Source organism: Erpetoichthys calabaricus, chromosome 15 (assembly GCF_900747795.2).
Source record: "Erpetoichthys calabaricus chromosome 15, fErpCal1.3, whole genome shotgun sequence".
Lineage (NCBI taxonomy): Eukaryota > Metazoa > Chordata > Cladistia > Polypteriformes > Polypteridae > Erpetoichthys > Erpetoichthys calabaricus.
The window spans coordinates 101247680-101536037 of record NC_041408.2 but is presented as its reverse complement, the minus strand read 5'-3'; the positions used below and the strand labels follow the sequence as shown (position 1 = coordinate 101536037).

General features: G+C 38.9%; 1 protein-coding gene across 2 annotated transcripts; it reads right to left on the bottom strand.

Moving 5' to 3' along the window:
• Positions 1-46928: 46928 nt before the first annotated feature.
• fshr (follicle stimulating hormone receptor) lies at positions 46929-206766 on the bottom strand. 2 transcript variants are annotated; one of them, XM_028820409.2, is made up of 11 exons: positions 206537-206766; positions 205825-206103; positions 127922-127993; positions 104766-104840; positions 96271-96345; positions 86397-86471; positions 85162-85242; positions 83147-83215; positions 71557-71631; positions 50732-50917; positions 46929-49014 (listed from the first exon to the last, which is right to left on the bottom strand). In XM_028820409.2, exons 2-11 carry the CDS (start codon positions 206037-206039, stop codon positions 47877-47879), a joined length of 2061 nt encoding a protein of 686 aa, XP_028676242.1. In that variant the 5' UTR covers positions 206040-206103; positions 206537-206766; the 3' UTR covers positions 46929-47876. The 2 variants fall into 2 exon arrangements, with proteins under 2 accessions (XP_028676242.1, XP_028676241.1); XM_028820408.2 differs by lacking the exon at positions 206537-206766 and having other exon boundaries at positions 205825-206273.
• Between the last annotated feature and the right edge of the window lie 81592 nt (positions 206767-288358).

Here is a 288358-nt window from a genome sequence, read left to right as displayed (position 1 = left end):
TTTGTATGTGCATTACAGACATTTTAAGAGTTAATCTGTGAATCTGAAAGTCATTAATGGTTTTGATATCTAAAATATGTCATAACTGCTTAATTGTTTCCAAAAAAAGAAAAAAAAATACTATGCGATTTTATTTTTTGTGAGACTAGAAAAAAATGTTTTTAAAATGTAAACATTAGTCAGAGGGAGCACTCGTCAGCTCTCGATACAAGCGTTTTTGCTGAAATGAAGAATTCAAAGCTTTTGGTCAGTAAAGTGGACAGACCTTTAAGACATGAAATTTTACTTAAATATAAGAGTAAAGAATTTTTTTTTATTTTGAATAAAGATAAGACAGGCTATTAATATGGGATTGTCTCTTACATAATGACAAATGCTGAACTTATGTAGCTTTATAGTTATAAAACTACTAATGGGACCTTTACAGATATGGAGGCAAAAGAAACTCCAAGTAACTAACTCAGAACTTTGTTTTTTTAAGAAAGGACGATGGGCAATACTGTTTCCTATCTCATACAATAACCTACAACTCAACATCAGTAAGAGAAAGGAGCAGGTGGTGGACTTCCGACATGGCAAGGAGCCTCTGAGGCCAGTCACCATTCAGGAGGAGGACGTGGAAGTGTTGCAAAGCTACAAATACCTGGGGGTTCACATAAACAGCAAACTGGACTGGTCCGACAACACAGTGGTGCAGTACAAGAAGGGCCAGAGCAGACTGCACTTCCTAACGAGACTCAGGTCTTTTGATGTGTGCAGCAAACTGCTGGAAATGTTCTACCAGTTCATAGTAGCCTCTGTGATACTGTGGTCTCTTGGGGAAGCAACTTGTGTTCATAATAAGCACAATGCCTGAACAAACTCATCAGAAAAACCTGTTCCATTGCAGGCTGAACTCTGGACACACTGGAGGCTGTTGTGGAAAAGAGGATGATGGCAATCCCCCATCCCACCAGGAGGTGATATCTTGGCCACAGGCTCATTCAACCATGGTGTTCTAAGAAGCACCTCTGAGGGTCTATTCTCCCAACTGCTATCAGGCAATTCGATTCTTCCTCCTGATGTACTCACTAAGTTCATTTTGAAATATTTGCACAATATACATTATTATTTATTTCCTTATTAATTGGCTGTATTATTTATCCTGTGAGTCCATATCCTTGTTTGTAACATTTCTGCTGCCATACGTATCTGAATTTTTCCATGGGATTAATAAAGTTTATCTAATCTATCTAATTTAATCTAATACGCAGGACAATGCTGTTTCCTATATCATACAACATGAAGTGGATACATTTAGTCATTGTCAGGCTTTGACTAGAAGACAGAATCAAATTTTATCAATTCCAAATCGAAGAATTACATGATTTGTTTTTATTTTTGATATTCTTGAAACAAAAGCCCCTGACTTTCAAGTCCTTCTCTATTTTTTAATGCTTCCAGAAAAAAAGCAGTCTTTGAAAAATGCTCTTTTGCTTTTCTTTGTGAGAAAGTGGGTCTTCAGGGATTTGTACAAGGTAGCTCACTGCCATCCTTATAAATAAGATGATATTTTTTATGAAGGGTCAGTTAAAGGCAATGGAATATTGAAAGAATCTCTGACACAATTCTCCTTTAGCTAAGCTCTCCTTCTCAGGGGTGGGGTTTGATTTGTCTTTAATTTGTTTGGTTATAAATTGATCTATTTGTATGGAATGATTACAATAAAATTAATAAAATATATAAAAAAAAAAAAGATAGAATCTCTGACAGATTTTTCTTAATGAAAGAATATGAGGGAAGGTTCTCTCGGGTTACTCCAATACAGTTGTTGAAAGCACAACTCTGAATGGTGCTATTGTATTTACCACTGCCTCCATGATGATAGCTCTTTCAACAAAAATGGCTCTATAACTTCTGAAACATGACCATTGCCTTGTTGATTTGTTCCACCACCAGTTTTAAGCATACTAGTTGTTGCTGAGTCTCCATGTTTCACACCTGCTGTATCTGCAGTGCCCTTGTAAATAAGCATGGACTTATTGTTTTTATTTTATTTAAAAGCACTAGATAAAAAGATGTTTTCAATTATAACATCAACTGACTTTTTATTACTTTTTGACATTGCATTGTACAGTTCTCTTTTATTAAGCATAATCTGTGAAGAATTACTGAGAATAAAAATGAACCTTCACATGACAAGGCAATTTTAGCCTTTTCGGTTTGTTAGCCACAATGCATTATTAATGCTTCGATTATGACTGAGTCAAAGAGTGAAGAGACAGTGAAAAACTTCAAAGGTTAAAAGGCAGTGTCGTTGAACCAGACTGTTATTGCCATCTGAGTTTTGTTAACCCTATTACAGTGTGATTTAAGAAAGATACTAAAGCTAAATGAGATCTGGATGGAAGCAGTAAAAACAGAGATTGCTTAACACTAACACAAATGCTGTTGATAGAAACATTAAACTTATGATTTTGTGAAATAAAATTTTTTTCTATGGTTGGTATAAACCCAAAGAAGGTGGCACTGCTAAGCACTGTAATAGCAGTATGCTCTGGGTAACTTTGAATGAATGACACTCTCTGATGAGCAGCATTAGTTTCTTTAGCCTGTTATGTTTACCCCCAGAAAAATCATGGAATTTTTTTTAACTGAAACATGTGAATATTAAAATGTTAACTTATATACAGAAGAAAAGGTATGTTTAGTGCACATTTAGTACATATCCTTTGTGTGATATTTTTTGAAACAGTTGCCAATGAACAATCCAATGTTGCACCCAGGACAGAAGCGTGTTTATTTGAACATTTGTCTTATAATATTTTTTCTTTTGCCTGCTCATGAGAGGGTAGAATGTCAGTAACTGATCCACATGACCAAGGCGACCTTTGTGTTATTGATGACTAACACCGTGCAAGACTAAGTGATTTCCACATTTCCACTGACACAAACATTGACAGTTGCCACAGTGATCAGTGCTTAGGAGGCTAACATGTTTCTTGTCTTTCTATGTGGTTGCAGTCATTTTGGTTTTTTTTTTGCCACACACCTATTTGCACCATGCTGAACCTTCAGTCAACTGAATTCACCAGGCATATCACATCTATTCAGTTGTACACTGCCGTATGCATCAGTTTCACTATCCATGTCAGCATCTGATGACCAATTCACGATGTCATCACTATCACTTGAATAAACTAATTGTTCAGTTTCAGTTTGTTCTAAACTGGCTTTACAACTCACTAACACTCCATTGTGCTTTGTTTGAAGGCTTCACTCCACACTTGAATACTGATGACTTACCTTAGGGTGGTAAAACACATTTTTTTGCAGCACAATGTTATTTTATCCACTAGATGGCAGCAAAATACGGTCCTGGAAGTTATTTGGGCTTAACACTGTAAAGCGGCTCATTACATATCAGCAAGAGACTGATTCGGGTTTAACTGAAATTACATAGAATTCCAAGCCAAAGTGATTGTCTTGGTTAACATCAAGGAGGTTAATGACTGTTACAAAAATCAGAATCATAACAGCCAAAACAATTCAGAAATATGCACTGTTCAACCTTCATAGTATGCAAACAATAAGCTAAGCAGAATGATCATTAAGATGTTACTGTAGGAAATGATATAATTCAAAGACTCGGATGATAAACTCAAAAAAGGCAAGGTGATTTTACGTTTCAATGTGTATGGAATCAAGAGTCAAAATTATAAAAGAAAATGTATTGAAAACTATGTGAAAAAACCTGCAGGCTTAACAGATCATATTATAACATTCTCGTATATACACGTAATCCAACTGTGGGTAATGGAGACCTAAGCATATTTTGCCACCATCAGATTTAAGGCACAACCCTGGGGCGTTTACCAGTCCATCCCAGTCCTGCTAATGCACACACATCTCCAATTCACCAAACATGCATGTCCTTAGGCTGCAAAGGGAAAACCAAAGTACCCAGAGAAAAACCTGCTGTGACATGTGGAAAATGCACAGACTTCACTTAAAGGATTAGAAACTAAGACACTGGAGCCATAAATAAAAATCACTAACCACTGCGTCATCACGCTTTCTACTATCAGAATCATTCCAGAGCCATCAGCCCTTTATTGTGGTTACTCTGGTAGTATGTACTGCAGTGCCCACTTAGCCAATAATGGTGATAGTCTTGCCGATCACAATCCTAAAGAGGCATCAGAAACAGAAAAGATACTCTGAGCTCCGTTGTGCATGAAGTGTGCGTATCCTCGGCCTCACCTGTGTGAATAAAAAAACAGGAAAAGGCTGTTGCTAGGTAACAGCGGGGTTGGGGAGGAATGAGGCGACTTTTCTGTGTAGTGAGTAATTAAACCTAGCAACGTGCACAATGGTGCATTCTAGTGTGCTTTTGTATGTCACTGTAACAGAGGAGCTATATAGGCACCTGACCTTCCTCAGCAGACAACTGACGCGTGCCCTTCCCACTATTACCTGCTTCAGGGAGCTGCTCCCGCTCCTCCTGCGGGAACACCGCGCTGGAAAGCTCGTCCAGGCTCTCCTCCCCCCGCCGATGGATCAGGCCGAAGGGAAAGCACAGCTCCTCCTCACTCTCTCCCGAGCTTGCTCCTCCGTCCCGCCACGGACACACGTCCTCCAGCCACCACCGGGTGCTTCGCCCCTCGTAATCTAGGAGGTAGGCTGACGCGAATGCGGAAAACCCTGTCCGCAGTCCGTCACCTACCTCCGGCTGCAACCCATGGTGCTGATTGGCGTGGTGGCATCTGGCGGCTTTCTTCTTCCCCATTTACCGCGGTGTCTTGCGGCTCCTGCCGCGGGTGCGCTCTTCAGCGCGCTGTGCTGAGCAGGCATGTTTGCAGCTGCGAGTGCTCTCCCAGCGCTGTGCTGCACGTGCTGTTCCTGCAGGCGCGTACCTCGCACTGCGGCCTCGGTGGTGCGCACCCATCGGGAGTGTGCTCCGCACTGTAGTCCAAAGGGCGCTTTCAGCGCTGTAGTCTGATGGAGCACACTCTCTGCCTCGGGAGCGCGCTCTGCGCCGTAGTGCTGGGTGTGCTCTCCACACTGTTTTCCACGTGCTCTCTGGATGCTGTGCCGGGCCATTACACGAATTTTGTACAGGTTCCGGCCCAAATGGACAGACCAGAATCCTGCCGATTACGCCAGTGTAACAGAAGTGCTATATAGGCACCTGACCCGACCCAGATGGACACAGAGGCACGTACAAAATCACAAAGACTTTATTTTTCTTCACCGTGACCCACAGGCAATACACAGTCCCAAAGCACAATTCCAACACAGCAACAATCCTTTCTCCTCTACCACCACTCCTCCTGAAGCTTAGTCCTCCTCCTCCCGACTCTCGCCCCTGAGTGATGGTGGCTGGCCCTTTTATAGCCCACCCGGAAGCGTTCCAGGTGCTTGACCACCTGGACCTAATTGCACTTCCGGGTGGGGCTGAAGATTCATCCAGCCGGGCTGCTGACTCCATGCAGCTCCCCCTAGCGGCCATCCGAGCCCCCAAACAGGCTGTGGAGGACTCCATCTCCCACGGAGCCATTCGACAGGTTTGGGGATCACCGTCCGCCAGGGAGGCTGTCACCAAGCGTCCCAGGGGAGGTATTGAGCTGCCCATAGTTGCTCCCCCGGAACAGATGTAGCAGGGGCGTCCCTGCCAGGCATGGGACCCGGCTGTCCGCCACACACATTATTAGAAAAACTCACAGTTGCTCCTTGAACTGATGTGAATGGGAGGCATAGAATAGATTGATTTTACTGGTGTGCAATGGATTATATATGTCATGGAAACATAGAAGTGTGAATGAGGCTTTAGGATGCAACATTCCTTTGTTTTTCACTCCCCAAAAACTTTAAAACTTAAAGAAGCAAGTTTTACATTTCACAATTGCGAAATTGCCTACAAGCCAAATTTTAGTGTCAACCGCAAAAAAACAGTATAGAACTCAAAACTGTGCTGTTTTGTTCATTACCTAGGAAGTTACCTACCTTTCTAGGAAGTTAAAGTGTTTGGTGAAAATAAGGAAGCCAGAAGGAGAGAGACTAAAAGAATATTTTAAATTGTAATGAATATGAAAGGACTCAACTACAGACATCTAGTGAAGCATTAAGGATAGAGAGATTTGGGGAAATTGGACAGCATTAACCCTCTTTTGAGCAGAACTCAACTGCATGAACAAATCCTTGTTTTTCACCTTTTTCAACTTCTCGTCAGCTCGTTTCAATTTGTATTTTGTCCCTAAATCTGTAATTTAGGGGACAAAGCTGAACAGGTAGAGACTCAAAGGCACAAAGCACTTAGCTCATTTCATGTACCCCACTCTGTATAGACTGGCGAATATAAGTACAAAAAATAAGACAACTATTGCAAGTAATGATGCATTTTAGGTCCCTCTGTACTAATAGCCACTACTCTTTCTTTTAACTTTACTGATTTAAACATTTAATTGCACAAAAAAAAAGATTAAATCAGCAGAGCCCACATACGCGTACACGTTTCACTCTCAGAGTGCTGATTTCATCCTTACTATGCCAATCTGTAATGACTCATAAGTTTTTGCAGGATACGTTTGGCAGTGGTTTGGTAAGTTGTACTTTGGTTGGCTTAAGACTGACAATCTAGGATTCTGGAGTTCATTCAGCACTTCCATCAGTGGCAAATTTGAGGATCTAGAGGAATCTTAAAGGCTTTGTGTGCTTTGAAATTTGCTTAAAGTGCTATAGCAGCTGCCAGTTTTCTACAGTGTGAAAATGCCAAGTACTTAAAGCATAGTAGTACTATAGAACAGAAAATAATTTGATGGTCTAAGTATTAAATCCCAAGTTTGATTATACATTTAAATGAGTTTACTGGGACTGAACTCAAAATTGGTATTAAAACATTTATGGAGAAAATGGAGGTACAGGGCAGTGTGTTGCAGCCGGCTAAACAAAGACAATGAGGTGATAAACAAGTGTGAGAGCTCCAAACCTGCTAAAGATTGACACTTCCTGTCAGCTTCCATATATCAAGGCTATGTAAACTTTAGTTACTGTATATATTTTTAAACATCTCATTTCAGTGACCTATAATGTGCCTATACTAGTCATTAAAACATGTAGCCTAAATTAATTGAAAAGGATTCCAGTTAAGCTGAGACACTGAAGTATTCCACAGCATGCTTTGCATTCTTTTGGGCAGAAAGGGTGTAAAATTTTAGCCTCCATTGGAAATGTGCAGTAGCAACAACACCGTTCATATCTGTAGCCCATTTTCATAACAAGAATGTAGCTCAAAATGCTTTACAAGATATCAAAGAAAGACGTTTCAAGAAAAGACCATTTAAAAATAGATTTGAACAGAAATGAATAAATGGTGTACCAACAATAGTTAAGAATAAATCACTTGTATAAGTCATCGATAAAGTTGAGTCCTTATATACAGTAAAGCTTCATTTTCAAGTCTCTAATGATAAGTCTAATGATGTGGTCAGATGGTCGGGGAGGACAGAAAAAAAGAAAAATTAAACTCCAGGGGTGAAATGATGTAGAAAAACAAACAAAATCTGGAGGGATTCCAAGGCCAAACGACCTCCCTCCTGAAATGGGCAGTCTTCCACACATAAATGTCCTTAACTAGTTCCAATTATTTTTTAAGCTTCATCCTAGAAGACTTAATGCAGTGGGTCTGCTTTCATTCAAACAGCACAGGTAGCTGCTCAGTAATTTTATTAGGTGGTGGTGGAGCAAAATCCCATCATGAAAAACTGGAAAGAAACAGAGGAAACAGAAGGGATTAATAATGATTGCAAAATAATGAAAAAATATATTTATATGCAAATATAATCTATTAGAAGTTGAATTAGCATGCTACTATGAAGAAGACAAATTGAAAAACTAGGTTTTTATTTTTTTTTAAATGATCTACAGTATTATACTGGCACATCGCTATCAGTAAAGTATTCCAGATTTTTGGAAGATAATAGCAAAAACCCACCCCAGCACTTATTTTATACTTAGCTCTTGGAATAATAGGTAGGCCACTATTTGAAGATCTAAGGTGTAGCGGGTGGCTGGGGGCAGTACCCAGCCAGGACGCCTGGAAGGACCAGGAGAGAGACTACACCTCCTCCGGACCATGAGAGGGCAGCCTCCCTGGTTTGTATGGGGGCCACGGGAACAGAGCATGGAAGCTCAACCCTATAGGGGCCTGTGGTCACCGCCAGGGGGCACCCAGACGCCTGAGAAGCCCTGGACGTCAGCACGTCCACCACACCCGAAGGTGCTGGAGAAAGGAAAACCAGGGACACCCGGAGTGCTTCGTCAGGAGGCACCTGGTGCACGTCCGGGTGGACTTAAAAGGGGCCACCTCCCTCCATTCGTCAGCTGGAGTCGGGTGGAAGAGGACGAAGCTCGGAGGAGAGGCGTGGAGGCGGTAAAGGAAGACTGGACAGTAAAGAGGCCCGGACTGAGGGTGTATGGTGCAGGGGCACCAGGTTGTGTGCAGTATTGTAAATAGTTGTAAATATGAATAAACACGTTGTGGTGATTAAACCATCGGTGTCTGACTGTCTGTGTCGAGGCTGGTCTCCACAAAGGTTACAATGTGAAATGCAAAAAGTCAGAAACTCCAAAATGTAGGAATGAGTGAGATTATGCAAAGCTTTATATACCATCAATAGTATCTTAAAATCAGTTCTAAAGGACACAGGTAACCAGTGTAATGACGCTAAAACTGGTGAGATGTGCTCAAATATACTTTTTCTGGATAAGTTTCTTGCTGCTGCACTCTGAACTGCAACCGACTGATGTCTTTGTTAGGTAGTCTGGTTAGGAGTGCATTACAGTAATCTGATCAACTAAATACAAAAGCATGAATTAATTTCTCAGCATCTTGCAATATTATAAGAGGTCTAAATTTTGTTGTGTTCCTTAAATAAAAAAATGCAGCCCTAGTAATACGGTTAATATGCAATTAAAAATTTAGGCCAGAGTCTATGATTACTACTAAATTCTGCTTTGACTTTTAATGCTAAGGAATCGAGTTTATTTCTAAGACCCTCACTACTTCCATTTTTGACAGCAAGTAAGATTTCTGCTTTTTCTTTTTTAAGCTTGAGGAAATTACTACTCATCCATTCAGAAATACAAGACAGTCTTTGGATTAGAGGACTTAAAACTTTAAGGTCCTCAGTTGCTATAGATAAGTAAAGCTGCATGTCATCTGCATAACTTAGAGATATCTCTCCTAAGGGGGTCATGTAGATGAAAAAATAACAGCTCCTAGATCCTTGTGGTACCCCATATACTATATCATGGACCCTCAGAATATTAACCTTTTACCTTTTCTGAAACCAATTTAAGACACTAACAGAAAGACCCTCTGATTATCTAAGACGATTTATGAGAATACTGTGGTTTATGATGTGAAATGCCCAGTTCAGGTCTAAGAGAACAAGAACTGATACAGTATGTTGTTTGTATCAACTCATGTACTACTTTAACCAGTGCACTTTCTGTATTTCAAAGAATAAGACCTAAAACTGATGAGAACTGATTGACCTGACAAAGACCCAACTTGTATAGCAGGCCCAGATTATTACTATAATCCTATTCTATTCTATTAGGGGTGGTGCAGTCTTTACACTGCTGCCTTGCAGTAACAAAACCAGGGTTCACATCCTAGGTCCTCTCTGTATGGAGTGTGCATGTTCTCCCCATGTCTGCATGGGTTTCCCCCGGGTTCTTCAGTTTCTCCCACAGTCCAAAGACATGCAAGTTAGGTGGATTGGTGATGCTAAGTTGCCATGGTGTGTCTGTGTGTCTGTGTGTGATCACCCTATGATACACAGGCGTCCTCTCCAGGGGTTGTTCCTGTCTTGTGTTCTGTGCTTGCTGGGACTGGCTCTAGCCCCCCAAAACCCTGCACAGGTTTAAGTGGGCTTAGAAAATGGTATGATCTCACATTATCCAACTTTAGAGACTATCTAGTCAATCACAGGGCGTGCCCTTACACACAAACACGCTTACTCAGACGTGGCTGATTTAGAGTCACCACTGTGCTGCTGTATGTCTTTATTGCTCTGGATTACATTACTTTTACTTCAAGCCTGGCATATCAATTTGGAATTCATTTGTCAGTGAAATCTTAAACAAAGCCAGCCCTAGCCAAAGTGATTAATGAGGAAACCAAGGGCAATAAACATTTATTGAGTAATATATTATATACCATATATTAGGGAATATCATTAAAACTCAAAAAAAAACATTTTCTCTAAAAATGAGAAATTGTTAAAGCTGCATTCTTCTTAATTATGCTAAACTGTTATGAGGCAATTTACACATTACAGTACATGTGTCCTGTCTACATGAGTTTGGGATATATAGGCTTTACTAAAAACTCTAATGAGATTTAAGTATGGAATGCTGTGACTAAAACAACCAGAAACATCTTTTAAAATCAAACCAATTTGTCATAATAGGCACAGTTTCCCACTTTAACTTGCAGATACTTAGCCATTTATACATTTGAATTGTATTTTAATGACCACCACTTTGCCTTTTTTAATATTATGTCTTAATACAGTCTCCTAAGAGACTAGAATTAGCCCAAATTATAATTTCATTTTAGCAATACACTAATGGCAGACGATGCTTTCACACATGAGGAAATCAGTTCCTTCTGCAATGGGAAATGGCATGCACACCTAAGCCACAAGAACAGGGATCACATTCTTAAGTTTTCCTTGTTTCTAATGTATTCGCCCTTTTAAGCGAGCACGTTAGTCATACAGTGATGGCCAGAATTAGCAGAGAGTAGCTGTATACAGTACCTAAAGATTCTTATGGTCACCCTTGGACTAATTTCACACGAAGAACTTACCATAGCCTCTGATACAAGGAGATGTTTGAAAGAAGCCTCATGATAGTATGATAAAAATGATAAAAATGTAAACTTATACGTGTCTCCTATCCCTTAACCACAATTCTGAGGTCCAAAAACCTCTGTGTTAGTATTCATATAAACTCCTACTGTATTTCCATTCTATGTGTTAATATGTCTGCGGTGGGCTGGCACCCTTCCCTGGGTTTGTTTCCTGCCTTGTGGCCTGTGTTGGCTGGGATTGGCTCCAGCAGACCCCCATGACCCTGTAGTTAGGATATAGCGGGCTGGATAATGGATGGATGGATGGATGGATGGATGTGTTAATACTGTATATCACACTTAAAAAGCCAGAAAGTAATTACTCAGATTTCTGAGCCTTTTGCTGTAGGGAACAACACTCAATTAGTGCAACTCACTTTTCATATAATGCGTTGTGAAATTCTTCATGAGGTTCTCTTTTAAATTTAACAACACAGCCTCATGATATCAGAAATACTCTAAGACAAAAGGAATATCATTACATCAGTTTGATTGTCCACTATCTTAAATGTCCTTCTTCATTGTCAATTTATTTCTGACTTAGAAAAGAGGAACAGAAAATGAGAAGGAAAGCCGTCCTAGCTTGCCTGTTTTGTTCCCATTTCTTTACATACAATTTATTTCCCTCCATTAATAAGCTGAATTATCTGCTGTCAAAAACAGTTATCCAGTTCTAAATCCAAAGTTTGAACCAAACAACTTAATATTTTCCCACGGGATTTCTTCTTTCTGGCTTTGATTAAGATGCTCCCTAATGTCCAATAAAATATTTTTAGATGCATTTTTTAGGTTGTAAAATAAAAAGCACCAGATCGCAGTGGTTCCTACATTTAACTGTGTACACTTCAGTGGAAATAAGTACCATGTGTTGTACTTTCGATTATCAGACAGCATAACTTTTTGATAAAGTTTAATGCTCTACAAAGTTCCCTCCTCAAACATGGAGCTCAAAAACAAGCTACAGCAGCCGCGTATGCATGCACAAGGATACTGACATACACTTCAGCTTCACCAGTACTCCTCAGAGGAAACATGGTGGGAAGAGAGAGTGTGAAACACTCATTAATTTGTTTTTTTTGTTTTCTCTAGAGTGTAGGAAAAGCCGCTGGAAGAAAACAATGTCGGCATTAACACTGCAAGCTCCAATTCTTCCAGTCACCATGATATACTGTATAAACCTCCACCCACATGGAAGTCACGGTTCAGTCATGGACCTACTTATGAAGGGGACAGAGCTCCATCACAAAAGTATCCTATTCATGGACAATCAGATCAGAGGAAAAATCGATGCCTGGCATCAGTTATTTCATCTTTTCTTTATTTGTCCAATAGGATATTGATCAGGGTGTCCAATTGGAGCCCCAATCCTTTTCCTTTGTTCTTTATCATTTTTACAATATGCATATTCTGTATTACAGTACTTATTCATCTTTTAATGTCAAATTGGATCTGCTTGACTGTTCTTGGTGAAGGGAATTGTGTACTTAAAATTCAGTAGCAATAGCAGTCCTCAAACACGTAGGGCAATATCTGAAGGGTTAGCATGTTCAACTTCTTGGCCTGTGTAAGTTTTCTCCTGCAGTCTAAAGACCACTAGTTTGATTTACAACTCTAAACTGGCCCAGTGTGTAGGTAACAAGGCTCTTAGCTTTTATAACTTACCAGTAATGGCGCATTGCACAATATCGTGCAGTGAAGACATTTGACTTGATCATTCATACTTTTCATAATCTTTCCCTGTACGTTTATCATTCGTTTGCTCAGAGGTTAAAGGGCTTGCTGCTTCCTGAGCAGCTCTTCTTTTCTCCACCCTAGCGGCCTGCATCTTCTCTTTCGTTGGCATCTTTTCTTGTTAAAACTGATTAAGTCAGTGTTTGTGTTGCAATTACTTAGTATGTTTTCCTTAATTTTTTACTTAAGCTGGAACTTAAGTCTTCAATCTGCCTCAAGAATGATTTAAGATATGAAGAGGTAGGGGAAGTGACGGTGAAGGTGGTAGGGATGAGAACAGTGCCCATATGCATGGGCCGCACAGCTGCCCTGCTGGCCGCTGCCGAGAGTTGATTCTGCAATAAAATAAAATAAAAATAAAAAGAGGAATAACCTTGGAGGTCAATCATCACCCCGAAAGTGGACAGTAGAGGTCACGTAGTATATGTGTACCAAATTTCAGGTCAATAGTTCAAACGGTTTGTGAGCAAAAGGTGATTTAAAATCCTGGACAGACAAATGGACAGCCACGGTAGCGTATTATATAAGAAGATCATGCAGTGATGTTAAAAAGTAAACACTCCCTCTTTTTATGCTTTCATTTTACATATCACGTGTTACACATTTGCACCTTGGGGGGAACTTAACAGCCCTGGTGGTAGTAATTCCTTGCCAATCCACAGGGTGGTGCTGTATACTGTCAGGCTAGGGTCGTAGAGTTGCACAGGAGACACGAAGATGAGACCAGGTTTTAAGGAAGATTAACTTTATTGCTGAACAGACAGAAGAGTTTAGTCAATAAGAGTTTATCCTCGGCACACAAGCGCACACATAGCAACAGGCAAATGTCCCACTCTTCAGCTTAAAAGAACACAAAGTCTATTTTGTTGAGCAGGTTCACTGGCTCAGAAGCAGTGGCTGGGACAGATGTGGTCTGTGGGAAAGAGAACAGAGGAGTGAGCATTTAGGCTGGTCAAGGTTTGGTCTTTTAAATGTTCTAAGCAACATGCAAGAAGCATGTAACACGATAAGAGAGCAAAGCTGCAGCTGATTCCACGAAAGGCAGATTATGAGTGTGTTTGTTTCCCTTTGAAATGTTGTTTAGGAGGAGGTTTTCAAAGTGTTTCTTTGCATTCGTTTTACTGTTTAACATAGAGTCAGCTTGCAGCTGGCGTTACATAGTAAGAACACAGAGCAAAGGAGTCATCAAGCAATCTTTGAGTGATCGCCACTGCTGTCAAGGACTGTGAATAGACTGGGACACGGGTCACAATACCAACGCCTCTCCTCTTCATCGCTCTACAGACCGGACTGTTGATTACTTTACTGACTCTGACGCCACTTCCGGTGTCCCTCCAAGTAGACCACCTAGTCTCTAATTGCCTGGCCTGTATTTAGTGTCATCGTCTTGGATAGTCTAATTTCAGCCTTGCTTCTTGAGAAATATTAATTTTGCTGAAAAGAAGTTACACTGTATTTTTTCATTTACCATATGCAGGGTTGCAGAGTTACCCCAAACCTTTACCTACCTTTGTCCTCTTTTACACACGACATAACTAATAATCATCTAGTCTTCACCATATCCTAAATTTAAGTAAATGGTGACAAACAACACATAGCAGGTATTAATCTGTCATTTTTATTCAACAGAAAATATTCCAAGCCAAGCCATTAAGCACCTCCTTTCTGCATTCATATCAGTCAAGAAGATGATTTGAGCCAGAAACTGCTAATGAAATACACCTGCTCATTAAAAATTCATGACATAAAAGCAGAGTCATTGGCAGTTTGGTCTGGAACTGTACATCAGTGTACACTGGTTAGATTTATGTAGGTGATTAAATATCTTTCTAACGCTTATTATTTAGAGTGCCTTAGCAGATGTTAAAATTTTCCATTTTCCATTTGCAAAAAGTATATTGAAATGCTTATTGCTCTATCATTAGCAAATATGGCACAATTAAATATTATGTCAATATGACAGTACAATGTTATATACTGTGCATATTGTGTATGAAAAAGTTTTTACAATTACCATCTCTTGCCCCCACACTTACTATCTTGTGTGCACACTGATCTTTTGTCTATGATAAGTCCTTGTATTCCTATGGATTACAGGCTTTTCTTCATGGATTCATATTTGTTTTACTCTTATAGCTTCCTTGTGGAAATCATTATATATATAAAAGCCAAATACCACTGACTCACTCATCATGAAATCTCCCGAACCAAGAGGACTTGGGACTCGAAATTAGTATTGTAGGTGCTCACTAAGAAATGGTTTTAAAAATTTTGTGGCCCAAGCGCAAAATTTCGTATAGTTTTTTAGATTCGTTTGTATGTCTGTCCGCTTTTCACGAGAGAGCTACTTAACGGATTTAGACCGGAGTTTTTCTATAATTTGCTTGAACATTCCGTTGATTTTGCGACTTTCTCATCATGCTAAGTATCATAGTTCACTTCTACCGATTTATTAGCAGGAATCTGAGAGAGACTCATCAGGTTTCGGGGAGGGGGATGGGGCCCTCCTCACTCACGTGCCTGCCTCGGGGCGTAACCTTATCTCCGCTTAGTTAGCGAACGAGAGAACTACTTAACGGATTTAGATCTTTTTTTTCTATAATTTGCTTGAACATTTCGGTTGACTTTGTGACTTCTCTCATTCGCTTACAGACGTGATATAGTCTCACTAATCCGAGACAGAGGCTGTTGGCCGAGGGGAGGAGGAAGAGTGACATCAGAAGTAGAGAGCTGGGCAGGGTCCTCCTCAATGTCCTGTTTCACTAATACGTGGGTGAAGCCGCAGGGGATGGCTAATGTGGTGGACGGCCGGGGTCCGTGCCCGGCCGAGACGCCCCTTCACTATATGTTCAGGGGAAGCAGCCATGGACTGTGCAATACCTGCCCCTTGCCTCTAGATGGCCGGACCCCTGGATTGGAGCGGTGCCTCGGTTTCCCGTAGGGCTCCATGGGAATTGGAGTTGGGTGCAGCCCTGTTGGGTCCCGCAGGCACTGCCAGGGGGTGCTGCAGCTGGGACTCCTGAGCCTGGGTGTGGCGAATATACAGTTCATACGGAAGTGCAGCCGGAACTCGGCAGTCAACCACCTGGAGCACTTCCTTGTGGACTATAAAAGGGGCCAGCAGCCAGCACTCAATGGCCAGAGTCGGGAGGAGGAGGTCGAAGCTTGATAGAGGAGTGGTGGTGAAAAATAAGAGTGAGTTGTGTTGGTGCTTTATTGGTCTGTTTTGGGACTGTGCTGTGGCTGGGGGACACAGGGAAGACATGCCCTCCATTTGAAGAAAAATAAAAGTTTCCTTGTTTTATACGTGCCTCCGGTGTGAGTTTGTGTCAGGTCAGGCGCGGATATAGCACCTTTTTACACTAGTTTGATAATAATTTGTAAAATCTGGGAATTAATATAAGCCAAGGAGGCAATAGCAACAAGATACTTCATAACGTATGCGCAGTTGTACTTGTACTTCTTTAGAGGTTAAGTCATCCATCCTATTAGCCATCACCTTAAACTGGTAAGCTCATGCTCATTTTGTTTGCATGTTCTAGCAATAACCAGGGCAGTGGTTCCCAAGCTTTTCAACACCCTGCACCCCTAGGAAAACATTTGATTTATGTTTGCACCCCCTACAAAAGTAATATCACATTGGAAGTCAAATTTCTAATTTTTGAACCACAAATGTAACACATACAGCACTACGGGTGAACAAATTGAACTAAAAAAATAAACTCAGTGCATAAATTTTAATTATAAATTGAGCAATTTACTTTTATAAATCTCAATAATCTTGTAAATATTTCCCCCGTGAAGCTTAGACGCTTGATTGATGATCAGGGGGTTGGGGTAACCCGTGAAGCATCAAGCGACATGAGGAATTGAAACAAACAATGATCAAGTGGTTTGGGGGATTAGAAAACCCCGTAAAGTAATGGGTACCTGTGCAGTGCTAAGCAATGAAACACAGTCGATGACACCTGCACTGCAGTTCAAAGACAGATGTGCCACACAGTTAAAATTGCTGGGCTACTGCTAGGACCACTGGTCAGAGAGATGCGATGAGTCTAAATAGCAGGTGTTCCATCCAATTCAGTCCCCCTTGTCCCCGACTCTGGCAAAAATGTCAGTCAAACCTTGAAATCAGCAATGTTTCACAGTCAGGGCGTGCACAGAAATCAATACTAGACCTCACCCTTTTTCAAATCATTGCAAATTCCATTTTTTTAGAAAACGTTATTTGCCTTTACGAATGCTCTATTGCAGCAGGAAACCCACGAGAACTCACATTTCTGCAGCTCCTTCACAGGTGACAATTGCACATGCAATGTTTGAATCTTTTTATATCAAAGAACAGGAGCCCTAACTAATACATGACCTATAAATGAAAGCACACTGCAAGACACTGACTGCACAATGATAAAGTCGAACAACAAACCTCACTCAGTTGTGGCATATCATGACACAGCCTTCCTCTTTGTTGCGCCCCCTCAAATGCCATCTTGCCCACAACCTTGGAGGTGAGGGTACCCCAGGTTTGTAAATTCGGAAAAGCCTTCCTCACTTCAGCCCAAAGCATAACTATCTATGTCTCTTTGATTGTACAGTCTACCGCCATGTTTGGCCTATCTACAGCAGTTCTGCTCTAAGATGACAGACTCATAGTGCTAAGCCAGATTTACAAATATAATGCAGTCACAGAAAAATACATAACTATGCAATACTTAAATACATCTAAACTTCTCATAAAGTAAAATACTAATACATTTAAAACACTAAATCTTTTTTTTTTAATTATGTTCAAAGGTCGGCGGCACGGTGGCGCAGTAGGTAGTGCTGCTGCCTCGCAGTTGGGAGACCTGGGGACCTGGGTTTGCTTCCCGGGTCTTCCCTGCGTGGAGTTTGCATGTTCTCCCTGTGTCTGCGTGGGTTTCCTCCCACAGTCCAAAGGCATGCAGGTTAGGTGCATTGGCGATTCTAAATTGTCCCTGGTGTGTGCCCTGTGGTGGGCTGGTACCCTGCCTGGGGATTGTCTTCTGTCTTGCGCCCTGTGTTGGCTGGGATTGGCTCCAGCAGACCCCTGTGACCCTGTAGTTAGGATATAACGGGTTGGATAATGGATGGATGGATGGATGGATAATGGATAGATGTTCAAAAGTGGATATTAAGTTCCACAGCTTTCAAGATTTTGCATTAGGTCAGCATTTCCCAACTTTTGGGCCATGGCAGTTATGCAGGTGGGCCTCAGCCGACCCCAGACGAAACCCCATCCACCGGTCCAATGATCATGCTCCATTCACAGCGGCAACATCGCAGGTGGAAAGCAACCAATCCTGGACAGTCTCCTCAACCCCTGCTCTGATGATCATGCTTAATTCACCGAGAAGGAAAAGCATTGTTGATCGCACTTGATTCATCTAACACTCTGAGGCAATGGTAGTCATGCAGAACAACCACAACCCTACTTTAATGATCATGTTTAATTGACTGAGGGGGGACCACCCCACTGTGAACTCAGACTATTGCGATAAATTCATGGAGGAGGAGCCATCCTGGTGGGTCGCAAACACATTGGTGCGAGTATGTCTGTGTATATGAGTAGGCCCTGTGATGGACTGGCTTCCTGTCCAGAGATGTCCCCTGCCTTGTGTCCATGAATCTCCAAACTCCCCGATAATTCTAAACTGGATTAAGCAGGTTTGATAATGTTATCTTATCCAAGTAAATTAGGCTAAAGGCTGTTACTATAATATGACCAGTAAGCAACAGAGCAGAAGAAAATAAAAAATAAATAACTTTAAAGAGAGATGTTAGAATCTAGTTGCCTATAAGCTGTCCATCCACCTTACTGGCAATGAGTTATTGTATGGGATAAAATGACATAATGTTCTGACAGTGTCATCAGTGATGCATTTGTTTTACGCTGCTCTGTTCTGTTCTATTGACAAGGATGTTGACACACTGTCAAAGTTGTCAATATTTAATGTTTAACAATTCATTTATAGAAACAAGCAGCCAGCATTAATGGGTTAATGAGAAGCTTCTTAAAAATACGAGTTTTTTTAATCTTTTCATAATCGCTGCAAAATTCACAGTAAAGCTAATCCAGTTGTGAAATAATTTCAAATATAATTGGAATGTATGATTACTTTTCTTTTCAGTAACATTCACTGAAGACCGGCTTGAAGCACTTAATAACTACAAAACAGTAATAGAAACATAAATAACCATGCAATATCACCAGACATAAACAACTTACAAGATCTGTTTAAAGGTTTAGTAATATAAGAATCCATACAGTTGGGCTAAAATATGCGAGAAATCATATTAGCACAAGATAAAGCGGACACAGAAGTGGAAAAATAAAAATGCCATTTAATTGTGGCCCAGGGAAAATAAACCACAGGGGGTCCACAATCCATTACTTCCTAAATATTACCCAAGGTTACTCAAAGAACATTCAAAATAGTATATAAAGAATATGAAGTAGGAACACATTATAAATAATGTAAATGACAAAATCTGAAAAATGCTGAATCAAAATCTGAATTTTAATTTACATTGCAGAAAGAAAAAGTATAAAAAGATATGTCTGAAAGTAATTTATTTCATCATTTTTAATGGCACTAGTTGATGGCACAGTGGTTAACACAGTGGTCTTTCTATAGGGAATTTGTGCATTCTTCCCATGTCTGTGTGGAGCTGCCTTCAAGATCTGTGTTTGATGTCATGTCATGTCATTTTCTAACTCGCTTAATCCAGACCACATGAGGGGACGCAAGGCAAGAACAAACCTTACAGAGTATGACAGTCCATTGCAGGGTGAACAAACATGCACACACACATGTGCACACACACACTCACACGGGCCAATTTAGTGTTGCCAGTTCACCTAACCTGCTTGTCTTTGGAAGGTGGGAGGAAACCAGAGCAGGTGGAGGAAACCCGCACAGACACAAACTCCATACAATGAGGACCCAGAATGTGAACACTGGAGCCCAGGCACAGAATAAAGACTGCACCGCCCCTAACAGAATCAGTGACGTGCATTGAGGGTCATGGCTGGTAAGGCACGGACTCCTTCAGAGTCAGAGTTACAAATATATGAACCCAAAAGAGTAGCTTATTCACTATTCAATTGGCAGCATGCACTTTGACTACTGGTTATGTTTCATATCTCATCAGCATTCTTTACACACAGATAGGTAAGGTACATATTTGGCTAGGAAAGAACACTACATTTATAGCGTCGAGAGAGAGTGCTCTGCACCCTCCACGTGTTCTAAATTTGCCGTTGCAATTCCACAATCCACACTCATTCAATTCAAATGAAAGCATGAAGTAGTGTACCAAAAACAGATTTCAATTTTGATCTTAATTGAAATATTTAGTTGTTTTTAAAAGCTTTTAATTCTGATGCTTTAATCAATTTTAATACAGGCTATTCAACAAAAGGATAACAAGATAAACAAAAGAATATTTTATTTAAGGTCAAAATGTACTTTTTAAATATTGGATTGTTTTTTCCTTAGTCTGATCCCATTTTTTATAAAATTGAAAACCGTTTATGGTCTTACCTTTATTTGTAACGGATGTCCATGCGCCTATCCTTCTCCATGAAAATCTCCGTCAATTTCTAGTGAAAGTCCTCCTTATTTTCCTTTAGTTTTAAAAATCTTAATCTTCCATTTTGGCAATCAGTTAGAACAAAAAAATAAAAATAAACGGACTGCTGCAGTGCACTTGGCTTTCTGAACTTATTGGCGCCTCTGCACAGAAGAACAGCAGCAACGAGCACCTGTTGGGCTCACATACACCCCCTTCAGTGCCGCACGGTACTGTCTGCCTTACCCTGTGCCTTTTCACTGCAGTTTTATGTCCGATCAGCAAGGCTAAATATGTCACACACATTCATTAAAGATATTAGCCAGACTGTGGAAAGTCAGGGTGTATAATAAACGTGTCTGCACACATTATATTGGTGACATACAGAGAGACAGCAACAGGCACGCGCCAACTGCATGCATCAACCCAGTGTGTGAGGGAGAGCGCAGTCTGAGGTGAGGCTCGGCTTGTCGCTACCGCACATTGTGTTTTCCTCCTGTATTTGAAATGTGCCAGTTCAGCAATTTTGACTATAAAAATGATCAAAGTTACTGGACTCATGCAGAAAACAAACTTACAGCACAGACCAGTGGACACATTTATTTTATCATTATTAGTTTTTTTACTTTTTATGATGACAGGTGAGGCTCTGCACGTCCCTGAACAGAATAGAATAAAATAGAATAGCGGTAACATCTGAACCTGCTGTACAAACTGGTCTTTGTAAGATAAGTGAGGTCAGTTCTCACCAGCTTCAGCTCTTATTCTTTTTAGTACAGAAACTGCATTGGCTAAAGTAGTAAATGACCTGTGGGTTAATGCTGATGCAGACAACATATCTGTTCTTGTTCTCTTAGATGTGAACACAGCATTTCAAACCACAGACCACAATATTCTCATAAATCACGCAGGGAGGACCTGGGATGCAAACCCTGGTCTCCTTACTTGCAGTACCACTGTGCCACCATGCCATTCTCTATTTGTGCTAATTAGGGATGCACCGATACCACTTTTTTGGAAAACGAGTACGAGTACGAGTACTTGCATTTCAGTACTTGCCGATACCGAGTACTTGCCGATAATGAGCACTTAATAAAAACATGATTTAAATTTACAGGTAACAGCTTTAGTCATATAATTTAACAAAAAAAAACAAGAAACTCTCGTCTATCCACTGGGAGGTTAGGCTAATTAGCGACACGGGGCTAACACTGCTTGTCTAAACACAGAGGAGGCTTGCAGTAGGCTGTGGGTATGTTTTTTCACGGAGTCGTGTAGTTTAGGCAGCTCCGTGTCAGTCATGTAGCGGCGGCTTGGGACATCATATCTGGGCTCCAGAAAATGGAGGAGACGCAGGAATCCCACATTTTCTACCTCCGAGAGTGGCTGGTCACTCAATGCAATGTACTCGATAATTGCCTGTGTTATTTTCACAGCACGTGGATTGTCTCTGGACATTTTCTCTCGTCTTGCAAGAGTTTGCTGCAGCGTGGGTTGTGTTGGTTTAGAAGCGTGGGTAAACTCTTTGTACTCGTTGTCGTGTTGGGATTTTAGATGCTTGATTAAATTACTTGTGTTAAACGTGCTACCTTTTGAGCCTCCTCTGGACAATTTCGCAGAGCACAATTTGCAGTCCGCCTTTGTTTTGTCATCTTCATTCACTTTGAAATAGTTCCACACGGCTGACATGTCTCGCCTCGCCTTCTCCCCGCTCTGAGCTGCAGCCGGGGCCTGGGGGCGGGCACTCGGTGCCTGTGATTAACCCCTTACACACCGCTCAAACATAGACATTTCTCAGACCGTGGTATCGGTCCCCGGTATCGGGGGACTTTTAACGAGTACGAGTACTTTAGAAAATGTGGTATCGAGGCCGATACCAGATACCCGTTTCGGTATCGGTGCATCCCTAGTGCTAATACTTAATTTCCAACAACAAGAACAAGTGAAGAAGTGTCGGGGTGTGCATGACTTTACCTTCTACAAGAAAACACTGAAAAGGTTTTATAGATGTACAGTGTCACAGCATACTTATACTCCAGGCAGTGTGTAGAAGCAATTAAAGGGCAAATTAAACACTGAAGAGCAATTGCACTCTGACAGGCTAAGAAAACCCAATGAAAGGTTTCAGAATTCTCAAAAGCACAGAGTTCGTCCATTTAAGCAGTCATTCATGTACCCTGGACACCATTCTGTGTTAAAGGGAAGTGTACTCATGACAGAATCTGGCACATCCTCACACAAAAGATTGAGGAAATCTGAAACTAACAAGCCGTATAGCTGAAATTTTAAAATTAAAAATGTTTGGATGAGATACTGAAACAAGTAATTAGAGATCATCTTAAAATGAATTTCAGCTCACCTTTTCAAATATCTGAAACTTGCTTTAAGCTATTTGAAAATAAATGCTATCCATTTTGAGATATCTCAAGTGCATTTCAGGACATCTCAAATACGTGTTCAGATGTCTTAAAATAACTTTCTGTGCATTTCAAAATATTTCATTAGAGATATGTCAAATCGACCTTACATTCATTTTAAGATACCTTGAAATGTGTTTGTGATATTTTGAAATGCACGGGAAGTTATTTTGAGAGATCTTGAAATGTACTTCATGTATCTGAATATAAGCAGGAAGTTATTTTGAAATATATGAAAATACAGTACATTTGAGATATCTTGAATTGTAGAAATCTGAAAATGTATTCAGATATCTTTAAATCAGGTTGTGTTTTTAAAGATATCTTATGAAGCATTTGAGATATTTTTATTTATAATTCTATGTATCTTGAAATAGATTTTAAGATATTCTGAAATTTAGCAGAAACAGTGGCCACCAGGGGGCAGACCAGCTCCCCAAACCCAAGACAGACAGGCACCAGGCACAAATCCAGCAACACACACGTTTTATTTTTCCGCTGAGGGAAACCCTTTCCTTCGTTCCCCAGATGCACAGCACAGTACACAAGCACAAAGCACAGTGAAGCACAACAATGGCACTTTCTTTTTTTATTCTTCTCTGTCTTTGTCTTTGTCGCTCCTCCTCCAGTAAGCTTTGTCCTCTTTCTCCAGTCTTTGGCTCCTGAAGCAGTGGCAACGGGCTCCTTTTATACCTCACCCAGGTGCACTTCCAGTGGACTTTTAGCATGTCACCCCCTGGTGGCAACCACGGAACCCAACAGAGCAGTGCTGAACTCCAACTCCCATGGAGCCCTGTGGGAATCTTAGGCATCATTGAAGCTCAGGGAGGCTGCCATCTAGGGAGATAATGCTCAGTGCATGTTTTCTCCCCCGGTTCTTCCAATCTGAAGGCATCCCAGCCAGGCAAGGGTACCAGGTGTCTGCCTCAACACATATTTAAAGATACAAGGGGCGTTCAATAATTTATCTACCTCAGTAGGAAAGAAGAGTTTTCAAAAAAAATTTTGTTTTATTTTTCAATAGAGTCCCCTGATAGCTCCATACACTTCATCCACTTTTCCTGAATTGACTTTAACCCTTTTGAAAAAAAATCTCCTGTTTGACCTCCAAACCAGGACATCACAGCCGCCTTGATGACTTCATCACTTGAAAACCACTGTCCACTGAGAGATTCCTTCAGGAAATAATCGGATGGAGCCAGATCAGGACTGGAGGGTAGATGGTTCAGCTGCTGGAACCCACATTTTCGGATAGCAGCCTGTAACTGATGTGACATGTGAACTGGCGCCTTGTCGTGAAGAAGCAGCACACCTGCTGCGAGTTTTCCTCATCTGTTCTCTTTGATTTACTCCCGCAAAGCGATCATTGTGTTGGCATAACTCCCCCCCGGTTATGGTTGTCTTGTGTGGCATGAATTCCAATGCAAAAGTCCTTCAATATCCCAGAACACCGTTGCCATGCAGAGTTTTCTGTCTTGATCTTTTTTGGGGTGAAGGATGACTTGTGCTTGCACTGCATTAACTCCATTTTGGATTCAGGATCTCTGTGATGGACCCAAGTCTCATCTCCAGTCACCAAACTATGAAATAAATTCACTTGGTCTTCACGGAGCATCTCCATGTTCTCCTGCCAGCACTGGAGCCATGTGGCCTTCTGATGTGGTGTCAGCATTCTTGGAACCCATCTTGAACTGACCTTTGACATGCCCAACTTTTCATGAATTATTTTCCAAACTATCTCTGCTGAAATGCCCATTTCATTTGCAGGAAACCTTTATTCATCTGTCTGATAAATTAAATCCTTGACTTTCTTGCACATTTCTATGGAAGTTGCTTTCACAGGCAGTCCAGTGTGAGGGTCACCTTCAATGGACTCTCTACCCAAAATGTTACTTTGTAGGATGATGGGGCAGACCCACCATAAAATGCAGTCATGGATTCATGGATCTCCTTTGACTTTTTCCTTTCTTTTGTGAGAAATCTTATCACTGGACTTTACTCCAAATCTAGCATTTTCTTACTTGAGGACTCTCCTGACATCCTGTCTCTTGGAATAGGTTAGGGTTAGGGTTAGGGTTAGATCATAATCCATAACTGTGCCTGAGTAACCTTGAGACATGTCACAAAATGCCCAGACTTGCTTCAACATGCTTACTACTTTCATTCACACTCAGGCAGATAAATTATTGAACACTCCTTGTATCATGAAATTAATTTGAAATATCTAAAAATGTATTTCCCAATGTTTTTCAAATATCTTAAGTACATTTTCAGATATGTTAAAATAGCATCCTGAATATGCATCTCTCTGAAATTCAAATTACTTCATACATTCTCAAATATCTAATATTGTTTTTTGTGCATTTTTTAAATATCTCAAATGCATTTCAACTTATCTTAAAATAACTTCGTATACAATTCAACATATCTCAAATTAATTTCAAGATACCCTAATATGACAGGCTTGATGTTAAGTTACTTTAGTTTAGGTTAGGCAGACTTTATTATCCTAGAAATACTAGGTTGTTGTACTGCACTAGCCATTAGGAAAGAAATTTGCTTAAAGGCTATGCAGAACTCAGGAGTGCTTGGACACAAGTGGTAGGGCTTGACTAGAAGTGAACCATTGAAGGAGCCAGAACTTGCATTTGCAGCTAGGAGGAGAGCTGCACCAAAGACTTATGGGGGTGAGGCGAGGCCAGTATCAATAAGGCAGGAGATGATGAGAAAAAGAGATTTTTTTTTGAGAGAGCAGCAAACAGCATAGCTGTTATGATCTGATCTCTTTTTGATTTCTTTTTGAGCATCTTTTGCATTTTGCAGAGACTGTGCGGCTGTAATTTGTTGTTTTTAACTATGTAGAAAACAATGGAGACATTCATTTTCACTTTTTAAGCCTACCTAATAACGTAGGAAGTCATTCCTGTCTTTTGGCAATGCCGGTATCATTTACTATTGGTGCCACTACTTTATGTTCACATTTCTTTAGTAAATCTACCCAGAGGTGACTGAGAGTGCGTAATGCGTGCCCATGCTGATTATCCGAGATTGTGGATTGGACCTTAAAACTTTAGCATGTGTTTTTATTTCCTTCAAGTCTTGATTTATGTCTTTGGGTTTGACAACAGATCAGTGTCACTTTTTGGTTTTTGAACTTGGTTAGGTATTTTGGTTCACACCTTATCTTCTGGTTTCATATTCTTTACAATCTTCTACTTTCTATCATTGTAGAAAAACAGCCACCCACCAGGCACACATAAACATAAGCCCGTTTAATAAGACCCAGAGGGGCAGCAGATTTGGTTGTTTTGCTTTTTGTTTTGTATTTTGCACCAAACACTTTGGTGTTTTATTTTTATTTGTGTCACTTCTTTGCCACCTTTCAGGTGTGAAAGTCACCATGTTCTGCCCAAGTCTGCTGACTGGAGCTATGAATTAATTACTATATAATTGATATATAATGTTAAATACTTTGTGAATTTAAGTGAGATTACATATTTAAAATGCAGCACAGTTTACTAATGTAGTCCGCAACAAATATATAAGCATGATTAATCTACAAGTTAAAAAAAACATTCTCCAGAGCAGCTTTGCTCAATGTTCCACTGTAACAAACAAGACTGATTTACAGGATGCTAAATTTTTCAGTTGCTTGGCTCCCTGAAGCCTTCTAATTTAATTTCATTTTTCCCTTGAAAAGATACTTATGAATAAAACTCCCAGGTCACTGTGACCTACCACACACTGGATATACTGAGCAGAAGGAGTCACAGATAAGAAGAACATTATGAAATACACATTTTTATATGGCAGAGGGCGGCAGAATTATTTATGTAAATGTTTTCTTGAAGGAAATGACAAGCCTTTCTTTATAATTACATGAAAATGTTTGTTGATTACACATGTTGCAGTTTTACAAACCGCAATTACAGCTTGCTGGAGGCAAGTGAAATATCAACTTTAAAAATCAGACACCATGAAAGTCTCTTTGTCAAAGACAAAACAATAGTTCAAAAAGGGATATGAATAAAGGAAATGATAGAGATAGGACTGGCAAAGATCCAGCAGTCAAAACACTTTTGCATTTTATTCTTGAATGCAAGGCTGCCTTTACTGGGTAGCAATTGATGTCACTAAGAAAATGAAATAAAACATTTCTTACATAAACCTTGAAAGGCTGAAACACTAACCTGCACAGTTGTAAACAGCACAAAATAAATATACATCATTTAAAACAAATTATAATTTGCTTCCTGCGAGCCACCCATTTTCAATAATTTTTATATTCCCTCTGTAGGTAGCCATTTTTATAATCAGGGACTAGGCTCTGGATGGATGCCAGTCCATTACAGATCAGATGCATTTATTCTGGGGCAGTTGTCCTGATAGCCTGTCTTTGCAGTATGGAAGGGGGGGGGGGGGGGGGTGTTATAACAGCAAAGTGATGTACGTTTACTGTAGGTGGGTCTGTTAGAAACAGACACACTTGTGGAATTTTCAAAAGCACAAGTTCCTCATTTACTGACTTCATTGGCAAATTGTCATTTCATAAAGAAAAGCTCTTTCAGACTCTCTCTTTGAACAAAATATTTTAAAAGCTACACTGTATGCAACAATATTTATTCTGGCCCATTTCCTCTAGTTTTTCACTTTAATAGTATGAAAGTGATGTCCTCTGTGCCTTACAAGGCTGGGCTCTGGTATGGTGTTCTGCTGCAGTGTCCGTGATCCTTGCGCATGCATTTTCACAAAGCTTTCCTTAAGTTTCCTTCCTATCATGATGCTGTTATAGAATTAGATTTTATAGTATCAGATACAATCATGGGGCCTCATGTATAAAATGTACTTATCCTTGGAAATGTACATATTCATAGGAATGAAAAATCAAACAAAGATATCTCCTTAATATCTTTTTAGTTCCTCCTAGACAACAATGAAATCAGACTGAAATTAAAAGGAGACATTTTCATTTGTCTCATACTTCTCAGATTTTTCTCTTGAGAAATGATGCTCTGGTATTCTCAAAAGTGTCTCCTCTTGTGTTTCAGCAGAGATCTCAGCAATGGCATACAGTGGACTCAGATTTTCCAAGTACTGTCAATTGACATTTTTCCTTGCAATATGAAAGTATTTGCATTGTCTACTCAGTAATATATGACTGACAGTTATTATAGACAGTTGTTTTTGATAATAAAACCCTTTACTATGATTACAAAATCGTAGTCCTTGGTTCTGAATAATATTATTAGTTGCTCTAACGTATATTGCTGTGCTCCAATTAGATCATACTCCTTCTAGAAGAAAAGTCAGACAGTTTAGCATAGTGATTAATGTTTTGGACTTCAAACCCAGAGGTTTTGGGTTCAAATCCCACTGCTGACACCAGTGTGACCACAAGAACGTCACTTCAGCTGGAAAAACAAAAGTAATTTAACCAATTGTAGCTCAAATGTTAGAAGTCACCTTAGATAAAACATCAATCTAATAATAAAGAAAAATATGAAGTCTGGAAAGAGATGAAAAGAGACCTCAAAAAACCTAACATGCTTTTCAAACCAAATTATATCTCGTGTTTCCTTTTTTGTCTGAAGCTATTTCTCCTAAGAAATTTTAGGAGAAACATCTGTGACGAAGTTGATTCTAAAATGAAATATAAATTTAAATCTCTTTTAAGTCTCATGAGCCATCAAAGATCAACCATTGAACAGTAGAATTTTCATATGAGTAAGCCATTTCCAAAAGCTGGATGCCATAATTGACTTAATGTTACAGCAACTTTTGTCCATGCATAAATCCTAAACACACTTTTTGGGTGTTGGCATTTCAGCGAGTTTAGGATAATAAAGTGAACAGAAAATGTCATTTCAGTGCACATTTCATTGACACATTAGTCAAATTCCAATGTCAGTCAGTCAGTCATCGTCCAACCCGCTATATCCTAACTACAGGGTCACAGGGGTCTGCTGGAGCCAATCCCAGCCAGCACAGGGCAAAAGGCAGGAACACATCCCAGGCAGGGCGCCAGCCCACTGCTGGGCACACACACACTAAGGACAATTTAGGATCGCCAATGCACCTAACCTGCATTTCTTTGGACTGTGGGAGGAAACCCACGCAGACACAGGGAGAACATGCAAACTCCATGCAGGGAGGACCCGGGAAGTGAACCCAGGTCTCCTTATTGCGAGGCAGCAGCACTACCACTGCACCAACGTGCCTCCCAAATTCTAATGTTCTTGAACTAATTATTTCATAGTTAATTGACATGTTCTTTCAACACAACTGTCTTCAGTTTTGATACTAATGCTTAAAGCATGAGCCTAAAGTTAATTCCCTTTATGTGTAGCCTACCTATTTTGTCTATAAAAATGTGTGCTGTATGTTGAATGACATAATAATAATAATAATAATAATAATAATAATAATAATAATAATAAAATGCATTTTATTTATAGGGCACTTTACATTTGTAGTAAATTTCAAAGTGCTACATAAAAAGTTTAAACAAAGGCAAAACAAGATAAAAACAGAGATAAAACAGCAATAATTATAGCATTCTTGTTAATAAGCTTTCCTAACTAGAAAAGTCTTTAGCTGTTTTATAAAACAGCCCACAATCTGCTGTGTTCTTAGGCTCTCTGGTAGGGCATTCCAGAGCCATGGAGCAGCGGCTGCAAAGGCTCGGTCACCCATTGTACGAAGTTTGGTCATAGGGGGGCAAAGGCGGTAGGTATCTGCAAAACGGAGGTTTCTTGTAGTGGATTGTACTATAAGGAGTTCCTTAAGATATTGTGGAGCATTTCCATGGATACACTGGTGAGTAAGCAGACAAAGTTTGTATTCAATACGGAGGTGAATAGGGAGCCAATGAAGAGACCGAAGGATTGGTGAAATGGTTTATATTTACGCACCCTTATCAGGATCCTTGCAGCACTATTTTGAATTTGTTGTAGCTTTTGAAGACTCTTGCTGGGGATCCCGATGAGGAGTGCATTACAACAGTCCAGCCTGGAGGAGACAAAGGAATGAACCAGCTTTTCGGCATCACAGAGGGTGAGGCAGGGACGGAGTTTGGCTATATTTCGGAGATGAAGGAATGCAATTTTACAAAGGTGAATGCCATGTGTATCAAATGACAGATGGGAGTCTAACTTGACACCCAAATTTGTAGCTGAAGGGGAGAGGGCAATAGTACGGTCACAAAAGGAAATACATTTTACGGAGGAACGAAGTTGACGGGGGCTGCCAATTAAAAGAGCTTCAGTTTTGGTGCTCTTCAGCTTAAGGAAGTTCTTGGACATCCAAGCCTCAATCTCATCCAAGCAAGAGGAAAGAGTTAATGGAGGTGTAAGGGAGGTCGAATCCAGTCTCACATAGAGCTGTGTATCTGAATGAAATCCCATGCCTACCGATGATGTGACCCAGAGGTAGCATATAGATGTTGAAAACTGATCCTTGTGGGACCCCACAGGTGACAGTATGGGTACAAGATTTAGCGTCCCCCAGGGCCACATACTCAGCCCTATCTGTGAGATAGGACTTGAACCACTCTAAAGCAATGCCAGAAAGTCCAGTTACATAGTGGAAATGATGGAGGAGAAAATTATGATCTACTGTATCAAATGCAGCTGTGAGATCCAGAAGGATCAGGAGTGATGGAGAGCCCTGGTCAGAGGCCATCAGGAGGTCATTGGTGACTCTGACCAGGGCTGTCTCTGTACTGTGAGAAGATCGGAAACCAGATTGAAATTTTTCAAACAGATTGAATTTTTTGAGGTGATCCTGAAGCTGGACCAAAACAACCTCTTCCAAAACCTTAGACAAAAATGGAAGTTTGGAAATCGGACGATAGTTTGCTATCACTTCAGGATCCAAAGAGGATTTTTTTTAAATGAGGTCTAATTTTTGTGATTTTCAAGGCCAATGGGACAAAGCCGCTCTGGAGAGAGTGATTAATGATATCAGTAATAAGAGGGCTTATATGTGATACATTAGCTTTTACCAGAGGAGTAGGAAAAGGGTCCATTGAAGACGTTGAAGGCCTCATCCTCTGGATGATGCCCTCAACTTCTTTAACTGTGGTACAGAGGAACTGGGAAAGGCAGCCCATTGGCTTTGATATGGAAACATCCAGTGATGGAGGGCTGGAAACAGACAATGAGGAGCGGATGGTGTCTACCTTAGAGGTGAAATATTCAATAAAATTATTATACTGCTCCTCTGTGAAATTATTACAGGCGTGGGTATGAGGACTGAGTAAATGATTTATCACGGAAAAAGTTGTTTGGAGTTTCCAGGACTGTTATTAATTAAATTTGAATAGTATTGAGATCTGGCAGTGGACAGTGGTCTAGAGTAGTTTATTTGGTGTTCTCAATAGGCTAATTTGTGGACCGTTAAACTGGTTGCAACAAAACACCATGCGAGGGCTCACCCAGCTGCTTTCATCTGTCGAAGCTCACTTGTAAACCACAGGGCAGATTTTACAAAAGAGACCACTCGTGATTTAACTGGGGCATGGGTCTCAAGGATGTTCTGGATCCCATTGTTGTAATAATCGACTAATTCACTGACAGAAGAAAGGTGGGGAGCAATGGAGAAGTTCTTAATGTCAGCATTTAAATTGGTCGAATTTATTATGGCAATGGCCATCTTAGCTCTTCTGCTCCCTTCCAAGGTTTGTAATAAAGACGTCACTTGGGAACATGGAAGTATTTATATGGTAAATAGATCATGAATATTCAAATTAGGATAGACATGGTTACTGGCAGGTGGTGACATGGAGTAAGCTAAAAGCTTATGCATGCATGCATAGTTTTAAATTGATTTGAGGACTATAAAGGAACTTGGCTTAGAATGTGGCATAAATTCGGTTTTATATATCCAGTTTTATATGTGTGTATGCTGTTTTTGTTTGTAGAGTATAAACATGAGGCTCTAGAGCAGGGGTCCTCAATCATGGTCCTGGAGGGCCGCAGTGACTGCAGGTTTTTGCTCCAATCCAGTTGCTTAACAAGAAGCACTTATTGCTCAAGTAACACTTCTGCTTCACTTTAGTGGTCTCATTCATTAAGATTTTGAACCCTTATCGCTTATTTTATTCTTAAACAGCTGTATTCTTGGTGTTTAATTGCTCCTAATTAGCAATAACATGCAAATGACAAAAGAGACCAGCAGTTCTCCATTTAGCTTGTTACCATTTATGCCTGTGTGTATTTATCATGCACTATTGGGTTTAATTAGATACTTGGAAGGAAAGTAAAGAGAAAAAAGTGAAAGACTGAGAATTACTCTTCCATTTTAGCCTTCAAATCATTTGGATGATATCCTTAGAAAGGGGAAGAATATCTAGGATATGAGAATGACCTGACATAGCAGAGTTAAAGCACCAACAAGCCATGAAATTAAATTAATAGAAAGAATTGTTTTCTAATTAAGCAACCGTGTTAGAACAAAAACCTGCAGCCACTGTGGCCCTCCAGGACTGTGATTGAGGACCCCTGCTCTTTGGCCTTACGCTTAAAAATCTTTGTGAATTTGCTCAATGGTAATTTAGTTTACCATTATGTGTGCAAAACTAAAAGCATGCTTTCTTTTATGACAAGAGGGGCAAGATGACTTTATCCGATATGATATTGACACTTAGTGGTTACCTTCATTTCCACAAGTCTACTTAATAATGTTAGAAGTTATTCCCAGTCTGGGGACATTCACAATATCATGGATGACATGATGAAATTAGTATACTATGTTACATGTATGGGCATGGTGGCACAATAATTGTAAAGCTGTATCATGTATCCAGACTCCTGGCTTATTGTCCTATGGCTGCATTTCGCTTTCAGTGAAATACTTGTTATTGACACAAGAAGAAAAATGCATAGTCCTGGCTGCCTATCATTTGGTATTTAAAAAGGGTCTGTAATGAAAATAAAATCACCAAATTCATTTCCTGTTATTTGCAGACATTTTTTTGAGCCAGCAGTCGGGTTCTGGTACTACAGTACTATCCTCTCTTGGGCAATTACGAGGACAATCCTGGTGGTTGCAAACCCTAAGGATGTATAAGAGACAGAAACAACAGTTGGAACTCTAAGGGGCTTGGAATGTGCGCACCTCAACCTCTTCTGCAGCTGTAACCTACATCTCAGGTTGCCCTCTGCATTATGGTTTATGTGCAGACAGAGGCCACAAAAAGGGGGTCGTCCAACATGTCTGCAATTGTTTATTTTGCTGTAATACAAAATATGTACAGGGTCTCATCACCTGCATGCCCTGTAATGAAAAATATATTTAAATTTAAATATTAAAACAATAATTATTATTAACAAATGAATCCCTATAAGAGATCAAAATAAGAACTCTGATGTCACAGCAGTCCTTACAGAACTGGGAGCATGGGCAGATACATATGCCCCATTTCCCTTTCGGGGTATACCATTTACAAGACAGGGATGTGATTACATACTTCAAAAGAGGCCATATGGAGATCCTCCAATGCGCAAGTGTGACTATATACAGGTGGAATCCCATTGTAGCGAAACACATATTTTGGAAATTTGTTGTAAAGTATATGGGGAAAATCAGTATACTATTATGACTGGGGTCGTCTGTGATTTGTCATCTTTAATGGCAGTGGCACAAGGACAGCTCCATAGCTGCTCTATTGCATCTGGTAAACAGTAAACCAAGGGGAACCCAATTGGTTGTCCTCTGCAGGATCAAGATTACAGTGTAATTTGCTTGTCGCACTATGTTTAGAACATTTAACACTGGGATTTGGCTTGCTCTTCCTCGCATCTCCTTGTCTGCCAAAGCTGTGATTCCGAGCCATTGGTGTTTTTCTAATCTGAAGATGGGAACTAAAGCAGGATGATTGGCCCTGTGTCGTAGCTCCTATCTTATGTGCTTGAGGACTGAAGTAACAGTTCTTTCAATGAATGAAGTCTTGAGGCTGTACCTGCCTTCTCTATACAGTAATAAAGTACCTGTACCTGACATCTCTACATTTCAATTTTTTTCTGATGATTTTAATAGTTTCTAGGACCCTGGGCTTTTTACAGCACAGGCTTACACAGCTAGTGTTGTAATAAATACACACATAACTTCAAAGTTGCATAATAAAACTAACCACATAATGTTGTGATGGCTAAGTATAGATAAAGAATTATGCTATTTCTTTTAAAGTTCATAAATTTAGGGGCAACATAAAGAATAGCTGGTCACATCAATATTACCAGTCACTTAAATTTCCTTAGCCTGAGGCTCATAGTAGTTTTAAGTATAATTAAAGTCTGTTTGGAAAAAGCTTGTGCCTTTCAAATGAACACTGAAATTGTCAAGACTTCAAGGCTGGAGTTACAATAGTAATTACATTATCTATCCACTGATGATGATAGCAATATTGCAAAAATGTCAAAATGTGAAATTTGATCATTTATCTTGTAAGTAGTAAAGAAATGACTTCTACTACTACTGGTGGGATTATATTGCTCTCCTGGTCTGGGAGCATCTGGGAAGAACTTGGAAAATGTTGCTTGTGACAGGACGGCCTGCTGTGTCCATCTTGAATCTACTACCCTCATGACTTTCATCAAGAAATGCTGACCAAAAATGAAGTGAATTTTCATGGGCTTCCATCCATCTACTGTTTTTAAAGGTGAATCCAGTCCGCTTGCAGGAGACCATTGTATGCAGTTTAAGTTACAGTGACACCTTTTTGATTTCACTCATATTATGGGCAAGGATTTTGTGAGTACAAAAATCAAAGAAGCAGCATGTTTCAGACAAGTATTGGACAATCAGATTTTTTTCAGAAGGACTAGATAATCATTCTTTTGCAGAACAGATGTTGTGCTATATATTATTAAAGTAAGCAGTAAAATAATCCAAAATAACAAAGCTTTTTTTTTTTTTTTTTTAAAAAAAAGGGTTATTTAGACATTTTACAATGATGTGTCATAGTAAGCAGATTTTAGCTTCAGGCAGTTTCTTCTAGTTCTAAAGAGATACTTTAATTTTAGAGGCTTATAGTGCAGGCTCACTGCAATAATCTATTTTGACAAACTTCAATCATGAAGTCAGTAAATATTTGTACATTTACAGTTATATTAGTATACGTAATTAAATGGCTGGGTCATTGTCTGGAGTTTGAATGCTCTCTTGGTGTACTCCAGTTTCCTCAAACATCCCAAATGTGCAAATTCAGGATTGACAGTAGCTGTAAATTGGCCCAGTATGTATGAATGTGGCTGGTGGCTTTTGTGTGCCCAGTGCTGGTGAAACAGACTGGTCCTGTATGACCCTGTACTGAAGTAACCAGGCTTGAAAAATGAACATACTATATCAAATATCACCATCGCATGAGGAGTAAGTAACACAATGACACAGTGTTAGTGCCACTACCTCATCGATCCAACATCAAGAATTGGAATCCTTCACCTGCTCACTGTCCTGCTGAAGTCAGAAAGCAAAATATATGGCTTTTCTTTCATAGTTCCTCTGTGTTCTGAGACCTACAGAGAGTCCATTATCCAGGACACCATAGGCTCATCCACCTGCATACCACTGAGTTTACCCTGTAAAAGAGATGACTGGATGGTATTGAAGGCACTGGGGAAATCAAAAAACATAATCCGTACCATGGTACCAGCTTTGTCCAGGTGAAAATAAGCCTTGTGGAGCAGACAGAGAGTTGTGTCCTTGACTCCAATCTTTGTCCAATAGGCAAACTGCAGTGGGTTCAGATGTTCTACCACAAGAAGAGTCGTATGAATCGTTCCTCATTGAACTAGAGGAATGTTACTAAACTATATGGTATTTCCTTTTGAACTATGAAAACATTGTCATGTTGTGAACAAATCATAACGAAGACAAATCAGGCTATTGATATACAGTAAAACATTAGTAAAATGAAACCAGTGATGTAAGGCAGTGCAGATATGGTCACCATGAACTCCTTATGACAGTGTGGGTAATCAATGAAAGTCTACTGTGTTCTAATTGTATAGCAGTAGCGATCTCCCTTATGCCTTTGGTAGGAAGAGGAGGTTGGCGTCTTCAAGTCCACCCATCTAGTTGTTAATATCCTTCAACAACCCCACATGTTTATGACTCTATTAACAGGTTTCATTTCTGTTCCTCTGTTCATGCCATTATTTGGCTTATCTGACTGTGATCATCACCTGATAATAACTTCATTCCTCAAGTCACCCTTCATAGGATAAAAGGTGATTTACCTTCATTAGCATTCTTGATGTTTGAGTCATTTTACGTTTTATATGACTCATTTATTTTCTTTCAACAATGACTTGCAACATGTAGTGTGGAGAGGCCCTGTACTTAAGCAGTTCTGAAATAACACCATTGATTAAAAGGTCTAAGAAGTTCAACTCAGTGTAGTGTGCATGACTTATCAAAAACAATGTGGAGACAGTAAAAATGAAATCATCTAAAATTAAATTTAAAGGGTACATTTTGTACATGAACAGACTTGTTGAACAAAATATATATGCATATATTCCAAACAAAGCATCAGTACCTATACTTCCTCAGTTTCACATTACCTCCAGATGTCACAGCCAGTAATGAATTTCTTTGCATGAAAATGTCATAAATTCAAAATTCTGATGTTGGCTTTCTTCAGAATCATTCAAAACTTATAACCTTTGAATTGCTGTCCTGGGAATGACTGCTTACACATGTCTGAAGTCAGCGACGTGCACTGGTGGAGAATATTTAAAGAGGCTTGCAGCTTACTGCACCAATGTCTTTTTAGAATGATGAAGTCAAAAATCTGCTTTTCTTGGCAAAATATGTACTGTACAAAACTGGAATGATGGGCTCAATTTAAACTCATTATCTCGATACAATATTAGCCAAATGCTTACATTCTTTAGGACAGCGTGGTGGTGCTGCTGCCTCACAGTAAGGAGACCAGGGTTCATGTCCTGAGTCCTCCTTTTATGGAGTTTGCATGTTCTCTCTTTGTCTGCATGAATTTCCTTCCACAGTCCAATGACATGCAGGTTAGGTGAATTGGTGATCTTAAACTGGCCCATGTGTGTGGGTGTGGGTGTGTGTGTTTGCCCTGTGATGGACTGGCACCCGGTCCAGGGTCTATTCCTGCCTTGTGCCCTATGCTAGCTGGGGTAAGCTCCAGAAGACCCCCACAACCCTGTTCAGGACTTAAGAGGGTAAAAAATGGCTGACTTGGATTCTTTATGTTTGTTCCAAATAAAATATGCAACTGGCACAATGTACAGTATATCAAAATCACTAGCATGCTTGCATTACATAATCATTTTAATAGGATTGTTAAAATCTTTTAGGCAGCAATTAGAATAGCAAACTAAGGGATTGATTGTAAGATTGTTATTTTCGAATATATCACCCACTTCTAATCAAAGCTAAACAAAAGAAAAGGAAAGTGAGAAACTTGTGTATGCAAAACAAATAATGAAGAAAAATAGTATAACATCCGAAATACTTTTGAGCAGCAATGTAAACAGGGAACAGCTATAATAATGAAAAAAAGTAACCAAACAAGGAACAATAAAAAGAAAAGAGACTTACAATTTTAAATAGAAAAAACAGATGTTAAACTCAAAATTTATTATCTAAAACAAATTCAACATGATATATTTAAGTTGGCCATATGCTTACAAAAATAAATAATCCAATTCAAACAATAGCACATTGGGGGTTTATGAAGGGGTGTAAAGGCTACATACACATGTATAAAGCATGTAAAAAACTACATACATACATACTGTATATACAGGCATAAGAAAAAATTTGGGAACCCCTCTCAGCCTGCATAATAATTCACTCTACTTTCAACAAAAAAGATAACAGTGGTATGTCTTTCATTTCCTAGGAACATCTGAGTACTGGGGTGTTTTCCAAACAAAGATTTTTAGTGAAGCAGTATTTAGTTGTATGAAATTAAATCAAATGTGAAAAACTGGCTGTGCAAAAATGTGGGTCCCCTTGTAATTTTGCAGATTTGAATGCCTGTCGCTGCTCAATGCTGATTATTTGCAACACCAAATTGGTTGGATTAACTCCTTAAGCCTTGAACTTCATAGACAGGTGTGTCCAATCATGAGAAAAGGTATTTAAGGTGGTCAATTGCAAGTTGTGCTTCCCTTTGACTCTCCTCTGAAGAGTGACAGCATGGGATCCTCAAAGCAACTCTCAAAAGACCTGAAAACAAAGATTGTTCAGTCTCATGGTTTAGGGGAAGGCTACAAAAAGCTATTTGAGGTTTAAACGGTCAGTTACAACTGTAAGGAATGGAATCAGGAAGGAAGACCACAGGCACAGTTGCTGTTAAACCCAGCAGGTCTGGCAGGACAAGAAAAATACAGGAGCAGCATATGCACAGAATTGTGAGAATGGTTACAGACAACCCACAGATCACCTCCAAAGACCTCCAAGAACATCTTGCTGCAGATGGTGTATCTGTACATCGTTCTACAATTCAGCTCAATTTGCACGAAGAACATCTGTATGGCAGGGTGATGAGAAAGAAGCCCTTTCTGCACTCACGCCACAAACAGAGTCACTTGTTGTATGCAAATACTCATTTAGACAAGCCAAATTCATTTTGGAACAAAGTGCTTTGGACTGATGAGACAAAAATTGAGTTATTTGGTCATAACAAAAAGCGCTTTGCATGGCGGAAGAAGAACACCGCATTCCAAGAAAAACACCTGCTACCTACTGTCAAATTTGGTGGAGGGGCTGTGTGGCTAGTTAAAGTCGAGGGTCAGATGAATTCAACCCAATATCAACAAATTCTTCAGGATAATGTTCAAGCACCAGTCACAAAGTTAAAGTTACGCAGCGGTTGGATATTCCAACAAAACAATAACCCAAAACACAATTCAAAATCTGCAAAGGCATTTATGCAGAGGGAGAAGTTCAATGTTCTGGAATGGCCATCACAGTCTCCTGACTTGAATTTCATCGAAAATCTATGGGATGATTCGAAGCAGGCTGTCCATGCTCGGCAGCCATCAAATTTAACTGAACTGGAGAGATTTTGTATGGAAAAATGGTCAAAAATACCTCCATCCAGAATCCAGACACTCATCAAAGGCTATAGGAGGCATCTAGAGGCTGTTATATTAGCAAAAGGAGGCTCAACTAAGTATTGATGTAATATCTCTGTTGGGGTGCCCAAATCTATGCACCTGTCTAATTTTGTTATGATGCATATTGCATATTTTCTGTTAATCCAATAAACTTAATGTCACTGTTGAAATACTACTGTTTCCATAAGGCATGTCATAAATTAAAAGGAAGTTGCTACTTTGGATTTCTGTTTATCATTGGCTGAGCTTTCAAAGAATTAAGAAGAGTTCCCAAACTTTTTCATATGACTGTACTGTACAGTGCTTAGAAAAGTATTCACCTTCCTTAGGAGTTTTCGCATTTAATTGTTGTACAACATTGAACCACAGGGAGCTTCATTTGGCTTTGTTAACACTGAGAACAGATCTCTGCAAAGTGGTCTGTAATAATTACAAGTATAAAACACAAAATAATTCATCAGTAATTATTCATCTCTTTTAGTGTAACACACTCAAATCATCACTGGTGCAGCCAAATGATTTTAGAAGTCCCAGAATTACTTCAATGAGGACCACCAGTTTTAATTGATTGTGGTATAAATGCACCTTACCTGGAAGGTCCAGCTTGTGCCGAGTCAACATTGTGCCTGAACCAAAACAAACAAGACACAAGAACACTTCAAGGAACTCCATGAAAGGTGATGGATAAGGACAAGTGAGGGGACAAGAAACAAGAAAATATCCAAGTCATTGAATATCCCTGGCAAGTCCAATTAAATTAGCCATGAAGAAATGGAAGGCGTGTGGCACAGCTGTAAATCTCCTAGAGCAGGCTGCCAACAAAAGAGAGAGAGGCTGCAAAAAGACCTAGGCAAACTCTGAAGGAGTCACAAGCTACAGCTGCCAAGACTTTAGAGTCTGTGAAAACAACAGCTCTTGATGGGGCACTGCACTAGTCGCAGCTTTATGGAAGAGTGACGAGGAGGAAGCAACTGTTAAGAAAACACACACTTGAAATCTCAGCTAGGGTTTGGCAGAAAACACATGGAAGACTCTGAAGTCAGCTGGAAGAAGGTTCAATGGTATGATGAGACTAAAATTGTGACATTTTGGTCATCATTCTAAATGCCATGTTTGGTGTAAGCCAAACAATGCACAGTACAGTAAACTTTGATTGTCTGTCACTTGATTAACCTCCATTAACCATTAGGACCAACACAAAAAAAATAAATAAATAAAATAAACCATTGCGCACACCAGCTCCTACCTACTACTGTACTACTACTGCTGTACAATACACTGTGAGCTTTACACATTGGAATAACTCTCCCTTGTGCTACCACATAGTGTTTATCCCCAGCACCACAGTGTCAGTTACATACCTTCACCTTTAATAGTGTTTCATAACTTTTCTCTTTTGTTATAATTAGTCTACAATACATTGTTATGGCCAATAAACATATATGTGTGGTGTTGGAATTGTCACAGAATCAGAAATTATTAAACATTTACCAAATGACGAAAGTGTTTCGAGTATTGCTTTAATTGATTGAGCAGGAAGAACAGTGAATGATATAAAGCGTGATGCCAATAAAATTGAAAAATGTTTCAAAAATGGAAACCATTGGCGGTAATGTTATTTTGTTTTAATGTTAATGTTCTTCTGTATTGTTATTTTGTTTTTAAAGTCTGTTACATTATGTTTTGTTAATATATTGTGACGTGCAGGCAGCTTGTGATGTACTGTTGGGGAGCAGAAAGGGTGGAATGAATGCTGTAAGTGATGGGAGTGGGTGAAGGGCTTCTGTTCTGTTAGGGGCAGACACGTCTGTTAGGAGATGAGTGGCAGGAGAAGTGAGGAGGAAAAGGAAGGTGCGGCGGAGGGAAGTTTTGAGTAGAGAGTCAGGGGGCAATGAGTAGGAGTGTTTGTGGTATAGAGAAAAAAAGGAACGTGAGTGGCCAGGAGATAAACTGATTGGTAGAGAAAGCTTTCTTTTATTATTTTAGAGGTGTACTCCATAACTCAAATAATGGAGTGTAAGACAGGGCACCATTTGTTATGGAACAAAGACTCCAAGTAAAATGTAGAAAATTCCAGTATCTCTGAGTTGTATTTGCTTATTATGCTGGTTGTTACAATATTATATGAATTAATTCATTTTGTTAAAACTATATTTTGTTAATATAGTTTTGTTTTGTAAGTAAATACGACTATTCGCTAAACTTAGCTACTGTATATAATTTTTAAAGTAGCTGTTCTGTTATCCGTCTTTTCTCTTATCCGTCATGGCCTCTGTCCCGACCCCAGATGGATAATCAAGGTTTTACTGTATTAAAAACACGTCATCCCCACCGTGAAGCATGGTGTTAGCAGCATCATTTGTGTAGGGATGTTTTTCTACAGCAGGCCCAGGAAGGCTTATGAGGGTAGAGGGTTCAAAGAATCCAGCAAACTAAAGAGAAATCCTAGAGGAAGGCCTGATACACTCTGTGAGAAACCTGCACCTTCGGAGAAGGTTTGCTTTCCAGCAAGACAATAACCTCAAGCATAAAGCTACAGCTAGACAGGAATGTCTTTTAAACAGCAATGTTAATGTCCTGAAGGAAGAGTCCAGTCAGATAGATAGATAGATAGATAGATAGATAGATAGATAGATAGATAGATAGATAGATAGATAGATAGATAGATAGATAGATAGATAGATAGATAGATAGATAGATAGATAGATAGATAGATAGATAGAACTGTAAGGCACTATATGATAGATAGATAGATAGATAGATAGATAGATAGATAGATAGATAGATAGATAGATAGATAGATAGATAGATAGATAGATAGAACTGTAAGGCACTATATGATAGATAGATAGATAGATAGATAGATAGATAGATAGATAGATAGATAGATAGATAGATAGATAGATAGATAGATAGATAGAACTGTAAGGCACTATATGATAGATAGATAGATAGATAGATAGATAGATAGATAGATAGATAGATAGATAGATAGATAGATAGATAGATAGATAGATAGATAGATAGAACTGTAATGAACTGTATATGATAGATAGATAGATAGATAGATAGATAGATAGATAGATAGATAGATAGATAGATAGATAGATAGATAGATAGATAGATAGATAGATAGATAGAACTGTAATGAACTGTATATGATAGATAGATAGATAGATAGATAGATAGATAGATAGATAGATAGATAGATAGATAGATAGATAGATAGATAGATAGATAGATAGATAGATAGATAATTACTTTTTTCCAAGGGGGAAATTTACCTTTTTGCAGAAGTTTAATAAATAAATACATACATACAAATGATACCAAACAATTTCACACCTGAATTAATAAAAGGAAAGGAAGAAAATTAAACTTGACTTGGGTAAAGATAAAACAAGCAGTCCAAGTCACAGTGAGGGATCACGCAGATGTATGCCTGTTTGTATAAAGGAGCCCCTGTCGCGTTTCCTGACACACTTCTGCTGAATGATTCATTGGCTTAAAGTCCTCAGTGTTAGTGTGTCAGGGATAGGATGTGCAGCAGCATTGTTCATAATGGCACTCAGTTTGTTTTCAATCTTTCCTTCACTCTGACCTCCAGGGCAACCAGAGTGTGTCCCATAACTGAGCTTGCCCTTTTAATTAGCTTGTTGATTTGGTGGGCATCTTTTGAAGTGATGTAACAAGCCCACCACAACACAGCATAGAATATCTTACTTGCCATCAAGCAGCAAAGTTCTCCCCATGACTCCTCTCCTCTGTCTCACTCCCCTTATCAATACATCTCATAAGTGCAGAATCATCTGAGAATGTCTGCATGTGACATGACCTGCTGTTATATTTTATAGTCAGAGGTGTACAGAATAAAATTTAAATGAGACGGGCCTGTTCCTTGTGGTGCTCCAGTTTTGCTCACATTCATATCAGAGACACAGTCCTTGAGTCTCACAAATTGTGGTCTGACCTACAGAGAGTCCATTATCCAGGACACCATGGGCTCATCCACCTGCATATCTCTGAGTTTACCCCTTAACAGGGATGGCTGGATGGTATTGATGGCAGTGAAGAAATCAAAAAGCATAATCCTCACAGTGCTGCCAGCTTTGTCCAGGTGAGAGAAAGCCTAGTGGAGCAGGTAATTACATATTCTACTGCAATCTTTGAAAATTTATGTCTGGTCTTGAAAAAGGCTATTAACACACAATCAACATGCAACTTGACATCTCTCAAGCAGTTTCACAAAGACGAATGGAGGAGAACTGCAATGTCCAGATGTGCAAAGCTGATAGAGAACTGCACACACAGACTCAAGGCTGTCATGGCTGCCAAATGCACACAAGTCCATCACAGGGCCCACTACTGTATACACCTACACTTACACAGAGCAAAGTTTCAATTACCTCTTAAACTGAAACACATATTTTTAGATGTTGGACCACATTAACCAAATTTTTAATCTAAATATTGACTTGAAAGGGGGTGAAAACTTATGATAATGATTATTTTATGTTTTTTTATATTTAATTATTTACATTGCTTTACATTACTTTGCAGAGATCTGTTTTCACATCTTTTTCTGTTCATCAGTGACAAAAAAGGCAAATTAAATCCATTGTGATTCAATGTTGCATAACAACAAAAGGTGAAAACTTACCAAGAGGTGAATGCTTTTTCTAGGCCCCATATTGAAATGAAGAAACACATAGATAATTATATCTCAAGGACAATGTTCAATAACATCTGTATTTCTATTTATTTTTATAAACCCCTGTCATTTTATTGTTCATTATTTGTGTTTTTTATTTTTCAGTGTTAGAGTTGTTCAAAATTACATTGCAGTTCAAGATGGTTACTTTTATTGAAAGATATAGGCTATTTTTAATGTTACTTTAATTTCTTTTTATCTGATAACAATTGAGGTGGCACTGCCTCACAGTAAGGAGACCTGGGTTCACTTCCCGGGTCCTCCTTGTGTGGAGTTTGCATGTTCTCCCCGTGTCTGTGTGGGTTTCCACTGGGTGCTCCGGTTTCCTCCCACAGTCCAAAGACATGTAGGTTAGGTGCATTGGTGATTCTAAATTGACCCTAGTGCGTGCTTGGGTGTGTGTGTGTGTGTGTGTGTGCGTGCCCTGTGGTGGACTGGCGCCCTGCCTGGGGTTTGTTTCCTGCTTTGCGCCCTGTGTTGGCTGGGATTGGCTCCAGCAGACCCCCGTGACCCTGTAGTTAGGATATACAGTAGCAGGTTGGATAATGGATGGATGGATGATAACAATTGTCACATTACAATAATATAAAATAAAAATTTCCTCAAAAACAAATAATAGCAAATTAAAATCAATAAAATTGCAAAGGTCCTTATTCTATGTAATGTTAAAAGAATACAGCTAGCTGTGTCACTCCTTAAAGCAGCTTTTAATCAACGTAGAGTGATGCATGTCTTCATCTTTAAGCCTTTAATGTTTTGTGTTCTTCTTACTCTAAGTTGTAGTGTGTGACACTCCAGGGTTGCTACCAGTTTTTGGGATTTTCCTTTTACTTCAAAGGTAATCTATTGAAGTATAGTATGCACCTGCTTTTTACTTCTAAAATCTGGATTCTTGTTTATTCAATAATTTAAAAAAAGTTTTTCATTTTCATGTAATCCTTTGGGGAAATGTGCAAAAACACACCATACAATGCATTGCTAAGTGCAGCACAGAACATGAAACCTGTGGTGTTTGTGTCAGCAGGGAATGAAACCTTTAAATCAAAGCTTTCTGCTGATAGTTTCTTAAAATACTTTTGCCTGGTTTTGTATTAATAACTTACTAAAGAAAAAAAATGCTGGGACCTTTGAAATAAAGTAACATAATAAGTGCATGATATAGACATATAACAAAATAAGAGTTTATTGTAGTTTATATGATAATTTTATTGGACATTTGACAGAGTAATACAATTTAAGATATTTACAGAGTAAACAAAATAAAAAGCAAGCAAAGAAAAAAGGTCAACAATTTGCTCCTTTCAAGAGCGGCACCTTCAAAGTGGGTACTGAACAGCTTTACACTGTCTTACGAAACAAAGGAAATGCTTATGGTTAGTTTGCCTAATTTTATGAATCTTGAGCTTAGTCTGATTTGTGTTTTAATTCTTAACATAAAGAATTATAGTTAAAATAGTAATTAATATTGATCTAAAGCTTGGCTACTTGACTTATCCCTTGGAAGGCTGCAAGACGCTCAGGTTTTCATTGCAATGTAACATTCATAAAACAATTATAACCCAACTGTGGATCATGGAAGGCTGGCTCCTGCTCTAACAACACTGGGTGCAAGGTGTAAACAACCATCACAGGGTTCAATCACGTACACATCCACACTCACACTGATTTGCTTGACCTAACACACACACACACACACCATACATCCATGCAAATGTGCCAACCCTGCATAGATGATGACCACTTTGCCAGGCAGGTTTTCATTGTAGCCAGGCTGCATTATCAAACACATCCTGGTTTTGCTAAAACTTTTAAGGTAAAACTTTAGTTTAGGAACTGCAAGAATGCATCTCTTACTCATTCACTCTTATATAACTTAACTGAGGTTTTTTCTGGTCTTTGTTACTTTTATAAGACATCAGTAGATGGGGTATTCATCTCTGCGCAGTGTGGCCTAATAAGACCCTGTGTAAAATTACTTGATAATATAAAGTACTTGCAGGTTTTATAATTAAGCGTGTAACATGCGTCCCACTTAAGGCACCTCTGATCACTCCAAAGTGAAGTTATTTTAGCAGATCCCATTGCACAGATGAATGAACACTTTACGGATGCTTTGTAAGTGTTTTTAACACCAGAAGAAGCCTTAGTTAAGGTCTTGTTCCTTAAGAGTAAATGATTAGTTGATGTATTTTTGCAGTATCCAAACTAAAGTGTCACTGTTTTTAGTTTTAAAGAATTATGGTCAGCAGAACCGCAATCTGCTTATCTAGGATACTTGCCAGGCACTCTTTAGCCAAATATTTTTAATTTAATGAAACTGTTACATTTAACTGATAATGCAGCATGTAAGAAACCCTACACAGTTGATCATTCACCGCTGTTAGCACCCAAGCCTGATAGATCAAACTGTTAAGAAAAAAAAAAAAGTTACATGCAAAAAGTAATAACTAATACACTTGAAATGAAAAGGACCTGTTTGAGCTTTCTGACTACATCATATAGTATAGCTTTGTATACATTCTATATTTATTAAAAAACAACAAACTAAGCATTTTAAATAAAGGCAAGAATTACAATGAAAACCAACAGCCTTTGTAACCTTCCATGGGCTGAGCACCCAAGCTCTGATGTACAGTATATGAATTTTGTGGGTAGGAGCTGCCAAACACATTGTTCACAAAGGCATGTTTGAAAATCCTTCTGTACATCTATATATTCTATATATATATATATATATATATATATATATATATATATATATATAAATATATATTGTCACAGGTGGCTGGGTGCGGCCCGCAATCAGCTGCCTATTTAAGGAGTTGCCGCCCGGCAATCAAGGCTGGAGTCAGGTAGGAGGTTGATGAAGCTGGTGCAGAGGAGGCGGCAAGGAGATGCCCTGAGTGTTGTGTGAAGAAGAAGAGGAGGCTTAAGGAAGAATCCGGGCTTGTGAGAGACTGTGGGGGTTTGGTGAGGTGCACTAGTGACTTTGTATATAGTGTGACTTGTGTAAATAAACGTGTGGTGATGGACTAGAACGTGTCTGCCTGTCTGTGTCCGGGACACACCCTTTCACATATATATATATATAAAATCTAACATCTGTCAGTCTGACTGTATGTCTGCCTGCTTTTCACAAGAGAACTACTTAACAGATTTAGATTGGGTTTTTTTCTATAATTTGCTTGAACATTCTGGTTGATTTTGCGACTTCTCTCATCACACTAAGCATCACAGTTTGGTTGCGTCACCAATTTATTTGCATGAATCCGAGAGAGACGCTGAAGGCCGAGGGGATGGGGGTGAGTCCCTCCTCATTCACATGCCAGCCTCTGTTCGAGTTTCTCTACCTCTCGCCAGATGTTGGAGTGTACCTTTCCTCCACTTAGTGAGCAATACCAGTTTGTTAAACAGCCATTATCATCTGCAGATTGTTAAGGAGTAACGTTTGACGTTTTTGAGAGAGAGATCAGAGCTACGTGTGTTTTAGAGGGTAGCTGCTGATTGCCAGAGTTATCACGACCACGTGCTTACCTCACCACGCGAAGGATGCTCCCCATCAGAACTGAACACGATCAGATACAGTGCCAACGTTTGACCAGAATTACATTTTTAAAATTTTTTTATTGATTTTTAAAGTTTGTCCTGTTTCACTACTATGTGGGTGGAGCCATGGGAGAAAGCTAGTAGATCATATTTTTAAAATCAGTGCAAAAAACAAAAGTTTGATTTTTTTATTTAAATAGATTTTGTATGTAAAAAAAAATCTCTTTTTTTAGCTACGGAGAGCAACTAATGCAAAAAAATACTTTACAGTAAAATCAAAAATATGCAAAAATCTTAACATTGACATTTCAGTGTAAAATAAATGGTATACAGTATCACATGGGTAATCTGTTGACCATCAATTTCTGATGTGGTGTCTTGCATACCAGTGCTGTTTATGGCTTTCATCTGTGCTGGTGGAGTCTCCAGCTACTTGGCAACAGACGTGTCCTGTGCCCGAGACTGAGAACTGATTTGGAAATGGATAAATGGATGGTGCTACACTGTGCACAATGCAGTGTCATTTGACAAATATCGCTGGCCTTGAAGAACAGGCTCAAGAAAGAGGCCACTTTAGACCTCTGACTACCTAAATTTTTTCTTCTCCTTTCGACCTTACTGTTACTGGTTTATTGACAGCACTCTATAATGGCAAAACAGTTATTATTTTATGATTTTATTCCTTATATGGATTTATTACTTACATGACCAATTACCTTGCATTTTCAGAACTCCCAGAAAAATGTTCTACCTTACTTTATTAGGCTTCAGTGCAGTCACTGCTATTTACTACTCAGTTAGCTGGGAACAATATTAACTTGTTTAGGAGACAAATACCCAATGATGTCCCTGGGGTAGAGGCAGTCAGTGGTTGGCTGTCAGTGTGGCGGAGTAAGAGAAACTAATGAATATAAAGTGATATCACTTGTATTGGGAGATGAGGCACAGACTCCATTTCTGGTATTGGAGTTATAAACTGAAGATGTTTCAGTTCGATATATCTGTGCTTGCATTTTACAACACCCAAATCTGCTCATTAAAATAAAAAAATCTCTCTTAAAAGTCTTGGTAAAGATGGCATAAAAGAATGGATTGGCACAAGAGTTGATGGGATAAAATAGGACTAGCAGCACTTTGGAATGAGTGACTGTGATCAGTGGTACCTTGAAGGAGGCAGAGATAGCAAAAAAGGAGATCGGAGACATGCAAAGAAAATCTGTGAAGATCAAGATGGCCATACGTTTGGCAATTCTCATATCACTGTTTGAAGAGTTGAAATTTGGATTTCGGACAGTAAAGTAGATTTTTAAGTAGCAAATGCAAATGGTGATAAATGCAATGACATTGAGCAAAAGTATAAACACAACGTATGCTTGAGAGTGAAAGGACTCTATGTCCATTGGCAAACAGATGCTGACTTTCATGTAACTGCTGACACCATTGAGTGGGAGCAAGGCTATGATGACAGCAAAAATCCAGCCACCAATCATGATGGCCAAGGCGTGACGAAGACGGACCTTTCTCTCAAGCTGCATTGCATAGGTGATGGTATGCCATCTTTCTAATGTGATAACAGTCAAGGTGAAAACTGAGAATTCGCTGGCAAAGACTGTGAGAAACCCTGCTGTACTACACCCAGCACCAGTCTGCCAGTCTATTCCATAGTTGTAGTACTGAGATTTGGTATGGATATCCACAGATGCAATCAGTAGCAGGTAGATTCCCATGATCAGGTCTGCAAAAGCCAAATTACACATCAGGAAACGGGGCACGGTGAGCTTGTATCGGCTTGTTAGCAGCACAATTAATACAGCAAAGTTTCCCAAGATGGCAAGAATGCTGATTATCCAAATGAGAATCCGTAGAAAAATATTTCCCATAATATCTTCACATGGATTAAAGGCATCTGGTTCTGGAGAACAAATGACTTTAGTCTTTTCTCTGCAGAACTCATTATACCAGTGAGGTTCTCCTTCGCTGATGTTACTGATGCTGCAGAAGGAATGTCTGGTTGATCTAAATAAAGTAAATCAATCAATCAATCAATCAATAAAGACATAAATATCTTCTTCTAGTATGAGTCAGAGATGAGTTGTGAGTTCAATGTTTTCATTTTAACTACAGTATAGTTTTCAAATATTCATCATTTGCCTGGGAATACAGCCATACATCCATCCATCCATTTTCCAACCCGCTGAATCCGAACACAGGGTCACAGGGGTCTGCTGGAGCCAATCCCAGCCAACACAGGGCACAAGGCAGGAACCAATCCCGGGCAGGGTGCCAACCCACCGCAGGACACACACAAACACACCCACACACCAAGCACACACTAGGGCCAATTTAGAATCGCCAATCCACCTAACCTGCATGTCTTTGGATTGTGGGAGGAAACCGGAGCACCCGGAGGAAACCCACGCAGACACGGGGAGAACATGCAAACTCCACGCAGGGAGGACCCGGGAAGTGAACCCAGGTCCCCAGGTCTCCCAACTGCGAGGCAGCAGCGCTACAGCCATGTACTATTTCAGTCATTTGTAGACTGCACTGACTCATTAGAGGCACACTCAGTTTCCCAAAATCAACTTTAAAACTGCTTTTTTTAATTTTAGAAATACAATATTTGACCTTGAGACATCATGTTTTTTTAATAGGTTCTACAAAAACATTAACTATCAAGTTGATGCTTCTCATTAATCAATAAGTGGAGCTGAGTCCGAGTTGTTCACTTTACTTTATTGGCGTAACAACATCGGCTACAAGAAATGTGATTTGGTGAAGCTCATGCAAACAATCCATCAGCACAAACATGAAACATAAGCTCCCAAACAATGAATTTAGCATAAGCACACTTAGGTATAGTCATCAAATTGCATATCGTATATCTCACATTTGCTGATCTAATACATCTTAACCTTAACAAAAGAAAAATGTGGTTTAAAATATCCATTTGTTTATTTAACTGTCTTTAAACCTTCCTAAATCACAAGAATATGAAGTTGTTTAATGATTGTGATTGCTAATGACCTGTCAAATGTTTGTACCTGCTTTGCACTTAATACTGGAATACATGGAATATACAATGGCTCCCTACATCCCTGTCTGAAATAAGGGTGTGGAAAATAAATGAATGAACAACGGATGGACCTTTTCTGACTTATGAAAGTAGTCATTCCTCCTTTTCACTTCTTGTGATCACAGGCACACACATTAGAACACAAGAATATTAGAATTACAGCAACAACAGGCCATTCGTCACAACAAAGCTTGGCGACCCTATTTACCCAACTCTTGCAAAACAATATCATCTGACAGAATGATTAAACGAAACAAAAAGGTAACTTTAATAAAATTAAATTGGGCTCCCACATTCTGTCATCACTTAAAAACTGACTAACCTTGTAATTGCATCTTTTATCTTCTCTAATGGCTTCTTTTAGAAGCCATTCTGACCTTCCACACTTTCCATGAACTATAACTTTGTTTTCTTTCCTCCCTTCTCTCACTTATACATTTTACCTAATGAAGGCTAAACAGTGTGCACATTGTTTCTACAATTTTATTTTTTTTTAGTTTCAAGTTAGCTTTCACTATTTTTATCCCAAGAGATATCTTTGATGCAACAGCTTATTTATGTGGCAGCCATTTCATTAGAACTTCAATGTATATTTAACCCTAGTGATGTCTGAATTAACCAAGCAAAATCAAAGTCAGATGAAGTATTACTACTCACTGGTTTTTCTTACTGCTTGCAAAGGCACAACAGTGACTGGGGTACGTCAGGTTAGCTTCAGTCAAACTGGAAAAAATGTCCATATTTGGCAACTTCTTAAGATTATAAGCTGAGGTGGCGCTAAGTCTTCTAATCTTCGTCAACATGCTAGTTGGTAGAACGCTAATGCTTGTCTTGGAAATATCCCTGCCAGAAATAATAAAAAAAAAAGATTCATTGAAATAACCACAACAAAAGGAAATTATATTTAAATAAAAATGGAATTTTTAACATGATAGTTGATGGACAACCACATTAAATGGCGGTAAGTACCTTAAAAATTGGGACACTAACATATTATGGTCACACTGGTGCTACTGTTCTTTACATCACTGCTACACATTATCTTAACCCAGTGATCACACCAGAACTTCAAAAGGTTTCCAAGGGGGTCATTCTTTTAAGATCTCGTAAGATGCCAGAGGTCAGGCAGCTATTAAATATAATTATATTTTGATGATGCAAACACCTGTGCTACCCTTAAAATGCTTGATTTTCCCCTGGGGATGGATAAAGTTCTATCTATCATGGCAAGCGGCTGGGGGTGATACCCAGCCGGGACACCCAGGAGGACTGGACCTCCTCCAGACCATGAGGGGGCGACCGCCCTGGCGGCTTTGGGGACCACGGGAACAGAGCTTAGAAGCTCAATCCTATAGGGGCCTGTGCTCACCGCCAGGGGTGCCCCAATGCCTGTGGAGCCTTGGCCCTCAGCACTTCTGCCACACCTGGAAGTGCTGGGGGGAAGAAGACCAGGGACACTTCCGGGTGCGCAGCCGGTACTTCCGCCACACCAGGAAGGGCCGGTGGAAGCTAATCGGGAGGCACCTGGAGCATTTCCAGGTGAGCTTAAAATGGGACGCCTCCCTCCATTCGATGGCTGGAGTCGGGAGCAGGAGAAGGACAGAGCTTGGAGGAGAGGAGTGGAGGCGGACCTGAGGAAAAGGCATTGTGAAAGAAGGCCTGGACTTTGGGGTGAACTGGGTTGTGTGTGTCATCTTTGTATATAGTCGTTGTAAATAAAGGTGTTGTGGTGCTTGAAACGATGTCTGCCTGTCTGTGTCCAGGCTGTTCCCCACACTATCTATCTATAATAATACACTACATTTACAGTATATAGTGCTTTTCTCAGTACTCAAAGCACTATCCACACAGGGAGGACCCAGGAAGTGAACCCACAATCTTCCACAGTCTCCTTACTGCAAAGCAGCAGCACTACCACTGTGCCATCTATCTATCTATCTAAAATACAAGCTAATCAAATTAAAACAATGTAGAAACTACAACAGTATGTTTCGATGACACTACTTCATAAAACGTGGCACTCCACCACCACCTGACTGAAAAATCTATACAACTAAGAAGCACTGTCTAAAACTGGTCTTTATATAAGATACAAGACCAACTAAAATAGAATGGTTCAGCAAAGGCTATTTGTGCTTACTTTACAATTATATTAATGAGTTCTTGCAGAGTTCTTGAAAAATTCTGAATGGATTCTTATAAAGTTAATCTGTTTTTTTCTCATTTGACATAATAAACATAATTTTCCAATTAAGGTTAAGGAAGACTGTAGATTTGGATTCCTCCTTTTGAGTGAAATAAGTCTTTAGTAGTGTGGTATAGAGAAAAGCCAAGCAAAATGACACCTTTTATTGGCTAACTAGAAAGATTACAATATGCAAGCTTTCGAGGCAACTCAGGCCCCTTCTTCAGGCAAGATGTAATCAAGATGTAGTGTGGTATACAATGTTACGACCAGTTTGTCATGGTACACTTTTACCCTTTCTGGTTTTGCTCCAAGCATTACTCTTAAGATGTTAGGATTGATTTTTAATCCATGGCCATTTGAGAGATGTGTAAATGTTTCACTTGGTTAGCCATGCCGAGGAAATCTTGTTCTAAATTTTCTTTGTATGCTTTGCTTTGTGCTCCAGTTAAAGTAATCCTCAATTTCAAGAAATCCAGTGGTTCACCTTTTATTAAACATGTGGAATGCTATCTTAGGGCATATTCTATGGCACAGAGGCTTATATCTGTTGTCCAATACACATTCATCAACTATTGTAGCAATCTTTAAGCAAGTGCTTCCCAAACTCAGTCCTGGGGACCCACTGTGGCTGCAGGTTTTTGTTCCAACCATCTTCTGTTTTTAATTGGACTCCTAGCCCAATTAAGTAAGCTGTTATTTCCCAGCTTCTGTGTTTTAGAGTCAATGGAGAATTAACAAAACCAAGTTTGGTAAATTTTTATTAAAGTGTACTAAGCACTTATGAGGGGATATATACATATAAGGATGGATGGATATATATATATATATATATATATATATATATATATATATATATATATATATATATATATATACCCTGTATATATATATATATATATCCCCTTATAAATATGTATATAAATATATTTAACATTTTAACAATTTTCGGCCTGATTTTCATTCTACTTTTTCAGGTGTTCTGATTGTTTAATTTATTATCTACTAATTAGCGGGTCTGACGCTAAAGCTATTGCAGCTTTTCATCATTCAGGGTTGTTTACCTGGCTGTCAGTTCTCTTTATTTTAATTGTCATTATTTGGATACAATGAATGGTGCAAACTGCACAGAACAATAACAAAACAATAGGACAACAACAAAAGAAAGGTACTGTAAGCGTTTAAAGCAAAAGTAGAAATATTTCTAAATATCTTATAAATGTAAAAATCATACTGCTGTGCTTTTCTAAAGGCAGAATAAGAGAAGGGAAAAAAGACCATCTAAATAAATACGATGAATTATTATCACTAATTGCGAATTTGGCTGGAATAAAAACCTGCAGCCACAGTGGGTCTTCAGGACCAAGTTTAGGAACCACTGCTTTAAACTATGCCATAAAAGCTTGGGATTATGATATTTAGACATCTCAATATTAATAATGAATTCACATATTTTGAACAATTGTGCTCCAAATGTAATATTTTAATGACACACTGTTTCTTTTACATACAAATCAAAAACTTCATTAAAAACACCATATCCAAATTCTCTCTTCTTTCACCTGTATCTGTTCCTGAGTTGACTCTGGCTTGTTTGGACAAAGACAACATCTCCAGAATATTAAAATTAAGGAACCTGATGATCTTAGGGAATCATGAGAAAGGGGTCTCTTAATTAAAATTTCAGAAAAGGAATGGAATTCAGCCATTGATAAATACATTTAGTTTAATATGACCCAAGCATACCATAATTCAAATAAAAATGATTAATCATTGATATATATCTAATTGAAAATTATTTTAAAAGTATCCTGGGCATGATGTCAGCAAGCGCCTGCATTGCTAGGTCATATGTTTTGGGAATATTTTCACATAAACCATTTTTTGGTCAGACAAACAATAAAAAACATGTCTTCCTGCAAGACATTTTGATGGTTGGAATTAGTCTGTACAATCAGATCAGAATGTATCTGACAGAAAATGCTGCTAACTCTCAGTCCAGGCTTTGGTCTTGTCATTTCTGGACTTCTGCAACTCTCAGCTGGCAGGAGAACTGCCATGGTTCATCAAATTTCTACAGATTATTAAAAAAAGCAGTGGCATATCTGGTGTTCAACCAGCCAAGGTGAGCACATGTCACTCCTCTTTTCAGATCACTACACTGACTCCCTGTAGTCGTGTCTATTAAATTCAAATCCTTGATGCTTGCCTACAGAGTAGCCAGTGGGTAAGCTCCTCTACTCTCTATCCTCTTTAATAAAATCCCTGTGTGCGTCCAGGTGTCCATGTGTGTGTGTCTTCTGGTGAAGTGCGCATGCGCGGGGCACGGTGCGATGCACGATATTACTGTCAGAGAAAGTTACAGCCGTTTTACGGAAATACAAACCAGTATTACTGCGGGAGGAAATTAAAGGTACACAATACAGTGATGCATATCACAGCCACATACAAGCCAGTATTACTGTCAGAGGAGATTAAAGGCATATTACTGACGCACACGCCTGTATTACCACCAGAAAAAATTAAAGGTATATTACGGACGTACAAGCCAGCGGATGTACAAGACAGTATTACTGTCTCAGAAAATTAAAGACACACAATACACGGCGGCAGCCCACGAAGAACGGTCAGCTCAGCAAGTAAACTTAAACAAAAGAAAGGCTGAAAGACAAAGAAAAATACGACCAACAAAAAGAATGAGGTCAAAGTCCCTTGCCATTTAATATGAACTGTGCCTACTAATGTTTATGCACTTCTGTTCTAGCGCCCGTTATTGAAACGGGCTTAATGACTAGTACAGCATATAAAATCCAAAGCCTAAAAGTGCAATGGTGAAGTTTTTATGTCACGTTTTTTGTCACACATTAAATCGGGCTTATTATAAAACCTATATATATATATATATATATATATATATATATATATATGTTTGGTATCATTGTTTTCAGAATTTATCGATCTTTAATATGATGTTGTTAGATTTTCAGATTCTTATTCCATTTTTAAATTATAAACTTTGTGGCACGTGGCTGGGGGTGGTACCCAGCCGGGATGCCCAGGAGGACAGGAGGAGGGGTCATGCCTCCTCCGGACCACAAGGGGGCGACCGCCCTGGTTATATTGGGGGCCACGGGCATAGGGCTTGGAAGCTCAACCCTGTAGGGGCCCGTGGTCACCGCCAGGGGGCGTCCCCAAGCCTGGAGGACTTGGGACCCCAGCACTTCCGCCACACCAGGAAGTGCTGAGGGGAAGAAGAAAAGAGACACCCAGAGTGCTTCCGGAGAGACAGCCGGCACTTCAGTCACACAGGGGCGTGTCAGCGGAAGATTGCCGGGAACTACCTGGAGCACATCCGGGTAACTATAAAAGGGGCCGCCTCCCTTCAATCAAGGCTGGAGTCGGGTGGAAGAGGACGAGGTCTGAGAGTTGGAGAGATAGAGGAGAGAAGGAGGCGGCCTGAAGGCATATTGTGGACAGAGGCCTGGACTGTTGGGGTGATTGGTGCTGCAGCACTGGGTTGTGCATTTAATGGACCTTATATATAGTGTAAATAAATGTGTGGTGGACTTTAACATGGTGTCTGTCTGTCTGTGTCCGGGCTATTTCCCACAACTTAAAAATACCAAGAACTCACCTCCCGTGAGACGAGACTTTGTGCCAAAAGATTTAACCACGACCTGGTCCAGAAATAAAAGACAAAGTGTAGGACAACTGCTGTACAGGCTTTTAAATGTTCGAAGTGCCATGCGAGATGCAGCTCACGTGGCACGGCAACAGCAAGCCAGCAGCTGATTGAGCAAAAAGGAAGTAAAAAAAACTGTATTTGTTTCCCATTGTATCACCGTTTAAGAGGGGGTTTTGGAAGAGCGACTGCGTCTCCTTGGGGTGCATTTAGCCTCCCTCTTCACAACACAAGCAGCAGAGACGCGAAGTGGCTGGCGAGCGAAGCAACCATGTGGTAACCCCCTTGTACATATATATATATATATATATATATTGTGACGGCCGGCCAGGATGCCCCTTTGACTCTAGATCCGGGGGAGCAGCCATGGGATTCACACTACGTCCCCTGGAACCACTTGGTGGCAGCCCCCCTGGGTTGCATCGGGGCCACAATTTTGGAACACCACAGCTCATTCCTGTTGGGCTCCATGGCCACCGCCAGGGGGAGCTGCACGGCTTAACAAGCCCATCTGGGCGGGAGCACAGCCACACCCGGAAGTGCAGCCGAATGGTAAGTCAATGAGCACCTGCAGTACTTCCGGGTGGGCTATCAAAGGAGCCGACAGTTACCACTCCGGGCGCCAGAGTCAGGAGGAGGACGACAAAGCTGCCTAGGAGGAGTGGAGGATAAGAAGAGTGTATTGGGGTGCTTTGTTTTGTTTTGTGTGTTTTTGGGGACTGTGTTAGTGCTGGGGGACACGGGGAAGATGTGGTCGGAGCCAACAGAGTGCTAATTCCACAATATCTAGACACTTCTGAGGTTCTTTGCTCCTTCTTGACCACTGAGATCTGCTGGTGAATGTCATCTGATGATGCCACCTCTGTGTGGTATAAAATCTCACTCCAGATTCTTTTTATGTGACGCTCCTGGCTGGTGGAACATGCTGCCCGCCTTCATTTGAAACTCTGGCTCCCTGAAGCGTGTGAAGACCCTTTTGTTTGGTGAATTTCTGTCTTAGTGATAGATGTTAGATTTTGTAAACCTGGGAATTCTAATTGTTTGGACTGGTGAGCGTTTTAGTCTGGTGAGCTTTGTTGGGCTGAACAATCTGTTCTCATCTAAATCCTTCTAATGTTTTAATGTTCTATCTATGGAAGTCAGTTTTGTACTATTGTCCTGTAACACTTTTTCCCAAACAGCCATCAGAATGAATGGTACTTGATTATATTAACCTCTTTTGTCAGTCACTTTGGACAAAAAGCATTCACTAAGCAAGTAAATATAAATGTAAGTATTAGTGACGAGTGGAAAATGGTTTCATTTTTTAAAAATTATTAATCCAATACATATACTGGTGTGGCTCTTTTTTAAGCAAAACCTGAATTTTTATTTTAATGGAAATGTTTTGTTGGACATTTAAATGCTGCTTATTGAGTATGGCAGTAAATCTGGATATAAAATGTTTAAATTTTATGGATAATGGCAGTCTAGCTGAATGTACAGTCTTGTGAAAACATTTTTTCTTTTGTAAAATATGTGGACATGTCAAGATTTGATCTTCATTTAAACAGTATCTATAGATAAAAGTGATATAACAAACATCATACCACATTCGTGTTCCAATTGTTTAATTTAATAATAATTTTAATAAATACAAATGCAAATTTCACATATGGAAAAAATATAGTCCACCCTTACATTTATCATTTCCTAAAATACTAAAAAGTAGAATTCAGTGCATCAGATCAGGTGCAAATGTTTAAAACATCATTAGAGATGATCCTGTCTTATTTAAACCTGAGACATTTAGTTGTTGAAGTGTGTGTTATCGCCATGGCTAGATCAAATTACTCAGTGAAAACTTCAGAAAGAAGGTTAATGATGCTTATAAGTCTGGGAAGAGATCTAAAAAGATCTTCAAACTGTTTGAAATCAGCCATTCCACTGTCTGGAATATCATATGCAAGTGGAGAAGATTTCAAACAACTGCAAACTTGACCTACCAGGCCAAACAAGCAAGTTCAGCTCAAAAGCAAAGCAGAAAGATGCTGAAAGTAGTCTTTAAGGAACCCAAAATTTCATCATTCAACCTACAGGTAGCTCTTGTCATTACTAATAGCACAAGTGCACGAGTCTACCATTAGAAATGACAGAAATGGAGGTTATGGAATGGCCAAGTCAAGATGTTGGGAGTTTGAAATAAGCTGTTCATGTAAATATCACACAGATGAAAGAATTCTGTATGGAGGAGTGACAAAAACTGTCAGAGGCTGAAATCAGATGATAAGAAATGCCTACTTAAGGTTGTTTTGGCCAAAGGGTGCAATGCCAGCCTACTTTTTCCACAAGAAGAAATGGTACGTTGTTAATTTTTCATTGAAAAATATTGCAAAGTCAATTTTTCATTGTTTTTTTTCAATAAAATCACCCTTATATACGCTACTGTTTAAATGTAGATCAGATTTTAATATGTCTACATATGTTCAAAATGAGAAAACATTTCACGTGGTGTACTTACTTTTTCACATGCCTGTAGCTGAAAATAATTTTACATGCAGTGAATATGCTTTACTAGATAGAAATGACCATTTGGGCTGTGTGGAACATCTGGATTTGCTGAAGGGGTTAGTGTGAAGCTGACATGTAAAAGAAACAGTGAGTGTACAGTACGCTCTTCCCGAGCAGATTCTACACAATTCCTCTTTGCCCTTGAAAAGTATCTGTTACTACCCCTTCTGCCCTGTCTGTCTGTCTGAAAATGAAGTGTAATGATAGATGAGGGTTCAATGAATGCAGCAAACTAAGGGAAAATCCTGGAGGAAGGCCTGCACCTTGGGAGAAGGTTTGCTTTCCAGTAAGGCAACAACCTCAAGCATAAAGCCACAGCTAAACAGGAATGTCTTTTAAACAGCAATGTTAATGTCCTGAAGGCAGAGTCCAACTAGATAGATAGATAGATAGATAGATAGATAGATAGATAGATAGATAGATAGATAGATAGATAGATAGATAGATAGATAGATAGATAGATAGATAGATAGATAGATAGATAGATAGATAGATAGATAGAATCTACAGTAAAACACGTTTTTCCCAAACTCCTCTACATAAAGACAAAACTGCAGCAGTAAAGTATTAAAATTTATAGATAATGTGCACTATTTGTAGAAGGAATATACAAACAGCATTTCTGGCTGCAGATTGCTTGGCCTGATATATGTGTGCTGGATTACACATTTAATTTTCTCTGCAGAAATAAAGGTGGATTTATTAGGTTCCTAAAAGATACATCGCTGCTGTTTTATCTTCCTATAAAACTGACTCAATAGATAATTGACTTTGTGATTACCTCCATCCTATTTCAAAAGCGTGGGATCCTATAATAAAATCTATAGTTTTTAAAAGGCTCAGCAAATATAATAAAAGGACAGAAGGACATTGCTTTTAACTGCAAGTCAACTATCAATTTTTTGTAACAAATATCTCGTCTTGATTCACAATGATGTCTTGTAATCAAATAATGACAATGCAGTAACGAATAATTGTACAGTATATTATTTTTCTATTAAAATAAAAATGCTTGAGGCGTTTAATTTTTTTTTTCGCTATATAGTGAAAACTTTAACCATTATGCACTGGTTTTTGGCATTATTGCACCTAAATGACATACATAAAAAATAAATGACTATTCCTGCTTATTATAATAAAGGAGCTGCAAATGGCTGAAAAGTAGCGAGTACAACACTACACATTTTTAAAAGAAAGAATTTATATTATTAAAAACCTTTATTTATACTAATATCAACTAAATAAAATACAAAAAATGATGCTTTAGGGATTTCTCCCCAAAAAATGCATAACCAAGTTATTTTATGATGCACAACCCTGGAATCAAGTTTCTTTGGTTGCCCAATCATATACCACGTTTAGTTGTCATCTTCCATATTATTGCAAAGTTATACTGTTTGGCATAAGGTGTCCCCCTGTTTGGAAACATTTAGTTTCTTGCACCTAAACAATCTCTCAAAACAAGTACTGCAGTTGAAGTTATATATATTGTTTGAAAAAATATATACATACTATATACACACAAACACTTTATATCACTCTGAAGCAGCATGCAAACAATTTGTAACTGTATATGTATAATTAAGTACTCATGCAAACATTTACTTTCAAAATTATTTTTCATGTCAGTCCTTAAAACAATTTCACCTACCACTCGACACAGAGGAAACTGATAAGTTGTACAGTAGTTTGGGGTTTTTGTGCTGCAATTTACCCATCATCTCCTGCCTTCTGCTGCAGTTGCCCTACACAAGTTCAGTCTGTTACTGATTTATTTTTCTTGTTGTTCCTTTTTTCTTGCATTTCATGTCTGAAATAAACTAAGTACATACATACATTTCCATACCGGCTTCTTCCTGTGCTGAGTTATGAGGGTGAAGACAATGCCTTCACTGGTAGTCCAGGCATCCCTGAGCACAGAGCTAGTCATACAAACACACACATCCTAAACCAGTGTTTCTTATCCACTTTTGAGTCGCTAGAGGCCATCGCCAGCTCGTGAGCATATGAGACTTGTTAATGGTATAATCCACCCTACACTTTTCCCCACAACACCATCAAAAGGATTGACACTATCTTGCAAGACTTTTATCCTGTTTCTAATCATGCTTCCTTCAACCTCTCTGACCCCAGGGTCACTTTTTAGATTTTATCTCCCTTTTCTAATCACACTCGTTTCTCCCTTCCCAAGATTGTGGCCTTGGTGGGGGAGCCAGGGGTGAAGCAAACATGATTAGAAATGGGATAAAAAAATACTGCACAATCCTGTCTATCCCTTCGGTGAAGAGAGTGGATGGGGGACATCATAATATGCCATGAGCAAGTAACTGTTTTTTTTCTTCTTTCTTTTGTTCTCATATGCTGACGACGTAGCCAATGCGAGCACCGTGATACAGTGGCACTTGACCAGGCGGGGGAGTGAAAGGAGAGTTTCTTGCATGAAAGTTCAAGAGGCACAAGTACAGCATAACCATTACTCACACTAAGAAACATGGCCTATGGTCTAAGTTGAAATTGAAAGAGTACTGCTCAGAAAAGTAACTTAAGGAGAACAGGCAGCAGGAAGCCTCAGGGTATGGTACTGGAAACCATGATACTTGAACTGTAAAACTGCACAGTGCGACACTTCAAAGTGATGCTAAGCTAGTACTTACAAATCACGAGTAGCCTTGAGTCCTTCATTAAACATAAGCCAAAACTTTGCTCTGAATCTAACTCATATTTTGTGCATAATGATTCATAACAATGCAGAAAGGTGATTTGTGACATATTCATTATATTTGTTGCCGTTTGCACACATTTGTGACATGTAGTACAAATGACCAATCATAGACAACTATACATCATTAAAATGCTCTGAACCCCAGTTATCCAATTGTAATGATCCCTTAAATGTGTGCAGCTTGACGTAGGTGGAATATTTGATAAAAGCAGACTAACTCAGCTGTAAGACGTTGCTCGCCTTGGGGTGCACATGTGCAAATCGCATATTTCAATAATGAAAATAGACCCCTTTAGGTATGTAAAAATACAATTATGGATTTATTTGACTTGTGGGTTTATTACATCATTCACAAATAACTTTGAAATATGGTGGTCATGCATAAGTGGTTAATGATGCTTAAAATATGTCAGGTCCCTCAAGAACTGTTCTACCTACCCTGATTGCATTTCCAACTAAAATTACGCACACATATTACTGTGCACTGATTTCCTCTCCTAGTGAGAATAATAGTAGCAAAAAGATGTGTGGACCTCTTTATACCTAGAAAGAATTTGTAGCGCCTCCTGGAAAATACCAAGTGAGTTCCTTTTCATTAGAAAAAAATATAAACCATCTGTCATGTGCTGGGTTTCCACTCAGTTGGCATCCTCCCTAAACTGCTTCAACTGGTTCCTATTAATCCAGAGGTATGGCAATTTTACGCCATGGATATTCATGGATTGCTAAAATTCTCACCTAGACATGTAATAAGCCTAGCAATTCTTCACAGAAATCATGGTTTGGCTGTATCTAACCATGGTTTCATTATTTTGGTCTCTACCCTAAGCTTGTGGCCATAAGTTAGGCATTTGATATGGATTGACTTAGCTCTCTCTTTATGAGCACTGTCAGGCCCAATGTCCACAATTCTGCAACCATCCATATTTGCGACAATATTCATAAAACAAGCCACAAAGCATTTAAATCTACAGCACCACCAACTGGTGCAGCTGCCCTGCCTCACCTGAAAAGAGCAAATCACTCTTTTCCAGAAGATTACCGTGTTGTTAGACATGTAGGTGCTCTCACTCCAGCCTTATTACAACTAGCCATAAACCTTGACAGTGCATCCCAGGCATCAGAATCCAAAGAAGGCCAAAACAAATCATACTGTATATAGACGGTACAGATTCGACTCACATTACTCACAGTCATTTTAATAGGATTAAATGTAGCTCCAACATGTGGACATAAGTCTTCTTTCCTCAAATATCTGCAATCTGCCCTTGGAGAAACAGTTTTTCCACTGTTTGATAGACCATGTCCTGTACATCCTGGAAGTGAGGCTCGCCTACAGCAGTTGTGTCCATTTTAGCACCTTGATATACTGTTTACAGATAAGTGTGAAATACACTCTGTTATATCTAAATAGTGAGGCAACTACCTCAATGTCAGAATCTTCTGGTATTTTCTACATTATCAAATTTTAAAGACACACATTAACCAAGATTACCCTACCAGGGCTTCAGTTTTTCTACTCAAATCTCAAATATCCCTGCTGCCGTCTCACTTGGAACCTCTCAACCAGTACACAAAAGGAGTCCTTCCTCTAAGATGCTTCATGAGGTTGAGGGTGAGTTGACTTACTTCAAGAATTCCTGAAACTGCTTCTTCCAAACCTCAACGATATTCTCCATTATAATTTTTATTTCATAAACTTTGCTAAGAACAACCAGGGCAGTGCATCACCTGTCCTACACGTTCTGATTTGTAGAATGGTTTGCCATTGCTTCTTTCAGATTGCACAAATAGTCCGTTTCTGTGGCCTCTCCTAGTTCTTTTCAAACCAAACCAGTGGCCTTGGTCTGCTGCTACTGCTCAATCAACTAGAAATAGTCTCCTACTAACACTGAAAAGAAAGTTGTTTCTTTAACTTTATGGCTTACTTCACTGTGGGTATCCAATAATGAGCACCAGGGCTACTGCTATGAAATATGCCAAGCACCTTTCAGCCTCATTTGCCTTCATTTGGCAGAACTACTGAGATTATAGAGTAAGAGTTTTGTGATTTTTTCCAGAAGTCAGATCTGAAGTTAGCCTGAGAAGAGGTGTCTGCAAGGTATTTCACTTTCACTACCCACTGGAAAATCTGAGATCTCTCCATTCCACCAAGCCTCGATTACCACCAATAGTAAATCTCTTTGTCAAGAGTTTACAGCCTTGGCTTAGATGAGGCATAACTACAAAGTTAATTATTGATTTTTTCCCTTCAGGGTCTGTGGTGAGCAACCAAACATTTTATCAACATTTAATTACTAGCAGAAAATACCAATAATGATTCACCAAATAAGAAGACTGTCCCCTACAATTACATCTCTCATCAGGTATCTCTGCCATGCCTCATGTGAGTACTCATTTTACAGTTTATTGGTGAAAGCTTTTTCAGCATTCCATCACTGTGTCCAAGAAGGCTGAACACTGTACATCATGGGTGTCAAACTCAGATGCTGGTGGGTCACAGTGGTTGCATGTTTTCTTTAAAACAATCTTCTTAATTACTAGGCTATATCAAAAAGTAAAGGTAATTTGCAATGGATAGAAGCTGACCCAATAAAACACCTTTGCAATCAATGGCATATGGGTAGTCCAAACAAGCATAGCGCAGTACTCTGCTGCTAGTCTAGTTAAAGTCAAGGTCAAATGAACATGGATGCTTGGCTGTGGGATTGCACCATTGTTAAACAATGCATAGTAGTGAGATTTCTTTGGGCAGATGAAGTGAAACTTGCTGAAATTTAACAATGGTGCAATCCTGCAGTACGTGTTCATTTGACCTTGGCTTCAACTAGACCAGGGTTCTCAAACTCAGATCTGGGGACCCACTGTGGCTGCAGGTTTTTGTTCCAACAAGATTCATAATCAATGACATTTCATTTAATTAGACTTAATTAATTAATTTTTCTTATTCTATATTCAGAAAAGCACAGCAGCATGATTTTTACATTGATAAGACATTTAGAAATATTTTCTGCTTTTGCTATAAATTTAAATGCTTAACTCTCTTTTGTTGATTTCATTATGTTTTGCCCTCTTTCTGTGCAGTTTTCCCCCTTTGTTGTGTCTTATTAATGACCATTAAAAACGAGCAGAGCAGACACCCAGACAAATAACGCTGAATAATCAAAGGCTACAACTACTTTAGTGTCAGACCCACTAATTAGCCACTAGTAATGGCTCTATTCTGCCACACTAGACATGCTGAATTAAACATTTAGAACACCTGGAAAAGTAGAATAAAAATCAAGATGAAAATATAGTTAAAAAAATAAATTCTTCCCATATAACTGCTTGGTACATTTTAATATTGTGACAGGTAGAGGGCGCTATCGCTCCCTTGAACCCTTTTTCAAGACGCCAGACACCTGATCAAAGTCCAATATGACTTTATTTTATAATAATAATGTGCACAAATGCACCCTTCACTCCACAATACTCATAAATCCAATAATCAATAAACAATAATCACAATCCTCCACTCCCAGACGCGTTGCCACCCTTCCACCCATCTCAGCTCGACGTCTGGGATTTCCCATAGTCCTTTTATAGTCCTTGACCCGGAAGTGTTTCGCCCTCTCTGTCCATGTGACTAGGAACACTCCTGGGTCAGAAAAAAATCCTTTTCTTCACCCCGGAAGTACGTCATTCCTCTTGTTCATGTGACTTTGACATACTTCCGGGGTGTAGGGAAAATAATTACTGCTCCTCCCTGCAGCGCCTTCTAGCAGTCCCCGTGGTATCCAGCAGGGTTGTAAAGGAAAACTCCAATGTCCATAATTCCCTGCTGGCATTCGGGGTACCTCCATACTGCAAGGAGAGCTCCACCTGGCGGCCTGGGGGTATTGGCCGGGATAAATGGCCGGCCACCTATCACAATATATATATATTTTTTTTTTCTTTTACCAAACTTAGTTTTCTGATTTCTATATTGTTCCAAAAACACAGAACTCGGCAAATAACAGTTCACTTAATTAGCCCAGGGGTCCAATTAAAAACAGAAGCTGCTTGGAACAAAAACCTGCAGCCACAGTGGGCCCACAGGACTGAGTTTGGGAAGCACTGAACCAGACTAATGGCAGATTGCTGTGCTGAGTGTATTCAAACTACCCACAAACCATTGTGAACATGTATTGGTGTTAGGGGTAGGCATTAGGGTTAGACTTAGGGTCAGCTTCTATCTATTGTGGTTACCATGTAATTTTCAAATTACCTTTATATTTTGATTTATCCTTGTATTATGGTTGCTAATTGAACAGACTTCTTTTTATTTAATTTTAAATGACTTGCTTTTTAAGGCTGACACTTCTTGTTTCTTTTTTCATTCCTAGGCAGCCAAACCAAAAATGACATGCAAAATAAACCAACAGATGATTTGTTAAGTTGGGGGGGCAATAATTCCAATCAATTTAGCTTAAATCTGTTTCTTAACAAGAAACCAATTCTTGTTGTTGATGAAACATATTATTTAATTCCAAGGCTTGTTGGTGCTCTGTTCTGCCACACTAGACATGCTGATTTTGTTTTTTCTGAGTGCATCATCGAAATGTTTTGTGGAGCAGAGCAGATTAATATTTCTCAGATCTTCACCTTTTTTCTTTTCTGATATTTTGTTGGTTCAGACGTTGTATTCTGCAAGTGCAAATCAGATCAGGTTGTCATGTGTTGACTTGCTCTGCATTGCATTGTTTGACTGGTAATTAAAGAAAAAGAAACAATTAAGCCTTAAAAGCAAATTATTTAAAATTAAGGCAAAGAAGTCTATTTCATTAACAGTAGTAATTAGGTACTAATGAAGAAAGACTGGAATGATAACGTGCAGTCACTGTGACCCTCCAAAATCTGTGTTTGTCACCATTACTCTAAATACTTCATAGGAGCTTAAGTACAAACAGACTCCTTTCTCTGTTGCTCAAAGTCATCTTCAAATAATGTCCTTGTCAACCTGTACAAACTCCAGGCTTTTGGCGTCCAACTGTAGACTTGTGTATACAGTATACCCAAACTTGTTCACCACTTCTTCTTTCATACAGAAAGAGGAGCAGGAGAAGAAGAGAGCTAATACCCTACATCAAGAAATGTGTTGCTACAGTCAGCTGCATGAATTCTTCCAACTGTCTCCTAGTTAGCAAAATAAAATGAAGAATCCAAGAGCCAGCTTTCATCATTAGCTTCTTCAGAAAGTGTCCAAATAGGCTATGTGTGTCACCAGAGAAGATACACTCCTACAGTAGAGTCGCGCCTGAGGGCTTTGAGCAAATGCCACCCACAGGTGTCCCAGGTCTGGTTAGGGTTCTTTTTGGTCTCAATTGTGCCATTGGTGTAAACTATTCTTGGTTTGCTCGTTGTCTGGTTAACCTTACTAGTAGCACTAGGAATCCAACAAAACAGCTTTAAGAATCATTAGGTCATGCAAGCCCCTCACCTCCATATCAAGGTCACAGTCCTAGAATGATTTAATTATTAAAAATCCTTACATCTTCAAGGATGAAGGAAGTTTGGTATTTTTAAGATGAAATTACTTCTTCACAATCATTAATTTGCCACTTGAAATTATGTTTTAAAGTGAAATTTACTTCATAAATTAAAAAAAAAACAAAATAATAACTAGCCTACTTTTGAATTTTATAATGAAACTTATGGGTATTGGGATGCATTATTTAAAAAATCCTTAAATACATCCACTTTTCAAGCCAAAAATTTTAATTGAGTATTTGTCCACACCTTGACATTACAAGCATCTTGCAAAATATCATATCAATGTAATTTTAAACCTAAAAAGAGTGAAACACAAACCATTGTGGATTGATTGAGCCATTTTAAAAGGACACTAACTTGGGAGCTTCACTTCTCTGCTCATCTTTGCCTATGGCACACTTCGGGGCCAGGGAGGTTTATTCACTTCAGAAGGTCAGCACCATGTGCTGTAACCGACATTATTGAATGCTGATACCCAGAACTTCTGTATCTGTTCTGTAGATAACTACACAATAATGAATTAAAAAATATCAGTTACATTCTTTTTACTATATGGAGGCTTATTTCTTTATTTCACAAAGATACTGCCTGCTGTCACTGGATTGATAGTGCACCTGTGCTTCGGTGAGAGAGAATATTGAGCATGCACATAGTAGCAATCAAGTGACAAGAACTGAACTGATATTCCATCCATCCATCCATCCATCCATCCATCCATCCATCCATCCATCCATCCATCTGTTCATCTATCTTCATAGCCTGCTTATCCAGTACAGGGTTGTGGAGCACCAGAAGCCTATCCCAGCAAACACTGGTTGCAAGGCAGGAACAATTCCTGGACAGGTTGCCAGTCAATTACAGGGTGAACACACACACATACACTAAGGACAATTTAGGAACACCAAATCACCTATGTTTAATCAGTTTAAGGTTTAATAAGTTTAGTACAGATTTTTTAACATTGGCAAATGGTAGCACAGAACTGTCATTTCTGACTTACAGTGCCAGGGTCTACACAGTATTTGCGTGTTCTCCCAGTGTATTTATGGATTCATTGGTGTCAGTGAGTATCAATAAGATTACTCACTCAAAAATGTTATCCTCAATTTTTTTTATAACCATATCCTCAGAAAGTGCATTAAATAATTGTATCATTGCTTTGTAGAGCTTCAATCTGAATTATCACACAATGTGTCTTTTTCATTTTGAGCAATTTTTCTGTTCTGTGTTAACATAACACACCATAGAAAGTGCAACGGGCAGGAGGCTTCTTGACTCTTTAAAAAAATTAAGGTATTTATTACAAGTACAATAGAGTGTAATCAGTACAGTTGTGATCGATTGTTATATGTACAAAGTACAATGAAACTCATGTGCTTTTTCACTGCGCTGCCACTCAGTGTGCATCCTATACAGCAACACAAAACTCTACCCATGATGGAAGCTGCAAGCAGACCAAGAATCAAGACATATTTCCAGTAAGTACTGTTGTGGAAAAAACTTTCCTGTATATTCAAATAAATCATTCTTGGAGGCCAGATGAAAATGCAGAATGATTCTTTATTTGCACATAGATATGCACAAATGTCTCAGTACATGGACAGAGCTATCAATAAAACAATTCATTCCCTTTAATACTTTCCTATTACCTTTACCTTATCTAATACATCACGTCATCTGACTCTTAATATGAAGAATTCTGTCAACCAACCAACTTCAGCGATCAGTAATTTTGTATACATGTTGATTCTTCCATATATTCTAAACATTGCTTCATTAATAGGGGTGTCCTATGGGTTTTCTCAATGATCTTATCACCACTTCACAATAGAGGAGTTTGGGCTTTCTCACTAGTTTGTCCTCAGTTTTTAAGGAGATGTTCATTAAACATCTACTTCATTTTAACCTTAGCAACTATCTTGGTGGCTCCTCTTGATGAGGCAAAAGTCTCACATGTCCAAGCTTTAGGCTACGTTTAGTTAACCCTTTAGTTACCTTCAGTCCTTTTCCTTATGCTTTTAATAATCCATTGTTACAACTTCATTTAAGTACATGCTTGTATTAAATTGTAAAAATGGTCATTTATTCATTAAAAATCTTCTTCTTCTTTCGGCTGTTCCTGTTTGGTTTTGCCACAACAGATCATGTTTTTTCATATCTTCCTGTCTTCTGCATTTTTTTCTGTTATACCCATTACCTGCATGTCCTCTCTCACCACATCCATAAACCTTCTCTTAGGCCTTCCTCTTTTCCTCTTCCCTGGCAGCTCTACCCTTAGCACCCTTCTCCCAATATACTTAGCATCTCTCCTCTGTCCAAACCAACACAATCTCGCCTGTCTGGCTTTGTCTCCCAACCGTCCAACTTGAGCTAACCCTCTAATGTTCTCAGTTCCTAATCCTGTCCATCCTCGTCACACCCAGTGCAAATCTTAGCATCTTTAACTCTGCCACCTCCAGCTCTGTCTCCTGCTTTCTGGTCAGTGCCACCGTCTCCAGCCCATATAACATAGCTGGTCTCACTACCATCCTGTAGACCTTCCCTTTCATCTTGCTGATACCTGTCTTTATTCATTAAAATATTTTATTTAAATTCTATAGTAACAAGAATCTCTGATAAAATCATTAGTTCTAGTTTCTTTTCATTATCATAAGGATTACTCATAAACACGGGTGGCATATTTTCAGAAATCAAATCAGCATGAATTTCACTGTGTTGGCCATTTAAAATAACAACACAGAATGTAAAAGATGAAAAGTAGACATTGTTTAGGAAAAAATAATCATGTGATTTGAGTGCACATCAGTCTGTTATTACAAGTTGTTGTGATGTGAGATTTTACATATAACTTGATAAACGTTTTGTATGTCTTTTATTTCTAATTTGGGCAAAGCAATGTAATTTAGTGTTTACCCCCACCCCCCTTAGGAATGGGTCTGTTTGAATTTTACGACAGGATTTGGGGGATGTGTGTTTTAAACCAGTTTGCCGAGTGTTTCTTTGCTAAAGTCATTTCTACCCCCACAAATAGGCTAAGGTGTACTTTAACATATGGTTTGGGGGCAGGTGTTAAGATGTTCTATTTCCCCCATTGGTCTGAGGTATGACTGTTTGGAATTGGCTTGTCTCAGAGGCCTTTAAGTACCATGATGTCCTATTGGCTCTAGGGGTTGGACAGAACATCTATAAGTGTATGTGTTTAACCTCACAATCTCTCTCTTACCAACCAACATATAATGAAGAAGCATCTCTCTTGCTAACCTGTGATGATGAAGACAACACAATGAACAGCACAGCTCAGCAGCCATTTTGAACAGACATGTGGCTGAAAGCTGAGCACCAATGATGCCTTAACCAGAGACATTTTAAGTAACTACAAGACTGTGTGCCGCCTGAACTACATATCACCATTTAATCAGGTTGTATGGTTGCCAATATTCAAATGTACTTTGCATTTTGTTATTATTTATGAATATTATCAATAATACTAATACATTGTTTAAACTGTAACTTAACTTCTGCTTGTCTTTTTACTAGATCTAATTGCCTGAGGTTATAGATATAGAAGGGAAGGTGGGGATAAGTTACAGTATATACAATAATACCTTATAAACAGTGGTAAGTCTGTGAGATTAGGCATTCTAAGGCTACATAGTAATAATACAATAGGGGAAAGTAGAGCAATATATATATTACTCTACCAAGACAAAACACAAGTCATGGCAGGACATAACCACTAAGGAAACCAAATCACAGAAAGAAAAGGATAATAAGCAGAATATAGTTAGACAGAGGGTTTATCATAACTGCACTAACCCTAACCTACGACGGCCTTGAGAAAATAGTACAAAGAATCTGTGGAAAAAATTATTATTTCCTGTGTACTTTTGTTGTCAAATGCAAATTTCAGAAAGGTGGATGGCACATTTTCTTAAATTACAACCTTTGTTACTTCAAATTGGACACAGTTGATGAGTTTTAGGGCTGTTTTTCAAAATTAGACCTAGTTACCCATTAGCTTCATTATAAAACTCAAGGCCAGGCTAGTTATTTTAAAAAAGTATAAAATTTACTTTCTATTTAGAATGCGATTTCATGTGGCAAATTAAAATATCTTGGACAATCAAATGTATGACATGGGATATTATTGTTATTTGTAACAACCCTGATTTACGTTTTAGGTATTGTAATTATTGCATTGGGTAGATCTTTGTCACTAGTGTTATTTAATTGTGCACTGGGATTGGTACTATAATGAATCCTGCAGCCGTTGGTTTATATGAATGCGAGTACTAGATGGGTGGTGCCATTCTGATTCCTATTATCCCATATTTATCACTTATTTATTATTAATAATAATTCTTTACATTTATATAGCGCTTTTCTCACTACTCAAAGTGCTCTCCACACAGGGAGGACCCAGGAAGAGAACCCACAATCTCCTTACAGCAAAGCAGCAGCACTATCACTGTGCCACCTGTGAATTTTGTTATTAATTTTATGCTATTTTATTATTTTTGATTGGTGGTGACTGCATAGTCTGACATTTCTGGTAACTTAAACCAACAGGTATTAATTGTATTGTGACATGGGGTACTATATAGAGTACAACTGGTTATATTTATATAGAGGTTGGTTTATCAGTTTTTGTGGCAAATTAATATATACCATTATTGTGAAGAAATAACTTCAACCTGAAAAACTCCAAACTTATCCTTTCAGGTATAACATAGACATTATTTTGTACAGTTTATAAACATCATCCCTCTGGTATTACACTAATACAGTAGGATTTTTAAAATTACTGTATGTAAAAAAAATTTACGCACAGAACAAGAGGACCATCTGCTCCAAGAAAAGCGTCTTTGTGAATTTTCGTGAGATGTTGATTTCCCATAAGAACTCTGCCAAACAAAAAGAAAAAATATATAAAATATTTTGTGTATCAATACCATTAACATCAAAGGTCAGAAAAGAGGGAACTAAATAACATATATTTCTAAACATGATCAAATTACTGCCATAAGAGGCACCTATTTTATTCTAATTTTTCACTATTTATAGTTGTTAACCAGTCATTATCCCTGCCTCTCAGTTACATGGATACACGTTGAATTTACACCCACTGCCTGCATGGAAATTGTAGGTTCACTTGCAGGAGTTTTTTTTTCTTTTTATACTGGTGTCATCCACATATCAACAACTTAGAAGTTACATTACTCTCTATTGGCCCAGTGTGGACGAGTGCAGGTCTATGCTTGAATGTGCCCTGCCATAGGCCAACATCATATCTGATATGGTTTGGGTCTCCAACACTTCAGCTGGGGTTGGATGCTGGGAGAGCTCCTAGTTCAGACAAAGCAAGGAGGATGCGAGGAGTCATGTTTTGTAGTCATCTTCTGTTTAAAGTCATTTTGTCCCTGGATTTCCTATTGGTTCTTTGTTTTCTCTGTGAACATCAGGATCTACAGAACTGTTCCTAAAGATGTTCTTCAGGACAATAAAGTAGAAATGTCTTAGTCATTGTTCTTTATCTTCCTCCAAAATACAATGCATCCTTCTTATCTGATCTGACTGAACTATTAACCCACTTAAGTTCCTTTTCCCAGAGAGTCATTCTTCTTGGTGATTTCAACATCCATATTGACATCCCCACATCTAAACTGAGAAATGAATTCCTATCCTTACTGGACTGTTTTGACTTGACACAACATGTTGATTTTCCCACCCTCTCTGGTGGTCATATATTGGACCTGATCTGTACTTCCGGACTATCTGTTGCTTACACTTACAGCACTGATTTGGGTCTGTCTGACCATAAAGCTGTACTTTTCACTGTCTCATTACCTCTCCCTCCTCTTACCTGTAAACAACAAATTTCTTACAGAAACCTTAAAAATATCTGTCCCTCTATTCTTTCTGGATCAATTTCTGATCTTTTACTGTCTTCACTTATTCCATCAACACTAGATAGTCTTGTTGACCACTATAACTCAGCCCTTCATTCAGCATTAGATAAACAGCTCCTTTAAAACATAAGGAGGTTTCCTTTAAGCGTTCAGCTCCTTGGTACAATTCAGAATTGCGATCTATGAAAGAAGCTGGCCGACGCCTTGAGAGAATGTCACATAAGACTGGCCTCACCATGCACATCCAGGCTTTCTCTGACCACCAAAGAGCTTACAGAGAAGCACTAACTGCTGCCAAGAACACCCATCATGGCAGAATAGTAGAAAGTGGCCATGATAACCAAAGTGTTTTGTTCTCAGTAGTTAATAAACTACTCCAACTCACACCTGGCCCAACTGCCTCTTCTGCTGAAGTCTGTGAGAAATTCCTGCACTTTTTCCATAACAAAATTAAAGATCTAAATAATTCAACTAACATAAATACATCATCTGCTTATATCTCTCCCTGTTTTCCCACTCCATCCAGCTCCTTCTCTAAGTTCTCACCAGTCACATCTGCTTTTGTTAATGGCCTGCTTTGTAAGATGAGGCCGACTACTTGTGTACTGGACCCCATCCCCAGCACACCACTTAAATCCTGCCTTCATGCCATAATCCTGACTGTTACAAAAATAATAAACTCATCCCTTGACACTGGCTCTGTACCGCTCACTTTTAAAATTGCTTCTGTAACCACAATGTTAAAAAACATCTGGGGCCTCATGTATAACGCCTTGCGTAGAACTCACACTATAACATGCCGTAAACACAAAAGCAAGAATGTGCGTACGCACAGAACAATCCAGATGCAGGAATCTGTGCGTATGCAAACTTTCATGTTCTTCCACTACATAAATCCCGATCAGCGTGAAAAGTAACGCACGTGCACGCGCCTTCTGTCCCGCCCCAACTCCTCCCAGAATTATGCCTCTTTGAATATGCAAATCGATAAAAATAGCCTTCTGTGAAAAGACAATGGGAAAAGCACGGGGGAAAATATAAGAATTTCAGCGAATACCAAGTGGAGGCAAAGGAAAAACGTACTATTTGTTGGTTTAAACAGTGGTATAATCAACAAAAGAAAGTTGATCGAGTGACATAGTGTCAGAGAAACTCGAAAGCTCAAGTTCTCAAAGTCGCACAGTGCCGGAAATAAAAAAGAAGTTGTCACATATCAAAGTCGGCGTGAAAAGGCAACTAGTAGCGGACCGTCTGAGTGTCATATGAAAGCTTATTAGGGTACAGAGAAAAAAAATAGGCGCACAGTGGGAAAAAAGCACGAAATGTCAACTTTAATCTCAAAATTTCCACTTTAATCACGTAGTTTATTTTGTCATTAAAGTAGAACATCATAAACTTCATCTTAAAATTGTTTATTTTACTAGTTTCTCATGTAGCACATTAAATGCTTTGTTCTGTATTTGATCTTCTATGTGCTGTATGTGTGTGAATCACTACGTGCTTCCGTTCTTTCTCTTTCTTCGACAGGACACAGAATCTATTGCATTCGTGATAATACAGCTCTCTGAATAATTAAAATACTGAGATGTATACGTGATACCTTTTTCATGATGATAGGAATGAAAACATGTTATTAAACATGGGAACACGGTGGCGCAGTGATTGTTCATATCTCACGCAAGAGGCTTGCTGCGCCATGTGCGACCTTCGATGAAATGCTTTATTACAGAAGTACTGTCTCTTTCAAACGTACTAACCTCCAGTTCCTGTCCTTACTTTTCTTTCTCCAAATACCCAAGCGCCACAGAATCAGCTCTGTAATAGACGTTAAGCCATCTGTAAGCTTAGAACGCCGATTCTTCAAAACTTTTAAGGAACATTGAAATATCTTCGTAGTACATGTTTAATTATTCTATCCGTCTATCCTTCCAGTGTCGCGTCGGCACCAGCAATAATACAGCGCAAGGCAGGAGCTATCCGTGAACTAGCTAGCGCTGCGGCACTGTGTCCTCACATGTTTAATTATTAACAATGCGGATTATTTAAATGAAGTTAAAGTTTTATCTGTATACTATAAGCAACATATTTTGCTGCATTTCATCTTAAAAATGATATCGTCATCATACGCGCTTTATGAAGTGGCGCAGGTTGTGCAATATTATAATTGTAGTGCAAGTTTACAGTGAGGTGATTGTACAAACAGTTCTACAAGGAGCACTTGATGGACTGATTGAGTGCGTTTATAGTTCTTGGGATGAAACTGTTTCTGAAACGCGAGGTCCGTACAGGAAAGGATTTGACGCGTTTTGCCGTGGCTGAGGTAGTGTGTGCTTGAAACTGTATACCGATAATTCTCTTTCCGATCATCTGCTGCTGTGATTCCCCACTCAGATACAGTGATATAAATACTCCGAGTGGTGCAGTGAGAATAATATGGAAAAAGATGATCTGCTGTGGCAACCCTTAACGGGAGCAGATGAAAGAAGAAGAAGATGCAGTAAGCGTAACAACGCTAAAGCAGTTATGGTATTTGGAATACTATGGCTATTCCCTGGACCATTATATTGCTACAAGTTAATTACAATCAGATGCATTACACTAATAAACAATATGCATTAATTTCAGTGTATTTATAAAGCCGCGTCAGGAATGTGGGTCTAAGAAAGAAAGGGTGACCAAACAGGAACAGTAGCACTGCTTTGCCGCTGGGTGCCGCCAGTCTGCAAAACCGAGGGGAGAAATTGTGTACGCCAGGGTATGAGGTACCGTGGAAATGTGCGTGGCTTTACACCAAGTTTAGGTTTTATACATCGCGATTTGAGCGTGGAAACGTTCGTACGCAACATTTCTGTGCATACGCACCGTTTATACGAGGCCCCTGGTCTTGATGCTGACAATCTTAACAATTTCCGGCCTATTTCCCACTTACCTTTTCTGTCAAAAGTTCTTGAGCGTGTTGTAGCCTCCCAGCTCACCAATTACTTAACCTCTAATAATTTGATGGAACCCTTTCAGTCTGGTTTCAGGGCGCAGCACAGCTGTGAAACTGCTCTGCTACGGGTAACCAATGATTTACTTATCTGGACAAACCAGCATATTAATTCTGTTAGACTTCAGTGCAGCATTTTACACTGTCAGACATGACATTCTACTGTCCAGAATGGAAAACATGCTGGATATCTCTGGCACTGCCCTCCAGTGATTCAAGTCCTATCTGACTGATAGGCAAGAGTTTGTTAGTCTTGACAACAGCAGATCCAGCACAGTGCCAGTCATACAAGGAGTTCCTCAGGGCTCTGTCCTCGGTCCTCTGCTTTTCTGTATTTATATGCTTCCCCTTAGTCATATTATTTGTAGCTATGGACGGGGTTATCATTTTTATGCATATGATACTCAACTCTATTTCAATGTTAAAAGTGGAACTTCATCAGCACTTTCTCAGTTCACAACTTGCCTCAGTGAAATTAAAACCTGGATGGAGCAGAACTCTTTAAAATTAAATTGCAACAAAACTGAACTCCTGCAATTTGGGACTAAAGTGCAACTTAATAAAATGAGCTCCTTCCTAGTCAATTTTGGTGGTGATCTCATCAGTCCTGCCTCTACAGCAAAGAATCTTGGTGTCATTTTTGATTCCTCCCTTTCTTATTCCGCCCACATAAATCACATTAAGAAACATTCTTACTTTCACCTCCATAACATATCCCGTGTTCGCTCCTTCCTCTCCTTCTCTAACGCTGAGACTCTTGTCCATGTTTTTATCACATCCCGCATCAATTATTGTAATTCCCTACTGGCAGGTGCCCCTTCTAATTTTATATCACAGCTTCATCTTATTCAGAACTCGGCTGCAAGAGTCCTTACTCAAACTAGCAGCAGCAAGCACATCACACCCAACCTGCTCTGTCTTCACTGGCTCCCTGTGTCCTACAGAATTGAATATAAAATCTACTAATAACCTAAAAAGCGTTAAACAACCTTGCACCAAACTACATCAGTGATCTTCTCCATCACTCTGTGCCTGTCCGCCCACTAAGGTCCTCTGATTCTGGCAACCTTGTTGTGCCCCACATTAATCTATACTCCATGGGTGACAGGGCCTTCAGCTGTATAGCGCCCAGACTCTGGAATGACCTACCAAAATTAATCAAACCCATGTGTTCAGAAAGGCTTTTACAGTAGTTCTACCTGACTTTATTACCCTTCTTTCAGTTTACTTCTCTGTCAAGATGCTCATTTAACCTGTATGTGTGTGTGCTAGACCATCAATTATGTTGTCTGTTAGGCTTTTCTCTGAATTTACTGTCTTACTCTTCTTTATTTATTTATCTGATTTAGTACAATGCTATGTACTGTATACCCCGCTGTTCTTTCTTAAACTCTGTAAAGTGCCTTGAGCATGGGAAAGGCGCTATATAAATAAAATGTATTATTATTATTATTATTATTAAATAATCTTTTCCCATATTTATCAAGCATCTCAGAATTACTCCTATGAATTTCAGTAAAAGTCTAACTGGATAAGAATTTGGCCTAACCCTAAATAGGACATGAGAAGCAGTTATGAAGTCCTACACCCACTCCCAGCGAGGAGTAGGAGTTTTACATTTGAGAATGAATGCTGTCATGACTTGAACCACAAAATGGCATTTATGAAGGTGTTTTGTAGTTTCCTTGGCAATCACAATGACATTTTTTGATTTTCCAATACTAGTACTTAAGGCTTCATAACAAAAATAACAATAATAATAATGATAAAAATAATAATATTCAAAGTTGTCAAAGAAGAAGTAGAAGAAGACGCAAAACATAAAGTAGGATATTACTCCAAGCGGTACATAATTGTCGCCACTTCGCAACAACATCAAAAATAATACTGGAGTAGTCAGCATATTACCCCAAAGATACAGTCATGGCCGAAATTATCGCCACCCCTGGAATTTTCCTTGAAAATGCAGCATTTCTCCCAGAAAATTGTTGCAATTACAAATGTTTTGGTATACTGTACACATGTTTATTTCCTTTATGTGCATTGGAACAATACAAAAAAAACAGAGAAAAAAAGCCAAACCTGACATCATTTCACACAAAACTCAAAAACCGGGCTGGACAAAATTATTGGCACCCTCTACTTAATATTTGGTTGCATGCCCTTTGGAAAAAATAACTGAAATCAAGCGCTTCCTATAACCATCAACAAGCTTGTTACACCTCTCAACTGGAATTTCCGACCACTCTTCTTTTGCAAACTGCTCAAGGTTTCTCAGATTTGAAGGGTGCCTTCTCCCAACAGCAATTCTGAGATCTCTCCATAAGTGTTCAATCGGATTTAGATCCGGACTCATTGCTGGCCACTTCAGAACTCTCCAGTGCTTTGTCTTCAACCATTTCTGGGTGCTTTTAGAGGTATGTTTGGGGTCATTGTCCTGCTGGAACACCCATGACCTCTGACGCAGACCCAGCTTTCTGACACTGGGCCCTACATTGCGCCCCAATATCTTTTGACAGTCTTCAGATTTCATGATGCCTTGCACACAGTCAAGGCATCCAGTGCCAGAGGCAGCAAAACATCTCCAAAACATCTTAGAACCTCCACCATGTTTGACTGTAGGTACTGTGTTCTTTTCTTCGTAGGCTTCATTCTGTTTTCTGTAAACAGTAGAATGATGAGCTTTACCAAAAAGCTCTACCTTGGTCTCATCTGTCCACAAGACGTTCACCCAGAAGGATTTTGGCTTCCTCAAGTACATTTTGGCAAACTCCAGTCTGGCTTTTTTATGTTTCTGTGTCAGCAGTGGGGTCCTCCTGGCTCTTGTGCCATAGCGTTTCATTTCATTCAGATGTCGACGGATAGTTCGAGCTGACACTGTTGCACCCTGAGTCTGCAGAACAGCTTGAATATGTTTTGAAGTTGATTGGGGTTGTTTATCCACCATTCGGACTATCCTTCGTTGCAGTCTTTTATCAATTTTTCTCTTCTGTCCACATCCAGAGAGATTAGCTACAGTGCCATGTGTTGTGAACTTCTTGATTATGTTACGCACAGTGGACAAAGGAACATGAAGATCTCTGGAGATGGACTTGTAGCCTTGAGATTGTTGATATTTTTCCACAATTTTTGTTCTCAAGTCCTCAGCCTATTCTCTGCACTTCTTTCTGTTCTCCATGCTTAGTGTGGCACACTCAGACACACAACAGAAAGGTCGAGTCAACTTTTCTCCATTTTAACTGGCTTCAGGTGTGATTGCTACTGTATATTGCCAGCACCTGTTTCTTGCCACAGGTGAGTTCAAACGAGCATCATATTCTTGAAATAAAACGATTTACCCACAATTTTGAAAGGGTGACAATAATTTTGTCCGGCCCATTTTTGGAGTTCTGTGTGACATGATGTAAGATTTGGCTTTTTTTCTCTGTTTTTTGTGTTGTTCCAATGCACATAAAGGAAATAAACATGTGTATACCAAAACATTTGTAATTGCAACAATTTTATGGGAGAAACGGTGCATTTTCTGGGAAAATTCCAGGGGTGCTGATAATTTCGGCCATGACTGTAGGCCTGGTCTGGATGGATGATTGACAACAAAATGTCACACAGGTAGGCTGAGCTTTGCATTTTCAGTAACCCCTAAAACATTTGTTTTACACTTTACAAGCCCAGGAAGGTTCGAGAAGGCTGGTGGAGACTCCTGGGGCACTGAATAAACAGAGCCTCGCAGAAGATAAGGGGAGATTATGATGAGACTCTGGAAGATGATCAACAATACGGGAACAGTGAATACAACTTCACAACAGCAGCAGAATAGCTGAGGCTAGTTTCAGTAACTTTTACTTTACAAGGCATTTTCTGTGGCCGTATCAGTACAGCTATGGATCAGTCATTGTTAAATACTGTAAATGCTAATGTTATCAGGCTTAACTGTTGTTAAGTGTGTTCTCCAGTCTTTCCATCTTGGCGGTCATTACAATACAGTTGGCCTCCATGACCACCAAGGTGTTGACACTGCGATATCATTTGCAAATTACACATGGTTGCTCATTCACACTAATCTTTATGTGCGTGTTGTTAATCACACCAGCGTCTCCAAGAAAACAACCAATTTGCATGAATGCAGCTTGCTTTATCATTACCTCATATGAAATAGTGGGAAATTGTATAAATATGTATATTACCTCACACAGATTATAGGAGTTAGGACAGCTCACAAGCTCTCCTAAATCCTGGTGAAGTTAGGTGTAGTTTCCTAAATTAGGAAAATTGATAAAATGCTATTACTCACACCCCTAAGAGTAGGACTACATTTTCGGCACTCTAAGATTTTTGAGCCAATTGGGCTGTTTTCCTACTCATGAGATGCTTGATAATTATGGGCACTGATCTGTTTTGGGATTTATCAAACACGTTCACAATTACCGTGAGAGTGCTGCACTATCATCACCATATTCACAAGGCTTATTCATTGATCCATTTGTTTTTTAATTGTGAGTCATGTGGGTTTGTCTTTAAAATTACTTCATCTGTTCTCACTCATTCCTGTTTATTATTTCATTACATTTTTGTCTTCTTGTGACCAGCATTTATTTCGACCTCTGTGGGAGGTTTGTGTGCTCCAGACCAAGCTGGAGGTGTTCCCCTTCTTTCTATCATGAAATAAATGTATTACAGCATGTCGCTGTGTGAATCAGTGGTTGGCAGACAAGATTTTGGTGTAGCTACAACTGTAAATTTCTAAACCCTGGAGGAAGTGACAGGCTGTTTGCAGGCTCACACAGGCATACACCTACACTTACTCACACTTGGGCCAGTTTATGCCTAAACCAAAATTTTACACTTGAAATTATTCTACTGAGATTCATAGCTGCACAAGCTCCAATGTATATACTTACAGTAATACAAGTAGCTTTTTAAATGATTATACTGGACAAAGATTTTGCTTCCTGAACACTTTTGGGTATATCTCATGGATTTTGGCCTGCTTTTCAGAATTATTTTCCAGTGATGTAGCAATTTATTGCAATTGCATATTTTTTCTGATTTCCTCTCATGTTATAAGTTGTAGATGCCACATGGGCTGGACGGGCATCCCAGACAGAAGAGGGGATGGTTCCTTACCCAGATGGAGGCTTGTATCAGGCAAATAGGCATCCCGGCCAGAGAGGAGAATTGGATCACACATTGGAAGGAAAGACCAGAAGGGATGGATGACAGACCATTAGAAAGGGAAGATGTCGCTGGGGGCTTTTTACTCCCTCAGCACTCTAGGTGGTAGTGGCCCCAGATATTGGTGCCCAGTAGGAAGCCAGTAGATGTAGTCTGTCAGAGCAGCCCTGCTGGGGTCACTGGGCACCACAAGAGGGAGCTGCAGGGAGACAAGCTCCCTGCTATAATGTACTTTCATATGACCCAGAAGTATTTCCATCGGGCAGTGGTCCTTGCACCGGAAGTACTCCCGGGTCTTTAATAAAAGTGGCTGCACTCCCTTACCCAGGCGAGTCGGAGCTGGGAGGAAGGAAGGCCACACTCAACTGGAGGAGGGCGGTTTAGTGGTGAGAGGAGAGGGATTGTGGAACAAAGAGAAACTGTGAATCTGTTTTGTGTTTTTGCAAAAATGTGGAGGTATTTGGATGAATAAACCATCCGTTATTTGAACCCGAGACTGTGTTTGTGTGTTTGTGTTGGGGTTTGGGACTGGCTGATGCCCAGGGGTTCATCAAAAAGTATACATATACAGTACAACATCTAGAGCTGGGACATCTGTGGTGATATAAAAGTAGTGGAACTGCTCCTAAGAATGTGGAATATACAGAGTCCTATTGTTTTATTTATGAATGGGACAGCCATGCTAAAGAGTCTCATTACATTAAAAAGAACTGGCTGTTCCATAAGAATTTGGCTCCAGTTTAGAAAAGTGTAGACCATAAACCACTTGTTGACCCAACTAAGATGTTTTTCCTCCTCTTCATATAAAACTTGAACTGATAAAAAAATCTGTGAAAGTGGTGAACAAGACAGGTGAAGGATTTTAATGTTTGAGACCAATGTTTCTTTGAATAACTGATGCTAAGATTAAGGAAGGTATTTGTGTCTGTCCACAAATGAGACATGTAATCTATGACAATTACTTCAAACATCTGCTAGTGGGGCTGGAGGATATCACATGTTATATGTTATATATATAGGAATGTTGCTGAGAGTTTTCTTGGCTGCAACCGAGCACCAAAGAACCTCCAGCTGATTAACAACATGCTTCAAGCAAGTAAAGACTCGATGAGCATCATGTTGGTAACACTTTATTTTCTGAACCCACACTTGGAATTTCTTTTCTGCTAATATTGATGCAGGCAGTGATGATCACAGTGAAAGGTTTCACCTGGACATTGCAATGATGAAAAACTGAGATCAGGGCTATTGGAATCCATCAATGCTGGCTGACTATTATTGGTAAACACTAAAACGAGAAGTATTAGATGCCAATTACAAACGACAATCAGCAGCAAAGCATTTTTTGTCTTATAGAAGAATATTACAGACAAAATTAAATAAATAAATTAAATAAGTAAGAAAAAACAAATTCCATGACATATTTACTTATTTAATGCTTACATCTTATATCATTTTGACCATACTTCTATTTATCTGTGCTTTTATTTTTTATTTGTTTAATTATGTCAAGCATGAAATACAGCTTGAATTTAAAACTGCTATGTTCACTCATCAAAGCTGAGAGGGCGGGCACTAGCGAGTGCTGTTTTATTATTGGTGAATCATCCGCAAAGTAGATGAATGTGCTTTGCTTGACTTGGGAATCCTGTGGTATGGTCAGAGTTTTGACTGTGCATGTCAGCTACCAGTGCAAGAAAAAGTTGCCAGAAATTCCTGTGCAAAGCAGTGACTCTAATTCTATAAACTCCAAATTCATCAATAGGAGCCTGCATCTGAAGTATCTGCTGTAAAAGTAGCACTTGATGGCTGAAGGTTTAAGTCTGGTGCTCCGACGATTCACCAATTAAAACAAAGTACTTGCTAGAGCCCGCCCTCTCTGCTTTGACGCGTGAAAATGACAGTTTAAAATGCAAGCTGTATTTCATATTGCGAGAGGTGTTATTAGCATAAAAAAAGAAAAAATTAAATAAATACAGTACATAAGCTACAAAAAATATATTTTGACCTACAAAAATATAATTTGAGACATATTTAATTATTTATACTGACATTTCTTGTTTTTAATATTTTTTATTATCACATTTCACAGTACTTTTATTTATCTATTTATTTATTTATTTATTTTGTCTGAAATATTTCTCCATAATGTCTCAGCATCATTAAGAGATTAAAAATGCTGAACTCAATAAAAATGAATTGCATATTTCTCCAAATTCCTGCATGATACACTCAATATGTAATTATATCTGTGTTAATCTTGAAGTTCTCATATTCACAAAAAAACTGTGACTTAATCCTGCATCATTTAGCATCAGGGTAACTGTCTTGATATTTAAAGTAACTTACAGTTTTTCCACTTCAGTGCCATTAAATGCGTATCTTTCTATTTCTCTTATCCCATTCTTTGGCAGTCTTCTGTAGTTAAACACAAAACAAAACAGGTCATAATTAAAATCATATCAAAAAGTAATCCCAAACTTTTAAATTTGTCCAACAACGTTCCATCTCATTGGGGCTCTATGTTGCATTAAGTAGTTTGAAGGTAGATTAATGGATGGATGGGTTTTATTGACCTTTTCATTTATTAAACTGGGTATCCACTTCTCTGAAGCAACTGATTAACAACATTGGATCACACACACTACAGTATAAATAAATATATAAATTCAAAAGAAGTTAATTAGAAGCAAAAACAGGTCACTAATTAAGAAAAGGGTTAGAATGAAAACCAGCAGCCAGGACTGGAGTTTGAGACCACTGGTTTAACTGATATTAGCTGTTAGGATTTGTGACTGGCTTGCATGTTGCTCTAAACTTTTCAATTTTGGTTATCAATTTTGTCCCCTTTTTCCTGTAACATAAGATCCCAAACAGCCCCCACAATGATGTTTACTCATTTATGTTGACATCTTTTGTAAGCCAGTTTGGACAAAAGCATCTGCTAATCAAATAAATGTAAATATAAATAAATGTAAATGTCAATTGTCTGTCAAAAAGCCTGTGATACTTTGGAACATTCAAACTGCATTTTGTAATATGTCATCTCCAGCCTAAAGCATTGAGCACTTTTACATTGTCATCTCATTTTTGTATTTGCCTAAAATCTTGACTGATTTTTAATAAAGACTGGCAAGAAAAAAGTAATGGGAATAATTAGAGCAATAATTAAAATCAAGAGTCAGGAAACCAAAAGAATCCATCAAAACTGATCATCAAAGCCAATATGCTAAACCAAAAATATGTATTCAAAAAACATTACAAAAAGCATCCAACACTAACTTTATTTCCCCCCCAGCAACACTAAATTACATGACTTGTTTTGAAAAGAACCCAGTGCCCAAAACACAAAATGTTGCACACCATCATCTTAAATAAGAGTTGACATGATGACGTCATGTGCTGCAATACTTTCTCATAACATGGTTAGCAAAGGATGTCATTGTCATTATAAAACATGGCTGTAGCCTTCACAAAATGCCACAGAATAGCACTGTCTGCAATGAAAAGCTATCCAAAAAATACCAAAATAAAATGGACAGCTTCCCAGTGTGTCAAATGAGGATTCATCAGACATGATGGAAATAGTGAAGCAAAGGAGATTATTCCGTGGCCTAATAAATAACTGAGCATTCTGACTTTAGCACTGAGTGCAGTGCTGGGCTGAAGCACTTCATCCTGGGAGCATTTTCTCTACTATGAACTACAATCACTTGCAGCAAACAAAATCACTTTTCTAAAATGGTCCAGTCTAAGCCTGGATCTAAGTTTCTCAATTATAAAAGTTCACAAATAAATATTTTAGTATTCCATACTGTAATTCAATAATATATGAAAAATACAGAGGGAGTCAACATTGACTAAAGCAGCATTTCCCAACCTGAGGGTCTCCAGTGGGCCGCAGCACCATTGTAGGTGGGCCACAGCTGAGACTGGACAAACATCACAGGTGGATCACGACCAACCCCAGATAAAACTCCATTCGCCGGTCCAATGATTATACTTGATTCACAGCAGTAAGCATCACAAGAGGAATCATGGCCGACCCTGAACTTAACCCCATCCACTGTTCCGATGATCACACTTGATTCACAGCAGCAGAATCACAGGTGGATCGCGACCAGTCCTGCACCAACTACCCGAAACCCATACTCAAGGAAAAGCTTTGACGATTTTCCTTCATTCATATAAAGTTCTGACGCTCTGATGATTGCATGGGACCCCAACATCCACCTAGTTGGTCACAAACACACTGGCATGTGAAAAAATGGGTTATGACACTGCAGAGGTTGAGAAACACTGGTATATACCATGTGACTGCATCAGTTAAATCAGTTTTCGGTAATTAAGTGACTTATACTTACAGTTCTCTAATGTTGCTTTTGCTGAGTCCGAGGAAAGCATTTGTTGAAATAACTCTAATATTTATGTTATCTTCAAGATCGCTGAAAATAAAACATTGATTAGAATATTTTTCCTACTATGTTTCTACCTTATTATTTTACATTGCTTTGTATTGCACTTGTGTTTTGCTTTGTAAAGTGTCATGTCAATGTCTCCACTATGAGTTGTACTGTATAAAAAATTTAGCTGATCTTTTTATTGGTTAGTACTTTCACCAACATTGTAAAATTACAAATCCTACTGTTAATTATGCTGCAAAAAGTATATATTCAGAGGTGGGTTTTTTATTTGTCTTTTTCTTCTTCTTCTTCTTCTTATTGTTATTAGCAAGTAGAATAGAAGAATGTCTAAATAATGAAGTCCAGCAATTTGAGCACTGATGTATATAAATGTACTGTGCCATTGTGACATTATTTTGAGTTAAAGAAGTTAATAAAGCTATTGAGTTAATAAAGTTACTGTAATAATAATGACCTGCATGTATTTTTCAATGTAAAAGTAAGATTTAAGGCCAGTACCAAAAGTGCCAGAGAGCTGGCCGAACCTTAGCTATCAAATAAGAACGCCATCAACAGACATTTGGACATAAACCCAGCATATGCAAACTTAAGAAGAATATATTCATACTAAATAAAATCTTTACAACCAATAACCCCCCCCCCCCCCCCCCGATCACACTGACTTAGCCCCCCCCCCCCCTCCACTATGTAATTTTTTGCTATATATTGCCTTTGATTCTTTTAAGTCTAAGCATTATCCTCTGATGAAGGTCCCTGGTAGGGGCTGAAAGCTCAGGAATAAAAACTACTTTATGATACGTGATTCATTTTCTCCCTTTGTGGATCTCCAGCTGCAAATATGCAAACCGTATCACAGACCTTCTCTTCCATATATATATATGTATGTGTGTGCATGTGCATGTGCGTGAGCGTGTGTGTGTAGTAGCAGGAAAACAATCAAGAAAAGAAGTCACACAACGCTAACACTTGTTATAATTTGACATTGACAAACTGAACAACAGATTTTTATTATGTGCGAATTCAACAGCACAGCTTTCTAAAATTCTAATTTACCATTGCTGTACATCTTAATACTAATACTTTTCCCATCTAACTAAGTCTCTTAAAAAATAAGAGGGTATGCTTAAATCATGTCATACTGTATGTTATTTTGATGACGTTAATTAAAAACTTACAATAAAAAATCATGCTGTCTGGAGTTAATCTTCGACAAATTTGGTAAAATTTTCAAACCAGTATTGGATATAGTTCTGAAACAAGAAAAGAAAGGAGTAAAATGAAGTAACTAGGAGACCGCATGCAGAAGCCATTTCTCATTAATATCTGTGAATAATGCGTTACCAGTATACTGCACCCAGAACATCATACGGGAGGCTATAAATGAATAAAAATGTGACCTTCATTAATAAAGACAATTTAAAAGAATGGCAGAAAATCATTAACAGAATACAATGTACAAATGAACAGAATTGAAAACCAAAATACAAAAAGGTGCTGCTGTTCTCCCTAACTGGATAGAATTTCTGTCTTTTTCTTTCTGATAGGCTGCCACACCAACGTACCCACCTCACTACCACACCAAAGCTCTCCAGTTCTCACCTCCAATGCTTCTCCGTTCAGACCCTGGTCTCCTTTGTCCCACTCTCCACCTCATGTCTTCACTTGATAGGCCTCTGACTATGAAGTGGCTCTAAACCTGATGGCTGACAAGCCCTGAGGTAATTTTCAGCTTCACCTTCCACTAGCTCTAAGGTTGGCAGTCTCTAGTGGTTCCTGTTATCCCTGCACCACACAATGGTTGCCAGCTCTATTAAAAAGACAGCAAGGTCCAAAACATTCATATGTGTCCTCTAGCAGGCAGGGGTATTGATACCATTGGCATGTCTTCCTGGCACAATTCTTTTTTTTTTAATCAGAGAGCCAAGCATCCCTGCCCACTGCTGCCTCACCTACACTCTGCACAGATCACTTCTGTCTCAGTGCCATAATGGTCCCAATAGTTAACGCTCTTCAGAATAACACTGCAGCTGTATATGCCATTTTATCTCCTTACTGGTATGTGGAGGCCACCCCATAATAGACATTTACAGGCGCATAAGGCATAGAATTAAAACTTAATAAGAAATAAAAATGTGTTTTTAATAAGGTATTTTGAAATCTTCCACAGTTCGTTGAAACTTTGATTTGCCTAACTTTTTAGAATGGATTCTCCTTTTTTTTCTAAATGCATAACTACATTAATTAGGAAGTGATAAAAATACAGTGTGAAAAATGATGATTTTAAAATTTAAATGCATCATTTGAAAGGGCAATCACATATCCAAATCATATTATGTAATATCATGTACTGTTAAATTCTGCTCCATACTTGCAAACTTTTTATTTTTATACTGTATTGAGGATTTGTTCTGTTCTGTGTATTGTATTGTATTGACCCCCTTCTTTTGACACCCACTGCACACCCATCCTACCTGGAAAGGGGTCTCTTTTTGAACTGCCTTTCCTAACGTTTCTTCCATTTTTTCTCTACTAGGGTTTTTTTGGGAGTTTTCCTTGTCTTCTTAGAGAGTCAAGGCTGGGGGGCTGTCAAGAAGCAGGGCTAGGGCACTTCTTGTGTGATTTTGGGCTATACAAAAATAACTTGTATTGTATTGTATTGTATATCCACCACGGACACAAATGTGAGAAAACGAGTGCCATTATATTTCAACATATTTACATATTATATCTGTGGAGGTTAAATGAAGAAATCACGTGTGAGTAAACAAACATTCTAGAGTAGTGTTCCGTTAACTGTGGTGGGTTGCAACCCAAACTGAGTAATAGACATATTTATGATATGCCACGTCATGAATGTGTAGTAAAATTTGTGAAATTTGTCCAAATGCAAATTCTGCAGTAAGTGATATACCTCCCTCTATTTAGTGTACGTGTTATTGCAGTAGCATGCAATCTGAGACGTAGCCTATAACCAACATTGTTGACACATCACAGAGTGCTTTGGTTTTTACGGTATTTACATATTAATATTCCCCATGACATTAATCAGTGAAACAGTCTAACTGAGATGACTAGTAAGCAAAGACACATAAGAAAACAGGAGAGGGGAGGAAATAACAGAAAAGTATGGGAGGTGCTAGTTTAGAATGTCAAAACGAAACAAGCTGGGGACGAACGAGAGTGTTGTGGTGGGTGAATCAGTGATGTATCAATGTTTTATGCTAAAAGCAGTTTCAGTGGTCACGTACAACTTCTCATCACGTGTTTGCTGTTATAGCATACATTAAGTGCAAATCTGCAAGAAACTAGGGTTAGTCAGAGGAATGTGTCAAATTGTTTCTCGCAGTGGAATTGCTGAGTTTGCAGGAGACCCTTTTTGCTAAAGTATTTCCTTAAAATCTTATTTGGTCGGCTTAGAGAATTTTTTTTTCCAGTGCCCCATGATGCTTTTTAAGGCTAGTGTGATGGGCATGTCACTACACAATCATGCATGTACAGAACTTTCACACATGCATACTGTAAGCATACTCCACCTCACATTTTACGGCACTGCTAGATCTGCTTTGCTCATGCTTGAATAAATTATGCCGTAGACACACATGCCACTGCCTGATTGGTATGCTAGCTGGATTTGCACCACACGTGCTTAAAAAAGACAAAAAAAAAATGTACTTGTAGTATCTTTATTTGAGAGGCACATTAGCTGACCTTAATGGGAATATCATGAAAATACTTAATTGTTCTGCATAGATTCATTGTATGTTGTGTCCTCACTACAGGATTCAGCATTTTATGCTCCTCACTATGTAGTGCAAATTCGATAGTGACAGCCACTGTATGGCACAGCCAATCAGGGCCAAGAATGGAACGCTGGTAGGGCAGCCACCATGCCATACAGCTAACTGTTCATGCATTCAGTGGGCATAAAAAATTAGCCATGCGGTGCAGCAGTGAGTGAAAACAAACCTTAAAGGATTCCCCACACTCCCAGATTAATAAAATACATGAAACCTTGTGAAATAATAATAATAATAATAACAACAACAACAAAAGATTTATTACTATTTACAAGCTGCATGGAGCCATGACTTCAAAAAAATGGCACAGGCAATTAGTTCCCTGAAGACAGGAACAATGAGAGCACAATATATATTTTTGTACTTTTTGCTATTTTGGGGCCATTTGTTGTATTTTGTTTGTAGTTATTGTTCCGTCTTTGCCTTTTTTGGTTAAGGTATGGTGGTGTAGTGGTTAGCACTGCTGCCTCACAGCTCAGGTGAGATTTTTGTGGCACAATAATTGGTCCAGCATAGGTGGCAGATGTACTTACCTAGCCCTCAGTGACATTTACAGTATAAGACCATTGCATCATTATAGTCCATTCAAAATTATGTACGTTCTCCCTTCCCCATTGACTTCAATGCATTTCACAAACATTTTTGCAAACTCACAGTGAAGCAAACTCTGTTCAGTAAATTTAATTCTACTGATAGTGTGAAGGATGTGTTTGTTGCTCCATTGCAAGCCATAAGAACGTCCAAATATATCAAAAGAGTAAGACAGTCTCCAGAGCAGACTTCAGCACTCAGTACTGTGTCAGGGGGTACCATTAAACACTTCACATTGGTCTGTTCATCGAATTCTTCATCCAGATTTACCCTATCGCCTGTATAAAATACAAATTGTGCATACATTTTTATGAAAAATTTACCTACGTGACTGAAACTTTTTTACAGGGTTTATTAAATGAAAACCAGGATATGCTGAAAATGTTCAAACTCATTCAGAGCAATTTGTTTTTAATGGTGGGGCTCACATAAAAAAGATTATTTTAAAAAATTGATATTTAAGACAATTTCAATAAACAAAATTGATTAAGCAATTATTCTTTTAATACTTTATTACTTATCTTGCACCAGAGCCAGTCAATCCATTAGGCAACATATGTGGCCACCTAGGGTGCCATCATCTGAGTGGCGCCATTTATGAAAGTTAAGGGGCATGCACTCTGAACACCCTGGGGTCAGGTCATTGAACTCTGATAATACTGAGTGGTCACCGTTTATGAAAGTAAAAGTGTGCATGCTTCATACACCACGGGGTGCGTGCTTCATAAATTCCATGGAATATACACAAATGGGTGCTATTTCTGCTACTGAAGGGGCGCATGCTCTGGACACTGAGGGGGTTAACACAGGTCCTTGAAGTCTAATCATATCAACTTCCTGCAATGGACAATGAGGATCATCATGCTTCAGCACCTGCTAGGGCACCAAATGGGCTACGACTAGCACTTTTTGGCACCATGAGTCAAATGACAAAGTGAAATGATCATTCATACAGTCTTTTCAAAAATCATCACATCTTCGCAACACACTAATATAACAAAGAATTTATTTCTGTCAGCTTTACTAAATCTTACACTAAGCATTGACACACTTGTAGTGATATATTTCGGGTATCTATCACCTATTTTGAATTATGTTTATTCGATATTTTTAATTTCCTCTTTCCTCTTTTAGTAATATTTATATGAGAAATACGCTTGAATGGAAACAAAAACAGTTACTCTCTCAATTATATGGCCATTGTTATTTGTCTGTGTCTGGCTCTGCTCTCTTTATGATAATAATCCTCTTCTGGGGTCCCACAGTATGATATTGATTGTCTTATTTGGGTCTTCTGAATACAAATGTTCAAAAGCCTTAAAGTACAATTTCGGTATGGGCTATAGTGGTGCAATACACTGCATTAGACATTACACAGCTATAACTGATGGCCTATAATTTCAAAATGCAGTGCCCACTGAAGGAAATGCAATTCACTGACCAACATACTTTAAATAAATTAAGAGGGTACACAAGGCACAATATGACTGATGAGTTTAAAATGCACAGCTCAAAAAGCATGAAGGTAGCTAATGTAGAGAAGCGTTAAAGGAAAAAGATGAGGAATAAATAAAACAAAATTATACAATACCGAAAAAAAAGCCATACTGTATGTATGGTATGACCTCCTAATTACAATCACATGCCTGCAAAGTATCCAACCAACCAGCTTCTGAAAGCTAACATCAAGAATTGTGTTTTCACTTTTTATTTTCTGTGGAACAGCTGTTCCTGTTTGTATCTTTTCTAGGTTTTTAAAAATTTCCCATCTCCTGCGAGAAAAGAATAAATGAGACAACAAGGGACTAAAACTGTACTCATTCTGATTGCCTTCTTTTTCACAGACTTGAACTGAGCGGCTTAAATAAGTCATTCTTGACGTGGGCTCAAGTGGGATTAGCTGTTATGTACTATAATTACTCCCATTCCAGAAAGTCACAGGAGCAATCTCCTTTGTAGTCAATAATTTGGATAGAGGAAAACATAAAGTGCAGGAATCAAGCTGTTTGCTCTGTGTGTTTTCACAGAGAGTTTAATAAATGACACAAATGAAGTACAGCACAGGAAATGTGTAATTTTAAAGCATCTTATATATACATTTACTGGGGGCAGAACGTGCATGTAAAACTATTGTAAAACAGACTATATTTTTGCTTTCAGAGTGTTCAAGAGCTACAGTATTTGAGCTGCATTGTGCCACGGGGAGTCTCAACAGCAGTGGGCTTATAGGAGACATTGCACTGTTTTAATGAGTTGAGACTGCATCCTGAAGAAAGGATTGAGACACTGAGAAGCTGAAGCTGGTGCCACTCTTTGTGATTTTCTTGGAGGATTAGTGTGTGTCTAGCTAGGACTAAACTGTACACTCTCGCCAGCATTTGTGAGTTCTACTACTAAGTGAACTGATTGATAATTTATTTCATTGTAAAATACAACATGTTTTTAAACCCACATAATTCAGATCAGGGTAGCAAGTGGACCGTGTTCAATAATCCTGTCAACATTTAGTGCAAGGTAGAAATCTAAAATGAATGGATTAGCAGTCACACATACACACCCACAGGGCCAGTTTAGAATCACAGATTAAATTAACACACATACCTGAAAAAAAGGCAGAGTGATAATGTAAGCTCCTCAAAGACCATAACTAGATACAAGGTTTGAACACAGGATGCAGGGTCTGTGAGGCAGCAGTGCCACCCCTATACAATTTTAACTTTTTTTTTTAATTTGATTTTTTACACTCTGAAACATCTTTATCTGCTTTCACAGTTATTTTTCTTTATATCACAGAACTGTATCATCTTTAGTGGACTATAATATAATATAATATAATATAATATAATATAATATAATATAATATAATATAATATAATGGCGCAGTGGGTAGTGCTGCTGCCTAGCTGTAAGGAGACCTGGGTTCACTTCCTGGGTCCTCCCTGCGTGGAGTTTGCATGTTCTCCCCGTGTCTGCATGGGTTTCCTCCGGGCGCTCCGGTTTCCTCCCACAGTCCAAAGACATGCAGGTTAGGTGTATTGGCGATCTTAAATTGTCATTTGTGTGTGTGTGTGCGCCCTGTGGTAGGCTGGCACCCTGCCTGGGGTTTGTTTCATGCCTTGCGCCCTGTGCTGCCTGGGATTGGCTCCAGCAGACCCCCGTGACCCTGTGTTAGGTTATAGCGGGATGGATGGATAGTCTTTGTATGTTGACTCAGGAGGGTCCCCTGATGCTGTAGCTATGGCTGCAGTTGGCCTACTTAAAGGTCAAAAATCCCTGAAGCCTTTGCTGAGGGCATTAGCTCCTGCTTATGTTGTAAACATTTGTCAGTATGCATTTTTTATTGTTTTGGGTCTTGGATATTTGCACTTGCCTTTAGATATCTATTTCTCGATGTTCTTCACTTTAGCATTGCCTCCTTGAAGCAACACTTTTCAAACTCTTTGAACATTTTTTAAATCACTTCTTGTTTTGGTGTTAAATGCCTTTCTAGAGTAAACATTATTATTATTACAAAAACTTTTGTTTTGTTCTTTGTACCAGTAGTTTATACAGTTCCCCTCTTCCCTTTTGGGGATTTATAAATCTGAATCTATAAATGTATGCAGGCCACAGGCCTGATTTTTGAGATCCAGAGTCAGGCCTAATTTGAGTTTTCTGGCCCATTTTGGAGACTGGAATTCACTAATCTCATTTTCCCAAAGACATACACTAAGGCGCTGGAATTCTCACCTTCTGTCTCTCTCCTGCTCTCCTTCTTTTGACTTCTGCTTTTTCTTCTTGCCATTTAATTCTTCACCCCAACCCTTCTATTAACTGTTGTTTCAAAGTTCTCTCTTTCGTAAGAATAAATAAAAAGATTTGCTGATGTCACTTCCAGTAAAGTCTTAAAACACTACTTTTGCTATAGGGCCACTACATCGTTGTTTTATGCTTCAGCAAGGGTTCTTCCCTGGGTGGTGTTCACATTCCTTATGTATGTGTTTTTGTTCATGTTTGATTCTTTAGTTTATGTTAATATTGTTATTGATGCTAATTATTTGTATTATTCTGTGTGGCCATTCTTCTACCATGTCCCTTGTATTTTGTGGACGGTTCCCACCTGCCCATCTCCATTGAGGCACCGCCCTCAACCCTATAAAGGCAGGGGAAACACACACTTCCTTGCAGTACATTGTATGTGCTGGGTGTTGGTGAGTTCTCTGTGATTATTGCTGTATATATGTTATATATTTTTATATCTTTACACAGTTTTTGACTTTTCTCTATGGATTGGTATTTTTGGGACCTGTTTGCCTCTGAAGGCAACTCATTCTGTGAGTCTTGTGCTCCTTGGACTTTCTTGTGCTACAGAGCATTTTTATGAAATAAATATTATATTTTATAAATATTCTTTGTTTACCATTTTTGTTATACAAGCAGACTGTGGCCTTTCCTCTAGTGGGGCTTTTTGAAACAGTTTTTGGGACTTTAACATACTGTATATTGGCCAGTTACCCATTTTGAGGGTCTGCTCCCCAGCTACTTTGGAGGCCTCATTTTGAGATTTTGCTTGGAGGAACTCCCCAGGTCATGACAACTACACCCATCAGGTGCCCTCACCAGGCCCGTTGTCTAGGTTAGCCTGTCTGCTGTTCAAAACATACCTCCTGTTCTAAGGCGTCCTGGTGGTCTCCTTGTCCCTGGTAAATTCTTGCTAGTCAGACTTTCCATCCCAAAATATAATACTTCATATGCAGAAATAATATTTATGAAAACAAACAACAGACACAAATAAAACCTGTCATTTTTTTTAAGTTTACACAAATATGTGAAATGGCACTTCAAATAACTGAAAATGTTCAACATTTCCTAATGACCTGTAATAGATTAATGACTTCAATTTGTTTTACTGTCTTTCATATTATTTAATCCAATAATACTGTAACATTTTTAAAATGTAAGCATTTCATAAACCTTAAAATACATTTTGTGGAAGCATGGTGAACAAATTCCTATATCATATCTGGATTTGTTCAGATCAAATTGTAAATTTTACAGCTTATCTATCTGCCAAATGAGGAAGTGGCATCTCATTAAAGGAGTACAACACATCCCTAAAATGAAGGGGTTGGTAGGTGGGCTGCAAACCCCGATCTGCATCTCTTGATTGAGTGGCAAGACCTGTGTCTCATAGTAATGCAAGTGAGTCTGCATTTTAAGACCGTAGCTTTACCCATCAAGAAGGATTTAGATTTGAGCATTTACATGTCTGTTAGTCACCATATTCAACAAGTTAAATGTGTTACACCATTTCTTTCATTCTAGTTCAAATTTAATTTGAATAGGCTCAATCTAAATATGATATGTGAAAGTGGTTTATTGTGAATGAGCCTTTTGGCTAATTATTACAAGAATATAAGGCTGTCATGTAAACAGAATAGAGGAAAAACTGTATGGGGGGGGGGGGGGGGGGGGGCAGAAAATAAGATAAAACTAAAATGGGGCAAATTGGTGTAGAAAGTAAGGGAACATATGGGGTAATGCATCTGTGAGTTAAATATTGGGCATATTAGCGAAAAAGGTGTTATACTGGAAATCTTTGAGAAAGTCATAACATGATGAATGCAAATATCAAGAAGACACAATAGAAAATAGCAGATTAGTAAAGCATGCCAAAGAAAGGAAAAAAACTACAAGAATTAGTACAAATATTAGAAGAAATAGGCAAGTTAGAAGATGGCTGCTTAAGAGAATAAAAAAGAATTGAATGACTAAGGTAGCGCTATCTCTAGAAATAGAAGAAACTATTCCCAAAGAAGAGTTAAATACTGTAAAATGTAAAACAGAAAAATGATGATTATGATATATGAATTAAAGATGTAGTCAATTAAGACAAATTATACAATATGTTTATTGTGAACAAGCAAAGAATGGTGATTCAGATTAATTTCAAGTTTCTCAGAAAGAAGGTACTTTTGAAAAGAATAAAATAAGTAAGTACATGGATTTTTTGTTTAACTTTAGAAAATTAGGTGTTTAAGATGGGAAAAATGGGAAGAAAACAATTTCCCTTTAACTATTTTTAAAGAAAGATGTGTCATAGTAAAAAGTAAATGCATGATCTCTGAAAGCATGCAGTTGTCACTAGAAATGGTGATGACTATCAGAACAGCAACGTCAGAAAAATGTTTCAGTCCCATGCAACACTGACTGCAAGAACAGAAAAGAACGGTCCAGAGACAGACAGGGATACTGGTTGGCACATACAGTGGTCATGGGTTTACTGTTTTGACAAAAAGGGAAAGTGCAATTGGCAATTATGGTCAAGCGTATTTGTACAAGGGTGGGTTTATAATGTTTAAAGTGTCTTCACAGCCAGACCCACTACAGCAGGAGAAATGCAGACCAAACAGCATCACTGTGTAAATTTATGTTGATTTTGTGCCTCAGCATGAAATGGAAACTGCAAATATGACGGTAGAAAGGCACCAAGCATAAAACCGGGTAACTCTGAGTATGATCGCTGCAGTGCCTAACTTTCATTATATCAGAGTGCTGCATCAAATGAATCAACCTCATGAAAATTCACCTCACAATCACAAAGTACACATTTATAATCACCTCATATGGTACAGAGTTGTAAAACATTTGGGTAGATTCTTGAGAATAGCCATTTACTTACAGATACTTTAAATAGGGCAGATTCTTAAAAGCATCCTCGTTAATGAAGACAAGATTTCTTGATTTGGCAATAGTTCTGTTAAAAAAAAAATCATAATAATGTTTATCTGCAACTTTAAATCAAACAGTTTTTGAAACCTCCTGCCTGGTAAGTTTGGAATGTACTGTTTAGAGTAAAGTATGGACCAAATGCTATTGAAATGCTACCTGGATTAAAAATTTAACAGATGTTAGTCTGGGGTGTATGACAAGCCAAACTGTCATTTACAGATACCACAAAATACAATACATTCTGGTTCTTTTTCAAATCCCCAAGAAACCAAAGATATTCAAAAATGAACAGGAAGTAATTAGAATCTAGAAACTGTAAAAACTTGAAAACATTTAATTTCACAGATTAATGCCTTTTCCTTACCTATTTTATTCTATCAGTGGGTCAAGTAGAGTCAGAACTAAATAATAATAATAATTCTTTGCATTTATATTACACTTTTCTCACTACTCAAAAACGCTTAGCAGTTGCAGGTTAAGGGTCTTGCTCAAGGGCTCAACAGAGCAGAATCCCTTTTTGGCATTTTTACGGGATTCGAACCGGCAACCTTCCGATTGCCAGTGCAGATCCCTAGCCTCAGAGCCACCACTATAGAACTATTCCAGAGCATGTCAGGCTCACATTACAAATCAGTCTTGAATGAGATGCCAGTACATCACAGGGCACACACACACACAAACACACGCGCACACACACACACACACACACACTCGTTTATTAACTGGGGCTCCATTTACTATGAACATGGGGAGAAAACACAAGTGGAACCCACGTCCCTGGAACTCTAAGGCCACACTGATAACTATTGTGTGACTGTGTCACATTGACATTTATTTTAGAAAACTCAAAATGTTAACTGCATATTAAAATCTTTCTATAGCATCCTGGGATATTTCCAAGTATTTGTTTGGCTTGCCATACATTATATGTAAATTCCTGTCAGAGACTTAGAGAAAAACATACCTGTTTTTGCAAAATCTTCTAATTCTAATTTATGCATCCGGCGCCGCCGTGAGTGGCAGCCTTTTCAGCAGCTCTGTGTATGACTGTATATGTATGTGTACTTTTCTACTTTTATTTTTCTATTTTTATTTATTGATCACTCCTACCACTTTATTTTATGTGGATTCCTTCCCTGGACACACTTACTTTTACAACGTGGGCATGGATTTTAACACGCCGAGACTCACCTATTCAAGTACTCAACTTCGGGCGCTGAGAACAAATGCCAGTGCCGGTGTGGTTCCATATTTACCCGACGAGGTAAGAAGGCGGTATCGTGGCAGCAGAGCCGGCACTAAGCTAAAAAAGAAGCGGCTTGCGAGAAAGTGGCGTTTCAAGCCTTCGGTGCCTTCTGTGATTCTGGGGAATGTAAACTCAATCTCAAATAAGATCGACGAACTGGCTGCGCTGGTGAAAAATGTAAGGACCTACAGAGAATGCAGTTTGTTGTGTTTCTGCGAAACGTGGCTAAATAACACCATCCCAGATGCCAACGTGGAGCTACCCGGGTTTAGCACAGTTAGAGCGGACAGAGATGCAAGTACCTGTGGTAAGCACAAAGGAGGAGGACTCGCTCTCTATATTAATACACGGTGGTGTCACTCTGGACATGTTAACGTCAAAATCTCCACTTGCTGCAGGGATATCGAACTGTTGGCCGTAAGTTTACGTCCCTACTATTTGCCCAGAGAGTTTGGACATGTCATTGTTGTTATTGTATACATTCCTCCTCGGGCAGACGTGGAGTCAGCGAGTGACATCATCCATTCCGCTGTTGCTAAGTTACAAACGCAGCACCCTGAGGCGCTTGTGCTAATCGCTGGAGACTTTAACCATGTGACGCTGGACAAAACATTGCCTGCATTCTCCCAGTATGTGGACTGTAACACCCGGGGAAATAAGACTATTGATTTACTGTATGCAAACGTTAAAGACGCATACAGTGCCACCCCGCTGCCTGCGCTTGGGAAAGCAGATCATAACCTGGTTCAGCTTGAGCCTCACTATAAACCAAAAGTTAGAGTCCTACCTGTAACCACACGATCATTCAGGAAGTGGACCCCGGAGGCTGAGAATACTCTGAGAGAACTTTTTGGAACTACAGACTGGGATATCCTGCAGGGATCTCATAATGAGAACATTGAGGAAGTTGTTGACTGCACTACTGACTACATCAACTTCTGTATGGACATTGTAGTTCCAGTAAGAACAGTACGCTGCTATGCTAACAACAAGCCATGGATTACAAGTGACATCAAGGGCCTTTTGAATCAGAAGAAAAGGGCTTTTAAAGACGGTGATCAGCATGAGCTCAAGCGCGTGCAGAAGGAACTCCGAGTCCAACTCAGGGCGGCGAAGGAGCAGTACAGGAGAAAGCTGGAGCAGAAGTTGCAGAATAACAGCATGAAGGAAGTGTGGGATGGGATGAAGATCATCACTGGCTGCAGCTCGAAGCGGGGTACCACCATTGAGAGAGACGTGAAGAGAGCAAACCAAATGAACAACTTTTTTAACAGGTTTGACCACCCTAACCCACTCTCACTCTCACCTCGGAGTACTGCACCCTCCACACATCCTTCTGCTGATACCAGCATAGGAAAAAACATCCCCACCCATAATAACAACAGCGCAAGTGAGCAGAGAGCTGAGGAGACTTCGTGCCAGCAAAGCAGCGGGTCCAGATGGAGTATCGCCACGACTGCTGAAGGTCTGTGCATCGGAGCTGGGGGGTCCTCTACAGCGCATCTTCAACCTGAGCCTGGAACAGGGGAGAGTCCCGAGGCTTTGGAAAACATCTTGTATCACCCCAGTCCCAAAGGTATCACGTCCTAGTGAGCTGAATGACTTTCGGCCTGTTGCTCTGACATCACATGTGATGAAGACCATGGAGAGGCTGCTGCTTCACCACCTTAGGCCACAGGTTCAACACGCCCTTGACCCTCTGCAGTTTGCATATCAGGAGAAGGTGGGAGCGGAAGATGCCATCATCTATATGCTACACCGATCCCTCTCTCACTTGGACAGAGGCAGTGGTGCTGTAAGAATTATGTTTCTAGACTTCTCTAGCGCCTTCAACACAATCCAACCTCTGCTCCTTAGGGACAAGCTGACAGAGATGGGATTAGATTCATACCTAGTGGCATGGATCGTGGACTATCTTAAAGACAGACCTCAGTATGTGCGTCTTGGGAACTGCACGTCTGACATTGTGGTCAGCAACAAAGGAGCGCCACAGAGGACTGTACTTTCTCCGGTCCTGTTCAGCCTATATACATCGGACTTCCAATACAACTCGGAGTCCTGCCATGTGCAAAAGTTCGCTGATGACACTGCTATCGTGGGCTGTATCAGGAATGGGCTGGAGGAGGAGTATAGGGACCTAATCAATGACTTTGTTAAATGGTCCGACTCAAACCACCTACACCTGAACACCAGCAAAACCAAGGAGCTGGTGGTGGATTTTAGGAGGCCCAGACCCCTCATAGACCCAGTGATCATCAAAGGTGACTGTGTGCAGATGGTGCAGACCTATAAATATCTGGGAGTGCAGCTGGATGATAAAATTAGACTGGACTGCCAATACTGATGCGCTGTGCAAGAAAGGACAAAGCCGGTTATACTTCCTTAGAAGGCTGGCTTCCTTCAACATCTGCAATAAGATGCTGCAGATGTTCTATCAAACAGTTGTGGCGAGCGTCCTCTTCTACGCAGTGGTGTGCTGGGGAGGCAGCATTAAGAGGAAAGACGCCTCACGCCTGGACAAACTGGTGAGGAAGGCAGGCTCTATTGTTGGCATGGAGCTGGACAGTTTAACATCTGTGGGAGAGCGAAGGGCGCTCAGCAGGCTCCTATCAATTATGGAGAATCCACTGCATCCACTAAATAATGTCATCTCTAGACAGAAGAGCAGCTTCAGCGACAGACTGCTGTCACTGTCCTGCTCCACAGACAGATTGAGGAGATCGTTCCTCCCCCAAACTATGCGACTCTTTAATTCCACCAGGGGGGGTAAACGTTAATATTTAACATTATACATAGTTATTGTCTGTTTTTTTCACCTGTATTATTATCATTCTTTAATATTATTTATTGTATCAGTATGCTGCTGCTGAAGAATGTGAATTTCCCATTGGGATTAATAAAGTATCTATCTATCTATCTATCTATCTATCTATCTATCTATCTATCTATCTATCTATCTATCTATCTATCTATCTATCTATCTATCTAATGTTGTTGACATATTTTCTATAGATTTCACCTCAGTATTTCAATTAAGGACAGTATGACTAAAACATTTCCAAAATACTTAACATAAAACAATTTCTAAACCTGAATCTTTCAGGTATAATTATTGAATATGCAGTTCCAATGAACTTGTTTTAAATAAATTTAAATAATGTAAAAAATTGTGTATCTTTTAAATAATATATGTTTAATTGTAAGTCAAGAAAATGTAGCTTTTTTAATTTGAAAGTATATTAAAATATGTCAGCCTACAGTATGCTATCCACAATTATAAAGTAGATTTAAGGAAGAGCATTAGATTGTTGCATAAGATGTACTGATTTTATATATATAGTCATTTAATTAAGCAAACTCAGTATTTGAAAGAAACATTTCTAGCTGTAAAAATAAGCACCAAGAAAGGTGATATTCAACCCAGGACAATGCAGTTAAAAGTATAAATTAATTATTTTGGATTTATTATCAGAAATAATTAATGTCAGAAATTGAAGGGACTGGACATTTGTTTTCCATTGTAAAATATTAATTTAAGATTTATTACAATAAATATTTCTTTTAGTAAAACAGAAATTTAGCATTTGCAAAAACAATATTATATAGTTTATTTGTAAAAAGTCCATGTTTTGCTTTCAAGAGAAATACCAGTATACAGTACTGTACACTAAAACCAGTATATTTGTTTTACAAAATTAATCAAGAAGTGCAAAAAAATGAAAGTTCAATGCAGTAGTTTAAATAAAAAATAAACAAAAATAATCAAACAAGATAAAGTAGCAAATTTCGGTTGGTGTTGGTCTGAAAAGAGAAATCTGTTCTTAGAAGTCTCAAGCTGGACCAAGGAAATTCCTCACATTTAAGGAGCGTTTGCACTTTTTTGCTTTTTAAAATGATTGTCTATGCTGTTTATGATGTGGAACATGATACAGTATAAGCTAAAATGTAAAAGCCAGATTTGAGTCAGCAATTACATTTTCTCAGGTGACACAACCTGAGACAATATTGCCCAATTACATGCAGTATTACGAAAAGATTTAAACAAACTTCTTAGTGCAACTTTAAAATTGTTGGGCCTTAAATCATGGCTTTTGAAAGTCACTCTTGCAACATAATATTTATAGTTACATTGATTTACTATTTAAGATATATATTTTTTTATACTGTAGCTACAAATGAATAAATACCTGACCCTTCAGAGCCACAAACTGGATTAAGTAGGTTTAAAAATGAAGGTGGCATGGAGACAAAGTGCTTCTTTCTGCTCCCTTACAGACCCAGCATCCTGGTGGTTGTCCATGTGCAAACACTAGGTTGGCCTCATTGGTGTGTGCATAACCTTGCAATGGACTGGCACCCTATACAGGACTGGTTTCCAGCTTTTTCCAAATTCTGTTAGAAAAGGCACTGGCCTCATGTGCCTGATGTTAAGAGTGGTGTTTCAAAGGGGTCAGTGCTAGGACACCTGCTGTATTTAATATGTATAAATGATTTGGAAAGGAATATAAATAGCAGGCTGGTTAAGTTTGCAGATGATACCAAGCCAGTAAGATTTTCAGATAATCTCAAATCCGCTGAATGATTACGGAGGGACGTGGATAGGAGTTGCAGTGGACTCAACACTATCAACTGCCAGACAGTGTTCAGAAGCCATTAAGAAGGCTAACAGATTGTCAGGTTATATAGTACCCTGATGTGTAGAATACAAATCTGAGGAGGTTAGACTGAAGCTTTGTAACACACTGGTTAGACCTCACCTGGAGTGCTGTGTGTAGTTTTGGTCACCAAAGAGTTTAAAATTAAGAAGGGGATTAGTCACATGGATCAAGACTGCTGCTTTAAATTGAGTTCCTCAAGAACACGGGGACACAGTTGGAAACTTGTTAAGGGTAAATTTTGCACAAACATTAGAAAGTTTTTCTTCACACAGAGAACCACCAACACATGGAGTAAGCTACCAAGTAGTGTGGTAGACAGTAAGACTTTAGGGACTTTCAAAACTTGACTTGATGTTTTTTTGGAAGAATTCAATGGATAGGACTGGTGAGCCTTGTTCCCATCTAGATTGTTCTACTGTTCTAATAAAAATGTATTGACAGATGTACTTTTTGTAAGGGGCATATATGTCATGAAACTTTCGTGAAATTCAGAAAACTATTAGAATTTTAATTAAATACGCATGGATGGCTCATTGGCAAATGCGTTTGCCCGAACTCGGTTTCAGTCCCAATCCAAACAATGTACTTTGTGGAGATAGTAATTTCTTCCTGTGTTGATGAGGTTTTATCACCAGATATTCAAGTTTTCATACCCTATTTAAAAATCTAAAAACTACTTTGATTTTCTGCTTTAAATTGTTCCTGAAATGGATTGCCTTGGTTTTATCATGTCCTTGGGGCAGGATCTGGCTCATGGAGCCTAACATTGGAATAAAGCAGTTCAGAAATTGCAACAATTGACAAAACATGTAAAACATGAAGAAAAATTCACTTTTTATAAAATACTAATAACATCTACATTGCAGAACCCACAACCCAACCTTGGATTGGATTACTAATTGAATTATTTTATCTCTGTTTTGGTTTTTAAATTAGACAAATTAATCCATCCATTTTCCAACCCGCTGAATCCGAACACAGGGTCACGGGGGTCTGCTGGAGCCAATCCCAGCCAACACAGGGCACAAGGCAGGAACCAATCAGCAGGGTGCCAACCCACCGCAGGACACACACAAACACACCCACACACCAAGCACACACTAGGGCCAATTTAGAATCGCCAATCCACCTAACCTGCATGTCTTTGGACTGTGGGAGGAAACCGGAGCGCCCGGAGGAAACCCACGCAGACACGGGGAGAACATGCAAACTCCACGCAGGGAGGACCTGGGAAGTGAACCCAGGTCCCCAGGTCTCCCAACTGCGAGGCAGCAGTGCTACCACTGCGCCACCTAGACAAATTAATGAATACTGAAATACAACATACTCTAGATCAGACTCGGATTCTAATGGCTCGAAGCCAGTTTGGTTGTAAAAAGCTTCAGATGTTTGAGGCAAATGAGCTCAGTTTTCTTATTCATGTCATGAAAAACTTGTGAGGTTTCCACTTTTAAAAACATCCGATAGGATGTTTAGAGAAAGAAAAGATCCACTTATACAACTTCATGTGCTTTTTTAAACTGTATCTTAAGCATATGGGGCTTAATAGAATGTAATGGTCATTTGTGGAAATGAATGAACAACCAATAGCCAGGATGGATGAAATGTACCAATTGGCAAATAAAACGATAACAGTCTTAGAGGTACATTTCTTTACATGTAGCTTATTATAACATTTTTGTCACTTACTGTACCAACCATAAAACCAACATAACATTCTCAAACCTTTATGACGGACAGCCGGCAGCTCAACCTGGCCAGGACACCCAAAAGATGGAAGGATGGGGGAAGGCAGCTTTTCCAGGACACTGCCTCTCCTAAAACGCTAGATGGCAGCTTCCTTGGATTGTAGCAGGGCCCTGGATTCCCGCTGAGCATCCTGGGACTTAGAGTCCAATTTCTCAGCCCTTTTGGGTGGTGCCAGGGTGAGCTGTGAAAGGACATGGGGAGTCATGCTTCACTTGCAGCCCAGAAGTACTAGGAAGTCATGATGACTGAAGCCCCAAAGTACTTCCGGGCTGATTAAAGAACTGGAATTCTCCGTCTGACCCGGAGGTGCTGGCAAGTCACATGGACAGAAGACTAGAAGCACTTCTGGGTCAAGGACAATTTAAAGAACTGTTGGATACCCAGCAAGTGAGTGATTTTTACCCTGTGTCCTGTCTGTCTGTTGGGTTTAAGGGGCAACAGTGACCCCCAGCGTCAACTCATTTTCACCCTCTTAATTTAATTAAGGGCTCGTTTGGAGCAAAAGGAATGAACTAAGATTGGGATGGGGTGCCAGTCCTTTGCATGCCCTCGCACTAACATGGGCCCAGATTAGAAGTGCCAGATATCCTAACACACTCATGTGGGAGGCAAACTGGATTACAGAGAGAAAAATCTACACAGTCATGGGAAAATATGCAGACTCCATACAAACAACAGCAGACAGTAAGATTTTAATCCAGAAAACTGGATTTGTAACCCACTGCCAATTTTAACCTCAAATAATTATGGAAAGATATAGTATAACGTAAAAAAAAATTAAACTGCACTTACATTTCAAAGAGGTTTAAATGATTTGCAAAAACATTAGGTCCAATCTCTTCCAATAACTCATTTTCAGAAATCATGCTGTTGGGAGAGCATAAACATATACATTAAATCAGCAGATGGAAAAGAACACCTTGATTGCCAAAGGAACAGTTCTAGGTATGGGTTTCATATTAAAACTGTTTCAAAGGAGCAGAAAACATTCAATGAAGGAATTTTTAGCAGTGCAAACACTTTTGGTAATGTAAAGCCCACTGCATGTCGGTTCAAATCTTCATGAAGTTCCTTCCATAAAGCATACAGCGTATAATTTTGCATACCATACCTGCTGCCAGTATTACCAGTTTCAATTGAAAAGTCAGAAGTGCATTACTGAGATTTCACATAAAAGCCCACACCAATCACCAAATTCCAAGCATACAGTACTCAGATCGGCTTTACAGACTGTGTGGGAAGCCTAATGTCCTCCAGCAGTAGCTTTCCCTGGCTTCACCACTTCTTCTCTATCACGATCTTGTACAGTTTACATATCCAATTTTTCCCACCATTTTCACTACTTAGATACACCTAACTGGCCAAACCTTCCATATCATATCGTCAGCCACCCACTCAATCTGTGGTTGCTACTTAAGGATTTAAAACACCTTCTCCTAAAGACCAGACTGTGTTCATGTTCAATCCAGCATGCCATAGGAACAGGAGCAGGAAATACCACAATCCATAGCTGTATACATTTATATTGGAATGTTGTGAATATTTTTTCTCCTTATTGTTCTTTGAAATTAATTTTTATTTATTTTCAAGTTCATTATTTTGAGTCCTTGATTTTGTCATTTAATGCTAATGTTGTGCTGACTTCTAAGGACACTTTCTTGTTGCAAGGCCACCAATGCGTGAGTCAATTTGTAACACAGCAGATGGCAAATTATTTAAGGACAAAGGTTGCTATGGCCCTCATTTAAACTTTTACAACCAATAAAGGAATATTGAAAATAACAATTTCAGGTTACCTGCTTTATTCTTTCCCTAGCTTTGATTGTAAGCATGTCTTGCTTACGATAGCTCATTCAGTTGTTTTGATCCCTACCTGTTTACCATTTCTGACTTCTGGTTAGTGATTCATCCATCCATCCATTTTCCAACCCACTGAATCCGAACACAGGGTTATGGGGGGCCTGCTGGAGCCAATCCCAGCCAACACAGGGCACAAGGCAGGAACCAATCCCGGGCAGGGTGCCAACGGTTAGTGATTCCAGGACTGAAAATATTTGTTATGGAGGAGTATAGAGAGAGCTTGGCTACAATTCAAAAACTCGCTCAAAATGGATTTTTATCAAATTTTTGAGTGAATTCTGCACTATTCAGACACAACCTCTGGATTAATACTACAAAACGTTTTCTGTAGTTGGACTATCTTCCTATAAAGATTTAAACAGAGTGTCATCCTAAATGATATTAATACTGGAGCTGTGCAATGCTGTGCTATCTTCCCAGTCATGGACATTTTATATACAGATGAGTGTTGAGCTTTGTCCCGAACTCCTACATATCCTGGTGATGCTGCTCTGGCAAGGTTTTTCAAGATGAAGTTATTTCTTCACAATCATGGTATATATTACTTTGCCCCTTGAAATTGTGCTCCAACATTAAAATGTTCTGTTATAAATGTAAAAAAGGAACCTTGTTGGGTCTTGCAAGGTTACAATTATGTTGTAGGGTACCAGGGTCCAAAGGATAAAAAAAAAGCTTTAAAGCTTACCAAATACATCCACTTTGAAAAAAAAAAGTTTTAATTTCAGAAAACGTGCCATCCGAGTTTATGAGTCACCCTTACAATAATGATAGGAAACTAGAACTAATTATTTTCTCACAGACTCTTGGTACTTACTGAAAATGTTTCTTGCCCCTTTGTCTGCTTACAGCGGCCATTGTGGATGGAGATTTGTGTTGCTATTTTAGATACACACTGAGTGGCAGCATAGTGGAAAGAGCACAGGTTTCACTGTAGTTTATACACATAATAATAAAGCTGAACTGAACTCTATTACACTGCATTGTATTTTTAATTAAAGCCTTAGATTTTTGAAAGACAGACAGTTCTCATGTTCTGTGGCATGTCTTTTGCACGATCGAAAAAAATAAAAAAAGGGACAGAGTGTGCAATAGAGCAGATTGAAGGTCCACAAACCTATCAGTTTTTTTTAATGCATGATTATTCACTCTTACTGATGGTATCATAATAAAATGAACTGAGTGTAATGTTTCTGAGTGAGTAAATTTGCTGATAGTGATAATAAACAATCCATAAATACACAGGGAGAACATGCAGACTCCATGTAGAACTGTGTGGCTGGAATGACAGCCCACTTCAACCTGATTAAACCTATGAGAATTGGCATTGCTAAATTGACCCTAGAGTGTGTGTGTGTGTGTGTGTGTGTGTGTGTGTGTGTGTGTGTGTTCACCCTGCAATGGACTAGCTCCCTGTTCAGGTGTTTTTAATGACTTGTGTCCAATGCTTACTGAGATAGGTTCTTCCTAACCTGTGACCCTGTCCTGGATAAGCAGGTTAGAAAGATGAATGGATTATTATTATTATTATTATTATTATTGCACTAAGAGAAAAAAAAATATATAGTTAGATTAATGAATATAACATATTGAGGACAACAATTACGATGATGATGTCGCTATTATTATTATTAAAACACTAGCCAACCCGCAGCGTAGCATACGCCGCATAATCACACTGCTTTTTTAATGATTTTTAAGCACAGAGAAAAAAATGAACATTTGAAAAATCCGTAATTTAATAAACCACCAAGAAATGTAACATTGCAACAATGCACGCTACGAACCAACATACAATCATCGTTCTGTACGCACTGCCTGCTCATGTGCCCGCCCCCAACTTCTCACCTGAGTTGCTTTTGTCTCTGTTACAGTCCACATGCACCTCTGAGCCACGTTGTCTTTTCATTGTTCTTTGCGGTTCCGGCTGCTTTTCTATATATAATCCACCAAGTCACCCGACCATGGTAGTAGTGGGGGGGTATGTACAAAGGGCAGGGACGTAATCAGTGCGAGCGTATGACCCGCACTTACTGGGAATTCCTCGTTCGTGGGGAACAATTGCAAGCCCCGGTCTCCATCATGAATGGGGTTCAACAGCTTACCCACGCCTGTCGGTGCCGGGTAGACACACGTTGATCCATTCAGTGTAGCGCGCGTGCAGTACCGGACATCCAAGGGCATCACAGACCTGTTAATGCTCAATCTCATGTGGCTGAAAGCCACCTCTCCCTCTAAGAAGTTGGATGCCGACCAGTTGGTGATCGCGTAACTATTTAGCAGTAGGGAGTCTCATTCGTTTTCGGAATTAACCAGACAAATCGCTCCACCAACTAAGAACGGCCATGCAACATCACCCACAGAATCGAGAAAGAGCTATCAATCTGTCAATCCTCTCCATGTCCGGGCCGGGTGAGGTTTCCCGTGTTGAGGCAAATTAAGCAAAATTTGTGTGTGGTGAGTTGTTGCGTCCGGGCACATGAGCAGGCACTCTGAATGCCTTGAGAGCATGGGTGGACGTGTGCCGGGGAATAATGAGTATCTATATATCTTCTTAGATATAGAAAGCATCTGATGTGGTGTTTGGTGAATTGTTGCAGTTTGTGAGTTAGCAGTTGTGATGGTTTTACACTCCAGTACATTGCGGTGAACGCTGGTAACAGCCAGGCGGGCGGGCGGGCAGGCGTTCTCGTCCCATGCTCTTAGAGTTGGTAGGCGTGTCTCTGTATTGGTTCCAGTTGTTGGGCGGTGCTCTGTCGTTTGTACCCCATGCTCAGACGACTTGGTGGATTATATATAGAAATGCAGCCGAAACCGAAAAGAATAATGAAAAGTCAACGTGGATCAGTGGTGCATGTGTACTGTAGCAGAGACGAAAGCGAGTTGGTGAGTTGTTGCATCTGGGCACATGAGCAGGCACTGTGAATGCCTCGAGAGCATGGGTGGATGCGTACTTGAGTTGGTGGGTGTGAGTTGGTGGGCTGGGCTTTGTGAGTTGACTGACATGGCTATTTTTTGCGTATCCCATGGTTGTCTTCCGGCAGTGTGAATGCCTCGAGAGACAGGGTGGATGTGTACTTGAGTTGGTGGGTGTGAGTTGGTGGGCTGGGCTTTGTGAGTTGACTGACATGGCTATTTTTTGCGTATCCCATGGTTGTCTTCCGGCAGTGTGAATGCCTCGAGAGACAGGGTGTCCTTGTTTGGTGAGTTGTTGCAGTTTGTGAGTTAAAAGCTGCGATGGTTTTACATGCTGGTAACAGTCAGGCGGGCGGGTGGGCATTCTCGTCCTATGGTCTTAGAGTTGGTGGGCGTGGCTCTGTATTGTCGGCGGGCGTGGCTCTGTGAGTTGTCCCATCATCTTAGCGTTGGTGGATGGGTCTCTGTGAGTTGGCGAGCGTGGCTATATCATACGTATCCCATGTCACAATTGTCCGTGACTGAAAGCGGGATCATCTGTGACGATGGAGGCCACGCTGGTGAAAGTTACTTCATCGGCAGGGATAAGTGTCAGTACTTGTTCATTAAGGTGTAGCGAGTCTTCGTTGTTGACGCTTAATATAGCTTGCATACTGAGTTGTTCCAGAGTCACAGTTGAGAAACACTTTTTTAATGTCTTTTAAGCACAGGGAAAAAATGAACATGTGAAACATCCGTAATGTAATAAGCCATCAAGAAAAGTAACATTGCAACAATGCACGCTACGACCCGATCGCTGTAAACAGAAGTGAAAACAAAATCAAGCCCAGTGCATTCTTTAACTGCCTTGTGGCACTGTAGTAGTGCTGCTGCTTTGCAGTAAGGAGACTGTGGAAGATTGTGGGTTTGCTTCCCGGTTACTCCCTGTGTGGATAGCACTTTGAATACTGAGAACACCGCTATATCAATTTAATGAAGTATTATTATTATTATTCTTAATGCGTCCAGCCCCCTCTCTCTCGTGCGCCTGTATGTGTGTGTGTCGCTCTCTCTCTCTCTCTCTGGCTCGCTCGCTGCACGTGTTCCTGCAGGCATACGCCGCATAATTATTTATTGATGACTGAACACTTCTGGAAAGACACAGTTGTCTAAAAGTGGTGGGTTTGAGGATACGACTGTGAGTGAATGAAAAGATGGAACTCTGGAGAGAGCAACACACAATTGTCCGTGACTGAAAACTGGTTTTGGCAGATACATGCATATCGTTTTGAAAGTTTGGCCCTGTGCTTTATTAATTGTCATTGCAAAGGCCAATCTAACAGGAAATTGTCTTTGTGTAAAAGTAAAAGGCAAATTATCCGCGACTAACAAACTGTTTTACACGCTGCATACAGCGATTCACATCTGCGACAAACATGCCTCTTTTTAGATGGTCCTGCCGCGTTCACCCTTGTTCTCAAAGCATACACACCGCCTGGTCATGTGCCCGCTCGCAACAGCAACTCACAGAGACCCGCCCACCAACTCTAAGACCACGACGTGTAAAACAGGTTGCGATGGTGGATGCAGTCGTGTGTCGTAACCAAAAAGAATAATGAAAAGTCAACGTGGCTCAGAGGTGCATGTGGACTGTAGCAGAGACAAACGCAAATGACGCCGTGTTTTGTGAGTCGCTGCGTCCAAGTTGGTGGGCGTGGCTCTGCGAGTTGTCGTCGTATCCAATGGTCTTAGAGTTGGTAGGCTTGGCTCCGTCCTGCGTGCTCCATGAGTGTCTTGCTTGCTGGTGGCTTAGTGAATTATATATATAGATTAGAATATTATTATTACACAATATGCTTTCTGAGATAGGCTCCAGCTGCCCCACAACTCTTTCCAGTATAAGCAAATTAGGAAGATGGATAGATTATTTTTATTATTATTATTGTGCTTATAGTGAAAACATATATAAATAGATTAATGGATGAAAGATATTTACTTGATATGTTGTGTATTTATACTGTCACACTTGTGCACCTTGGGGACATCTTAAAGGCTCTGGTGGTAACTCCTCATTGATCCACAAGGTGGAGCTAAATACTAACACCTCTTCTCTTCCTCCCATTAGAGACAGCCTTACCACCTCTGATGTCATTTCTGGTGTCAGACCACCTGGACCCTCCTGTTCCTACCTCGCCTGTACTTAACCAGAAGTGTCGTCATCGTTGGAGCAGTCACTCTTGAGACTTGCGTTTGTGAAAATGTTTTTTTTTCTTCTTAACATGTTTATACTTGCGTTTTGTTTTCAGTTATACGGGGTTTGCCTGCAGGTGCACCAACTCTTTATGATGGTTTGTGATTTTCGTAAAGTACATATTAATATATCGCAACTTTCACATGATTACCAGAATAGGCATTGGCTCATCAGAACTGTGAATTAAAATAAGAGGGTTCAGAAATGGAGAGATGAATATTTACTGGATTTATATTTTTTGCAGATGTGAGTCTTGAAAAGCCGTCATAATAAAAAATTGTTCGTACATATAAATTGTTCATACATATAAATACTTCTTATTTCACTGTTGCATTTTTGTCCACATCAGGCCTTTGTGTCTTTTACTACTTTGAACAAATTTTCACCTTAAAGTAACGTTTTTTCCAGTTGTGCCTTCATTACACCAGTGTGAATGTCTCACATAGCCAGGGGTCTTCTCACAAGGAATCAGTAAAGAAGCAAAAAAAAAAAAAAAAAAACAGTGAGAAGTAAACTAGTGAGAAGAACGTGTGCATCTTACACTTTGTTGTTGATGGAAGCTCAGCCTTTGAAAACTTGGGTCAATTCCTGCGTGATCCTGTTTATCTTTTTTGAATTCAGTTTTGATAGTTTGACAAATGATAGAATCCTTAAAGGCTACAAAAGCTCAATATAGTGCCATCAATGATGACATTGTTAAAAGAGGAAAAAGTGACTTAAATAACACCTATAATGGATTAGCTAGATTAAAATAAATGAACAGCATTTCTGTGAATGTTGTTCATAAATGAGATTAGTGAATGATGAAATATAATATGTTTTCTTTTCTCTTATTAACTATTCTTTTATTTTATTTTGCTGCACCCACCACATGACAAGCCAACTCAGGATCTCAGATTAAGACCCGAGTGCAGCCTTGCAATGGGTGACACCTCAGCACCACACCAGTTCAGATGGAGTGGAATAGTGTGAGGTTTTTTATGGTGGCTGGAGTGCCAATTCTGCCACCAAACCCCAGGTTTTTCCCTGCAGGTTGGAGGGCTTATATGCAGGGCTGGATGTAGATTAACGTCATACCCAGGACGGAGCAATTGCAGGTTAAGGGCCTTGCTGAAGGGCCCAACAAAGTAGAGTTACTTTTGGGTGATAGATAGATAGATAGATAGATAGATAGATAGATAGATAGATAGATAGATAGACAGACAGACAGACAGACAGACAGACAGACAGACAGACAGACAGACAGACAGACAGACAGACAGACAGACAGACAGACAGATAGATAGATAGATAGATAGATAGATAGATAGATAGATAGATAGATAGATAGATAGATAGATAGATAGATAGATAGATAGGACTGGAGAAAGTACAGTCCCCTGTGGCACTCCTGTGTTGCTGACCACAATGTCAGACATGCAGTTCCCGAGACACACATAATTATATTTTAATTGGTTGTTGATGTAGTAGTCGGTGGCACTACTTTCATCCACTTCTACATTTACTTTGCCATTTCATTCAGCTACAGCATATGGTCATTCCAGAAGAAAATTAGACAACAAGAAGCTTATCAGACTAATTGCCACACTGGCTCCATGACTAGTATGGCTTACTCTGGCTAGACTTGTTGGCTAGTAGTACATGATACAATATTGTTGTTTGTATTTTCTCCATAACTAATGTATTGTTAACTGTAGATCAGTTCTAAGGTTTGTTATTTTCTTGCTTACCTCGGACCCACTTTAACTGTAATTCAAGAATCTTATCTGAACAGTGGGGCATTGATGTACCAGAGGTGGGTGAAACAGCATCACTACAGTGTAATCGCTCTTGCATTGGATTATATTGTACCAATACAGTTTTGTCTTTTATTGCAATATCCAAGAAAAGCCAGATAGCCACTTGTTTAGAGGTCTCTTGGACATTTAAAAGTTGCATACAGAAGACTGTTTTTTCCAAATTTTTTTTGAATGTGTTGTTGCATACCAATTAATGGTTGTGTGATTGGTGAGTGTGTCCTGTGATGGGCCAGTGCTATGCCCAGAGTTGTTTCCCATCTTGTGCCTATTGCTGCTGGGATAGGTTATGCTCCCCCTCACTCTAAATTGGATTAAGAGGATTTATGAATGTATGAATGGTACACATGTTACAGTATGGTTACCATACTGGGCATGTGGGATGTGTACAGCGAGCCTTCAGACCTGAGCCCCAACATACAGTAAATGCATCGCACACAGCCATTGCTTTCCAGTAATGAGGAAAAAGTGAATATTTTCTAAGTGCATAATTCAGAAATGGGAAACATTTGGAATAAACCTAAAAAAAATAACACATGAATTCTTAGGGGGGGCTCCATCCAATAAATTTAAAACTCGCAGCCTATTAGGCATTTATTACCAAACATTAAACATGATTTCTATTTGTAAAACGAGTTCTTAACTAACATCATTATGTTAAGCAAAATAAAATGGGGTCTACATTTTTATGGAGTGTTAAAGACAAAGGGACCTGAGGCCTAGAGAAACTTTAATGAACATTTCCTTGTTTACATTTTTATATTTTTATTTATTTATTTTATTTTATATATATATATTTTTTAAATTGCTTTTCTTTTACATTTTATACTCTTGCATTCATATAATCCAAATTAAAGTACTGGGGGTGCGAGGCCTTTTCCACAAGGCAAGGACCAACCCTGGAAGGAAACCAGAACATCCAGAGAGAACCCATGCAGACCCTGGGAGAAAAAGCAAACTTGATGCAGGGAGACCCTGGGACATGATCCCTGGTGTCCTTACTGTGAGGCAGTAGTGCCAACACTGCGCCACCATGCTGTCCTAGATTTAAAACCTAACATGAAACACAAGTGTTAGAATGTTGTATTTATTTTATATTTGAATGAATTAGGCCTCTTACAATGTAATAAGATAAAAATGGCAATGAAACATCAGCAACATGCACAATATCTGTGCAACCACCACCTGAACAAAATACTGTGCAGCCGCTTGTGATGCTGGAACATAACCAGATACTCCAACTGCCAATGAGGCCCACTGCATTAAATTTCGCTTGATGAAACTTAAAAAACAATAAGGAAATACTTATGTACATTTATGTGAGGTAGAATCGCCAGTGATCCTTTGGCCTTGGAACCCCTGCAGATTTTGCTTTTTTCTCCAGCATCTCAGCATTTTCTGTCCTCCCTGGCCCTTTGACCTTAGCATCGGACTTACACGTAGAGACTTCGATATATAAGGTCTCTACTTTTTCTATTACTATCATATTTGTGTTATGTAAGTTTGTACTGATTTATGTATTATTTATTTTTTGTTATTTATTCATTCTTGATTTTATCCATTTCTAATTTGTTTTTATTTCTCTTGTAACGTTTTCTTTGACATGTTTCAAGCACTTTGAGCTACATCCTATATAGGAAAATATGCTACAGAAAAAATGTTGTCTGTGTAGGAATATTTCAGACAAAATATAATAAAACAAATGAGTAAGCAAATTAGTAAAAGAACTGTGAAATGTGACAATAAAAAAGAAAAAGATCATGAAATGTGAACGTAAATAAATAAATGTGTCACAGAATATGTTTTTGTTGCTTATTAATTTTGTAGGTAGTATTCCCGCAAATGCAACATGAAATGCAACTTGAATTTAAAACTGTCACTTTAATTCATCAAAGCTGAGAGGGCGGGCTCTAGCAGGTGCTGTGTTTTCATTGGTGAATCGTCCGCAGAGTGGCTGGATGTGCTTTGCTTAACTTGGGAATCCTGTGGCTCATGCACATGCTCAGATTTGTGACTATGCACATTACCCAGAAGTCTTGTGCAAAGCTGCTGCTTTAAGTCTATAAACTCCAGATTCATTATTTGGAGTTTGCATTTGAAGTGTCTGCTGTAAATGTGGCACCAGACAGTGGAAGGTTTAAGGCCAGTGCACTGACGACTCACCAATGAAAACACAACACTTGCTAGAGTCCACCCTCTCAGCTTTGACGAGTGTAAGTGACAGTTTAAAATGCAAGCTGTAATTTCATGTTGCATTTGGAGGAATATTACAGTCAAAATTAAATACGTAAGCAACAAAAAAAAAAAACATATTCTGTGGCACATTTATTTAATGTTAACATTTCATGCTTTTTTTCTTCTTTTTTATTGTCACATTTTTCATTACTTTTTATTTATGTGCATATTTATATATTATTTTATTTATTTGATTTTGTCTGAGATATTCCTTCATAATAGATATTGTCACAAAAAAAAGAAACAAGTATTTGAGAATTTTGGCATTGTCATGTCAGATAAAGAACTGATGCAGTGGCTTAGCAAAAGAGCCCAATATCTCTTTCAATGTAATTTTTAAAATATTAAGTCTCAAATAATGACATGATAGAAAAGGTATTGTGTTCAGCACAGATTGTAATTTTTGTCATGAATCCTTGGTGCCGCAGCAACTCAAGGGGGGCTGACACCTAGCGATCCAGGAGAGATAATGCCCTGTGCACACTCTTTCCCCCAGTCCTTCCTTCACAAACACGTCCCGGCCAGGTAGGGGCCCCAGTTGTCTGTTACGCAATGTTTGTATGATCTACTTTATTTTGATTAAAAAAAATGTACAAAATGAACATACAATTGAATCGCTTCCACATTTCTGCATGCAACTGCATTGTACTTTAGAATGTATAAATTCAAACATAATGGTTTGAAGACTGTTGTGCAGACAAACATTCTCTTGATACTAAAGCGATGTGACTATTGACCTGACTGATCCAGGCTTGTATTCTTGGAATATAAAGCAAAAACAATGCCAGGTGTTTGGCTACACTTGAAAACATCTAAAGTATTTGTCATTGTCTTTCAGATTCTAGAAGGCTGCTTACCTAGTGTCATTAATGTTTAGTCTATTTCTTAACAATTTACCTGAAAATCAAGACAATACTGTATCTTCAAACCCAGTAGTAAAGAGAAGACCCTGTATATCTTACAGCAGTTGTTATGAGAGGACTAGCATTATTACATACAAAGACACAGTCCAAAACAAAAGAAAGGAGTAGTAAAGATATGCGAAAACACAATTAAAATGTCAAGCACTGCCTGGCAATCTGATAACATTACTAATAAAACGAAAGAAAACAAACACGTAATAATGAATCCTTTGCTTTCATCTTTCCAGCTGCCTGAAAAAAGGTTCCAAAAAAATGAGGCTAAACCTAAAAGATCTTTACTGCCACACGGGTTTATTTGGCTAAGTAAAGTATACATCTCATTTGAGGACTCTGTTGTGAAATGGAGTGGGAGTCAGTGCAGTAAACTGAGCTTAGTGGCTATGTGTTTGTCAGGTGTCCAACATCTTGAGAGAAAGAAATTTACTCTAATACAACAGTGAGGTTATGAAGACCTGGCAAAGAGTTTCTGTACATGGGGAGATAAAGATGGAAAAGGCAGTAGGTTATAGATTTAGAAGGTTTTTAGCAGCTGACAGATGCAATATAGATTACAAGGTTGGACAGATGTAAGAATTTGGCAGATCCCAGGTTCAAGGATGAAGATTTGTTTGCTGGGGACCCCACAAGAAGTTGTTTGGTTTTAGTACTGCAGTACTCAGCTGTAGGGTGTTATTTTGACATTCGTTCACTGATGTCATTGATGTAGGCAGGAAGCTCCTCCATGGTTGAGGGGTCTCTAGTAATGATCTTTGGGTAGAATTGTAATATGTGGCTGTGTCAGCTCTGTAGACAGAGAATGTAGATTTTCAGCCTTGATGGACACTAAGTGACAGTTTAAAGAATACTTCATTTGCTTCCAGAAAACACACACACCACAGAAACACATCATATAAAGTAGACTGAACCATGGATACACATGCCAAAACGGCCTCCCTAGACAAATGACTTTGGAGGAGTGAGGTGGAGGGATAAGAGTAGCAGTTTCAATTTAGTTTCCTTCAGAAGTTTAGGAGTGTTATGCATGTATGACTGCGGATCATCTACAGTACCTGGCTTAACTGAGGTAAACAATACCACTCTGTGACAAGAGGGGGCGCTGTCACTAACGGCATCTTCTCTTTCACCCAGAGCAATGAGAAGATGCCCAGTGAGGCCATATGGTATAGCGGGTCCACAGCTCATGTCAAAAGGGCCAGTTTTAAATTAATTTTCGACGCACTTTGGCTTAGTGAGGGGTGTGGTAAGTGTGGCGGATTGGTTCCCCAGGTGATTCGTTGATGCGGGCAATTCTCACTTAAGTGCACGGGTGAGGAGTCGTCCACATCCGTAATTGTTCCCGGGAGCTGTTGATTGCCACAGCTGATCCACATCCCCGTAATATATAGAAGTGTGAGGTGGCTATTAGGGAAGAAAAATCAAAGAAAAGAAAGACGGAGGTTGCAGAGGCAGAAAGCAGGAATCAGTGTGGAGAAAGCCGGTGTCTGAGTGAGAGGGAGAGAGAGCGAGCGAATGAGCGCTCGCAGGCAGCTGGACAGAGAGCCCTAGCTGGGTGTTTGGCCGACACCGAGGGCAGTTGGTAGTGATCGCTCCCGCTGAGCATTGCGAGGAGCGGGAGTGACCAGCAGAAGGATGACTCACCGCGGAAGACAGCAGAAGTTGAGAGGCTTGGGTGATGGATTCCCCAATGTGAGCATCCTGGCCAAGTCTCGGTCTGAAGGAAGCACAACTGAAGCCAGGGATCGGGAAGCCTCCAGATCAGGAATGGAAAGAAGGTCAGCTGCAGGAAGGGCGACTCCCCTGTTGAGAAGCCTGATGGGAGAAGTAGGGGAGCCACCAGGTAAAAAGAAGGCACCGTGCGTTGGATTAATAAGAGACTGCTTCCAGCCGTTGTTTTAACCTCGTTTTAAAGGATTTATTTATTTTTTTAACCTCCATGTTACAATTTTAATGGATTATTTATTTATGAGAAATTGATGCACTGCACTTTATTTATTTGAACACTTTGTTTTTGTTGTTGTTTTTAATAAAAGCACTTGGCACTTTTTTACACCATTCCCTTGCTCCATTTGTTGTACCACACTGCCGAGCTCATCGGTGATATTACCGATGGTGTCGGGTTTAAGAGCTTCCTGAAGCTGCATGGGAACCTGGAGCAAACCCGCATCATCACAGGGCACCCAACCCAGGCCATGAGACCCAGGGCTGGTCCCGTCCCTTTCAGTTGGGACACGATAAAAGCAGACAGCTCTGTAAGGTGACATCTCATTCACAACCAGGAGTCAAGACCGAACAACCTGCCGTGCGAGATCCAAAAATGCAGAAGAGAAGAGAGCAGGCTGATGATTTTTCTTTTACAAAGCATACAAGTAGACTGTGGCGCACAAGAAAGTAAACCCACACATGGTAAGTAAGCCCATCCATATTTTCACACTGGCAGACATGCTACAGTATCTGTGTGTCAGAGAGAAGACACACCATACTCATTGGAAAAGCACACTTCGAATGCGGAGCTGTATGTTAGTATAGGCTCCTTCAAGCTGACATGACAGTTTCACGTAACAAGATCCCATTGTCAGAGCAACTTTGAAACACAGAATTCAGCAACTGGTGAAAAAAGTTACATACTATACTACTAGTTATGTGAGCAACGCACCAAAACCAAGAAACGGTTCCATCCGTAGATCAGAGGTTGTCACCAACATTGCGAATTTTATGTAAAGAAGTCCTCATAAGTGGATCTGGTGATGATGTCTGATTTCAAGACCATGTGTGATACAGTGGGTCTATGACATGTGCATTTTGAATGAATAAATCACGTTTTAGGGTAGGGTGTAGGCACCGTGGTGGAGCGGCTTCAGAGGCCGATTTGGGAATGGGCATTTACATGTGCACTTGCACGATTGAACTTTTCCCTCATTAGCGCTGGAGTCTTGATTTCCGCCCCTGCGTCCCACATGGCTTTATAAGGAAGCAGAAGTGCTGGGTTAAGAAGGGGGGGCAAGAACGTTGAAAAAGAAAAAGTGAAAGAAGGAACAAGAGACAGAGATAGACAGAAGTTAAAGAATGGAAAGAAAGATAATGGAGATGGCAGGGAGGGAGACACCAGGATGCGGTAGAGAGGAGGCAGGCAGCCGGGTAGAGAGTCCTGAGGAAGAGCATATGGCCAATACTCAACGGGGCTGAGAGGGCAGCAGGGGGCCAAACCCAGTTAAAGGACTGGCTGGGCCTGCCAGTCGCTTTTAAGAAAGCTGCACTCAGGCTTTGTGTTTGTTTAAAATAAATGGACAGATTCCTGCCATCATTTTTTAACCTAGTTTCATTGGATTTGTTTGTTTGACATTTTAACCCCCACTTTGCATATCATTTTCATGGATTATGTATTTATTTATTGAGTGGATTGCACCGCACTTTTGAGCAATGTTTTAAATAAAAGCACTGTAACATTTTGCACCACATCTTGGTGACTGCATGTTCTCATTTGTATGGCTCATCCTTGGGTGTGTTATCAGCAGTTCTGGGTTCAGGCTGCCAGGGACAGTGAAGAGTCTATCTATGGAACTTGGCATCGCTGCAGGTGCAGAATGTTTTCAGCACAGCCTTTAAATGGATTAGTAACATTCTGTTGAGATTTTTCAATTTTCCTGACTTCTATTATTTTGTTCCTCATAGAATTCTTTGCCTATTTTATGTATGATGGGCTTTTAATACTCCTTGTGCTACATGATCTGAGTGCTGCCTTTGATATTGTTTCACATACTATTTTGTTGAATTGGTTAGCCGCCATTGTTGTTAACAATACTCCTTTAATATGGTTTACTTCATACCTGTCTAATCGTACTCAGTTTGTTTATCTAAAAAACTCTCAATCACGATCCCTCCCAGTCACTAGTGGTGTTCCCTAGTGATCAGTGCTTGGCCCCTTACTGTTTTTAATATATCTACTCCCTTTAGGTGGCATTTTTCAGAAATTTCGAATTGATTTTCATTGTTATGCTGATGATACTCAGCTCTATATATCTACAAAGCCCAACTCTGTCCTTTCTCCTTTTTGTCTCAATGACTGTCTATTTGAGGTAAAATCTTCTAATTTCCTCCAACTCAATAGCCATATGACAGAGGTTCTTCTCATTGGCTCCAAGTCTGCTTTATCAAAATCTAATAATTTTTCGCTTAATATTGATGGTACATCAGTCTATCCCTCCCCTCAGGTTAAGAGTTTGGGGGTTATCTTTGATAGTACACTGTCCTTTGAATCCCATATCAATAATGTTACACAGTCTTCTTTTTTTCATCTCCGTTGCACTGCACTTTTGTGACTCTCCCTCACACTAAATAGCACCACCATCCTTACTCATGCATTGGTCACCTCCTGCATTGATTATTGTAATTCTGTTCTCTTTGGTCTCCCACTTAAGCTTCTCTATAAACTCCAGCTTGTTTAGAATTCAGCTGTCCGTATTATAACTCAGACCTCTTCCATACAGCACATTACCTCATCTCTTAAACAGCTTCATTGGCTTCCTGTAATGTTTCTTATTGATTTTAAAATTCTTCTACTTACCTTCAAAGCACTTTATAAATTTGCTCCATTATACCTCTCTGACCTCATACATGTTTATACACCTAACCTCACTCTTAGGTCCTCTACTTCTGGTCTTCTCATCACTCCCCCTGCACACCTGATCACCATGGGCTCCAGGGCATTTAGTGCTTCTCGTCTCTGGAACTCACTACCACAAAACATTTGGGACACAGATTCCTTACCTATTTTCAAATCTCGTCTTAAGACTTATCTGTTTAGCTTAGCTTACATAACATGAGCTTAGGCTGTATTCTTATTGCTGTATTTTCAATTCCATAGATAAAGATATACTGTACGTATATGTGTATGTGTACATGCATGTTTTTGTTGGTTTTATGATTTTATTATCTGTACAGTGTCCTTTATAAAGGTGCCTTGAAATAAAATGCATTATTATTATTATTATTATTATTATTATTATTATTATTATTATTATTATTATTATTATATACTTAAATATGAAGATTTCAAATATTCAGTTATTTTTTTTTATGAATTAGTATTATAGCACAATTCAAATTATTATTTATTTTTATTTTAACACAATGCCACTTTCATGCATGGGTTTCTAACTAATGGAACTTTGAAGTTACATCAAGTGATGTTACTGGAGTGATGATACTTAAGCTGGCAGTGCAGTACATTCACTGTCCTAGTTTGATTACTTCAAGTGCTGTCAACATTTGAAAGAGTTTTTGGAAAAAAACAGCCATCATGTTCTCCGGAACAAAGACAAAAAGGGTCATTCAAGCTGTTATCAGCATCAGGTCCAAACGCCAGCATCAGTCATGGCAATGGGGTGTGCCAGTGCACTGCATAATAGGTCATCCACCTGAAGCTAAGAATGTTTGGACCCGGCCAGTACTTGGATGGTAGACTGTCCAGAAAAAGCTGGAAGAGGTGTTGGTGAGGCCAGCAGGGGGTACTTACCCTGTGGTCTGAATGAATATCTAAATGCCCCAGTACAGTGAAGGGGACAATATGCTGTAAAAATTGTGCCTTCCTTCAGATGAGACAGAAAACCGAGGTTCTGGCTCTTTGTGGTCACAAAAGATCCCTGGGCATTCTTTGTAAAGAGGAGGGTGAATCTTGATGTCCTGGCTAAATTGCCCACCATGGCCTCATCATTCTGGCCCCTAATCATCCCCTGTGTCTGACTGGCTATCTCTCCCACCATTTCACCACCTAACAGCTAATCTGTAGTGAGTGTACTGGGGCAAAAATGGCTGCTGTCGTATCATTCAGGTGGATGCAACACATTGGTGGTGGCTAAAGTGGCTTGACGTTCACTGGTGTAATGAAAAAGTGAGAAAAGTGCTAAATAAATAAATAAGTATTATTATTATTAGTAGTAGTAGTAATAGTAATAGTAGTCAGCGCATCACTAATGCAATGGATAGGTACAAGTTTTGGAGCAACATATTTTGCCACCCAGATGCCTTTGTTTCCACTGACGTCTCTAAATTTTCCAGTGGGACAACGCCAAACCACATTCTGCATGGATTACAGCTCCATGGCTGTGTAAGCAGAGAGTGCAGGTACAAGACTGGCTTGCCTGCAGTTGTGAGCAGTCTCTGACTGAGAATGTGTGGCACAGTATGAAGCATAATATACAGCAACAAAGGCCCTGTACAACTGCACAGCTGAAGACCAGCACAATGGATGAATGGAGGGAAATTCCTACTTGCTAAATTTAACAACTTGTGTCTTCAGTGCCAAGATGCTTAATAGGTTTTATTGAAACAAATGGCAATGGTACACAGTGATAAACTTATCTGGAGTGTATTGAAATCATCAGATTTGACATGAGCATTGTCACACACATGTGTTTAGGTGGAAGCTGAATGGACCAAGTGAAGGTAATTCCACGCCTGGTTAGGGGGTGGCAGGGTGCACTAAACCTTTCTCTGTTGTCTCTGCAGAACAAATATGGGAAATTCTGCCTGATTCAACCTCGAAGACACTACTTCCGGTTCCGGCCCCCAGACTGACATCACTTCCGGTTCCCGGCCCTTAATGACGTCACTTCCAGTTCCTTGCCTTAAATAAAAGACCAGTTCCTTCTCTGCTCAGTTCAGTCTTGAACTCTGTTCTATGCACATCAGTGCAATTATTTATATCCTTTTGCAGCCAGGGACAATATATGGGTGGCTTCCCCAAACCTTTTTTGTGTGTGTTGAGGCTGGTTATTTCAGCCTTCATTTTTTAAAAATTAATCTGACACAGTAAAATATCAAATAATGTGATTTTGATATTGTTTTAATATAGTGCTAGTTGAAAAGAATTTAGAAATTTCTTATTGTTGTTTTTATTAGCATTTTCCATACTGTCTTAACTTTTTTTGGAATTGGGATTGTATGTTATTTAAAGCTTTGGTTATAAAATGAGTACAGTGTGCCTTTTAACCTAAAGCCAGTAGGCCTTTTCAGTGGAATTAGCACTGCCCCAGCTCCAGGAGCCTAGGTCAAGTCTCAGTGCAGTCAGTCTGTTAAGATGGCATGCACTTCTTCTGTCCATGTGAGTGTTTCCCAGAGTACCACAGTTTCTCTCATTGTACAGGAATCTTGTGAAGGACTTTATCTTATGGTGCAGGGAGAACCACCTGCAACTCAACATCAGTAGGACAAAAGATCTGGTGGTGAACTTCCAGCATGCCAAAGAGATGCTGATAGCAGCCACCATCCAGAGGGAAGATGAGGAAATGGTGCAGAGCTTCAAGTACCTGGAGGTTCACATAAACAAAAACAGGTCTAGTCTGACATCACAGAGATGCTGTACAAGAAGGGCCAGAGCAGATGGTATATCCTAAGGAGACTTGGGTATTTTGATGTGTGCAGCAAGTTTCTGGAAATATTCTATCAGTCCATAGTAGTTAGTGTGGTGTTCAACACTGTGATCTCCTGGGGAAGCAACTTGAGCTCAAAAGAAGCACAATACCTGAACAAACTTATCAAGAAATCCTGTTCCATCACAGGGCAAGCCCTGGACACACTGGAAGCTGTTGTAGAAAAGAGGATTGTGGCATAACTGGATGCCATCATGAAAAATCCCCTCCATCTCCTCCAGGAGGCACTATATTGGAGCACTTTTAGCCACAGACTCACTCCACCTGGTATGCTAAGAAGTGCCTCTGGGTGTCGTTTCCCTCCACTGCTATCAGGCAATTCAATGCTTCCTCCTGATCCCCCGAAACTAAATGCTAATACCCTTTACATCCATCCATCCATTTTCCAACCCGCTGAATCCGAACACAGGGTCACGGGGGTCTGCTGGAACCAATCCCAGCCAACACAGGGCACAAGGCAGGAACCAATCTTGGGCAAGGTGCCAACCCACCACAGGACACACACAAACACACCCACACACCAAGCACACACTAGGGCCAATTTAGATTCATTTTGCAATTTTTACACAATTTACATTATTTATTTATTGATTGATTGATTGATTTGCTGATTGATTGAGTGATTGATTGCATTTTATGACATATGAATCTTTATTTTTTGCTTTTTCTGTTTCTCTTGCTTTATGCGTCTAAATTTCCCCTTGTGATTACCAAAGTTTATCTAATCTAATCTGATTCTGAATGTGTGTATTAGATTAATGGAGTATTATAAATTGGCAAGTCTGTAATAGAATGGCTGCCCATTTAGGGCTGATACCTGCCAATGACCAGTGCTGCCAGGATTGCACTGTAGCTGTGAAATTGTCTTGGATGGATCTTTACACATGGTGTTCTACAATGTACATGCAATGTATTATTTCATCTTGCACTGATAATAATAGTTCACTAAAAACACTTTAGGATAATAGTGTTTGTCTCATAAAATGAAAATCAGTTACAAACAGTAATGAAGAAAAACAGCACAATGAAAATCACCATTGCATCTATCCTACAGAACGATAAGTTAGAAAACACCAGTTACAGATCCATTAGAACTTCTCATGATCATTCTTTGAAAAAGATGAAAAGAAATGTCCCTGTCATTTACATTTGGTTCTCCATTTTTGAGCCCTCCAGTCAATTAGCCCCAACTTTAGTTAGTCGTTTCCGTCTCTGAACAGGATGCACCTGTACGTTACGTATCAGATTTATCTTTGCTTGCACTTGTCAATATTCTTCCAGTTTCTGTCACATTCTAGCCTTCTCAAGACTGGTTTACATCTGCTAAAGTTAGTTTTTATATTTCTTAAAATTTAAAGATGCTTTCATTATACAGTGGAAAAAATAGTTTAGGGTCATAATTTAATTATCTACATCCAGCAAAATGTCCTTCTGTCTCACTTCTAGTGACGAGTGAATCGTTTGCACAGCCATGAGTTTGGCGAAAATCATGAAAATATTCAGGAAATTCACAAAATATTGTGATTTGCATTGAAGCCGATGGGAAAGGAGGAACCAGAATAGTCTTTAGTGGATTATAATGGTGCACTGGATTTTTAATTGCCCCTGAGGACAAAGGAAGCATCTGCCAACTATGCTGGACTGAATATTTTGTCCAAAAATGTGATCTGAGCTGTGAGGCAGCAGTGCTAACCACTGCACTACCATACCTCAAACAACAAATGGCATGAATGTTTCAATAACCACAAATAAAATAGAACAATTGGCCACAAACTAGAAATAAGTGAAAAAAAACATATCATTGCTCTCACAGAGTTCCAGCCTTTGGGGTTTGAAGTTCCACTTTGACTGGCATGCATCCAATGCAAAGAGACGTCCACGAAGCTGGCACCTCTTTTTTGTTTCCAATCTATCTGTGTAGATGCTTCGCTGTTTTTTCTTCCATCAAGAAGATAGAAACGCCATGTAAGTAGCAATATATCTTTAAGTATTATTATTATTTCACAGGGTGTCATGTGCTTTCAGACTCGGGGTGTGGGATGGGGAGGGCACGTTTTTGACTCATCGCTGGTTGAGTGGCTAATTGCATATGAATTCAGTCAACATACAAAATTAGCTATGTGGAGCAGCAGGATCAGTATTATATATATGTGGCAGTACTTATACTATTCTCATTATGGTCAACTAATGTACCCTTCAAATGAAAATACTTTGATTTTTTTTAACACCTGTGCGGTGCAAATTCATGTGTAGCACATGAATACTGACATCATGTATGCATGAACATTCTGCGAATGGTTGTTACAGCTCTGTGATGTCACACTGGCCTCACAAATGCTTCATGGGGCTTGGGGAAAAAATGTTAGTCTAAGTTGACCACATTGCGAATTTCCAGGAAAATATTCGGCGAACAAGGTGACTGGCAAACGCTGCATAGCTGCTGCAAAAAACACTTTGGCAAATTTCACTGATCAACACTAGTTATTAATAATGTACAATAATAATTTAGACTTGCAGATTTGGCCACCAAAACTACAGAGAACCTTTGAATCTACTTTGTATGAAAGGCTGTTCCAGTTGAGTCTTAATGATAATGTGGCAATGTGACTTTATATTTGACTTCTTATGATACAGGAAAACAAAATACAGTAAAAAACAGACAAATAGCCAATTCTATTAGTATCATATTATATTTACATTACTTAGTGTAGAAAGTCCCTCAAAGAGACAAATTCCATCTCTATAGTACATGTACATACATACTAAAATACATTCTCAAACTTATATGATCAAGTTCAGGGCTGCACTCGGTCACACTGGGCACAAGCTGCCAAGCACCCTGGCCAGGACATGACTCCATTGCAGGGCACACAGGCGCACACCTACATTCACTCACACACTGCAGGTAATAGAGTCACTAATTCACCTACCTGCAGGTACTACCGGAGTACCTGGACACACTCTCAGACACAGGAGAGACTAAACAAACTCCACATAGATGACAGCTGGGAATACACTCTTAGAAATAAAAGTGCCAGAGTGGTACTTCAGAACGATACCATAGGGGAACCATTTTTGCTTACCAAGACCCATCCACATGGAGGTTCCAGAAAGAACTTTAATTTATTTAGATCTGTAACTGGCGCCATATTGTAAATAACAATAAATAGATGGTAACAAATTTGTGAAACACCAACAAGTCATTATTTTAAAGAACTGTTGCTGCATACATACAGTTACACAGGCTAGGTTCAGGTTTTCTTAATCTGTTATGTCCTGCTAAGTAGCTTACTACATTAAAGATTATATAATTTTTCAACATATTAGGAAGTATTTCAAAGCACAAAGAACCAACTTCATATGCAATAATTCTACAAGGAGCAATACAACCCAGTAAAGAAGATGATAGTGTCATTAAAGAACCAGTGCTTTTACGAATGTAGAATTTAAACCCAAGGTGCTGGATTCATAAGGTAGCAGTGCAGATCAATGCACCACTCATGGTATTTGTAGTTTCTAAAATAACTACACAGTTATGATTCCTTCTAACTTTGTCAATTTATAATACGTGATATGTAGTTTTCATGCCTTTGGTACTTTTCTATTTTTTTTTTTTCTCATGACATACCAAATTTATGTGAAGATAAGGAATAAGTTCCTTGTATGGTAACCTTACATCTTTCTTTCAACACTGGTGATTTTCTTATATACTGTAAATGGAAATGTGGCACAGTGGCGCAGTGGGTAGCACTGCTGCCTCGCAGTTGGGAGACCTGGGGACCTGGGTTCGCTTCCCGGGTCCTCCCTGCGTGAAGTTTGCATGTTCTCCCCGTGTCTGCGTGAGTTTCCTCCAGGTACTCCGGTTTCCTCCCACAGTCCAAAGACATGCAGGTTAGGTGGATTGGCGATTCTAAATTGGCCCTAGTGTGTGTTTGGTGTGTGGGTGTGTTTGTGTGTGTCCTGCGGTGGGTTGGCACCCTGCCCAGGATTGGTTCCTGCCTTGTTGGCTGGGATTGGCTCCAGCAGACCCCCTTGTCCCTGTGTTCGGATTCAGCGGGTTGGAAAATGGATGGATGTAAATGGAAATTGATTTATACATCTTACAATTACTAGTGCCTATTGAAGCAAACAATAATTTTCTGTGAAAATGATGCATGTTTGCATATTTGACCAACTTCCTGAATATTTTACAACAACAACACTTATTTCTATTGCGCATTTTCATCCAAAAGATGTAGCTGCAAAATACAATACAAGATGGCAAAGAAATAGTTACAAGAAAAGCAAAATCAAATTAAAATTAGATATGAAAAATAATGAAAAAATAGTATACAACAAATAAATAATTCACAGTTACAATAGATACATATATAATTAAGAGAATTATAGTCCTTAAATATAGAATTGTTTTTTAATTCTCAAAATGTGAGTCCGATGGTAAGGTCAGGAGGCCAGGGTGAACAATAATGTTCCAATATCCATACACATTAGAGAAACATTAAATATATATATATATATATATATATATAAAGCATCATCAAACAAATACCAATGAGGTACATACATGCTCTGGAGATCGTAGAGTCCAGAAAAGGCATCTTCTGGTAATCTCCTCAACATTGTCAGCTTAAACTCTCTACAGAGGAAAAAAGAAATGGAGAAAACTGTGGTAACTCTGTTCTGCATTATTTTTTTCCAAATTTCATCAGTCTTATTAGGGTGGGTGTATCTCTAAGTTACTATATGCAATTTTAATTAATGCTTATGTATATTACCTAATTTATTCAAATACTCTAAGACTAATGTTTATATTTAAAAACACAGCAAAGTTGACATTTGTTGTGGTGTGCAAAATCGGCAAATTTATGTCTGTATTTTCATTATATTTTGCTCAAGACAAAACAAGATGAACTTAAATACAGGACACTTGCATGGGCAGTTTAACATCAAAGCATTCTGTTTACGTGAATTGTACCAGTGTCAATCATAGTAACATCTGTTTGAACTGACCAGCAATTCAGGAGATGCACCAAGCTGTACTGACGATTTTATTACTTGTAAAGAGCTGGGTACCAGGACTAAATTGGTTTAGAGTTTGGGAAAGGAAGACATGCCAAGGCTTCAAGTTGTACTCAATTACTTTACAACCTATGAACAGAAGGAGATGCCGTGGGACTAGAAATGACCAAACCATTTTACAGCTTGAAACAGGAGATTCTTAAAACATCACAAATTTTATTGTTTGGGAAAATGGACGTACTCAAAAAGAGCAATATCAAAAGAAGAGAAAACAGTGACGAGAGAAGAGTGACATCAGAACAGGATGCCAGCAATGCATGGCCATTTTCATGTGATCGTCAGCAAAGCATCTCATGAACAACTTTGAGTGCTAGATCACAAGCCACCTGGGACATTCATCTTTGACATCTTTACTTTTTCGTAAGCTTTTCCTAATGACTATATCCAGACTTTACTATCAATCTTATTTTCTATTATCCCTTGTTCTATTTGGAATGATTATTCATGTAATAAATACATTGCTGCTTTTAACTTTATATACTTTGTCTTCATGTTTAGAGTGATTGAGGTAATCAGGTAATTTTTATTAACAGCACCTGGAGCAGTCGAAAGTTTGCCATACGCTCTGATCTGAAAGGTTTATTAAGGCTGAGGGTGTGAGCTCCATCCAGTAGTAGGGAACAGTACGTAAAGTAAGGCATTCTTGGTTGATAAATGGCCTATTACCAAGGATGTTGAACCTTTGTATGTTTGAATATATTCCTAGAGACCAAAGTAATATTTAAGTCTCAGATATATTTAAAACATCATCTGTTGTTTTGTGCCAATAATAAGTAAGTCTCTTGAACTGCTAAGAAAGTGACAAGTTGTGTATGTGTTAGTCATAAGGCACTTGTGTGGCTTGAAGTGAGGAATAACTGAAGTGAAAACCACTGTGACGGACAGCCAGGGCCCCTTTCCTGGCTGGGAGGCCGTTGTAAAAGAGGGACTGGGTTAGCAGATGTGCACAAGGCACTGCCTCACCCAAAGTGCTAGGTGGCAGCCCCCCTGGGTGGCAGCAGCACCTTGAATTCCCACAATGCTCCATGGGAGCTGGAGTTTGGGACAGTCCTGTTGGTTTCTGTGTTGGCCACCAGGGGGAGCTGCATAACCCTGACACTCCTGGGAATACTTCCAGATAATGCTGATGGGCCACCTGAAGTGCTCCCAGGTGCAGCATAAAAGGAACCACCTCACTTCAGTCGAGGAGCCTGAGTCGCTAGGAAGAGGAGGAGGAAACTCTTTGGAGGAGGAGTCAAAACAGAAGGAGAGAAAGAAAGACAAGAAGAATAAAAAGGCTTGTTTTATTGTGCTTGTGTACTTTGTTTGCTGAGCAGCTGGGAATGAAGTAAAGAGTTTCCCAAAGTACAATAACAAACTTGTGTGTTGCTGGAATTGTGCCTGGTGTCTGCCTGTGTTGGGTTTGGGGAGCTGGTACACCCTCTGGTGACCACAAGTGGTGTAGCCAGCAGGATTCCTGGCAGTCTGCAAGGCAGGGACCTGTTTAAAAATTTTCTTGTGCCAATCCAACACAGCAGCGAGACCATATGCACACAGTAGCACAGCAGTACGTGCACATCGCTCCAGTCCACAATGGGAAGGAAAGGGAAGAGTCAGTTCAGGAAGACAGGGAAGAGCAGGACGTAAACCGCCGTCATTGTCAAGGGAGTTGTCATGGGGCGTGACATGGCCACCCTGAAGTAGAGAAGAGGGCAGCGCCCATACAGATGTATGTGCTAGACTCGCAGACAAGGTATCCCATGAGTGGTTTTCTTGTTACCTCTCAGATGGGGTATGCCCAAACATCCCTGCCTGGCCAATATGTCCCTGAGAGTAATGACGATGGTGTGGACACAGACCAGTTGAGCAACGAGGACCTCGTCTGGGCTTAGAGGAGTATGGGAAGACTAATGTAAAAGGAGGCCCTCATACTGCCTGCAACCCAGGAGGTATTGTGGGGAATGGTTAAGCCACACTCCCCGAAGCAGGTAAGGGGTTGGATGGCATGTTTTGGGATCCCACCATTAAATGGGAGGAGGCAGAATCAATGAACAACCACCCTGTGCCCATAGGTCACCCGACTGAGCCTGCACAGAAAACACACAGGCATAATGGCTCACAGTTGGCGGGCATGTACGAGTGAAGCCTGAGTCTACTGCCGACCAACACATTTAATGGTGTGTTGGCCATACGGGAGCTGGAAAGGGTACTCCAGCCCATACGGTCTCTGTTATCAATCACCTTAATATTATGATTGAGGGACTGGAGACAACAGCTGAGGCGCCCCTGAAGTGGTCCAAAGAGTACCTGTAGTGATACGAATCATGTAATTAGCAACCAGTGTCATTACTAAAAAAAACTTGGACATGGCCTTGCAAAATGGACACAAAATGGGGGGTCATAACAAAATAATAATAATAATAATAATACATTTTATTTGAAGCGCCTTTCAAAAAACTCAAGGTCACTGTACAATCAGGTTAAAAAATAAACATTCAATAACTAGAAAATTTAAAATCCAAATAAAACATCAGATAAAACAGCAATAACAGTTACAATGAATAAGCAATTTTGAACAGATAAGTTTTAAGATTAGCCTGAAATTGGTGAAGGGTAGTCATATTCCTAAGATAAGCAGGTAATGAGTTCCATAAGGAAGGTGCCGATCTGCTAAATGCGCGATATCCCATCGTAACAAGACGTGCTGGTGGATTATTTAAGTTAATGGAAAAAGAGGATCTGAGCATACGAGAGGGTTTAGTGACTTGTAGGAGCTGTGAGAGATATGTGGGGGCAAGATTATGAATGGCCTTATATGTAAGGACTAAAATTTTGTAGTTGACCCTAAACTTTATTGGCAGCCAATGAAGCTGCTGAATAACGGGTGTAATGTGATCAGAATAGGGTGTTTTAGTAATTATACGAGCAGCCGAATTTTGAACAAGTTGAAGTTTATGTAGTAACTTTTGAGGCAGACCAAAGAGAAGTGAATTGCAAAAGTCCAGGCGGGAGGTGACCAAACTGTTGACTAAAATGGCAGTAGAGTGATTTGACAAAAATGGACGCAAGCGATTAATGTTTCGCAGGTGAAAGTAAGCTGCTCGAGTAACAGAACTGATGTGAGACTGGAAAGACAACGTGCTGTCCAGAATCACACCAAGGCTTTTTATCTGATCTGTACAGGTAACAGAAGTATTGTCTATTACTACTGAGATCTTTGATGCCTTCGCTATTGCAGATTTCGTGCCCATAAGAAGCACCTCAGTTTTATTAGAGTTCAACTGCAAGAAGTTGGAAGATAACCAAGACTTGATCTCAGCAAGGCAATCAGTAAGTGAGGATGGTGGAAGCGATGCAGATGGTGAAGTGGAAATATATAACTGGGTGTCATCTGCGTAACAATGAAAGTTTATTTTCCATTTACGAAAAATGACACCCAAAGGAAGCAGATAAATGATAAACAGCAAGGGGCCAAGGACAGAACCCTGAGGAACCCCAGATACTACAGGAGTGGGAGTGGAGGTACATGTATCCAGCTGAATGAATTGAGTTCTGTCTGTAAGATATGACTTAAACCAAGTTAACGGAATGTGAGAAATACCTAGTGCAGATAGCCTTTTTAGCAGGGTGAAATGACAGACAGTGTCAAATGCAGCACTGAGGTCAAGAAGAACAAGGATTGTGATTAGGCCTGAGTCTGCAGCCACTAAAAGATCATTAGTGATCTTAACTAGTGCCGTCTCAGTGCTATGAAAACGTCGGAAGCCTGACTGGAATGGTTCGTATAAACTGTTAGCAGATAAATACTGATGAAGTTGGGAAGACACAGTTTTTTCAAGAACCTTTGAAATAAAAGGAAGATTAGAAATTGGTCGGAAATTATTAAAGTCAGTAGGGTCAACCCCAGGTTTTTTCAGTAGGGGGTGAATCACGGCAGTTTTCATAGACTGGTGAACAATTCCGGTGGAAAGTGACGAGTGAATAATTGAAACAACAAGAGGAGCTAGCGAGGGAAGGCAGGTTTTAATCAGAACAGTGGGAATTGGATCCAAGTGACAGGTTGAAGGCTTAGAGCTATTGATGAGATCCATGATTTCTGAGGTGGAAGGAAGCTCAAACATAGAAAATGAATGAGTAGGAGGAGGAAAATCATCAATGGTGGAGTCAATAGCAACCGAGCCTAAATTATAATGTATTGCCTGGATTTTATCATTAAAAAATGTCATTAAGGTGTTACAAAATTCATTAGAAAGGCAGTGCAAGGAAAGAGAGTCTGGGGGACTTGTTAGCGATCTAAGCAGGGAAAAAAGTGTTCCAGAGTTCCCCTTGTTGGAGGAAATTAGGGCAGTAAAATAGGCAGCTTTAGCATGCCGTATGCTGCCCCTATAGTGATGCATATGGCTAAAATACATTTCTTTATGAACATTAAGACCTGTCTTCTTGTACAGCCGTTCCAACTGCCGACCTTTAGATTTTAAAATGCGCAAAGCTGGTGTAAACCATGGGGCAGTGTGTGTAAATGAAACTGATCGGGTTTTGAGTGGGGCTACCGAATTCAAAATGTCAAGAAGTCCTTCATTATAAAAGTTAACTAAATCAGGCGGAGAAATAGTTGAACATCCCCAAAAATAGTGCAGAGATGACATCATTATAAATAAACAAATGCTTGACACACTAAACATTAAAGTTCAAACTTGGTTTAAAATTATACAGAATGATAAAATAATGGAATTATGATACTTCTCAAATATACAGTGCATTCACAAAGTATTCAGACCTCTTTTGTTTCTGCACAATTTATTGTGTTGTAGATTTAATTTGAAATGGATAAATTTGCTGTTTAGACTATCTATCTACATTCAATAACCCATAATGACAAAGTGAAAACATGTTTCCAGAAAGGTTTGACAATTTATTAGAAATCAAAAAACAAACATCTAAATCGTATAAGTATTAAGACCCTTTGCAGTGCTCTTCAAATTGTGTTCAGTTGCCTCCTGTTTTCTTCAGTTATCCTTGAGATGTTTCTAGAACTTGATTGGAATCCATTTGTGGCAAACTAAATTGATTGGACATTGTTTAAAAAGGCATACACCTTTGGATATAAGGTCCCTCAGTTTACATGGTGTATCAGGCCAAAAACCAAGCCATGAAGTTCAAGGAACTCTTTGTAGACCTCCACAATCAAATTGTGATGAGGCATAAATCAGGGCAAGAACATAAAACCATTTCTAAAGCTTTGACTGTTCCCAGAAGCACAGTGACCTGAATAATTGTGAAATGGAAGAGGTTTGGTCATCAAGACTCTTCCTAGAGCTGGAGGACCTTACTCAAGGAGGTGACCAGGAACTCAATGGTCACTCTAACAGAGCTTTAGAAGTCCTCTGCTGAGATGGGAGAACATTTTGGAAGGAAGACCATCTCAGTTGCACCCCATGAATCAGGTGTTTATAGTAGAGTGGCTAACTCCCACTTGGAGTTTGCCAAATAACATTTAAAGGACCCAGAGAGCATGAGGAAATATATTCTCTCGTCTGATGAGGTAAACAATTTAATTCTTTGGACAGAACTCCAAGCACTATATCTGGTAAAGACCAGACAATGCTCATCATCTACCTAATACCATCCCTACAACAAAGCATGATGGTGGCAGCATCAGGCTATGGTGGTGCTTCTGAATGGCAGGGATACGCAGACCTGTCAGACTTGAGGAAAGGATGAATGTAACCAAATACAGAGAGGTCCTTGAAGAAAACCTGCTCCAGAGTGTACATGACCTCATATTGGGGCTACGGTTCACCTTTCAGCATGATAATAACCCTAAGCATACAGCCAAGGCAATGCTGGAGTGGCTTCAAGATAAGTCTCTGTCTATCCTTGAATGACCCAGCAAAGGCCCATATATAAGCTACACAAAACATTGTGGCCTGCAGAGGTCATACAACTCCCCAAACCCGACCCAAACAGACAGTTATGCACACACATTTTTTTATTTTTGGTGTCCTGTACCCTGCTTCCAGCAGCACTTACAGGTATGGCGGAAGTGCTGCAATAAAGGGCTCAGTTATTCTTACAGCACACCCTGGCGGGTGCCCATGGAACCCAACATAGCTCTGCCGAACTCTAACTCCCATGTTGCCTTGTGGGAGTCTGAGGGGGGGGGCTGCAACTCAGTGGGGCTGCCATCTAGCGTCCCAGGGGGAGATTATTCTCTCCCCCGGTCCTTCTGTTATATACAGGTGTCTCCGCCACAACATCTGTGGAAAGACCTAAAGATGGCAGCTTACAGACACTTTCCATCCTATGTAAGGAAGCTTAAGACAGATCTGACAAAAAGAACTGGATGAACAGCCCAAATTCAGGTGTGTAAAGTTTGACAAGGTTTTCCCAAGAAGACTTGAAGTTGAAATTGCTGCCAATAAGGGTTCTACAACAAACTCAATTAAAGGCCTGCATGCTAACATAAATGAAAAATTTCAGTTTTGGATTTTTAATAAATTTCCAAACGTTTCTGAAAACATGTTTTCACTTTGTCCTTACAGGTTACTGAGTGTAGACTGATGAGCAAAAATGGCAAATTTATCCATTTAAAATTAAATCTACAACAAAATAAATTATGGAGAAAGGTTGAATAATTTCTGAATTTACTTTAGAATAAATATGAGGGTCTCACAAGCAGAGCTTGAAGAAATGGGCAATATGACCATTTAAGTTTTTCAATAGTCATCCATACAAGGAATACTGTAAGGTGAAACTAAAGGATAAACTAGAGGCAGGCAGTGGGTTGTAGTGGTCAAGGCTTTGGGCTTCAAACCCTGAGGCTGTGGATTCAAATTCTGCCACTGACACTGGGTGACCATGAGCAAGTCACTTAACCTGCCTGTGCTCCAAATTGTTAAACCAAAAGAAATGTAACCAATTGTGCCATAAATGTTGTAAGTCACCTTGGATAAAGGCATCAGCCAAATATGTAAAATGTAAATGCTAACTAAAAGGGAAATAGGTGTGTGCAAGTTTGTCTTCCCTTACATTTAATTAAACAGTTGAAAATGAAAGGATTTGTTGTGCTGTGCATATAAACAGAAAAGTTAATTTTCCAGAATTTATTTATCCTGTATAATTCACATACAAGTATTGTGCAGGAAAAATATGAAGTTTGTAATGAAGGCTATACGCTCAATGGAGGAAAAAGCTTGTTGATGTGCAATGGCTCAGTACAGGTAAAAGCTGGGCAAGGTTAAGAAAGCCGTTGCTTGAAACTAAAGATTTTCTTAAGTCGTGTAAACCTTCAGAATATGCCCAATTAGAGAATGACCAGTGGCTCCTAGATTTAGCATTACTTACATACCTGTCCGAACTGCTGAGTTCACACAGGTATGTAAGGAATGGAAAATTTATTTAAGTTTCATTTCTTTAGTTTTTGCACCAACTAAAGAATTTCAACATTTCCCCACTAATCCTAGTACAATTTTACAAAGCCATAATTGAAAATGTTATCACATTCTCCATTGTTGTCTGGGTTGGTTCAGCAATGACACATCAAAAATAAATTACAGCGTGTTGTGAGGACTTCTGAGAAAATAATTGGCTGTGCTCTTCCATCTGTTGCAGACCTGTATACAGTACATCTCGTGTCACTAACCACGTCAAAAAGATCACCATGGACTCTTTTCACCCAGCTCATCATATGTTCCAAAAACTTCCCTCTGGTAAACGCTTCAGGTTAATTCAAACTAAAACTATACCTCAACAGTTTCTTTCCCAGAACCATAGCCCTCTCAAACCAGTAATCTAACCTGCCATCTTTGCAGATTCATGCGTTCTCTCATATAGTGTAAAGGTGTGTGTATGTACAGTAAATGTACACATATGTGTGTGCTGAGTTCATACACACTACACTTTCACAATTTATCACTTGTACATCATCATTTGCACATCTCCTTTATAACCACACAATTCTGCAACTTTGTATACAGTGTTTTCTTTTTTAAATTATGCTATTTATGTTATTCATACATGGTGGCGCAGTGGGTAGTGCTGCTGCCTCACAGTTAGGAGACCCGGGTTCGCTTCCCGGGTCCTTCCTGCGTAGAGATTGCATGTTCTCCTCGTGTCTGCGTGGGTTTCCTCCGGGTACTCCGATTTCCTCCCACAGTCCAAAGACATGCAGGTTAGGTGCATTGGTGATTCTAAATGGTCCCTAGTGTGTGTGTGTGTGTGCGTGTGTGTGTGTGTGCATGCCCTGAGGTGGGCTGGCACCCTGCCCGGGGTTTGTTTCCTGTCTTGCACCCTGTGTTGGCTGGGATTGGACCCCAAGACCCCGTGACCCTGTAGTTAGGATATAGCGGGTTGGATAATGGATGGATGGATGTTACTCATATGTGATATTGTGTTATGTTATAAGCAGCCCCAAATCTACCAAGTCAAACACTTGTTCATTGAGTACTGGCAAATAAAATTGATTCTGAATCTGAACGTCAAGCTGCAGGGACAAAATAAAAATAAAGTTACCAACATGATCAGCAGTGTCATTAAGAGGTTGGGAGCATGCGCTGACCGCGTGTTGCTGCACCCACCACATGACAGACCCCATGGATTGGGACCCGAGTGCAGCAGGTGAAACCTCAGCACCACACTGGAACAGCGTGAGGTTTTGTTTTTTTACAGTGGCTACCATCAACCCTCAGGTTTTGCCTGTAAATTGACAGATGCAGATTAACGTCATACCCAGGATGAAGCAGTTGCAGATTAAGGGTCTTGCTCAAGGGCCCAACACTTCTGGCATTTACAGGATTCAAACCAGCAACCTTCTGATGGCCAGCACAGGTCCCTAACTTCAGGGACACCACTCTGCCCAGTCAAGAAGCTCAAAAGAAAATGACAAGTGCTCTCAAGTGAGTTTCAGTGCCAAGACTTGTGCTACTGTAATCATCAGCATTAAGAGCTTGAGCATCAGGACAAAGACACGGTAGAGCTTGACAATGTGTGTGTTACACTGAACAAGTCCAGAACTGCTTCTTTGAATTCAACACACGCTTACATTACTGGAGCCTGTTTCCTCCTTTGTGTGTTTTTCCATTTCTCTCAGATTTAGGTGTTGAAGGTACAGTCTCAAAAGTGGGATCATTTTTTTACTTCTATACAACAGCTTTAAAAAATTAAATTCTCACTCTGTTAAATGCCATTCAAATGAAAGCCGGGGCAACAACTGAGATAAAAAGGGAGTTCTGGGAGCTGCTTTTGGAGGAGAAGTATCCCGACTTAAAATGATGTGTCATTAAATTGTCTGCTGTGAGTCTCTCACATGAAAATCATAAAGTCAAAGTTGAGATCCACTATGACTGATGAGTGCCTTGTAGTCTGCCTGAAACTTGTGTCCCACTGCTATGAAAAACTAGTGCTAAGCTGTCATTAAGCAGCTATTTTCTTTTTCTTTCTAAAACTGGTAATGCTGCTAGTTCACTGTTGCTTGAGTCACTAGCTTTTATTTGCTGCAGGTTAGTATTTATAGTGATGGATGTCACTGATGTATTGATGTGACCACCAGTTGATTTCCCCAGTCAGAGCTCCAAACAGTGACTGGTAGATTGACTGGTAAATTGAAAAATAAATCTTACATACAAAAAGGTGGGATAAGCTGGATTAATAATAATAATAATACATTTTATTTATTCGTAGGCGCCTTTCTAAACACTCAAGGATACCGAACAATAGATAAAGCACACATTATAAACAAAACTAAAATACAAAATTCAAAATCAGACAGAGCAATTGTAGTCAAAGAGAAAAAAGCAGTCTTAAATAAATGAGTTTTACGTTTAGATTTGAAAAGTGAGAATGACTCAATATTTCTAAGATCAGATGGTAGTGAGTTCCAGAGCTGGGGAGCAGAGCATTCAGTTGGTATGGTGGTAAGACGAGTGAAAGGGACAGTCAAGTGGCTGAAGGAAGAGGATCTAAGGGTGCGGGAGGGAATGGCAACATGGAGGAGGTCAGGCAGATATAGAGGGTCATGGTTGTGGATAGCGTTAAAAGTTAACAGAAGAATTTTGAATTGAATGCAGAACTTAACTGGAAGCCAATAAAGCTGCTGCAAGATGGGAGTGATATGGTGAGTAGAGGGGGTTCTAGTAATGATGTGGGCAGCTAAATTCTGGACCGGCTGAAGCTTGTAAAGACACGTCAGCCACACCATTAAAACCACTGACAGGTGAAGTGAATAACACTGATTATCGTGTTACAATGGGATCCCTCAAGGATTGAGATATATTAGACAGCACGGAAACATTCAGTTCTTAAAGGTGATGTGTTGGAAGCAGGAAAAATGGCCAAGCACAAGGATCTTAGCATCTCCAAAACAATAGGTTTTGTGGGGTGTTCCCGGTTTGCAGTGGTTAGTACCAACCAAAAGTGGTCCAAGGGAGGACAACAGGGTCATGGGTGCCCAAGGCTCATTGATGCCTTAGGAGCATCAGGGGAGCAAAGGTTAGGCCATCTTATCCAATCCCAGAGAAGAGCTACTGTAGCCCAAATGGCTGAGAAACTTAAAGCTGGCCTCAAGGAAAGGTGTCAGAACACACAGTGCATCACAGCTTGACGCAGACTGGTCAGCGTGCCCATGGTGACCCTTGTCCACCACCAAAAGCACTTACAATGGGCACATGAGTGTCAGAACTGGACCATGGAGCAATGGAAGAAGGTGGCCTGGTCTGATTAATCGTGTTTTCTTTTAGTTCATGTGGGCAGCAGGATGCAGCTTGGAAAAAAGGCAAGTGGCAGCAGTTTGGTGCTCTGAGCAATGTTCTGTTGGGAAACCTTACATCTTCACATTCATGTGGATGTTACTTTGACATGTACCACCTAAAGATTGTTACAGACTGCGTACATGCCTTCATGGCAGTTGCATTCTCTGATGGCAGTGGCCTCTTTCAGCAAGGTACTGTACACTACCATACTGCAAGCATTGTTCAGGAATGGTTTGAGGAACATGACCAAGAGTTCATGGTGTTGACTTGGCCTCCAAACTGCCTAGATCTCAATCTGATTTAGTATCTGTGGGATGTGCTGGAAAAACAAGTCCAATCCAAAGAGGTCCTACCTCACAACTTACAGGACTTAAAGGGTCTGCTGCTAACATCTTGGTGCCAGATACCTCAGGACACCTTCTGAGGTCTTGTGGATTCCATGCCTCGATGGGTCAGAGCTATTTTAGCAGTATGAGGGAGACTTACACAGTATAAGGCAAATGGTTTAAAAGATGTCTCTGATTGGTGTATTATTGCCCACAAAAGAAGCTGATCAGTTTCTACCAATTACTTCCATTGTTACTTTGAGCACTGAGAAAAGACAAATAAGCAGTAAATCTATAAAGAAAAAGCTCAAACTTCTATTATAAAAAGCAACTCCAGGCAACATGCACAGATGAGCTGGAAAAACCTTTAGTTCTTTCAAAATTCCAGAAAATGTCAACTCTTTCCAAATTAGAATAGCTGCAGGTGTAACTACTGAATGATGTTAAATTGAGCCCATTAATTTTATTTATAGTCATTGGAGCTATACAGAAGAAAAGGTCTTTGCTGAAAACATTATGCATGTCACGTATTTCTATCTTTCCCAATTAATGTCCATTAGAATATATCTTATAAGCCAACGTCTCAGCTTAACACTGATGACAGAATCCTGGTCAATACTCCTACAAACAGAACAGATTTTATTTCACAAGATCAAAACGGTTTCTCAAAAGCAGACAATTACTATTAAGTCTCTAATTCTATCTTAACATTAACATTCACACCAGCTGCAACACAATCCACCAAGGCCCTATTTTCAATAAATGCAGAATAAGCATTTCATAGAGCTGAATGGAATTACTTTCCTACTTCCTTACAGAAATTTAGATTTGGACCCAACATTTCTTCCTGGATAAACCAATATACTCCAACAAAATGTGAGAAAATGCTGCTGCTTCACCTGTGTATTCTCAAAATGAACTTGTGATTCATCAAAATAAACAGCACTTTAGGCTTATGCCAAGCATGAGCATTAATATTACAAATCACTTCAAGCTCCTCTGGAGTTGTCTATACCCTTGTGAAGAGAAATCTGTAAACTGCTTAGTCCATTACATGTTTGTGAGAACACATAAATTAGAGAGGTGTGGGAAGAATATCAGAACCCATTAAAACTGAGTATGCTACACAGGCAAGTACGGGTTTGTACTGCTTCTCAGGACCCTTTGCCCACCCCAGAACAGCATGGTTATAATATGTGCTTTTGATCGCTAAAGCGGCAGAAAGTAAATCAATAAATAAATGATCCAGAGAGTGAGTAACTAACACTACTTCCTTACTACTAACCACACAACAAGTATTGAGCACACCAACAGAAGCAGAATGATTACTGAAATAAAATTATTATTGTAAACAAATAAACAAATTTACACAAATCCTGTGCTGCAGTGCACCCACAACAAAGGCAGATTACAATACACAAAACACTCCACTAATAAAACAAGAATACACAAATAATATTTACTGTATCATAAAGGATTACCTGATGAAAAAGGTGCCTTGAATGTCCATCTGTAGAAATATTGTTTGGTTTTTTTGATAATTTTTTAATGTCTGTTATCGCAAGGGTTATGCTGAACTATACCTCAATACTGGGAAACATCTATCCCACACCGCCGCCTCACACAGGCACGTCAGGCCCTCTCCCATGTTCTCCCTAAAAAAGTAAAATGTTCCCTTATGTTGTCAAGGCCTCTTGCCTTACATGAATGAACTCAGGTTCACCAGACTCCTCCTGTAGGCACTCTAGTTTTCCCTGTAATATTCACAACTTTCCCTGTAATATCCATCTCCCCTCTCTCCTGCTAATGCACCTTCATCTTTTTAGGTATGGTCAGACACCCACCCCACCCCCCTTTTTAGACTTTTTTGGCTCTCCAAGTCAGCTGTTCCTATCCCGGTAATTCGTAGTTTTCTAATACCCACTCAGATTCTTGACAGTAATGATGAAAAGGCACAACCAGACAATGACATCAAACACACATGGCAATTGTTAAGAGGTTTTCATTGGGGCATTGATTTACTTACATGTTAACATGAATATGGCTCAAATCTTAACACATGTATTCAAAACTCTATCATATGCAAAAAAAATATTTGGAATATTAACTTACAGACAACGAGACTGCAATAAAAACATACACAACATCAAACTCTGTGGCCTTTGATGTTAGTTGCATTCTGGATCTGCTGCTTCTGTGTTGCTTAAATAAATATTGCCATTTATAAAAACATAATGTAATGTTAAAATCAGGTAGCAAATCTCTTTTATATGTCTGATATGAAAAGAAGTATCGCACAGAAAGTGAATACATAGTAATCACACTTGATACTTTATACACTTTGAGATAGAAGGAATAATGTAATCACATACATTTTGATGTCAGCTGATCTGAATGATCCTCTGGATCACTTCTATGTCATCGATGATGTTCTGTGTTTACGTCTAGTTAGTTTTGTTCTGTAGTTAGTGTTAATAATTTTTTATTTATTCGTAGGCGCCTTTCTAAACGCTCAAGAACACCAAACAATAGATAAAACACACAGTGTAAACAAAACTGAAAATGCAAAATTTAAAATCAGACAGAGCAATTGTAGTCAAAGAGAAAAAGCATTCTTAAACAAATGAATTTTAAGTTTAGATTTGAAAAGTGAGAATGAATCAATGTTTCTAAGCTCAGAATGGTAATGAGTTCCAGAGCTGGGGAGCAGAACAACTGAATGCTCTGCTCCCCATGGTGGTAAGACAGGCGAGGGGGAGAGTCAAGTGGATAGAGGAAGAGGATCTAAGGATGTGGGAGGGAGTGGCAACATGGAGGAGGTCAGACAGATATGGAGAGGCAAGGTTGTGGATAGCCTTAAAAGTTAACAGTAGAATTTTGAATTCAATGTGGAACTTAACTGGAAGCCAGTGAAGACAGGAGTGATATAGTGAGCAGAGGGGGTTCAAGTAATGATGCGGACAGTTGAATTCTGGACTAGTTGAAGCTTATAAAGAGATTTGCAAGAAAGACCAAAGAAAAGGGAATTGCAATAATCCAGATGAGAGGTGACAAGGCTATGAACAAGGATAGCAGTGGTGTGGGGAATGTGGGGAGGAGCGAATACGATTAATGTTACGCAGGTGGAAATATGCAGACCGGGAGATGTTATTGATGTGGGACTGAAAAGATAGAGTACTATCAAGGATGTTACTTTAATGTTAAAGTATTGAAAAACACTGTAATATTTTAAGGAATGTTACAGAAACATACTGTTGTAATAATAGTTTTGGAACATCTTTTTTTGAACTTTGTCTTTACCTTGATTTTGTAATTATTTACATTATTTTGTTATTATTCTGATGAACATTTGGTGTTCATTTTGGTTTATGTTCACCACCATTTTATGTGGCCATATTGTTTACAATTTCTGTACATTTCCTTGGTTAAATGACACATGTGGTAGCTTGTATCATTATATTCCAACAATAATGATGGTGGCACACAGTTCCTGGTGTCTGCTTATTGGATCTTATTGGATTGTATTAGGAGTCAGGGAAAGGACAGATTACTTAATGAGGATTTTGACATTGATTTTTAGATAACGTTTTGTGATTTAAGCAAGTGTTTTTTCTTTTTTTTTGGACACTTGCCTGTTCTTTGACTTTTCTTTGTTTCTTCATTTCAAACATTCTTCATTTTCTGGATCTTCAATTTTCCACCTTTTCGGTGTTCTTTAATCTACAGTCATAACCAGAGCCCCCCCCCACCCCCAAACTTACTGTTCACAGCTCTGCTGGACAACCAATTGGATTGCACAATTTTATCGCTTGGTTTACTTGACTTGAGTCAGATAACTCCTCCCACATCTCTAGTGTAATATAGTCTAAGCTGCCATATTACGTAACATCATTGACGTACACTGCAAAGCGACCACCTCCTCAACAGAGTGTAGCTCTGGAGGTCCACAACTTGACCACAGGTGTTACTTCTGTGTCACGAATCATCAAAGTAATGACAACAGTCATCTGTTGTGATAATTGCTCATTAACAAGCAGAGAGATGGCTTCAAATGAACACCATTTAGGAAAAGAAAGAAACAAAAGCATGAAGGAGCAGCTTGTGCTGCATTTATAGGCTTATTTTTCAAATCTAAATTTGTCCATCTTCCAGTAATCTAGCTAATGTTACATCAATTGCCACTACACTACATGGTTTACTGGATTAATAATGGAGTATTAAAAGCATTATGTGTAATAGTTTTGATATTGCTTGTTTAACAGATATTATCTGATGCTACATTACCTATCTGACACATGATTGAGGATTATGTATTACCACCATGTAGACCCCAGGAACTCTACACATATAAAGTACTCTGACTGTTGTTGAATTAAGGACACATTTGAGCACACAGGGTCTCTTGCTTACTAGTTAGTTAATGGCAGAATCATGGAAAAGCATCACATAAGCAACTTTGACATACAAAAAAAACAATTAGCTCAGATTAACTTCCATTGTTTAGTTAATTTTATCGGCATCTAACATTACTTATTCAATCAATGCCTTATTGCTATCTGCTGACATTGAAAGGACAAAATTTCATTTTGATAAATACATAAGTGTAGCTGATATATTCATTTATTCATTTTTTAAATATCTAAATATTCAGCTTCTCTTGGATCCTGAATTTACTGCATTAAATAAGTTTAATAGGCACATTTAGTGGTAGTAGTTGTTTTTATTTTAATATTATTATTATTAGTGGCATTTTATATATTATCATTATCATTGTTAATACTGGTACTTGCAGTTGTTATATTTTGTATTATTATCTTTATTAATATTAGTTGAAATGGTAGCATTTGGGCGGCACGGTGGCGCAGTGGGTAGCGCTGCTGCCTCGCAGTTGGGAGATCTGGGGACCTGGGTTCGATTCCCGGGTCCTCCCTGCGTGGAGTTTGCATGTTCTCCCCGTGTCTGCGTGGGTTTCCTCCGGGCGCTCCGGTTTCCTCCCACATTCCAAAGACATGCAGGTTAGGTGGATTGGCGATTCTAAATTGGCCCTAGTGTGTGCTTGGTGTGTGGGTGTGTTTGTGTGTGTCCTGCGGTGGGTTGGCACCCTGCCCAGGATTGTTTCCTGCCTTGTGCCCTGTGTTGGCTGGGATTGGCTCCAGCAGACCCCCGTGACCCTGTGTTCGGATTCAGCGGGTTGGAAAATGGATGGATGGATGGAAGATGTCTTCCTACCAGAACATATCCTGGATGACCAAGAGAAGAAATGAACACACTCACCCACACACACACACACACCTAGATCAGTAAAGGTTGACATGGACAGAAGCATTAAGCCACCATGCGCCAATCTGTCTATCAGTGCAGCTTGTTTACTTCATTCGACACAATATGTTAGTTTCACATTTAGTATTATTTAGGTAGTTCACTTCATTCAATTTCTGTTTCATTTTGCACTGCATTTATTGTGTACATAATTGTATATTACTACACAATAAAATCAGTTGCATCTTATTGTAAAATCTACGTTGTGTGATTTCTTATGGTAGGGTTACCATACATCCATGTTGCCTTTTTAGGCGCCTATCCAAGTAGATTTCATAAAACCATCAGTTTGTCTTGGTTTTTCACAATGTGGCCCATCGTTTCCAACCAGGTTTGCTTCTCTCAATTCACCTCCTTTTTTTAAAAAAATATTACCTACTGTATTATTCTTAACAAACATGAAAGTCGCAACGGCAATGCCGTAGATGAGTGATTCTTAAACAGTGCACAGTGCACATTATGGAAGTAATTACAATCAACCCCCTGCTTTTACACACAGAGAAACTCCAAGGGGGACAATACCATAAACCCAATGCTGTGACATGGAGAAACAAATCCAAACCCATAAACTTTCAGCCCCAAAAACCCCCCACCAATTGATGGTGTTTTTTATTTTTGTGTCCACTTTTTGGCTTGGGAAATATAATAACCCTAACATTTGGTATCACTATAAGAAATGTACATGGAAGTATTGTATGAAAAATTCCATACCAATTTTTAAGGTGTGTTAGAGTAGCATTGTATTTTTTCTTAGTTTAACATTAAGGGAAATTAGTTTAACATGCTTAAAAGATAAGACACAGTTTCTGTTTTCACAGTAAAGGGAAGTTCCATTGTAGTGGAGTGTACATATATCTAGCATAAAGTTGATAAATATTGTGTATGTCTTTATTTTGTAAGCTAGACAAACCAAATGTAATTTTAGTGTTTCAGGAGGCATGCTTTTGATAAGAACAGCAGTGCTTTGATATTTACTTAACTAATCCCCCATCCCCTAAAAGGTCTTTAAGGCTGACTCAAGATGTGAAATTTATGGCAGATAGGGATGGTGCATTTATTTGTCAAGGGTAACTGTGTTTGGATTAACATGAACTATAATCCAACTCCCACAGGAAGGCCATAAACTTCCTAAACAAAGAGACTGGGGGATGAGTTGTACCTGAGCACCTTCCAGGATGGAACAGATAAAGTAATCCTACAGGTCTGAAGTATGGATGTTTATGATTGGTTTTGAATTGGAGACCATTCTGTACCACACCACTCCATTGGTTTGTGGTTTGTGATAAGAAAGGTATAAAATTGGTCACCTTGCCTTTACCTCTCTCTCGCATCATCTGGCCATGAAGAGAAGACCATGATGAAGACAACTCTATCTTGGCAGCCATATTGAGACAGGCATTTGGCCTGTTTCAGTACCTTATTCAAAAGCCATGTGGTAGCAAAACATGCTAGATAAGCCGAGAGCCACGTTTGGATGCAAGATGCATTGCTTTTTAGTCTGCAATGGTATGGTTTGCCAACGTTCACATTGTACTTTGCTTCCTTAATTTTTGGGGCATATTATCAATAATATATAACTAAATATATAACTTAACTCCTGGATGTTTCTTTACTCTGTCTAATTTTCCTGAGGTTACAGATATAGATGGCAAGTGGGAAGGAAGTGATGATGTACCTGCCCACAGGGAGGTAAGTGTATGGGATTTGAGGCATTTTATTAAGGTCTACATAATAAACAGTATATGGATGAAAATAGGGTCACATAGGACCCTATAAGACAAAACATTCTCATATCACTAGCTTGCAAATTATATTTATACCTTTTCCAAAACAACTGTTTGTTACAATCGTTAACTCAATGCAGTTTAATCTTCTGACAGTGCAATAATGCATTTATATTATTAGTTTTTCTTATCAACTCATTTTGTTTCACATAAAATGTAACAGCTCTTCCACTCCCAAGTGTTAACTCTCTTTGTTTCCACTACATAGAAGAAAGGTCTTAATAGTCTGAAAAAATAATGCCAGCTTTGAGTAAAGAACCTGTCAGTTTTGGAAACATCAAGTTTTGTAAATGAAGCTAGCCAACAACCTCTTGTTAAAGCAACAAAAACTGAAAAGCCCAGAAGCTTACTGTACATCTGCTGTGCCCTAGGATTTCACTTGCTGGATGTAAATGATTATAATGAATAAAAACCCATGGTACAGTAGGTATCACATGCCGCTGGCAGTCCATTTACTGTATGCACCATTTACTTTAGGTACCAAGGGATGCATTACGTTCTGTAATTTACTCTTTTATTGAGAAAAAGCGTAGTCACATATAAATGATCCATTAATTTACATTAATTTCTAAATGAAATCTGAAAAGCATTCATTTTGATTTAATGTCCAAATATAGTGCAAATTCTAGACAAAATATGATTACCTGTCAATCTTACTTATTAAGTAGAATTTGTGGAAGGAGGGATTGAGTATGTTGCAGACCATTTGTGATATTATGGCCAACTGGGAGGAAAAAGAATCATAAAAAAAAACTCCCCTTTACACATTGTAAATTTTAGTTTAATAATGAAGTGGAAAGATTGCAGCTCATATGGGAAATGTCACTTTTTAATTGGACACATTACCAGGCCAACTGGTTCACAGTTTCTTTTGTCTGAACCTAATTGTTGCCTGTGTGTAGCTTACATGTCCCCTTTCTGTCTGTGTGGTTTTTCTTGAGGAACCCTAGTTTGCCCATCTAAGAAAGTGTAGGTGTAGTGTAAGTGTAGGTGAACGCACCATCCAATTGATTTGCACCCCATCTAGGGATGGCTCCTGTCTCGCATCCCACACTAGAATAAGTTCCCGATACCTTTGACCTTTATTGTTTTTATTACCGTATATACACACGTATAAGTTGGGTCTTGAAACCCAAAAAATAATCATAAAATTAGACACTTAAATTTTTTTTTTTACATCTTCTTGCCTCCTTTAATCTCGCATAAGTTTCTCAGACGCATCAAATTTTGTTGCAGCAGTGCAGTTACCAATTTCTTTTGCTACTTCAACGATGTTTGATTTAAAACCAGCTTCATATTTTCTTCTGATCAAACGCTCCATCGTAGATAAGGGGTGCTCTTACGATAAAGGTGTATGAGGGTGTGAGATACAAAAAACACAAGTCAGTGCAAACGTTGCTTCGTAATAGTTTGGGTATTACCGTGTGTTCACGTAGGCACAATAGAGAGATGAGGTTAGGAGCACATGCTGATACAGCACATTGCCATACCCACATAGAAAAAAAAGGCAGTGTGCTCCATGGTTTCTCTCTCAGGTGGATATTAGCATATCATAATCTCTTGGACCAATAGCATGAGTTTTTCGCATTTGACTTATACGACCGACATTATAAAATAACAGAAAACATATGGTAAAATCAAGTCCTGACTTATCCGCTGGAGAACTTATCCGCGAGTATATACGGTAGTTTACATTTGGAATGTTTTTTTTATCCGAGGTGAATTGTAAATTCAGGTAGCATTTATAGTTGAAACTTGGGCAGAGTTAATGATTTACACAGGGTCATTAAATAAGTTACAGGTAACCGTCCATCTGAGGACTTCAGTCCTGTGCCTTAACTATTAGACCACTCAATCTTTGCCAACTGCCTGTGCCCCTTATTTAGACAGAGTAGGCCCAAAAATAAATGAACACAGGAATCTTTAGAGAAATGTAGTATAATCATTGCAACTTCAGTAAAGTAGGTTGTTGTAATTGTATTATAAAAGTATACATTTAATCATTTTACTATTTTTTTTAGAAAAGTTGCTTAAATTAATTTTCTGTTTTACAATGTTTTGCATTTGTCAGAATTTAGAGTAATTCAAGACTTTTCTCTTTGTATTCTGAACCTTTATAAATGGCAATAAATTTGTACAGTTTGCAGTAACTGAGTACTTCCAATTCCTGTACAGCATGTATGTTTAAAGGAATATTCTACCTAAAAATATTACCTTTTTTATGTTACTTAACCCAAGTTGTTTTTAATGATGGCTGAAAAAAACTTTAAATCTAATGTTTTCATGCAGAACACAGTTAACATTTCTGATATAATAGGGATCTATGGTAACCAATGCAAACAATATCAAAAATATCCCTCAAAAAATCTTGTTACTTGAGGTACATAATCCACATGTCAAATTGTCCAGTTATATGCTCACAATGTCACAAACACATGCATTTTTACTAAAATATTGTTTTAAAAAAAAAATCTCCAGAAAAAGCTTTCATAAACAAAAATGGAACGAGCTCAGACACAAATGAGCATTTAAATTGTAGACCCGCCGCCGGTCATTACATTTATATATTCATAGCAGTGAGCCACAACTGGAGTACCTCAGGATTATTTAGTGGCACCTTGTGAAACTGCACAGGGTGATTGACCTCCTGCTTATCGAGGCATATCAGATATGCTCAAGTATGCACCATATTCTCTTCATGATAATCCTTTCACTCACTTTTTTTTAAGTTTTACATGTCTCTCAGAGCATATTTATTGCTGATATTATGTGAAGTTCAATTTCTGCTAATACATAAGTTGTTATTGGGTTGGACTCCTGACCAAAGAAAGTTAAAAATTGTTAAAAATGATTTGTCTTTTTTTCAACACCACATCCGTTAGTTGTGGGCTACCACATTGCCAGGGAGAACTATTCAGACATGTACGGCAGTGGCTGTCATCACCAAGATAGCATAAAGGGACTGTAGAATGTATTTTAGGTTATTTCAGATATGAATGAAAATCTAGCTCCAATATAACAAGTATGAGCGTAGGATTTTGATTTGGTTAGACATCTTGAACACGGAGTGGTGGCTCTGAGGCTAGAGATCTGCACTGACAATCAGAAGGTTGCCGGTTTGAATCCCGTAAATGCCAATAGGGACTCTGCTCTGTTGGGCCCTTGAGCAAGGCCCTTAACCTGCAATTGCTTAGCGCTTTGAGTAGTGAGAAAAGCGCTATATAAATGCAAATAATTATTATTATTATTAAATAATTATTTTCTGGATAATGAGTTTAGCTTGTTTACTGACATACATTTCTTCTTCTTGTCCCTGATTAAACTATTTTAGTAGAACACCATTTAACTATACCCCTTTAATACAGGGGTTCCCAAACTGGGGTGTTCACAAGATGGCATTTCAGAGAGTGCAACAAAGAGGAAGGCTGCATTGCGATTTGTCAAAATTGAGTTGGGTTCATTGTTGGATTTCACCACAGTACAATTGGTGTGTTGCAGTGTGTCGTCATTTGTAGGTTGTTTATTAGTTAGTGAACCTGTTCTGTTATATGAAATGAGTCAAGCATTGCACACGCAATTGTCACCTGTGAATAAGCTGCAGAAATGAGCATTTTCACGGGTTCCTTGCTGCAAGTGGAATGTTCATGAAAACAAATAACTTATTTAAGAGAATGGAATTTGGACCGTGCAATGATCTGTAGAGGAGGACGAGGTCTAGTATTGATTTCTGTGCAACTTCATTGATTTCAAAGTTTGATTAAAATTTTTGCAGGGGAGGGATTAGAAGAACTGAATTGGATGCAACAACTGCTGCTTACACTCAGCCCATCTCTCCTGTTGGTGGTCCAGGCTGTAGCGCAGCAATTTAAACTATGGGGTGCATCTTTTTTTGAACTGCAGTCCAGGTGTTATCGAGGGATGAAGCTCATGAACTGTGTTTCATTGCTTAGCAGCCCACCAGCACCCATTGATTCACTGGTGTCTTCAATCCCTGGATCGTCCATCAAGTGTCTAAGCTTCACAGGAACACATTTACAAGATTATTAAGATTTATAAAGGTAAATTGCTCAATTTATATTTAAATTGTATGCACTGAGCTAAAGGCTTATTTTGTTAGTTCAGTGTGTTTACCTGTAGTTCTGTATGCGGTTCAATTTGTAGTTCAAAAATTTGAAATTTGAACTCTTCAATTCCAAATGTACTATTAATTTTGTAGGGCAGTGTGAACATAAATCAGACATTTTCTAGGGATGTTATGTATAGATAACCTGGGGAACCACTGGTTTAATAGAATTATGGAAGTTTGGAAAATGACTAATAGAGTAAGAAACTCAGATACTGTATTTGTCTATAAATATATTGCTACAAGAATTCATATAAATCAGGAAAAAAAGTTTAAAAGTTCATACAGTGTGTCACACATGTACGAATAGAAGGGAGCTGTATGGAACAAGTGAAGATAATTCCATGCCAGGTCAGGGGGAGGCAGGGTGTGCTAAACCTTCTTCTGTTGTCTCTACAGACCAAAAACGGGAAAACCTGTCTGATTCAACCCTGAAGACATCACTTCCAGTTCTGGCGCCCAAATACATGTCACTTCCGGTTCCGGCACCCAGAAACACATCACTTCCAGGTCCACTACGTCATTTCCTCTTTTGGCATTTAAAGCCTCCTTTTTTCCAAGAACCTTCAGTCTTGTTTTGGACTCCAACAAGGACACATCTGTCTTGATTTTCAAAACCCATTGCAGCCCTGGAAATTATATGGGTAACTGCCCCAAACATTTTTTTAAGCGTGTTGAGTCTGATCATTTCACAAGTGTGAAATTTTAAACAGTCTTTATAAAATGGTTTCTGTATTGTATTAGTCAAGAAATTCCATGCAATTTTCTTTAAGATACTTTAAGATACTTAACGAGATAGTTCAAAAATGCATAGCGTTATGAGGTTACACCAGAGACTCTATTAACTGTAAGTCCAATCACAGAAAACAGACATTGTACAGCATGGTGAAGAAAGAAGAGTGCATGACATTAAGGGGAAATGAATTGAATTATGGCAGTTGTCTTTATGACATATTAGTTAAAGAATGCAATTACAAAATAGAAAAGGGCTAAGGCTAGCTGAAAATCATGAGATAGTGTTGAGAATACTGAGCATATAATACAAAACACACATACAACAATTCTGCTCTCTTCAGGACATGTGACATAATAAAGAATTGCTGATAAAATTGTACTACTCTATTCCAAGATAGATTTGGGGATGGGCACTGAAATAGGCCATATTTTCTTGTTTCATACTTCTGATAAAGAAAGCTGGTAAGAATTTAATGGACTTACATTAACGTCTGCTTGCTGCCATTATTCACACCCAGATGATGCAAACACCCTAGCATATGAAACTGCGACATGAAACAAAACAAAGTCAGCTACTTGACTGCTAGTTGTCACTCGTTTACAGGTAATGGCCTGACTCTTCAATCTTTTACACAGGGTGTGAACTACACAAATGCAGATTCACTTGATTTTTTGTTGAGCAACCATTCAGTATTAGGGTTTCTGCAATCTAAAGGCCTTCTCTCTGCAATAAAGAGACTTTACTGCAGTGCTTGTTTCACTAACAGTGTAATGGTATCTTCAGCACCATCTCTTGGTGAGTACAAAATTCTCCTGTGCCATCGTCAATTACTGACTTGTCTTTCAAATAATATACGTTTTTATGACACACATACTGCCTAATTCTTGACAAAGTCAAGTGTTTATTGTTTTTCTCTGTATTACCTTTTTAAGAAATATAATTAAAAACTCAAAAGGACTTGAGAATCAGCATGCTATTGATATTTTTTACAAAATTATTAGATAGCTATAATTTTAATGGTTTTATTAACTTGGGGCAGTTAGTGTTTTGCCAGCTGGGATACCACATGGTTTGAAAGGTGTATAAGTGGGTGGGGGTACTAATGAAATGAACAAATACATTAAGCATCCAACCAGGATCCAATTAAAATACTAATAAAGATGTAGAGCTTTAGGTAGTTTATCCTTTTGAAGAACAAGTAATGTTAATACTGAATTACCTTACACTGAGAATGATGCAACAATGTACATCCAATTAAGAAAAGAAACATAAGAACAGATTTACTGTTAGAATTCATTATATTTACATTATACTAGGGGGCTTACCCCCTGCTCGCTTTGCTCGTCAACCCCCCCTTTTCTGCGCTGCGTGCCAGCCACTTCGCATCTCTGCTGCACATGTTGTGAAGAGGGGGGCTGAATGCACCCCAAGGAGATGCGGTCGCTCCTGCAAAACCCCCTCTTAAACGGTGATACAATGGGAAACAAATACAGTTTTTTTAACCTCCTCTTTGCTCAATCAGCTGGTGGCTTGCTGCCGTGCCACATGATCTTCATCTTGATCATTTAAAAGCCTGTACAGCAGCTGTCCTACTCTTTGTCTTTAATTTCCGGACCCAGGCGTGGTTAAATCTCTGCACAAAGTCTCATCTTGTGGGACATGAGTTCTTGATATTTTTTAGTTTATAATTTAAAACAGAATAATAATCTCAAAATCTAACAACATCACATTAAAGTTCGATAAATTCTGAAAAGAATGATACCAAACGTATATATGTGGGTTTTAAAATCAGCCTGATTTAAAGCGTGACAAAAAATGTGACATAAAAACGTCCCATAAAATCGTTGCACAAAATCGTTGCACTTTTAGGCTTAGGATTTTATATATAGAGAGTAGATTATGAAATGCATCCAAGTATTAGGAAGATTTTCTGAAAAAGCCTGTTGGTTGAATGTGATCTTCCATTGCTATGCAGAAAACGTTTAATCATAATGTACTTTACTTTCGCAAAACCACTTAACACAAATGAAATACTGTTGTATAATTAGACATATACAAGGTACAGAAGTATCACTCCCAAATTTTCATCAACACTCGGTTCAGAAAGCAATAAATAAAGTACTATCTATCTATCTATCTATCTATCTATCTATCTATCTATCTATCTATCTATCTATCTATCTATCTATCTATCTATCTATCTATCTATCTATCTATCTATCTATCTATCTTCACACATATGAGCATGATGAGTCTCTTACAGGAACTGTTTTCAGGGTTACACAGGGGAAGGATTTTGGTGTGGCACAGTCTTTAGCCTCTCTTCAACTTTAATCCTCTGCCTCAAAGAATCCTATCATGAAGATGACCGGTGACATCGCTTTCATTCTGCCTTAATGCCCACCCTGTCTGGCAGCACCAAATAAAAGACCACAAACTCTAGCAGGAAGCTGTCGTCATTTTGAAAACCGCAGAAGGAGGTAACACCAGTGATGTCATTACAAGGCCTTCTTCACCATGGGAAGTAGTGCAAGGTTTTGTTCTTTTGGTGAATTAAGCAGTGTTTCCTCACTATCTTGATCCCCAACCCATTATACACTCTAATGTTCTTTATCTATCTATCTATCTATCTATCTATCTATCTATCTATCTATCTATCTATCTATCTATCTATCTATCTATCTATCTATCTATCTATCTATCTATCTATCTATCTATCTATCTATCGAGATATAATGTTCATACAGCATTACTTTTAAGTTCAGAAGCATGCACATTTTTGTCAATGTACAGAGTGCTATTAAAAACAAAAATTCTTAATCAGGTAACAGGCTTGTGACAGGTAAAAATACAGCATACAATAGATAAAAATACTAGATAAAAGCTAAGTAGAAATATCCTGTGCAGAACTCTTTAAGCCATACTATATACTAAATATTTAAGCTAAACCCTTGTGTGGCTACATGGAATCATGAGGATGGAAGACTATGTTGTCACTTTGATGGATACTGTAAAGTGAAGAAACCTGCTGCTTGCCTGGCTTTAGGTCACTCTCGGGTCTATAATATAATGATCCGAAGCACACATTACAGTTGGTTCAGAACTTCTTAAAGGACAGCTAAATCAAATACCTAATCAAAGCCCAAATCTCATTACTGTTGGGAGTCTTTGGGGGGAGCTTAAGGTTAAGCCACCATCCGTCACCATAGAGTTTTAATGTGGTATGTCATGAGAAGTAACTTAGACTTCACCAGACATGGTGCTTGGAGTTTTGCCAAAAGAGTTTGATTTTTGTCTCATCCAGGAGCAGAGAGTCTTTTAAATGCTATTTTGGCAAATTTCAGCTTTTCTGATTGCCTACAGTTTTATCGCAGAGATCTGCAGAAAGTTGTTTGGACTTAATGGCTAGGTTTTTGTCCTGACATACAGTGTGAATTGTCGGATCCTACTGTACAGTATGTACAGGTGTGTGCCTCTCCAAATAGTGTCAATTGAATTCAATTTACCAAAGAAGGACTTCAATCCAGAGACCCATCTCAAGGTGAATTAAAGCAAACCTGACAACTTGGAAGGCTCTAAATACTTATATAAATGAGAAATCTGTTTTCACTTTGACATTAAAGAGTCTTTTTCTGTCAATCAATGTCTATAAAGCCAAATCAACTTTCATTTAACACAGTATAATAATAAAATATGAACATTTCCAAGAGGGTGAATACTTTATTGGGTGGCGTAGTGGTAGCGCTGCTGCCTCGCAGTTAGGAGACCCGGGTTCGCTTCCCGGGTCCTCCCTGCGTGGAGTTTGCATGTTCTCCCCGTGTCTGCGTGGGTTTCCTCCGGGCGCTCCGGTTTCCTCCCACAGTCCAAAGAAATGCTGGTTAGGTGGATTGGCGATTCCAAATTGGCCCTAGTGTGTGCTTGGTGTGTGGGTATGTTTGTGTGTGTCCTGCGGTGGGTTGGCACTCTGCCCGGGATTGGTTCCTGCCTTGTGCCCTGTGTTGGCTGGGATTGGCTCCAGCAGACCCCTGTGTTCGGATTCAGCGGGTTGGAAGATGGATGGATGGATGAATACTTTATTATAGGTACTGCATTCATGAATATAAAAGTTAATGAAAAAAATATTAAAGTGATTTTCCATGGCAAGAAATAAGCTACCTTTTGCCAATGGACATTAGATCAGATTCATATTGACTAACGTTGAGATTTACAGAAAACTGAGCAAAGTCTAGTTTGTCCTCAAACATTATACTTGTTTCATAGATAGCAACTATAGGTAAACTATTTTTTGATTGTAATATCTGCCTTGGGTATTGTCAATTGTCTGCTTTTAAAGACCTTGGAGAAATAATAAAAAATCAGCACAAAACATGTAGTCTAAAGTGCAGGTGTATCTCAGCATTCCAAAGGACATGAGAATAGTGCAAACTCAGTGAAATTTCAATTTGTAAATCTACAGCCGGTGTGTGTAAAAACACTAAAGCAGAATTCCAGGTAGGTGAGGACTGCGTTCAGATTAAGAGGTTGGTTCACTGATAGGCACTGCAGCACCTATGCTCCTCTGGCCTCATGCTTATAAAATAATTTCCAGTTTCCATTAGTCACTGAAGATCTTCTCCTACCAATATTACTGACTTCCTTTCATCAAACAGGATAGTTTAATCTTTATTTAATTTTAACCTTCATTTAATTAAATTTAAACGTAAATTAAGAATTAGAGTACTACACTTCATTTTAATAGTGGGTCTTACAATTCAGTGACTTCATGGTGGTGAGACAGGCCACAAATTTAATAATGCCATTAAAGAAGAATTTCACACTGATTCATTAAGCACTGGAAACAGCTGATTTCAACAGTTTTACAATCTTGATTGTAGACTAGCATCACAGTATAGTTAGTGTGGCTCAAAGAACAGGTGCTAAGTTTTAACATCAGCCTGAGGAAATGTGAAATTGCACAGTAGTCATAAAGTTGGCATTGCTCATTTTCAAAAGGTGAATTTCCTTAAAGTCACCATGCCTAATAAAAGAAATACTGTAGTCCAATGCTGCAGACATCTGCAAACATTTGAAACAGGCCAGCAGAATGTGTTATTTAAATGACAGTTACAACAACACATTCATCTTGGCCTCAGATTGTATTTAATAAAGCATTGTGAATGTTAAACAAGTAAGCTTCCCCATAATGGGCCTAAGGTGGCATGGATATCTAGTACTTAGCTATGCTGTTTCACAGCCAGGACGCTGGGTTAGAATCACCTCACAGTCAGACATGAATTAAATACACATGATTGCATGGATTTCCTCCCACATGCCAATAATATGCATCTTAATTTCCAGCTCTAGCCCCATGGGTGAATGTGGTCATTTATGTAATCGTGTTCTTTGATGGACTGGCATACAATCCAGAGCTGTTTCCTGCTTTTGTTCCAGTTCAGTAGGGATAGATTCCAGGTTCTCATAACCCTAAAATAAAATGGGCCTGTTTGGTAGACAGAGGGATAGAAAGATATTTATATACAGTCTATAAAAGGCTAATGCCTACATGTTAACGGAGTTTTGTCATCTGATTTCTCATTATTTAATGTGCACATGATCTGTTCCCATTGGTTTTCTAATGATCAAAAAGCATCACCAATATTGAGCAGGAATTTCATTGATATTTTAAGTGAACTTCTATCGTGATTTTAAATATATATCCTGCATGGTAATACTATATACTGCAACTCTACCAAATTCATATAAATACATTTAGAAACATTTTGTGAAACTATTACAAACAGTGAGTGCTACATGGACCTGGGTTGAATTTTCTGCCCAGTCCTTGTATGGACTTTACATACTCTCCCCATTTGTTTCCTCCATTATGATTTCTTCCTTTATCCCAACGACCTATACATGGATGTACTGGAGTGTTGATTGTTGAGCTGTGATTGGCTCATTATGAATGTCTCATGTGAAATGGATTGTCTCCAGTCCAGAGCTGAGTCCTACCTTGCGCCTGCTATTACTGGGATTGATTCCAGCTTTCTGTTACTTTTTAATGGAAAAAACACATTTAGAAAATGGTTCAATGAAGACATTGGTGGTATCTAAATAAATAGACAGGATACCCAGGACCTGTTTAGATAATTCCTCAATGAGGTGCTCTTTGTTTGATTATTGAGTTGGGTTCATGTTTTTAACATCAATTTAAATTTTGTGTACTGGATTAATTTCATTAAGGAATTATCACTCTCAGTGGATTGGACCAGGCCCTTTGTTGCCAGGGTTGCACGTAGCCTTGCATTTGTGTTGAACCTTGGACATCCACAGTCATGACTGGGATGGACTAGCGCAATGAGGACTCAAACAAGCAAGACTGACGCAAGCAAAAGTGCATAATGGCAGTTTTATTCAAAACAGTCTGTGTCCAAAAAAATATTTAAAGTGTAGTGCAGTTTATCAGATAAATAACTAATTCATGATAAAAGAGGCGCTCATAGTGGGAGTAAAATCAATCAAAAAGTAAATCAATAAATCCATATATGAGTTAAAATCAAGTTTAAAACCAGAGTGATAAAACTGGGTTACTTTCGTTCCCTGAGTTGCAGTACCTTTCTTCTTTGTGTCTTTGCCCCGCTCACCCACCGGGTCTCTTCAGTGAGGCTGAGAAACTGGCATATGTGGTTTACCAATAAAAGGCTTACATCCCAGCCATCTCAGTTCATCACCCGCTGGGATGCCCAAACCCAGCTCGGTCACCTTGCCACCATTGTTTAGTGTATGTGTTGTGATTGAGGAATCCCAAAAGCACATAAGCTGCAAAGCATTTTAAAAGAATAGCCCTCTAGGGCAGGAAATACCATCAAACCCCGGCAAGAAAGGGCCTTGAAAAATCTTTAAAAATAAAAGGTTTATTTTACAAAAGGCTTTTCAATTCATGTAGCTCAAAAAAACACAAAGGAATTGCCTGAAAAGGCAAGACAATCGCCATAAACAAAGTCCCAATATAGAATCCATAGGTGTAGTCAAAAACTGAGCATAGGTTTGAAAATCATTAAAGACAGTCCTAATACAGAACCGAAAGACTTTCTTGAGAAACAGAGCACAGGTTCGAAAATCTGGGAAATCACAAGGCAAAGGAGAAGGCAAGAAATACTCCATTCCTTAGCGTGTTAGAAATGAACTGCCAGAAACTATGGAAGGCCCTCCCATAAATAGAGCGGAAGGCCATTCCTGGCAGTGATTGGCAGGTGGCCCCACCCCTTGGGGAATCATCCACAAAACACAAAGGACATAACCTGGATCATTATCACTTACAATTGAACACAAAGAAATATGTACATTATAAATAAAAGAAACAAACACAAATAAATGAAATAAAATTAGACAATGTAAACAAAAAACACAACTGTGAACCTCAGCAAGGGGGAAACGCAGGCTAAAACATGACAGTAGGTATGATGACCCTCAAAGCTCTTCAGTCACTCCTGCCCCCTGAACCCTCACCCCTGGAGTGCAATTCCCTACCTGTGGGGTCATTTCCCGACTGTAATGCCTCCTGTCCACTGCACCAGCTCATACACACTCGCTCACAATCACTCTTCTTGATTTCTCTCATCTCTTTTCTTTGTCAAACTCTCTTCCTCCATCTTTTCTTTGTCTTAACTATCCTTCTCAGACTTGTGTATACTGTTTTGGGTGTAGGGGCTTTGCCAAATTGATCGTAGAATCTCTATTAGGAATAGCTGAGCTGATCACTCCTGAATGTATAACAAGCAATCGGCTCATTTCCCAATTGAATATCCAGCGGCCACACGACTTTGCACCCATCAGCCTGAAGTGCACTGTTTTTATTTTAAAAACCCTTAACCGCCATGGACCCCAAACTTGATTCACTATAGGCCCCTTACAGGAAACACATCTTTTCAAAACAGTCACAAAAACTAGTTGTCCCAGGCGTCTAGTCCAATACTATCCACCTGCAGAGCCACAGCGCTATACATCACCGCAATTTCAGAGCCGCAGTTGTAGACCTGCAGTTACAGACCCGGAAGTGACATCTCCGTCGTTTCAGGACTGACTTCGTAAAATTACTTTTGGAAGGTTTCGGCAGGTCTCGGAAAAGCCCGGAAAGTAACGTCTGGTCAAAGACCAATTTAGAAACCAAATAATACGCATCATTGTGAAGTTCAGAGGATTTCTGCCATCACGTCGTGTCATATATCAAATTGAACAATACGGATCGTTTCTGTGAAATACACTATTAACATTTACATTGTGTTGGGGTCTGTGGGAACCATTTAACATGTCGACAAAATTAAAATCATCAAGATCTGTGTTAATTGAAAATAGTTTTTATTTACATTCATAAAACAAACTATACTGACTGTGGAATGACCTCCCAAAATTAATGACATCAGCTGACTCCATTCATTTGTTTTAACTCATTTGTTTAGGATGACATTAAACAGATCTGACATTCTGCCCCTCCTTTTAGTTTACCCCCTCTATATGTCCAGGTACTCAGGGTTTGAATTTTTATCACAATTTATGTTATTTGCTCAAGATTTTTTTGTAGTATTATATGTTGTATTTTAGTCTGCATTATTGTCTTTTATTCAATTTGAATGTTTTGTATATCCTGTATTTGTCTTTATTTAGTGAAGATATTATTTGTAGCCAATGTTATATAGGTCTTGTTGTTCTTTTTGAATTTGGGGCAGGGTGCTATATAAATAAATTGTGTTCTAATTAGTATTTTTATTTTTTTCTTTTGATGGCCCATTGTTTATAATAATAAGTGACAAAAACTAGAGCAGTTCTATATGAGGCAATTAATATATTGCATAATTCCGTATAGAATATGTATTGCTGTTTTCTTCACATACATGTTTAAAAATATTAGATTGGCTTAAATGTTTATTCTAAATTGGTTTAGAACAATATTGCACAAATGCATAGTACATTTTAAAAAACATAATCACTTTTATTATTAACATTTTACTAAACTCTAACGTGGTGTAAACATTATAATTATATTGTATAGTTCGTTTCATGAATGTAAATAAAAAACTATTTTCAATTAACAAAGATCTTGATGATTTTAATTTTGTCGACATGTTAAATGGTTCCCACAGACCCCAACACAACGTAAATGTTAATAGTGTATTTCACAGAAACGATCCGTATTGTTTAGTTTGATGTATGACACGACGTGATGGCAGAAACCCTCTGAACTTCACAATGATACGTATTATTTGGTTTCTAAATGGGTCTTTGACCTGACGTTACTTTCCGGGCTTTTCCGAGACCTGCCGAAACCTTCCAAAAGTAATTTTACAAAGTCAGTCCTGAAACGAAGGTGATGCCACTTCCATGTCTGAAACTGCAGGTCTACAACTGTGGGTCTGAAACTGCGGTGACATATGGTGCTGTGGCTCTGCAAGTGGATGCTACTCGTCTAGTCATAGCAATGAGGAATCACCAAGAGGCGCTCCTCTCATGTGCTGTGGCAGGTGATTAAGAGATACAGTAACCTAATATTTAACAGATCGTATTAGTAAGGCCCAGTCACCTCTCTGCTTGCATTGGTGATGCCAAAAACTTTCAGGGAAGTTCCTGCTGAGTGAGACATATGAAAGGCAGCCAATGAACAATCCTGCAGCTTACATTTTTATATCTGGAAGTTAATGATCAGTGCTGCAGTGTGTCTAAGTGCTGTCAGAAGGCAATGCTGTGTGGTAGTCTGTGAAGTGTATGCTTTAGTTCAATCTCAGATGATGGGAAACACTTGAAAGAAGGGTATAGGTATAGTCACATTTATAAGGTGAGGATGTATTTATCTGTGTAAATGAAATAAGGATGGCTTAGTTGCCAATAGTTAGTATGGCCGCTTCATGGGTCTAGTGTTGTGAGTTCAAATCTTATGTCCAGACACTGACATCGTCAGAACAAGTTGTTCTTTGGGTACTCACATTTCCCCCACAGCATTCCATAAATGTTCCTGTTAGTTTGACAGGAAATTCTAAATTGGCCCATATAAATCTGAATATGATATGATTAGGTCCTGGCAGGCGGGCATGATGGCGCAGTGGGTAGCGCTGCTGCCTTGCAGTTAGGAGACCTGGGTTCGCTTCCCGGGTCCTCCCTGTGTGGAGTTTGCATGTTCTCCCCGTGTCTCTGTGGGTTTCCTCCAGGTGCTCTGGTTTCATCTCACAGTCCAAAGACATGCAGGTTAGGTGCATTGGCGATTCTAAATTGTCCCGTGTGTGTGTGCCCTGCGGTGGGCTGGCACCCTGCCCGGGGTTTATTTCCTGCCTTGCGCCCTGTGTTAGCTGGGATTGGCTCCAGCAGACCCCTGTGACCCTGTAATTAGGATATAGCAGGTTGGTCACTTCTTTCCTAATGCCGCTGGAATAACTACGTTAAAGCCTCTGTCTCCTTAGCATAAGCTAGCTATACTCGCTAATCATGGTGCCAGACAGTAGCGGTATGCTGCATGTTAATTAACACCTGCAAGTGACATTTTCACTGTAATCTGTATGTGACACTAATGACCCTATAAACCTGTAAGTGGCCCCTTGCTACTCCAAATAGCATTAAGTGGGCTTAGAATATTTTTGTGCTTTTGCAAAAAGCTACATTTCCCCATTGGGACAAAAAGTACTATCTATCTATCTATCTATCTATCTATCTATCTATCTATCTATCTATCTATCTATCTATCTATCTATCTATCTATCTATCTATCTATCTATCTATCTATCTATCTATCTATCTATCTATCTATCTGTCTGTCTGTCTGTCTGTCTGTCTGGTTAAATGGACTGAATACTCTAGCCAGAGCTGTTTTCAACCTTGTATCCAATTCTATTGCACTAACGATCGTTAAACTAAGAAATGTTAAAAATGTCCCACCAAAAACATGCGCCAGCTCTTTGTTTTTATTAAAATATTTCATACAAAGATATAGATGGATTATGAAAATGATCGGTTCTGTTTACTCATACAACCATATTAATTTCAGACCGATTTAGAATTGAAAGTTAACTTGCATTTCCATCGGATTTAGGAGGAAAAATGTAATACCCTGGAAAAAAATACTAGATGTGAAGAAGAAATTAAGTGACAGTTTGGAATATTACATTCTTAAAAATTTCTCTAACTGAACAAAAAGCAAAATAATATTTCTTATCCCAAAAGACAAGCCTGCACATTATGGAAGCCTCCTTCATTTTTCACAAAATTAAAAGGGAACTTATCGGAGCTCCTCCTTATATGCAGGTTTAGCTTCCAAGAATTTAAATGTTTTAGCTTACAATGATCACCAGCCCTTATTAAAATTGTCCGTCACATTCCATTTGCTCCTTCTCCCCGTGACAGGTACATACAGTAACTAAATCATACCTCCCTTCTGTCAGCACAACCAGCCACCCATGCTTTAAATAAACTTTTCTTCCATTTTTCAGTTACCGGGATTTCTGCTGCAGCGTGGAAGAACTTGCCAGCTTGGACGGTGATTGCTTGTTTGTGAACTTTACACCTGCCAAACATTCCTTTGATAGCTACATTTGGCAGATGTGCACAGCCGATGCTATTTTGAGTGTTAGGGAGGATTTTTAATTAATTTCAAGGCGCTCTGTGAGGCAGATTGTGCAGCTGCTGTTTTGAATCCTAGAAAAGACTATCAGTTCCATTTCAATAGCCAGCTTGGATATTTTAATACTTTTGCATTAAGCAAAAGTAGAATACGCTGCCTGTTTTTAAAGGAATCCATGTTTGCTCTCCAGAAGAATCTGCGTAAAACTGTATCAGAAGGAATTGTGCATATTGAAGCAAAACCAGTCCAATCACCTTAAGATGGTGATCACTGCACACCACACTGGTGCTACAAGCATACACTTTCTTATTCTCATGCACTCATTTTCCAGTCCTACCAATTCCAATGCTTTGTAACAGACACCAGAAACTATCCTGGTAGCATTAAACATTAAAGAAAACCAGATTTGAGTTAAATACCAGCCCATTGCAGGGTACATCTGTCGCACACTCATAAACTCAGATCCCCATACAGAACAAGTTTCGTCACCAATAAACCTGACCTGTATGTCCTTGGGATTTGCTCAAAAATTGAACTAGGTAGAAAAAAAGCTGCACTAACCCAAGAGCACTTGAACTGGGCTGTGTAAAGTGTGCAAGTTTATTGTCAGCTATACTTTTTTTTTTTTTTTTAATTTTATTATACTTTATTAATCCCGAAGGAAATTACTTGGTTTTTCGCATACCCATTGGGGTCAGAGTGCAGGGTCAGCCATAGTACAGCGCCCCTGGAGCAATTGAAGGTTAAGGGCCTTGCTCAAGGGCCCAGCAGAGTATCATCACTTTTGGCAGTGACGGGTATTCAAACCGGCAACCTTCGGGTTACCAGCGCAGATCCTTAGACTCAGAGCCACCACTCCGCCCCTACAGTGATATACTAACTTGCATGTCTCCCAAAGACTAGTGACAATAGTATTATAGAAATAACAGATGAAAAAAAAAAGAAAACAAGGCATGCAACATCACACAGTGAATGCAACATGTACAGTGTATACAATACATTTATAAGAAATATGGTGTTTGTTAGTATGAGTGGTTGCTGAGTAACCTAAAGCCCTCTGGATAGAAATTCTCTCTGAATCCAGTTAGGGCGCCAGTGGTCCTGAAGGGAGAAGAGTGACTGTGTTCAACATCTGACATCTTTATGTCTGCCTTTGTAAGGAAGCGTGTAAATATGTATGTCCTGGACAGGAGGGAGCTGTGTGCCTGCCTGTCAGATTCAGAGCCAAATTTGTCAACCACTCTATGGTTTTGAGCTCTGCAGATGCCATTCCAGGAAGCCAAGCAGCCAGTGAGTACACACCACTAGTGGGTTAGCATAGATCAGAGTATATCTGTATTAATAAATGAAGGTTGTATATATGCACGGATGCCAGACGCCAGAAGCAAGCCGTGCCAAAAGCGCACGTGCACGGCGCCTCAGCGCCCCAGAGTCAAACCCAGCGGCTTCCCAGAGTCAGTAGGTGGTGCCTAAACAACACAACACATTTAGTAATGTAGATCTCCAAGCCCGGATCTGCCGCCATGGTCACTTCAGCACGTGAATCCGCTGCCGTCAGCAAATGACTTCTAGCTAACGACACAGCCATAGAAAAACAAAAACGAGACAGCATGATAAAAACAATGAACGAAGGCGCCTACAACGCGCTTCTGAAACACCAGAACCAAAGGAGTCACAGCTCCAAAAAGAAACAGCTTTACTACAAATATATTTATTTAATTAAATGAAAAGTTTCCCAGGATGCATCCACCCTCCATGATTTTTCATCCCTCCAAAGATCGGAGGGAACAGAAAGTGATTGCCGTTCTTGGATTGCGATTCTTTCGAGAATTGGGGGTTTGCTGGTTTTTAATTAACACTTAATTTCTATAGCTCCATTCTTATCTTCAAAGCACTTCACAAATATTAAATAAGGACGTGACAGGAATAAACACCCAGTAAAAGAACAATTAAATAACATTAAATACACATTAACAGGAAACATTAAACACCACATTCGAGATAAATCCATGAAACACAAAGATCTGAATTAGAATGAGAAACTACAAACAGGAATAAAAATACAAAACGTTTGAAGGCTATGAATGAATGATATGTGATACTGTGCATCACTGTGTGCACCTGGACAGAGAGCGAAATAAGAAAGGGTAAGAATAACAATGTACTGTAAGTTGCTTTATAAAAGAATGAATTTTGTCAGCAGACCTAATGATTTTACAATGGCCATTCCTGAGTCTTAGTGCAATAGAACTGAGGCCTTATCATCCTTTCCAGCTCAATGGATCAATTAAGCAAGAACATAGTACCATAAAAAGTCACTGATGTGGTCCTGTACAAGGCCATTTAAAGCTATAAGAAACAGGAAGTCAGTTAAGGCGGACCAGAACAGACATTACATGTTCACTGTTGAGGCTATGAGGAAGGACCCTTGTAGCAGAGGTGTGAACCAGCTGAAGTTGAGGGGCCTCTACCAACAGAGAGTTAACTGTAGTCATTGCAAGATATGATAAAAGCATGGACAAGCTTCTCAGTATCACGAAAAGAAAGGAATGAGCAAACATAGTATATATTGTGGATGTGGAAGTAGGAAACTTTTTTAATGGGATTTCCAAGTGTCAAATAAGAAAGGAAGGGATTACAGTAAACAACAACAACAGCATTTATTTATATAGCATATTTTCATACAAATAATGTAGCCCAAAGTGCTTTACATGATGAAGAAAAGAGAAAAAAAAGTAAAAATTAAAATAAGACAACACTAATTAACATAGAATTAGAGTAAGGTCCGATGGCCAGGGAGGACTGAAAAAACAAAAAAACTGCAGACGGCTGGAGAGAAAAAATAAAATCTGCAGGGGTTCCAGACCATGAGACTCCCCAGCCCCATCTGGGCATTCTACCTAACATAAATGAACAGTCCTCTTTGTATTTAGGGTTCTCATGGAAGGACTTGATGATGATGGTCATGTAGACTTCTGGCTTTTAATCCATCAATGTAGGAACATCATGGTACTATGATTAGGTGGTGGTGGTGGTGTAATGGATCCATCATTCCCTGTATTAACAGTTCAGGCTGGTGGTGGTGGTGTAATGGTGTGGTGGATATTTTCTTGTCACACTTTGGCTTCCATAGTACCAATTGAGCACCAAGATATCTTACAGAAGGTGAAGGTACAGTATGATTGCATCATTACTGAAACTGAATGAAAAGAAGCTAATTTTCTTAAACTGGGCTTTAATGTCTTCTGTTTCATTGCAGTTTGATTTTAAAGAATTGTGTGCCATCCAGCATTTAATTTGTCTAAGGCAAGTCATGAACTGAAATATATCTGAGAATCACTCACATTAAAAGGATTTCTTAGTCCAAAGCTACAAATAGTATTACCAAGGGGAGTTATCTCGATTCAGAAAAGTGAAGGGCCAAGAACAAATAGTAGACCGAGAAATCCAAGCATTCCTCAGACATTTATGGATGTAAAGGCATTGATGAGCTTCCTTGACTCTTGTTAACCTGAAATGGGCACAACAAATCTTATCTGTCTTGGTAACTCCAATTAAAGATGTCAATGGAGTCCAGAGTGGGATTAGAACCCTAGAACATTGAAGTTATGAGTCACCTAAAATAAAGGGAGAGAGAGGTTGGGAACACACATTGATACAGCACATTGTCGTACCCACCACGTGATGAACTACCTCAGGATCCCAATTTAGAGCACAAGTCTAGCCGTGCAACAGGTGTCACCTCAGCACTATACTAATGTGAATGCAATGGAACAGTGTGAGTTTTTTTACAGTGGCTGGAGTGCCAATCCTGCCACCAACCCCTAAGGTTTCCCAGCAAATTGGAGAACCTGATGGAAGGGCTGGATGCAGATTAACATCATAACACGGACTGAGCAATTGCAGGCATAGGCAAGGGCCTTGCTCAAGGGTCCAATGGAGTAGAATCACTTCTGGTGTTTATGGGATTTGAACTGGCAACCTTCCGCCCTAAAATAAAGGTGGTTCATATAGAGCAAGCTGACCTTTTCCATTTAGGCAATTCATTCTTTTGTTTTCACCATGTAAAATGCAGCTTCAAAGTGGCCACATTAATGATGTAACCTTCCCAAGTAGTACTCATTTTTCAGCATGAATTTCTCTCTTGTTCTTGTTCATGTATTCTGTATCCTGTTTTTTTCTTGTAAGATTCTGTGCCTTCGTGTCTGGCTGCTGCTGAATTACTCTGTCTAACGTGCCTTCTGTAATGGGCTTGATGAGATGTTTCTGCTCTTCTTTATCCTTCTTCCTATTAAAGAGTTCTTTGTCAAGTTTGATTATCAATAAACAAAATACCCACACTTGATGGTGAATTCTTAACACGTATGTACCATGTCTGGAAAGATTATTTAACAGAGGGGCTTGTGGGAACTAGTAAAGTCATCACTTAAATCATCTTCTGTGGTTTGCTGGATGCTCAGCAGATGGTGTTACTCTTCTGTTTTTCTGCCATGTCACTTTTTCAATCACTTGACTTTAAGAAACACACGACCACATGTCACTTTGCCAAGGTTACTGCCAATTCATTTTTTTGGATTTCTAGAACATATCAAGTCGTAAGCGTTCGATAAAGACCAAGATCAAGGCTCTGACCCCAGTAGTTGTTACTAATTATGTGACAGATGGCCTGACCTTAGCATGATAGTTTTAAGTCATATCAAGTATTTACAGTACCCATTTATTAAAGTCTAGTATAACTAAAGTGACTTTGCAGATTTTGCAGGAGGATCACCATCCATCAGTCTTTCCTATTATCCTGTACCTTTACCGTATCCTTTAGATTCAGTTGAACCATTACACCTTCCTCTTTTTTAAGGTGAGCAGGTTCATTCTCAGGATTTTATCTTTATCCAAAGAAACATCCCCAGCAGCAATGATCCTGGCTTGTAATCACTTTAACTGAGTTCTCAGTCCCAAATAATAAACTCAATTAAAGTAATGATTAGCTTGATTAGGACCGTTCTAGTAAATTAGCTTTCATTACCCTCCTGTTTCAGATGGTAGAAAAGCCTACATTCTTACTGACTGAAAAATTTAATTGAATGTGACACTATGGCCATGTTCAACTTGGAGATTAGGATTTTGTTGCTGCATTGAGCTACATACAGTAGAATACTGCAGCTACTATGACTTCATTTCAATCACACAAGCAAGGAGTAAATGATTGAAATGATGATTTTACATGTATTTTTTATAAAGGTAGTTCCCAGGATTCAGCCTTAATGTGGATATATCAAATACAGAAGACAGAAGTTTTAAAGTATAGACAAGTAGGAATTTCGCTATACATATACACATGGCAATGAAGACAATACAGACTTATAAGTGTGGCCAGGACTTGTGCACCTTAATTGATTCTGAACATTACTACCAATATATAATGTGCACCATGATGTTTGTCCAGCTAGCAGGACAGGTCACAAACCAAGTCTCCAGAGAGACCTAATGAAGGTAGGATAGATCTTCCATATACAGTATTAGTTTGGGTGTGCTGAAGACACTAGGGAGTGGTTCACACATTATGTGTGATGGGTGCCTTAAAGGGGCAATAGGCAGTGATGACAAAAGGATTGCAGCATGGGGGTGATGCATACAATGTTCCCCCAGGAACTTAGAGGAGACATGACCTAACAGGTGTCAGGAATATATTACCCTTTAAGGAAGAGAATAAAGACAGGGAAGGCAGATAAGAATCCACACTTCCTCCTGGCTGACAGGCAATAGTACATACTCACAAGCAATTACAGCTTGGGGCCATGTTGTCCATTTGAGGCTGAGTCCAGAGAGGACTGATAGGTGGCCAGTATGTTCACATATATTTACTGGTAGGACCACTGTCCCAAATTAAAAGATTATGCTATTAACAGAATTGGTCATACCAAGGCCACAAGAGGGATTTTTGTTGTTATGTTTTTGGGACAGGGCATTGTTAGAATTGTCCATGGGACATAGCATAAAGCTGTCTCACAGCCAGAAGTCCAATGAGATTTGAGTTGAGAGGGGAGTTTGGGGCAAAGGCTCAGCTGATGAAATGAAGAAAGGAGTGAGTCAAGAGAGCGTGACAGTGAAATGGAAGGGCAGAACTAGAGTTCCTTTATGTCATGGAACAGTGACAAGAGGCAGGCCCAGTAAGGCTAATGAGCTGTGTGTGTTTGTTTTTTTCTTGCAGTTTAGTTTAACTTTGTGTTGTCTCACTACATCCTCATCCCTTTATTAAACATTTTTTTAAATAATGTCATCTTTTTAACCGTCTTGTAATTTGTTGGTGTGAAGGGCTGTAATATAAGGCTTACTCCTATAATACTGTAATATACAGTATGTTCAATGTGTGGCCTATTGAAAGTTTGCAACCAGGATATGGAAAAAATACAGGCTTTAATTAGGCTTATGTGTAGCCATGGGAAGATTTAGGCAGTTGGTTTAGCTTCTTGTGGTTGTTTAGTTTTGTTTTTGTATGCTTTGTGTGCTTTGTTTCCTATCAGTCCAGCTCCTCATATGAGTCAGAATTACTCACAAGCACCTAAGAAAAGCCTAATAAGAGTAGTTACATGTATACAGTGGTGTGAAAAACTATTTGCCCCCTTCCTGATTTCTTATTCTTTTGCATGTTTGTCACACAAAATGTTTCTGATCATCAAACACATTTAACCATTAGTCAAATATAACACAAGTAAACACAAAATGCAGTTTTTAAATGATGGTTTTTATTATTAGGGAGAAAAAAAATCCAAACCTACATGGCCCTTGTTAAAAAATAACCTAACTGTGGTGTATCACACCGGAGTTCAATTTCCGTAGCCACCCCCAGGCCTGATTACTGCCACACCTGTTTCAATCAAGAAATCACTTAAATAGGAGCTGCCTGACACAGAGAAGTAGACCCTAAAGCACCTCAAAAGCTAGACATCATGCCAAGATCCAAAGAAATTCAGGAACAAATGAGAACAGAAGTAATTGAGATCTATCAGTCTGGTAAAGGTTATAAAGCCATTTCTAAAGCTTTGGGACTCCAGTGAACCACAGTGAGAGCCATTATCCACAAATGGCAAAAACATGGAACAGTGGTGAACCTTCCCAGGAGTGGCCGGCCGACCAAATTACCCCAAGAGCGCAGAGACGACTCATCCGAGAGGTCACAAAAGACCCCAGGACAACGTCTAAAAGAACTGCAGGCCTCACTTGCCTCAATTAAGGTCAGTGTTCACGACTCCACCATAAGAAAGAGACTGGGCAAAAACGGCCTGCATGGCAGATTTCCAAGACGCAAACCACTGTTAAGCAAAAAGAACATTAGGGCTCGTCTCAATTTTGCTAAGAAACATCTCAATGATTGCCAAGACTTTTGGGAAAATACCTTGTGGACTGATGAGTCAAAAGTTGAACTTTTTGGAAGGCAAATGTCCCGTTACATCTGGCGTAAAAGGAACACAGCATTTCAGAAAAAGAACATCATACCAACAGTAAAATATGGTGGTGGTAGTGTGATGGTCTGGGGTTGTTTTGCTGCTTCAGGACCTGGAAGGCTTGCTGTGATAGATGGAACCATGAATTCTACTGTCTACCAAAAAATCCTGAAGGAGAATGTCCGGCCATCTGTTCGTCAACTCAAGCTGAAGCGATCTTGGGTGCTGCAACAGGACAATGACCCAAAACACACCAGCAAATCCACCTCTGAATGGCTGAAGAAAAACAAAATGAAGACTTTGGAGTGGCCTAGTCAAAGTCTTGACCTGAATCCAATTGAGATGCTATGGCATGACCTTAAAAAGGCGGTTCATGCTAGAAAACCCTCAAATAAAGCTGAATTACAACAATTTTGCAAAGATGAGTGGGCCAAAATTCCCCCAGAGCGCTGTAAAAGACTCATTGCAAGTTATCGCAAACGCTTGATTGCAGTTATTGCTGCTAAGGGTGGCCCAACCAGTTATTAGGTTCGGGGGCAATTACTTTTTCACACAGGGCCATGTAGGTTTGGATTTTTTTTTTCTCCCTAAATAATAAAAACCACCATTTACAAACTGCATTTTGTGTTTACTTGTGTTATATTTGACTAATGGTTAAATGTGTTTGATGATCAGAAACATTTTGTGTGACAAACATGCAAAAGAATAAGAAATCAGGAAGGGGCAAATAGTTTTTCACACCACTGTAGATTGTTAAGCCCGTTGAATTTGGGAGTCACAAAGGGATTACCCTGTGATCTAGTAAGAGCAGTTGGTAAGGAAGAATAAAAAAACATCATGACTTCAGTTACCTCGTGGCCAAAGTTTATCTTTTGAATTTCTTTCTTTCTTTCTTTCTTTCTTTCTTTCTTTCTTTCTTTCTTTCTTTCTTTCTTTCTTTCTTTCTTTCTTTCCAACACTTAGGAAGCATCTTATTAGAATTTTCTAATGATATATCAGCTCACAGAGGTACATTTCGGCATCTTCTTTGACGACATTTATCTGTCTTGCCTTTTTGCTTAAGTCTTTCGTAAATAGCAGTGCCTTTTCTAGTGAGCGTTATTTTTATACAACATTAAATTACATCGATTTACTTTGGCTAATTTAACACTGATCAACAGTGCCAGATCTCAGTCCTATGGTGAATTTTTGACTTGACTCTCAAAAGACTGTTCACTCATGATGCCCATGCAATCTAACAGAACTTGAGCAGTTTTGCAAAGAAGAATGAGGGAAAAGTGCAGTGTCCTGACAAGCAAAGCTGATAGAGAGAGACCTGTCCACACACACTCAAGACTGTCATGGCTGCCAAAGATCCATCTTCTAAATATTGGCCTGAAGTGATGAATACTTATGTGACCAATTATTTTGTGTTTTATATTTGTAATTAATATAGACCACTGTGCAGATATCTGTTTTCACTTTGACATTAGAATCTGTTTTTGTTGATCAGTGTCGAAAAACACCAAAATAAATCCATGGAGATACAATGTTGTATAACAATTACATGTGAAAACTTCAAAGAGGTGAATAACTTTTATGGGCACTATATATTGCTCTAAGGGAAGGCTTCTACTTTAAGTATTTAGACTTTTTTGTCAAACCTGAATCTCTACATAACATTACCCTGCTTAGATCACTAATGTTTTTATTTCCCTAGAAGGACAAGTATTCTTTCTGCAGATGGCAATTCTCATCCAAGTACATCGTTGTCTCCACAAAGATGGAATCTTAACAATCCCTACTTGTTCATTACTGCCATTGTGTAATTGTTATATTTTTTTTCACTCCTTTTAAATTAATGTACCATTGTAAACATCTTTAAAAGCTTGGGCAGGTTGCAATTTCTAATTTTCTCATCAAACTGAAAAACAGAACCTCTGCAATATTAAGTGTGACAACTGTATTTGATGACATAGAGGTCCATGTCTGCATGGAGATTTACATACCATAAATCTAACTGGAAAGCACAATGACACATTAGGCAGAAAATTGTTAAAGAAGGCAAAGTTACAATATATACATTATCTAGCCCGCTTATACAGTTTTATACAATACAATTTGTTTTATACAATAAACTGGACCAGTCCCATAGATCAGAATTTCTTCAGATATGGGTCACGGGTTGCTGCCTTTGGGTCGTTGTTTAACAAAGTGAGTTGTGGGGGAGTCGCCACAGGTTGTTTAAGTAATCGAAATTGCTTTGCCCTGAAGGTTGTTGCCGATTCTCAAAGGGGAATTTTTTCAAGGAGGCCTGCCCCTATGTTCTGTTGATTGTCATGGGTCTCAAAAACCCTAAGAGAGGCAAAATTGGCTTGCGAGAAAAAAAATAGAAACCCTGCCATAGATGATACGAGTCCATCTTATTAAACACATACATTTACAAACTCAAAGAAACTTTAGTCATTTCAGCCAGTCTTGTTGAGTTGGAGTAAAGTTGAGTCTGCAAAGCAACTGGTAAGAAAAAGTAAACTTTATGCTGAAGGTTTGCCATTCGAGACATGAATTCAACATCCAAAGATGCCACCTCAATTTAGTAACATTTTTTACAAAATACATTTTTGGAAAATAAATACGGTATACTGTATAGTACTATCAGGCCCGGTCTTAGGTATTATGGGGCCCTAGGCGAAAGGGGGGTCCAGGGGCCCCCTGAGGGGGCGGAGCCCCCCTGGAAGCTCTGTGAAATGCGTGAAAATTAGACCAAGGAGTCGATCCGGGGCCCCCCGGACGCCGGGGCCCTAGGCGGTCGCTTACTTCGCCTATGCCTAAGGCCGGGCCTGGTACTATCAAGGCCTAACCTTGTTTCATATTAATTCCTTCCATATTTTGTAGTATACTCAAAAACCAATGCTTCCTTAACCAATGTAAAATTAAACTACCGTATATACTTGCGTATAAGTCAGGTCTTGAAACCCGAAAAATCATAAAATTAGACTCGACTTATACACCAGTTCAAAAATGCGACCCTTAATTTTTTTTTTTTTAACATCTTCTTGCTTCCTCCAATCTCGCACCAGTTTCTCAGACACAGCAAGTTTTGTTGCAGCAGCACAGTTACCAATTTCTTTTGCCATGACTTTTAATTTAAAACCAGCTTCATGTCATCTAATGCTCCATTGCAGATAAGGGATGCTCTTACGATAAAGGTGTATGATGGTGTGAGATTCAAAAAACACAAATCAGTGCAAATGTCACTTCGGAATAGTTTTAGTATTATCATGTGGTCACGTAGGCTCCGTGGTTATTCTTTCAGGAGGGCGTTAGCATATCATAATCTCTTGCACCAATAGCGGGAGTTTTCCACCTTTCACTTATATGACCGACATTAAAATATAAAATACTGGAAATTATATGGTAAAATCAAGCCCCCGCTTATCCGTGAGAGAACTTAAACGCGAGTGTATACAGTATTTAAAAAAATTTCAAACTGAACTTTATCTGTCTTGAGTGAAGTTTGGACTAAGGTCATAATTGTTTCTCATTGTGTTATGAGGGGCATTCGATAATTTATCTACCTCAGTAGGAAAGAAAAAGAGTTTTCAAAAAAGCATTGTTTTATTTTTCAAAATAGTTCCTTGATAGCTCCGTACACTTCATCCACTATTTCTGCAATGACTTCAACCACTTTGAAAAAACACCTTCTGTTTGACCTTCAAACCAGGACATCACAGCTGCCTTGACATCTTCATCACCCGATGTCCATGGAGAGATTTCTTCAAAACTCGAAACAGGAAATAGTCTGAGGGAGTCTAGTTAGGACAGTAGGTTAGATGGTTCAGATGCTGGAACCCACATTCTCGGATGGCAGCCTGTGATTGATGTGACATGTGAACTGGCACCTTGTCGTGAAGAAGGAGCATGCTTGCTGTGAGTTTTCCTCATCATTTCTCCTTGAATGACTCCCACAAAGCGATCATTGTGTTGGCATAACTCACGTAGCATCTCCTGGTTCTCCTGACAGCACTGGTGCCTCATGGCCTTCTGACATGGTGTCAGCATTCTTGTAACTCATCTTGCACTGACCTTTGACATGCCCAGCTTTTTTGTTGAATTATTTTTTAAACTGTACCTGCTGAGATGCCCATTTCTTCAGCTATTCGAAAACCTTAATTCGTCTGTCTGACAAAATTAAATCCTCGACTTTCTTGCACATTTCTGTGGATGTTACTTCCACAGGCCATCCAGTGTGAGGGTCATCTTCAATGGACTCTCTACACCACTTAAACTGCTTGCTCCAAAATTTTACTTTGTAGGATGATGGGGCAGACTCACCATAAACTGCAGTCATGTGTTCATGGATCTCCTTTGGCTTTTTCCCTTTTATTGTGAGAATTTTAATCACTGAACGTTACTCCAAACCTAGCATTTTCTTACTTGAAGACTCTCCTGACATCCTGTCTCTTGGATTGCACTGAGCCACAACTGTGCCTGAGTAACCTTGAGACATGTCACAAAATGCCCAGACTTGTTTCAGCATGCTTGCTACTTTCTTTCATATTGCGGTAGAAAAATTATTGAACACCCCTTGTATGGTTTGAAAATTTAAGTCTCTTAGCATTTCAATACTTGTAAGTAAAAAATAATAAGTACATTATACAAATGTAATTTTATATTTTAAATTTTAATTTTAGAAAGAATAACATATTTTTAGACTTTTGTATCTTTTCCTTTAATTTCATTAATTGAAATCCTGGTTCAACTCATCATTAAACCTGGGGCTCATTCGAGTATATGGGTTTAAATTCACTGAATACGTCTGTGGTTTCTGTCTGACTGGAAATATTTACACTTTAATTTAAAAAGCATCATAAAGTAAATACTTTTCTGTACAAGTTTTATGCTTTAACTGTTTAAACTCTTAGGGAACAATACATGTGATAATCCGAGTTTTTTTTCTTGAAAGAATTTCCTAATGGAGAGCAACTCATTTCCATACTCCACGGTTGTGCCTTACATCTGCCATCCCCAGTTCAGCATTTGGAAAGTCACACTTGTTAAAGAGCCAAACTACTGAGCAGCCCCTGAAAGACAGTGTGATGTCCTTTTCTTTTATACATGTAAGATAAAGAGTAACATGGTACTGGTGTGGAAATATAAGTGATGTAAGTAACACTTAGGCTCAATAGGAATGATAATGAACATGATGGCTGGTGTACCGTGCCTGTGCCTATTATTAGTGCATCATGTGCAATTAGATTTTAGAGATTAATCCAATTGCTTCTCCAGCACTCTAGTTAAAAAGCTTAACAGTATGATTCTCCTCCTAACAAATCATTTTTCTTGGTTCAACGACTTATTTATTGTGTAATCCCTAAAACCAGCAAGCTTCTGAGTTGACAGCAATGCAATTTACACCTAATGTTGATATTAAAGATGGCAAGAGGACCAAACTTTTTCCTGTATGGCACATCAATGTGTCTTTGCTACAGCCGTGTTCACCCCTAAAATACATAACTTCTTCTTTAGAATGTTTTGACTTCCCTATTGCAGCCTTTACTGGATTCCCAACAAAGCAGATTTATGAACTTTTCTACCCTCTGGTACTTCCTTCAGTATTCCATGTCAGAAGAGAATTAAAGATGGGTTATTACTGAAGTTGCCCACTTTGTTTTAAATAGTCAATGTGGACACAATGGCCTAATTTATTCATAGTTTAAGTTTTACAGATTTACTGGGCTTATTGCTAAATGCATGTGCCCTATTACAGTATATTTAATTCTCCATTTTTGGCCTCATTCCTTACAGGCACAAGCATTGGCCACCTGGCCCAATAGCTTTGCAAATATTATGCAAAAAAAAAGAAACAAAAAAATTAAATGCACAGATTTAGATCTGGTCAGACACAATTTTGTCTCAAGTGTGCAGCATTTTGCAAATGTTATTAATATTTAAGATGGATTAGGATTAGTTCATAACCTGATGGTTAGCGTTTTTATTCTGAGCTACCATCTACTGTTTATTTTGTTGTATTTTGTCATGCATGCATGTCGGAGGATCTCCTCATGGGCTCGATTGAAGTATGTCATAACCCTACTGTGACAAGAGGGGGGTGCTGTCGCTAACATTCTCTTCTCTTTCTCTCCTTGCAGTACTGATCAACCACCCAGTGTGGGCACTTAGCCCCAAACCTGCTGGTTCCCCAGCTAGAAGAGCCCCAGCTGGCGTCTTTTTGGCCAGAGCGACCTGCCAGACAGAGCTCTCTGATTTTTATTTCCAGTAGACCCTACTGCTTCCACGAGGGAATGTGGGTAAATGCTAACCACTAGGAACAGGTTAGTTGGACTGCAAGATGTGTATACCTTCAGGAAACTGCAGCAGGAGTCAATACCAAAAAGCAGAAAAACCATAGCCAAATCAAAATGCTTAAACATGTCAAAAGGAGAACAGCCAGAAGTTCATAACCAAAAGACACACTGTCACCAAAACCTAGACACAAAACCATTAACAAAGTCAGAAGATGTCAATAACCAAATTACAATCTTAGAAACTGAAGCTGTTCAAGGTAAGAATCCTTAACCTCGAACACTGTGCTGAATGAAGCATGGCGTTATAAAGCATAGCACCAATGCCTCCTGGGAGTAACACTTCTAGCAACAGGGCAGAGCTTCTTGGCAGCACAGCCATGTAAAAGCTGACAAAAGAAAAAATAAAAATGGCAACACATCAAACTCAAAAAAAGATTATTCTATTTACTTGAAGTTAAATTCTAAAAGCAAAACACCCAAATACTAACTTTCTCTTGTGAACGAATCCTCCAAAAAAATTATATGAAGCAAAAATAAATTAAAAAAATAAAATAGCAGTTAAATCTCATGTATTTTCTAGGAATGATATAACTAGATTAACAACAAAAGCATGAATTTAACTGTTACATTGAATAAAATGGAGAGAAAAGAGAAGGTGAAACAACAACAACAACATTTATTTATATAGCACATTTTCATACAAATAATGTAGCTCAAAGTGCTTTACATGATGAAGAAGAGAGAAAGAAAAGACAAAGTAAGAATTAAAATAAGACAACACTAATTAACATAGAATAAGAGTAAGGTCCAATGGCCAGGGGGGACAGAAAAAAAAAAAAAAAAAAAACTCCAGATGGCTGGAGAGAAAAAAATAAAATCTGCAGGGGTACCAGACCATGAGACCACCCAGCCCCCTCTGGGCATTCTACCTAACATAAATGAAATAGTCCTCTTTGTATTTAGGGTTCTCATAGAAGGACTTGATGATGATGGTCATGTAGACTTCTGGCCTTTAATCCATCAATGTAAGGACATCATGGTGCTTTGATTAGGTGGTGGTGGCGCAGGTCACCACCACAGAAAACCGGGAAAAGAAACACAAGAAAGTGTAGGGGTTAGTACGGATTTTATCGCCACCATGAATAGTTATGATAATTAATTGGATATACAGAGCATCAGGATTAAACTAAAATGAAGTCATGAGAAGGCCATGTTAAAGTAATGTGTTTTCAGCAGTTTTTTAAAGTGCTCCACTGTATTAGCCTGGCGAATTCCTACTGGCAGGCTATTCCAGATTTTATGTGCATAACAGCAGAAGGCCACCTCACCACTTCTTTTAAGTTTTGCTCTTGGAATTCTAAGAAGACGCTCATTTGAGGATCTAAGGTTACGATTTGGAATATAAGGTATCAGACATTCCGATATATAAGATGGAGCGAGATTATTTAAGGCTTTATAAACCATAAGCAGTATTTTAAAGTCAATTCTGAATGACACAGGTAACCAGTGTAGTGGCATCAAAACTGGAGAAATGTGCTCAGATTTTCTTTTCCTAGTTAGGATTCTAGCAGCTGCATTCTGCACGAGTTGCAAATGATTGATGTCTTTTTTGGGTAGTCCTGAGAGGAGTGCGTTACAGTAATCTAGTCGACTGAAAACAAAAGCGTGAACTAATTTCTCAGCATCTTTCAATGATATAAGAGGTCTAACTTTTGCTATATTTCTTAAGTGAAAAAATGCTGTCCTAGTGATCTGATTAATATGTGATGTAAAATTCAGGTTACAATCAACAGTTACCCCTAAATTCTTTACCTCCGTCTTGACTTTTAATCCTAATGCATCAAGTTTATTTCTAATAACCTAATTATATCCATTATTGCCAATCACTAAAATTTCTGTTTCCTCTTTATTTACCTTGAGAAAATTACTATTCATCCATTTAGAAACACAAGTAAGACATTGTATTAGTGAAACAACTGCGTCAGAGTCATCAGGTGCTATTGCTAAATACAGTTGTGTGTCATCAGCATAGCTGTGGTAGCTCACGTTGTGCCCTGAGATAATCTGACATAACGGTAGCATGTAGATCGAAAAGAGCAGTGGACCCAGGATAGAGCCTTGTGAAACACCATATAGAATATCATGTGTCTTTGAGTTGTAATTACCACAACTAACAAAGAATTTTCTCCCTACCAGGTAGGATTCAAACCAATTTAAGACACTGCTAAAGAGGCCCACCCATTGACTAAGGCGATTTCTAAGAATATTGTGATAAATGGTGTCAAATGCGGCACTCAGATCTAAGAGGATGAGAACAGATAAATGGCCTCTGTCTGCATTTACCCGCAAGTCATTTACTACTTTAACGAGTGCAGTTTCTGTGCTGTGATTTGTTCTAAAACCTGACTGAAATTTATCAAGAATAGCATATTTATTGAGGTGGTCGTTTAACTGCATAATAACTGCCTTCTCTAAAATTTTACTTAAGAAAGGTAGGTTAGAGATGGGTCTAAAATTTTCAAAAGCAGAGGGGTCAAGATTATTTTTCTTAAGTAGGGGTTTAACTACCGCAGTCTTAAGACAGTCTGGGAAGACCCCCGTATCTAATGATGAGTTTACTATGTCAAGAATACTATCAATTAGCACGTCTGATACTTCTTTGAAAAAAACTTGTTGGTATTGGGTCAAGGACACAGGTGGAGGGTCTCAGTTGAGAAATTATTTTATGTAAATCAGGTAAATCTAACCTGAAAGAGTTTAATTTGTTTATAACGGAATACTGGGGCTTAGGAGGATCCACAGTGTTGGGGAGATATACTGTATTATTTCCAATATCATTAATTTTTTGATTGAAAAATACAACAATAGCCTCAAGTTTCACTGGAAGTATTTTGGAGGCATTCCTTTGAGTTACCTGGGTTTAGCAGATAATCAATTGTCGAGAATAAGACTCTGGGATTACTAGCATTGTTATTTATAATCTTATAGAAATAGCAGCGCCTCTCAAGACGGACTGTGTTATTGTATTCTGTTATTTTAACTTTTAATATTTCTTAGTGGATAGTTAGCTTAGTTTTCCTCCATTTACGCTCAGCTCTACGGCATGTTTTCTTTAAATCAGACACTCTTTTGGGTCTTCCATGGTATAACAATGCTAGAAGATATTTTAACTGTCTTTTCAGGTGCAACTATGTCAACAGCAGCTCTCACCTTAGTATTAAATCTTTCCACCTTACTATTTACATTATCCTCGCTATTATAGTTGGCACTATAAATGGACTGGTTGCTTAGAATGTTTGTAAATTTTAAAGGTGCTGATGAATCAAAGAAGCGTTTTTTAACAATATGCTTCTCATGAATGTTTTCTATCAATATTTCTATATTAAATAGTAAAAGAAAATGGTCTGATAGACCCGCATCAATGATCTGCTTTACATCAACTTTTAGTCCTTTAATAATCACTAACTCTAACGTATGACCTGCTTTATGTGTAGGCTGATTAACAAGCTGTCTCAAATCAAAAGTGTCAAGGATGTTCATAAATTCTTTTACTTTTTGGTCACACTGATTATCGATATGAAAGTTAAAGTCACCGACTATTAGGAGTGTGTCATAGTTTGTAATTATAATTGACACCAAGTCTGAGAATTCCTCAAAGAAAGACGCAAACAACAAGAATTAAGACATGGGGTAGCAGCACTGATCAATGGTCACCCAGCTCTGAAAGAGTCACACCAAAGAGTAGCATTTTCTAATGTTTCAGCCAGATGACCTGCTGAGCTGTGCCACAGAGAGTGCAAGAAAGGTTAAATAAGTTATAGAGATTCAAATTTCAATCACTAAATTAGAGGCAGTCGGGAGACTTCCAGTGTAAGGCAAAGCCTTTGCCACTATTGATGCTAAACCATATAAGCATGCACTGGAAATAATAAAGAGAACAACAAGATGATTCTAGGAGGAAAATGATTTATGGCAAAAATGGAACTTTAACTAGAAACTGCTGGCCAGAATGAGAGGACTGCGGTGCACTACCAGAACATATGTATGAATGCCCAAAGGCCAATCGTGCACAACAGTGACAAGAGGGGTCATTAGCTAGCCCCATAGCGTGACATTGACAGAGAGTAAGATTTCAAAATTACACATAGTTGAAGTAAATATGTTGTTGTTTTGGGTTTTTGAAGGACAAAGATATTTTTAAAAATAGAACACCAAGATAAGTGTGCTAAGGGTAGGTCATGCTGCTAAACCAAGGTTATTGGTTTTGCAAACCAAGCTGCTTTGCAGAAAATCCTATATAATGCTACTAAGGTCAACTGAAAATAAACATGAAAATTTAAGTAAAGAATTTAAGAGAGAAGAAGAATATATCAATAACCCATATGTCTTGAGGACAGATCTGAGCTGGAGATAGAAGAGGAAAGACAGACACATTAAAAGTAGGCATGAAAAGCTGGAAAGCTCCAAGTCCTGTGTCACAGAAAATATCTCCAAGTGTTGCAATTCCACGATTTGAGCAAGAGGGTAAGAAGACAGGATTTCAATCAATGCATAGAGATTAATTATAGAATAAAGGAGTACAGCTGGGTATGAGACAACATACCTTTTCCACACTGCATCAAAGGCTTACAGCATATCAGGTTTGAAGAGCACACTTAAAGTTCCAAACTTGTGTTGAACAACCTCAGAGCACACAGAAGATCTAAAGATTTATTCAATAGTAAAATATCCACGTAGGTATGCATCAAAATAGGAGAAATCACGTTGTCCGAATGGAGCTCACATACAATGGGTTAAAAACAGATTAAAAACAGGGGAGAGAGAGGGCATCCCTGCCTGGCACCTTTGGTAATACAGAATAGCTGAGAAATAATTGAGTTGTGAAAAATTATAGATATTGGGGAGGATTCCAAAGATTTGACCATATTAATGAATCCTTACCAAAACCATTTATTCATGACCAGCCATAGGTTGCATTTGTTCATTTGATCATATGGTTTTTCCACATCGTGTGATAGGAAAGCTGATAGGTTTGTTAAAGCGTGAGCCTCATCTAGGACATGTAGCAAATGAAAATGTTGGGTGTGGCATAACGAGAGTAGATGAAGCCAGTCGGTCTGGCTAAATTAATTTGTGATTGACTTGTTTTAAACACTTTCCAAGAACTTTACCATAAGCTTTGTGCGGGAGTTCATGTGAGAAATAGGGCAATATCTTGAGCAGTCCATTCTGGGGTCATTACCGTTTATAAGGGTATTCAGAAAATCATGGCTGAATTTACTAATGTCATTTGAAAGAGGAGATGGTAAAATTCAAAATATGCAAATAAGGGGGTGGCTGATGTTTTCAGAAATGTGAAAGCAATTTAGAGAGCAAAGCAGCAGGAACTGAAAATGTACAATGTTCATTGAATCAAGTGGTTTGTTTAGTTCAACTAATGAAATAGAAAGTGTAAAATATAGCTACATCCACCCCTGTTAACCTAGGAAGGGATCATTTGTTTAGAAAGAGATTAAGTCATCAGGGGAATGAATTAGGTTCTCAGTGAAAAGGTCAGAAGAGAATTCTTAAAAAACAATTAGCAATTAAAGAGTGGTTATTAGTGAGGTTTCTCACTTTGACTTTAATAGTCAGTAATGAATGCAATGGCCCAATTTCTAATTAGTTTAAGACCAAAAAATGTACTAGGCTTAATACTGACTGCATAGTAACATGACCTAATATGATGAATTTCAAATTTGGTCTTTTATTGAGCACAGAGTTTCATTCAGAGGACATGTTAGTAATGAACATTCCATAATCCTGTTCTGTCACACAAGCACACACATCTTCCAAAGAGACAAGATGCACTTGTTGTTAGTGGACTCTGCTCCCAAATCCAACAAAGACCTATACATTCTCTTCTTGATTAAACAGAACAGTGCCACAAAAAAAAAAATCCCACCCTCTACTGTCTGTACATAATGTTTCAAAAGAACAAGCTGGCACTTAAGCTAAATAAATCTGCACAGAAATGAGACCCTCTCCCATTTCTCCCTAACTCAGATTAAACTGAATGGTGAATTGTAAAACAATCTATTTACTTTAGAAAGTTACACATGCACGATATGTTACACCATATTAAATTAACCAGAGTAGTAATAGATAATCACTGAATGATTCTGCCAGAGTGAATTGGGCCATATGCAATCCTTCCCACTCCGTTGAAAAAGAAACAATGTTGCTCTAACTCCCTAGCTAATTTTTTCCGTTGAAAAAGAAACTGATTAACACCTTTGAGTCAAAAGTGAAATGGGGTGGATTAATATAGAAAAACAGACCACATAAATATCAGAATCATCTATATATATAATTCACTAAGTCCATGGCAAGCAAGACGCACGCAAGACCGAGCCCCGCCCACCAACAATTCACTAAGCAGGCGACCATGGCACACGCACTACAGAGCCAACAATGCGTGCGAGAGCGAAAGCATTTGCCAAGACTGTTTTCATTAATCAAGAACGAAAGTCAGAGGTTCGAAGAAGATCACATACTGTTGTAGTTCCGACCATAAACGATGCCGAGTGGCGATTCGGCGGCGTTATTCCCATGACCCGCTGGGCAGCCATTACTCCCACTGGCATGCCTCAGCATAAAGTCAAACTTAAAATTGGTTCAGTTGTCATGCTTCTCAGAAACCTCATGCCAGCAAGAAGTCTCTGTAAAGGCACTAGACGGACTGTTCTCAGCATTCACCGCAATGTACTGGAGTGTAAAACAATCGCAGCTGCTTCCTCATAAACTGTCCTTATTCCCCAGATTTCCCTGACCCCATCAGATTCAAATTTGCCTTTTACCTTTACACGCAATTTCCTGTTAGATTGGCCTTTGCAATGACAAATAATAAGACACAGGGCCAAACTTTCAAAAAGATACGCCTGTATCTGCCAAAACCAGTTTTCAGTCACGGACAATTGTATGTTGCTCTCTCCAGAGTTCCATCTTTTCATTCACTCACAGTCGTATCCTCAAACCCACCCCATTTGGACAACTGTGTCTTTCAGGAAGTGTTCACCCATCTTAATACATAATTTGCCTGCCTCCTCACTCACTCACTCACGTCCGTCCGAAGCTGAATGCGCAGTCGCCTTCTGCGCACGTCCGAAGCCGAATACGCAGTCGCCTTCTGCGCACGTCCGAAGCCGAATTCACAGTCGCCTTCTGCGCAGCTGCCCGAAAAGCTTTACGAGACCGACATCCAACCCTCAACATCGCGGCAGGCAGCGGATTTACGGCCGCAAACATTCAAAGAGAAAGGCGACTTCGATTAAAGCTCTAGAGGCCTGAAAGGCGATTTCAACTACAGCTCGAGGCCTAATTACTCATTCTGATTGAATTACGCATTCATTCAATACACCTATATCAGGTTTGTGGTGCTTATACTTATTACTATTCCATATTGTACTAGAACATTCATCATTCAATATTATACTATAGGCCTGGAAAATTCATCAACTAACAGTACAAGCCTGTACAGTAATGAGTAAAGCGGACTACAATCATTACAAAACAACTTCTTCGTTACTTATTATTTGTTCGTCATACACTGCTGACACAAACTCGTGCCCGTTTCATCTTACGTTGTCGAAACGGGCTCTTTGTCTAGTCAATACATAATTATGCAGCGTATGCTACGCGGGTTGGCTAGTTATGAATAATAAGCATAATCTGCAACTTACAAACTAACAAAAGACCAGTGTGTGTGCTGGAACTGTTCTTCTCAAGCTAAATCAGTCTCCAGATGTGACAGCAAAGGCACACTCAAGTCTGGGATAAGGAAGCCAGAGAAAACAATTAAAGGAAAGACTCCATTTGTCTGGAAATTACTAACAGCTTCTGAGCCTTCTTTCACATCGGGAAGGCTGCAACCCCACTTACCCTCTTTTCCCCACAGGAAACAATTCTATCTTCTACTATTAAAACTTGAAAAGTAAAAAAAAAAAGCCTTATACGCTGATTTTTGTAGGTTAAATTAAGAGACTACCAAGCCTCATGAACTTTTTTGATACTGAATTTGTTTTCATTATGGCTGTAGGCTAAATTAAACAAAATAATAATAAATAAGAATTTTTTGTGAAAGTTGTGAAAATTCCTTTTTATTATTCAAACTCTGAAAGAATACACCTATCAAATATGTAAAACTCTATACATGATCATTTTGAAGTGTAAGTACCTTTCAAAAATACATGCATTGGTAATTAACAGTATTTGCAATATGACATTTTTTCTGCTTGTTGCTACAGACCTTACAGTCTGGCAGGTGCGTCTTGTTCTCATAGGTGTTGATAAATCTCATGTAGAGTCAAAATATGTTCTGCATATCTCTTTTTCTCCACACATATCAGTCTAAAAACACTCTCCTTAAAAAACAATTTTCTTATATAATGCGCTACTGTGGCTGTTCGTTTGTCTGTCCAGGATCCTAAATCACCTGTAGCTCGCAAACCGTTTGAACTATTGACCTGAAATTTGGTACACATATACTACGTGATGTCTACTGTTCACTTTCGAGGTGATGATTGACCTCCAAGGTTATTCATCTTTTTATTTTGAAATTTTATTTTATTGCAGAATCAACTCTCGGCAATGGCCAGCAGGGCAGCAATGCAGCATATGCATACAGGCACCTTTCTCATCCCATTACCACCTTCGCTGTCACTTCCCCTACCTTTTCATATCTTAAATTATTCTTGAGACAGATTTAAGACTTAGGTTGACAGATGAGATTAGACAGGAGTCCACGTGGACTATGATGTTTGCTGATGACATTGTCATCTGGAGCGAGAGCAGGGAGCAGGTTGAGGAGACCCTCGAGAGGTGTATATATGCTCTAGAGAGGAGAGGAATGAAGGTCAGTAGGAATAAGACAGAATACATTTGTGTAAATGGGAGGGAGGTCAGTGGAATGGTGAGGATGCAAGGAGTAGAGTTGGCAAAGGTGGATGAGTTTAAATACTTGGGATCAACAGTACAGAGTAATGGGGATTGTGGAAGAAAGGTGAAAAAGAGTGCAGGCAGGGTGGAATGGGTGGAAAAGAGTGTCAGGTGTAATTTGTGACAGACGGGTATCAGCAAGAGTGAAAGGGAAGGTCTAACAGGGCGCTGGTGAGACCAGCTATGTTATATGGGTTGGAGATGGTGACACTGACCAGAAAGCAGGAGACAGAGCTGGAGGTAGCAGAGTTAAAGATGTTACGAATTGCACTGGGTGTGACGAAGATGGATAGGATTAGAAATGAGTACATTAGAGGGTCAGCTCAAGTTGGACGGTTGGGAGACAAAGTCAGAGAGGTGAGATTGCGTTGGTTTGGACATGTGCAGAAGAGAGATGCTGAGTATATTGGGAGAAGGATGTTGAGGATAGAGCTGCTGGGAAAGAGTAAAAGAGGAAGGCCTAAAAGAAGGTTTATGGATGTGGTGAGAGAGGACATGCAGGTGATGGGTGTAACAGAACAAGAAGCAGAGTACAGAAAGAAATGGAAAAAGATAATCCGCTGTGGCAACCCCTAACGGGAGCAGATGAAAGAAGAAGAATTTGTTAACCTTTCTGTCTTGGGATTTAATGGAGCATAGCACAGTTTTAAGCTCCTAAAAGCTTCTCTTTTGTTAATCTTGTACTTGCTCCAGGTTACATTGGATGGTACCAAGCTCAGTGTGGAAACTTTATTGGATTGAGTCACACATATTTGCTAGTTCTTCTGCAATAATATATCCCATGCTGTCAGGCAGCATTTCAACGGTGTGCTCCGGCATCCCCACTTTCCAACTTCTCTGCAGAAACTGCAGGTTTCTGGACATAAGTTTCTCAACCCGAAAGCCATCTTTAGAATCTAAAGGGTAAATTTAAAATATTTTACTTTGTTATTAATTCTAATAAACTCATTTCACACAAGTGCATCTGCAATCCGAGGATATGTTGTCTCAGTAGAAGTAAATTTATGCGTATTTCAGATTGTATATCTGTGAATAGATTTTACATCTGTTCATGACTGCCCATAGTGTGTGAGTAAACTAAAATTACAGCTGCTTATTTTCAAAATATTTTGCAGGTGCATTTAAAACATAATTTTCAAATATATTAAAACTATTAACACCCATTGCAAAAATAGTTGGCAATCAGCAACTTTAAGCTTAGACCCTTTTATCAATAAAGATAAAAAACTAGGCTATACAAACAGTTTGAAGGCCAATAAACTAGGCCTCTGTGTAACAAAGAACTCAGGATAGTATCCTCTAATACTTTTGGAGGTATTTTGCATGTAGTTATTTACTTTTCTGCATTCAAATTAAAAATAAAGCTTTTGCATTTAACTTCTCGTTCAGTTCAGTTATGATAGACAACACTAAATTAATAGCACCTGTTTCACCTTTCCAAGGTTATGATTTAGTTATTCTGCTATTCTGCTACTGACGCTGGAAAATAAACCTCTTTTTCTCCACCTCAGCTAAAATAACGTTAAACTCAGCATCTGAAAAGTTTTTCTTTTTTTCTTCCTTTGGAACATTGTTTCTTTTCATGTTACTCACAACCTCCTTGTACACAATAACAGTAAACTGGGTGTGGAATTATGCTGATTAACTAACAATGTGAACAAGCTGGTCATTTAATATTCATTGGGGTTCATTAACCTATGCAGGAGTAAGGTTTTAGTAGCACCAATTCACTGAGATTTAAAAATGTTTCATAATTGAGAGCCAGTGTGCCCATATTGTATTTGTTGTTAAGTGTCAAGGCCTGTGTGCTTATAAACCACCTTCCTGGCTCTGGTGAGCTAAGCAGTTCCACCACAGTACGAGAGGGGGCACTGACGCCAACGTATCTTCTCGTTCACCTGTAGCATTGAAAGGCCACCCAAGGATGATGCCTAGCTCTTCCCACAAGGTTCAGAGTTGACTTTGCCCCTTCTGGTACCAACAATATAAAAGGGGGCTGCCTAAGGAATGTGATGTGACTGTTTGACCCGCTTGAGAGGAGGACACAGCTCTAACTCCCTAGCTAACTCTAATTCTAAACAAAGCTGTTAAGAGCTGTATTTACATTCATTTTTGCCACTGCATGGCTGTATTTGTTTGTTGGAATTAAATGAGGCAAACCAACCTTTTGCCTGCCTGTGTTAGTTACACAAACAATAGAACAAAAGCAACTAAGATAATGTTAGTAGCAGATTTTGATGGACACACACAAGCCAAAATTCTTCCAGGCACCCAGAGTGCTTTTATGTTATACATGTGATACAGGGATAAGGTGGAGGGTTACATTTCATGAAGCCTGCATTGGTGACAGATTAGTTTTCTGGTATAAAATATTTGCAGCAGTAGAGGAGGCAGTTACAAGATAAATATTTGGCTCAGTTTTTAATTGGCCTTCACAATAACAAAAATGTAAGTAAAAATTACTGTAATTTATGTAGATGTTCTAAAATGGCTAGGCAGAAGGTCATCTTCAGTCACTTAACACATTAGCAGCCAGATGAACACTGAATTAATCAAATTATACACCCCACAGGTACTTTAATAATACATTGTGGTTGTTCTGTTTGACAGTTTAACCTTCAAACTACTATTATTATCTTATTAGGCCAACAGCTTTATTTAAAGCATCCTACAACATTTGAGATACAACTGGGTACATTTCTCTTGTTTTTCAATTGGAACACAGGCAGGTGAAGTGACTTGGTCCTGGTCACACAGGGTCAGTAGCAGCATTTGAATCCACAACCTCAGGATTTGACATCCAAAGTCTTAACCACTACAATACAGTCTGCAGCTAGTGGAGAGGTCTACAAGGAATGCTACATCTCACTACTGCAGATGGGTCACATGTCTTTCAAAACTTCGCTGTGCTTCAGTTTAGTTTTACAAGTAGGAATTTGAAAATGGCTAATAATAGTTTTGTCAGAGAATTTAAATTCTCTAGAATGCTAAGTTTCTAAAGGTGCTAGTTTAAAAAGAAATTCATGAATAGTTCAAATTATTTTATCACATAATCAATAAAGTGTTTTTCACACATACTGCCTTAGGACAGGTCATATCTATTGACAATATTGCAAGGTGTCATGACTGCTGAGATATCCTCATTAAGGAAGTATCCTGTTGGTTATTATTAAGAAGGAGAGAGAACTTCTTACACTTCTTAAGGGCAAAAACAGTATAGTCAGGGCCAGGCTAAAATTGTTATCAAGGGGACTGTGTTCAATCGCAAAATGAAAAGGAATGGACAATACTTGAAGTTAGAACAAACCTAGAAAACAAATTGCAGAAGAAAGTAATGCATGGAGATGCAGGCAGAGCAGACAGAAGGAAGTGTAAGGCAGTACATATGTCAGCAGAGAGACCCTTTCCTGGCCAGGATAGTAGTACTGTTGTCTCTCTTTTTTTACTTTGATGATGAGATCTAGATTATCAATAGAAATTTATAAAAAAAATTTAAACTGATGATACCCAGCTCTTTTTGCAAACTCTAGTACTGGCTTCTCTTAACTGCCATTTAGATACGTTGGAAACTTGGGAAAAGTCACAGGGTTAATGGAGAGAATCTGAAGGCTACCATACATTTACAACACCTGAAAATGTAAGAGACTTTGAGGAACCTAAAATGGGGTTGTGATGCCCTGTGTCTAGAGATCCTGGCACAACTCGGAGTCAATGTGTTTGGAGTCGTACCTGAGCAGACCCTTGTAAAAGTGCAAAAACAGAGCTTGTTTATTAAAGTGGTAAATCAAAAATAAGTAGAACATAATCAAAAGGGAAAAAAGATTCCTAAAGAAAATCAGCGCAGTGTCAACAATGCCAAGGACACCGTCTTGATAACACTTACAAATAAAGAAACAAAAAAATCATTTTCAAAAAGCAATTCCTCTTCATTTTCCTAGTCTCAAAGAAAAACGTATACACACAACTATTTACACAGAAACAGTAAATGTGCACATTGTTCCCCCAAGTAGCCCTATTCTTACTCTGCTCTAGGACTATCTCTATTGAATTAATCCTCCAGAGGTTTGCTGTCAGAATGACCACAGCAGAAAGACCACCTAGAGGTCCCAACCACCTGGACTTATAAGGCCATGAGACTACCGTGCCCAACCCCGACCAACGCCTCATCATTCCCCTCCAATGGGGCACTAAGTCGTGACATTCGCCATACACCAAGCTTATCTTCCTGGAACTCTCTTCATGAATAAGTTCCTACTTCTGCTCATATGCGTGGCACGTCTGTCCAGTGGAGGACATGCTCTCTCTCTCTCTTACTCTTTTCCCTCTCTCAGGTAAGTAATTTTAATTCTTTATTATTAATTCAAACAGGCCTTTTACCTCCATTCCTACCTACATCGAGCTCATTCCTGCTCTTTCCCACAATGTCACAAAAAAATGTGGGCTTTTGTCCTCATCTGCCTTGCGTTTGGGTCATGCAGTGCTCCATGACCCAGCGTGTCTCAATGCTTGACCCAAGAAGCAATGACTTACCAGAGTCCATCAATATGCACTTTCTGTTCTGCCTAAAGATAACTGGCTTTCTCCTTATAACTATTTACATTTGAAAATGGCTATAAATAGTTATACTTTAAACGCATAGTTGATTTCCAGTAACACAACCCATCACAATTTTATATTAAATCACTGACGCCAAAGGACCTCTCTGTTATATCTTAATTGAGGACCTGTGTTAAAAGATTCAGACCTGGCCTGACTCCTTATAATTAAGAATGTTTGATCACTTTTGATAAGATGAATGAACTGCCACCTGTCACTTCTCATGGTGAGTCATGTTGCATTGAGGTACTGTGGGATTTTGGGTATTGTGGAGAACTGTCTTAAACTTCTTATGCTATTTTAATGCTGGATGATTTCATCTACATCTACTGTGAGTTATGAAATCCTGATTAATGTTTATATTTCTCCCTCTGTGAAAGGTCAACATGCCGGGGTATACTCAACACTCAAATGTGTGGTCATCCTAGTAGTTCATAGAGCTGATATGGACCAACAGTGAGCGAGTGAGTGACACAACAACAGGATTAGAGTTGTCAAAAGTGAAAAAGTGCATGTTCATTCATTACAATAACAACTATCAATAAGCAAAACAGGCACTCTTGAAGAAAGTCTACAGAAGAATAATAAATAAATAAAACACCTTGAAACAAATCGGAGAAACAGAGGTTCCCAGACTGTCCACAGAGGAACAGACTTTCAGCAATATTCCCGGGCACTTAATCCATGAGGTGAGCCCTGTCACAGTCATTGCTGCTTACCAGATGAATAAAACTATTGATATAGTGCTCATTCCATTACTCCATCCTCACACCCCAGTTCCACTTAGCAAGCTCCCACCTTCTCTGCTCTGATTCAGCAGCCTATACCTTGTCCTGACATGGACCCCTGGGTGCTCTCTCTCCAGTTAGTACCCACAGAGCCCTCCTTAGCCCTTTCCATCTCCCATGCTCTTAGCTGTAGCGGAGTAGGTTTGACTGTGCTCTCATGGATGACACACTGTACTAAAAAAAGACACAACTCTTACGGTCGCTTTCTTTCACTCTTCTCCTCATCCTCCTTCTCCACTGACTCTATTTCAACTCATGATCTTTTCATTCTTTTAATTTTCACATCGTGTCAGCCCCGGCTAAAAGGCAAAGGAAGCACAGAAAAAACTCTCTTATGGGTGATGTTTGCTATAATATTTATATTTCTCTTACGCTTCTGAAAAGTTTTCATTTCCTGTGGACAAATCTATCTATCTATCTATCTATCTATCTATCTATCTATCTATCTATCTATCTATCTATCTATCTATCTATCTATCTATCTATCTATCTATCTATCTATCTATCTATCTATCTATCTATCTATCTATCTATACTGGTAGGTATTGGCTGAGGGCAATAATATTTTCTCTAAAATGCAGGCTTACCTTGCTTTTGGAAAAATTGTCTATACAAAGAATCTGAGATGATTTTCAAATGTGCTACGCCCAATCATCTACATCGTCATTTCAAGTGCACCTAGCTGTTATAGGAGGAGAAGGGGCATCCTGAGTGAGATGGAGAAATATACATTACCTGGAAGGGAGGCCAGAGCAACAATGAAAGCATATTGGCCAGTGAACTGGAGAAATAATTTTGTGTCCAGCTGGCAGGAAATAATGGACAGACCAGCAATAGCCAGGAATCAGGAGTTGTTCCATCCTCCGCATGCTAGGTGGCATGGGTCCTCATAAAAGAACCCATTCTTTAAACCTGCCAGGATGCTTGGGAACTGGAGTGCAGAAGTTCAACATTATCACGGTCCCTATATATCAATAGAGGGTAATGTCAGTGAAGGACCTTCCCACTTTTCTTATGGCCCGGAAATGTTTCTAGGAGGACATGACGTGGCATCGGAAACACCCCTGGGTTCGGCATAAAAGGGAGCCCCCTGCCACATATGGACAAGCCGGACTTGGGAGGGCAACACTCTTCAGAGGAGAGAAGGAGAAAGAATTGGTGATTGATGAAATTGGTGATTTGTTATTCATTTATTGTATTATTGTGGCTTACATCTGGAGAGGATTTTTTTCTTCTTAAGTGAGGAGAGGGGCCCTGAACACCTCACTGAATTAAGACACAATCATTAAGACATCTGCTCACAGTGAATGTCACTGCTTCAAGTAGCAGTTACTTGGCTTATACTTTAGTTATTGCAATACAAGTCACACACAAATAGAAGGTATCAAGAAATATTTTAATTTTGTAAGAATTTGTTTTGATTATATATTAAATGGGATGGCAGCACAGTGGTAGCGTTGCTGCCTCACATCTAGGAGACCAGGGTTTGGGTCCTTGATGCTTTCTGCGTGAAGACATGGGTTAGGTAGATTGTTAAAGCTAAATTAATTCCTGATGGATGTGTGTCTGTGAGAGTGCGTTCACCCTGTGATAAGCTAGTGGCCTGTCTGGTGCCCAGTGGTTGCTGGGATAAGCTCCAGCTTCCCTTCAATCCTGTTATGGATAAGTAGGTTTTGAAAATGGATGGATGGATGGATGAAAGGATATAAAATGTGGTGAGATCCTACATTCACTTGTACGTAAGTATAATTAATTTCTTAAAAGTTCTTCTTGACTAGTTTGCTCATTGGAAAATGTTCCTTTTACTTGAGCAACTTTTCAGAAAAGTATCTTTATGTTTACTCAAGTATGGCAGTTGAATACTTTATACAAAATTGAGCATCTATCTGCATGCTGTGAAATGGCTGCAGTTTCAATAAATCATCTCTTTAATTATCACTGAGCTATTCAGACTGATGGGTGTCTGTCTCTTTTGTTTCTTGCTTTGAATTGTAGCATTGCTAAGAAATGCCATTATACCAGAGCTTCCTTTGCTACAATAATTCTTACCAAATGTTGTTTTATTCTATCAACGTGATATAAAAAACATCTGTTCTTTGCAATGATCAAATGTTTCATGGAATGCAAATTGGTGATTCTTTGGTTATCCAAATTAACGGGTTTCTTTTGAAAAAGAGAGAAAAAAGGCAATATTCAGCAATTCTTAAAGCGTGAACTTGCTTTTCACTTTTTTTTCTAACAGGACACCTGTTCATACATAAACATTTTTGATAATAGAATAAAAGGTGTATGATTCTGTTAGCTTGAATAAGTGTCAAACTTGCATTTAAAGGCAGTCTGTGCATATAACATGGGTCCTGTGATGCTACATCCCTCTTTGAAGGATTTTTAAGAATTTCATGACCTATTATGAGTAAGTTGAGTTGGTTACATAAAAGGAAGACTAGATGTAGCGTTTGTATGTTATTTTTATTGATAGGCATCTCAATCAGCCTGCATGGTGTTTTCCCGGTGTCAGTCTTTTTAATACTTGTCTGCTCATTTTGCTGCTTTTTGTGTATATTTTTATTAATGAAGTAGTCTTGTTAATTTCTTTATTTTTATGTTTACTTATTTTTTATTAAGTAGTTTTCTGTTTTTCAATTATTTTGTGTTATAGTAATATCTTTAAACTAGTTCTTATCCTTGTCAGTTATATGTTGAACCTAAGGGGGCAGAGCCACCTAACACTACAGTTGTAGTGACAACCCTCAGCTTTTAGTTAGGATCGAGAGGCCTCAGCTAACTGCTAAAGCTTTAGCTTTTCTGCTCCTATTCCTTACTTTTAAGTTCTCATCTTTGGTTCTTTTGGAGTTTTGGAAATGTTGACTCTGTTCTTGGTTTATGGTTTACTCATGATATTTGGGGTAATTTGCTTTGAGTTTGTCTCTTATACAGGTATACAAGTTATTGTTGATTCTTTAAATACGTTTTAAAGATGTCAGCTTGCAGTTTATAGGCAGCCTACTGCTAATCAGTCAGTCATTATCCAACCCGCTATATCCTAACACAGGGTCACAGGGGTCTGCTGGAGCCAATCCGAGCCAGCACAGGGCACAAGCCAGGAACAAATCCCTGGGCAGGGCGCCAATGCACCACAGGGCACACACACAGGAGGAAACTGGAGCACCCGGAGGAAACCCATGCAGACACAGGGAGAACATGCAAACTCGACACAGGGAGGACCCGGGAAGCAAACCCAGGTCTCCTCACTGAGAGGCAGCAGTGCTACCATTGCACCACCGTGCTGCCCCCTACTGCTAGTGTATGTGTGAAATATAAATTAACATGGGGCCTGTGATGCTACACCTCACTTTGAACTTTTTTAAGAATTTCATGACCTAATATGAGTAAGTTGAATTGGTAACATAAAAGGAAGACTAGCCCAACATGTAGTCTAAAACAAGCAAACACCTTAACTTGAACTCACAAAACCAAAATATCTGTACATTTCAAACAATGTAAACATAAAATAAGAGGCAACAATAGGTCAAAGTATTTGATTTCTAGGGTTTCTAGAATGTTTGTTTCATTTTCCACAAAAAGTAAGCCTCTTCTTTGTATTATTAATGTCCAAAGAAGAAGCACACATGGCTCCACACTTATATAACATACAGTAGCTGTCGTGACATTACATGTTGATGAGCGTGTGCATATACGTAGCAATAGCTCACAGCCATCTCTTAATGAAGTAATTTATACCTTGATAGCATTGACTCCCAAAATAAATTTAAACAAATAATCTAATGTAATCTCTCTATTATAATAAAAAAATCCTGGGAAGAGATGAGACTTTTTAGCCTGGGACGAGATGTGACTTTTTCAGAGAGATACTTTCATGTCCCGCGAGATGAGACTTTGTGCCAAGAAATTTAACCACACCCGGGGCTGGAAATAAAAGACAAAGAGTAGATGACAAAGTAGAATGTTGTAAAGAATTAAAAAATGTTGGCGCGATACACATGCAGAGCAGGTTAGAGATAATGAAAGTACTAAAATTCGAAAGTCTCAAAAAAAAATGATAGTAAAGATTGCATTAACGCAAACAAACAGAATTTATTACTCAGTGAAATAACGGAACAGCGAAAAGAGATTGAATATATTGTTCGGATTTAAACTTTAAGTCGGAGACTTGTAAATAGTCTAATTTGTGTTGCCATCAGGGAAAAGTAGTGTTTCTTCCCAATGAAGAGGTATCTCCGGGAGAATGAAAAGATTTGTTGTTTGGTGAAAGTGAAATCCACATACGCTATCGGCCGAGACACAAAGTGGCTGGCACGTAGCACAGGCCGGAGGGGTTGGCGAGCGAAGCCAGCAGGCGCAAAGCCCCCTAGTAATCTATAAATGAAAAATGAAAGAAGATATTGTGAAATAGTGTTTAACTGTCAAACAGACCAGCACACGTTAGTATATTCACACATCATTACATTACATTTTGGAAAGCAGCAAGCTGGGATTGATTTCTTGGTGTTTATTATTGTGTATAAAACTAATATTGTTTTTCCTTTTTTGACGATTTTTATCAAGTAAAGGCGATTATACAGGGATTGACATAACATTACAACGAAGTAGCAAAAAGGCATTGAAAAGGTCAGGACCACTGCTCAAAGGCAACTCCAGAATCTCCACAGACACCTTTATGCCGAGGGCTCTCTTTGGTGCCAAATGTTCCTACACCTCTGAGCCCCTTCCCACATTTAATTTTCTGCAAGGGTCTGAAAACAATACTAAGGACCCAAGCATTTCACACAAACTTCTTCCCCTGGTCTTGTAATCTCTGGGTTCTGAAATACTACTAAAGAAACTATCATCCCATTTATGTGATTTCACCGTAGCTCCAGCATGGCAGTGAATTATTCAATAGCCAGATCTGGTTGTTCTTTCATTACTTTGTATGGCCCTCTGCTGTTTGTCATATAGGCTGTAATTAAGGAAGAATGGCCAATATGCAGGAAAAATGAAGAGGCTTTAGAAAATGCACTCAAAACTAATATTATAGAAGAAAAGCACTTTCATGATTTTCTACTAGTGTTACTACAGTAAAACTGAAAGGATGCATAATAAAAGATGAAAGAGGTGATATCAAGACAAACAATGCACATAAATCCTATTGAATATTTAAGAGCTTTTGTTACTGCCTTCTCAATTAACAGATCAAGCAAATGCTTTAAACAGATTAAATTACTTACTTAATTACAAAAGATGCAAACATCTGCTTCCCTGCCTATGTAGGCTGCAGGTTTTCCCTTTTGTTATCTTGTAATTAGGGAAGGAAAAGCTTTGACCTTCTCTTTTCTTATCTGCCTTCAGATACTGGAAATGGCTTTGGAGGTTATAGGAGGTAAATTAAGATGATTATACACTCATAGTCAGCACACATGTTTAAATAAGTCTCAATATGATTGTAATCCAGATGTGCTTTAAGTTTTTCTTTTCATCTGTACTAGTGTTATTTGCTGATTTACATTTTGCACATTGGCTTTTTCACAAAAAGTCGTATAACTGTCTAATCTTATCACATTGCTACATGAACTTCTAGAAAGTTCAGTTTCCAGCTGAATGCAATTACAAATTCAAGGAATGTACCTTAAACCACAGCCTTAGCCTTTCTATGTTATTTTTATCCATAGACATCTTGATCTGTCTGTTTGATGTTTTCCCTGTGTCAGTCCATTGCAGGGTACGCTCACATCTTGTGGTTTTACCAGAGTTTCATCCATGGCCTTAGTCTTTTTAACACTTGTCTGCTCATTTTGTTTCTTTCTCTGTATATATGTATTTTTTTATTAATGAAGTAGTCCTGTTAAATTATTTCTTTTATGTTTATTTTTCATTAAGTAGTTTTCTGTTGTTCAATTATTTTGTGATTTTGTATATTTATTACATATTAAACCTAAAGGGGCAGAGCCACCTAGCACTGCTGCAGTTCGCATCACCCTCAGCTTTTAACAAGGATTGAGAGGCCTTGCCCAGTGCTGAAGCATTAGCTTTTCTTCTCTTATTTTTGGACTCCTTATTTGTAAGTTCTCCTCTTTGGTTCTGTTGAGTTTTTGAACATATTTGCTCTGTTCTTCCTTTATGGTTTAGTCATGATTTTTGAGGTTATTTGTGTTGGGTTTGTTTTTTGAATATGTGTAATAAACTCTTTACTCTTATGGAGCATAGTTTTTGCTATTTGGCCTCTCTAGCTCTAACATGAGACGATTGCTACCACTAATCTGTCCTAGGTGACGGCAGATGATAAAAGGATAGGCCAATATCACACCCCAATAAATTTCCCGTATACCCTTTATTCTACTCAAAACAGTTCCTTAATACCAATACATTGTATAGCCCACAAAAACTATAGTCAATATCTATACTCACATTACATCAAATAAACAACAAAAAGAAATATAATCCCTTACACATGCACCTCGCCACCCTGAAATAACCCTTATATTGCAGCGCCACACACATATACATATATATATACACAACAACAATATTCATTCCCCCAGTTCCTCTTCCAGAGATGATAAATAGCTCCACAGATTGTCCACTGTTCTGCCCCGCAACTACCGGCAGGCAGACGAGGAGTCCTGAAAATTAAAAAAATACTCATCGATGATATCTTTTCAGTGACGAAAATGCAATGAAAACTAAATAAAAATGTGCCTTTAATGACGAAAATTAGAATGAATGCTTTTAAAATCATTGCTGACGAAAACTAAGCAAAGTGAAAATGTTACAGACAGACGACTGGACGGTGAGCGATGCGAAGATCTTTGCACATCACTGTTACACATGACATTGCACAACAAATAATGAGCATGAATGCAGTGGTACAATTTTAAAATTTGTAAACATGCTTGTAATTGGATAACGCTAAGTTTGGGCACCATCAGGAATTCATCACGTCAGCCAGAATCCTGCTCCACCCCGCTCTGCTATGTCGGACAACATGATTCTCAGGCAAAAAAGCGGTCAGACATATGGACCGACTTTAATTGCAAAACTTACAAAAGTCAAACTTCATGTAAACCACGTGGAATGAAGCTCACAGGAAAGAACACAACTAACCTGAAGGGTTGTCTAGAGGCGTGCCATCCTGAGATTCACGCCAAGGTATGTAATGTTATCTAGGCCCGACAACAATACTGTTTGTTACCTCTGGCTTTCGTTTACCCATCTAATACAAATGTGTCAAGTGTGAATGGGGAAAATGTGCATATTAATAAAAAATAAAAGAAAGCCAACACACAGACAGACACAGGATTTTGTTATTGCCAGTTTGATCTCAGCTTTGAGAGCGCAATTAGATGCGCTCAGCCTCAGATATAAGTTGTAACTGTTTAGCTTGTAGTGTCACACATTTCTTACAGCAGATGACATGATGTAGGATTAATCGTTTTTAATACGGTGTACTACACAGTCCAGATAAAAGAACAGAAGCTTCACAATCGTTCCTTGATTATAATGAGCACACATCTACACCTGTCCATCCGTGCATCCATTCCATTTTGTAACTGGTGGATACAGTTCAGAGTTATGGGTGAAACCACGTTGAGCGTCTCCACATACACATACGGGCACAATGGCAGTGACAACAACAGTCAAAGCAATTAATCATTGAGGCATATTTCAAACAAAATGGCTATTTGGCTTGTCTACATCACTGATGAAATGCAGCTGCTCCATTTGTTAAAGCTAACATAACATGTATTTAAGATTTCAGTCCTTGAACTGCTTGAAGCACATCTCCCAATTAATGCAATATGTACATTTACAGGACAGCAAAACAGCAGTACTTTATTGCTAATGACCTGAAGACACTACATTTGTGTTATTTGTTTTGTTTTTGGGGGCAAACTAATGTTTATGAGCATAATCCCTAAAATGTGAATAACATAGTAAAAGCACTTATGTCTTTTATTGGAATGTGTGACGGAATGGGGCCATCAGCGAGCCCGAAAACCCCAAACATGAACACACAAAGATTCCCAGGTTCAAACAATGTGGTTTATTCCACACAGTACCTCCATAGTAGCACAAGCACAAATCACAGGTTCTCTCTCTCTCCCTCCATAATACTTCTCTTCTTATCACCGCACTGATTTTTAGTAAAATCTTAGAGCAGCATAACTAATGCATGCTGAAGGCCAGAAAACTGTGATGACAGACCAGAGCTGCCATTATCTAACTAAGAGCTTTTGGAGTAAATCCATTCTACACCTACTCTTCATTTTATGTTTAATAATCATTACATGTGGTTTGCCTCCTTAGTGTACGTGTTAGTATAATAGTTTAAAGGTACAGTATATTCTGTGTATATTCATATGTTAAACAAGATATTCACTTAATTTTGCCTGTTTGGCTAATTTACTTTTACTTTTAGTTGACTAAACCCAATTTACTTTTTCTTGACTAAAATTAATGTATTTTTTGTTGACTAAAACTAGACAAAACTAACAATAATTAAATGACTAAAATATGACTAAAACTAAAATGCAATTTGGTCAGAAGACTTAGACTAAAACTAAAAAAAATGTATTCTCAAAATTAACACTGACTGCCAGTCCCACCCTCCAGAAATGACTATCTATTTGCTGCAGCTACATGTTATGTGGGTGTCTCCTTGGCCTGGTCCAGTCATTCGGGTCTTCAGCACCGTTGGGGAATCGTGCCACATGGCTGTAGTGCAATTGATGCTCCTTCACAATGCAGGTAACATGTCTCATTCGGGACACTGTGAGCAACTGCTTGTTTGACACAGAGTCAAATAAACAGTAAACAAGAATTCTCTGAAGAGACACAGTACTTTCTCAGGTCACTAGATAGCATCCATGTCTTGCAACCATATAGCAAACTGGAAGCACCAGGACTTTAAAGACTTGGACCTTCATCCTTTTGCAGAGATATCAGTAGAACCATACACCCCTTTCCAGTGACCTCATGAACCCCCATGCTCTCGCAATCTTTATACTGACTTCAAAGGAAGAGTCACAAAAGGCATAAATGTCACTGCCAAGGTAAGTAAATCTCTTGACATGGTCAACACTCTCTCCACAGACAGACATCCTGCCTATGGCTGTGCCCAAGAGGTCATTAAAGGGCTGGATCTTGGTTTTTATCCAGATCATTCACAAGCTCAGACACTCAGACTCTTCACAGTCTCTTGAGAGCCTTGATCAGAGCCTTTATTGACTCTGCAAAGATCACAGCATCATCGGCAAAGTCAAGATCAGTAAATCTTTCTTCACCAACAGATGCCCCACAGTCGCTGGACCCAACAACTCCACCCAACACCCAGTCCATGCAAGCACTGAACAGAGTTGGAGCAAGAACACACCCCTGATGAACCCCAGAATCAACTAGGAAAAACACAGAAGTCCTGTTTGCCGCTCTGCACAGCACTCACAGTACCAGTGTACAGGCTTGCAATGACATCCAGCAACTTCAGGAGGATCCCACAAAGTCTCAGGTGGTCCCACAGGGCAGTTCGATCAACTGAGTCAAACGCTTTACGAAAATTGACAAAGGCTGCAAAGAAACTCTGCAGATATTTGCTTTTGTGCTCAATGAAAACCCTGAGAGCCAGGATGTGGTTGATGGTAGACTTCTTAGAAATAAAACCAGACTGCTCCAGTTGCTGACTGCTCCTATCGAGAATGACCCTAGCAAGGACCTTACCCGGTACCAAGAGCAGTTTTATTCCCCTGTAGTTGCCACAGTCCAGGCAATCACCCTTCCCTTTCCAGATAGGGACAACAAGTTCTATTTTCCAGTCAGTTGGGATGATGCCCGTCTCCCAAATGGAAGCAAATATTTCTTGCAATGCCAGGAGGACAGCTTACCACAAGCCTGGAGAAGTTCACCCCAGAAACCACAGATCCCTGCAGCCTTTCCTACCCTCAGCTGGTTCACCACCTGTACAATCTCAGTGAGATTGTGTGGTTCAGGGTCAGCCTCAAGAATCATGGACCCAGAAATATCCAACGTCCTATCAAGATGATCAGCTTTTAACAGATTCTCAGAGTAGCCACCTCAGCAGGTCACAACTGCGTGTCATCTGTAAGGACTGTTCTTCACTCATCCTGACTGTGACCGATTCAGATGTGCGTAATGCTTAGATACCTCTGTAAGCAGGATGTGGTCACTAGACCATAGATGGTGTGTCAGTTGCTCACAGATTCATCTGACAAACACCTCCTTATCTGCCTTCTCAGTTCTTGATACAGATCAGAATTCCATCAAGCCATGTTCTGCAACTCCTGTCGATAGTATCCCATGCAAGATGGAACACCTTCTTCTGGGAAGACCGGCAACACCAACACAACCCCTCAGCATCCATCCATCCATCCATCCATCCATCCATCCATCCATCCATCCATCCATCCATCCATCCATCCATCCATCCATCCATCCATCCTCTTCCACAAACGGCATGCAAACTCATTAGAAATAGCCTGATCTTGGAGTCTGAACAGGTCTAGCCTCATTCTCCTGGTACGTGGTTGCCTACTGACCAAAATTGGATCTTCAGAGTAGCAACAACAAGTCTGTGGTTGGATTCACAAACTAGGTACTTCTATAGTCCATGTAGTTCTTTAGGAGCCTCCAGCATCTGCCCACAAGGATGTGATTTAACTAAGTCCAACAATGCAACTCAGTACACTGGAACCAAAATTCAACGATCCACAACCCCTGACCGCAACCCCTGAAGTCAAGGAACATGAAGCCAGTTTCACCACGGCTGCTAGATCCATGGGGACCAACGCAATCCTCATAGCCAGTCCTCTCAGTGCCAGTGGTGGCATTGAAGTCACCCATGACCAGATGAGTGTCACCTCACGGGGACCCATCAACTGCAGAGCAAAGTTGCAAATAGAATGTCTCCTTCACCAAGATACCAGTCACCGCGGTTAGAGCATACACCAAGGCTACAGATAAGATGGCAACCAGAGGGTGCCTTAACCTGAGTCTCATAATACACTGATTTAAAGGAGTGACATTGGACACCATCGGAAAGAGCCAATCCACCACAACAACAGCTACTCCCTGAGTATGACAGCAATCAGAGCAACCAGACCAGTTAAAGGTGTACTCACCTACAGAGATTTGGCCAGTCCCAGGTCTGTGCACTTCAGACAGTTCTGCCACTGAAATACAGAGTTTACGAAATTCCTCCAACAACAGAAGAAGATGGTTGTTAAGCCGGAGAGTCAAGACTTTCCACGCCCCTACCCGGATGGGACAACTCAAATTAAGGCCCAAGCGCTGCCGTGCAGCAGGCGACACATCAGCAATAATACCAGCTCCAATTACCAACAGGTCTAACCCCATTGGCTTTCCGGTGGTTTCGATTCTTCTGGGGATGAGGCTCCCAAGGGCTTTCCCCCATCCCTTTCATAATGGGAGCAGCCTTCCCGTTGACAGCTGCGGCAGAGCTATTGCCGTAAAAAGCAGAAAGGAGTCTTGCCTGCCATTTAAGAAGAAGAAGAATCATTATGCCATAATGGCATGCCTGTGCAATGGTCAGAACACATGCTTTAAATTGATGGGAACCTTGTATTATATAATGTAAATACATATGGTTATGTTTATGTATATGTGTATGTACTTTAGTTGATTTACTGAAAATAAATATTGATATATGCATTGTAGAAGCAAAGCTGTTGAAATTTGCCTCTGTTTCTTGCATTCTCGTTCATCACAGCTTAACAGTATTATTCCAAGATATTCAGTTCTCCATTTTTTGACAGTGCTTTATCTTACAGTAAATTGATTGTAGTATGTGTTATTCATGAAGTAAAAATAGACTGCTTAATTCAAATAGGCAAACATGTCCATATAAAAATGAAATCAAGCCTCTGATTAATAAAAGTAATTTCATTTAGTAGTGATCAAAATATATCTTAATTACAGCAGTAATAGAAAGCAACAGCTCAGCACTGGGTATTTATACAATGTATCATCATCAGCGGGTGAAGTCCAACAAATCATTTACAGATAGAAATGTGGCTAAATAGTTTTAAAAACCTGTTTTATTATCTGCAAAGCCAAATAAATGAAATAGTATCCAATTAGTGGCTGCCTGATTTAAAAAATATATGCTCCAGCTGTTTGACTAAAACATACTGTAAAAGTGTCTGGAACGTGTTTATAATCTGGGCAGATCACAACACACAAAAGACACCAGATATTTGCAAAAGTGTTGAAAATCCTTGGCTAGTTACATTGCAGAACAAGATAACCAAGTCATCTTATCAAAGAAGAAAAGCAGATAAAAGAAAAAAAAGAATAATTTAGGTCCTCTAACATAAGTGGCCTTGACCACCTTAGGTCAAGATTTTCAGCCTAAAAGAAGAATATTTCTCTCTTGCTCCCTTTATTATATAATTATATAAAAGTTCATGATTTTTACTTTATAAAAATGACAATCCTCTTCAAAGTTCCTGTTAGAAGCAGCCGGGTGACCAGTTCATGGCTTGAAGTGTTACAGCTGTTTAACTGGGTAACCACAAGTGAGTCAATTAACTTGTCTCATAATATGTGTAAGTGCATGTAAATACAATATATACTTTAACTGATTGTCTGAAAATAAATATTGACATATGTACCTATCTGAAATGCAGCTACTGGAATTTGAGCATATTTCTTTGTATTGTATTTCATCACAGTTGTACAGTATTGCTATGAAGTCTGACTAAAAATGCATTAAATTATAAAAATGCATTATAATGCATTATATGCCATTGCTTTATCTCACGTATAAACAATGCAGTGTACTGTATGTGCACAATTATATCCACTGTGGAAGTTTGTCCTTTACATACTCAAAAGGCATGTGGACAGAAGCTGTCACTTATGGTTCTTCACTGCAAGTCGAAATGTTCTTGCAGACTGGCTCTGTCGACTAGCAGGCACCTGAACCACCAAAATCCATCACTGTAACAGTCTAACAACAGGCAGCTAGCGTGAGCTGTAAAAATGTTTATAAGAGACAGACTAATAACACAGTGTGTGACTAGTCATTGTCATTTTCTTAAAAACAAATAAAAATTGTATGCATGTGACACCTTTCTATTTCAAATGTTATACCGTCACTTTATATCATAGAAGTAGATTGAAACTGTATGCATATGCTTGTTACAGTTGGTACACTAAACGGTTGAGTGACTTGCACACAATATGTCAGAAGAATAAGTTGCACCAGCAACCTTGTAGTTTACAGTCCAATATTTTAAACTGGTCAATGTGCAGCACTTCCTCTTCAAGAAGTAATTCATTATTTCTAAATGTCCATATTAGAAAATCTTCAAGAGGAGGAAGACTTAAAATTCACACTCACTTTAGTTCATGTTTTTGAAATCCTTCTTCCACAAAACCCCTTAGCAGCAACACTGATGGGAAGACCAGGACAGTATCTTCATCATCAGCTTGTCACTTTGTCTTCCACTACACCAATTTATGCTATATCTACTTATTTAGAGTTGAATGTTATGAATTTGCAACTTATGTAACACTTTGCTTAGAAAACAGGCTCAGAAAGCATGCCCACATTCACAAATATAAAATCAATAGAGAAAAATATTTCCACAAGCCATCTGCTTCTGCAAAATATATGGTAAAAACTCTCATGACAGCACATTATTGTTATTTTGTTTTTCTTTTAATCAACATTATTCTGTTTGGAAGTAATAATTCTCATGCAGACCTGAAAACTTTAAGCGACTGATTACATGCTGCAAATTATAAAACTGGAAGGCTCTTCACTCAAATGAAAAACAACTTTGCATCAAATCCTTAATTGTAAAAGTTTAAAAGCAAGCTTTCACAAATTGGTTTTTTTTTTTTTTTTTTTGCTACCATCTCCAATATACTTTAAACAAACACGATGGGTTCTAACATAACCCTTAGCAGCCACATTAATGAATAAGATGAGCGTTTAAATTCAGGCTTGATAATTATGTTTGCATAGTGGAAAAACAGAATCTTCTGCACCCTGGAGCTCAAGAAGACACATTTTTCATTCCCAAGAAAACCAAATGAAAAAGTGAGAACTGCCCTGGCCTGGCATCTGCCAGTTGTTTATATGCATTGTCGACTTGGCAGAAGCAGTGCAATTAACAGAAAAGTGCACTTATTTTATACTCTGAGCCATGAATTTCACCAAGCTTTAACTTCTTTTAAGTTCTGAATTTGGTAAGTTACTGTGCAAAGAAAGACACTTCTCAGAAGTCATTGCAATCAGAGAGTAAAACGTGAAAGGACAAAATGTGCCTGGTTATGTTACAGCACAGATAGGCAGATATTTTCATCGCCTCTTTCAAAATACCAGGTTTGGGTTATCACATCTCTTTCAGTTTTTAAATATCTATATAAAAATAAGACATGTCCTGTATAAACCAAATCACTTTTAAATTAGTGTAGCGGAAATGACATATGGACTTTTATACTTTTCAGGTTATTACAAGTTTGATTTTAACAATATGTTTTTAATCATTTTGGATCTTCTCACCAGGCTTTCTTTGATTCTTTTTATTTTTATTGTAGTGTAATTTAAGCCAGTCTGTTCTTAATTTAGAAAGTTAGTTGCAGGGTTTGCTGCCATCACTTTTGTCCTTTTGCTAAGAGTCAGTCGTAATGAAGCCAATAATCTACATACCTGTTACCGGTACTTACATGAGCATTGTGTTTTGGGGAATGTGCCTCGGTATCTCGGTCACCTTGCTGCCCAGGCAGGAGAAGATTCTCATTGTCGCATTCACAGAACACATGTGGCATTCGGTGTAGGTCACCCAAGCCAGAAGAAGCAGGTAAACCCAACGTGCCTGCATAGTGTGCTTCCTAAAGAGACTCCAAGTCATCTCGCCTGCAGCTTTCTTTTTTTCGTTCATTAACAGATTGTCAGGAAGATCGCGCAGAGCAGCCTCCTTCCTCTTTCACCCTCCGTCTTGTTCTCTGTACAGATTTCAGATTTACATAGTTAACATGTCATTGCTTTAAAAATGAATATGTTTTTGTGAAAATAACAGACAATTGTTCAAGCAAAACGAGCTACGATTTGTTCAGCAGCCAGAATGAACTTGTTTAGGAAATGCATATCGGAGACCTTGGAAAAAGAAGCATACTGATAAAAAGGAAAAATGCTTTTTTTTTCATTTTTTCTCTCTCAGTGATGTAGTCACAGGTCTTTAAATGTGCAGCTGACTTCCTGTATTTTTTTAATGAGCAAATGATACCATATTCAGAATTAGGCTACCTACTTCTCTCGCTGGAGTAGTTTATCTGTAGCTGCCCTCTGTCTTCTAAATTTAGTTTAGAAATACACCAAGTAACACAAAGTAACAGCCAGAATAAAGAGAAACTTCAAGTAGTAACTTTAATGCCTTACCTTCCGTTTAATTCTATTGTCTCTGCAATATATTTTCTGTTCATGGATCTGCATTGAAAGCCAAGATTTTCACCCTTTTATAACTTCTTTTTTTTTTGGCAACAACCTTATCTAGAGTCTGTCCTTGGTCCTTTGACAAGCTACTACAGGAACTAGACAACAATCAAAATTGGAAATATTCAGCCAAGAACACAGAAGAAGTCATACAGGGCTCGCTGGAGGATCACAAGTATATTCCAAGTATTTGAATGTTTGCTTAAGCTAACAGCCGGATCCTGCATGTCTTTCTCTCCAAGAACCTGCTCTGCCATTCTCTTCCATTTGTCAGCTGGGCGCTCGGGCAGATCATGATGTCATCATCTATGATCAGCTCAGTGGAGAGGAGTAATGACAAGGGCCTTAAGTACCTGAAAGTCTCTGAAAACAAGGTCACATCTTGAAATTTGACAATTCTATATTAACAGTGGGGTTCTTTATGGATTGCCTGGTGGTGCAGCAGTTAACACTGCTGGCTTGCAGTTGCATACACTGGGGATTTGATTTCCATCCATGTAATGTAAATGTATGGACTTCTAACAATCCTACTGTGTCCATGTAGTACTCTAGTTTTCTGCAATAATCCAAGGATGTCCATATAAGGTTCATTAATCCATCCATCCATTATAAAAACTCACTTTATCCTAACTACAGGGTCACAGGGGTCTGCTGGAGACAATCCTAGCCAACACAGGGCGCAAGGCAGGAAACAAACCCCAGGCAGGGCGCCATCCCACCGCAGGGCGTGCACACACACACCAAGCACACACACTAGGGACAATTTAGAATCACCAATGCACCTAACCCACATGTCTGTGGACTGTGGGAGGAAACCGGAGCACCCAGAGGAAACCCACACAGACACGGGGAGAACATGCAAACTCCAGGCAGGGAGGACCTGGAAAGCAAGTCCAGGTCTCCTAACTGCGAGGCAGCAGCGCTACCCACTGTGCCACCGTGCCACCAGGTTCATTGAAGATTACATAATTATCCCAGTATGGATGAGTGTAGCTGTATGTATGAATGCCATTTGATGATTTGACATTCTATTGTGGTGCCCCGGATCCCCAGGCATGGGCCTCTTCTGTCTCTCGGGACATTGATAGTCATAACTGAGTATGGACTAGGGCAAATGAAGACATAACAACAGTTATCAGTGCAAAAAGTGCACAAGTGCTTTATTTAAACAAGGCAGTCTTCAAACACATGTACAGTGCAATATGTTTTCAAAAACATAATCCATAGTGCAATGGTGAGGAAGTTAAAAATCCAATTAAGAGTTAAAACAGGAAAAAAATCAGAGCCACAACTGCCATACTTGCATCTTGTCCTCAGTGCTTCTATATCATTCCTCACCCTGCTCACCCCATCAGCAGAGCTGAGACACCAGCTAATGCAGCCCACCTTTCGTCTCCCATCAAAGAAGCCTTCGTTGGTACCCACCGGGATGCCCCAAGTCCAACTCCTTTGTCCTTCTGCCTTGGTTGGCAGCTGCAGGTTTCCTGGAGCACTCGATCGCTCCTGTTCCTAAGCTTAGAAGGTGTAATCAACCCCTGAAGCACCTTTCTCTTTGCTCCACCACAGAGCATCCTCAACTGCTAAGCCTGCTTTCTCTGCCAGGTGCCCAACTTGGTTCTGCTCTCTTTGTCCTTGTTTCTTTCCTTCCCACTTCTCTGACCATTTTAACTCATGTGAGTGTAGGTGCACTAAGCACACTGCAAAGAAGTAATGAAGGATAGCTAAGACAGTTGGTCTCATGCATGACCATGCTTAATCAGACTATTCTTTCATTAGGCGCCCTGAGTACCACACGTGGCTCTTACACCCACTCACACTCATGGCATCTAAGGGCTCGTTTATACTTCACGCTCAGAACGCATATGCACACGCATCATGGCTGCCACGCATTCAAAGCGTTCATTTGACGCATCCCCTGAGCAGGTCCTCAGAAATTAACACAACACGTGTGCTAGTTGCAGTACCAGCAAAAAGTGGGGGGGTATAAAAGTCAGAACGTGACGTCAGAGTCTCTGTTTACTATCTACATGTGACAGAAAGCCGCTTTGAGGATCCTCCGGGATCGATGTGTGCGCTTCGAAGTTTGATGAATGTTTCGACTTGATGAAGCAAAATGGCAACATACAAATGCATTTATATTCAAGCGTCGCATATTCCCCATTGTAATGACACGATACATTTTAAAAGTTTCACATACCATCTTCTATGCCGTCTTCTTTTTTTGCAACTTCACAACAGCAACATAATGTACAGCACTATATCTGAGCCACAGAAAAAAAAATACATAGTGAAAAGGTGTATTTTGTGATTAAAGTGAAAATTTGCGGCTTTAATCTTGAAATGTCCACTTTAATCTCATAGTCTGCTGTATCATTAAAGTAGACCGTCGTAAATGTCATCTTAAAACCGACCCAGTTGTTAATCGCTATGAGCTTCTGGGGCTTTCTCCTGACCTGACAGCAGCGGCAAGCAGCAATAGATCACCACACAGAACACATTAAATGTATGATGTTCCAACTCTCTGCACATTTAGTATCCTTAGATTTATACTTGATATCACTTTCATGATGAAATGCATTCAAGTATGTATGTTACATATTAGAGATAAATCGTTAATTTGATTTAAATAATGAATACTGTTAATAATTACATAGATGGGGGTGACACAGTGGCAGAGGGGTAGTACTGCTGTCTCACAGGGAGTCATGTCGCTGGAGTTCCCTGCCTGAAGTTTTCATGTTTTCCTGCTGGGTTTCCACAGTGTGCTTCGGTTTCCTTCCAAACATATGCAGGTTTGGGGATTTGGTGACACTAAAATGACGCTAGTATATGTGAGTGCTTGCGATGAGCTGATGCCCTGTCTAGGGATTGTTTCTGCCTCGTGCCCAATGCTAGCTGGAATGGGCACATCCCTGGATTGATGGATTTAATCATTAAACATACTTTTCAGAGATACTGCAGCAAGGTGTTATTGATATTTAATGGGTGTTCCAGGCAATTCATAACACAGTGAAGCTGAACCTGTTCTCACCGTGATAGTATCTCACACTGCCACCTGGTGGAATCTTCCAGATTTATGTAAAGTACACACGCAAGTATAATGTAAGCAATGTACAATGCTTGCATAGCAGTAGCATCCATTGGAGCTTGCATCGTGTCACGTGAAGTATAAACCTGTCCTTAGCCATGCTGTTTACATACAAAATCTATCACCTTCTCTGGTCCAGCACAAACACCACAGACTCCAAACACACTTAACCACACCCATGCCGAGTCAGTTCTTTCCTTGACTTAATGCTACCATGAAAGTGTATCTGCTCAGTAATTCACTCAGGATGACACCCCATTCTCAGCCTCTTGTTCTCCCTGAGACATAAGTGATGTGGATTAATCGTGGGATCCTCAGACTCCTGAACAACTCATAAAGCCAAATCCTTTTGTTCTAGTGACCAAGAAGGATGCTCTGAAAACCCAAGGCTCTAAGTTTACAGTCCTACGGCTCATGGAGGACAAGTAGCTGAGAGGGGAATGTTGCCCTGAGTGAGTTCTTTACATTCAAATGGCTTGAATTCACTAAGGGGAAGAATGAATGTAATAGGAGGTCCAAATGGAGCTGGGCTGAGAGAAATCCTGACATTGTGTAAGAGGTACCCTCCCAAAATAAAAGCCAGATTGTCAATTAGACAATTCCCTTTCCCCCAACTGGATAAGATGTTGCTTATTGACCTGGAGGGCCTGGATTTACAACCAGCCTCTCCTTGTAAACATGTGAAACAAAGAGGAGCAGGGCTCTGAGCAAATTCTTGCCATTGGCAGAAAAGTGCAAATAAAAAAAGTTTGGGAGATAAATAGATGGAATCGTTCATGGATGGTATGGTGGCTCAGTGGTTATAACTACAGCCTGTCAAGTCAAGCCACAATTGTCAAATTCCAGGTTGGATCATTGCCTCTAGTTACAAGAAAGAAATTTAAGAGCAATATTAATGAAAAATTAGTGCTTAAGTTGGTGAGGTGTCAGAGAGGGATGTCAGACTTGACGACTGCAATTGCTGATCTCATTGCCTTGAGGATGTTTGGTTACTTTTTAGCACAGTTTCACATTTCCAAATTATTGCAAGCTTGTCCCTTTTTCTGACAGCAAATAACATTCTTCCTGTTAAAGCAGTTCCAAATATGGCAATTTCAGCCGCTATCTTGGCCCTTCTTCTTTTTTTTTATTCTGTTATGGCAACTAAAACAAACATTATCAGACAGGCAAACCACTCTTCTCTTTGTGAGCTCCAAAAATCTGCACTTTTTATTCTTCCTAGTGCATGGAATAAATTGTACTTCCAAGTGGGAGCTCATTGTTTGTCAGTTCTCGCATACACATGAGACCACCCCTAGAGCTTAAGACGAGATCAAACCTGTTTGATTTTTTTCTGGGAGAGATGCAGGCTGGATGGACTAAGTCACCAGGCATGTCAGACTACACAACTGCTTCCAACTCACTAAGGTTATGTAGATGAGGTCTGAAACTGAAAAACACTAGAAAAGTCGTAACTGGGCCTATAGTCTTAGAACTTAGCTGCAGTACAATAACTTATTATGACAGATTTGGATGTATGCAGCCAAATGTGTTTGGAATACTGCAGACATAAGCTATCATCATTTTGGAGGAATAGGCAAAATAAAAGTCAACACACAAACAGGGTCCTGTTTTACATGAAATCAAAGAAACTTTCATGAAAACCAAAACACTAACAAGAATTCATACTAGAAATGTCCCTAGAGCAGTTTTTGCTTTTATTTACAAGTTATTACAATCTCGATTGTTGCAATGACTCACAAAATCACACACTTCTGCATGCATGCTGCCTTCTTTTAGAACAGCAACATCGTAAAATCATGATGAGAGACTCCAGAAACACCTAAGCAATAACAAATTCCATTGTTTCCAAACAAAATAGTAAAACAACTATATCACTGGAATGATACAGTATTTTAGTGGAGGAAAATAGAAATGAATTATATTCAGAAACAAGAAATAAACTATGCAGTCGTAATGCAGTGTAAAACGAGTGATATCCAGCATATAAGTTGATAAATATTTTGTATGTCTTTATTTGTAATGTTACAGAGGCAGGAAGCTGGACAAACCGATTTTCTACCCCCAGTGTTTCATTAATAAGGAAAGCACCATCTGGGTCAGGTCGATGGCTTAATTGTTTCCTGTTTTGCTTGTCTGTTTGGTACTAAAAAAATACAAGACTGGGAGGTTGAGCTTGCATGAGCTGTTTCATTAGTAAATATATATATATATATATATATATATATATATATACTGTATATATATTCACGGCATTCGTAGTCTGAATCACAATCTGATTGTATGGGTGGTTACCTACCAGGTAACACTTGTGGTTGGTCAGTAAGTCGGCTAACATCCACCACGATGCCCTCAGTTGTGAGAAGCAGATCATAGAATGGTTGAAATAGTTTACTGTCAAATAATGCAAAGAGTACGCGACACGTGTTTCGCCCTAATTCTGGGCTCATCAGGCGTACACACTCTACTGCACTCCCTCTCGGGAATCGAACCTCGATTCAGACTACGAATGCCGTGAATGCAATTACCCCGATCTACATGCTGTCAAATAAACAAACCACACGCCGTGGCGCAACATTAGGGGCTTCGCCTCTAGCGCTGATGTCCGAGGTTCGATTCCCGAGAGGAAGTGCAGTAGAGTGTGTACGCCTGATGAGCCAGAATTAGGGGCGAAACACGTGCTGCGTACTCTTTGCAATATTTGACAGTAAACTATTTCAACCATATATATATATATATATATATATATATATATATATATATATATATATATATATATATATATATATATATATCCATCCATCCATCCATTTTCCAACCCGCTGAATCTGAACACAGGGTCACAGGGGTCTGCTGGAGCCAATCCCAGCCAACACAGGGCACAAGGCAGGAACCAATCCCAGGCAGGGGTGCCAACCCACCGCAGGATACACACAAACGCACCCACACACCAAGCACACACTAGGGCCAATTTAAAATCGTCAATCCACCTAACCTGCATGTCTTTAGACTGTGGGAGGAAACCAGAGTGCCCAGAGGAAACCCACGCAGACATGGGGAGAACATGCAAACATATATATGTGTGTGTATATATATATATATATATATATATATATATATATATATATATATATATATATATATATATATATATATATATATATATATTTAATTTTACTGATTTTATTAAAATCAAATAACATTCCATACACAACTCAGGTTTTACAAAAAAAAAGTTCTAAAGAAATCAACCCCCACCCCTAAGAAAGAGCTTTATGCTAGTAAAGATAAGTGAATAGATAAATTAATAGATCAATAAAGATAAATGGAGTAAAAGAGGGGATAGAACTCGCTTCCTTAATTTAAATGCTTTTTCTAAAATGTTATTGATTTGATCCTGCCAGGTTTTGAAAAAGTTTTGCGCAGATCCTTTAAGTGCGAATTTGATTTTTTCCAGTCTCAAATAGTATATAACATCAGTTACCCATTGAGTTAGGATTCTTCCAGTTGAGCAAGATAAGTCTACATGCCAATAGTGTAGTAAAAGCAATTACAGTTTGCTTGTCCTTCTCCACTTTCCACATCTGGAAGGACACCAAACACAGATGTTAGGGGTCATTAGTGAATATTACACTAACACTGTAAAGAAGCTGAACTGGGAAGGGGTTGTGCATGGTCTATTTCATTGGTGAATGGCCTCAAGAAATATTCAGGTGTATGTGTGTGTTAGGAGCTGCAGTGGGACATGAAGAAAGGACCACCTCTCTCTCTTGCCATTCCTCCATGGTAAAGACAACTCTGTCTCAACAGGTGTACTGAGACAGGCAGGCGGCCTGGGTCGGTGCAGATGATGAGCTGAGCAGAAAGAATCAAAATGTAACTACGCATTATTTCCTCCTCCAGAAACGACATATCTAACATTATCAGGTAGGACTGATTTGTAACCAACTTTCACATTGCACTCTGTGTTGTTATAATTTGGACATATTATCTGTAACAGATAATGAATTAAAGTGTAACTCTCTCTCCTATGTATTCTGTAGCTCTGTTTTGTTGCCTGTGGGAACAGTTGTAAAAGGTAGTGTAACATATGAAAACTAAAAGTATGGGATTTGAAACATTTTACTAAGGTCTACACAATAAAGAGTATAAAAGATATGTTTTTGTTTGGTTCTTAACATGCATGTTGTCATGGCCTGCTATTCTGTCTTGGCTGAAAGGAAAGTCTCTAATTTCACTTCAGGAAATAATTTCATCACTAATACAGTAGAGAAAGCACATTGACGGGTAACTGTCTGAGTTTGCATGTTCTGCTTGAGCTCATATAGGTTTTTATTAAGAAACTTCTATTTCTACTGATATTCCAATTTAAAAAGTACACATTGGGTATTAGAGTGTGACTTGTACAAAATCCAGGGCTTGGATTGTTCTTACTGAGAGCTACTGTACAAATTCATGTGCAGGAGGGGAAAATGGAAACAGGGTGTTGTATGAAAAGCATTTAATTTTGAGTTCTCATATAATATATGCAGTAAATAGCTTCTAAAATTAAACATGCTGACCATTATACATGTAGTGTTACGTCATGTATAGCAATATTTTTGCATCCATTAGTTATACATCACGTGAAGTAATTGCTCTAATTAGTGACTTCAGCCTGATTGGGTAATAAGTCTAAGATAATCTACTTTTTCAAGGTCAGAATTAGAAACATTTACTAGTCCAAAGTAAATCAATACATAACATAACATACTGTAAAATAACAACTTTATGCAAGGCCCTAGTCAACACATGCAGTTTTGTATATTTGTGATGTCTGTGCCACCTTTTCTTGATTTGATGCTGGTTCCCCCTAAGCAACCCCCTTGTGATGTGTCTCCCCTACATACAGTATTCCCCTTGATCATCCTATTTATGCCAAAGCTGTTCATTGGCAAAGTGATTGGCACCTGCCTCAAAGCTCACATCACTAGGTTTCAGTACCAGTCCAGGCACTGTCTTTGTGGACTTTGTATGTTATCTCTGTAGGTTATCCCTGGGTCTGCTTGAGTTTTTCTCTGGGTACTCCAATTTTCCCCTAACATCCTAAAGTTATGCCTTATAGGTTTTTCACAACCTGATTATTAGTTCCTGCCTTGAATGATTACTTGAATAAACATTCTATTCTCAATAAGTTTCAGTCAGGTTTAAGAACAAATCACAGTACAGAAACTGCACTGGTCAAACTAGTAAATGACTTGCGGATTAATGAGGCTGTGTATCTGTCCTTGTTCATTTAGACTTGAGTGCAACATTTGACACCATAGACCCGAGTATTCTTATAAAACGCCTTAGACAATGGGTGGGTCTCTCCAACACTGTCTTAAATTGGTTTCAGTCTAACTTAACAGGTAGAAAATTCTTTTTTAGTTGTAGTGAATGTACTTCAGAGATACATGATGTTCTATATGGTGCACCATAAGGATCTATTCTGGGTCCACTGCTCTTTTTGTTCTACATGCTTCCATTAGGTCAGATTATCTCGGGGCATAACGTGAGCTAACACAGCTATGCAGATGACACACAGCTTTATTTATCAATAGCACCTGATGACCCTGCCACTCTTGGCTCTCTGATCCTGTTTCTTTCTTTTAATTCCAAATGGATGAGCAGTAACTTTCTCAAACTAAATAAGGAGAAAACAGAAATCTTAGTTATTAGCAAAAATGGATATAGTGAGGTTATTAGAAATGAACAGAAGTCAGAGATAAAAAATTTAGGGGCAGTCACTGACTCTGACCTAAATTTTAAATCACATATTTATTAGATTACTGGGACTGCATTTTTTCACTTAAGGAATATAGCAAAAATTAGACCTGTCATAACTTTACAAGATGCTGAAAAATGAGTTCACGGATTTGTTTTCAGTTGACTAGATTACTGTAATGCTCTCCTTACAGAAAGACATCAATTGATTACAGTTAGTGCAGAATGCAGCAGCCAGAATATTAAATAGAAAAAGAAAATCTGACCACATTTTACCAGTTTTAGTATTGTTACATTTGTTACCCTTGTCATTTAGAATTGACTTTAAAATACTACTAATGGTTTACAAAGCCTTAAATCAGGGGTCTCCAAAACGTCACTCGCGAGCTACCAGTAGCTCGCAGCCCCTTTCCAAGTAGCTCGCCAAAGGGTTAATGAATCCTACATAAATTTGAAAACTTGATTAGTCAAATTAGGGGTGGGCGATCTTTCCAAAAAATCATATCACAATCCTTTTAACACAAAATCACAATCGACAATCTGAATTGCAATCTATCTTTTCAATCAGGCATACATTTAAGAGAATATCCGGACTCAAACTCATGAAGACCTAAGTAACACTTTATTTTAAATATCAAACAAAGTTGAATTCAATTGTTCTCTTGTTCGCTAGCTATGCGGAGTTATGGAACACGCCCTGAAGCTGGCGAGTGAGTGAGGAAGGCCCCACCCTTTGGCCCGCTGCGTGTTTCTTGTATTCACGCAAATAAATCGGTACCACAAGCGAACTCTGATTCTTAGCGCAAAAGTCGCAAAATCAACCGGAATATTCAAGCAAATTATAAAAAAAAAAAACAATCTAAATCCATTAAGTAGTTCTCTCGTGAAAAGCGGACAGACATACAGAGAGACATTGGATTTTATATATTATATATTAGTAAACCTTCAAAATAATGTGCAGTTAAAGTCTCAACAGCATTCTCAGCATTTCTGGAGCTTAGTAGAGCCAGATAACTATAAGAATCTTCACTAAGCAGCTCTGAAAATGTCTGCTTTGCTTGGTTAGGGTCTTCATATCTCTGTGAGTCTGCCTTTACTGACATGAATGTCATGAAATCAAAGTTCAGAACAAGACTGACAGATGAACATAGAAATGACTCCATAAGAGTGAACCTAAGTGACTACACTCTACCATACACCGGCCTCTCTTCTTGACTCCATGAAGTGCCAGTCATCTGACTAACTGAAAAACACATCACATGTGCAACTGAATATGTGAATACTCTTGTGAAGTGAAACAGTGACATAGAACAAAATCAAAAATGAATAAGTCATAGCTGTGTATTTGGAATTGCATTGTTTTGTTTTGACAGCATTCATGTTTTAATTCAATAGTGTGAGATGCACTAGAAAATGCATACAGACGTATAAAATGCACTTGCAGATGAACTAAATATTTTTTGTGATGTTTTAATGCAAAATGTGAGTTGTAAACACCAACATTTTGTAAATCTTCAGGCAAACAAAGTGTATTCAGTTTGTTTGGGTTGAAATAAGCTATGAGAATAAACGTTAGAAAACATGAGTACCTTTCGGCCATTTTCATTTTACAAAAGCAGCTCTCGGGGGGAAAAAAAGGTTGGAGACTCCTGCCTTAAATAATCTCACTCCATCATATATTTTGGAATGTCTGTCCCCTTGCACTCCAAGTCGTTGCCTCAGATCATCAAATGAGGGTCTGCTTGTAATTCCATGAGCCAACCTAATAAGAAGTAGTGAAGTGGCCTTTTGCTATTAAGCACCTAAAATTTGGTATACTTTACTAATATAAATTCACCAGGCTAATACTGTAGAACAATACTGTAGAACAAATAAACAAATAAAAAAAAGGCCATTATTTTAGAATGGATTTTTCAGAACTACATTTTAGTTATATCCCTGCTACATTATATGGGCATTAAATTATCATTACAGTATTCCTCTGGGTTCTACAATTCCCTACTAGTCTGTACTTTTCTCTGCTGTCTTTTCCGGCTCTTCTGCAGTGGCGATCTGCGGCACCGCCACCCAATCAAAGTACCATGCTGCCCCTGTCTTGATGGATTGAATGGCAGGGGTCCCAGATGTTCACACGACCATCTTCTTCTTCTTCTTTCGGCTGCTCCCATTAGGTGTTGTCACAGTGGATCATCTTCTTCCATATCTTTCTGTCCTCTGCATCTTGTTCTGTTACACCCATCACCTGCATGTCCTCTCTCACCACATCCATAAACCTTCTCTTAGGCCTTCCTCTTTTTCTCTTGCCTGGCAGCTCTATCCTTAGCATCCTTTTCCCAATATACCCAGCATCTCTCCTCTGCCCATGTCCAAACCAACGCAATCTCGCCTCTCTGACTGTCTCCCAACTGTCCAACTTGAGCTGACCCTCTAATGTTCTCATTTGTAATACTGTCCATCCTCATCACATCTTTAACTCTGCTACCTCCAGCTCTGTTTCTTGTTTTCTGGTCAGTGCCACTGTCTTCAACCCATATAACATCATCATCAGTGTATTCTATGTGAAGCTTGAAAACCATGGGGACTGATTTAGAGCATCTATGTTAGGTGGAAGTCCCAATGGGGGCTGGGTGGTCTTTTGGCCTTGGAACCCCTGCAGATTTTTGTTTTTTTTTCCCAGCCTAACTGGAGTTTTTATTTTTGTTGTTTTTTTTCTGTCCTCCTAGCCATTTGACCTTACCTTTTATTTGTTCCATACTGTATAATATTATTGCGCAATCTTGTTTATGTTTTATAACCCAGCCACAGGGGATGCACAAACCAGTGTGTTTCTTCATGCTGGTCCCAAGCCTGGATAAATGGGGAGGGTTACATCAGGAAGGGCATCCGGTATAAAATTTTGCCAAATCAATATGCGGACAAAATTTTTCAGGATGATCTGCTGTGGCAACCCATAATGGGAGTAGCCGAAAGAAGAAGACTTGTCTATGTTTTATATTAACTTCCTTTTATATCAATTTGTAAACCACATTGAGCTACATTGTTTCTATGTAAACGTGCTATATAAATAAATATTGTTGTTGTTGCCTTGCTCCTCATACAATTGAATGAACCCTGGCTGCAAATTCCTGAACTGGTTTAAGCAAATTTGGGAAGTGGATAGGTGCGTTATTGAAAGAATTTGAATGTTCACAAGTACATGTTTTAGTTGAGTGGTCTCCATCAAACCTCTTCTATTCTCATTTCCTTTCTCGGCGTATGCTCCAGATGAGATGTCAGTGTGGCTCTGCTGTAACCCTCACAGCATGAAAATGAAAGCAAGAAGGTTCAGGAGACAACAGCCATGCAGTTAAACATAAATGTGCACCTTTTTCTCTTTATTTTCAATAAGTGTTAACAAAGTGCATCAACTATCCATTTGATGTTTCAGCAGTTTTTTATTCTTTTTTTTATATGATAACAGTTTGTTTAATTTTTCAGACAGCATTACACTAACAATATAGGGAAGAAACTGTTTGAAAGAGATAAATTATTGAAATTGATTAAATAAATGTGCTTTAGTGCAGGATACAAAGAAACAACATCTTTAAAGTGAATGCATTAATATTTGTAGCTAATGGTCCAGATTATAGCATGATCAATTAAAAGAGTGACTCAAAATTTGATAATCTCTGCAGATCCAAGGAAAAGTACAGAATGTGTTTGTCTTTAAGATTCAGGCCATGCGAACATGACAGCTTTCAGTTATGCTCATCAGTGGCTTAATCAGTCCTTTTACCATAAAGAAGCATAAATAATGTGTATCAGACTTTAATTTTTTTTTTTTTTTTGTATCATTACTCAAGCAGAACTCTCTAGGGCTAACGTGTGATTCTCAGTCATTTCTAAAAAAGAAAAAGTTATCAAAATATACACCAGAATGCTTGGAATGGAGCCTGAAGTTCTCATCCACTGCACTCTGTAATCCATTTGGGCGGTGTGGCTGACAAAATCAAACGTCTGTCTAAATTATAATTGTGTCAGCAAGCTTTTCACAGAAATTAGTCACTGACTGAATTAGATATAAATTAAAATTGGACACTGAATTTATCTAAGAAGTCTAGAGTTTCCTATCTGATTTTAAAATGATGGGTTTTCACATGTAGATTTTCAGGGGTGTCAAAGTAACCTCCTGGAGAGCCATAGTGGCTGCAGGTTTTCATTTGAGTTACTTTCTGAATAGGAACCAATTACTGCTGCTAATGGAACAGATTTTTTTGCCTTAATTTAACTGACTCGCTTTTTATGATTCAGACCCATTTTAAGTCTTGTGCCTCTGCAAGTGCTCATTTTGTATTAAAGTAAGCTTAGCTTTTCTTGGAGCATGAAATTTTCTGAGCCCACTGTTTCTCATGAGGTGACCTCTCAATCCACCTTAACTTTGTGTCAACAACCCCCTCAGCTGGTATCCAAATAAGCGCTCTTAAGCATCAATGCTCTTAATGATTGTTAAGACTTTCTGATCAGACACACACGAGGTATGACAGAACAGTATCCCTGTTTAAATGGTCATTATGTACAACTCCTTTTATAATCCCTTTCATAGTACTGTTGAAACCTTCATTTATCCCATTAGTTTACGAGTGATAGGTGTACATTTGTACTCAATTTCTTAACACTGAATAAGGTGGGAGCAGAGGTTATGTCACTATAAGGACTCCAGATACCTCAAAAACTGTTCTTCTTTCCTTTTAGGAAAAAGCCAGAAGTGTGCCAGCTCACACATGCTCTGGAGGGTCCGCAGAGGAATATGGAAGCCAGGCAGCCAATGAAAATTAAACAGGGGACTGGAAAATATACGAGAAACCAAAGAGACACAACTTGACTAAGGCTTCACTCATGTTCAAAACTCTGTAAGTATGAAACGTTTCCTGTCATATATTTCTGGGTAAAAGAGTTCATGCTTCACTCTGAAAAGATGTATGCATTCCAGCTGTCTTACTAGTACTGTAGGTATTTTATATTGCATTACTGTTCACCTTACTGCCTTAGAATTGAAGGCCCCAGTCATTTAAACAGGTTAAAATAGAATGTGCTGTGATTAAAAGGACCAAAATAAAGCTTTTCAGTGGGTCTGGAAAAGAACCAAGCCATGGTCGCTCTGTCTTAGCACCCTCTAGCAGACACTGTATAATTTAACACATTTTTAACCTTTCCAAAAGACTGTACAACCTGAATGTCACCATTAAAGAGTCTTCAATTAATTTACAGAAGAGCAACAAAAATCTAGGAGCATCATAGCCAGATTCACCTGCTTGGAAACCATATTACTGTATATATTCATTCAAATTCTATTTTAGACATCTTATAATATTGTTCTACAATATGCTGAGTTTGGGAATGAAAATGCCTCTCTCTTAGTTTTAAACATTTGGCCCTTTGGTTAAATGTCTGAAACGCAAATGGCCCATCCATCATCTACACTACATACCTCTCTGATAATTATCAGTTTCTCTACTCTCATGGATCAATAATTTGTTATCTTTATGTAAGAACCATGAATGCTACTATTTTTTATTTCCTGGTTTAGTGTGGTTTCAGGAATAGATGTTAATCACATACTAATAAACTGGATGGCTTAGTAAATAATTGAATCCATGGACCACAGAAGTGTGTGTGCTTGTTGGATTTGGGCTTCACAGACATCGCTGTAGATCTCTGTATTATTACAGCAGACAGCACCAGTGGCATTGTCTGATAATGTTATAAAGATGATCCAAAGTTGACCCATTCAATGTTGATATAAAATGATTATAAATCATGACGCTGTATTGATATTAAAGCCTACAATTGTAAGTGCTTAATCATAAAATGGAGTAAATGTCTACTGTCAAGAAGCAGTAATTGCATCTTCAGTTGATTTCTTTCTAGCGTATTCTGAATAGTGTTGATCAAAAAAAACTGCCAAAGCAAATATGATGTATACCAAAACAATACCAAAACAAAACTGGGTTATGGGGTGTGAGAGATGTCCGGCAGTTTATCCCGGCCAGCACCCCCAGGCCGCTAGATGGAGTCCTCCCTGCAACATGGAGGTGCCCTGGATTCCCGCAGGGCTTCATGGAAAATGGAATTCGACTTCACAGCCCTGCTGGATACCGGGGGTGCCACCAGGGGACGCTGCAGGGAGGCACAGGGATTGTTATTTTCCATATAGCCCGGAAGTACTCCCTAGTCACGGGGACAGAAGAACTGAAGTACTTCCGGGCTAAAGAAAAATAAAAGTTTCCATCTGACACGGAAGTGCTATGGAATCATATGGACTGAAGGACAGAAGCACTTCTGGGTCACGGACTATATAAAGGACTGTGGGAAACCCAGCAACGAGAGCTGGAGTTGGGAGGAAGTGTGATGGAGCTGCTGGGTGGAGAGGAGGATTTATTGTGGATTATTATTGTGATTATTGATTATTGTTTTGAGTATTGTGGAGGTGGAGGTGCTTTGTGTACATTATTATAATAATAAAAATATTACTGGGACTTTTACCTGGTGTTTGGATGTATTGTCTGTGGGTTTCACGTGGCAACAGCAAACCCTAGTGTCACAGGGGGCATTATCTAGTTACTTTTCTTAGATGAGATTGAGAAGACATTATTCTTTTTTAACAAAGAGTTAGAAGTCAGATCAAAAATATAGAAGTGTCAAGAGGAGCTCATACCCTGAATGAGGCAAAATTTCCATAAAGGATCGCTTGTAAAACTGTGGGAAGAAGGGGTCCCAAATAGTAGTTTCTATTACTATAAATTAAACCTTTAAACTATAATCATTTAAAATAAAGTCTAATACAAAAAAAATTATAGAAATTAGATTAATAAGAGATCTCATTCATTCACAAAGGGTCATGAGTCAGGGTGCAAAAACATGGCAAGGCCAAGAGGTGCTCAACCAATGAATGAGACACAAGCTCCCAGAAAGGCTAATTTATGAAATTTTGGCAGAAAGTTGTCTCTAATATTATAATCTTAACATTTAAACTATAATCATTTAAAATAAATTTAAATATAAAAATAAAAGGCATTTTAGGGCAGCACAGTGGCGCAGTGGGTAGCTCTGCTGCCTCACAGTTAGGAGACCGAGGTTCACTTCCCGGGTCCTCCCTGCATAGAGTTTGCATTTTCTCCCTTTTTCTGCGTGGGTTTCCTCCCACAGTCCAAAGACATGCAGGTTAGGTGGATTGGCGATCCTAAATTGTCCCGTGTGTGTGTGTGTGTGTGTGTCCTGTGGTGGGTTGGCGCCCTGCCTGGGATTGGTTCCTGCTTTGTGCCCTGTGCTGGCTGAGATTGGCTCCAGCAGACCCCCGTTACCCTGTGTTTGGATTCAGTGGGTTGGAAAATGGATGGATGGAAGGTATTTTAGTAATTGTTCTTATAGGAGATCAATAAGATATTCATTCTTTGACAAACTGATACAAAATCAGTGATAAAACATGACAAGGTCAAGATGAGCCCAACTGCTGAATGAGGCACAAGCTACCAGAAAGCATCACTTATGAAATATAGATAGGAGGGGGTCTCTAATATTATAAATGAAGCATTAATTTTTAATCTAATTAAACAATATTTTTAATGGCTCTGTGGCTAAGGGTCTGTTCTGGTATCTGGAAGGCTGCCGGTTCAAATCTCATTACTGCCAGCAGGGATCCTACTCTGTTGGGCTCTTGAGCAAGGCCCTTAACCTGAAAATTGCTCCACGGGTGCTGTACAATGGCTAACCCTGCGCTCTGACCCTCACAGATCATGCAAAAAGACAAGTTCACATCAGGAATTAATAAGGTGTGTCAAATCAACTTAAAATTATAATGATTTAAAATAAAGTCAAATCTAAAAATAAAAGCTGTTTTTTTCAGACTGTTTTACCGTAGGCTATTTTTCTTCACTTACACCATGCATTCAATTTCCCATTGGGATTAATAAAGTATCTATCTATCTATCTATCTATCTATCTATCTATCTATCTATCTATCTATCTATCTATCTATCTATCTATCTATCTATCTATCTATCTATCTATCTATCTATCTATCTATCTATTAGGTAATTTTTGTTATATTATTTTTTTGATTCAATATACCTTGTTAAAATGAGCAACAGCCTTGTAATAAAGTGAGAGACTTTGTTTTTCTTTTTTATTTTACACACAAAAAGTAACAAACTGACAATTGAAAGAGATGGAAGCTACTGTAACCACATTCTGAACCACTCTACCAGCTGAATAGATCAACTAACACTAGAAACAGTGGAAGGAGTGTGACCCACAGCTGTTTACCATAAACCGAAATCTGCAGTGTTTAATATACACAAATCCAAAAAGACTTCTACTCTTGGAAAGGATGTGCATTTATGCAAGGAGTGGATTAATGAAGACAACAACAACATTTATTTATATAGCACATTTTCATATAAATAATGCAGCTCAAAGTGCTTTACATAATGAAGAAGAGAGGAAAAAAAAGACAAAGTAAGAATTAAAATAAGAGAATACTAATTAACATAGAATAAAAGTAAGGTCCAATGGCCAGGGAGGACAGAAAAAACAACAAAACTCCAGACGGCTGAAGAAAAAAATAAAATCTGCAGGTGTTCCAGGCCATGAGACCACCCAGCCCCCTCTAGGCATTCTACCTAACATAATTGACCTCACAATCAGTCCTCATTGTATTCAGGGTTCTCATGGAAGAACTTGATGATGACGATCATGTGGACTTCTGGCTTTTAATCCATCAATGTAGGGACAGCATGGTGTTTTGATCAGGTGGTGGTGACGCAGGTTGCCACCCAAGAAAACCAGAAAAAGAACAGAACAGAAAGTAGGGGTTAGTTTGGATTTTGAATATGAATACCATGAATAATAATGATAATTAATTGAATATATAGAGCATCAAGATTAAACTAAGATGAAGCTATGAGAAAGCCATGTTAAAGTAATGTGTTTTCAGTAGTTTTTTAAAGTGCTCCACTGTATTAGCCTGGCGAATTCCTATTGGCAAGCTATTCCAGATTTTAGGTGCATAACAGCAGAAGGCCGCCTCACCACTTCTTTTAAGTTTAGCTCCTGGAATTCTAAGCAGACACTCATTTGAAGATCTAAGGTTATGATTTGGAGTGTAAGGTGTAAGACATTCCGAAATATAAGATGGAGTGAGATTATTTAAGGCTTTGTAAATTATAAACAGTATTTTAAAGTCAATTCTGAATGACACAGGTATCCAATGTAGTGATATCAATACTGGAGAAATGTGCTTGGATTTTCTTTTCCTAGTTAAGATTCTAGCAGCTGCATTCTGCACTAGTTGCAATCGATTGATGTATTTTTTGGGTAGTCCTGAGAGGAGAGCGTTACAGTAATCTAGTCAACTGAAAACAAAAGCGCAGATTAATTTTTCAGCATCTTGCAATGTTATAAGAGGTCTAACTTTTGCTATATTTCTTAAGTGGAAAAATGCTTTTTTAGTAATCTGATTAATATGTGATTTAAAATTCAGGTCAGAGTCAATAGTTACCCCTAAATTCTCCGTAAAGAGACATGCAAAGGAAATATTACAGAAAATATTCTATAGGCAGCAATAATATGCCACATAAAAAGGTCATTAAGATCACAGAGGTGAGGCAAAAAGAGTTTCTCATAACAAAGGCAACTTGACATTAACACTAATTTACAGGTACGATTATATGGTGGCCAAATAAAGTTATATAATAAGACTTTTATTCCCCTAATAACCCAATAGAATTTTAATGGTGCATACACCTGGCCATGAGTGTGTTGAAATCTCCTATCACAAAACATATTCAGGACTAGTTTGAATAATGCAGAAAAGAAAAAAAAAATCATAAAACAGAATCACTACTGATGAAAGCACAGCACATGGATACACTTATAGTGTGCCACTGTATATCAGTGCTGTGCTGGACCCTTGCCTGGACGGGAAGCCATAATGGAAAGTAAATATGGAAGGAGGCATCAGGAGACTGAATCGATATCCCATGCAAAGGGACAAATTAGTGGATAAAATGGGATAGTTTGTGCAGCAAGAGTAGTTCCTCCCACAGTAAGGTAGATGGCAGTGCCCCACTTGCGTGGACTCAGTATGGACACCCACAGGGATTCATTGGAGTTGTAGTCCTGAAGGACAACCCTGTTGGGGACCTTAGGTGCCACCAGAGGACATTGCAGGGAGAAGGACTCTCTGTTTCAGGAGGCTTTCGTCTGACCCAGAAGTGCTTTCGTCAGGCTATGCCCTGATACCGGAAGTACTCCGAGGCCTGACATAAAAGTAAGCCATCCAGCCTCCTCCGGTTGAGTCAGGAGTCGGAAGGAAGAAGGCAAAGCTCACTTGGAGGAGGAAAAGGAGGAATTTGAATTGGAAGATTGTGGATTGGTCTGTAAAAAAATGCATTTTTTTGTGAAATTTTGCACTTGAGATTGGCACCCAAAATCTTTTACAGTGGACAATTTGTTTTAACTCCCAGCCTCCATCAACATCCATCCCGCAAAACAGTCACAGGCCAGCGGCCACAAATGCCACAGTATAATGTGTACTTGAGAACAAGTAATAACCCCAAAGGCGATTTTAGTTATATTTCAGTTCCTGGCAATGTACAGATTATTTCAATGGTTCAGTGCAAATAAAGGAAAAAGCCCATGCTGCACTCCAGATCCACAAATGACTTGGAACTAAAAAGCACTTTCTGTAATTTGTACATTCTTGCAGCAAAAAAGTCAAATAGATTATGAATACCTTTTAAATCTTCTTATCATCTTGAACTAATGTCTCGTGTTCAGACTGAACAGCAGCAGAACAACAGAAAATACAAATCTCAAAGTAGACATTTTGAAAAAATGGAGAACACAATATTAGAAATAAAAATAAATAAATAAATGACTAGAAAGACAAGCTTCAGCATTTATGAAAGCAGTTGCCTGAGGCAAAATGCTTCATTTTCATTGATTTATTTAGTGTTTCAAAAAAATGGCTGTGATCTTTGGCAACGTTAGAAAAAAAAAAGATACTGCTGGAACTTTGTGTTCCAATGTGCATTCTCATACATAACCATTTTGGAGGTACAAAACACTTCAACTGTGTTCAAAGAACTACCCTGCCTAATCACTTGTTTATTAGATAGGCAGATTGATAACTTAAATATGACAATACTGAAATACTGTAATGTAAGGTGGTACAAAATAACAGTGCTCATTCATCTTTCATCAGGCTTTCTGTATGCACTGCAGGGAAAATGATTTCACCTCCATAACAGCTGCACTTCAATTCAATTCAGTTAATTTTTATGTTGTGCTTGTCTTCACTAAGTGTAAGTTTTCAGGTAAAATGCAAGTATACATATTCTAAACTACTAAAAAACAGAATTAGTACACATAAAGACACAAAAATCATAAACACACAGAACTCAAAGTAAAATCTCATTAACATACATGGAAACGAACCATATCTGTCCAATAATTAATTGTTGAATTAAAAAAAATAATAATAATAACAATAATAATAATAATAAAACTTATTATTTGTCTGACACCTTTATCCAAAGAAACTTGTTTGGCCATGTTTCTTTTGTTTTTGAAATCAGAGAACAAGCAAGAGAACTAATTTGCTCAGGGGCAGTTGGCAATGGAGGAGAGGAAAACAAAAACCACAGTCAGCAGCATCTCTGTAGAAAATAAAAATTGATTCCACAGTCAATTACAAAAGAGAGAATCAAAGACAAAGTCAGGCACAGTCACAGTCCTGATGACCTAAGCCAACTGGCCACTGAACCCCTTTCATTCTATAACAGAGTTTGTGCTGGGCTGTCCAATCTGATGACAGAATCTTTCCATCTGATGATTCCAAAGATCCCAGTATTGGGAAAGAGTTTTCCATGGGAAGGACAGCGACTTGGCAGTGGAGCGCTGGCGCTAATTGCTACATCAAGAAACTGAAAAGAGAAACAGAATAGAGCAAGGTTAGTTCAGTTTATAAATACTGTATTACTGACATTTGTGTACAAATAAATAACAAACAAAGATGCAGCATGCACAGGTAATCAGCAGCTCTAGTCAGGATATGCTAAACTAAAGTAGCGAGTCTTCAGCCGGGATTTAAAACCTGAGACTGAAGGGTCATTTCTCTTATTAGCAGGAAGATAATTGCACAGCTTTGGGGCCTTGCAACTTAAAGCTCAACCTCCCACCGCTATTTAATTAATCTTTGGAATCTAAAGTAGGCCAGCATCTTGAGATCTTAATGCGTGCTCTGGTTTAGTAATAAGTAAAAAGGCAGACCCATGGCCATTTAAAGGTTTATATTTTAAAAGGAGGATTGTGAAGTCAGACCTACGCTTAACTGGAGGCCAGTGCAAGGATTTAAGAACAGGAGTTATATGTTTATACTTTCTAGTTCTTGTATGATTCTTGCAGCAGAATTTTGAATTAAATGAAATTTGCATAAAGAACAATTTGCACAGCCAGTGAAAAATGCATTACAGTCAGTCCTACTAGAAGTAAATACATGAATTAGTTTCTCAGTATCTTGCATATTTAGAAAACATTATAATTTTACAACATTTTGAGATGTACATTTGTAATGTACATTTTAAATGACTTGCTAGTGTCAAAGATAACATCCAAATTTCATGCTGATTCAGTAAAACTAGTGGTGATTCCAACAAAAGTTAAAAAGGGACAGAATGTTGTTGTGGTCTAACATTTCTGTGATTTCTCTTTTCAGAGACAAGTAGTTCTCATTCATCTACTCCTTTAATTCACTTACCCAATTAATTGAAGAAACATGATTTGGTCTAAAATAAATGTATAGTTAGGAGTTGTCTATATATTATTGAAAATTAATACTTTTTTTGTAATAAAAGTTCCAAACAGTAACAGTCCAAATACTAAGCCTTGCAGGGCACCATATTTGATTTCTGAGTAAAATGATGCAAGACTGTTAACACATTTCTGTGTGCACTGAAATGGATTTGATAAATATGAACTAAAGCAGGCAATGGCAGTGCTTAAAAGCCCAAAGCAGTTTTCCAGTCTATGTAAAAGAATGGAATGGCCAGTGGTGTTAAACATTGTACTTAAATCTAACAAAGTACTTACTGTGGAATTTCCTTCAACACAGGATATTAGAATTTCTTTTACAGCATGGGATAGTGCAGTTAAACTTCACTTGCTGGGACATATTGTACAAGAGCATGGAAACACATACACTTTTTATAGGAATATTTGAAAGTGTGTTAACTTGTGAATCTGAGAATCTGCTAGGTTTAATGTATTATTGTTGGTGAATTAAGTAATAGAGCAGTTCTCTTTTACAATGACCTGGGTACAGACTAAACAGGGACAAGGTTAAGAGACTTGCTCTGAGGCTCATAGATGATACAGTGGTGGCTAAAGTTGTATTTGTCTCACTGAAGCCAGATTGCATTGATAGCACTGGTGTGCGTTTGCTCCTACAGTAAAAATAACTGAAATGTGTTTTAATAGCTTAAGGATGAGAGCTTAGGACACCTGAATCTTTCATATGTCTCATTTATACAATTAGCATGATTTGCTGCCATGTATTGTGGATTGTACTGTAGTTATTCCAACTAGGTGGTGTGCCTTTAATTATCCCACCTGAGAAAAGATGAAGTGAAAATTGGGCATAAATATAAAAACTCATTAAATTTCACAGCTCGTCTTAGGTATTCTGACAAAGACACCTAATAATCTGGTAATTGCCCATTGAGCTTTGAATCTCAAAGCACTTGGTGTAATGGGACATTATCTTAAGAGCCCTTTCATTATAGTAATAAAACTCTTGGTCAGGATTAATTGCATTTTGCATAATTGACCTTACCCTTTTCCTAGGAATGCTTTACTGTTCCATTAAGGCTTAATTAAAATGCTTTACAGATGACAGGTTTGAACAGTGTGGTATTTATGAACTGCTTATTTCATGCATGGGACAACATTAGTAAAGCACATATCACACAAGATGGGAATGTCACGCAATAGAAATGATCAAGGAATGCTTCCGAGTCCACTGAAACTTTTAATTTAAAACAAGGAACATCCTTCAGACAGATTTTGTGTGCAGCTGGAGGCTCGGCATTTAAGATTAGGAGATCTTAATGAATATTGGAATTAAACCTCTGACAATTCTGTTTCTGCCTTAAGTGGTCATATAAGAGACAGTTTCTATTCTTTTATGCAGACTTTTTTCTGTCTAATGAATTGTACTGTGCCCTGTGGTGAGCTGGTGCCCTGCCCAGGGTTTGTTTCCTGCCTTGTGCCCTGTGTTGGCTGGGGTTGGCTCCAGCGGACCCTCGTGACCCTGTAGTTAGGATATAGTAGATTGGATAATGGATGGATGGATGGATGGATGAATTGTACTGTTTATAACAATTGCTGCACCCTTTCTCATTTAAAGCACTAGCACACAGTTTGTTTTATTTTTTAGTCATAGTGCCTTTTGAAAAGTGGTCACCCCCTTGGATGTTATCATAATTTATTTTATACTATATCACAGTGGATTTAATTTGCCTTTTTTTGACATTGATCAGCAGAAAAACCTTTTTAATATCAAATTAAAACCAGATCTCTACAAAGTGGTCTAAATTAATTCCAAATTTTAAACACAAAATGATCCATAAGTATTCACCCCCTTGTAGTTAGTATTTAGTAGATGCACCTTTGACAGCCTTGAGTTTGTGGGCACAGCTCTCTGTCAGCTTTGTACATCTGGACACTGCAGTTTTTCAGCATTCTTCATTGCAAAAGTAGCTTACGTTCTGTTTGGCTTCATGGAGATATTGAGTGAACAGACTTTTTTCAAGTCCTGTCTCAAATGTTCAAATTAAGTGGAGAACTGTACTCTGACTTGGCCACTGCACTCCAACATTTTTAACCCATTCCTTTATATGTATTTTGCAATCAGGATTTCCCTGTATTTTTGTGCATTTACTTATCATCTACCCTCACAAGCCTTCAAGGACCTCATCCAGAGAAGAATCCCAACAGCATGATGCTGCCATCAACATGCGTCATGGTGAGGATAGTGTGCTTTTGATAATGTGTAGTATTTGACTTATGCCAAACACAACCTTCAGTGTGATCATCAAAATGTTCAGTTTTGGCTTCATCAGATCACAGAACCTTCAGAGTCTCCAACGTGCCCACTGGCGGAGCCAAAATGTCATGTACTGTTTTAATTACCAGTGGCTTTCTCTTTGCCACTTGCTAATGCACCCGAGCAACACATGTTGTGGAGTCTCTCCAATCTTATCCATTGTAGTTTGTAACTCCATTAGAATTCTCACATGTCTTTTGGTGGTCTCCCTCATTAGTTTACTTCTTGGTCGATCACTCAGTTTTCATGGACGGCCTGCTCTAAACAGATTTGAAACTGTGCCGTACTCTCCATTTCCTAATGATTGATTTAACTGTAACTGGATTCTCAGGAGTATTCAGTGACTTGGATGTTTTCTTGTCTCCATCCTCTGACTTGTGGTTTTTACTTTCACTTTCATGAAGTTGCTTGAAATCTTCCTTTGTTCTCATAGTGTAGGTCATGCCACCGTAAAGCCTCATAAATAGTTGGATCTTCCAAGCTGAGGTGCATTTAGACTACATTCAATTGATGATTTAGGTTCATCACATTAAAGGTGGGTGAATACCTATGTGATTGATTATTTTGTGCTTTATATTTGAAATTAAACATCAGTAATTTTATACCTTTTTCACAATGACATAACTACGGACTGTCTGTTAATGATAGATAGATAGATAGATAGATAGATAGATAGATAGATAGATAGATAGATAGATAGATAGATAGATAGATAGATAGATAGATAGATAGATAGATAGCATACAGTATATATTTTAATAAAAAATTAGTATTTCCATTACAGGAAATTGAACAGAATTGTACAGAACATTTATAACAGGACCCACACCTTAAAGATGCCCACCCTATCCATAGTTGTGGAGCAATGAGACTAACAGAGGTGCAAACAAAAAGCAGACACCCAGGATTGCAAGGACTGAATAGCAGTAGATGAGCCCTCAGTTTATTTCTTGGATTATCTGCTAATTTGAGATGCAGATAACTCCATATGTAAAAAACTATAAATTGAAGATACTTCGTTATCATTTAAGACAATGTCTAGGCACAGTATTTCCACCACGAATCAGAAAGACTGCTTAAACTGATAAGGTTCTGCTGATAAGATCTGAGATCTAGACACGATAAATTTAAAAGTGTTAACATTTCAGGCAAGAGCAAAATATCAACAGAGTGGAAAGAAGGCACAGAGCAAGATACAAAGGTCCAAAGGGAAACAAACAGGAGGGCAAAACCAGAACACGTGAAGAAAAGTGTCTAGGACATGCAGTGGGCAAAAGTGACAAAGTGGATCAGCTTTAAGAACATTCACATAGCACTTTTGGGGTGTAGCGTAAAATCTATGAAGGAAATTTAATTAGGTTTGTTGATAAATAGGATTATCAGAACAGATAAATATTGTTACCCAGACAGGAGGAGTGGAAGAAAGAGATAGGTAGATACATCATGATTGATGATTGATTCATCTTGTTTTTGTTAGTCATATTTATTATCATCTTCTTCTGGTTTCTCACCCTGACGTTACTCTAAGTGTACTCCTCAACTGCATTTGTTCCAACTACTACTTACACTATTTCAAAATACATTTTGGCTGTGAGGTTGATGATATTTGTAAGACATATTTTGGGCCTATTTGAACCAAACGTATGAAAAGAACAATAAGTCAGTACCAGTACTGATAAAAGCACAGTTCTTTTGGCTTCCATATGGCATATTCTTCCTCTCTCTTCCTGTTTTTTTAGATCCATCTCATGATACTCTGATGTCCAGTTTCATATTTGCTGTATTTATTCACTTTATTTTCAACTAGCTAAATTTTATAGTAATAACAATTTGTTCATACTAAAAGTAAGTGTGATGTTAGCTTTGTAGAAACACTAGGGAGCTTCGACCCCAGCTCGCTTCACTCTCCCTCACCCCCCCAACACCCGCCTGTGCTACGCGTCAACCACTTCGCGTCTCTGCCGCTCACGTTGTGAAGAGGGGGGCTGAACGCACCCCAAGGAGATGCGATTACTCCTCCGACAATCCCTCTTAAACGGTGATACAATGAGAAACACATACAGTCTTTTTTACCTCCTCTTTGCTCGATCAGCTGCTGCCTTGCTGCTGCTGCCGTGCCGCTTTTTCTGCATTTTGCGCAGCACACTTCTGTCATATCACCTATGTCCATATATTCGATCTCTTTTCGCTTTTACCTTTTCATCAATATCGCATTGAATTTTGATTCCGTGTTTGGAATTACATCGTGACAATGCAACGTATAACTGTCCATGAGTGAATATCGTTTTTTTCTCTCTACAAGAAATGTGTCTGGCATAACCACAAAGACTCGTCTCGCGGGACGTAAAAGTGTCTCTGAGACAATCACGCCTCGTCTCCTTCGAAGATTTTTTTTTATAATAGAGAGAAATAAAGCTTTTTCATCAGGTTGAGTCCCACAATCTGTCAGGTAATGAGTTGAAATAGGAAGAAGAAAGACAGATTCAACAGCAAAGCATATAATAAAAAATACATTGAAACACAATGAACAGACCAAACAATAAACCCACAAAAAATATTTCAAAAGAACAATCATGAAGCTATTCCACAGAACAGAGAGCTGATTTTTGGGTGACACTTGGCATAGAAGTAATGTTTCTTTATATTATGAAATAATTGTTTTTACTGTAAAATGGCTATGTATCTATCTAGTATCTATAGTGTCTTATCTATCTATCTATCTATCTATCTATCTATCTATCTATCTATCTATCTATCTATCTATCTATCTATCTTACAATTAGATAGATACACCCTAGTACTACATATCTTGCAAATATAAAGCCAAGTGACCTCCATCAAGCACCAAAATACCTTCTTTCTTTTAACCCTAAAATTGCTAACACTATTTTTTGGGTAAACATTAATATAATATAATTGTTTTTCTTTATGCACATGAATAGTACAGTATGATTAAAAGTAAATGTCTTCCAGTTATTTTTGAATAATGCAAGAAGAGTAAATACTGGAATGTGGATTCCAGATCAATCCTGGACAAATTTAGAAAATTATCAAACAAGTGAACATTTTGGTAATGGATGTTCTTATTAAGGACCTGATTTAAACCCCTGAAATGGAGGAGTAAATTATGTTCTGAATATAGGAGTAGGAAAGATATCATTTTTCAGAAACATTCCTGAATGCCAGGGGCGTACATGGGTAACACTGTTTTTGGTCAAGGACTGCTCAGAACAGCAAACAGTAATAGGCAAATTGATGTAGAAATTGCTGTGTTCATTTTTGTGCTGAGAAATGTAAATTTTTAGCACAGACAAAAAAGCTTAAAGATTAGAAACCTTTCCACCCAGGAGTAAACACATCCATACAGCAAGGAACAATTATGGTTGCACACAATCTGACAAAGTCACCTTGAAACACTGCCCAGTGTAAAAGCACAAATCAGGGATCGGTGTTGCAGATGTTGCAATGAAGGACACAAAGCTAAAGACTGCATCACCACACACCCACAGTTTCCTGTGTCATTTCAAAAATCCTTGGCGTCCTTGTCAAAAAAATAATTAGATTTGTATCATTTTCTAAATGTAAGATTTAGTCAGTACAAGATGTTTTTAGATGGAGATGAGTGTGCATTCCTCTCTCGAAATCAGTAATCTGTAATAATGTTCAAATGTTTTAATCTGTTATGTCTCAGGGAATAGATCCAGTTAAAATTATAAATAAGAGTAATGGTGATGTGAATTTCATATTTAATAATAGCATGATTTTATATATCACTGCATATATTGAGAAACATCACAGGGCACCATATAAAATTTGAGCAGATTATGATGAAGATAAAAACAATTTAAAATGAGCCATTTACTGTATAAAATAACCTCAAACCTGTTTAGTGCAGTTGAGGTTCATGGAGTGCCAACAGCCTATCAACAACAACAACATTTACAGGCAAAATTCCGTTACAACGAATATCTTTACAACAAAGTATTTTTATGGTCCCGACAGTTTCTCCATATGACACTAGTCTACAGAAATCTCGTTACTACGAAGTACATTCAGCACATACTTTCATTACAACGAAATGATCTTGAAATGCTGAATCATTCACAGAGCAGTTAGTTCTGTGGTCACAGCTCAGTTGTGCACAACGATCCGCCAAACAGAAACACTGTAAATAATTTTTCTTTGTTTGAACTTTCCTTGTACTGTTTTTTTTTTTTTGTTTGCTGTTTTTGTTTTCTGTTGTTTTCAGTGGTACCTTTTGCTTATTGCTCGTCAACATTTCAAAAACATCCACTGGAATTTAACTCAGTGTCACCCTCCTATAGAAATGGCAGACACGAAAAAACGGTAACAGTCCATATTAGAAAAAAAACTTTTACATTTTTGCAGCTCTCGATTGCAGCAAAAAGAAAAAAGACGTTGCCAGTGAATTCGGAATTTCGCCATCGACACTGTCGACTTTCTTGAAAGACCGAGCCAAAAAAGAAGAAAAATCTTGGGTTGCAAACATATGCAACCTGCTGCATTTGAAGACGCCGAAAAAGCCGTTTTTATGTGGCTCAGTGATGGTCGTTCAAGAAATATTCCTATTAATGCGGTACTCATTCAAGAAAATGTGAGGTTCTAAATCTTTTGGGACCTCCCCCAACTGGACAACATGCAGAAGAGCGTACCAAAGTGCAATCACCGCATCTGTGGAAGACTGTTTATCTGTTGCAGGGGCAACAGCAGGCTCACAGCTCTACTGCAGCTTGCCACTGAAGAAAACAGAAAAGATCTCGATTGGTGAAAGCAAGGAACATTGTAAATGCAGGAAACAGGATTATTTGGCGACTAACCTAGTCACAACCCCGCCTGACTACCGTGTCTGTGTATAGGAGAGTGGCAGATCACGCTACAATAAATAACCATGCTGTTCCTGTTTCAAGCTGAATAAAGCTGGTTCTGCTAAAGTACTGAGACTCAGCCTCGTGTTTTGGGGTGTAAAACGGACTTATAACGCGACCCCAATCTTTTATGATTTGCTTCTGTGGCGCCTCACTGCACCGCTATGAGCCTGCTGTTGCCCTACCCTGGCAACGGACAAGCAATGTTACACAGACATGGCAATCGCGCTTCAGGACACACTTCAGCGTGATGTTCCTGTTGGGTGGGGGAGATCTGACTGATAACTGTGCTGCCCACAACATGCTTCCACATTTAGATAATGTTCACGTTGACTTCCTCCCATCCAATTGCACAGCAGTGCTTCAGCCATTGGGTTTGGGCATCATTCGCACCCTGAAAGTGTATTATCACAAGGAAATGCTGAGGAAAATTCTCATCAGCATAACTTGTAGACAGGAGGAGATTAAAATTAACACAAAAGAAGCTGTTGAAATTATTGCAAACGCCTGGACGCAAGTTAAAGAAAGCACTATAGCAACAAATACAGAATCTCATTACAATGAAATTTTCATTAAAACGAAATATTTTTTAGGTCCCTGGCAGTTCGTTGTAACGGAATTTTACCTGTATTTCTATAGCACATTTTCATACAAGTAGCTCAAAGTGCTTTAAACATGTCAAAGAAGTAGTTTCATGAAAAGAAAACCAAATTAAAATTAGATTAGAATAATGAATAAATAGTATACAAAAGATACATAAATAATACACACTTACATAAGAAAGATGTATAATTAAGGGAAATAGACTCCTTAAAATATAGAATTATTTTTTGTTAAGTTTCTAAATGACAGTCTAATGATAAGGACAGATGGCCAGGGTGGAAAAAAAAAGAAAAAATTCCAGTTAAACATGAGAAAAAACGAAATCTGTATAGGTTCCAGGCCAAAACACTGCCCAGTGCCCATTCTGCTTAACATAAATGTTCTTAAGTTAGTCTTAATTTGTTCATTTTAGGCTTCATCGTAGTGGATACAACGCAGAGGGTCTCATGGTAGGTTGGGGTGTTCACTTTTGTTTAAACATCTCAGGCGGCTACAAGGGACTTTGATCAGGCGGTAGTAGTAGAGAAAGCCACCATGGGAGAACCAGAAATGAAAACACAGAAAAGTAAGGAATAATAATGACTGCAAATTCACTGAAGCAAATAATAATTCTCTGCATATCTAGTGTATTAAGAGTCAAACTAAACTGAAGCTAAGAAGAAACAAAATTAAAAAGGTGGGATTTTAGGAATTTCTTAAAATGTTCCGTAGTGTTAACCTGCTGTATCTCTGTAGGGGAAGTATTCCAGATTTTTGGAGCATAACAGCAAAGAGCCTCCTCACTGCTTCTCTTAAAGCTTGGCTTTTGGAATTACAAACAGGCCGCTATTAGAAAATCTAAGGTTATGACTTGGAATGTAGGGGGACAGGCACTCCAAAATATAGAAAGGAGCAAGATTATTATTATAAAGCAATATAAATCATTAGTAGTATTTTAAAAATAATCCTAAAAGACACAGGTAATTGATGTAATGACACTAAAACTGGTGAGGTTTGTTCAAATTTAATTTTTCCGGTTAAGATTCTTGCTGCTATTTTCTGAAATAACTGCAACCAATTGATGTCTTTCTTAGGTACATCTTATTCTTGCAGGAATGGGCACATGGCAGGAAAAAGTCTGCATCACTAGGTGCCCACTAACCTTCTGTGTTCCTAATAAATCCATAGTAGTAGGGTGTTGTACCATGTTAGCCATTGTGGATGCAATGAGAAGTCAAGCAAAATGACACCTTTTATTGGGTGACTTAAAAGATTACAATATGCAAGCCTTCGAGGCCAACTCAGGCCTCTTCTTCAAGCTTGAATGCTTGCATATTGTAATCTTTTTAGTTGGCCAATAAAAGGTGTCATTTTTTTTGACTTCTCATTATAAAAACATAATTAATTTTGCTAATTAAAAGACACCTGTAACATTCTGTGGTGGTGTTATGAGTATTTCTTTTTTTTTAGCTTGTGGGCAAAATTTATGCAAAACAAAATACTATGCAGAAACTGTGAATGTTGTTTTTCATACTAAGTACCAAAATGGTATCTTTTTTAAGAAGTACAGGAACAGAGAGTGTTGGGAGAAGTTCAGATAGTCATAGGAAGTTCATCGCACTGCTTGGGAGCAAGAAGTGAGATATATAATCCAGTTTTAGCATGTCTTGGGAAAGGAGGTAAAGTCAGGAGATTGGCCAAAGCAGAATGGGGACTTCTTGTAGCATCCTATAGAAACAACACAGATTGGAGGTAATGTTTAGCAAAGCCATTCAGACACCTGCAAATCAAGGAAAGAGTTATAAACAGGATCCTTGCTAAAACTGGAAGTTACCTGAGAGAGCGATGTAGTGGAGTAGGCTGAAGGCTGAAGATACAATTTAGGTCTATGCCATGAGGAGTTGGAGCATTTTCTCAGTGCTTTACAAAATATATTTTTTTTAGCCTGGTCATTGTGTTTACTGGCTAGAATACTGATTTTGAAACCCCAGTATCATCAGTTGGTTCAAAACCCAACTCTGACTCAATTTGTGATGCTGAGAAAGTAAAACAACCTGCCTGTGCTCCAATTGTAAAACAATTTTAAAAAATGACATTTTTAAACATTTGTAATATACAGTATCTTAATCTTGTAAATCACCTTTGGAAATGAGAGCATCCAAATATACAGCATTGGAACTGATAACAGATAAACAATTTTATTGAAAACATTATATTTACCCACTTCTCCAAAAGTAGTTTTACTTTAATCCACACTGAAATTGCTGGACACGAGCCTAAAAACAGGGCACAGGGCTGCTCCTGCACCATCTAAGTTTGAAAAGCATGAGGAAACTATTTAGTCCATTCACTTCGGTTTGTTGTTTTCTGTAGTTTTCTTTCCTTCTACTACAATCTGGCAGGCCTCCTGAGCCTCTGTGTATCACTCATAATCTTACTGTTGTTAGAGGGCCAGGCTTCCCAGACATCTGCCAGTTTACTTGCCCTGTACTGTCCTAGGAGAACATTACATGCTTTTACTCAAAACACAGCTCTCTCTTTGTCTATCACGTACTGATACTGGCTGGAGCCCATCATAGCTATGGAGTATACGACCCACTAATGAGTATTTTCCCATGCAGTTACATGAAAAAGCTATCTCATAACCAATATGAGTTTTTCTTTTCCATAACTGGTTTGGCCAGGCCCATCTTCTGCCTTGACGTTACCTTGTGCCCACTTTGTTGTTTGCACTTCCATGCCAGCATGGAAATCACTAGCACTATTTACAGCCTCACTACTTGTGATTACTCACATTGGACTTAACTGTATATTGCAGTGCATAACTATGAAGAAGTTGAACAAAATCAACATTAACTAACGTGGTTTCTGTGCAGTGTTATGTCACTTAAAGCTTGTTTTCATTGTTTTAGCTACGAAGATATTTTAAACTTTACATAAAAAGATAAAAAATAAGAAGAAACTTTCAATCCTTCCCTAGGCTCGCTTTTGTATTGTGTTCTACTGCAGAGCAAAGTGCAAACTGCAAGAGTCTTGCTCTTACATTCCCAAATACGGAATAATTTGGGACTACTAATTAACACATTAAGAAATCTGTTAGGATTTCTCAATTGCAGAAGAAAATCTCCTGGCTTACATTAATTAGAAACAACTGCTACTGACAGCCATTTAGTTTCACATTTAGACAGCTTGATTAGATGATACTGAACCCCTTGATAAGGTAAGTTCTTAATAGGTTTTTTTATGTTTTAATTAATAGCAATCAGTATAGTAGGTCCATAATAAATTAACATTTATGCTGTGATTTTTGCCATTCCTGAAAAAGAAATGGCTACTATACTATTTGTAATAGTAATTTCTATATAATGACAGTGAGTCTTTGTGGTAGGACTGAATTTTAAATCTCACGCAGACTAACATGTGCAGCGCATAACTCAGCAACTTGGATGATGCATAGGAAAATGAAGGCTTTGACTCAGAGCTTACCATTCTGCATCCATCTCTATCTCAAAGTTATTCTTCTCAATGATTTGTCAAAAGGAGCTTCAATGGGTAGATGTAAGTGAAATCACGTTTAAATATGCAGTGTCCAAGCATTAGCAATTTTGTCTTATCATTTTTTTAAATTCTTGTGCTAAAATTATTAACTTTACTCTGGATTATGATATTTCAACACTGAACTTTTTTGATATATATGTTTGAATGCACAACAATGCTCTACATTTAAACCTACAGATCATAATATTCTCTTGCATATGACTAGTTTTCATCTTAGGTTTCTGATTTATAATTTTCCTGTCTCCCACTTTTTCATACAAGAAGTTATTGTTCTGACTGATCTGAATACATAAGATAAGTTAACACTTTGACTAGCAGATTTATTGCCTGGGGTTATTCTCATACATGCGAACATAGGGAGCTTCTATACTGGAAAATATGGTGAGGGTTTTGGATGTGACACCATTAATAACGGTATATCCATTTCCTTTAGAAAGGAGGAGAACAACCCAAAGGACTAGTAATGTAATTTCCGTTTCCCCTTCACTAACCCCTTCTTTTCTATAAACTATACTATAAACAATCTCAGATGATCAGGAGGTTCCTGTTCATTCTGGAATGAACTTTTAACAAAGACTCATTTATTTGGAAGGAGCAGTTTTCTACTGCTTGAGGAGCTTCAATTTTAAGACCTGGACCAGTTTCACTTCAGTTTCTTTCTTTTCAACTTTTTCCATAACCCAAATATTAAACAAGATATCCCCTGGAACTCCAAACCTTTTTTATAATAAAAAGTATAACAGACTCCAGTAAAAGATCAGTATTTGCCAATTGTGAAGGCTTGCTCAACTCAAGTAAAAAAATTGCACCAATTAAACTTCTTTGTAGTCTTATGTTTTCTGTTTATATGGACCATCTATCTATAAAAAACACTGCCATATTTTACAACTCACCTGTGTTTTTCAAGATATTCCTCTTTTCATTTTTACCCGTAGTTGTAATATTAAGGATTTCATTGGAAATAAATAATGTGGCTATGTTCCTTCCACTTACTGTCCTACTGTTGTTAGTCCTTGATCATATAACAGACTAGGGATCATTCCATGTTTAAGATGCAGCTGCTGCAATACTGTGCTAAAAGGTGATCAGAATGACATTAACAATTGATGTAACTTTGTAATAATTGGTGAAACGTTGAAACAAAAATCTGATTTTAGCAGTGACAGGTTAATATATGTATATATTAGTTTATATTATATATAGTATACTATACACTTATCATCAGTTATTATAGAGTTTAAGTTTTTCTTCTTCTTTCGACTGCTCCTGTTAGGGGTTGCCACAGAGGGTCATCTTTTTCCTATCTAACTGTCCTCTGCATCTTCCTCTGTTACACCCATCACTTGCATGTTCTCTCTCACTACATCCATAAACCTTCTCTTAGGCCTTCTTCTTTTTCTCTTGCCTGGCAGCTCAATCCTTAGCATCCTTTTCCCAATATACCCAGCATCTCTCCTCTGCAAATGTCCAAACCAATGCAATATCACCTCTCTAGCTTTGTCTCCCAACAATCCAACCTGAGTTGACCTTCTAGTGTACTCCTTTCTAATCCTGTCCATCCTCGTCACACCCAATGCAAATATTAGCATCTTTAACTCTGCCACCTCCATCTCTGTCTCCTGCTTTCTGGTCAGTGCCACTGTCTCCAGCATATATAACATACAGTAGCTGGTCTCATTACTGTCCTGTAGACCTTCCCTTTCAGTCTTGCTCTTGCTGATATCTGTCACAAATTACTCTTCTCCACCCATTCCACCCTGCCTGCACTCGTATTTTTCACCTCTCTTCCACAATTCCCATTACTCTGTACTGTTGATCCCAAGTATTTAAAACTCATCCACCTTCACCAACTCTACTTCCTGCATCCTTACTATTCCACTGACCTACCTCTTATTCACACACATAAATTCTGTCATATATTCTGTTTTGTTCCTACTGACCTTCATTCCTCTCCTCTCTACAGCATATCTCCACCTCTTCAGGGTCTCCTCAACCTGCTCCCTAGTTCACATTGTCATCAGCAAACATCATAGCCCCCGGGGACTTCTGTCTAATCTCATCTGTCAACCTGTCCATCACCATTGCAAATAAGAAAGGGCTCAGAGCCGATCCCCGATGTAATCCCACTTCCACATTGAATGCATCCATCACTCCTACCGCAGACCTCACTACTGTCACACTTCCCTCGTACATATCCTGTACAACTCTTACATACAGTGCATCCGGAAAGTATTCACAGTGCATCACTTTTTCCACATTTCGTTATGTCACAGCCTTATTCCAAAATGGATTAAATTAATTTTTGTCCTCAGAATTCTACACACAACACCCCATAATGACAACATGAAAAAAGTTTACTTGAGGTTTTTGCAAATTTATTAAAAATAAAAAAACTGACAAATCCATGTACATAAATATTCACAGCCTTTGCTCAATACTTTGTCGATGCACCTTTGGCAGCAATTGCAGCCTCAAGTCTTGTTGAATATGATGCTACAAGCTTGGCACACCTATTCTTGGCCAGTTTCGCCCGTTCCTCTTTGCAGCACCTCTTAAGCTCCATCAGGTTGGATGGGAAGCGTCGGTGCACAGCCATTTTAAGATCTCTCCAGAGATGTTCAATCGGATTCAAGTCTGGGCTCTGGCTGGGCCACTGAAGGACATTCACAGAGTTGTCCTCAAGAAACTCCTTTGATATCTTGGCTGTGTGCTTAGGGTCATTGTCCTGCTGAAAAATGAACCGTCGCCCCAGTCTGAGGTCAAGAGCGCTCTAGAGCAGGTTTTCATCCAGGATGTCTCTGTACATTGCTGCAGTCATCTTTCCCTTTATCCTGACTAGTCTCCCAGTCCCTGCCACTGAAAAACATTCCCACAGCATGATGCTGCCACCACCATGCTTCACTGTAGGGATGGTATTGGCCTGGTGATGAGCGGTGCCTGGTTTCCTCCAAACGTGACGCCTGGCATTCACACCAAAGAGTTCAATCTTTGTCTCATCGGACCAGAGAATTTTCTTTCTCATGGACTAAGAGTTCTTCAGGTGCCTTTTGGCAAACTCCAGGCGGACTGCCATGTGTCTTTTACTAAGGAGTGGCTTCCGTCTGGCCACTCTACCATACAGGCCTGATTGGTGGATTGCTGCAGAGATCATTGGGACCTTCAAAGAAGCAGAAATTTTTCTGTAACCTTCCCCAGATTTGTGCCTCGAGACAATCCTGTCTCGGAGGTCTACAGACAATTCCTTTGACTTCATGCTTGGTTTGTGCTCTGACATGAACTGTCAACTGTGGGACCTTATATAGGCAGGTGTGTGCCTTTCCAAATCATGTCCAATCAACTGAATTTACCACAGGTGGACTCCAATTAAGCTGCAGAAACATCTCAAGGATAATCAGGGGAAACAGGATGCACCTGAGGTCAATTTGGAGCTTCACGACAAAGGCTGTGAATACTTATGTACATGTGCTTTCTCAATTTTTTTATTTTTAATAAATTTTCAAAAACCTCAAGTAAACTTTTTTCACGTTGTCATTATGGGGTGTTGTGTGTAGAATTCTGAGGAAAAAATGAATTTAATCCATTTTGGAAAAAGGCTATAACTTAACAAAATGTTGAAAAAGTGATGCGCTGTGAATACTTTCCGGATGCACTGTACTTCTCAGCCACTCCCGAATTCTTCATACAATACCACAACTCCTCTCAAGGCACCCTGTCATATGTTTTCTCCAGGTCCACAAAAGATGCAATGCAACTCCTTCTGGCCTTCGCTATACTTCTGAATCAACACCCCCAAAGCAAACATCACATTTGTGGTGCTCTTTCTTGGCATGAAACTATACTGCTGCTCACTAATCATCACCTCACTTCTTAACCTAGCTTCCACTACTTTTTCGCATAGCTTCATGCTGTGGCTCATCCATTTTACCCCCCTGTAGTTACTACAGTTCTGCACACACCCCTTATTCTTAAAAATCTGTATCAGTGCACTTCTTATCCACTCCTCAGGCATCCTTTCACTTTCCAAGATTCCATTAAACAATCTGGTTAAACACTCCACTGCCATCTCTCCTAAACACCTCCATGCTCCCACAGGTATGTCATCTGGACCAACGGCCTTTCCATTCTTCATCCTTTTCATAGCTGTCCTTACTTCCTCCTTGCTAATCCATTGAACTTCCTGATTCACTATCTCCACATCATCCAACCTTCTCTCGCTCTCATTCTCTTTTTTCATTAACATCTCAAAGTACTCTTTCTATCTACTCAACACACCCTCCTCACTTGTGAATATGTTTCCATCTTTATCCTTTATAACCCTAACCTGCTGCACATCTTTCCCAGCTCGGTCCCTCTGTCTAGCAAATCGATACAGGTCCTTTTCTCCCTCCTTAGTGTCCAGCCTCTCATACAACTCATCATACACCTTTTCTTTATTCTTTGCTACCTCTCTCTTCACCTTGCGCCTTATCTCAGTGTACTCTTGTCTACTTTCTTCATCTCTCTGACTATCCCACTTCTTCTTCGCCATCCTCTTCCTCTGCCTGTACTTACCCATTCCACCATCAGGTTTCCTTGTCCTCCCTCCTCTGTCCAGATGTCACGCCAAGCACCCTTCTTGCTGTCACCCTTACTACTTCTGCTGCAGTTGCCCAGCTGTCTGGTAATTCTTCAGTGCCACCCAGTGCCTGTCTCATTTTCTCCCTAAACTCAACCTTGCAGTCTTCATTTTTCAACTTCCACCATTTGATCCTTGGCTCTGCCCTCACTCTCCTCCTCTTCTTGATCTCCAACTTCATCCTACAGACCACCATCCTATGCTGCCTAACTACACTTTCCTCTGCCACCACTTTGCAGTCTTCAATCTCCTTCAGATTGACTTTTCAGTATAGGATATAATCTACCTTTGTGCATCTTCCTCCACTCTTGTACATAACCCTATATTCGTCCCTCTTCTTAAAATATGTATTCACCACAGTCATGTCTATCCTTTTTGCAAAATCCACTATCATCTGACCTTCTTCATTCCTCTCCTTGGACCTCATGCATAACACCATGCGTAGAATTCATACTAAAACATGGCATAAGGACAAAAGCAGAAATGTACATACACACAAAAAAATCCAGATGCATAAATCTGTGCGTTCACCAACTTCCACGTTCTTCCACTCCATAAATCCTGGTCAGCATGAAAAGCAACGCACATGCACACACCTGCTGCCACTCCCCAAACTCCTCCCAGAATTTCACCTCTTTGAATATGCAAATCAATATTAATAGCCCTTAAACTCAGCATTCTGTGAAAAGGCAATGGCAAAACCACAGGGGGAATTAAAAGAATTTCAACGAATACTAAGTGGAGGCAAGGAAAAACGTACTATTTGTTGGTTTAAACAGTGGTATAAACAACAAAAGGAAGTTGATCGAGTGACATAAACTCAAATAAAAAAGAAGTTGTCAGATATCAAAATCGCCGTGAAAAGGCGAGTCGTAGCCCACCATCTGAGTGTCATATGAAAGCTTATTAGGGTACAGAGAAAAAAAAAATAGGCACACAGTGGGATAAAAGGGATAAAAGCACAAAAAGTCAACTTTAATCTCAAAATTTCCACTTTAATCACATAGTTTATTTTGTCATTAAAGTAGAACATCATAAACTTCATCTTAAAATCATTTAATTTACTAGTTTCTCAAATCCCATCGTAACTAAAGTAGCACGTTAAATGCTTTGTTTTGTATTTGATCTTCTATGTGCTCCATGTGTGTTAATCACTATGTGTTTCTTAAACGGGCTTTCTCTTCCTCCGACAGAACACAGAATCCATTACATTCTTGAAATTACAGCTCTCTGAATAATTAAAATACTAAGATGTATACGTGATATAATTTTCATGATGATAGGAGTTAAAGCATGTTATTAAACATGGGAACACGGTGGCACAGTGATTATTCATGCCTCACGCAAGATGCTTGCTGCACCGTATGCGACATTCAATGAAATCATTTATTGCAGCAGTACTGTCTCTTTCAAATGTACTAACCCCCAATTCCTGTCCTTCCTTTTCTTTCTCCAAATACCCTATCACCACATAATCAGCTCTGTAATAGACGTTAAGCCATCTGTAAGCTGAGAACGCCGATTCTTCAAAACTTTTAAGGAACATTAAAATATCTTCGTAGTACATGTTTAATTATTCTATCCATCTATCCTTCCAGTGTCGCGCCAGCCCCAGCAAGAATACAGTGCGAGGCAGGAACAATCCGTGAACAGAGCGCCAGCTCCTCACTAGCACTGCGACACCGTGTCCTCACATGTTTAATTATTAACAATATAGATTATTTAAATGAAGTTAAAGTTTTATCTGTATAATATAATAAACATATTTTCCTGTATTTCATCTTAAAAATGATATCATCATCATATGTAAATAGGCGCTTTATAAAGTGTCTCATGTTGTGCAATATTATAACTGTATCGCAAGTTTACAGTGAGGTAATTGTACTTATAAGTACAAAGCATTCTACAAGGAGCACTTGATGGACTGATTGAGTTCGTTTATAGTTCTTGGGATGAAACTGTTTCTGAACCGCGAGGTCCGTACAGGAAAGGCTCTGAAGCGTTTGCTGTATGAGAGCAGTTCAATAGACAGCATGGCTGATGCTGTATACACGATAATCTCTTTTCAATCATCTGCTGTAGAGCTGTGATTCCCCACTCAGATACAGTGATATAAATATTCCAAGTGGTGCAGTGAGAGTAATATGGAAAAAGATGATCCGCTGTGGCAACCCCTAACAGGAGCAGCTGAAAGAAGAAAAAGAAGGTGCAGTGAAAGTAACAACGCTAAAGCAGCTATGGTAATTAGAATAGTTTGACCTTTCTGTGGAACACTATATTGTTACAGGTTAATTACAATTAGATGCATTAAACTAATAAACAATATGTGGTTAATTTCAGTGTATTTATAAAGCCGCGTCAGGGATGTGGATCTAAAAAAGAAAGCGACTGGAACAGTGGCACTGCTTTGACGCTGGGTGCCGCCAGTTTGCAAAACTGAGTGGAGGACTTGCATACGCCAAGCACTTAGCTACCGTGAAAATGTGCGTAGCTTTACGCCAAGTTTAGGTTTTATACATCGCGATTTGAGCGTGGAAATGGGCTTATGCAATAAGGCCCCTTGACACCATACCTACCTATCACTTCCTCGTTTCTTCTGTTTCCTTCAACAACATGTCCATTGAAACCCACTCCAATCACCACTTTTTGTCCGTTGGGTACACTGCCCATCACTTCATCCAGGTCACTCCAGAAATCTTCTTTCTCATTCATCGTACACCCAACTTGCGGGGCATAAGCACTAACAACATTCATCACCACACCTCCAGTTTCCAGCTTCATAATTATTACTCTGTCTGACACTCTTTTCACCTCCAAAACACTCTTTATATACTGTTCCTTCAGAATAATCCCTACCACATTTCTACTCTCAACCACACCATAATAGAACAATTGAACCCACTTCCAATCCACCTGGTCTTGCTTCCCTTCAAATTAGTCTCTTGCACACACAATATATCAGCCTTACATGTCTCCATCATATCTCCCCTTACCAGTCATACTGCCAGCATTCAAAGTTATTACCTTCAGTTCCACTCTGTTTACCTTCCTGCTCTTCCCCTGCCTCCGGAAACATCTCCCACCTCTTCTTCTCCTACTTCGGCCAACAGTAGCCCAATTTCCGCCAGCACCCTTTTGGCTAACAGTACTAGTGGCAGTCGTTGTTAACCCGGGCCTCGACTGATCCAGTATGGAAATGTGTATTGTTGACCGCATATTGATCTGGCAAAATCTTTCACCAGATGCCCTTCCCGACGTAACCCTCCCCATTCATCCGGGCTTGGGACCGGCATGAAGAAACATACTGTATTGTGTATCCCCTGTGGCTGGGTTAGTCATTATAGATTTTAACATTCGTAAATATTCTTAATATGCCAAAAAGCAAAACCAAATTAAAGTGAGTGGGTGTGGCAAATCAATTAATTCAACCTGGAATATTTCTGTAGCTGTCATAGACAATGCTGGCCAACACACCCAATGCGTGTTAGCTTTGCGTCTCTTACAGTTCAGAAAATTACCGTTTTACAATTTAAAGTTCTGACCTCTCAATGCCTGACTACACTTTTTACAGTGATAAGTTTAATTTTTGGTACTTTACCCCTCACTCTGTTGCCTCTGCTAATACTTCCTGTTTCTGTGGTTAGACAAACTACTAGTACATAAGCCAAAAATTAAAGAAAAGAAAAGAAAAATAGTAAAAGTAATAACATCAGCAACACCATTGAACTGGTTATTGACTTTCGCTGCACCAAAAAGCCTCAATGCCTGGTCACTGTTCAGGAAGAGGAAGTAGAAGTGGTACACAAGTGCCTGGGGATCCACATCAAAGACAAGATGGATTGGTCTTGTAACACAGAGAGCAGAGAAGGCTCTTTTTCTTAAGAAACTGTGTTCCTTTAATGTGGGTATTTATATCTTTCACATCTTCTACACCTCTGAGATGGCCAGTGCGATTTTCTACGCTGTGGTATGTTGAGTTGGTAACATCATTTCAACAGACGCCCACCAAATCAACAAGTTAATTAAAAGAGAAGGCTCTGTTATAGGACACACTCTGGACCCTTGGAGGTCGTAGCAGTGGAGAGAATAAGAACAAAACTGGGTGCCATTATGAGCAATACTGCACATCCTCTCTGACACACTAACACTTAGGACTTTCAGAAAACAAATTATTCAGCAGAAGTGTGTCAATAAATACTATGGGGTCTCCTTTATACCGACAGTAATACATCTGCATAATGCCTCATTGTGACTGTGACCACAAAGTCAGAAGTTTTTCTTTGTTTTTAGTTGTATTATTTATGTATGTATGTATGTATGTATGTATGTATGTATGTATGTATGTATGTATGTATGTATGTATGTATGTATGTATGTATGTATGTACAGTCCTATCTATCTATCTATCTATCTATCTATCTATCTATCTATCTATCTATCTATCTATCTATCTATCTATCTATCTATCTATCTATCTATCTATCTATCTATCTATCTATCTATCTATCTATCTATCTATCTTATGTAAGTTTACATTACTTTTCCTTAAAGACAATTACTTTAAAAAAACGTATGTCTGTATTCATGCACATATGACATATAATTTAAAAAAAATTGTTTTAAGTAATATATATATTTTATGGTTCATACTCCTTATCCGTGGGTTGAAAAATCTAAAAAAACAAGAAATCCAGAATATTCTCAAAAAAGAACAGTTAATGTTTCTGCATGCAGCGCTGCCCGATAAATACACACAAGAAACAGCATATGTGGGCTGATGCTGCAGAGTCGCGGTGTTCCCAAGCCCAGCCAACCCTCACTCCCACTGTATCAACCTTTGTGTTCGCTTTGTGGGCGCAATGGTTTTATTTAAGTCCTGAGTATCTTTTTGGACATCCACAGAGGGTCCTAGAATCATACACCCACAGATAAGGCAGTCCAACTTCATATACTTGTAAAGATGAGTGCTAAAGGAAAGTGCTCTACTATAGAATAAAGTGAACTGAAAAAAATTATTCTTAACAAAAACAAAAAAATATATAATTGTGCAAGTCATTATGTATGAGCATCTCCTGTGTTCTGCGCTATACATGTGGATAGAATTACAACACTTGTAAAGACATCTAACCAACAGATGTGTCCCGGCTCTTTGGGATGCACTCTTGCCAAACATAAACCAACTGGCAATCCCTGGCCATAGAAGGAGGGCAAGATTGGGTAACAGCTGCTCTCTCCTTCAGAAATCAGTTCTCAAATTAAATATGTGAAGTTCACAGATGTGCTTTAGTTAACTCTTTTAACCCTCGTTCTCAAGGTTACAATTAGAGCTTAATTAATTAATGTGTAAAAGCTGGTACTTTTCTTTGTATTATTGTGTTCAGTAGTCCATATAATTACACCTGCTTAAAGGGAGCAAGGCCTGAAAATTAAAAAGTGATGGCGTTTCGGGGCAGTGCTCGTCTTTTTGCTCTGCATATGATATAATAATGAGTAAGAAGCAAGGATAACATTTTGCTCTCATATATAGTACAGATATTCGTTTTTTCTATATAATTGAGAAAGTATACAGAGTTTATTCAATTTATCTGTACAAATAAATGTTTGCTGCCGCACAAGTAGGTAAAAAAGAGTGGTGGTTGTATATGTAGGAGTTGGAAAGAATAATATTTATCACCTGCCAGCCTAAAGTTTACCAAATAGTAATGCCAATTACCAAGTACCAATGCCCATTTCTTAAAGTGCTCCCTGTGCATAGTGTCAATCCTTCTCCAATAAACATAGTCATTTATGTTACTCAGAGCTATAGGAGTTCATTTTTAAATCTAATGACCAGATTAGTGAGAAGCAAATGCTCCTCGATGATAGAACATCTATGGAGTGCACTGTTGCATGGAATTACTTTTATAAAAGCTGACCTGCTTTTGCTGTTTTTCTGATCCACACAGGAAATGTGGTAGCTCATGTAGGCTGACACAATCGCCAAGGCCAATGTAGTCTTGAAAATGAATTTGTTACAGAGCCAGCTTTCTGCTCACATTTTAATAATGAAAAGCACATTTCTCATTATCAGCCATCTGTTACTTGTAAAGCTAATTTAAAGGTGTGGCCTGCACCCTTAATACTAGACACAAAATGAAGCCCGATAATCGCATACTGTATAGCTTACAGCAACATGGTCAGAAATTTAATTTCCACAGCAGATACAATCAGTGGAAAACGTCTATATGAAATGGCAATTAAAATTTCACATCACTGTTATAAAAGGCAAAATTAACAATTACATTCTTCTCTGATAAAGTGGTGTTCAATAACATGGTATGACTCTTCCATTGAGGTTATTCCCTCTAGTCTTTAATGTAGAACTGGTAAGAAACTGAAAATTTTATCTGAAACTAAAACACTTTTCAATTTAAGAACCTGTTAATTTCTAGACGAAAGAAGGGCAAACAGCTGCCTTTATTTAGTAAAAACTGAATGATTTGTTTGTTTTCATATTACGACAACAGCTAAAAAAAAGAAGCCTGAGTCCCAGTGCACAAATTCTACCTGACGTTGGAACAGTATCAGCATACAGTTTTGAAAGTAATTTGAACCTGCAACACAGTAATTAATTTTCAGGAATAAAACATATAAATCATTCTTCATTTTACATGGCACATTTCCTAGTGAGCATCATGAAAGGTATCTGAGAAAAATACACCTTAAGAAACCACCCATGAATGGCTCGAAGCTTGCTACCTTAGAAGCCTGTGCCTTTTCACCATACTTGTATTTGTATCCGGTATAGCCCTCCACATGAAATTAAAATGTGGCCTTGTGCTCCTGAAAATGATTGAATGAACCTCCGACATATGCTGAATAGAATATTAAAGGGGAGCTGAAACAGTCAAGGTCCTGCGAAGAAACAGCAAAACGTGACCAAAGGCAGATTTCAACCTTATTAGTGGGAAATCTTGTAAAACGCAGCAAGCAAAAAAATATGGAAAGAAATCAAAATATATAAAAAAATGAATAATGCTGATAGTTGATGTTTTAGAAATAATGTAGATTAATGGTATTATTATAATAGGTATGTAAGTCTTCACAGGACATCGGCACCAGACTGAAAACAAAGTGAAGGCAAATGCCAAAGTGAAGTCATACCAGCCGATCAATGTCTCTCGGACTGATGCGCAACTGATGAAGTTTGATAATGACCATTTCACATCAAATTGAAAATGTATATATATAAATATCTCTAATACAAAAACAAAACGTTCTTATTCTTATTGAATTATTTGGTTCTCTAGGATTCTTGCCTATACTTTCTTCATTGATGTAATTTGTCTCTTTGTATCACTTATGTAGTTAATCATATCATTGAATTTCCAGACCTCAATTTAATTGATTGGTGTTCTTTTGAACTGTAGTATTCCTAATTGTTTTACTGTACCGATCACCACTGACTAATTGATAATGGGATTTAACCTGAGGCTTAGAATGTCACTTTAGCAATTATTTATTTATTTATTCAGCAGGAAATGATCTCAAGCTAAATATTAACATCAGTTAATATTGGAGAGTGTTATGGTGGGCACTGGGTCTGTTATCTGTCAACCTTTAGGTTGAATCCTAGATCGGAGCATCTTTTCTTTTCTCCATATGTGCCATTTATGGGCTTGTCCTACGCTGCAAGGGAGTAATTTTGCAGTTAAAACTATACACACTGACATTTCCCATATGAGGTTGAGAAAAAAAACCCTTCAGATAAACGGATTAAAATCACTCCAGTCATCTAGAACTGTAAGTTAAATTGCAGCATTTGGACATAACAGTTACAAAAATGTAGAAGTATTTTACCTTTCAAATTAAATTCATCTTGTTGTTGTACATTGTAATAAATTTGTATAGCATTCATTTTCACCATGTGTCCAAGCTAAATCCTAAAATAAATGATATGGAAGAGACAGGACTTCTGTTTTATTTTTGTAAAATAAAAAGAAAAGAGACAATTACTCTCTTAAAGTGACATATATTTCTCTTCTGCTTTTCTAAACACACAGCACCATCTTGTGTTGAATGGAAAAAAGTAGTTGACTGAAAAACAGTCGTATTCAGTAAGTTACTTTAACTAATGTTTCAACAAAGGATTATGGACCATGGAATGTGCCTTTTTCCCACCATAAAGTAAGAAATTTTATCTTTAAATTGAGGTCGGTCAATAAAAGGTGTCACAGTTAACTACTAGGTACTTCTATTCTACATTCTTGGCTGTTATGTACAATTTATTTGAAAGAATTTGTTTGTAAATAGTGTATATTGTAATGGGAGGCAACACTGGACTGATGTCCCAGGGAGGTTGGATGGCATTCCCATTCCCATACAGGACTATAAAATGGATGCACAGGGAGACGTGGCTGCTGCTAGAGGGAGCTGCCAGCAATGGTTGTTTGAACTTTGATGGGCTTCCGTCTGACGCGGAGGTGCCTCCTTCATTTCCTTCAAATTATAAATGGAGCCTCTTCATCTGAATCATGAAGTCAGAGTCAGGTGTGGAGCAAGGACAAAGCTCACTTGGGAGTAGTGGAGGGGAAAGAAAGAAATAATTGTGTTTGAGTTGTTTCAGACTTGGATAAAACCTATACATAAATAAATAAAATAATGTTTATTTGAACAATGTCATGGTGCAATTGTGTCTGGAGTTTCAGGTTCTTTTATGCCCATAGTTGCCACATATATTCTGTATATTCCAAACGTTACATTTTTAGCACTTTGTTATATTACAGCCTTATGCTAAAATAATTTCAATTAGCCAACCCACGGCGTACTATACGCCGCATAATCAGGCCGCTTTTTTAATGATTTTTAAGCACAGGGAGAAAATTAACATTTGAAAAATTGGTAATGTAATAAATCACCAAGAAAAGTAACCCCCAACTCGTCACCTGAGTCGTTTTCCTCTTTGCACAATCCACATGCACGTGTGAGTCACATAGACTTTTCATTGTTGTTTGCAGTCTTGGCTGCTTTTCTATATATAATCCTCCAAGTCACCCGACCATGGTAGTACCCATGGGGGGGTGTGTGTGTACAAAGGGCAGGGTTTGTTTTTGAAAGTTTGGCCATGTGCCTTATTAATTTTCATTGCAAAGGCAAATCTAACAGGAAATTGTCTTCGTGTTAAAGTAAAAGGCAAATTATCCACGACAAACAAGCTGTTTTACACGCTGCATACCAACCCGCGGCGTAGTATACGCCGCATAATCACGCCGCTTTTTTAATGTTTTTTAAGAAGAGGGAAAAAAATGAACATTTGCAAAATCCGTAACGCTGCTTTCAGTAAGTACAATACAAACACGTTTAATTTGTCGGCAACTTTTTGACAGCCGTCTTTTCTGGTTTGGGCTGCTTTTGCAGTGTTACCGCTTGTGCATATTAAATCTTGAAATCCTTCGAGTAACTAATTAACTAACTAACACCCACCCACCCAGCTTGTGTGAAAAAAATGCGCCCGTTCTTTCATCATTTTGTTGCAGCCTATCAAAGACTTGCTGATCATGTTTTTTAGACTCAATATACATTGGGTTTTCACTCAGCACGAGGGCGCGCATTCATTTCGGATTATTACATCCAGCTAGTCTGCTAGACTAATCTGCTACATGGCTGCATTTGAAAAACTGACTTATCCCGGTGGCGGCACGGTGGCGCAGTGGTAGCGCTGCTGCCTCGCAGTTAGGAGACCCGGGTTCGCTTCCCGGGTCCACCCTGCGTGGAGTTTGCATGTTCTCCCCGTGTCTGCGTGGGTTTCCTCCGGGTGCTCCGGTTTCCTCCCACAGTCCAAAGACATGCAGGTTAGGTGGATTGGTGATTATAAATTGGCCCTAGTGTGTGCTTGGTGTGTGGGTGTGTTTGTGTGTGTCCTGTGGTGGGTTGGCACCCTGCCCAGGATTGGTTCCCTGCCTTGTGCCCTGTGTTGGCTGGGATTGGCTCCAGCGGACCCCCGTGACCCTGTGTTCGGATTCAGCGGGTTGGAAAATGGATGGATGGATGGATGGATGGATGGACTTATCCCGGATGAGTTTCACCGGCATTAATGATTAGGAATCTGGTTGGAACAAAACCCTGCATCCACAGGGGTTCACCAGGAATGAGTTTGGGAAACACTTCTGAACACAGACGAAACCGACTCAGGTGAGGAGCTGGGGTGGGTAAAGTGGTTGCAGCTATTGATTATTCAGTATTGTTTGCCTGGGTGTCTGATCTGCTCGATGGGATCATAAATAAAAGGAAAACAATGTGAAGGCAATGTCACAGGTGATCCTGTGGTATAGCGGGTCCACAGCTCCCCTTCAAAAGGCCATTTTTAAATAAATAATCATTGCACTCACAGCGTAATGAGGGGCGTGGAAGTGTGGCTGAAACAGTTTCCGGGTGGAGTTGTGCTGCGGGCATTTCTCCCCTGTGCAGTGTGCGAGCGAGTGAGGAGAGAGAGAAAGCCGGTATGTTACATTGAGAGAGAGCAGGCTCGAAGGCAATGTGTTCCTTATAGCTCCCCTTCAAAAGGCCATTTTTAATCAGGCGACTGACAGTAGTGGAGTCAGGCACACATAAGGTCAGCTGGTGAGAGAGCGTCTCGACTATTGCAGGGCCTACATCAGTGAAGCAGGTGAGACGCTAATGAAAAGTTTTTAAAGACTGCTTCCTTCATTGTGTTTTAACCTCAGTTTTAAAGGATTGTGCGTCTCTCTCTCTCTCGCGCTGCCTGTGTTTGTGCCTCTGTCTCTCTGTGGTGCTGCTTGTGTGTGTGCGGCTCTCTCTCTCTCTCGGGCTGCCTGTGTGTGCCTCTGTCTCTCTCTGGCGTTGCCTCTGTGTGAACCAAGGTTTCACTGAGGTTGACTAATGAAAAGTCAACGTGGCTCAGAGCTGCAAGTTGGACTGTGGCACAGACAAACAGAAATGATGGCATGTTTTCCGAGGCGTCGCGTCCGAGTTGGTGGGCATGGCTCTGCAAGTTTTCGTCGTATCCAGTGGTCTAAGAGTTGGTGGGTGTGGCTCCTTCCTGCGTGCGCCATTGGCATCTTACTTGTCAGCGGTTTAGTGAATCCACGCCCCTTCCGGCGTGCTTTCCATGGGTGGCTACTTGTCGGCGGCTTAGTGAATTATATATATAGATTTAATTGTACTCCAAATCAAGCAAAATTCAGTACCCTAAGATGACAAAGTGAAAACAGAATATTAGAAATGTTTGCAAATTTATTAAAAATAAAAAACTGAACTATCACATTGACACCAATATTTTGATTATTTACTCGGAGACGGTGGCACTGACCAGAAAGCAGGAGACAGAGCTGGAGGTAGCAGAGTTAAACATGTTAAGATTTGCATTGGGTGTGACTAAGATGAATAGGATCAGAAATGAGGACATTAGAAAGTCAGCTCAAGTTGGATGGCTGGGAGACAAAGTCAGAGAGGCGAGATTGCGTTGGTTTGGACATGTGCAGAGGAGAGATTCTGGGTATATTGGGAGAAGGATGCTAAGGAAGTAAGTGCATATGATGCAGCAAGCTTCAAATGCCTAAATTTGGGAATTTTCTTCCATTCTTCTTTGCAGATGTTCTCAAGATATGTCAGGTTGGATGGAGACCATCAGTGGACAGCTATTTACAGGTCTCTTCAGAGATATTCAACTGGGTCCAAGTAGCTGAGCCACTTAAGAACATGCACAGAGCTCTCCCTATACCTTTCCTGTACTGTCTCTGCTCTGGGTCATTGCTCTGTTGGATGGGGAATCTTCAGCCTAGTCCAGCAGTTCTCAAACAAAGTAACAATAAAGGGGGTGCGAATGTTGCCATATGTGGCGTAATTTCTCTATTCGTAGGGAAATTTTAAACTTGTAGCAGTGCATTGGCAGCCAAAAATATAGGAATAAATTTTATTAGGGTTTCAAAAAAACGTTAGGGGGGGGCGCGATTAAAACTGTTATGAAAACTCGGGTCGCAAATACTTAAAGTTTGAGAAACACTGGCCTAGTCTAAGGTACAGAACGCTCTGGAGCAAGTTTTCATTAAGGATATCCCTATACTTAGCTCTGTGTATAATGTGTGAAGACTTTAGTCCAAATATCAAATAAACACGTGCACTTTTATACAAGAATATAACCCACATAACACTTCACATCATTATTAGTATAACATGGAAAAAGTTTCAGCATTTATTGCCTCACATTTCCTTTCATCCTACACTTACCCAGATCTTTGTAGACATGGGATACACATGAAATGCACATATTCCAAATAACGATATACTTCATTATTTACCCTGTACAACTCCAGGCACCTCACACACAGATAAGGAGCCTTGGCTTGAGCTGGGAGAACTATTTACCCGAGCTGAGCTCCATCAAGGAGGGGATGGGACAGCATGCTGCTTGTTGCTTGTGCTGATCGACACATTTACAAAACAAAAGATGCTGATAGAGCGGTGCAAATTGATTTAATGTGGGCCAGGATTTCGAGTTTTTCATAGCCTTCAGGGATTCTAGTGTAAATGATTTTTGAACATGTGTAAAGTCACATATTGTTACTGTCCCTTTATATTCTTCTTAAAGGCACAATCATCAGAGCTGAGTAAGTAAGAGTTTCACTGCATATTATATTATATGTATAATTTGTATATAACAAAACATGATTAGATTTGAATATAAATATATATTAGGGTTGTCAAATAATTACATTTTCTATCACGGTTAATCACAAAATTTCATTTGATTAAATAGTATTTTTAACCAAGGTGGTTTTGGTTGTTTACTCATGTCCATGAGTCTCCTATGAATGTCACTGCCTTACACATTTTTAGCTGCTGAGACTGGGAATATGTGTGGCTTTCATTTAAGTTATCAACACATGAAACATTTGTCCCAGGTGAAGGTAATGTGTATGAATCGTCAAACCTCACTATCTGAATGTAGTCTCTCAGCCCTTTACCATCAACTGTATTTAGGGTTCTGCAGTCTGAATCAGTCCATTTTTCAATAGTGGTAGGTAATACTTTAGATTTTGTCTCATTTACAGATTTGGATCCAGTTGTACATTAAAGAATTGTAGCCTGGTGGTTCAATGTTAGTTTTTAACTGTCATGTTTTGCTCTTAATATATATGTGACAATCATTTTAGTTTTTGAAATATAGTGGAGGGTGTGGTGGATTGCCGGCTTCTTTCTCCGGCCCTCACCCCCAGGCCGCCAGGAGGAGCTCTCCCAGCAGCGTGGACATGCCCCGAGTTCCAGCAGGGCCTCATGGACTATGTAGTTTTTATACACAGCCCTGCTGGATACCTTGGGGGCCACCAGGCATCGCTGTAGGGGGGCTCATAGGCTCGCATGTGCCCTATAACCCGGGAGTACGTCACGGTCACGTGACAGGAAGAAACGACGTGCTCCCGGGTTGAAGAAAAGGACTGTTTACCCTGACCCAGAAGGGAAAAGGAACTGTGGACTGTTGAACGGGAACACCTCCGGGTCAGGGTGTATAAAAGGACTCTGGGAAGCCCAGTACACTGAGCTGAGCTGGGAGATAGGGTGGCAAAGTGTCTGGGCGAGGAGGATTGGTTTGCTGGAGAGTTTGATTTATTGTTGAGTATAGTGGAGTGGAGGGTGCTTTGTGCACTATTATTATTATTATTATTAATAATAAAACTATTATTTGGACTTTTATCTGGTGTCTGACGTCTAGACTGAGGGTTCAAGGGGTCACGGAGACCTCTAATCTTTTACAAGGGTTTTAAATCAAAAGTAGCCATCATAAACTTTATCTTTCTCAGCTGTCCTTAATGGACTACTCCAGATAACAAGATGTATGCAACAGCAAATGTGCTAAGTTCAACTAAGGAAAATAATGCATTGTACTTTTAAAATTAATTACATACACTGATGCTTTAAGTTTGACTGCCCTAATACAGATACACACACACCCACACACATAATATTTAAAATTTGACAGTGTTGTTAGAATATTTGATTTTTTGATTGGCTACTTAGTAATCGTATGACCCTGAATTGAAAGATGCAAGTGCTGATGGTCTTGTACATTTTGCCAGACGGTAGGAGCGATTGTGCAGAATGGATAAAGTCTTCCCTATCCCATAATGGCTATCTCCCTTTCTAAGGCATCAACCACAGACACAAGGAGAAAGTGCAAAGTTCACGCAGACAATGACTAGGCATGGGCATTCAAATCCAGGACACTGGATTTGTGGAGCATCAGCGCTAACCACTCTGGTCCTGTGTTTTACTAAACATGCATGAAACATTTTTGGTGGAATGGAAGAACAGAATCCATCATGGGAGCAATGGACACAAGATAATAACCAGAGACCATTGGATCGCTCAAATTAAGTCAATTTAGAGTCCACAATTAATATAAAACATATTTTTAGAATATGGGAGAAAATTGAAGCAGCTTGAGGATAAATACTTGAGTGAATATGCAAAATCATTATAGGCCAGTGATTAGCCAATGTGCCTCCTTGGCAGCTGGCATACTGTATATGCAGGATTTAAAAGCACATTGGAGAGTTAAGTTTATGTCTATGCTGGGTTCTCAATTACAGTGCGTTCGACTAAGGGTTTGTTGTTTGTCTGTTATTCACATGCCGTACACCGACATGTGAGGGTGACAGTTTGACTTGGCTATTGTGATGAAATATTTGTTGTAATACAAAAGAAATATTTTGAAGAGCAACATAAGCCATTCTGATGGGAATTACAATAAAATGAAACCCCTTGCTTGTCAAATTACCCCTCACCCTACCACCCCATAACACAACCCAATGCTACAGAAAATTAATAGGGGCAACAAAAGGGCGGAGTGATGGCTAAGGATCTGCGCTGGCATCCCGAAGGTTGCCGGTTCGAATCCCCGTCACTGCCAAAAGAGATGCTACTCTGCTGGGCCCTTGAGCAAGGCCCTTAACCTTCCATTGCTCCAGGGGTATACGAAAAATATGCATTTCACTGCTTGTTGTCCTGTATAACTATGTATGTGACAAATAAATAAAGAATTGAATTATATTCGTCCATCTATCAATATAGGAGCCTGAGGTCCCATTGATCCTCACTGCTGACAACTCTAAAAGGATCAGATGTTGAAAGGACCATATAGAAAAAGTAAAAGAATCAGGAGATTTCCAACAAGAGGAAATGTCTCTGCAATTGTCTCTAATTCAAATAGCCTCTGCTGGATAAAAGATACAGTACATAAAGTGAGGAAAAGTCTAGAAGTAGGAAAATGTGGGGAAGCAAGGGGATTCATATCACCCACTATCAATTAAGTCAGTGTGGCTCAGAGATTTTTTTCCCACTCCTTCAATTTCATGGGATTTCTTAATATCTCATTATTTTCAAGGGATCATAATCATCAACAAACTGATTACATGTTACTCTACATAAACGAAACAGATTGTCATCTGACCCAAACTGTCACTTTTGCTCCATGAACACCCCAGGTGCATGTGTACATATGTTTTGGAACTGTCCTTCTGTGCTTGGTTTTTGGTCTGGGTTGTCTGATTTTCTTACCTCCATACTCTCTATTTGACGTGCCTCTTGTCTTGCACCAAACGTAGCAGGGCTAGGCGTCTGCTTCTTACAGCTGTGAGTTTGATTAATTCAGATAGGAAACAGATGGGTGGTTAGATTTGTCATCATTTGAAGAACATATTTGCTTTGAGGATTTTGTGTTTATTTTTCTCACTTATCCACTGCACTTTGTCACTACTGCTTATGATAAAATTTCTTCAGCGGGGCTTTGTTCCTGACTCTTTGAAAACCTGTCATTATTGTATGGCTGTATGAATCAAATAACCTAAAAGAATGAAAAAGACACATTGAGTTCTGGGATTTAATAACAGACAGCTATTTTTCCATGTCCTGTTCGATGCAACAGCCTGTTGGAAGAGAGCAAAATAACAAATGACAGATAGAACGAAGATTGTGCAATCTTTTAGACAGCTTCAAGCCTTCTGCAAGGTTATGAGGAGCAGCCTTCCTCTTAGTATCCATAGCAACTTGTTCCAAGGGCCAGACTTTGTCATGTTTTTCAGGCTCTTTTTGAGAAGTGTGGCAAGAGTGCAACACAATGTGCTTTGTGACCTCCTGCAGAACAAAACAGAAGTGTTAAGTTCATCCGAAAGATGCAGAAAATTGGTGTGGAAAATCATTTATTTCTAAGAGGAGACAAATGTGCTTAAAAGTTTAACATTGACTTTAAGAAAAGAAAGATGAGTTCTGCCAAGTTTTTATTTAATTAGAAACAGCTCATATTGACTGTTCATGCGCATAAATATTTCACCAGGAACAAGAGCAGCGTTTGGGGGTGGCATTTGGGGTGATTGCCCCAGGCCCTGTGCCTCAGGGGACCCCGGTTTTGAGGTCTGCGCGTCCTGTTTGAGCGCGTTTGTCAAGTTATATTCTCCAGTACATATATATTTGAGATGCTTCTTGGCAAGGAATGAGGCGGCCGCATGCTGTCACTAACAAGAAATGCATGGCAGTATGCGCCATTGACTGGACAAACAGCAGCAGCCTACTGGTCATACACTCCCAGCAAAACAGACCAAAGAATTGGAAGTGTGAGCTTCCTCCACCATGGTATTCAGCTTTGGGTCCAACGAGCATGCAGCATGTCTGCCAGGAAAACAGCTGCGGCAAAATCAGATGGCAGTGAAGGACATTGTAGCAACCTTGGTGAAGCACCTGGGGTACAGTGTTTCAAAAGCCTTGCATGCACCACATTTCCTTGAGGACTGAAGGTCTGAGTTTTACTAGTCCTCCATTATTTAGGCTCATTAGATTGTTCTTGAAGATTTCTATATGAAGGAATGGCTTTATGATCTGCTCATATATGTAAATGGATGTTGTGCACACGTTCAGAATGAGCTAGCTGCTCCAGTTAGTGTGAATTATGTAAATTCTGAATTTTATTGACATAACTGCAAATATGAGTTTAATTAAGAACTTAATAAAATGAGCTCCTTCCCAGTCTATCTTGGCAGTGATCTCATCAGACCTGCCTCTACTGTAAAAAATCTTGGTGTCATTTTTGATTCCTCCCTCTCTTATTCCGCCCACATAAATCACATTAAGAAACTTTCTTACTTTCACCTCCGTAACATATCCCGTGTTCACTCCTTCCTCTCCTTTTCTAACGCTGAGAAACTTGTCCATGCTTTTATCACATCCCGCATCGATTATTGTAATTCCCTACTGGCAGGTGCCTCTTCTAATCTTATATCACAGCTCCAGCTTATTCAAAACTCGGCTGCAAGAGTCCTTACTCGAACCAGCAGCAGCGAGCATATCACACTTATCCTGCTCCGTCTCCACTGGCTCCCTGTGTCTTACAGAATCGAATATAAAATCCTACTAATAACTTTCAAAGCCTTAAATAACCTCGCGCCAAACTACATCAGTGACCTTCTCCATCACTATGTGTCTGCCCACCCACTAAGGTCCTCTGATTCTGGTAATCTTGTTGTGCCCCTCACTAATCTACACTCCATGGGTGACAGCAGGGCCTTCAGTTGTATAGCGCCCAGACTTTGGAATGACCGACCGAAATTAATCAGGTCAGCTGACTCCATGAATTCTTTTAAAAAACAACTCAAAACTCATCTGTTCAGTTTGTCTTTTAGCTCTATTTGACTTTATTACCCTTCTCTCAGTTTACTTCTCTGTCAAGATGCTAATGTAACCTGTATGTGTGTGTGTGTGTGTGCGAGACCATCAGTTATGTTGTCTGTTTCTTTTTTTTTTTTTTTTTTTTTTAGAATTCACTGTCTTAATCTTCTTATTTATTTATCTGGTTTGTACAATGTTATATACTGTATACGCTGCCGTTCTTTATTATATTCTGTAAGTGCCTTGAGCATGGAAAAGGCACTATATAAATAAAATATATTATTATTATTATTATTATTATTATTATTAAGAAACTACAGCACTGACATACCAGGAGACATCACCTATCAGTGTCAAGTTTTCAAAGTTGTCACAGTGGCATTAAGTCTGTCTTTTAAACAACCTTACACACTTGATGCCATCTGATTAAGTCAGAAAAAAATCTCCTTCGTCATTGGATGACAACTCACGTATAATTTGAAGTACTAACTGATATGATGACCATTGTAGTTAAGAAAAAATAATAGCAAAATTTTAACTCTAGACCAAGCTATTCATTTCTCTTATTATAGTATATAGCTGTTTTTATATCTACAATGCCTATAAAAAGTATTTGGAAGTTTTGACATTTTATTGTTTTACAACATTAAATCAATTGTAATTAATTTAGAGCACTTTGTAGAGATCTGTTTTCACTTTGACATTAAGGAGTCTTTTTCTGTTGATCAATGTTAACAAAGCCAAATCAAATACGCTGTCACCCAATGTTGCATAACAATAAAATGTGGAAACTTCCAAGGAGGCAATTACTTTTTATAGGCACTGTATTTATAAATCTCCTTTTACAACTTGCTTATTTTGAAACAATACACAAATGTAGCTTGTTTAATTTCCTTTTATATTGAATTACATTTCTTTGTCATATTGAAAGCAAAGATACAGTGGCGTTGTGGTTGGTGCAGCAGCCTCTTAGCTGTTGAGTCCTGAGTTCAAGTAACAGCCAGGTTACTGTCGACCTGGAGCTCCCCAAAATGTTCCCAAATTCTAAAGACGTCCATGTTACACTGATTGTGGAGTAAAAATCGGCTTCCCCATTTGAAGTCATCAAAGCAGCTAACAATACCATTGCATCACTCTTGATTTGATGTGTATCTAAATTCTTTTCTGAATGGAGGGGAAGAAAATGCTAAGGCAAAATCCTTTGACAATGACTTTCCACATTTAGAAAACCTAATAAATTAAAGAGTATTAGCAGTAGAAAACATATTTGCACCTAATCTATGTTACAATGCATGCACAGCACAAACATTATGCATAACATGAATAAGTACATAAACGTTCAGGCCACATGTAGACCATGTAATATAAACGCCACAGATATCAGAACGGACTGCAGCACTGTTTATGATTCGGCATCAAGACCTGGTAGTGTAAATGCAGCAATAACCCCACAGTTATTTTGCATGTAACTTTTATCAATATTTGAAAGTCCACCTGTGTTCAACACTTTTGCTTGTACATGAAAGTTCGCCAAATGATTTGTTGTAAATAGAGCATATTATATTATACATAGTATGTAGAATTGTATGCACATATTAATATGCATTTTTAAAATATATTTACTATCAATAATTGTGGGATGAACTGAGTGAAAGGTTTTTCCTAATAGGTGTAATAAGCTCACAAAAATGATAAGTTAAATAAAAATAAAAATGACAATTGGCAATATATTGAAGAATTGATACTTAATGAGTCACAAAATTTTAAAAACATATTATTGTAATTCTGACCTAAGTAATAATATGAAATTTTGGTATCTCTGGCATTTCCCAACCCTATAATAGAATAGAATAGAATAGAATAGAATAGAATAGAATAGAATGTCTGCTCCCTATATAATCCTACAGCCTTTAACCGATCTGGACCAGATTTTGCATAGTTACTCTCTAAGACCATACACACAAGGTAAACTACTTTGGAATCCAACATTTTAACCCTTTATTTTCCCTGTATACTACAGTTTGCACTCTAGTGCCACCTGCTGGCTCAGAGCAAATGAAACATCTGAGCAGACTGAAGGCAGTCTAGCTCAGGGGTTCCCAAACTTTTCAGCTCACGACCCCCAAAATAACCGTGCCAGTGTCTCGTGACCCCCACTATCCTCGGAAGTGGTTAAAATATACAAATGTTGCGCGCAACGGTGCACATGCGCCAATAGGCCTATCCAAACATGAGAATGACAACACGAAAGAACACAGTGGTCTAACAACCATATAATTTTTTTAATAGTAATTTACTCATTTGTTTAATTTCAACAAAATATCTTATCCAAACAAGAGCATGACAACAAAAAAGAACATAACGCTCTAACAACCATATAACTTTTTTCATCCAGCTCAAAAAACATATCAATCCTTCCTATTTCAACTCGCTCAGTCCAGCGCTCAAGTTTTCTCTTGAATGCGTGGATTTTATCATTTAGCGAAATTATGTGTGTGTTCTCACCTTGAAATGACATATTAAGTCCATTCAGTTTTTCAAATATGCAAGCCAAATACGTTAGCCTTGTTAACCAGTCAGGATCAGTGAGGTGATCAGCGAGCTGGGACCCATGCTCCATCAGAAACAAGCGCACTTCGTCCCGCAGCTCAAACAGGCGGCAGAGCACATTCCCTCGCGAAAGCCACCTGACTTCTGTATGGAAAAGCAAGCACTCATGCTCCGATCGCAGTTCGTTACAGAGAGTGGCAAACAGTCTGGTATTGAGTGGATGCGCTTTTATATTGTTGACCATTTTTATCGAAGTCTCAAGAACACGTTTAAGTTCTGGGTCAAGTGTTTTGCTCGCAAGAGCTTCTCTTTGTATAATACAATGCGTGAATTTTACGTGAGGCGCCACTTGTAAGACTCTTGTTTTAAGACCTTTCTTTTCCCCCACCATCGCTCCAGCACCGTCTGTACACACACCGACGCACTCCCTCCAAGACAGTCTGATGGCTTCTTAATTTGCATGTTTTTTTAAATGTAACTATTAACTACTAGTTTTTATCTTTTGTTAGTTATGGATAAAATGTTATTTCTAAAAAATTTAATTAACTAATTTCTAAAAAGTTTTTAAAAAGTATTTGATTTCTTGGAAATCATCTCGCGACTCCCCCCCCCCCCCCCCCCCCCCGGGTGTCTCACGACCCCCACTTTGGGAACCACTGGTCTAGCTGTCAAAATGACCAGAGTTTAACATTACTTATCTGGGCTTTACTATGTGTTGCTTCTATTTACTGTACTTGAAAAGCCATGGCCCTACTTGAAATGGAGTATGATGTGGTTTTGTAGGGGAGTGTTGGGTGAGTCTTGATCAAGAGTGAAAGTGCAGCTCAACACAAAAGAGATCAAAGGGGTTGGTGTTTAACTACTGCTTTGTCCAGTTTCCTTTATAGTGTAGGCACTAGCCACTGTCCACTTTGAACTAAGAGTTAGACATGACAGCATTCATGGTTAGAACCTATCAAGAAGTTACCACAATTCTGGAATTCAGTCAGACCAAGAAAGATAAAATTCTCAACTTCCAAGAGCAGTGACATTGACAGAGAGGCAGTGTGAGTAACGGATGCTACAGTTAGCAATAACAACAGGGGCACAATTTGAAAACCAGCGTAAACTGTTGCTTTCTTTCCTTAACCCATTGTACAAATTCCGTTTTAATATCATGTCATACACAGTCTTAATAAAAGGTCAGAGGCTTTGCATTCAGTCTCAGATTGGGAAGTGCATATCCACCCATTTTCTAACTGATGTATGCAGTTCAGAGTCGCAAGGGAAATTTTGAACACACCCACAGTTATGCATATATGACTGTGGAATGTTGGGGGAAATAATACTAATAGCTGTAGCAAGTAAAAATCAAAGCAAGTTAACCCTTTGGCTATTTAGCTTATCTACAGCAGCAAATAAATTATGTACTCCATTTGTTAATACTAAAATAAAATGTATTTATTGTTTCAATGCTTTGAAGCATAAAGCACATCTCCTTTTTAATCCAACATGAACGGGGTTAACAGAAATGCTGAATTGCAGAGACACACGATAAGTTAGCGGGACCGCCAAAGCAACTTACTTCATGGCTGAATATAAATCTGAAAATACTGAATTTGTGACAATCTTTTGGTTTTTTTGAAGGCAAACTAATCTTCATGAGCATAAAATGGAAAGATTTAGTAAAAAAGCAGATATGTCATATATTTGAATAGAACATTGATGAATGGGATGCTATCTCTCAGATAATAATTACTGAATTCAAGCAAGATCGATCATGTTAATTTAGTGATTATGAATTTGTACAGACATTAGCAATAAAAAAATATAACTTGTGTTTTACAGGAGTTCTGAAATAATCGATTAATGAAATAAAAATTTTGATTTCATACAGGAAGAATTAAAGTTTGGACAAATTTAAAAAAGGAGAGATAGATTTGGAAAATTAAAGCACCAGGGGCATCATGTATAAATGGTACATACACACAAAAATGTCGCATAAGCCCATCTCCACACTCAAATTGCGATGTATAAAACCTAAACTTGGCGTAAAGCTATGCACATTTTCACGGTAGCTCCAACCCTGACATACGCAAGTTCTCCGCTCGGTTTTTCAAACTGGCGGCACCCAGCGTCAAAGCAGTGCTACTGTTCCAGTCGCTTTCTTTTTTAGATCCACATCCCTGACGCGGCTTTATAAATACACTGAAATTAACCACATATTGTTTATTAGTTTAAGGTATCTGATTGTAATTAACCTGTAACAATATAATGGTCCACAGAATGGTCAAAATATTCTAAACACCATAGCTGCTTTAGCGCTGTTACTCTCACTGCACCTTCTTCTTTTTCTTTCAGCTGCTCCTGCTAGGAGTGGCCACAGCGGATCATCTTTTTCCATATTACTCTCACTGCACCACTCAGAGTATTTATATCACTGTATCTGAGTGTTGAATCACAGCTCTACAGCAGCTGATTGGAAAGAAATTATCGGTATACAGCATCAAGCACACTCTGCCTCAGCCATGCTGTCTATTGAACTGCTCTCATACGGCAAACGCTTCAGAGCCTTTCCTCGCGGTTCAGAAACAGTTTCATCCCAAGAACTATAAACCCACTCAATCAGTCCATCAAGTGCTCCTTGTAGAATGCTTTGTACTTATTAGTACAATTACCTCACTGTAAACTTGCGATAGTTATAATATTGCACAACCTGAGCCACTTTATAAAGCGTGTATTTACATATGATGACGATATCATTTTTAAGATGAAATGCAGGAAAATATGTTTATTATATTATGCAGATAAAATGTTAACATCATTTAAATAATCTATATTGTTAATAATTAAACATGTTCGGACACGGTCCTGCAGCGCTAGCAAGGAGCTGGTGCTCCATTCATGGATTGTTCCTGCCTCGCACTGTATTCTTGCTGGGGCTGGAGCGACACTGGAAGGATAGATGGATAGAATAATTAAACATGTACTACGAAGATATTTCGACGTTCCTTAAATGTTTTAAAGAATTGGCGTTCTAAGCTTACAGATGGCTTAATGTCTATTACAGAGCTGATTGTGTGGCGATTGGGTATTTGGAGAAAGAAAAGTAAGGACAGGAATTGGGGGTTAATACGTTTGAAAGAGACAGTACTGCTGCAATAAATTATTTAATCGAAGGTCGCGCACGGCGGAGCAAGCATCTTGCGTGAGGCAGGAACAATCACTGCAGCACGTTCCCATGTTTAATAACATGCTTTAACTCCTATCATCATGAAAATGATATCAAGTATACATCTCAGTATTTTAATTATTCAGAGAGCTGTAATATCACGAACGTAATGGATTCTGTGTCCTGTCGGAGGAAGAGAAAGCCTGTTTAAGAAGCACGTAATGATTCACACACATAGAGCACATAGAATAGCACATACAAAACAAAGCATTTAACGTGCTACTTTAGTTACGATGGGATTTGAGATACTAGTAAATTAAATGATTTTAAGATGAGGTTTATGATGTTCTACATTAATGACAAAATAAACTATGTGATTAAAGTGGGAATTACAAGATTAAAGTTGACTTTTTGTGCTTTTATCCCACTGTGTGCCTATTTTTTTTTCTCTGTACCCTAATAAGCTTTCATATGACACTCAGACGGTGGGCTACGACTCGCCTTTTCACTGCAATTTTGATATCTGACAACTTCTTTTTTATTTTGGGCACTGTGCGACTTTGTGAATGTGAGCTTTCGAGTTTCTCCGACACTCTATGTCACTTGATCAACTTCCTTTTGTTGTTTATATCACTGTTTAAACCAACAAATAGTACGTTTTTCCTTGCCTCCACTTGGTGTTTGCTGAAATTCTTCTATTTTCCGTCGTGCTTTTGTCATTGTCTTTTCAAAGAAGGCTGAGCTTAAGGGCCATTTATATTGATTTGCATATTCAAAGAGGTTTAATTCTGGGAGGAGTTTGGGGAGTGGCAGCAATGTGTGTTACTTTTCACGCTAACTAGGATTTATGTAGCGGAAGAACATGGAAGTTGGCAAAAGCACAGATTTATGCATCTGGATTTTTTTGTGCTATTAACATTTCCGCTTTTGTCTGTACGCCATGTTATAGTGTGAATTCTATGCACGGCGTTATACATGAGGCCCCAGGATTTTATGACATTTGAAAATTCAAATAATTTGACTCATTTGTTAAATATTACTGTTTTGTAAGTTTTTTTTTAACAATAGCAAATATTATCAACCAAACAGAGTGATTCTTTGACAAATCAGATTTTAAAAACATTTTACTAAAAGAGCTTTAAAGAGTTTGCTTGAATAAAAATATCCTGAGTAATGTTGGAATTCTGTAACTCATCCATACTTGTTTTTAGACTGGGGGAATCCAAATGTCTGGTCTAAAAGCACTGCACAGTATATGAGCTCCAACTTAAATAAGATTTTCAAAAACACAAGTACAACAGTGTTGGTCCCAAAAGGTGTGTCTTATTTTTAATTCCCTTGGACTTCCCATTACAATTAACATCTAAATTCTACATTTACTGACTTAGAATTAGCAGTTTCTGTTGTTCACGTGTTTAGCTCCATGTGACACACTTTTCTAACCTGTTTTAATACTGTTTGATATATTATATTTTTCCTTTTCTTCTCTCATTGACTAAAAAGAACAAAAGGGAGGAATAACAAATCTTAAATGAATTCTTCCCATTTTCAACTAATGGTATAGTTTTTAATGTTGTACCGTTTTTCAATGAATATATCCAATTAATCTTTATATATAATATGCTACCGTGGCTGTTTGTTTCTCTGTCCAGGATTTTAAATCATCCGTAGCTCGCAAACCGTTTGACCGATTGACCTGAAATTTGGTACACATATACTATGTGATGTCTACTGTCCACTTTCGGGGTGATGATTAACCTCCAAGGTTATTCCTCTCTTTATTTTTATTTAATTTTATTGTAGAATCAACTCTCAGCAGCGGTCAGCAGGGCGGCCGTGCGGAGCATGCGTATGGGCGCCATTCTCATCCCTACCACCTTCATCGTCACTTCCCCTATCTCTTAAATCATTCTTGAGGCAGATTGAAGACTTAAGTCCCAGGTTAAGTGAAAAATTAAAGAAAACGTACTAATTAATTGCAATACCTATCTATCTATCTACAAACACTGACTTAATCAGTTTTAACACGAAATGATGCCGACGAAAGAAGAGAAGAAGCGGGCCGCTATGGTGGAGAGAAGAGGAGCTGCTCAGGAAGCAGCAAGAGCATCAACCTCTGAGGAAATGAATGCTAAACGTACAGAGAAAGAGAATGAAAACTAGGAATGCTCAAGTCAAGTGTATTCACTGCATGTTATCATGCAGTGCGCCGTTACTGGTATATATATAATAGTGTATCTAAGCATGCAGGAAAATTAAATATGCTTGAAACCAATCAGTCAGAACCATTTTTGAAGGTTTTCTTTCACATTTATCAGGAATTGCTGACCTCTCAAGCCACGACTCTAGGCTAAGCTTTATCTTTTGTCTGGAACAGAGCAGGTGGCACTTTGCTGTCTCAGCTAATACTCTTTGTTAGAACTGGGAATGGGTAGAATAAGACTGACTTGTAAAATTAAGTGAGACCTGCTCACTAAACTCTCATCATGCAATAATTCTGCCATGGCTTCTGACCAGTTTGTACTCTTGTCATATCTTTTTGCTCACTGAGTGCTCTTGTATTATGCCTTTGCAAATCAGTCTCTGCTGAATGGGTTTAAGCATTGTCTCTCTTTTTGGTTTTGAGTGAAGTGCTGAACCTCTGACATGACAACTGGAATGCAGGTCTAGCGGCTGTTTTTGCCCTCCTGGCATGTTTTCAGTTTTTTTGAATGTCCTCTCCACCACCTTCCAAAACACTCACTACTGGGTTTTTGCATCAAACTAAAGGCAGTAAACTTATATTGATTAATGGGGAGCAGTGCAAAAATGGATACACAAAAAGAATATTACAAATAGGCAGCCGGACATTACTTGGTAAAATTAAAAAATTCATATTCTCTTTCTTTCTTGGAAAATTAATCAGTTGTATGGTATCTACTTTTAACAGCGAGTTAAACATCTCATAGTTATGAATTTGTGAATCTGAAGTGCACATTATTCAGAGGAAATTCTGACCACATGCTGTGGCTGAAAAATGAATTTAGTTCTGTTTCTGGTGAAGGAGGTCATTTGAAATTTTATTCATGCACACCACATGCTGTTCTAATGCTGCATTCTCATAACACTAAAGGAAGAGAGGCTTATGTTTTGTGATGACCACTACTATGCTCTTTTTCTGGTGTCTTTGTAATGATTATTTAATTGATATAAAATTTGAATTAAAAACTATATCCTGGAGCTGAATTATGGCTGGGTTTTAAAAATGAAGCAAATACAGTATGTAACAGGACTCATTTTCAATGGCATGGTTACATTACAGAAGGAGTCTGGTAATTGTACATGAATAAATGTTTTTTTTGTATAATGCAAAGCTTATAGGCCTGGCTGCCTTTAGTTAATCTGCTAAGAATAAATTAGATCATTAGGTCAAGGCTAGATGATGCTCTAAACACTGAACTTTCTTAATTTGGTTGAAGATTTTAGGGAAATGAGCAGTGTCTTTGATGTAAGGGATTTTGGAGAATTTTTCTTTATATTCTTTTGCTTACATTGTCTCATCATCTATGAAAAGAATATTAGTTTAAAAACACTGATCAGAATATCAACTGCCATGGTGTTTGCTGCTGTTCTCCAATACGGCTGTTACATTGATCTGCCTGATGCTGGCTTTGGCTCTCTGCCTCCACATAATCTCATGGAAAAAGCTAATTATAGAGAGGCATTGTCAAGAAAATACTCTGTATTAGGAATGCCTGTTTAGAAAAATATGTGTTTCAGAAGGACCCCATGAAGCTAATCGGGAGGAGCAGGATTTTAAATTTGAGGACTTGTCTTTCAATGGGATAGTTCACATTTTTTATTATTGATAAATTTTCAAAACTTTTTTGGAGTCCTGCTTTTACTTTGTTATACTGGGATATTAGGTGTTGCTTAATGTGGGGAAAAATAACTCAAGCGATTTTAGGACAAGGCAGCAATACAGCAAAATGAGACAAAGGTGAAAGGCTTTGGATACTACTGGATATAGCAGAAGATTTTGTGACGTTGAGCCAAGAATCTATTAACAAAATGGTGTAAAAATATATAACCCTTTAAAAATGACCTTGTTTCACAAGAGCTAATACACTCACCATCTCATAACACACCGAACATGGCAACTGCAAAGCAAACTGTATCACTTGTGTAGTTTTATTTATAATATACAGCAATCAGCATTTGTGTTCATGAAATGCACACTGCTATAGAATCTATGTATCAAGAACCGTAGGAAAATCTCCCAGGGAAAAGCTCAGTAAATCACAAAACATCTCTAACTAATATTTGCTAAAAATTAAGGCACTGGGCAATGCCTGTTACCGAGTTCATTTAAACTATAAATTGCAATGAGTCCCAAGACAGTTATGACTTTAAATGAGCATACATTACACAGGAAAATGAAGAAATTCTAATTATACAGGCAGAATGTGCTAGCTAGACTGATTTATTCACTGTGTCTGCAAGTAATGCTCTCAATTCTCTTAATGTTCTGTGCCATTTGTTTAGTAACATTTTTCTGTGTAGATTTTCTGTTGCAAAAGTTACTGTCAAAAGATGAAATATCACACAAGGAAAGAGTGTGGATTATATAGTTAATTTTGTAACACACTATTTCCCTTCATTACTACTTTAAGTTCAAAGAGAACTGAATTGTCAAAATTTGCAACAAATATGTGTTTGTCTCATTATCTTTGCATGTAATGTAAATATGAATAATAAAGTGTTATCATTCCTTCTAAAATGATCACAGTGGAAAGAACTCAATCTGACAGCCCTTATTAGTAGAAAATTGATAGGTAAGAGAATGAGTGGCTGTTTAGGATAAATAAAAACAGTTACAGTAAGTCGTCCTTCCAAACATGACAGCATAAATCACAGCGTACTGCATAACCTTAAGTTCTTGATTGGATTCATCATGGTCACTCATAGTTGTGCATTGGTTTTCCTGAACGTTGTCTTGGCATCCCAGACCAGACAGGATAACTGACAAAATGAATCTGGAGCTGTGTGAGTGTGAGAGAGAGTGACTGCATCTGTGTAGGTGTGTTCATGTGGTGGAGGGTGGACATTAGGCTTTCCATGAACTCGCGCTAAGCCCACAGCTGGTTCCCGTTTTGCACCCAATGAAGATGCGATAAGCTTTGGTGTCTTGTGACCCTGAATTGGATTAAGCAGGTCTGAAGCTCTTATAATATAAAAAGAATTATGAAAATGTTTCAAAATTTTAAGCAAATTGAGGATGATCCATCATACGATGAGTAGAAAAGGTATGAAACAAAGTGTTTGCAAAAAATATTAAGCACAGCAAATTTTTTTACTTCCTGACAGCAAGAAAGCAAACGATGGTAACTTATTGTATAAATCAGTATGTCAGTTTTCAGAATAAAACGTCCATGCTTATTAGGTACATTGAAGCTGGATGCCAATATCAAGAATTATTCTTCTGTGAATTTCCCATTGGGATTAATAAAGTATCTATCTATCTATCTATCTATCTATCTATCTATCTATCTATCTATCTATCTATCTATCTATCTATCTATCTATCTATCTATCTATCTATCTATAGCATGGAAGTATGGTAGAGTAACAATGTTACCTTATAAGGGAATAAATGATATAAAAAAAAAAAAAATTATGCCTACGTTTTTAAAAGACATTACATTGCATAGGGAGAAGTAGCCACATGCTGAGGAAAGCAGATCAAATATTACTTTTCCAACCATGATATTCACTTCCCAGCAGGACCAGGCGAGCCAAGCGTGGTAATACACAGAATTCAGCAAGTCAATTGGCTTGGTTTCGTTAAGTTCTTCTGGGATCACCTCAGGATGCAGAACATGTACTGTGCAGTCTCACTGTGCGCTGATTATTAGGATGGATGAGCACTTTGACCAAAACAGAATGAAGTGGTTAATGAAAATGGATTGAATAGTAAAGAAGGAGGATATGTGATTATTATCTGAGTGTGCTAACAGAATGTATCATTGATTCACTCTGGTTTCTATTTAGATCTCAAATGCAGTCTTTACAGCAACAGCATGGTGAAAATTGGTTGATTATGAACACTTATGGGCTGAATTGACAACATATCTAGATAAGTATGCAGCTTTGGGACATGAGAGTGGAAGTCTGAGAAAACCCCAGAAAACATTGTGCAAGGGACTATCTAGAGGGATCTTAATTTATTACTGATGGAATGTGTAGGGTTGTGTCCACTTTGGTAAATAACATCTTTATTCATACACATATTATTTACACTTGCTGTCAGACACCACAGACATGCTGCTTACACTGGAATAAAGAATGAGGACATAAAGAGTGTTGCTGTAACACATGGCTGCTATATTCTGAACGCAAGAATAGTGAATGTTCTTTAATTATTTGGATTTTAGAATCCTATGATAATGAAACTATCATTAATATTAAATGATTTTTTCTTTTTTCAACATTATAGTATATTTTTATTATGCTTTTGTTGCATATATTTTGTGTTGCAGTCATATTATTCTGTATTAATAATTAATTAATAACCCTGGTCTTAGTAGGGAAAGTGAGTGTTACAAGTATAAATTAAACATTGGAACTGAAAATAATTATGAATTTAAAAACTACGCAAAAATATACAGGAAGAAAAGCAAGTGCATCAGAAATTAAAAACAAAACTCTAATAAAGCAGGGACCAGTCCCACACGGCGATGCGTCAGTTGCTTAGTTCCAGAGTGCTATACTGGGGGGACATTAGGAAGATTGCAAGTTCCTATAGGGGACCTCAAACATTTTGGAACATTATGTTATCAGTTTTTAATGGCCACTTATTGAAATTACATTTAAAAGAGTAATTTTCTTACTATTTACAATGTTTTTGCCAGAAATTGCAATCCACACAGAGTCTACATTGCATTCCCCATCTCTCCATTTAGCCAGAATGGTCCAACATGGTCTTTCCAAACCTGAATCATAGAACGGCAATCCATACACTTGCTAGCCATGTTATGTTTTTCTCTGGGCTCCAGAAAAAGAAAGCAGCCTTTAAAAAAAGGATTCGACTCCATACTCCCTCTTCCTTTTTTGGGAGCTCTTGAACCCGACACCATCAGTAATGTAACCAGATGAGCTGGACAATGAGGACACCAATGAAGCAAGAGGAAAGGCGCAAAAGTGCAGAAGTGCTTTTATTACGAACAAAACAAAATCAAAAGTGTCCAAATAAAAGTGCAGTGCATCAAAATGTCAGTAAATAAATAATCCATTAAAAACTAAAAATGTGGAGGTTAAAATCCAATAAATAAATCCTTTAAAAATTAAGTTAAAACAAAGGCTAGAAGCAGTCTTTTAAAAACACAACCTGGTGCCTTCTTCAACTAGCGGCTCCCCTGCTTTTCCCATTTGGGCTATGCACCAGGGGAATTGCCCTACCTGCAGCTGACCTCCTGCTGGTCTGGAAGCCTTTCGGTCCTTGGCTCCACAGGGCTCTGCCAGACTGAGACTTGGGTTCCCCTGTGACCAGGGTGCTCACGCTGGGGCTTCTACCTCCCAAGCCTTTGACTCCTGCTGTCTTTTGCGGCCTGTGAGCTTGCACTTTCTGCTCTCGATCGCCCACACTGGCTTCCAGCTTCTTCCTCTTCTAATCTCCGTTCTTTCGATCTTTATTTTTTCTTTCTTCCTATTCTGCACTCACGCTTATCTCATATATAATGGGGACGTGGCACAGGTGTGGCGCTTAGCAGCTCCCGGCATATATTACGGATATGGACGATTCCTCACCTGTGCACTTAAGAGAGGAAATGCCCACACCACACCGTGTCTGAGAATCGCTCCAGCCACACTACCATGCCCCCTGTAAGCCTTGAGTGCGGCGATTATTTATTTAAAAACTGGCCTGTTATTCTGAGACATGGACCCACTATACCACACAGGTCAGTTTTTTATGTTCGTTAATTCTCTGTTCATGGTGCAAACAAACCAGTTTATTGGATCGTTCTGTCTAACCCAGAAACTTAAAGATCACTATTTGAATACGGTTAATATTTATTTGAAAAAAGGATGTGAAGGCAAAGGCTGACGTTCAATTGTAAAAGAACTGTTGTTTGTTTTATTTCACACTAATGTTACCATTGTGTTGTTCCAGACACACTATGCAAACCTACAGTAATTTGCAGATCTGTTTTTGCACATCACTTCCACGATCAGCCTTGTCATAATTTTGAATGGTAGTTTGTTGACTTCATTAGTAAAACTTACAGTCAGACACTTTCACAGCAAAGTTAAAAGTATTTTCTGTATTTGATCCTATTCCAATTCACTCAAAAGCAGGAGATTCGAACTGTTGCTTTATGCTAAGACATTCTCATTAATGCAAATTGGAAATAATTGTAATAATTCAGATTTTCCTTCTATTGTTATGCTAGAATCATTTAAAGAGTCTCTTCAGTTCCAGCAACAAATATTTAGCTACTGCAGGTTACAGTGTTCGCTTGACCTGGGTGGGGGCCAAATATGTTGTCCTTTCATGGGTCCAAAACTCTCTAGAAAGCACCCCTGCACATGCCCAAAGCAGACAAATCAGGAAATATGGAAAGCAAGTTGCAATTGGAGCTTGTATTACGTTTGATTTAATGCTACATTTTTGGCATTGCAGATTCAGAAAATTGATGTAACCATCCATATTTCCACTTGTTAAACAAATTTTCTGCAATGTTGGGTCAAAAGGAACCACCATGAATTTAATGAGTGAACCAGCACTAGACAGGACACAAGTACTTTGCATGTGGATACATTCAATAACAAGTCAATTTAGAGACACTGTTTAACACTACATGCACGTATTTGCTATGTATTTGGGTTGCAGAGTTACATTGTACTATTATAAAATTTTTAAACACTTATTACATTCTATTTATTATGATACACGGCCGGGGACCTTGCCCCACCAGGAGACCTGGAGAAGCACGGGACCAGGAGAGGGGCAATTTCTACCCCAGGACGCAAGACAGCAGCCCTCCAGGAATGCGTGGGAACCACGGAGCCCAGAAGCTCAACCCTGTGGGGACCCATGGCCACTGCTAGGGGGTGCCTGGATGGTTCCAGAGCCATGGACTGCAGCACTTCTGCCACACCAGGAAGTGCTGCCGGAACATCATCAGGGAGCACCTGGAGCATATCCGGGTGCATTATAAAAGGGGCCGCCTCACACCATTCAGGGAGCCGGAGTCGGGAGGCAGAGGACAGAGGTTGTGAGTGGAGGAGTGTGGGTGGCAGAGAAGAAGGAAAGAAAAGACTGGAAGCAATAGTGCTGGTGGGTTGTGCACTGTGTGTGAGGTGCAAAGGACTGTGTAGTGAAGAAACAAAATAAAAGCATGTATCCTGGTGTCTGTCTGTAGTCAGACTGATCTTCCACATTATATATATGCCTAACACGATTCAGGGGATTTTTTTGAATAGCTAAAGGTGTCTAAAATAAATCCTAACTATTGTTCATTTAGACTTTAAAACTGAAATACACTACTCAAAAAATTAAGGGAATTACAGTCTAATACCACATCAGTTAAGTTTCAGGGATATCAATCTGTCCAGCAAGGAAGCATAATTGATGGTTAATCAACTTCATCTGCTTTGGCACAAATGAAAGTGACAACAGGTGCACTGGAGAGTCAATAGCAAGACAACCCTCAAAAGGGAATGGTCTTACAGATGGTGACCACAGACAATTACTCTCTCCTAACGCTTCCTGACTGGTTCTTCTATAGTTTTGCATGTTGCTAGTGTCCTTGTCACTGTGGCATGCAGTGGATCCTGCAGCCAATTCAAGTTACACTGGTAGTCCAGCTCCTCCAGGATGCCTCCGCATGCTAGGCAAAGGTACCCTGAATGCTGTTAGGTTCCAGAATGATATCCTCAGAGATGTCAGAACTTATGTTGGTGCAGTGGACCCTTGGTTTCTCCTGGTGCAGGACAACACCCAGCCTCATGTGGCCAAGTTTTAGGCAATTCCTGGATGATGAAGGAATTAACACTGTTGATTGGCCCACACATTCCCCAGACCTGAATCCAATTGAGAATCTCTGGTCCGTTATGTATCGGAGCATTCAAAGCTGCCAAGTTGCACCACAGACTGTCCAGGAGCTCACTGATGCCCTGATCCAGGTCTGGGAGGCAATTCCAAGGACACCATCCGCCATCTCATCAGGATCATGCCCAGATATTGTTGGGAGTGAATACATGCACGTGGCAGCCATACACATTACTGAGTCACATCATGAGTTGCTCTGATGAAATTCATGCAAGTTGGATCAGCCTGTGATTTCAATTTTTGAGTTTGATTTTCGGTGTGATGTTGAAGCCTGCCCTCAATGGGTTGGTGATAGTGTTCTCAACGAATTACACAGTACAGGTAAAATTCCATTATAATGAACTCCCAGGGACCTAAAAAATATTTCATTGTAACGAATATTTAGTTGTAATGAGATTCTGTATTTGTTACTATAGTGCTTTCTTTAACTTGTATGCAGGCGTTTGTAATCATTTCAATAGCTTCTTTCGCGTTACTTTTAATCTCCTCCTGCCTACAAGTTATGCGGACGAGAATTTTTCTCAGCATTTCCTTGCGGTAATACACTTTCAGGATGTGAATGATGCCCAAATCCAATGGCTGAAGCGCTGTCATGCAATTGGGTGGGAGGTATTCAAAGCGAACATTATCTGAATGTGGAAGTATGTTGTGGACAGCACAGTTATCAGTCAGGAGCCGAATCATTATTTCTTCTTCATATTGTGAGGTTTCTGAACTCTTTTGAGACCCCCCATTCCCCACCTAACGGGAAGGACACACTGAAGTGCGTCCTGAAGCGCGATTGCAGCATCTGTGGAAGATTGTTTGTCCGTTGTTGGAGCATGGCAATAGGAGGCTCACATTGCTGCAGTGAAGCTCCACAGAAGCAAATCCTAAAAGATCGGTGTCATGCTATAAGTCTCTGTCTTGCACCCCAAAACACGAGGCTTAGTTTCAGTACTTTAGCAAAACCAGCTTTATTCAGCTTGAAACAGGAACGGCACAGTTATTTATTGTAGCGTGATCTGCCACTCTGCTATACACAGACAAAGCAGTCAGGCAGGATCGTGGCCAGGTCAGTGATCAAGTAATCCAGTTACAGCATTTGCATTTACAATTTACATGCTCCTAACCTTGCATCACCCATCGAGATCTTTTCTGTTTAATTTAGCGGAGAGACGCAGCATATCTGTGAGCCTATTGCCCTGTACAGATGCGGAGATCGCACTTCTGGACGCTCTTCGGCTTGCTGTCGAGTTAGGGGAGGTCCCAAGAGATTTTACAAACCTCACATTTTCTTGAATGAGTGCCGCATTAATAGGAATTTTTCTTGAACGAGCATCACTGAACTACATAAAAATGGCTTTTTCGACGTCTTCAAATGCAGCAGTTCACATACGTTTGCAACCCAAGATTTTTCTACTTTTTGTGCTCTGTCTTTCATGAAAGTTGACAGTGTCAATAGTGAAATTCCGAATTCACTGGCAACATCTTTTTTCTTTGAGAGCTGCAAAAAATGAAAGTTATTTTTTTCTAATGTGAACTGTTATCATATTTCCATGTCTGCCGTTTCTATAGGAGGGTGACAATGACTTAAATTCCAATGGATTGTTTTTCAAATGTTGACGAGCAATAACTAAAAGGTATCACTGAAAACAACAGAAAACAAAAAAGGCAAAAAAAAAAAAACAGTACGAGGAAAGTTTGAAGAAAGAAAAAAAATTACAGTGTTTCTGTTTGGGGATCGTTGTGCATAACTGAGCTGCGGTCACAGAACTAACTGCTTTGTGGATGATTCATTCAGGCATTTCAAGGTCTTTTGTGCACTTCTTTATAATGAAAGTATCTACTGAATGTACTTCGTAGTAGACTTGTGTCATATGGAGAAGCTGTCGGGACCAGAGATCTGATGGGTGATTTAAGTGTTCCCTTAATTTTTTGAGCAGTGTATATGGCCCTCATTGGCAGACTGAACCACAATGTTAAAGATGAAGATCATTCCTTTTGACATACTGGCCTCCTACAACTCCACAGCTAAGCATATTTATTTATCTATTGCATTGGTTTTTAACAATTTGCATCCTTACTCTAAAATTTTCACTTTCAAAGTAACTTACAATGCACACACATTTCCAGGATGTATCATTTTTTGCTACTGGTATCAATAAAAGGATATGTGTCTGTGTGTCTGTCTGTTTGCTATGTCCCTGTCATTCTAAAAGATAGCAGAGCAGAAACATTTTTAGTAATAAAATGCATTGCATTTGTCATTCCAATAGATGGTGAATCACAAATATTAGTAGTAATGCATTTTTTTACTACATGCATTACCAAATATATTTCAGCAGATGGTGCACTGCAAACATTAACGCTGTGCTCTACGTGATTACTTAGAGTTTATCCTGTCTTGCACAGGTAGTGCAGCTAATACATGACAAGCCCATGTGCAGTGTGCAACAAGATGGGAATGCCATTTCTAGTTCACATGCCCACTTTGAAAACCACATATTAATATAGTTCTACTTCCAATATTTCAAAATTAAAATAGAAAAAGTGAGAATTTTGATAAACAAATAATAAACAAAATATTAAAGTACTGGAATAATGTAAGAGTAAAAAACAAATCAACCCTCAATTTACAATGACTATTACATATGTGCAGATAGAGAGATAGCTTAATATTACATAGTATAACTTTTTATAAAAGCTCACAAATAACATTTTAGGGAATCAGCACTGTCTTAGTAAGTGTTATCACTAGTTTTTATATAAATAGTATTACCAATTGATCACTTCCGGAAATTATTTGTGTCTGGTATAATGTTATTATTTTTGGAGAGCAGGGTAACTCACATGTAATAGACTGCCGATCTGTATTACAACATAAAATATTGTAGAATTGAATACTATGGATGGTTGGAAGAAATACAGCACAACTGTATGAAGTGTTGGGGTGCCATCTGGGTGTCCTCTTTAATTGCTGTGGCAAACAGCAGACCAATAAGTGCATGAGGGTGCAAAACATAACATAAATATGCCTTTTGTCTCTATTTAAAATGGCTCTTATGAGAGGGTTACAGCGTCAGAGCTCCATCCTCAATGTAGCTGGGTCCAAATGAGATGCCAACAGTTGGGGGTGTCATATTCTTCTAGCTCTCAGGCTGGAAGAGACTGGGTAAGTTGGCCTTCAAGGGGAGTCTTCTTACTGCTGAGGAGGAGAAAAAAAGATGACATTACTAGTGGCATCTTCCCTTACCTCTGAAGGATACTGCATACCCTGGATGAGCCCAAAAGGTGTTCCTCTGATGCACATGTATGATAATTCACAGATCACAGCTTCCCTGGTATGTATCTACAGTTCCTATAAAAAGTATTCACATCTTGAAAGTTTTCACATTTTTTTGTTATACAACATTGAATTACAATGGATTTTTAACAATGATCAACAGAAAAAGACTATGCAGTGCTAAAGCAAAAACAGATATCTGCAATGGGGTCTAAATTAATTACAAATACAAAACACAGAATAACTGATGGTAAACATATTCCCCTTCTTTAAGTCAGTATTTAGTAGAAGCACCTTTGGCAGCAATTGCAATTTTAATTTGTATGCACAGGCCTCTATCAGCTTTGCTCAAGCTCTTTAAGATTTGCATGGTGTTTGTGAGTTAACAGCAATTGCATTGAGATCTGAGCTCTGACTCGGCCACTCCAGGACTTTAACATTATTGTTTTTAAGACATTCCTTTGTAGTTTTTGCTTTATGCTTGGGGTTGTTGTCTTTCTGGAATATAAATCTTCTCCCAGGGTGCAGGTTTCTTGCAGACTGAATCAGGTTTTCCTTGAGGATTTCCTAGATTTTGATGCATACATTTTACCCTCACAAGACTTTCAAGGCCTACTACAGGGAAGCATTTCCATGCTTCACAGTAGAGATGGTATGGTTTTGTTATTGTGCAGTCTTGGGCTTATGACCAACCAGACCATAGAACTTTCTGACTCTTCCGTGTGCCTTCTTGCAGACTGTCCAAGATGTCATGTGTGTATTTTTTGACTGTGGATTTCACTTTGTAATTCTCTCATAAAGGTGTGACCTGGTAAAACCCCCAAGCTACAGTTGTTGAATATCAGTCCAGTCAGAGCCATTGTAGCTTGTATAGGTCTCTTGGTGGACTCCCTTACTAGTCTTCTTTTTGCACAATCACTCATTTTCTCTGGACAGCCTGCTCTGTCACACTTTTCCCATTTCGTAATGACTGGACACCAACAGATATTTCTCGTCTCCATCCCTTGACTTGTGCTTTTCTGTAACCCTTTCACAGAGTTGTGTGGAGTGTCTCTTCTTTGTCTTCATTATGCAGGTTAGGTCACCATACTGACTTGTCACTAGCTGGTCCCTCTACGTACATAAAAAACTGTATTTATACTACAATCAAGTGAAACCCCAGACCGGTGATCTCCACTGAACTAATTTTGGGACTTCTAAACCCAACTGGCTGCACCACTGATGATTTAGGTGTGTGAAATTAAAGGGAGTGAATGGTATGGATCAATTATTTTGTGGTTTTACTTTTGCAGAGATCTGCTTTAGCTTTGACATTAAAACATCTTTTTTCTGACAATCAGTGTTAGAAAATATTAAATCTATTTTGTATAATAATAAAATGTGAAAACTTCCCAGGGTGAATACTTTTTATAGGCACTGTAAGTTGTCATCATCCCTACTATTAAAGCAAACAATTTGGCACCCAATAATTTCCATATAAAGTATATGAAAGTTGATTTAATCTGTCTGTTGTGTCTGTATAAATGAAGTGAGCAGCCAGGAGGTATAATTTATGGAAAAAGAAGCCATTCTTTTACCATATTTATAGCAATATCCAGGAGTTAATTAAATAGGCAATGGAAGGTTCTAACCTTATCCCTTATAAGCCGACATGTAAATGAAATATCTCAGTTTATATTCTTGTTATTTTATGTAAAGCTATGCTAAAGCTATGCTAGAGCTCTATAGTTTTTGTTCTTCTGTGCAGCTCTCAAGGCCTTGGGGGCAAACAGTTTTAAAGCAAATTCTGTAATTGGAAAAATGATGTAACTTACGTATAGAATGTAACTGAAGCTTAACACAAGGAAAGCTAAAATTGTATCTAACACCTCCAAAAATAAAATTTACAACAAAACAGAAATTATTTTTATATCTACACTAGCAAAATACCTGCGCTCCACAGTGGCGAAGTACTGCTTTAAAATTTTTATTAAGAAGAAAAGTAAACCTTTTTAAACTGAGGGTAAATATACCAATAATTATTTGTTAAGGATCTCTTTGTATACCACATTGTCAGTTCGGTCCTCTGGTTGTAATATGACCAAGCTGTGTGCTGAGCTTACTCTTGAGCATGCAACGTATAGTTGGCCATGTGAAAAGCAATCTTGCCTCAAATCAATGCCAACCTTTTGTAGGGTCTGTCCCTGAGACTTATTAATTGTCATTGCGAAGCAGAGCCTTACTGGAATTTGGAGGCGTCTGAACTGAAATGGGTTTCATCGATAACTTCGCATCCAGCTTTTGAGAGTTTAAACATTCATAAACATCAAAGTGTCCACTACTAAAATCGTCACCTGTGAATCTAAAATGTTTAAGAAGCATTGGCGGTTGTCCAAAGGTGTAAAATATTTGGCCATTTCGGTACACTTGAAAGCAACAACTGAACAATTCAGCGGCAGCCATCAACTCACATGCAGAACCATAGGTGAAGGGCTTAAGCATTTCACTCTTATAGTGCTCCTGTGTAGTATAGTTATCTCCTGTACCATCATCAGTCCACACCTTGAACCTGTCCCAGTCATTCAATACATAAGGCACAATGTTCCTTAAGATATCAAGAGTGAGCCTGATATGGCCGTGCAATATATAACACAGAGAATGGAAAAGGCAGTCGCCATCTCCGAGCATGAAAACCACTCGGTAAGTGACAGTTCTTTGATCGATGATGATCACCTCGATAATAATAATAATAATTCATTACATTTATATAGCGCTTTTCTCAGTACTCAAAGCGCTCTCCACACAGGGAGGAACTGGGAAGCGAACCCACAATCTTCCAAAGTCTCCTTACTGCAAAGCAGCAGCACTACCACTGCGCCACCTGTGAGCTCGATAGACATGTTAATAGGGGTACGGTTGGAATGATAAAGGAAATGGGTACCTGAACAATATGAACTAAGTCTAAAATACCTACACAATAACTATAATCGTAATAAATGAACAATAAAACAGCGGAGAGGCCGTGGATTAAATAAAAAGACTGCAGTTATCACTAGGGAGATGTGAATACCATGGCAAAGCAAGGAAGGGAATGAAGAGACCAGAGCGATGGACGGCCTTATATAGGCAGGCAGCCAACTACGTGGGAGGCGTGGGGATGGGGGACCCAATGCCGCCTCACACCGCGACTGAGCTGCAGGCTATGCACGTATATATGTACGTAAGTAGGATTCATTTAGCGTTGGGAAACCGTGTACCAAATTTCTTGAAGATGGGCCCATAACTAACAAAGATCGTTGGAAAGTTCAATATGGCGGCCGACAGTGGCATCATACCACCGAAAAAAGTACGTACATTGGTTTCGGTTAGTGCAGGGAAGCTGCCTACCAAATTTCGTGAAGATGGGGCCATAAATAAGAAAGTTTAACATGGCGGACGCTGTCGACCGTTATGACCGTTACGCATAGAATTTCGAAATGAAACCTGCTTAACTTTTGTAAGTAAGTTGTAAGGAATGAGCCTGCCAAATTTCAGCCTTCTACCTACACGGGAAGTTGGAGAATTAGTGATGAGTGAGTCAGTGAGGGCTTTGCCTTTTATTAGTATAGATACAGTTCTTGGAGTGTGATCTTTTTTTTTATTACATTTAAAGTGGGAGATAAACAAAGGAAACCCTTAAGTACCACTGAAGAACAGAGGTGTGATGCATCTGTCTGTATCCTCCATAACCAAGATGGCGCTGCAAAGAAGAGCTTGGACATCCAATGTGATTCCACCTACTGGTGTCCATATTTAACTGTCAGGTAATATTAGCTGTCAATGAATTATAATTTATTTTATTTCACAATTTAAAACAGATATGACCAAAATATAAAAGCAGAAGAAGTTTTAAAAGAAAACAAATAAAGCAATCTGTTTATATACTAAAGGGATACTGGTCTGGGACCAATAAGAGCTCATTTATCTTTTCAATAAAATTTATTTAATAATGAAATGTATTTATTGTGTACAGGCATTAACTGAATTCTGCTAAACTCACAATTAATGATGGCATTAGACTATAAAATAGCCCAAAAATGTACAGCTAAGAGAGTTTTCAGTACAATATGTGTATTTCTGCATTGAGTTCTTTTTTGATTTTCCACTATTTTTTCTTTTTCTTTTTTTTCACATTTGGTCATCAGAACTTAAATTTATACACAACCATCTACCTAAGATTCAGTTTATTTATGTCATGTCAGTGTATTTGTAGTTGCTAAGCACTGAATAGAAATGGAAGAAATGTGGAGAATGTACATGAAGATTAAACCATACCAAGAGCAGTGAAGCTTAGGAAAAAGCAAGGACCCCAAGGAGAGTTTTTACAGAGAAACCAATACAAGACCAGAGAAGGACTAGCAATGTCACATAAAACACCAACCATTGGTCACTCATGCTTTATTATGGTCAGTCATTCTTGACGATGTGAATCACTTGGTCGTCATCAATGACATGTTGGCCCTAATTGCCTTCATATTTAAGCAGATTCTCAAACACCAATTCAGGGCTGTGCTGTAAAGTCTTCCATACCTTGGTTTGTGTTGTTTACAGTATTTATTTCTTTTTGACCCCAGCTTTTCCTTACCTCTTTTCAGATGTGTTTAGGTAGACCCAAACTTGCCTAATCTCATTGAAAAATATGTTATTTGTATTTGTATTCCTCACCAACTTTAATAGCAGTATCAAGCAATAATAAAACTATCAAATCCGTTTTTAAATGGTGTCACCAGAGCAGAAATGGAGATAGTAACTTAAAAAGCATTTGAGCAGAAGTGTTGATGTGTACACAAAAAATTACTCAAATAAAATCTGACATACAATCTACTTGAGTAAAAAGTAGGCTCAGAAAAAAATTGCTCAAGTAAAAGTACAATTTAGCTACTTTAGAAAACAAAAGCCCTAAATGTGTAATTATACTGAAATAACAATGATGTGCATTGGAAAGCATAAGCAGAATATAAATAGTAATGGAGTAGGTTTTATTTATAAAAAGTCACATTAATGGTATAGAGACGTGTACACTCAGGAACGGAAACAGTGCATTGAACTGTGTATGACAATTACATTTCAAACAGATTCAGCATGTAAATAGCTATAAATTATAAAAACATTTGTAAGAAAATCTAAACAGAGTGCGAGCGGCCATATTGATTTCAAATTGTAATTATTATTATGTACTTATAGTGAAATGGGCTGATCATCAATTGCAAAGTACATTGAACTACCCTCCAGTGGTATGAGATTATAGTTGCGAAAGCAGATGACATTTTTTATTCCTAGAAGTACATAGTAATAATCAAAATATGAACTCAAAAAGGCTGCTATGTTGTCTATTTAGAAACTGTTTTCATGTGCATAAACTTGGTAGAAACCTATACATACAAAACTACAACAATCATTTTTCTGATAAATATTAAAAAATGACTTATATAAATGCCAAAGTCCCAAACAAAAAACAAAAATGACAGGCTGTGAACACAGAGACTTCTTCACAGGGCTGGAGACATTAGACTCTGGCCGTCTTTAACCAGATGACATCCTGTATTCTCATCCCTGGAAGTGAGCAGATATTTTTGTAATACGGGGAGGATGAGAATTCTAAATTGAGGAAAAAAAATGAGTATGAGTAGAGAGTTACCTCACTGAGCATCCTTCTGCAATGAAAGGTCAATAAAGAGTAGATATTTTTTGAAAATGTATATCTGTCTTTTACATTAAAACTTGTATTCCAGACATCAATGCACAGCCAGTACTGGTAATGTAAACAGGAAATGCAGCCACAAAATGTCACATAAAAGGAACATGTAAGAAGACTGAAATAAAAGCAACATTAAAACATAAAATTTTAGATTTTACAGGAATAAACTGACTCACAGAAAAATTCTGGTCCAAAAAAAATCATTGTTCAGCAATTCATGTGCATGGTGAGAATTTTTTTAAATGTGTCTGCATGCTGACAGCGCTAGTGAATGTGAAGTTTGCAGGGCACAAATAACAGACCAGAGGTGCTACTGTCACATTGAATTGAAAGAAGATCTTTTTTTATTTCAGTCACAGCAGGCAGAGCTGCCTAAGGCCTCAGTTTTTTTGACGGATTTCTTCCACGGTTTTATTGATGTTGGCTTTGGTCCCTCTCCTCTTGCTTTTAGTTAAGGCTTTGCCTTGCTCGCTTACATGTCACTCTTGCAGCTCTGTATTCCCTAATGAAATACTGATATGCTTTTCTGTACCTTACTAATCATAATGTTTATACAAAATAATATAATTTATAAATAGGAGGTTAACACTGGGAAGGTGTTGTACCCATCTTAGAAAGGCACCAGTTATCATTGCTAATCTGCAGATTAAAATGATACTTTGAAGACATTTCCAACCACAGCCAGTTGTAAACATTACAGATTTTGATATAACATGTTGTTTTTATGTAAAATGCTGTACAATTTTCTGCCTTCTGTCTGCTTGATGAAGTCATTTCAATAACTAGATAAATACAGATTACTCATGTAAACCTTTAAAAATTGTATAATGCTGCTGGAACAGTAGGTGTTTACCAGGGATCTACCAAATAGCTGTTAGTGCTGGAAAATATGGTCTATGAAGGTGGACACCCCATAGTGCATCAGTTCTCAAACTCAGTCATGGGGATGCCATGCAGCTTCAGGAGTTCGGACTTATTTAAGAAAGCTGTAAATTTCCTGTCTCTGTTTTTCAGGACCACTTGTAGTACTAGGGTGTTGTACTGTGTTAGCCATTATGAATGTAGTGAAAAGTCAAGCAAAATGACACCTTTTATTGACTAACTAAAAAGATTATAACATGCAAGCTTTGGAGGCAACTCAGGCCCCTTCTTCAGTCAAGATGTAATCAGCCTTGCCTGAAGAAGGGGCCTGAATTGCCTCGAAAAGCTTGCATATTGTAATCTTTTTAGTTAGCCGATAAAAGGTGTCATTTTGCTTGTCTTTTCACTAGGATCACTTGTAGAAATTACATTTTTAAGTTCTGAAAAAGAGTCCAGGACATGGTGAAAAGGCTGTGATGCCTCCAAAAACGTACCGCAAAACAGGCCAAGACCTTCACTGGCCTGTCTAGATGTAGCCTCACCCCTAGGCAGCCAGTCCCCAAACTACTACCTGCAGGTTTCGACCTTTCCAGGCCCTAAATTTGGGAACTAGCTTTAAAAGTTCAAAAATGTCTTACAAATGAGAGAAAATGGTAAAACTCTGGATTGTAAAGACAATCCACACAGTAATCTGTGTAATCTGAGGATTTATTATTCTATATAAATATATAAGGAAATAGGTATCTACCTAAAAAGCACTCCAAGGCAGATAAGTTCCAATATGTATTCAAAATTTAGTAATTCAAGAAGCTAAAATTCCATAAAACCAGATGATCAAAAGAAGACAATTTTCACAACTCAAAAATT

What these genes read in the sequence shown, in the direction of transcription:
- fshr (XM_028820409.2), bottom strand. Translation starts at nt 206,039, where the DNA reads ATGAACGAAAAAAAGAAAGCTGCAGGCGAGATGACTTGGAGTCTCTTT. An exon ending in CATTTAAACCTCTTTGAAAT is followed by an intron (nt 96,346 to 104,765) that starts GTAAGTGCAGTT and finishes TTTTTTTAACAG; the next exon opens with AACTATTGCCAAATCAAGAA. An exon ending in AAAAGCAACATTAGAGAACT is followed by an intron (nt 83,216 to 85,161) that starts GTAAGTATAAGT and finishes GTTTAACTACAG; the next exon opens with AAGACTGCCAAAGAATGGGA.